This window comes from Ambystoma mexicanum, chromosome 14, assembly GCF_040938575.1.
Source record: "Ambystoma mexicanum isolate Mex_15411 chromosome 14, UKY_AmexF1_1, whole genome shotgun sequence".
Classification (NCBI taxonomy): Eukaryota; Metazoa; Chordata; class Amphibia; order Caudata; family Ambystomatidae; genus Ambystoma; species Ambystoma mexicanum.
Genome location: NC_090940.1, coordinates 421,841,191 through 422,129,548, shown reverse-complemented (window position 1 = coordinate 422,129,548; position 288,358 = coordinate 421,841,191). Strand labels below are relative to the sequence as shown.

Sequence of the window (288,358 nt, the reverse complement as noted above, 5' to 3'; positions counted from 1 at the left end):
TAAGGTGAGGTGAGTCCCATTGAAAGAACTATGGTAGATCATGGGGCGTCCTAAAAATCCCCAGACAACCATAATATTAGATGCGATTTAGCATAGTGCGCATATGTAAGTGAATGCCATTTTTGTAGAGATTAGTCGCCATAATCAAAGCACAGGTCCTGCACGGCCATGCAGTATTTAGTGTGTTTGACACAGGGCGCGACCTTGAAGGGGAAATCTAAAAAGGCCCAAGAGCTGATGAGGCCCATGCCGCTAACTTCCACAGAAGCCCTTCTTTGTTTTAAGACTGTTGCCAATATGCTTGTTATGAAAGGAATGTGCCCTGCAAGGCCAAGCGACAGAACTGGACACCTTCGTGCAGTGGTTATCACAAACAGGCCGAAGCAGGTCTCCGACCATCACCCAGCAAACTACAAGTTATAGCCCCTACAACTGCCCTAGTCCTTAGCCCCCTGAATTCCAAGATACCAGTTGACCACATCAACCATAAAAGATCTGAGAGCATGGTCGCTCCACTGTTATTTTATGACATGGTTTGCAGTGCGAGGTAAAGGGGCGTGCCTTCATTTGTCAGTACTCCATTTCCCCATCCCAGTACCCCATTGCAATGACTCATTCTCCCTCGTCTCAGTCTTCTATTATGCCTGCTTTACTATTTCTTGAAAAACCTGAAGAGGTGGGGGAACCTCTTAACACATTGACACTACGGAAAATAGGGTTTAAGTTACTTACTTGTAACTCTTGTTCTCCAGCATGGGAAAGATCGGATACGACCTTTGAGAAACTCCTTGACAAGTCTGTGGGACCACAGCGAGGATCATCCTGAGATCTGGTGTAGCAGGAGATGGCCGCCAGCTGCACCTTGGAGGCGTGCGCCAGACCAGCCTTTGCCAAGGATAGCAAGTATGGAAGGATCTGTCGAGCAATGACCCTCAGATTGGTAATCTACTGTGACCGGCAAAATGTAGCAAAACGCTTCCACTTACGGCCGTAGCACTTTAAGGTTGACGACGCCCTGTCCTTGGCGAGGACCTCCCTGCTGTCCGCTGGCAACTTAGAACCTCCAAACTCTAAGGCTGAAGGAGCCAAGCCCTCAGGTTCAGCGATCCTGGGTCATGATGAAAGATTGCGTATCCGTCTCTGGTGATAAGATCCGGAACCACTGGTAACTTGACTGGAGGTGATGCTGACAGACGGAGAAGGTCCGGATACCAAATCTGCCTCAGCCACGCCGGGGAGATGAGGATCATCTTGCATTGACACGGTCTGAGTGGGTTGATGACTCGTAGCAGGAGAGGAAACAGAGGATACACGTACATAAACAGCCCTTCCCAAGGGACGGAGAAAGTATCCCCCAGGCTCCTCGGCTGGTGTAATCTGCTGCCAAACGTTTGGCACTTGGAGTTTGCCGCCGTCGCAAACAGATCGATCTGATCCTGATGAAGCATCCACTCATGGCAGAAGCGCAGTTCCCTGTTGAGGGAGTCTGCAATGGTATCCTTGACTCAAGCCAGGTGGAGAGGGATGAGGAACCTCCCCTCTTCAACGGCACAGTGACGAGCCCTGTGCATCCTTGGAGAGCGCATGGAATCGAGTGCTCCCCTGCTTCCTGATGTAGAACATGGTGGTGGTGTTGTCCATGTCTGTCTCACCACCTTGTCTTTCAGAGACAGTAGGAACGACTTGAAGGCCCAGAACACTGCCTGTAGCTTTAGGATCTTGTTAAGCCGCTCCTCCTACTCCCGCAGCCACAGGCCTCTGGCATGCAGACATTCAGTGTGCGCTCCCCACCCGTCCAGGGAGGCATCTATGGTGACCGTCTCCTGGTATGAGGGAGGTTTGAAATCCTGTGCCTTGGGTGATGTTGGAGTGGATGCCCCACCACTGTATCGCCCATTGGAACTCTTAGTTGAGAGGGATCTTGTCCGTGAAGTTTCCAGACACCTGTATCCAGCAGGCATCCACAAATGTGTGTAGGGGTCGCATCTGCAACCTGCAGTGACGGATGAGGTAGATGCAGGACATCATGCCCAGCAACAACTTGATGTCCCTCGCCGTGGCAGTCTTCATCGACGACAGCCGTTGCTTGAATGGCTGCTACCCTCTTCTCCGAGGGTGACGCCAGACAAGACACCATACTGAGTCTGGTGCCTAGGAACAGCGCGTTCTGCAATGGCGTTAAGCAGGACTTCTTATAGCCGACAGAGAATCCCAGCTCCATTAATAGCCATCTCTTTGTGTGCGTCTGCTAGCTCCTGCAATCGGTCGCAGATCAGCCAGTGGTCCAGGTACGGGTATACGTGTATGCCCTATAGACGCAGATGGGCCACCACTGGTGCCAGGCATTTCGTGAACACTCTGAGGGCCGACTTCAAGCCGAAAGGTAGGGCCCTGAACTGGTAGTGCTGGCCTTGCACCATGAAACCCAGAAAGTTCAGATGTTTCTTGTCAATTGGGGACGTGAAAATAAGCGTCCTCCAGGTCCGACAACGTCCAGAAGTCTCCTTTTTCCAGTTGGCTGAGCATGTGTTGCAACGTGACCATCCTGAACTTTTGGGACTTTAGGTATTTGTTCAGACATCGTAGGTCCAGGATGCCTTCTTTCTGACTAGAAAGTGTCTGGAATAGACTCGGAGCCGTTGGGGAACCAGCTCTATCGCCCCTTTTTGCAGCATGGCTTGTACCTCTTCCAGAAGCTGAGCGATGTGCTTCTCCAGGCAGGGAACCAGAGATATCTGTGGACACCTACGTTGGAACTCCAGGCTGGGTCCTTGGGCGAGAGCGTCCAGCACCAATCTGTCGGTGGTGATCTTTCTCCACTTGCTGATGTACCTAGACAGCCGGCCTCCCACCGGGGTGCACGAGTGGGGGCCCAACATCCTGGTCGGTTCAGGCTTGCTTTGGCGCCGGCGGCCTGCCCTGCAGGCGACATCAACACTGTCCTCCGGTACCATAGGCCTGGGAACAGCCTCTGTAGGCTTCTTGCCTTGAGGATCTGGATGGCTGTCTATACGACATGGAGAACCCTTTTGAAAACCTCCTCGACTTTCCCCTGGAGGAGCAAAAAAGACGAGCAGTGCTGCTAGAGAGTGCCCAGGGAACCGGCTGTCTCAGTCTTGATGGCCTGGGTGGACTAATCGACAGGCCTTCCCAAACAGATTTTCCCCAAAGGGCATGTCCAGCATCTTAGATTGAACCTCTTGACAGAAATTAGTGGCTTTCATCCAAGCTTGTCGAGGAAGGCAGATACTGTTCCCCATTTCCGGAACCCTGTGTCAGCAACGTCCAATGCCACTGTGATGGCGTGATCCAACGCCACTTCCCCTTCCTGGAAGAGAGCAAGGGCTTCCATCTCATCGTCGGTGAGGAACCAAAATTCCCTGTCGTACCTGGCAAGGATCATCAGTGCATTGGCCGTCTTGATAGTCTACACCGCAGTGTAAATACCCTTTCCAAGGGCATCCATCCTTTTCCCCTCGATTGCTACCTCAGGCACTTGGGTGCGAAGTCCGGCACCCTATATTTCTTCTCCAGCCTGTCACGCTTGGCTGGAGCCGTGCAAGGTTTCTTCATGAGGACCAGGCACTCCTCCCAAACATTGTCCAGAAAAGGCATCACCATGCTAGTATTCCTCTTGGCATTGCACCTTTGATACAAGAAGCCCTCCTTCTTGGTTTCATCGGGCACCAACTGAAATAGCTTGGAGGCCCTGGTGATGGTGGAGTGGAACAACCCCACCTCATATTTTGGGGACATCCTATGTGGAGCATCCAAGTTTGCAGATTCACCGTCTGATGCAATAATGTCTTCGTCATCATCCATTGTCATGGCCGTATCCGTTCCCGTTCCCGTGTCGCTCTGCTGGGGGAGAACCGGTCCAACGTGGTGGAGGAGGTTGATATGGGGGCATCGGATGACCGTTTCTCTTCTTTGCTGGATACTGATCGGGGACGGAGGCATCCTCATCTGATCTGACACCAAGGTGTGTAGAGTCGACAGAATATCCAAGGAAATGTCCCTCATCTGAGAAGGCAGAACAGGAAAACTAGGACTGTGCTGTTGTCACCCTCCTCTTCAACGTCCTCGTGGACTGTATGCAAGGACTCCTGATCGTCGTCCGTGGACAAGACCCTCTATGGCTTGGGCGATGGTTTAGCAGGGCTGTTTTCGGGCCTCCTTGCCCTCCCACCCCTCTTGCTACCACCCCTGAAGTTCTTGAACCGGGGCCTAGGCTGGTTTCACTCCTTCTGTCGTGCCTGCAGACGTTGCCAAAGTCACTGCGGCAGTGTCGCGCCTTAGGGGCAGGGACAGTTTCTAAGCCGTGGGAGCTACCCCCATAGGATCAGCATCCGTGGTTGCTGTGATGGTGGTAGTAGTAATAGTCAGCTGAGTCACCAAAAGAGGTCTTTGCCTGTGACTGTTGAGCCTGCTCTGGCTGTGCAGCATTTTTTCTCCTCCATCCACGGCTTCTCAGATTTCTCCCATAGTTTAGCCGGGGTAGAGGACTTCCTCTTTGAAGAGGAGCATGAAGCTATGCTGGCAATGGAGGCGGAAGGTGATGCAGATTACGGCCTAGCCACTTTGGGACCCGCTTCTGCGGCGAACCCGGCTTGGCCTTATCTTGGGCCCCCACAGATGAGGCGCCCTCAAAGGACTTAGAAGACCGCTCCTAGGACCGGCCGGTCCTGGACAAGGCATGACCCTGCTCGGAGCACGGGCCAGAGGCCTTGTTCGTGTTAAGCCATGCTGCCAGCCTAGTATGCCTGTCCTTCAATGCTTTCTAGGAGAAACCAAGGCATATCTTGCAATCTACTTCCTTGTGGTCCGGGTGCAGGCAGTAGAGGCACTGCATGTGCTTGTCCTCCACAAACACATTCTGTAGCCTGTATTTGGTGCAGGGCCTGAAGAGGGGCCTTCCCTCCACCTCAGTCATGGTCAAAGGGCGCTAGGTAGTGCCAAGATGGACTTGTATAATCTTCGATGGATCTTCACCCTTAAGGGGCACAGAATGTCACCAACAATGTGTCCCCGCTGTCAGCAGATGAAGAAAAAAGCAGACGGGCTTCTTTGAAAGAAAAATTTAACTTTTTTCATCGAAAAATGTACAAATAGCTTGGAGAGCAAACTTGAGGACTCCCAACACTGAAGCGTGCAGTAGAAATCTGAAGATGGCTGCCAGAGGAGGGGCTTAGAGAGAGGACCATCATTGGATGGGAGCAGTATGACCCAGAGGACAGTGATTGGTTTTGAGGAGAAATACAGCTTTTGAGTAAAACTTTTCTTTTACAGAGGATTCCCAGCCCAACGACTCCGAATATTTATGTGCATGTGAATGCATGCCAGACCCCATGCTGGAGAATGACCAAAATGCATAGAAAAGTAGTGTCACATGGGATAAATTACAATGATTTTAGTGGTAACTCAAAAGTATCATGATGATCCACTCAACAAAGCTATAACATATACGACTACCCATGTGTTAAATGCATTTAATATCAAAAGTACAGTCAAACAGCAATAGATGTACTTCATTCCAACCCCAATATTTACAGAAACAATTCAGCAATGTAAACAAAAATTATTAGAGGAATAATTTCTGCATATTTATGACCAAAATACATAACAAATAGTGTGACATGGAACGAGACAAAAAACAAATGACAAAAAAAAGTGTAAACCTATCTAACGGAGGTCAACTAGCAGCAGTGACTTAATTATGGATAAGGACCATAAATTAATACCCTCAGAACCGTCAAAAATTCTAGTTTCGACAAAGTGAAATTTAATATTCGTGGTCATGAGTCTTCCTCAGTACCACAATAACGCAAAAAAAAAGTTTTAAATTAGTCATAGGTGTCAAAGGAAACATTGGAGGTGTGATACAAATTCATTTAAGAGTGCAAAGATAATGAAACAATCATTTACCCTCAATAGATCAAGCGTCTCACAACTGCTTGTGCACTACTCCTTGTCCCAGCATCACTCGTGAACATAGTATCACATTACCCCAAGATCACTTTCTTCTCCTAATCCCACGTTACCCTCCCCTGCCCCTTCCACGTACCCAATTAACCGGACTTGACTCTTCCTTGTCCCATTACCGCCACTTTACTCTTCCTTGCCCAAGTACCCCATTATGCATGCCTCCCTCTTCCATTCATGCCAACATTATCCTGTCCATAGACACTAGACCTGCCATGGTTTTAACTTTGCATTTGGGCACTTTTAGTAATGGATTTCCCCATTATAACCCAGGATTACAAACCCCAGAAAGCAAAGTTAAAACCAGGACTGGACTGCCTGCCGTTTGTGAATGGAATAGATAATATAGGCATGTATGCTCTTCCTAATCCCAGTTTCCAATAACAAATCTGTTGCATTAACCCAGCATCACTCTTCCACGTCCCAGTACCCCTAGCTCACGGTTCCTCGAACCATTACCAAATTATCCTTGTACAAGATCCCCACTAACCCCTGCTGTCTTTTGCCACAGTTCTCCATTACCAAAGCCTCACTCTTCTTCGTCCCAGTACCCCAGTCTCACACTTCCTCATCCAAGTACCCCAGCTCTCTTCCTGGCCCCTTACTTTCACCTTTCTTGTCATAGTAATTACCCCAATGTCACCCTTCATCCCATTAGTCAGGCCTATCTTTTCCTCATCCCTGTACCCCATTTCTAATCAGTTGCATTCACCCAGTCTCATTCTTTCTTGTCCCAGTAACCCATTATCCTGTTTCACTTGTCCTTGTCCCTGCCACCATTACACCTTGCTCATTATTCACTGTCACATTGTCCAATTACTCCCCAATCTCCCTCACCCTAGTACCTCATTAGTAATTTATTTATTCATTAACATTTATAAAGCACACAATAGCCCGGAGGCATTGTGGTGCTGTTACACGACAGCATGCTTATTTACAGAATACAATCTTAATTACATACAGAAAACATGAGGGAGGGGAGGATAAAGGTGGGCGGCGGTGGAGAGAGTAAGGCTGTGTTAGTTGAAAAGAGTGGGTTTTAGCACTTTCCGGAAGGCTGAGAGAGAGGTTTCTGCACTGAAAGAGTTGAGTAGGGCATTCCATAGTTTAGGAGCTATATGGGGGAATTCCAATCCCACCTGCCTTGGCCCATTTGAAGGGAGGGATGTGCAGTTGGTTGGTGTGGCAGGTTCTTTTAGGGCGTGAGGAGGTGGCCCTGATGATGGTCTGATAGGTAAGGCGGGGCTGTGAGTGTTAGGCACTTAAGCGCTAGGGTGAGGGTCTTGAAGGTTATTCATTCCTTAACAGGGAGCCAGTGAGCAGCTCTTATAGTCTGCGTGATGTGGTCTCTTTTGGGGATGTTTAGTGCTGCTCGAAGAGCATTATGTTGTATGACTTGGAGTCTATTTACATTTGTTGCTGAGTTGCCTGCTACATTACCCCCGCATAGCTCTTTCTCATCCCCATAACCCATTATCCTTTCTCACTTTTCTTCATACCAGTCCTCACTCTTCCTAGTCCAGTTCCCCATTATGTAGGCTTCACTCTTCCTTATCCCAGTACCCCATTACCACTGGCTCACTCTTCCTTGACAAGGCCAGTAACCTCTGTCGGCTGGGGAGGCCTAGCACAGAGAAACTGAGTCAGTCATACCCCTGACGTAGAAGGTGGCAGATGAGAGGGTGGCAGTACCTGATTATGACAGACTGTGATCCTGGACCTCTGCAGGGTGCCAAAGCTATGAACCTTACAAGCTGCCATCAGGCCAACAAATCCCTCCCTGGTCTGCAATTGGAAAGATAACGAGTTGAAGTGAGCAGTTGATCACAATTCCAGAATCTTCTTCCCCGGGCTGCAACGTGAAGAGATATTGAATGAATCTCAAGTTATTAACTACAACAACCCTTAGATCCCTGGAAACCCTCAATGTAAGAATAAGCACCAGTAGTAATAGTAGTCATTTGTATAGCGCCTTTATCCCATTAGTATGTCCTCAACGTGCTGTGGTGGGAACACCTTCGGGGAACTGAAGTTAAAGGTGTGTGAAGACTAGCAAGAGTGTGTGGATTTGGCCAAGATAAGGAGTTAGGCGGGCTGGCCGGGCTCCAAAAGGTTATCCATGAAATCAGGCATATAGATGGGTGCGGAGTAGGAGGCGGGGGGAATATGTGTGATGGCAAGAGAGTCGTTAAGTGTCCAGCAAGACCAAATTTTGTCATAGGTCGTCACTGCATTCTGATGAAAAAGATGTGTTGTGAGCAGTGTTTAAGCCTGGGTGGGGGCGTTATGTGACCAGCAAGACCAAATTTTTGCCGTAGTCATCGCTGTCTTCTACTGTGTATCTTGAGGCTCGGATGGAGCCTTGTCTTTGACGTAGTTGGGTGCTAAGGTCATCTCTAAAAGCTGCATTCTCTATTACGCTTGGAAGAGGTTATGACAGCATGTTCTATTCCACCTAGACATGTCGTCCTGGAATTTATGATTCCAGTTTTAAGTATCAGCAATCCCCATAAATCTTTTGACTGCAGATAGGCTAACAAGATGTATCCTTTAGGTGTGTAGCCAAGGTGGGGTTGCAATGGGCAGGCCCTGGGCAAGCTTTAATATATTTGAGTAATATACCAGTTACCCACAAAATGGGCAGGAGCTATATACAGGAAGCATGTGCGCACCAGGTCGCTAGGAGGCCGCCAGGTGGGCTGTTGTGTGTTAGCACGGACGGAGTGGTGTGCGGATAGTGTGTAGGGCGGGTTGCTGTGACAACAGCCAGCATCCACTTTTAGGTATATGTACACATGACTAGTTGGTGTTTTGACGCGAGACTGATGCATGCAAATGATGCCATGATGATAGAAATCGGGGTAGAGCAAGAGAATTTCAGGTTGCTGAGGGCAATAGTCAGGTTTTGAGGACCTTTCTGAAAAAGAGCTAGTTATCAATGCAGCAGATGTTGAGTGGCAGGGAGTTCCAGATGGCAGGGGCTTGGGTGGAGAATGAGGATCCTCACAATCTGGAGGAGTTGAAATGGGGGATAACAGGGAGATGAGCAGAGCCCAAACTGAGGTTTCTGGTGAGTTGATAGCGTGAGCTTATCCTGGAGGAATTCATGTCCGGTGTTATGAAGGGCACTGTGAGTGATGCACACGGCTTTAAAGGGAGTCTGTCGGCTGATAGGGAGCCAGTGTAGTGCACCGAGTGCCGGGCTAATATGATCTCTTGGTGAGAGGGCAAGGAGTAAAAGGGCAGCAGAGTTTGGGATTCTTTGGAGCTTCCTGAGCTGGTATGCCTAAACGCCCAAGTAAATTCTATGCGGGCGAGGATGTCGACAAAGATAGCAGAGACTCATTGTGGCCAGGAGAGGTATGGGAAGATTCACCCAAGGATGCAAAAGTGGAAGAGGCAGGTTCTGGACTGATGTGGTGGGAGAGTGATAGGGTGTAGCTGAGATTTTTTGTTTGTTTTAAAGAGGTGGATGTTGCAGGAGCATGTCCTAGTGAGTGTGGCCATGGGATCACTTGGGGAGGAGAGAGGATTTGCCACATATTAGGATTTCTATTTTGTCATGGTTGAGAGGAAGAGGTGGAGGTGGTTCAACGTCATCCAGTGGTCGATTTCAGAAAAGCAGAATGAGAGGTCAGTGCGGGGGGACGTTGGTGTCATCTGCATAATTATGGCAGATAAGGTTATGAGAGTGGATGAGTGTAGGGAGTGGGATAAGGTAGATATTGGAGGGGAGACCAGGAGGCTTTATGCAGGACTCATTTCAGAACAGGGCGTGGTGCAGAGGAGAACGGGGGAGGAGCATAATTTGGAAGTTCGAAAGGTAGAAGGTGATCCATGTTAGAGCAGTCTTTGATTCCTAAAGAGTGGAGCCTGTCTGCAAGTATGGTGTGGTCGAAGGCGGCAGATAGCTTAAGGAGGATGAGTGTTGTGCATCCTTCCGAGTCTGCTGTTCTTTAAATCATCCCAAACCGAAATGAAATGATATTTTATTTATATCGCGCTCGTACACGTGTTTCAGAGCGCGACCAGGCAGAAAGGGAAGGGAACAAGGGAGATTTAAAAAAAAAAACAGAAAACAGCGATCTTACTAGGCCCAGTGACATTTAAGAAAGCGCAAGCGCAAGTGCAAAGGAAAGGAGAATGGGGGAAAAGTGCAGGGTGGGGGGGAGTGGAGAGTGTGATGCAGAGGAGAGAAAAACATAAATAAATATTAAATAGAATAAAGAATAAATAAGGGCTTTAGACCATGGTAGTGCGGCCGGCAAGTGGCAGGTGACAGTCAGAAAGGTATATTTGATATGTGCAGAAAAAACGTGGGGGGGGGGGGACTGTATGGGTACAGATACAGAAACCCTAGTGCAGATGGTGGCCTGGAGGCAGTGCAGGAGGGTGGCAGGGTGAGCAGATACCTGGGCCCGAAAGAACAGAGGGTGGCCACGTGCACAATGCCATGAGAAGAAACAGATCAACAAAGGAGAAGGGGGCAGAGGCGAAGAGGAAGGTCTTGAGAAGTTTCCGGAACCGAAGATGATTTTCCTCAAGTTTCAAGGTGGCCGGGAGGCTGTTCCAAAGGGAGGCACCAGCCGAAGACAGGGATCTACCCCCAGCTTGTTTTTTTGCAAAACGACTAACCCTGAGGGAGTTTTAAGTAGAGGAGCGAAGGGCTCGAGAGGGGGGGTATTTACGGAGGGATAGTTGAAGGTATTTTGGACCCAGGCCCCAGAATGCCTTGTGGACAATGCAGAGGGTTTTAAATTTAATCCTTGCATCCACTGGGAGCCAATTAAGGGATTTCAAGGCTGGAGAGATACGATCCCAGGGCTTGAGGCCAAGAACAAGTCTCGCAGTCCTGTTCTGGATTAGTTGTAGAGGGCGGAGAGTGGAGGCAGGTAGATTTAGGAAGAGGCTGTTACAGTAATCCAGTCTTCAAAGAACTAGAGCTTGGGAGACAGTGAGCTTTTGAGGGAAGGAGAGGAAAGGTAGAGTACCTCTAAGGAGGTGGAGTAAAAAGTTAGATTTTTTGGATACATCAGAGATGTGTGCGGAGAAGGAAAGTGTAGAGTCAAAGATAACCCCAAGGTTCTTAGCCGCGCAAGTGGGGGTGGGAGGAGGGCCAAGGGAGGCGGCCAGAGAGTGAGAGGAAAGGATGGAGATGGTGTACCAATAAGGAGGATCTCAGTCCTGTTGGCATTTAGACATAGATCATTGATCTAAAACAAGAGAGGACTTAGTTCCTGGGTCTGAAGCCTATTTAAACTGGGCCAAGAAGGTTGTTGGTTTCTGTGAAGAGGCAGAGCTGTTTGTATGCAGTGCGGTCCAAGGGTTTGGCAATGAAGCAGGGCAGTAGAAGGAAGGGATCAAGAAAGGTTTTTTTGAGTTTGATATAAGAGGTTATGAAGGCCTCTGGTAAGATGCCTGAGTAGAGGGGTTGGTTAATGATGGACCATGCAATGCTGTCTGCATACGTTGCAGTTAGGATGTTCTTAAGAAGGATGCAGAGACAGGGGCCTCCAGGGGAGCCTGAAGGTCGACTTTGTGCTAGAAGTATGCAGAACCCAGGATTTGAGAGAGGGGGGTGAAGGAGAAGACCAGCATAGAGGGGGATTAGGGCTGGGTTTTGGAGGTTAACGGGAAGAGGCAGGGGACACCAAATCTAGTATGGAAGGTGTCTATCTGTGATATTGTGAAAGTGGTCGGACAGAGCGTTGCATAGTGGTTGGGAGTTGAGGGGGTGGCAGCATGGATACTTGAATTATGTGCAGTTCCTGGCTAGGGTTACGGGAGTTTGAGATTCGGTTCCCATAGAAGTTTTTTTGGGGTTTTCTAATTTCTGACTGGTGTAGGCCCCGGTCAGTCTTGCAAGAAAGGTTTTGTTTTGAGGTGCAGGGTTGGTTCTCTGGGTGGTACTTGAGGGTTTTGCGAGTTTTCGGTGAACTGTGTACTACTTGGGGCCCAGTCTTGAGAGGCAGGTCTCATTGGAGTGAGGGGTAGGAGGGCAGCAATGATCGAAAAGTTCAATGAGGGGCGGTCCTTCCTGGAGAGTTCTGGGAATTAGTTTAGAAACAAGTTGGCTAGATCAGGGTTAATGGTGACTTTCTTCCAGAGAGAGACGGGGGAGGGAGAGGTTGGTGCAATGGGAGAGGGAGGATGAGGATGAGGGTGAGGAGGTCAGGAGGGAGGAGATTACAGAGTGATCTGTCCAGATTAAACGGGGGCAGGGTGGATATCAGATTTGTGAAGCGGAATACAGCACAGAGTGTGTGTCCTGTGGTGTGGGTGAGGAAGGATATCAGATGGGTCCAGTTGAGGGCTTCTAAGTTATCAGTGAGAATGGGGCATGGGGTTTGAGGGTGTGACGAACCAGATGTTAAAATCTCCTAATATGGTGAGAGATGTATGCTGAATTAAGGTGGCTGATAGGGCATCACTGAGGGAATCTGCAAAGTTCCTGTTGTAGCCTGGGGGTCTGTATTGGAGTAGAAAGATGTACGTGATAGAGGGGGAGGGTTATATCTTTACTAGCAGTGATTCAGTCAGGGATGCAGGGCAAGTTATCCTTAAGTAGGACTGGGAGCTGGCACTTGTGGAGGATGGCCAACCCTCCTCTGCTGGATCTATTCTGTACAATCAGGTTGTACCCTGGGTGGGCGGGTAGGCCTTATGTGCAATGGGTTCTTTGCGCGAGAGAACCAGGTCTCTGTGATAAAGAGGATGTCTGGGTTTTCGTCAGAGATAAAGTCGAAGATGTTAGACTTGTTATTGGAGACCAATGTGGACAGTAGGTCACTAAGATTTGTTTCTTAGCCAAAAAGGGAGTACAATTACTATGGCATCCAAACAGAGAGAAGAGACTGGGGTGTTTAGATTTGGAAACGGGATGTAGGCAAAGCTGTATGATATAGCCAAGTGTGAACCCATGTTCTACTGAGGGAGAACACAGAGCAGAATAGCAGGTTAGGATTTTTAACCTGGCATGGGGTGGGTGGAGGGGGGGGGGTTCTCCCGGTGAGATTCTTGTGAATCTTCTGCTTGCCATCGCAGTTCCAAGTACTTACTTAATGAGTGGAGTGTGGATGAACTACACTCTGTGTCCTGTTCTTAGGAAGCCCATGGAATCAACCTCAGCTGGCAAGGGATGTAACTTGATCTTTACTATGTGGCTGGTTGTGAATGAAAGGCTGACAGATTCAGCAATTTTAATTTGTTGATCAGACGTGCTTCAGTGCTGATCATGGAGCTTTGTGGTGGATGTGCCGCAAAAGTCACTGGGGAAGGCTTCCGATTCCAGTAATGATCTATGCCTGGCGTTGTCCCATGATGTTATTTATAACATGCCTGTACACAAGTGTTTCTAGGTGCAACAAGACAAGGAAGGGCAGACAGAAGGAGGACAAAACAACGATCTTACTAGGCCTTGTGCCAGAGGGTGTGGGAGGGGGGAGAGTGCAAAGTAACTCTTGGTAACCTCACCTTATGTTTTTAAATAATGAGCTCTCCATCCTGCATGGCATGCAAGGGCGCGTAGATACCAGTTACTTAACTGGTTTGAAGGTACTGGAGGAGTTCCGGAGGAATATTGACTCCAGTGTCTATAAAGTTCAAAGAGTTCAATATGTCCGATGTTCACTCTTGTTCCATTCCCTCGTTAGGTTGCAGCTTGTCCAAAAGAATATTGCCTGGAGGCAGCTGATGGCGTTCAGGTAAGAGTCTGTATTACCAAACACTGTCCGGTAAAAGTTGCATGAGTTTAACTTGCTGTTTAATCTCCCTTTATAGGTGCGGCATAGAAAGATGCAGCGAATTAAAGGATAATACCTCCGGTGGTAAAGCAGGTAAGCCTATGGTGGCAGAGATTATCTTTGTAGGTTTTCTCGGCTCACCTTGTTATTCCTTTTGTTTTTCCCCCGGGTGCTGGGTTTCGACGAAGAAAATGATGGAGGCAGCGCTGAGTTGAAAGATGCGGTGGACTGGTGAGTATAACGCAGCGCTGCTACTGGCGAAGCGACGCGTGCTGAAATAATGTCCAGGCTCGGAGATGAGCTGGGTCCGGAATCAGGTAAGTAATCAAATAATGTCCGTGATCTAACCTCTTCTCCTTTCTTTTCCTTTTGTCTAGGAGCTCCGGATTCGAGGCGGGCGTGGCAGAAGACTGGATGCTGACTTGCAGACACGGTGAGCGTTACGCTGCTGGATGCAGAATAACACGAAGCATGAGCTGCTGTTTGGGCGTGGTTTAAATAGCCTGCAAAGTAGTCCCAAGTAAGAAGTTCCCCAGAACCACACCCGAGAATAAAATAGTCCCATCTAGGCCTCACGTTGGCTTGGACTCATTTGCAGCATGGTCTGCATAAGGTAAGTAAAGTCTATGAGCCTGGCGCCTATGGCACCAGGACTGATTTCTATGATGAGCCTGGCGCCTAAGGCGCCAGGACTGAATCCAAACAGCCCCCAGCCGGGGCTGTTGGGGTTTTAATGAGTATCTGGATGCCTGCTTCCGGGGCTGATGGACTCGATCCGGATGCCCGGGGGTAGGCATAATGACAGCACTCCCCTCTAAGGCCCCTCCTAAAGTTGTTCTTCCCCTTGGCCCTGGCTTGTCTGGGAAGTCCCGATGGAATTTTTTCACCAATCGAGGAGCATGAACGTGGTCACTAGGTTCCCATGACCTTTCTTGTGGTCCGTAACCCTTCCAGTCGATTAAATAAAAAAGTCTTGATTTAACCATTTTAGAGTCCAGGATGTTTTTTACCTCGAATTCAGGTTCTCCATCTATTAGGATGGGTTCAGGTGGTTTGGTTAATCTTGTCCCGGGTTGAACTGGTTTTAGAAGTGAAACATGAAAGACAGGATGAATCCGCATATTAGAGGGTAATTCTAATTCGACGGCCACCGGGTTGATAATGGCCTTAATGGTGTAAGGTCCCAAATATCTAGGATTAAAAGTCAGAGTTCCTTTCAGAGGTATATGTCTTGTAGCCAGCCAAACTTGGTCTCCGATTCGATTTGGTGGGGTCTCACTTCTATGTTGATCAGCATTTTTCTTGTATTTCTCTTTTGCTTGTTTCAAATGTTTTGTTGCCTCTTTAAAAGCTTGTGTAATAGTATAATGCAGATGAGTTACTGCCGGCATTTCTAAATGCTGGGGCGAATCGAGTTCTGAGGTTCGAGGATGATGTCCATATATGGTATAAAAGGGGCGTTGTCCGGTTCCTGAATGTACAGAGTTATTGTATGCGTATTCAGAAATCCATAAAATGTCCTTCCAATTACTTTTGGTTTAGTGGAGCATACAATGTAGGTATTGTTCAAGAGTCTGGTTGGTTCTCTCCGTTTGACCATCGTTTTGGGGATGGTGACTGGTTGATAACCTTACGTCGATTTGTGCCAATTGACAACACTTCTGCCAAAATTGCGCAATGAACTGACTACCTCGGTCAGAGATCAATACGGAAGGAAATCCATGTATTCGAACAATATTTTCGAGAAATTCCTTGGCCAAGATTGAAGCAGAAGGTAATCCTTTTAAAGGAATAAAGTGGGCCATCTTGGAAAAAAGATCCACAATAACTAGAATGGTGTTGAATCCATTACATGGCGGTAGATCTGTAATAAAGTTTAAAGACAAAGTGTGCCATGGTGTGGGTGGAATATCTAAAGGTTGTAAAAGACCAGCTGGTTTCTTCTTTTGACTTTTGTTCTGGGCGCAGATGCCACAAGACAGTACAAATGACTTTACATCTTTTCGCCAGGTGGGCCACCAGAATTGTCTTTTAATTTTAGCTTCAGTTTTTGCAATACCTGGGTGCCCTTTCATCAGAGCTTCATGCTAATTGTAGATGACTTGTTCTTGTAGTTCCTTGTGTGGTAGAAATAGACGCCCTTGATAGTAAGGTAGGTCATTGACAACTGAATAATCTGGGGCCTTTTTAACCCAGTCCTGCAGGGCTGCTGAATCGAAAAGTTGTTGGATCTTTAAATGAATATCTTCTAAGGTCTGTAGAGTAGTTATCCCAAGAATTCTTTGTTCAGGAATTATAGGCATTGGTTCCGGGTTCGAATATGCTTCTCCCATCCCAATTTGGGATAAAGCCTCTGCCTTACCATTCTTACAACCTGGTCGATAAGTGATCACGAAATTGAATTCGGCAAGGAATAAGGCCCATCGAAGTTGACGCGATGATTGGGCCTTGGCTGTTTTTAAATACTGCAAGTTCCTGTGATCAGTGATTACAGTAATGGTATGCCTGGCACCGAGAAGATAATGCTGCCAAGCCTTGAAGGCGGATTTGATGGCTAACAACTCTTTATCGGTAACCGCATAGTTTAATTTGGGGGCCGAGAATTTTCTGGACCAAAATGCTACTGGATGAAGTTGACCGGTTTCCGGATCCTTCTGGGACAGGACAGCCCCCATGGCTTAACTGGATGCATCGGTTTCAACTATGTATGGGAGCTCGGGGCGTGGATGCTTTAAGACAGGTGCCGACGTGAATTTCAATTTCAGTTCTTGGAAGGCTTTTTCAGCCTCTTCGGTCCACAAGAAGCGTTTGTTTTTTCGCAAAAGTGCTGTGATTGGGTGTACAACATATGAGACGTCAGGAATAAATCTGCGGTAGAAATTAGCAAATCCAAGCATGCTTTGCACCCCTTTAACTGAACTGGGTGATGGCCACTTGAGAATTGCGTCCACCTTTCGAGAGTCCATTCGGACTCCTTTTGGAATCAGGATAAATCCAAGGAATTCAACTTCTGTAGCATGAAAAACTAATTTTTCCAATTTTGCATATAACTTGTGCTGGCGTAGTTTCTCAAGGACTGCACGAACGTGCTTAACATGGTCTGATTCTGAGGAGGAGTACACTAGAATATCGTCTATGTATACGACAACACAGACGTCAATGAGTTCACGAAGGACATCGTTCATAAAATACTGGAAGGCTTCTGGTGCATTGCACAACCCGAAGGGCATCACCTGATATTCGAATAATCCGTACTTGGTGCGAAAAGCGCTCTTCCATTCGTCGCCCTTCTTTATACATACCAGATGATATGCCCCTCGGAGATCTAATTTAGTGTAGATGCAAGCATCCTTTACTTGGTCTAGTAGTTCGGGGATCAGAGGCAATGGATATCGGTTCTTCACCGTGATCTGGTTTAATGCGCGGTAGTCTATGCACGTTCTGAGGTCACCTTCCTTCTTGGGCACGAAGAATAAAGCTGAAGATGCGGGGGACTTAGATGGACGAATGAAGCCATTAGCAAGGTATTGGTCCAAGTATTGTCGTAGGTGACGGTTTTCGGGTTCCATAAGGGCGTAGATCCTACTGCATGGAGGTTGTGCACCGGGTATGAGGTTGATTTGACAATCGTATGATCTATGAGGTGGTAAGGTGTTTGCCTGCTCTTTTTGGAAAACATCCTGAAATTCTTGATATTCCTGAGGTAACTGCATGACTGGATTAGCGACTGTGGCCAGGCTTTTGTTCAAGGTTTTTTCCGGCTAACAGGTTGTGCACACTCCGGGAAGGTTACTCTCTTCTCTCGCCAATCAATACAAGGATTATGCGTTTCCAACCAAGGTATCCCCAGTATTATTTGGAACTGCGCGGCTTTGATTAAGTCAAACACAATAGTCTCTCGATGGCCATCTTGACCCATCAGTGTCATCTCTGTGGTGGAATGAGTTACAGGCCCAGAGGCAATTTCAGTTCCATCGACTGTGGTGATAACATCCGAAGTGGTCTTTTTTCAGAGAGGTAGATTCATCCTAGAAGCCAATTCGTGGTCACATAGTTTCCTACGGCCCCGCTATCAAAGTATGCCCTAACTGCGTGCATACGTGATGGCTGCCTAGGATCAATAAGGACCATTGGTATGATTAGGTGCGAGGCCTGAGTGTCCTTCTTTAAGCTCGGCAAGCAGACCTCTACGCTTGTCGGGCGTGGTTGTTTCCCGAATCAGGCTCTGTTTGATTTCTATCAGCAACTCCGACTACTTTCTTGGATGGTTTTATAGGGCAATCCCGTAGAAAATGTCCTGAGGCTCCACAGTACAGACACAACTGCATCTGTCGTCTCCTTTCTCTTTCTTTTTGAGTTAAGGGTCCCTTAACATCCCTGATCTGCATTGGTTCTGATGCATCTTATCCTTTGGGAGTAACATTGGGTTTACCCAATACCCGATTCTCGAACTTAGCTCGATCAGCTTTTCTATTCTGAAGTCGGTGGTCTAGCTGGACCACTAAGTCTATATATTCTGCGCAATCCTGAGGTGGGTTCACAATTTGGGCCAAAACATCTTTGAGTTCACCCTGAAGTCCACGATGAAATAATGTAATTCGCTTTACCTCTGGCCATCCGGTTTCCACCACCAACCTATTGAAGGTTGCGATATAAGTTAGCAGGTCCTGGTTTCCTTGTCGTAGGGATAGAAGTTTGTTATCCCGGGCCTGTCCCTGTGAATGTCTGGCGAATAGTCTTTCCATGCTCAATTGAAAACCCTGAAAATCCCGAAGAAGAGGGTCATCCTGGTTGACTAATGGAATTGACCAATCCACTGCGCTGCCACTAAGGGATGACAGTACAAAGGCTACTTTGGCTTGGTTGTTTGGAAAAGCTCCTGGTCTGGATAAAAAGTGCAAGCGGCATTGGTTCATGAACACGGCGAACCTTTTCGGGTCCCCAGCAAAGCGTTCGGGTGGAGCTAAAGGAATGCTCCCTGGTAGAAACACTTGCACAGGGCTGCTCGATGAAACGGGGGTTGAATTCCCCCCAAGTCCAGGTAGTGCTGTTTGCCCGGCTTGGTTTTGCAGCAGTTGTCTGGCAAGATCATCAGTGCGCTCCTTTGACACAATCAGTTCTCTCCTGAGGGCATTAGTTTCTTTGCGCGCGGAGTGCACTTCTGCCCTAAGTTCTCCTAACAATTGGGCTAGTTGGTCAGTTTCTGAGGTCTCCATTATGCCCGGGTGGGGATTTGTAGATAGGCTTTGTGTTCTGTTACGCTCACCTGGTTCCCACAGGGGCGCTGATCGGACCCGGACAGCTGCGGTCTCCACCAACGTGATACGTAGTGAAGAGATGACAGTCTGGACTGGCCCGCCTAATCTTGTCTGCTGGACTCGTAGAAGTATTCTCCTGCAGGTGGAAAAAGGGATTTAGCCACCCGTGGACTTTAGTGATGGCCCCCCCCCCCCCAGTATTCTCGTTCTCCCCACTAATCACCTCCGATATCCCCTCTTGGTAACCTCACCTTATGTTTTTAAATGATGAGCTCTCCATCCTGTATGGCATGCAGGGGCGCGTAGATACCAGTTACTTCACTGGTTTGAAGGTACTGGAGGAGTTCCGGAGGAATATTGACTCCAGTGTCTATAAAGTTCAAAGAGTTCAATATGTCCGATGTTCACTTTTGTTCCATTCCCTCGTTAGGTTGCAGCTGGGTCCAAAAGAATATTGCCTGGAGGCAGCTGATGGCATTCAGGTAATAGTCTGTATTACCAAACACTGTCCGGTAAAAGTTGCATGAGTTTAACTTGCTGTTTTCTCTCCCTTTATAGGTGCGGCATAGAAAGATGCATCGAATTAAAGGATAATACCTCCGGTGGTAAAGCAGGTAAGCCTATTGTGGCAAAGAGATTGTCTTTGTCGGTTTTCTCGGCTCACCTTGTTATTCCTTTTGTTTTCCCCCCAGGTGCTGGGTTTCGACGAAGAAAATGATGGAGGCAGCGCTGAGTTGAAAGATGCGGTGGACTGGTGAGTATAACGCGGCGCTGCTGCTGGCGAAGCGACGCGTGCTGAAATAATGTCCTTTCCAGGTTCGGAGATGTGCTGGGTCCGGAATCAGGTAAGGAATCAAATAATGTCCGTGATCTAACCTCTTCTCCTTTCTTTTCCTTTTGTCTAGGAGCTCCGGATTCGAGGCGGGCGTGGCAGAAGACTGGATGCTGACTTGCAGACATGGTGAGCGTTACGCTGCTGGATGCAGAATAACACGAAGCATGGGCTGCTGTTCGGGTGTGGTTTAAATAGCCTGCAAAGTAGTGCCAGGTAAGAAGTTCCCCAGAACCACACCCAAGTAAAAAATAGTCCCTGTAATAAAATGGTCCCATCCAGGCCTCACGTTGGCTTGGACTCATTTGCAGCATGGTCTGCATAAGGTAAGTAAAGTCTATGAGCCTGGCGCCTAAAGCGCCAGGACTGAATCCAAACAGCCCCCAGCCAGGGCTGTTGGGGTTTTAACGAGTATCTGGATGCCTGCTTCTGGGGCTGATGGACTCGATCCGGATGCCCGGGGGTAGGCATCATGACATGGATGGCCAGGTAACCAGTATACGCACTAGATGGGGACATCAGCAAGGAAGAGAGAGCGGAAGCGAAAAGGAAGGTCTTGGGATGCTTCCGGAACCTATGATGGTCCTGCTCAAGTTTGAGAGAGGCTGTTCCAGAGGGAGGCCCCAGCCGAGGACAGAGATCTACACCCCGCTCTGCCTGGAGAAGCATCCGACCCTCAGAGCGTTGGAGGTGGATGAGCGGAGGGCTTGAGAAGGAAGAGGCTGAGGAAGAGAACGTTGAATGTAGTGTGGTCCCCCACCCCGGAAAGCCTTATGGACAATGCAGCGGGTCTTGAACTTGATGCGCGTGTACAGGAGAGGGAGTGACCCCTGACCGGCCCATAGAGTCAGACCTCCCTCTCGAGTACTTTAAGACGAGAGCTGCACCTTGAGGTGTATGGGTGTAGGATTTCTTACTCCAACACCAATCAATAAGGACAACTCAATGGTTTGGCAAAGGGGAATCTGTTTAATGACGAGTACAAAAAACGGGGAAACATGGAAATCAACAGTGATGCGATAGTCCGTCTCGCTTCAACTCCCAACAACTTCATTCAAACAGTAACAGTTACACGTCAATGATGACGAATTTTGGGTATAACACTCAAATGTTTATCATGCAGTTCTATTGGTTGGAAAAGGTAACACTTTACTATAGGTACTATATCTGTAGATGGTAATGGAGTGTGAGGATTGGATAACCCTTAACAGGTGGGCGTCTACGCCCTTCCCTCTAACATTACTCATTTAGACGTCACTAAAAGTACGATGTATCATTGGTTCTACTATCCAGAGGACCCTAGATTATTTGGCCCATTGTGATTGGGTTGGCTACAACCCCATTCATAAATCTCCACTTTAATTAGCAGCACACAGAATGGTCACCCAGATGCAGGATGCCCCAAGATTCACCCAGCCTCCCTTACATCAATGAGTACTTTAGTGCTATGTGTCAATTAGTTGGCTGTGGTTGGCCTCGAAACTGTAGCTTCTTGTCATGAAACGTTATTGTAGAAGCAAAGAACCAAGCCACATGAGTTAGACAGATGGTTTATTGCTTACAAGGAGGACTGGGTAGTAGAGACCCCCAACCATCTCCACAGCGTAGCATCAACTGACATTAGTCGAGCAATAACATTCTCAAGCAATGCTCCAGAACTACATGTCATAGCATCATGTCATAACATCACTCACCAGAGTTCCACTCAGCACAATCATAGAAGACTCTGCTAAGACATCACCATAACACCCCCCCTCCCTTATCTGAATGAAAAGGCTATTTAGAGGAAAAAAAAATATATAATAAAGAAAATAAAACTTGAAAATACAATGTATGGTAACCAAGTAAAACACACCAAGTAAAATATACCTCATCTCCTCACCCTGGCTACTCTTGATAAATTCCACACCTGTCCACTTTCCAATTTCACAGCACCCTTAAAAACTTGAGCAACGCTAACTGGATCCGAATACAGGGGATCACCTTTCTTCGCAATAACAGCTTTCCTTATTCTAACCAGATCACCCACTTCAACAGCCATCCTTCTTCTTGGAAACTTCTCGTTAATTTTATTGACCCATTTTCTCTTTCGCTCATCCATTCTTCTTTTTACTTCATCTACCACTTTATCAGTTTCTCTCGCCCGACCTAACCAAGCTGGAGACAATAAAGTGTTACCCCTCCGGCCTCTCATTAACTCAAATGGGCTAACTCCTGTTTCAGTATTAGGAGCCATCCGCAAAGCATACATTTGATCCTTGACCGCGACCTTCCTGTCCAAACCGCATGCACTTGCCCCCTAATACCCTCCATTATACAGCGGTTGACAGTCTCGATCATACCGTTGGCTTGAGGATAATATAGTGCAGTCTTTTTATGTTTAATACCACATTTGTACATGTACTCCTGAAAGAAACCCCCCGGTGAACTGTGGACCATTATCTGTCAACACACTCCTAGGTAACCCTTCCCTCTCAAATATTTCTTCCAGAAATGCCACTATAGACTGTCCTGTGACATCCTACATTATTCTGAACTCCGTCCATCGTGAGAACATATCCACCAAAGCCAACACAAATCTACCTCGGCCACTACCCATATCTACTGGGCCTAAGACGTCCATGGCCAAATCCTGCCAGACACCCTTCGGACTTTCAACTTCTCTCACCGGCTGCACTACCACAGATATGTTCTTCCCAGACTTTACACAGTCTACACATGCCCCAACTGTCCTCTCAACCTCGCGGTCTAAACCCAGCCACCAATAATCAGCCTTAATTACTTCTTTGGTCTTATGTCCCAATATGGCCTTGATGCGCAATAGCAATAAGACTTCTCCTTAGACCAACAGGTACAACAAGCTTGTCCCACCGATATATCAACCCGTCCTTCACCGACAGTTCAAATCTCACCTCCCACAGAGCTTTTTTTTTCTTTTTTTTTGAGTTAGACAGATGGTTTATTGCTTACAAGGAGGACTGGGTAGTAGAGACCCCCAACCATCTCCACAGCGTAGCATCAACTGACATTAGTCAAGCAATAACATTCTCAAGCAATGCTCCAGAACTACATGTCATAGCATCATGTCATAACATCACTCACCAGAGTTCCACTCAGCACAATCATAGAAGACTCTGCTAAGACATCACCATAATACATATGGTATCTTCTGTTTTGGGAGACAGCCAGACGAAGGTGCCTCTTCTCGCTCGGCTGGTCACGTGGTAGCACACCTTGAATCTGCTTCATTTTCCTTCTATTTGTGCATTTAATTCTCATTTCGGCCTGCCACCTGCCTGGGCCTCCTTATCTCGACCTTCATGGGGCAGGCTGCTCTGGTTTTAAGTTTCGGTTCTCCGAAGCTACTGTCCGCCTCCCTCTCTTGGTTTGACCTCGATTTCCTAGGCATGAGCTGATTCTTGCTGAGTTTCGATTCCGCCGTCTTTTCTTGTTTTAGCTGGAATACGAATCTTGTCCTGTTTGACCCTTAGTAACCTGAGTTAATTCTGCTTTGTATAAAGTGGATTCGCACTTATAAAGTGTGCATTTTTGAGGTAGATATATAGTTGGCGCTTGCTGCTCTATTCTTCTACTAAGCATAGCAAGCTGCACTGTTTTCTTAGCTTCTTGCGGTCACAATATGTACATGCGTTAGCTAGCTGAATATCTTCATCTTGCTTTACAGCTTACGTTTCTTTACATTTCAACTTCGTCTCTCCTGCTACTTATTCATGGCATTTTCGTCTGTGTGTCATCGTTTGGTTGTCTTTTCTTACACCTGTGAGTCTGTCCGGGCCCTCGTGACATCACCATTCAACTTCAATTAAGGCCTTTTGGGTTTCTTCTGGGACAGTGTTTAAGTAATCTTCATTTCGTGTCATTTGCTGGTAGGGTTGTCTCAATGGATACCTTACTGTCCATGGTTGTCTGGTTATTGGGACTTCAATAGGTATTGCTCTTCTGATGGGCACTGGGCAGAGCCCTAACGCGGCTCTCTGCTGGTTTATTTGCTCATCATACGTCACATATCTCGGTGTGAACGCCCCTGGTACTTCAAAGTGGGCGACTGGAGTGCAGGCTGTATTTGGGACCTCCTCTACATTCCCCCCTCCGGTTGGTTTATCAACCACTTCCGCTTCCTTTTTTGGATTCATCTTACTTGGTTCTTCTGTATCCATCTCTTCTTCATCCTTTGGGTTTGTACATGATGGTTTGAAAGAGTGTCTCTTTGGAGTCCATATTTTTATCACTCCTTTCAGGCTTCCTGCTGTTTTTACATGTTCGTCTTTGTTCCATGTCATTAGCTGACAATGTCCATTTGGGCTGCAGTAAATCCATTTTCCTTCATAATTTTGAGTTTCCTGGGATAGAGAAACTTTGTACTCTCTGGTGCATGCTCGCTTGCCTTCACAAAGTCTCTTATTTCATTGTCAGTTAGATCTCTGGACTTCCATCCGGGTTTGACATCAATCATGATCTTCATCCCAATGGCTTTCTTTGCAGTTTTCTGGCATTGCGAGATTATTATCTTGATAACGCAAAATCCTAGTAATATCATTACTAGCAGGGCTCCCAAGAACTTGAATGCATCTGCCATCCATTGTGGAACCCATGAAAACAGTGATCCAAACCAGCTGTCATCATCAACTTAGTCGGTTTCATTGATCATCTGCTTCTGCAGATTTGTTAGCATACCTATGGCTTCTGTTAATGTTCAGTTTTCCTCATCGTGAGAAGGTATAAATGTGCAACATGATTCTCCAATTTTTGCACAAACTCCTCCATCCATCGCTGTGATCATGTCAAGTACATATCTGTTCTGGAGAGTCATCAGTCGGATGGCTATTAACTCTTCCTTGATCGCGTTGAATCCCTTTATTGTCGAGTTGATGGTTTGAAGTAACTCCCATCTGGTTATCTGCAACCATTTAGTATTTGCTCCAACTTGGAATCTTGGCATGAGGATTGTCGCGAACACTGATGAGCTGAGGCTGAACACCCTGTGTTCATATGGGATTGCATGAAATGCTTCTTCTGATTTGGCAGAGAAATAATCTCCTCTCTTCATTTGAGTCGTCAGTTCCACAGATCTCCTCTTCCTCAGGTGAGCATCTGCTTTATGGAAACTGTCCATATTCAGGTCACCTTTCGGGATTGCTAGTGCTGGAACGTGGACATTCACTATTGTGCATATGCCTTCCCAGTTTTTCGGTAGTGTGATGTATGCTTTGGATCCACACGCCCAATAATGATCCATTATTACTGCAGTCCTGTGAGTCATTCCTGGAGCCTCAAAAATTAATCTGCAGTTCTGATTCTCTCCCATCTTCCTTGTGCCATTGTTCCTGAAGCACAATTTTGGGCTTTCTAGTGGCACTATCTGCAGGGGTCCTCCTCTGTCTTCGACCCATGTCAGTAATCTTGTAAGCTTTGGCCATAGTGGTTTGCACAGTCTGAGTTTTCTATGGCTTCTTTGCAGGCTCCAAGGACCATCCATGCTCGACAGATCCCTACTCCTTCTTCCCATCCGTTTGGTGAAAGCACTGTTCCCCAAATCTGCACGTGTCCTCTGTTTTTCCAAATTTGAGCTTCTTCTGGAGTTTTTTCTTGGACGTTCAGCCTTGGGTTTATTTCCCATCTTATCCCTGCTCCTTTAACTTCAGGTTTCTCATACCTGATCACGTGATTCCTAGTATGGGCTCTATTTCTCGTCTTAATGTCCTGAACATAATCGTCTTCATCGGGATAATCTGCTTCAGTTGCCCATATCAATGAGGCATCCCTTCCCATGAACTGGCCTCTGGTGTTGCACATTGGTACGTGTGACAGACAGTGTGCTGTCGGGACATCAGTTTCTACAGCCACGAAGATCTTGGATTTCCCCCATGCTGTACGGTAGAAGTGCACAAATGAAGCATTCTCCTTCTGAATTTCGTCTTCCAACTTCTTTCATGTGTTGGTACCAAATGTTGTTCCCTAGATGTGCTGTGCTGTCCAGGTAATCGTTCAGTTCATTATTGTCTTCATGCAAACTTCTCTCTATTCTTAGTGTTTTCCTGTAGTTTGCTATAACTACATCTCTGAATGCCTCTGTATGGCTTTTCCTTGATGGAGGGTTCTCAGGCATCCTGGTCCATGTTGCAGGCTTCTTCATCTGCACCATTTGAGTGGACAAGAGTCTGGCAGCTCTTTCCTGGTCCTTGTGCATTTTTTCTCTGCTGCGTGCAAGTGCCCATGCCAACCAGCCTGACACTGGTCCAGTATATATTTGTATTGTAGGCCTGGTACTTGTCCCTTGTGTTGGGGAATATGCGTGCTGGATAATACAGCCTCTGTCGTTTTGTTCTTCAGTTCCTCTTGTCGTTTTCTCGCTGTGGTCAGGTGTGGAAATAGAAGGTTCACTAACATGTGTGCCCTTGCGGAGTTTTCCTGCGGCCGCTTCTGTTTTCTTAAGGGCTTCTGACAAGACTGCTTCTGTTGGCTTTCCTCTTAATTCTTCTCGTTTATTCTCAAGATCTCCTGTGAAAGTTTTTTCGGTAGGCAGACTCATCTTCCCTGCTGCTTTCGTTTGAGGTTCTGTGGTCCTTGCCACTTGGCCTGGTTTGTGTGCATTCAGTGTGTGTGTGTGCGTGTAGTTGTCAGTGCTCTTTCTTCATTCATCTCGTGCTGACCCCGTCTCTAGCTTTTCTCTTCATTTGTTACCTCAAGTGTGTGTGTGTATCACTGCTAATCACATTCATTTCGAGTTCATTTACTTTACCATCAGATCTCCCAGGGACTGGAATGACTATATAAGGTCTGGGTGCTTTTGTGGGTTTCATGCGTACATCATCAGGTGGGTGCACTGAAATTGGAACGCTTCGTGCACCAATGAAAAATGCAGTTCTGATTGTTAATTATAGTAAAATAATGATAAATACAATGCATAAATACATTATTGTTCGATATGTAAGGCGACAGCATTTCCTTCCAGAGAAGCGGGGGTGCCTCTCTGCTTGTGGGAAGACCAGGTTACTGCTCCGGGCCCCATCTCGATCATTCGCCAAATGTTATTGTTCCCCCACTCAATATCGTTCTGAGTTTTGTGTCAAAAGTGTCAGGTGCTTCACAAGTGTCCCCCCTCTTGTGAGTGACAATCGTCTCTTAATACAGGATACAGTTCCTTTGCTAAACTATGGGAAAAATAGATTACAATAATACTTCGATGAGTCACCCTTGCTGTACATGTTCAAACTGTGTGAGCTCCCAGTCCACGCCTCGAATCTGCTTCAGTCCTGAGGACATGTTAGACACTGGTCAGTATGAAGAAATAGGGAAAAATGACAACAAATATAACAAATAAAGTTCTTGACTCTGCTCCCTTAATCTGTCCCTCAGCAGAAAGTTTCCTCAGATAATCTCTCTGATGGTTGGAAAGTTCCAATTGGAGTATGATTCCATGCAAAAGCATTCCCATCTGTTCGACATTAGCTGGATCTCTGATGAAGGTGAGGACCTCGATAGGTCTCCCCACCAATTCTGGAAAGCAAGTAACTAGGCAAAAAAGGACATTGTGCGCTAATCTGCTGTCTTCTGGTGATAGGGACATTTTTCCAGTCTTTGTTGAGATTCAGGATTATATGTTCTTTACTTGACGTAAACAATGTTTGCACTGTCCGGTCGCGTGGAGTGCGACCAAAATACTGATCTTGTTTAGCAGGTGGCTCAAATGTTCAGTGTTTGCTGGATCTCAAAGAAATGTCAATGTATCAGTTGTTCTCCCGACAAGGGATGGACAGTCTTCAATTATGCGAAAGAAAAGAATATTGATGAGTTCATCTAGTTCCGCCTGTGGTGGAAGCATTTGTGTCCTCCTTACTGTACTCCGGGAGTACGATGAATGCTTCCGCAATGACAATAAGCAGTTGTCTGATTATTTTTTCATTGTCAGGATTTTGAAGAAAGTCTGTGACACTGGTGAGCCTCCCTACCAGTGACGGGTAAGCTCTTGTTTTGAGGTTGAAGTATATAACCATGTCCTTTGTGATGTCTCTACTGTGGGACACCAGAAGTGCTTCCAAACAAACTCTCGGTTTTGGATGAATCGGGATGCTGTATCCGTTTCCAATGTACGTATCCTTGATCAAAGGTTTCAGTCTTTTTTTCCCCTCACGGCTTGAGAGTGTTTTCGTTCAAAGTTTGAGTCAACAAAACATGTTGTGGCTTATACGCGCAATTTTCTTCTTCACCCTGCAACTAGGATGCACAGAGTGAGTTTTTATGTCCTTAGCCCCTATTTTGTTTCGAGGAAGTGTCCAAGTTAAGCCACAGCTGGCAAAAGGTTCTTTGTCTTTACTTTGCTGGTCATGCGTCCTTCTTCCTCGCCATGGATCTCGTCTGCACGTGCTGTGGTTCTTCCCGGTTGTCTGTAGTCTCTTCGCGGTTGGGTGCAGGTAGGGGGGGGTTCCTCTGATGCATGGCTTGATATCACCCAGGAAGAACCAAGCTCTTCTTCCTTGTAGCTAACTGCAGATGGAGTAATGTCTTCAACTGTGAATGGTGTGTTGAACCTTGGCTTGTCCCACTTTTTCCTCGTGTGGTTTCTCACCAGGACGGTGTCTCCAGGGAAGATGAGTGAAACACGTAGACCTTGAACTGAGTCTGGTGTAGTGTCTCTTTCTGTGTTCTGCACTGCCTTGCACCCTGTTCGTCATCGCTGCAGCTGGTCTGAAATTCCAGTAAGGCAAGATGTCATGCAGTTCAGATAATTTTGCATTTCAGATCCCAGGACCTCTCCTCTCGACTGGGCGTCACATCTGGCTCTATCTCGGGGTGTAAGCGGAGTTCTCCTTCTTCCTGTGACTATCTCGTGTGGCGTAAGATGATGGTCGGAGCCAGGTTGGTTCCGAAGAGCATACAGTGCCAATGGAAGGCAGTGCAACCATCCCCTCTTTAGAGTAAGCTTCAATTTGGCTATCCTTTCATTTAACAAGCCGTTGAGCCTCTCACAGATCCCATTACCTTATGGATGATACGCCAACGAGAACTTGTGCTTTATACCAAGCAGCAAGCTAATCTGTTCAAAGACTGCATTTACAAAATGAGCCCAATTATCTGTACTCATTACTTCACACACCCCCCACCTGGGGAACACTTCCCTCACTAAAAATGTGGCCGCACAGGTATAGTTTGGGTGTGTACATGGACTTGCTTCTATCCATCTAGAGAATGGACACACCACGACAATTAAGTATCTGTACCCGTTACATACTTTAATCATGTCGACGTAATCGACATGCAAGTGCTGAAAAGGCCCATTTGGCCTGGGGATGATGACTCTCATAACTTTTAATGTGTGCCCAGCTGTGAATTGCTGGCAGATTATGCAGTTCACCATAAAGAATGCAACATGCTCTGCTAAATTCGGTATGAACCATTCTTCCGCAAGCGTTGCTGCTAAACTTTCTTTTGTCATGTGCATCGGGTAATGCAACTGTTTCAGCGCTATTTTTAGTAGGGCTACAGGCATTACTGGTTTTCCAGTGCTGTCTTGTCGCCACAAGCTGTCAGAGGGGTTTAAAGAACACCCTCAATGTTTCCACAAGTTTTTCTCTTCCTGTTGTGCCTCCCCTTGGAGCTCCATTAGTTGCGTTTGCCCAAGATTGCTATAGGCTCCTGGTGTGGTTCGTGCTAACATCATCCTTTCATGGGTGCACGCCACTTCCACAACTGTCTCATTTTTGGATGCCATACGCTTGACTTCTGTGTCTGCTGCGTGATTTCCAAGTGAGACAAAATCTGTCCCTTTCGTGTGGGCGGCGCATTTCACGACCGCTATGCCCACTGGGAACTGTAGTGCCTTTATCAGCCTGTCCCATAAGGCTGCGTGCTGTCCTGGCGTGCCGTCCGCTCGGAGGTAGCCCCTCGTTTTCCAGCGTGCTAAGCCTGCACTCGCTGTTGACATCACATAGATGGAGTCACTATACACCGTTACTTCCTGGTCTGCGTGAATCTCAATGGCGAGTATCAACGCCAATAATTCTGCAGCCTGTGCTGAGTAGTGAGATGGTATTCGCGCACTAACAAGTACTTGAAATTCTCCATTTGCTATGTGTTTCATCACAGCAACGCCTGTGTATCTTTGCCCATCATTTTGGTCGATCCTCGAAGAACCATCAATAAAGACGATCTCTCCTCCTGCCAAGGCATTTTCTTTTACCCTGGGGATTTCATCATAGAATTCTTCATAATTCGTGCAGTCATGCATCAGTTCTCCTTCAGTGACCGGCTCTGCTATAAACATAGCTGGGTTCACGGTCTCCCATCGGATTATTTTAATCGAAGGGTTTGATATGATCACTTCATAGGAAGAAGCTCTCTGCGATGTCAATGTGCCCTTTGGTTTCTCTAGAATGGCAAATGAGTGCTCGACGTACATCGTCATGGAGCATCCCATTACAATGGGTGTCGCTTTCTCTATGGCGAACGCTGCGACAGCTAAACTTTGTTCGCATGGGAAGGAACCCTTCATTACTGGGTCCACGTTCCCACTGTAATATGCTAAGGGCTTGTACCCCAGCAAGGTTCTTTGGGCAAGCACTGCTGTCATAACGTTACCATCTGTGTGCGAAAACAGGTAGCATTCCTCTGCATAATTGGGAATTCCAAGAACTGGAGCTGTACAAATCGCTCTTTTAAATTCAGTAAACCCTTTCTCCATTGTCTCAGACCATTCAATCTTTCCCTTTGTCACTTGGGCCTTCTTTAGGGCCTGAAGTAAAGGCTTAGTATAAGAGCTGTAATCGAAAACCCATGCCCTGACATAGTTGCACAGGCCTAAAAAGCTCTGCATGTGCTTTACCGTGTGTGGCTTAGCCGTGTTCAATATGGCTTCAGCCCTTTCTGGGGTCACCTTCTTTCCTTCATGTGAGATCAACTAGCCTATGTACAGCACTTCCTGTTGACTGGAAGACTGAGTCAACCACCCCAGAGAATCCCACCAACACTTTCACCCACCCCTTAGTTACCGCCATGTACCACAGTGGTGTGGAATTGTCGAGATATTGGCAATCACCACACTACCTGAGAGGTTGACATTGGCAGGTACACTGGCCACAGGAGTATGAAGGGAGGACTAGGGGAGCTATGAGAGAGCTTGTTAGAGGTGGGGGCCAGAGGAGTAAGGAACCTTGTATGCCTGTCAGACCCAGATCGGGACAGGGCCGCATCGGAGGAGACTGCGCAGACCGAGCGCCTCAATTCGGGATGGAGACGCAAACTAACCAACCCTACTAACAATTTCCCTTTCTGCATACACCTCTCAAACTCCAAACCAAACACAACCAAAACCTACAGCACAACAAACTGCACAAACTTCATTACATTGCAGCAACAAAACAAAAAACACACATAGTCTTGCACAACAGTACACGACGACTATCGGCCGCAAACACCCCAGGCCCAGCCAACGGACCCACCGGGCTGAGGCCGCCAACAGCACATCACTGCTCTCTTGCACTTGTCCTGCTTCCTCCCACTAACTCAACCCCTCCCTCCTCTTTCAGAGCCGCCAGAGCGCCAGGAGACCACTCCGGTGGTGATAGTGCGCGGTACAAATGTCCTTTAACATTAACATTGACAATATTGTAACTTTTCCTCGTCAACCTTATAACCTTTCTCAGCCAGTATAGTCAGTAGCTGGACAGAATCGTGCCTACATTGCTCTTCTGTGGTGCTGCAGATTAGGATGTCATCCACATACTGCAAGACGGTACTTTCTAATGCAATATTGCTTAAGTCCATCTGCAGGACTCTGTTGAAAATAAACAGACTCACAGTAGCCCTGTGGAAGCCACGTGTTTTTCAGACGCATTTGTCTGAACGTGAATGACGTCAGATCTTGTGAGCCACGGTGCAACGGGATTGAGAAAAACAGCATTTTTCAAGTCAATCACCGTTAAGTATTTTGCCTCGACGGGTATATATATATATATAATATTGTAGCCAGGTACTAAAGGGAACTCGGCCTCAACAATATTGTTTATCGGTCTTAGATCTTGAATTAGCCTCCAAGACCCCCCCCCCCCCTTTGATTTCTTGACAGGATAAACTGACGTATTACATGGTGACTCTGACGTCACTAAGATGCCCTAGTCCATCATTGCAGAAATTGTCTTAGAAATCCCTTCATCTGCCTCTCAAGACATGGGATATTGTCGGGCTCTCGGTAAAATTGCTCCTGGTTTTAATCTTTACTTCTCCCACCCCCTTCAAGAGGCCTACGTAATAGGGTCCTGTAGTCCACACTGAGACAGGCACTTTAGCTATGTCCTCATCAAAATATTCCAGACGTTTCAGCGCCAACGTCATTCTCTGAGGCACTTCCCTTTTGATCTTTTTAACCCAAAAAATGACTCACGTCCACCCTTGTCTCTTCCGTGTCTGATTGTTCTTCAAACAGATCGTCATTGTTGACGTCAGTCACTTGATACCCTTCTTCGCGGCGATAATCGCGCACCATTGTCTGCCTTCATCATCGTATCCATCAACCACTGCTACATTCCCTCCTCCTGTTGCTGTGTGCATCATCAAGGTAAATACTTGTCCCTCCTCCTCATGCATAGGTATTTCTGGTCTAAATAAAACTCATCAGGGGTTCTCGTGGTTCTGTCTGCAAGGCCTGGCAATCCTGCCATAAGCACATGCATGCCATATGCAAAGACTTCTGGCTCTAATGGTATGGCCCTCATGGCTATGTGTCCTGAGTATGCTCTAATCATTTCGCATACATATGAATAGTGCATTCCTGGAGTGGAGCATACTATGCCCTCCTCCGTGAACAAGATTGTCATGTTCAACTTTGTCATCAAGTCTCGACCCAAAATGTTTACTGGGGTCTGACGTGAATATAATAAAGGTACATTCATTTCGCGCTCTCCTATGGAGACTGGGAGTGCGCCTGTAAAGGCAACTCGACTGTGAGCTCCTGTAAAACTCTTGAGTATCTATGGCCTCGCCGGACCAGGAAAATGTGCCTTCACGTATGCACGAGCGTGTTGCACCTGTGTCCACTAGGAAGGAATATTCTTTACCCCCTATAACTGTCAGTCTAGAAATCTAATTTGAGACCGCAAACGCATTGTGGTGGCCGTGGGCCAACCGTCTCATGCACGATACGACAGAATATAGGTTTTCGAGTTTTCCAATGAACGGCCATTTTTGATGTAACAAGAATCGCCATTTTGTTTTCTAATCATTGCTCATTGCTTTCTGTTCCTATTGCTTTGCAGTATATTTTCCACTTACACTGGTCGACTGTGGAACATTGTTGTCTGTATATGAAAATGACAAGGTCACAGGGCCGAGAGGATAACAAGAGTTTTGCTGAAACACAAACGTAGGCAGCGCCAGGAAGAATGCCCGGCTCCCTCCTTAATGTAGCCTTGAAGCAGAGCCGCAGGGCATTTAATCATTTCACAGCTGCCAGCCAGTCTCGTTATATGGTAGAATATGTTAGAATAATACCGCTAAAGGCTTGAATTATGGTTTTCTAACGTCCCTCCTTTGCTGAGCCCACTAAGAGCATGTCGGCTCCCAGGACACGAATAGCACCTGATAGATAGCAAGGTCTGGAATGCAACTCCCTCTGTATGTAGTCCGCTTCCAAGAACAGAAGCGCCATGTTCTATTCAATAACCGAAAGATACCTACGCACTCACAAATTGCAAATTGTTACTAGAATAGATGTTTGAAGGTGTCATAGTGGTCAGAGATTTCCATCATCACACCAAGTTCAAAGAAACCCAATGAAGAGGAGTGTTATACATGTCATAGCTGATTGTTTGATATGCATTTTGAATATATGTAACTGATGTACGTAATTCACTCTCTTGCGTCCCTCGAGGTCTAGAGATACACGTTGCGGGGCCTGGGACCGAGTTGGCCAATTGAGACTTTTGCTTTGCAATAAAACCCTAGCTTTGGGAATACAACCTTGTGTCTGGCATCTCTATCGTGTGTGGTGACCCGCCTTGTTTCCATAGACGTCAGGGTCCCCTAGGGGCCCCTTTCAAGATGGCGTCCAAATAGGGACCCTCCCCCACTTGTTCCTTCGCATAACGTTGTAATTGAGAAAGGCAGAGAACGGCGAGGACGGGACGATCGAGCCGGGATCAAGAGGTGTTCAGGGCGCCCTGTAAAAGTGATGAGACTCCTTTGCAGATCTGCACAAATCTGATCCCTGATCGATGTGCCTGGCTAGAGAACAAGGAGGGGAGGGTCCCGAAACGAGGTGGAAGCCAAGAAACGCAGACACAACGTCCTTTGGTGCGTCAGTATACAGACGACTTGATTTATCAGGTGAGTCATTCCCCGATTCCAAGCATCCTGATATTGGTTGAGAGTTGACTTTTCAAAATCAAACGCCCTAGGTAAGGTTGATTAACCAAGGGGAAGGTTGAAACATGCCTGGGGTATTGTCCACCTTAGCAGGGTTTTTCCGCTGTGGTAGACAATCTTTGGAAAATGGCCAAATTGTACCACCTGGGGGAACGCAAGATGTATGTGAAGTATGGAGTGGGTGCGATAATATTCTGTGAGACTTGGCATGGGCAAACCAGAAAGCAACAAGACCATCAGTGGCCGATTAATGGTAGTTTTGAGATGGCGAGGATGGAAAACTTGGAAAGGGTGTGGATAAGAAAGAAAGCGTGTCCTGCAGCATTTGAAACTATTAAAGACTGGAGAAAGGAAGCAATGCTCTGATTCAAAAGCAGAGCAAAGCATGCGTGCAGGCATAAATCAAAAGGTGAGGTAGCAGAAGAAAAAGAAGAGGAGGAGTGGACTGAGAGTCTAAGAAGGGCAGGCAGGCGTGACCAGTTGAATATAGAAAAGATATACCCACAACGAGAATTGCACATGACAGATGAATGGATAGAAAATATATTGACCCATACAAAACAAGGCCCAAGATCGGAAGTAAGACCAGATACGTCAGTAGCTATTGCCCAGACCCTGCCCGTAGCTCAAGCTCCCCCTCCGGTAGCTCAAGCCCTCCCACAGCCACAGACCGCGCACGTAACACTTCCCACTAGCCAACCAGGCCCACAACAGACACTCGCTGTTCCCATTGTCCCATCAGCACCTTCCACCTTAGACACAGACTCGGTACCGTCCGTTCCTCCCGGTGTTGAAGTTGAAACCACGGGGGCAAGAGGCGGGACTGACCAACGGCAGTGCACGAGGGTAACCCGCAGCGCAATCAGCAAGGAAAGGAAGGTGGAATTGCAGCAACAGGCAGAGATGTATATAGACGGGAATGATGGGACGGCAACATTGGCTTCGATATGACTTTCGTAGAAGCAACGAAAGACAGGTAGTGTTGGAATGCATGGGTGAATATTTGGTGGAGAGATGGAAACAGCTAATTGGGAAATTACCACCGCAGCGATTGTTAGATTTGAATGCATTAGCACGCTGTAGGGAGAGGGATGAAGAAATGAGAGAACATGTGTATAGACTTTTTGAGCTTAAAGATGAATTGGATAATGACTATGCCGAAATGTTTACTGCACCCGGGTACAGGAGTGAAGATATTGGGAGAAATAGAAAGGAAACTGTAGAGCCATATATACAGCGACGACATTCGATGTCATCAGTACAAAGGGGCGACAAGTTAAAAGTATGTATGCGAGAAGCTTCTAGATGGATGTCAGATCCTAGTATTCCCACAATGGAGCTACACGAGATATTTGATGAATATTCCATGCCTATGAAAAGAAAAGCGCTACAATCGATGGTTGAACATTTATTAGGTAAAGATATAAAAAACGATAAGGCCAGCCCGCCTGAAATAATGGCAGTATATAGGAGAGCATTAGAACGAGGGACAGGAGAAACAGCCCCATCATTGGATCTGGGAATATTGTTGCATCTAAGAGAAGGGGGAGGGACGGTAAGTGGGGCATTTCCTATGAGAGAGGTCCCACCTACCTTTGTGCCCAAAGTGGAGGTTCCTGCAGCGGGCAATGTAGCGGCGCAGATAACACCAGCCCATTACACCGCCCAATACGTGCATGTCCCCTTTTCCAGACAAGAGGTGAACAACATAAAGCAGACGATTCTGGATATAAGAAAGAATCCTGCAGGGTTTTACAAGGAAGTAGAGTCCTGCCTATAGTCATCCGTGCTTACCATGGGTGATATAGACCTAATATTCCCGGCGATCCTGCCAGCAGATATATGAAAACAAATAAGGAAGGTAGATGACACAACTGCCTTTGGCGCCACATGGGCGGATTTAACGATAGAGGATAGAAATAAAGCGGTTGGAGGAACACCAGGACCGAACCTGGCGGCATTACCAGCACGTATAGTACAGAAGTTAAAAACAATTGTTCCAGAGAAAAGAATCCAATGGGACAAATTGACTGCATGTGTACAAGGCAAAGATGAGTTGGCTACAGATTATTTTAATAGATTTGAAGAAGTATTCAGACTTCAGCGGCAGGATGTGGGTTCAGAAGCAGGGAAGAGGTTATTTGTTGACAAATATGTGAGGGGTTAAAAACTTCCAATTCAGGATCTAATAATGACATCAGAGAGTGCATGGCAAGCAAAAACGTTGGGCGAAGTACTGCATATGGCCCAATATTATGAGCGCAGAGTGACTGCAGGAAAAGAAAAAGAGAGGGATAGGGTAAATGTAAAGACAAGGGTATTAATGCAGCAAGTAGTAGGACATAATAGAGGGCGAGGGAACGCACAAGTAAGGAGTAGTTCGAATATGCATGGGGGAACAGTGGGGCCGAATCAGTGTGCATATTGTAAAGAGGAAGGACATTGCCGAGCGCAATGCCCGCATCTACAGAATAGAAATGGGTCTGGTCAGAGGAGACAGCATAGAGGACACCCAGGAGCGAATGGAACAGATAGGAATAGTATGCAGCAGCAGCAGCAGCATCATAATAATGGAGGTAATCAAAACCAAGGCCAAAACCAAAATGCCCCAAACCAGAGTCAGGGACAGCAAAATCAACAATATGGAAATCAGAGTGGGGGAAATAGAGGGAAGAGTGGAAATGTTTTCGATACACAGCCAAACACGTATTACAGTAATAGTAATGATTACACATCGGACGATGTGATATTTCCCCAATAGGACAGCCCAGGACAGGGGTCGGAACCAGTGTCTATTCCCGTGAATCAGAGAGGACCCTACGTAGAAATGAGAGTCGGGAATGAGGAACACCGCTTTCTTGTATATACAGGAGCACAGAAGTGTTCAATAGACCATCACTTGGTTCCGAATATACCACTGTCAGCGCAAAAGAATATTTCCCTAGGCTTCGCAGGTACACCAGTCATAAACCCAGTGTCCAAACCAGTCCCAGTTACCATAGGACCATTTACCGAACATTGTCCTTTCCTTCTAACAGAAAATTGTGGAGAAAATTTGTTGGGATTAAATTTGTTGAAAAAACTAGGTTCTGTTATACATTGCACGGCAGACGGAGTGTTTCTAACGATATGGCCACACGATGCCCCTGTGTCAGAATTCATGACCGAAGCGTTACCAGGGGAACTTAGTAAAGTACCAACCTGTATATCGGCAATGCATGACAACGATGTGGGATGTTTAAAGATAGAGCCAGTAAAGATTAATTTAAAAGAAGGTGTTACCCTACCGTGAATACCCCAATACAAAATTTCGGTTGAAGGTGAGAAAGGATTGAAGAGTATTGTTACTGATTTGGTGAAATTAGGGGTAATAGAGGAAATCACTGGCAGTACATGTAACAGCCCGATCCTTCCGGTTTATAAAAAAAAGGAGGTAATGAGGTACCATACCGTTTCATAATTGATCTACGCGCATTGAATAAGGTAGTACATCCGCAATTTCCTCTAGTGCCAGACGTCACTACAATATTGACAATGATACCTGTTTCAGCAGAATATTTTAGTGTAATAGATTTGAAGAACGCATTCTTTATTATTCCAGTGGACAAGGGCAGTAGATACTTGTTCGCGTTCACATTAGGAGGACGATCATTTACATTTACACGGATTCCACAAGGTTATACGGAAAGTCCAAGTATTTACAGTAGAGCATTAAAAGAACTAGACATGCTGGAATTACCCGTGGGTTGTGTACTTTTGCAATACATAGATGATTTATTGCTAGCTGCAGACACAGAGGAGATTTGTAACGAAAGCACTGTATTACTACTGTCACACCTAGCGGCACATGGCCATAAAGCTAGTTTGAAGAAATGTCAGTATAATCGAAAGGAGGTAGTTTACTTGGGCTACCTACTTTCGAAAGGAGGGAGAAGACTAAAGCCAGAACGCATAGAAAGTATTTCTTGTATGCCTATTCCAAAGACACAAAAAGGAGTCAGAGCCATAATAGGCATGGCTTCATATTGCTGACAATGGATTGGTAATTTTGCGCTGATTGTGAAATCATTAGTGAATAGAAAAGATGCGGTTATGCCTTTGCAGTGGGATGAGGAATGTCGGAGAGCATTTGATGGATTGAAAACTGCATTATGCTTGGCTCCAGTTTTGGGTACGCCAAACTATAAGAACATTTTCAGAGTATTTGTGTGTGAAAGTGAAGGATGTGCATTGGCGGTTTTGACACAGGAACAAGGTGGAGGAAATAGGCTGTGTGGCTATTTTTCTTCTGCGCTGGACCCTGTAGCGTGCGCACTACCACGATGTTTGCGATCTGTCGCGGCAGCTGCTGCGTCAGTGAAACAAACGAAAGGGATGGTATTTGGGGCACACTTTAATTCTGATGGTGCTACATACGTTCTATTAAATAGGACACAGACGCAACACCTTACCTCTGCTAGATTGACAAGATATGAGATTATCTTGTTCGCGCCCCATATCCAAATTATGAGGTGTAGCGCTTTGAATCCTGCAGAATTAATGCCATTAACCATAAAAGAAATTGGGAAGAATGAATCACCCCCCCCCCCCCACGATTGCTTAATGGTCACTGAGGAAGAAACCAAGGGGAGAGTTGATTTAAGTGATATTCCACAGAAAGAGCCGGATGGAAAGTTATTTTGTGACGGCTCATGTTTTAAATTACCAGATGGCACGACAACTGCCGCATACGCTATCACTACCCTGGAGAGTGTTGTAGAAAGTAAAATAATCCTCTATAATTCAGCACAAGCCACGGAAATAATAGCAGTAACCAGAGCCTGCGAGATTTCTGAAAATTTGAATGTGAATATATATACTGATAGTCAGTACACGTTTGGAGTGGTTCATAACTTTGGACGTCTCTGGTCTGAGAGGGGGTTTTCTGACACCACATGGTGCCAGAATTCAACATGGCCCTTTGATTGTACGATTGCTGTCTGCACTCACGTTTCCAAAGTGCCTAGCAATGGTGAAATGCGAGGCACATAAAAAGGTAACATGCAAAATAGGAGAGGGAAACGCGTTTGCAGACAGGATTGCGAAACAAACTGCCACTGATTTGAATACCAAGATGATGACGGTTCAGACAGAGGAAGTACCCTGTATGATAGAAGATGGAGTTGCGACTGTCAAAGAAATGCAGGCCGAGGCTACGGCCGATGAAATACAGGGATGGGCAGAGGGATCTGCTGAGTTGGATTTGGAGGGTTGTTGGGTGGACAAGGGAACTAGAAACTGGATGTTGCCAAATTCATATGTGACTGCAATGGTCACAATGGCCCACAGCCCTACGCACATCTGTGCCAAGAAAATGATACAGCACCTTTCTACAGTATGGCAGAATGCAAACATAAAAAAGAATGCAGAGAGGTTGGTGCAGAACTGTATCACGTGTTTACAACACAATGTAGGAAAGGGAACAGTGACACCAACAGGCAGTTTTGGCCTGCCATCCATGCCGTTTGAGGTAGTTCATTTTGAATTCATAGAGATGGAAAGGTGCCAAAACTTAAAATATGTCTTGGTGGTAATCTGTGCATTCAGAAAGTGGGTGGAGGCATATCCTTTAAAAGACTGCACAGCAATGACTACGGTAAAAGTAATGTTAAAGGAGTATTTTTCCAGATTTGGCTTGCCCCGTGTCCTATGGTCCGATAATGGACCACATTTTGTGGGTGCAGTGGTGTTACAGATATGTGCAGGTCTCCAGATTGATAAGAGATTCCATAGTTCAAGGCATCCGAGTTCTGCCGGTCTTGTGGAGAGGCACAACGGGATTCTTAAATCAAAGATTAGCAAGATTTGTGCGGGAAGCAAGTTGAGTTGGGTGGATGCATTAACAATAGCACTATTATGCATCCGTACGTCTGTACAGGCTAAAACTGGGCTCTCCCCATACGAGATCATAATGGGGAGGCTGGCAAATGTATGGTGTGCACCTCAGCCAAAACGACTCAGTGAGATAGAACATCCTGTGCTTAGTACTTATTGTGGCCTTTTAATGCAGAAATTGCGTTTGATTCATCAGCAGGTGCAGGAGGCATTACCCGTGCGGTATACCGGTCCGGGGCACACGCTGGAGCCAGGAGACTGGGTGCTGCTAAAAAACTTCGAAAGAAAGTCATCATTAGCACCCAGGTGGCGCTGGCCCCATCAAGTACTTTTGGCGACGCAGATAGCAATACGGGTGGATGGAAGGAAGTTGTGGATCCATGCCACCCATGCCAAAAAGATTCCAACTGCACTGAAAGTCTTGCCTGACACTGATGACCGGAAAGAGACAGCAGTCGCAGAAACGAAAGAAACTGTTGCCAGTGTGCAGCCACCTGATCTGCCAAAACGTGAAGTGAAACTCCAAACAAAGCCTGAGACGATTGCCAAAGAGGGGGAAGGGCAAAGAGTGCCCCAACGTTGCCCAGCAGAATCGACATCACTGCTGACCGACGTGAAATCTGCCTTGCAGATACCAGCAAAACCAAATCGTGTACCCCTTTTGCGCCCACCAGCACTTGCCAGCACGCCAAAGACCGAATCTGCATCATTGGCGTGGCACACACCAGCACCTGCAGAAGCGCCACAGGCTGACTTCAAGCCTGAATCTGAAAGTGCACCGGCACTGTTCACGGATCATACAATACCAGGAGCAAGGCGATACAACCTGCGGCCTCGGAAGACAAACGCCAAAAGAAAAAGAATGCGGATCACTTTGTCAACCTCTGGTTCAGCTCATGGACGGAGAAGGAACCAGGGGTGTAGAGGAGAGAAGCGTGAGAATTGTGCAAGTCGGACAATTCAGGACTCACGGCTCCTTAGTGCGATCATAAAAGTACATGTGTCCGGAACCAGAGCGGACAAGCTGGGCGCAGATGGTACTATGACGAGTGAGATAATTGATTAACAGTACATGTGTCCGGAACCAGAGCGGACAAGCTGGGCGCACATGATACTGGGGCGAAAACTGATCAAAGGACCTCTGAGCAGGATAAGAAGGGACAAGTGATCTCGCCTAAAAACGAATAATCGAATCCAGGCTTAAAAAAAAAAGGACAGGCAAAACTGAATTGTGAGAAATCTATTGAACTTATAGACAGAGAAAACGCGATGAAGAGAGATATCCACAACAAACTGTGATAAGGAAGAAGAAGGACGAGAAACATGCCGGGACCGGTTCCAGCCTCCTCCTGCACCACCACTGCTGAAAATGAGTCACTATAATTTTAAGGAAAATGCATGGTAAAACAAATTGTATGTTGACACTAACGATAATAATGTGCTTTATGAGCGTGGTAGCACCAATATCGACAGCCCTAATATTATGGTGGGTAGAAACAATACACCCATTAGAAATGTTTATACCAATAATTCATATATCCCCTACTGAAAGCCCGGTTCAGGTGATCACTTATACCCTACCCCCAATGGAAGAAAAACACAGGGAAGGTTTTTACGAATAACACCTTACTACTGATAATGAACATGACACATGCAATCCTGAAGAAAACAAACTGCTGGGTATGTGTCCATTTACCACAGCATGCTGGGAAAGGAATAGGGTGGTATGTGCAGCCATTACCATTAACTTCTGCATGTAGTGCATCTTTAGGTGCAATGTTCTATGGGAAGTGGAATAAGAGTAATACGGGTCAATTAGACAGAACCAACATGAATGAGTTTGAGGAGATAATAATGAAGCCTGTGGGTTGTTCCATTTTCCATAAAGCACAAGTAATAGTCCCAGAGCCCACGAGGAAAAGCACACGAAAGATAACACAACAAAATAGACGAGATAGATTGTCCCCGCCAGAAAAAACATCTGTAATGACGTTTCGTGTAAGAACAGAAGGGAACAAAGATGCGATTCCCCCATCTTACACAGTGAATTATAGCCCAAGAACTGTCCTTTTGCCTAAAAAAGAAAGGATCTTTTTCAGTCGGAACATATACTGGTTGTATGAATACAGTGGTACTAAAATGGGAAATAGAACCAGTATACGTAGGTGATCCAGTTTATTTTATATGTGGAGAGAAAGCATACCCTTGGTTGCCCAGAAACTGGGGAGGTACATGTTATCTCAGGCTATTGTTCCCAGGAGTATTCCTCTTGGAAACAGCAGTCATGGCCAAATTATCCAGAACTAGAGTCAAAAGGACTGACGAAGGTGTTTTAATAGCAACTGATGTAGCGAAATCATTCATTCCATTTTTAGGACAGATAGTGAACTCCTATAATATAAGGCAACTGTCCAGAATCCTAAAGGATACAATAAACACAACAACACATATATTATTTAACATGACGTTGGAAGAAAGAGGAATCGGGTTAATGACGCTGCAAAATAGAATGGCTCTCGATGTAATCCTGGTTGATCGTGGGGGAATTTGCAAAATAGTGGGATCAGCATGTTGCGTTTATGTCGATGACTATTCCCCCACGATCTTTGAAGCAATAAAGAAAATGCACGTTCTAAGCTCTGAACTCCCCACGGGAGAAGGGAGCTGGGAAATAGGATCTTGGTTTTGGGGAATACTACGATCTTGGGGATGGAAGCTGATCTCAATATTAGTAGTGGTGTTCGGAATATTCCTAACGGGTTGTTGTATAAATTGTTTACCCATAGTTTGTGCAGAGGTAACTGAGGGATGTACGGAAGGATGCATGCAAATGATAACAAAGAAAAAACAACCTCATGATCGAACTAGCCCAGACCCAAATGAGGTGAGTAATGAAAGAGTTGATGGCAATAGATATTAATGAAGACAATGATGACCACGATAGCATGCGAGACTCAGACATAAGTACTTCAGATTCATCATCACTAGAGGAGGTTTCAATAAATAGATGAGACGTTTGGCATACAGGCAAAGGAGGGTTTGTCAGTCTAGAAATCTAATTTGAGACCGCAAACGCATTGTGGTGGCCGTGGGCCAACCGTCTCATGCACGATACGACAGAATATAGGTTTTTGAGTTTTCCAATGAACGGCCATTTTTGATGTAACAAGAATCGCCATTTTGTTTTCTAACCATTGCTCATTGCTTTCTGTTCCTATTGCCTCGCAGTATATTTTCCGCTTACACTGCTCGACTGTGGAACATTGTTGTCTGTATATGAAAAGGAGAAGGCCACAGGGTCAAGAGGATAACAAGAGTTTCGCTGAAACACAAACATAGGCAGCGCCAGGAAGAATGCTTCAAGGCTACATTAAAGAGGGAGGCGGGCAGAGTCGCAGGGCATTTAATCATTTCACAGCTGCCAGCCAGTCTCGTTATATGGTAGAATATGTTAGAATAATACCGCTAAAGGCTTGAATTATGCTTTTCTAACGGCCCCCCTTTGCTGAGCCCGCTAAGAGCATGTCGGCTCCCAGGACACGAATAGCACCTGATAGATAGCAAGGTCTGGAATGCAACTCCCTCTGTATGTAGTTCGCTTCCAAGAACAGAAGCGCCATGTTCTATTCAATAACCGAAAGATGCCTACGCACTCACAAATTGCAAATTGTTACTAGAATAGATGTTTGAAGGTGTCATAGTGGTCGGAGATGTTCATCATCACACCAAGTTCAAAGAAACCCAATAAAGAGGGGTGTTAAACAGGTCATAGCTGATTGTTTGATATGCATTTTGAATATATGTAACTGATGTACGTAATTCACTCTCCTGCGTCCCTCGAGGTCTAGAGATACACGTCGCGGGGCGTGAGGCCGAGTTGGCCAACTGAGAATTTTGCTTTGCAATAAAACCCTAGCTTTGGGAATACAACCTCGTGCCTGGCGTCTCTATCGTGTGTGGTGACCCGCCTTGTTTCCATAGACGTCAGGGTCCCCTAGGGCCCCCTTTCACCCTATGTTCCCTATGAGTGTCTGGAGTCACTGATAGGAAAGAGCACATCAGGGTTCCCTGTGAGTTGTCCTAGTTTATGTATAAGTTTGGCCCACTGTGTACGTGTGGATTTTCCCCATTCCCCGTGTTGCTTCCCCTTCTAGGGTTCTGGACCTGCCCTGTGCTCATCGTATGTGACATGTATGTTGGTGCCTGTTGGGATTGTCCTTGTGAAAAATTCCCCATGTTTTGTGGATGCGCCCCTTGTTGCACTCCTGGCGCTTGTTGCTGCACTGTGGGATTCTGTGCAACGCATTGTTGTAAGGTTGCAGGTGGATTTGCTGTGCCTGCTCCCATTCCTTGGCCATTCTGCATCATGCCTTGACTTCTGCATGTGCGCGCCAAATGCCCTGTGATTCCGCACAGCCAACAAACTGGCAGTGGTTGGATCATTTGTCCATTTGACATATCCGGGTTACCATTTTGCACATTTTGAAAGCCTCCTTGATTACTTTGGAAACCTCCCTGATTGCTCTGCCATCCTCTTCCTCTAAATACCCTTCCTCGTGGGTAAAACCCTACGTTACCCTGGTTATTCTGCTGTGGATTAACCACCTGCGGCATGCTCTGTTCAGCTGCGTTAGTTAGCATGGCTCCCTCAAGAGCATACTTTGATAATTTCTTTTGCACAAGCTTTGCTTCCTCACCCTTTCGAGTTGCCTCCTTTTTGCGATTCTTTTCTTGCAATAGTCTACAGTAATGTGCAATAGTCCACTGTATTTCGGCCCAAGGCTTACCCTCAACTCCTACCAATTTCTTGAGTTGTTTCTGCACTGTTTCTGGCAACCCTTGGCACAATATATGGTAAAACACAGGTATTGATTTCGTACAAGATTCATGCGTTTTGAGCAGCCGCGCGTCTTGGAAATTCTGGATATAAATTAACGGATCTTCCGATTCCTTCATTTGTCGAGTCATTATAGCTCCCATATCGGAAGTATCTGGTTAAAGCACTCGTAGCGCTTTCCATACTGCTGCTCTGCAATTGTTAAATGGTGCTCCGTCATGCGCAGTGTTGATTGTGGTCACACCAGTGTACCCTGCCCGTGTCCACACATCGTCTGCTCTCTCACCAAGTATGGCAATAAGGAGACCTTTAATGTCCCCTATAGCTAGCGTGTTTCCCCCCTGTCATTTTTTCTAACTCATGTATCCATTTTGCAGCTCCCGATGTCAGCATTGGAAGCTTGTTTTTCAAGTTTTCTCGATCCATGTGTGGCCATGGAATATATTGTGGTCTTGCTCCCCCTTTTCTAATAGCGGAAATTGGAATGTGCAGCCCTCTTTCTCTTCTCTCATAGTTCTCCTGTCTATTGCAGGGGTAATATTCCTGCATCGCCGTGTACCTGGCAATGTCCTCAGTCTGTCTACATAGGGCGGTGACGACACCCCCCTCTGACAATGAGGTACTCCTTCATGTCGGTCAGATTGTACGGCTGACTCCGATGCCCTCGGTGCGGACTCGCTAGTTTCTGACCATCGTATCCCTCTTTCCCTTGGTAGTCACCTTTCGCTCCGTCTCCCTTCCTCGTTTGCTTCGTGCTCCTCCCCTTCGGAGTCGGGCATGGTTTGTTCCCAATTCACGCAACTTCTTGTGTCTTCGCCGTTTCTACTGATTTCTAATCTGACCAGGGACAGTTTCCTACTTCCACTACTTTGGGTGACATCCTCAGTGTCATACAGCTGAGTGCTTTCTAAGCGCTCGTCCTCCCCCTCTCCTTGGGGTATTTGTTCTAGCCCCATTTAATCAAATATTTTATCGATCGTCTCTCTGATGCTTCTGGTGTCGAAGTCATCTTCAATATTTGTTTTAAAAAAAAAAAGGTAGCAGGTGCTCCTCTCCAGAAAGAACATGGCATGATAACCTGTTCGGAGTTGAGAGTTTGCAGCACACACTTTTTGCTCACTGTACCTTTCACAGATGGGAAATATATTTGCATATCAGTCTTTGTCCCGCCCACATGGGCAGTCCAGCACCGAAATGCTATGGCAATTCCTCTGTGAACAAGAGTGCCAACAGCAACCCCATACACGTGTTTCAGCCCTGTTGGGCCTCATCAGTGAGGTGAAGCTGCGCCTCTCTGAGCACAGTGAGCAGGGAGTCCACATCTGGTTGCCCCCAGGTAACTCAGGGTGACCAACCCCAAGTTCCTTACAAATATTTCCAAAAAAGGTAGCAGGCGCTCCTCTCCAGAAAGAACATGGCATGATAACGTGTTCGGAGTTGAGAGTTTGCAGCACACACTTTTTGCTCACTGTACCTTTCACAGATGGGAAATATCCATTTGCATATCAGTCTTTGTCCCGCCCACATGGGCAGTCCAGCACCGAAATGCTATGGCAATTCCTCTCTGAACAAGAGTGCCAACAGCAACCCCATACACGTGTTTCAGCAAGTGAGCAAAGTGTTTGCTGCAAACTCTCATCTCAGAACAGGTTATCATGCCATGTTCTTTCTGGAGAGGAGCGCCTGCTACCTTCTTTGAAATCTTCAATATTTGCCCTAGACGTGCCTGGTACTGAATCATATGCAGGAAAGAATTCTTCAATGTCTTCCCAGTCTACAACTGGATCGGGTTTTTTAACTTCCCTCTCCAAATATTTGAGATCGCGTGCCCCCTGTCTTTGCTTACGTTCGATATCATCAAATTCTTTGCGCTATCTCGCCTCTTCTCTGACCCTATCTTCTTACCTTCTCTTTTCATTTCTACGTTCATCTGCCCTTCAAATTTCCTAATCTCTTCCTCTCCTTGTATTTGTGCATTTATTATCATGTCGGCCTGCCACCTGCCTCTGCCTCCTTATCTCGACCTTCACAGGGCAGGCTGCTCTGAAGTTTCAGTTCTCTGAAGATACGGTCTGCCTCCCTCTCGTGGTTTGACCTCGATTTCCAGGCATTAGCTGCTTCTTGCTGAGTTTCGATTGCAACATCTCTTTTCTTGTTTTAGCTGGAATACGAATCTTGTCCCGTTTGACCCTTAGTAACCTAGGTTAATTCTGCTTTGTTTAAAGTGGATTTGCACTTATATAGTGTGCTTCTTTGAGGTAGATATATAGTTGGCGCTTGCCGCTCTATTCTTCTACTAAGCATAGCACTGTTTTCTTAGCTTCTAGCGGTTACAAGCGTATGTACATCCTGCTTTACAGCTTACGTTTCTTTATATTTCAACATCAATTTTGCTTCTACTTATTCATTGTGTTTTCGTCTCTGTGCGTCATCGTTTGGTTGTCATTTCTTACACCTGTGAGTCTGTCCAGGCCCTCGTGACGTCACCATTCGCCTTCAATTAAGGTATTTTGGGTTTCTTCTGGGACAGTGTTTAAGTAATCTTAATTTCATTTCATTTGCTGGTAGGGTTGTCTCAATGGATACCTTACTGTCCATGGTTGTCTGGTTATTGGGAGTTCAATAGGTATTGCTCTTCTGACGGGCACTGGACAGAGCCCTAACGCGGCTCTCTGCTGGTTTATTTGCTCATCATACGTCACATATCTCGGTGTGAACGCCCCTGGTACTTCAAAGTGGGCGACTGGAGTGCAGGCTGTATTTAGGACCTCCTCTACACTCGCAACCACAGGAAGCCAGTGGAGACATTTTGGGGCTGGAGAGATACGCTCTCCGGACTTGCGGCCAAGGACAAGTCTTGCAGTGCTGTTCCGGATTAGTTTGTAAAGGGCGAAGAGGAGAGGCAAGCTGATTTAGAAAGAGGCTGTTGCAGTAGTCCAGCCTAGAGAGGACCAGGGCTCTGGAGACAGTGAGCTTCTGGGGGAAAGTGAGAAAAGTAAGAATACCTCTGAGAAGGTGCAGCCGATTTTGTGACTTCTTAGAGATGTCAGAGATATGACGAGAGAAGGAGAGGGTGAGTCAAAGATGACACCAAGGTTCTTAGCCTAACAGGATAGTGCACGTAGGGGCCCAGGGTGGGCTGCCAGAGAAAGAGGGAAGGCAGGAGCAGGTGTCCCAATGAGGATGTCAGTCTTACTTGTATTAAGGCACAGATCGCTGGAGGCACAACATTCCTGAATTGCGGAAAGTCAGGTATGAGAGAAGGAGCAGAAGAGGCTGAGGGGAGCCTGAAGGATAGCTGGGTATCATCCACAACGTTAGAGCAGAAGGTAGAGACGCAGTGGGCCAGAGGTGCTAGGTAGTGGTTAAAGAGCCTGGGAGAGAGGTTAGACCTCTGGGGAACACCACAAGTAGAGAGAGAGAAATAGAAGGGAGGAAAGACCCAAGTTAAATCTAGGACGGTCGATCTGTGAGAAAGGTCAACCAGGCTAGGTCCTGGCCAGATATACCCAGGTTGTCACAGACGATTGAGCAGGATGGCACAGTTGACAGTTTCGAAAGCAGAGGATAGATCAAGGAGAATGAGGACAGAAGGAAGGTTAGAGCTGAGATTGGAGAGCAGGTTTTCACGGATGTTCTGGAGAGCAGTTTCAGTGCTTCTGGCTGCTCTAAAGCCAGACTGGTAGTCATGGAGACAACCAACAGATTCAGTATGTAGATTAAGCTGGGAGATGGCCAGCTTTTCCAGGAGTTTGCCCAGGAAATGAGTGATGGAGCTCAGGCGATAGTTTGCCAGAGAGGAAGGAACGGCACAGGGCTTCTTAAGAAGGGGGTGCTTAAGAGGTGGCAAAGAGTGATTGCAGAAATTGGCCAAAGCTGGAAACAAGGGCGTCAATGTGGTCCTTAATGGTTCTGTACGAGCAGGGGAGCACCTGCTTTGACAAGACTTTCATAGATCATGTCTAGAAACATCATCAGGAGTGAACAGGGGGAAGGAGGAGAAAGGAAGAGGCGATCTGGCTGGAGAGGGGCATGGAATGGCAGAGGGAGGAGAATAGGAGGAAGAGGAGAGATTTGACAGCATGTCCTGAGTTTTAGTGGTGAAATTAAATGCCAGAGCCGTGCAAAGGGCCTGGGAGGGAACAGGAGAGGTGGAGACTGCAGCAGGATTGGCCAGCTCCTAGCAGATTTTGAAAAGTTCGGCTGAGATGTTAGAGGCCGCCGAGACGCGGACTTGGATGTAGGCATTCTTCTTAGAAAGGACAGAATCAGTATTGCCTTTGGAGCAGACGGCAGACCAGTTTGTCAGATGGTGAGCTTGATGCCATCCACTTTCTCTCAGCCACCCAACACTTGTGCCTAAGGGTGGCAAGGTCAGAATCGTACCAAGAGTTGCACTTCGATGCATGCTTCAAACATATCCTCATGACATGGATAAGGACATCAAGAGGTTTGGAGATTGAGAGATGAAGGTTGGAAAGGGCTATGTCAGAGTGTGAGTCAGCCAAAGGTGTAGGAGGAGAGAAGGTAACGGCAAAAGCCTCCACTGACACATGCTTCATGGCCAGATGACCGAGAAGGTGGGTGGCAGTACTGGGGCCGGCTTAACCTGAGGCAGAGAGTGACAGGTTAGAGGAGATAAGAAAGTGGTCAGTCCAAGAGAGGAGTGGTGAGAGGGGGAGGTCTGACGAGATCAGAACATCCAGGGTGTGCCTGCAGAGTGAATCAGGCCAGAGGGAAGAAAAAAGAGAGAGAGAGAGAGAGAGTCGCAGAGGTTACGAAAGAGCCCAGAGAAGGTGATAGCAGCATCCAAGTGGATGTTAAGGTCTCCGAGGAGATGTTGAGAGGTAGAGGCAAGAAGGGAGGAGGAGGAGAGGTCAGCCCACTCGTCGAGGAAGAGGGGGACCTGGCCAGGCGGCCTGTAGATGGTGGCCACAGTGAGAGGCCAGGAGAGATGGAGAGCCTGCAGACCAGGCCCTCAAAGGAGGAGTAGGCCTGTGTAGGAATGACAGAAGCAGGGATCCACTCTGGGAAGATCAGGGCTACTCCCCCTCCAGGACGGTTGGTTCTGGGTTCGGAGAGGATCTTGTAGCCATCCGGGAGGAGAGCATCAAAACTCGTGACAGAGCTGGCAGTGAACCAAGTTTCGGTGAGACCGAATACATCCAAATCAAGCTCTTCGAGGAGACGGCAAGGAGTGTTTGACAGCGGAGTTGAGTAGCAACATGGAGCAGATTGCCACCTTTGCAAGACTTCTGTGGAGAGGTACAGGCATGAGATGAGCTCTGCGGAAGTGTTCGAGGTGCCAGAAAATGGGCAGAGGAGGAAGGAGGAGATGGCAGGGTAGTCAGAGATGGTGCCGGAGAGGTGGCAGCAGAGCAGCCAAAAATGCAGCGGACGGTGTCAGAGAGGTGGCAGAGGAAGGAGGCAGCAGAGCAGCCAAAGAAGCAGCCGAGGGTAGCAGAGGAGCCAGAAAGGGGTAGGTAGAAGTAGCAGGAGAAGGAAGTTAGTTGATCAGATGTGGGAAGCGTCTAAAAGGAGAAGATTGGCTTGCAGGCCCTGGACCAGGACAGTGCCATTTAAGTATACATTAATGATGGTCTTGGAGGAGTGGAATGGGGCCAGAAGGGCATCCCACCAGGTGCCACCATTAATGGGAGAAGAGGAAAAAGGAGCGAGGACAATAGGGGGTGTCCATTGGCCTGGAGGGGGAACGACAGAGGATATCGGTGAGGGTCTGCCTGAAGGAAGCACTGGTGTAGGTATCAGCACCAGGGATGCCTGCGTTGGAGACCAGGATGACCCTTTCGAGCTTCTTCCTACCAGACTTAGTGAGGGATTGGATAGCAGTTAGAGAAGATAGGTGCGACAGAGCACCATAGAGGGTGCAGGCGGAGAGTAAGGGGAGAGGCAGCCCAAGCAGGACACCACAGAACAAGTACATTGGAACTTTGCGGGGCCCTTGCGTGAGTGGAGAAAACAGTGCAAGCAACAAATGTATACTACAATGGAACTCAAGGGCACGAAAATGCAAGTACAGTACAGAATACAAAGCTGGTAGTCATAGGGGCCCTAGAGAGGAAGAAGAGAAATGCAAGCGATGCAGAATGTAACCAATACAATAGTAACCGTACAAAACAAAATACGCAAACACTGGTTATCGAAGGAAACCTGGAAGTAAAAGGAAATGCAAGCAATGCAGTGGAATGACAAAATAGTCACAATACGAAAGGGTGTGGAATGCAGAGACAAGCAGGGAACAATACACTGGTCGCAGCTCGGGGGAGCCTCCAGAGGAAGTAGAGGAGGGAAGCAGGCCTGGGTTGCTTATGGAGAAACGCTTAGAAGGATGAGCATGGACAGGTTATGTGGGGAGCAAGGCTAAGAGGGATGCGCTAGGTCGGGGGAGAGGGCACAGGTTGCATGGGCACACGTGGCGCAAAAACAGGAGGAGCTGGGCCCAAGTTGCAAGGGAGCGAGCGTGGGGAAGGGAGAAGGGCGGACACATGGGTCGGGAGGCAGGGAACATTTGCAGGGGGACCATGTGTGTGCAAGAGGGAGAATCGGCAGACGCGAAAGGTCAGGGCGTTGCGTGGAATACAGAAAATGCTCTCCCACCCTGCACATTCTTACCTTGCAGATTGAGGGTGAAATTGTCTGCGCTCGCTATCTGCACCGCTACCCCATCGATGCCAAACACCTGCATTGCACAACACTGCAGCCTGGTCTTGCGAGGTCTTTGCTGCACGGGCCTCCATCTAGAGTACAGCCATCAGAGCTAGAGACCCTCCTTTTTTGTGTACTTTGAAAGGTGAGCTCTCGGTGGAAGAGGTCTTAACAGTTAGTCGCCTCCTGGTTTGTGGCAATTCTTTTCATGATAATTCTTTGAGTAATTTAGGTGTACGTAAATTGGATTTTGGTTCATAAATTCTGTTTAACAGCCTGTACCTGTCCCATTCCAATAGATAATAAAGTTAGTTTTTTGCCAATAAGTAGCTACAATTCGAGACTATGTATTCCTATTCATTTTCAACAGTCAAAGGTGAAGGTCTTCAGTATTTACTAGGAGATACTTGGGATCCTCAATATGGTTTGATCAAAGACCCATGAAACATGGGATGTATCCGAGGTGGTAAACGCAACTGAACTGCAACCAAGTTCATTCTCAGAGATCGAATAGAGTCTGATGTAACATGGGTTGAACTTTTTTGAAGAACCCGGAATCTGAATGTTCTTGGTAGACAGCCATACTTTCTGTCCAATTTAGCTTGACTTTGATTTCAGTTACCTGTGAAACACTATTGTTCTTGTTTTATTTTGATCCACTATTGGGATGTTAATAGGACCCAGAGGTATGGTAGAAATGTTAGGATGTTGTGCCATTGATCCATAAAAAGGGGTAACCGCAGTAGTGGTATGGTAGGAATTGTAGGTAAACTCGGCTAGTGGTAAAAAGGTAGTCCAGTATTGTTTTCGTTGGTGGCCCCTCAAGCCCTGAACACGCAGTGCATTTAAAAGCACTTTTTGGTATAAAATTGCAGATTTGGTGTCCATTTGCCTTTCCCCCGGCCCTCTTCCCGATTCCCTCGCCCTCCGCCCACAAATGCGAATTGGGCCTAAGTACTGCAGCAAAGCCCCTCTAGGGGTTAGTCCTCTCCAGTTTGAGCTTCCTGGTCTTTTCCAGCAGCCCACAGCCATCCGGTAACTGTTTTGCACAGAAGCCGCAGCCCTTTTCAAACCATGAAAAAAGTGCATTTAAAAGTACTTTTTGGTATAAAATCACTGATTTCGCGTCAGTTTGCCTTTTCCCCCGAGCCCTCTTCCAGATTCCCTCCCCCTCCACGAACACTGACTGGGTCATAAGGCCTACTTAACACACCCTCTCAGGGCAGCCCCTGCCAATTGCAGCCCCTGGCTAAGGGCCCGGAGGCCACCTAATGTAGCATCTCAGATGGTGTCTGCCAGAGAAGCAGAAGCAGGCAGCAGTGACAAAGAGGTGCAGACAGCGGGCGCAGCAATCACAGTACCCAACAAAACTGACCCACCTCTCTATCTTCCCCACCACCAAATAGTAGGTAGCCTGCATGTACCCACTTCTATTAAGCAACTGTTGCCCCACAGACTCACAGAGTTGTGAACTATGTTGCCTAGCCTTGTCTCACATCAAGGAGTACTATTCGATAGCAATATCTCACAACTAGGTAGAAGGTACTCTGACTGCACTAGCACCCCTGACAAAATTGATTGCGATCATTAGCCTAGGTCACATCTAGACAGGATTATGAAGATTTTCTTGCATTACATCTAGATAGAATTGTGAAGATTAGCATGAGTCACATCTAGATAGAATGTGCAGATTAGCATGCGCCACATTTGGATAGAATTGTGAAGATTAGCATGCATCACATCTAGATATAATTGTGAAGATTAGCATGAGTCACATCTAGATAGAATATGCAGATTAGCATGCGCCACATTTGGATAGAATTGTGAAGATTAGCATGCATCACATCTAGATATAATTGTGAAGATTAGCATGAGTCACATCTAGTTAGAATTGTGGAGATAATCTTGTGTCACTTCTAGATGGAACAGTGGAGAGTAGCATGCGTCACATCTAGATAGTGATGCCATTAACCAACCCTACTGAAGGTCTCGCCCCTCTGCATGCACCTCTCGTGCTCAGGCCTGACACAGCCATGCCTCTAGGCATAGCAGACCACACGCACTTCAGTGCACCGTGGCTACAGGGCGGGCCATGCATGTCTCACACAACAACAACCAACTGAGGGGCACACTTGGGCTCGGCAGGCGGTGTTGGCCGAGCTGGTGGTGCCAACAGCACATCACAGGTCTCTTGCTTTTCTCCCACTGAGTGGTACTGGCCCATCACACCCTCTTTCCCTTTTGGATCCGATGGTGCGCCGGGGGACCACTACAGTGGTGATGGTGCACAGTGTAAATATATTTTAACATTATCATAAGGACTGTGTTTTTCCAATTAATCTGGACCTGGGGTGAAAGTTAGGGGACGTGTGCGTTCTTGGGACAAGATGCCCTTGTACCTAGATGGCTAGGAAATGTGCCAGTGCTCAGCATCCTGACCTTGCAACTTTGGCTATCGTCACTTGCATGTTCAGGGTTCTTTAAATGGTCTTCCAAGTCACGTTTCTACTGTTCCACCATTTGAAAGAAGAAGCTTCTGTACTAAAACTACTAGATATTCCTGGTCCTCCTCCACTTAGGACCACTGGGCAGTGATCCTTTCTTTTAACAACCATTTATGTAGCCTTGTATTTGGACACAAGTGAATGCATTATGCCAATGATTTGCTAACTGTTCGTTCCTCAGTGAAAAAAACCTGCTAACACAACTCTGAAAATCTCAACTTTCTGCATACAATTCTCATACAAAAACTCACACAACCACTTCTCTGCACAGCAACCTGCAAGTACTGACCCAGATTGCAACAGACAAACACATATCTCGGCACATGTGAATTCGCACCAACACGAAAACTGCACTTAAGCTCAGCGAAGCGTGCAAACCGAATTGAAGCTGCCAACAGGACATCAAAACTCTCACTTTCCTATTCCTATTACGCCCTACTAACCCACCCTCAGCCCCATTTTCTCACACCCTCCTTTTCAGGTCCGCCAGAGCGCCTGGGGACCACTCCAGTGGTGACAGTGTGCGGTACAAATAACTTTAACATCTATTGTTCAATGTTTTGATGTATTCACTCAGTCCGACCATCACTTTGGGGGTAGTAGCCGGTTGAACGGTGAAGGCTCATCCCTAATTGTTGTACATTTTCCAGGACTTTGACACAAACTGTGTTTCTGTGTAGACAATGATGCCTAAAGATGGTATGGAGGAACGATTGAGCTAATTCAGCAGCAGTGGGCAATCTTTGCTTCGGTTCAAAATGGCCCGTTTTAGTAAATTAATTGACTACTTTCCAAATAGTGATGCATCATTTAGATTCTGGGAGATCTGGTTGTGCATCAGTGCCCAGAGCATGACCTAAATGGGACGATTGTGAATGGGCGCAGTTGGTACATTAGTACAGTGATCTCCACCATGGGGAAAGTGAGATGGTTTTCCACCATTTACTTATCATAAGCTTACCACCAGATGGGCTTGCACCACGACCCTTCACTTCCTTTATAAGCACCTTAGGACTGCCATCTTTCAGTACAGTTTTACAAAAGGGTGATCAATCTTTCCTGGGAGTAAAGGGGTAGTGTTTACAAAATTAAATTCTAGTGGGTGCATAGGATTAGGGTATGCATGACAGGTTGCAAAGTCACATTTTGAAAACTTCAAGTAAGGTGGGTCTGACAGTGAAGAAAAGTGCAGGTTCAAGAAGCCATAATTGGTGAAGGCCACCTTAAAGGTGAAAGAACCAGAGGACAATGATCTGAGATCTTTAGTTAGACTTGCCCAGCTCTATGCCAAGGTTGTACACAATTGTTCAGAGAGAAGAGCATAAGGAATGTGCTAATGAAAGTGCAGGATTTGTGTAAACAGGCGAAAGTTGTGCTATGTTTGAATGCCACAGAAAGGCTGCTGCAGCTGCTCCAATCATGCATAGATCTGTGGTGTTAACTGTTGATGCAAGTGAGTGGGGTATAGGTGCAGTGTATCAGGAAGAATCAGAAGTAGCCATAGCCTTGGTGTCCAAGGCATTGAGTAAGAGTAAAACCAGGTTTTCAGTCATCGAGAAAGAGGCTTGGTCATGGCGTTGGGTGGTACACTACTTCAGGATGTATTTATGGGGCATTCAGTTTGTGATACAGAGTGACCATAAACCGTTGATGCATTTATTCACCACACAGGTTCCGGGGTTGGCCACACTCAGGAATGTGAAAGGGGCTGATAAACCCATCTCTAGAACATATATCGGAGAAGCACAATCCAGTAATCGATTGCTTGTTTACAGCAGGAGGCAAAAGAGGAATCTGAATAGATGATTACATAGGTGGCGAGCGTGATGGGCCAGTGAGTGTGGTAGTGCCGATGGATTGGAGGTTTGGGCGAAGATGAGGAGATGGGCCATGTTATCTACTTGGCAAAAGAATCCAGAGTATGAACTAGCCCACACAATGGTTCAAGGTGAATTGGCTCTATTTTATTGGGGGTTTTCAAGGGTAGAGACCTCTGCCACCCAAGGCTATTGGAGCGAAGATGATCTTGAATGCCCATGCTGGGGAGTCCCATGAAAAGTGGACGGTCAATGATATTAGTGGCTGGTATGGCCAACGTGGTTGTGACTAATTATTTTACCTGTACTGAATGTTACAAGGACATGAGGGGTGAGCCTGTTCCTTTACAACCAGGGGGAGTACCAAGGAAGTTGTGGGAAAAATTGGCTATTGATACGATTAGACAAATGGATATGCTTGATCGTGAATCTCAGCATACTGTAGGGTTAGTAGTTTAAAAACAAATCTGTTCCATCGGGACCACGCAAGTCATCATTGATTTCACTATGGAGTTGTGCATGTTGGAGGGCTCTCCCAGCTACATTGTGAGCAATAATGGGGGGTACAATTTGTCTAACGAAATGGCCATTTTTGAGACAGTGAATGGCTGGAAATGGAAACAATTTTTTGGGGGAACTGTCACCTCTTTGGAGGGGCGGGCTGTGGAAAGGTGGGGGTGGGGCCAAGGGGCATTGCACCCAGCCAGGTTGCGCCACAGTCTCATTGAAACCAATCCTAGTGATTTGCATAAAAGCAAAGAGCATTATGGGAACATCATAATGTCCACAATTATACATGTTAAAATTAAATTGATTCAGTAAGAAACCCTTTTAAGTGAATAATGGACTCTTCTGTTTTAATCGGTCACAATATTCACCCTAATAAATGTGTGTATATTGCAGGACATCTATATCAGTTTGGTCAGCTGCAGCAGAGTTTGTGAGGCTTTGGCAGTTTCCAGTGCTGAGACTTCTAAAAGTGTTGAAGAGCTGGTTACTCCTGCGTGCAGTAATGCAGCTTCAGCTCTGCTTGGTAGATTTCTGTGTGAGCCCCTGGGCCCGAGGAAAGAGGAGCACACAGACACAGCGTAACCTGGTCTTTCACAAGCAGACAGTGCTCTGTGCCGAGTCTCCTGCAAGCGGTCTGCTCGTTGAGGCCCAGGACCTGTGCCAGCCCCTGGGTCTGGGGGACGGAGCAGCACTCCAGCAAGATCTTTTTTGCCGGAGCACCGCTCCGTCTTGTTACGACCCATTTCCTGCACTGGATGGGATCACAAATCTGAAAAAAGCCTTACATTGCCCTCGGTGCAACAGGATGGTTGAGAGAGTGAGCCATTTAATCAAAACCAAATTTCTAAGTGGCCTACTATGGAATGAAGTGTTGAGAAAGATAGAAAATGTTAGCTTACTGATACATGTCTGGTGATGCATGTGGTCTCATGAAGAAGGGTTGTGACCTAGCAGTTCAGGCTGGACTGCCCCTTTCTACGACAGCTTAGCAGGCTGAAAAACGATGGTCTGGAGGGTTGCCCAGAGCTGTGCCTGTGGTTAGGTTATGATTAATTAGAAACCTTCCAGCCATCAACTTTTGGTTTTAGTGAGACATGCCCCACTCAGTTGCAAGGTGTGCATCATTTGTAATCAGAAGAGCTCCGAGAATGGATGGGTGCCTTCCTTGAGTCGGGAGGCAGGATGGAATTTCCCTTGAGAAACACATGGCTGATCGGGTATGCAGTTTTCAATTGACGTACAAGTGATGACACAATGATAGCAAGAAGGGTATGAAAGAAATTCATGTGTGTCCTGAGAAATGGGTAAGAGTAGGGGTGCCATTTCATGTCCATAAAGGACAGTATGTGCACTTGACATCTCGCAAGGTTGTGTGGGTAAGTTTCCAACATGTGGTTTTAGATGATGGGTGCCGCTGGGACATAGGGTTGCAATTTGTGGTGCTTCTTCAAATGTTCAGCAGGACAGGGAACCGGCAGTGCCAGATTGTGAGCCTAATGTGTTGTAAACACCCTAATATAACTTTGGACCACCACTTATTTTATTTTCTTAATTTATAAAGCGCACTAGCAGACCAGATGCATCGAGGGGCTGTTAAATGAATGTGTCTTAGTAACATGAAAGCTGCATTACTCCAGGTTACAGTGAGCGTATCACAGTGTCGCTGCAGGAGTAAATTACAGTATTGAGGGTCCAGGAGGCAGAAATGGTTACCATTAGCCGAAAAGAGCTACGCAGTTGGCGAGGGCCCGATCAAACAAACAGCAAAGTTTTGATAGCTTTGCGGAAAGCTAGGTGTGAGTCTATACCTCTGAAGTAGGGTGGTAGGGAGTTCCAATGAGTAGCGGCAATGAACGGGAAGCTGGAGCCTCCGGCACAAGCCCTCCGTGTCTTGGGAACTGTGACTCGTTTGGTGTATGCATTTCTGGTGGGTCTGGTTGTGGTTGGTTTGGCTATTTTCTGACAGATACAGGGGGACAGGGTTGTGGATACATTTGTGTGCGAGGGCATGTGTTATAAAGATGACTCTTTCTTTAATAGGGAGCCAGTGGGCTTGATTCATGGCCGCTGAGATGTGATCCCTTTTGGGGATGCCGATGGCAGCCCGGAGGGCATTATTCTGGACATCCGGAAACCTAGTCTAACAGGCTATGGCAGTGAAATGCACCTTGATAGAGGCATGAGGCAGTCCAGCCTTGGTCAAGGAAAGCAAGTATGGTAGAAGCTGCAGGGCTGCGACAGGCAGAGGGGTACTCTTCTGAGACCGGCCCCACACAGCGAAGCGCTTCCACTTAACGCCGTAGCACTGCTACATTGACGAGGCGCTGGAAAGAATGTCCTTACATCCTGCAGGTAAAGCACAACTGCAAAACTCTCGGGCTGCCGGAGCGATGCCTTCAGGGTCGCGGTGCAGAATCTCCCCTCCCTCTATCGTGAGGCGGTCCGGGAGCAGCAGCAGCCTGATGGACGGGGCCACTGATAGACGCAGTAGTTCCGGGTACCAGATGTGTCACGGCCTCCCCAGGGCAATGAGTATCATCCTGCAGGGGCACGGTGTGTGTTGATCACATGTAGCAGGAGTGGAAACTGAGGAAAAGCGTACAGGAACAGTTCCTTCTATGTGAATGAGAACGTGTCCCCCCATGCTCCTCGGTTGAGGGAACCTGCTGGTGAACTTCTGGCACTTAGAGTTCACTGCTGTTGCGAAGCGGTCAATCTGGGGTTAGCCCCATTTGCCGAACAGAAGGTCCACCTGGTCCTGGCGAATCTCCCACTCGTGGCAAGAACGCAGCTCCCTGCTGATCAAGGCCACAATGGTGTTCTGGACGCCCGCCTGGTGAAAGGGGACAAGGAACATGTCCTGCCAAATGGGCCAGCACCACAGATCCTGGGACTCCTTGGAGAGGGCCGGTGAGCGGGTACCTCCTTGCTTCAGGATGTAGAACATGGTGGTGGTGTCTGAAGATCCTCGCCACTTTGCCCCTCAACAACGAGACAAAAGACTTGAAGGCCCAGAATACGGGCTGAAGTTCCAGGAAGTTGATGTGGAGGCCCTTTTCTTCCGGTTGCCAGAGGCCTCTGGCGCGCAACTGCTCAGTGTGCGCTCCCCAGCCTTCAAGAGTGGCGACCGCGGTGACTGTTTGGAGTTCCGCCTTACCAGGAGACAGAGTCGGTGAAGTGGCACAGCGAGTAGAGCGCTCACTTTTACATCTGTGCATAGCCTGCAAACGCAAGTTCGAATCCCGGCGGGGCCAAACTCAGCCTTTCATCCTTCCGAGGTCGATAAATGAGCACCACACACCGTGGGTAATAATAAGCAGCGCTCAGATACCTGAGGGTTCGTAGCGCTATATAAGTGCCAAATTATTAGAGTCGCCTGGACGAGATGCAGCCAAACACCCCACCACTGTATCACCTGACGGAACTCCTTGTTGAGGGTGATCTTGTCCACAAAAGGTACCAGATACATGCATCCACCTCGGATCCAGGAATTCCTGGAGAGGCCTCATCTGTGCAGAGACGGACAAGGCTGATGCAGGATAGTCCTGCCCAGCAGCGACTTGATGGCCCGCACTGTGTGCTTGCTCGCCAGAGCATGAGAGCTGGATCAAACAAGCCAATCCTCCAGATAAGGGTACACGTGGATCCCATGTATGATATATGGCATTTGTAACGCACCTATACACAAGTGTTTCAAGGCGCGACGGGGGGGGGGGGGGGAGAACAACTATCCTACTAGGCCAGGTGTCATTCAGATCGTGCAAAAACAAAGGTGTACTGCCACCAGGGCCAAGCACTTTGTAAAGCCCTTCTAATGCCGCCCCTGAACAACGAATCGTAGGAATTTGCAGTGCTTCTTGCGAATGTGGAAGTAGGCATCCGCCAAACCCAACAATGTCAAAAAAATCCCCTTCCGCCAGCTGACAGAGCATGTGTTGTAACATGACCATCCATAACTTCAGAGACTTTAAGTACTTGTTGAGACGCTGCACATCCAGTATTAGCCTTCAACCCCCTGTTTTTTTTCGAACCAGAAAGTATCTTAAATATACTCCGCAGGTGCTGGGGGACAGGTTCTATCGCCCCTTCCGCAACATGGCATGCACCTCCTGCAGAAGCTGTGGCCTGTGTCGTTCCCGTCAAGGCCTCAGTGGGACACGAGGACACCTGCGTTGGAACGCCAAGGTGTGCATCCAGCACCCATTCGTCGGTGATCTTGCACACGCCAACAAACTTCACCAGCTTGCCTCCCACCGGCCCCCCAAGGCCACAGTCGGTTCATGCCTGCTTGGGGATAGAAGCCCTGTGGGCAGCACCGATGTGGTCCTTTGCTGCCGTAAGCCTGAGAGCAACCCCTTTATGCTTCTTGAGGAGGAGCGGGAAGGGTGTCGCTACAGGATAGTATATCCCTTGGAGGATCTGCTGGGCTTTCCTCTGGATGAACGAAAGGATGATAGCCGACGTTGCAGGGTTTCCAGGGAGCGCGCCGTCTCCGTGTTGATCTTTATGGCTTGCAAAGAATCATCAACAGCCTTGCCGAAGAGGTTTTCACTGTCAAACAGCATATCCAGCCCTTAGACTGAATGACCTGGGGAAGTGTGTGGCCTTCAACCACCCTAGTCAACAAAGGGACTCAGTTCCCCATTCCATGTCCGTGTTGTCCACCGCCACTAATGGCGTGGTCCAAGGCCACCTCCCCTTCCTGAAACCGTTCCAGTGCCTCAACCTTCTTGTCCTCTGGCAGGAAGTCTAGAATAGGTCCCAGTTTATACCATAGTTCCCGGTCATATCGGGACAAAATGACTACGGCATTAGCTGCCTTGATGGTGGAGGCTGCTGTATAGATTATTCTCTTGCCCATTGCATCCAGTTTCTTCCTCACCTGGTCCGGAGGCTCCATGGCTGTAGACAATGGGTTTGATGAGCGCTTCATAGCTGCAGCAGAGTCCATGGAATTGGGGCAAAGGTTGAGATCTTAAGCACCTGGGGGCTGAATCTGGCACCCTGTACTTTTTCCTCCAGTCTGTCACGCTTGGGCGGGCTTTACTCCGTTTCTTCATTAGTGCCAGGCCCTCCTCCCAGATATCATCCAGTAAAGGAAAGGACATTGTGGTCTTTCTTCTGGACTCGCACCGCTTGTACAGGAACCCTTCTTAGTTTCCTGTTACTAACTGAAACAGTTGAGACATTCTAATCATGGAACGAAAGGATCCAACTTCTTCTGGTGGGGAGGCCATATGGGGTTTGTCCGTGTGTGGTGTTTCCCCCATCAGCTGGCACAGTCTTCCTCGACGGTGCCTGTAGCTGTAGTAGCTGTGTCCGTGCGTGGTGCTGGAGCTCCGGGTGGTGTCTGGTCAGAACACGGCAGCGGTTTGCAGAGGCGGGGGGGGGGGTCGTGTGACTTCAAGGACCAGCTCCCCCTTAAACTTTCTCTTCCGAGGCTCAACCTCGGAGGGTCCTATAGAGTTGTCAGAATGTCCAGCGACATGTCCCTCGGTTGAGGGGGTGAAAGGAGCCAGTGGTGTAGGGTCTGGACTGACGCACCTTTTTTTTGCATGCAAGGGGGAGGTAGGCTCACCGCTCCCAGATTCTCCTCCTTCGTGGTCTGTATAGTAGTCATCTGGCAAATCATTATTGCCGTCAGAGCTTGAATAAATCTGCACCAGTTTTTCTGACAGTAGAGGGGGGGGGGGGGGAACACATCCCGTGGAGGTTCCATCGGGAGGGTCTTGTCCTCTCGCTCCTTCTTTGGAGGCTTCTGGGCCGATGCGGTCGCAGGGCCTTTTCCCTTCCCCAGGGTGCCTTCTGCCATTGTTGCTGCCTCCACAGCTGTATCACACCTTGGGGGTAAGGTCCACGTGGGGTGGCAGTCATAGGCACCACCTTCACGGACCCGCTCTCCTTCAATGCTGTTGTGGTGGACGTCGACTTCGTAGACTATGTGGTCAACAAGGCCCTCATCAACGGGGCTGTCGTTGAATCTGTTGACTTGGAAGGTGGAGAGGTCTTGCTGATAAACAGAGTTTGGACTGGGTTAGGTACGCTCCCTTAGAAGAGGCCCCCTTCGACAGCAGGCTCACTGTGGAGACTGATGGTAATCGCGCTCTGCCCGACTTGGGACACACAGCAGCTAACCCAGCGTCGCAGAGCTTGGCCTTCTCTATGACCCTCGATGGCAGGGCGTCCTCAAGGAATCCCTACCTCCTCCCCAAGGAAGTTTACTCCTCAGACCGGCCAGTCCTGGGTGAGGTATGACCCTGCCCAGAGGCCAAGTCAGGGGCCTTTGCCGTTTTGAGCCATGCTGCCAGCCTGCTGTGGCCCCCTTTCTTGGTTTTCTTTGAGAAACCATGGCACACCTTACATCCCTCATCATTGTGGTCCGGATGAGGCAATAAGCATTTATGTCGATGTTCTACAAATACGTTCCTTAATCCACACTTCACCCAGAGTTTGAAGCGACTCCTGCCCTCCTCCTCAGACAAGGTCGAAGGCAAGAAGTAGACCCAAGGCCGGCCCTTCCCGTAACTTCGATGGACGATCTGTGGTGGAAGATCTTCACCAGCAGCAGACCCCCGCCGCCAGGGGCTGTCTTTTGGTTGAAAACGACCATGCAAAAATCGGTCAAATGTATCCAATTTCCTATGGAAAAAAAACTTGAAAATGCACAATAGCTCAGAGCAAAGCAACGCAAGGACTCCAACACTGAAGCTTGTGGTAAAAAGCTGAAGATGGCCACCAGAGGGTCCTCAGTGTTACAAGACTGTGGGTAATATCCTGTTCATGCCAATTCCTGGGAATGTTTCCTCATCCAAAGTGTGCGAGTACATACATTCCTTTCTGTGCAATAGACTGGATTCCACTTCTAGAAGATGAAATCGGAGTGTTCTGGCCCTTCCCCGTTTTATATGACTGACACAGGTGGCGAATGATGGATTTCCATCAAAATATCAAAATATGGGCAAGACATGGGGTAGACAATGCCTGGTTAACTTGCCAGGACAATTGGGTCAATGAGTCAGGTTCCCTGTTGAGATTCCGAATTTGACAGAGGAAGCCAAAACACAGGTCAGTGTTTGGGACCATGGACTGACTGCCTCAGCATCCAGAGTGTCTCTGGTTATTGAGAGATGCCAACAAATAAGTTGCACTTGCATGTAGGAAAGGTATCTAAGATTAACCCCAAACTAAGTGGGCTAGCAGAAAACAAGGTACTCGTCTGAAACTCTAGAAATATACCATGGAATACTAAGGTTCACAATCTTAAAAGACACACTGTTATCATACCAAGATAATTCTCATAGACATCAATTACTTACATACTTATCATTTAACAATAAAACCTTTGGACATAATTCTATTTAGAAGTATGATGTTCAAATTGTTTTTTATTATTAATTAAAAGAATTGTACACAAAATTCCTTAATAAGATTTCAGGAATCACTTCTTTCCCCAAGGCAAGATGCAGGGTTAGTACAGCAACAGTGATTGGAGGAAAACGATGAGGTAGTTTGGAATTTTGAACAGAGTTCTAAACTGCCTTTCATTTTAGTCGCCTTTGTGGCAGGTTGCAGTCTCTTTAGCTCCGAGAGAAGATTTAAGAAAAATCTATAATTTACTTATATTAAGAAGAGTTATCAATTCCAGACTTCAGAAAAGAAAGACTTATATTCAAGGATTCTTAGAAGACAAGAAGTTACAGAAGAAGCAAGCGAAGTTATTTAAAAATTGAAGATATATTACATGGAGTGAAATTCGTTGTCTTTTTAAAAGAAAAAACAAATGTTCATAGACAAGAAAGAACTGTATTTTATTCAGAAGTTAATCGTTACTATCTGCTGTTATATTCTGCAATTGCGAGTTATTTTTTGTTAGTTTTGTTCTACGCGCGATGCTAATCTAATTACTAACGCGCAGTTTGTTCTAGAACTAATATATATAGTTGGAGTTGCGTTATACTTTTATCCAACTCTATATATTTTAGTCGCGAGCGTATCTTTTGCCTCGCGTTCGTCGTTAGTATTAAGGTTAGAGTAAAGAACCTTACGTTTTTTTACGTACTACGTGTACGCGTCTTCTCAACACCGGAAAATAGTGCTCGGCGCGGCTCGTACTTCAAGAATTTAGCGTCGGTTCCTGTGTAGCTCTTGTCTAAGAAACGAAGCGTCGGCAAGTGCGCGATTCGTTCATTTTTATTTTTAAGGAAAAGTGAGTTGGTTGGATGCGCGGTTCGTTTTGCGTCGGATGGATGCACGGTTTGTTTAATAGTGAAGATACGTCGGAGGGATGCGCGATATCTTCTGAAGGATTAAAAAACATTTATTTATGCGCAATTCTAAAGTTGCAAGTTCTCCAATGATAAAGACTGTTCTCAGAGAACATTTTTGAGTGAGAGAGTTTGGCAGCAATGACATTCTATTGATACTATTAAAAAGAACATTTGTCTGAAGTTTAGGAAATCCAAGAAAGTTTACACATAAATGAGTTTCCAAGAAATACAGAATTTATCGTTTCAACATCATCAGAAAAGAATGCCTATCAGCACACAAGCATAGGCAACAGGTATTTCAAAAGAAAAGTAAATAAGAGAGACAGAATTATTGATCAGTTATACTATATATATATATATATATATATATATATATATATATATATATATATATATATATATATGCTATTGTTTTTCCCTTAGATTTCACAGACACTGAAGAGAGACTAATCCAGTACCAGAGAGCATCAGACATCAGTGTTATCCAGTGAAGATCTGTCTTTGTTTTGTTCTCCAATTCCCCTTGGGTTTGCCAGCTTGGTAGTTTCATCTTCTTAAAGACTATTGGGCAGGCATACTTGGGGGGTCTGGTGGGCCAGCATCATTCCTGCAGGAAGATTCGAGATTGGACCTGACAGTACCTGACTCTACAGTCAGATAACAGTTTAGAGAAAAAATTGCAAAGGATTGGGGGGCGAGGGGAGAACACCTACATGTCCATCGAGTACAGGTGCCACTACGTAAGAATTTCTCCCCATAGTTCTCCGGCAGGGTAAATCAAGGCAGCAGCTGGCAGTTTAAAAAGCCCTTCAGGCTCCCAGACCTTTCTCAGGTTAAGTGGGCATTCAGGGAGGGAATTTAGATTGGACCACAAGTCTCATCCTCATAGGGAGTTCAACTTCTCAGACCAACACTCAAAACCAAGGACTTGTTGAAAAAAGGATAGTGCTTTTTTCCATTCGGGGGGGGTAGAGGGTCAGGGGGTTGGAGGGTGGGGGTGGCGGTAGTCTGCAACATATTTCTAGTGAAAAAGAAGGACAAATGGTACATGTTGGTCATCAATCTTTTGGATAACAAAATGTCTACAGTCACTTCAAAGTGGAGAAAATTGCATCAGTGAGATTTATTGGGACTAGGCGATTGGTTGGTGTACTTAGAACTAAGGAGCCCAGTTCCATTTGCCCAGAACACAGGATGTTTCACCAGTTTTGATGGGATTTGCAACAGGTTTTCTTCTCCTGTGGGCTGGCATCGGCCACCTGGCAGTTTCACCAAGCAATCGTGGTTAGTGGCAGCCATTTTTAAGAATGAAACACATTGGACTGCTAACTTATCTCAACATTACTTTGCTTATGTGATCCTCCAAAGAGTGATGGCCATCTTCACTGGATTTCTCTTTCAGGGGCCAGGGTTCAGCAACAATTGGGACAAAAATCATTGATTTGTCCTTCCAGACAGGGGAGTTCCTGGGTTTCTTCATAGACTGTCAAAAGTCTACTTAAGAGGCATTATTCAGAAGGAGTCGAGAAGAGCAGTTTAATTCCTGGCAGTGATCCTCGGGTATCTGGCCTAGATTATTGGCCTCCTGTCAGTTTTCCTGAATCCTCGCCATTATAAGGCACTTCAAATAGTGCAAAATTATTCACATTTCACAGATGCAAGGGCAGAGTTGGAGTGGTGTCTAGCGAATATGCAGGAGTGGAGCATCCGCCCTTCCATGTTAGATCTTTGCTTAGAATCCAGTGCAAGCATCACTGGATGCTGGACAAGAAGTGGTTCAACTTTGGAGTAGCATGGTCACTGCAGGAGTCTATGGGATATCATTGGTATAGAGATTCTTGCTGTTATTTGCAATCAGACAAGTTACAAAAAGAGACATCGCATTGTGTGGTACTTTTACTGATGGACGTCAGGTTAGAGGTACCTTATATAACCAGGCTAGGGGGTACGAAGTCAAAACAGCTGCTAGAACTGGCTCACCACTTGCTAATTTTGCCTGACATTTGAGACCAAAGTCAAAGCAGAGTATCATCCCAGTGGCGTATTTGTGCTCCAGTATTGAAAGGATTGGTGTTTTCACAAGACAATGGTTCCCCCCCCCCCCCCCCATGCCCCAGTTGTGGGGCATTTGTGGTGCCCTTTTGGTAGATCCATATGTAAATTGGATAAAGTCTAGATTACCCCAGTCTTCGGCCTAAGACCGGACCCTTTCGCAGAAGTGACAGATGTTTTCTTCCAGACATAGGGACGGGACACTAGTAACACTTTCCTTCTCTTAGGGCTGGTAAGTAAGGAGCTCCTTTATACTCCAGGATCAGAGCTTGCGTTGTAGTTATGTCCCAGTTGTGTTGCATTTCCTCTCGTTCTGGCTACAGTGTCAAGATTGCGCCAGTCTTCAGAAAACATAGGGATAATTTTGTCCAATAACACCCTTGGGTCTCGCAGACTCCCAAGTCTCTAGGGGCATGGCCTACATTTAGCATATTTGCATCCTAGCAGGACTTTCTAGCTCAACTTGAGTTTATCAATAAATTTAATAGTTAGCCTTCATGCCAAGCAGTACAATTTTGATTGCTCCCAGGACAAATCAGGAGAGAGAGAAGCTGGATTATTTAATTGGCATGGAAGAACAAGTTACTTTCTTACCTGGTAACGTTCTGTCGATGGGATGGTCCGACGACGTATTCCATATCTATGACATGTAATCACCACAGCTGTGCTGCTTCGGAAACTTTTTTCGGCGTCTGCGTCCTGCGTCAATGACTTCAATGCGCCGTTGTCGAGGACCTCCTCCGACGTGATAAGTAGGACGCACGACGCCCGTAGCCTCAGTTGTAGTTTTTTCCCCCAAAACGTGTGACATTAGTCAACTGCCAGTCAGACACAAAGCCTTGCGGAACGTAAGCTGCAATCGCAAAAGAAATTCTGCAGCGGGGAAGGCAGGGCGGGAGCGATATGGAATAAGTCGTCGGACCATTCCATCGAAAGAACGTTACCAGGTAAGAAAGTAACTTGTTCTTCGAGGGGATTGGGTCCTCCGACGTATTCCATATCTATGACAGACTCCCAAAGCAGTACCAGAGCAAGGAGGAGGGAAAGAATTTAGAATAGCCAATCAAATAGAGCAAAGGACCGCCTTGCCAAAGGCCAGATCCTGTCCTCGGATGGAATCGAGGGAATAGTGACGTACAAACGTATGTACTGAAGCCCAGGTGGCTGCATCACAGATGTTGCGAATAGGAACACCCCTCTGCAGGGCAGTAGATGCAGCCACACCCCTGGTAGAATGGGCCCGCAAGCCAGCCGGTGGGTCCTTACCCGCCAAGCGGTAACACTCCGAGATGGCTAAAATAATCCAGCGAGACAAAGTCTGTTTCGTCACAGCTTGCCCCAAACGCTTTCCAGCGTAACCAATAAAGAGTTGATCGTCCACTCTGACCCGGGACATGCATGAAACATAAAAGCTTAAAGCTCTCCTAGGATCAAGCCTATGGAGCCTCTCCTCTTCCTTACCAGGATGCGGAGGAGGATAGAATGCCGGAAGAACAACCTTCTGGGCCAAATGAAATTCCAGCTCTACCTTCGGAAGAAAAGAAGGACGAACTCTAAGGACAACCCTGTCCTTGTGAAATACAGTGAAGGGTGGCTTAACTGAAAGTGCCTGTAAGTCACTCACTCTGCGAGCGGAAGTAACCGCAACTAAAAACAGTTTTCAGAGTTAACAGCCTCAAAGGGCAAGAATGTAAAGGCTCAAACGGAGCACCCATAAGAAACTTAAGAACAAGGTTTAAATCCCAACTGGGCACCAGGAAAGGTGACGGAGGGAACACATTAGTGAGCCCTTTCAGAAACTGTGAAAGTAAAGGGATTTTAAAGTAAGAACACTCTTCAGACGAGCGCTTAAAGATGGACAGCGCGGCCAGGTAACCTTTAACGGTACCCACTTGCAAGCCCCTGTGGGCCAAAGAAAGTAAAAAGGACAGAACCATGGGGATGTCACATGCAAAAGGATCCACATTTTGAACTCTGCACCAGTCGCAGAACTTACGCCAACGGCACAGAGACTTTATTGCTGGCCTTCGGGCCGAAAGCAACACCTCCATCACGTCTTCAGGGAGGTCCCAATCCTTATACCTCAACCTTTCAGAAGCCAAGCGTGAAGGTTGAGGGATCTGACCTCTGGATGGAGAACCTGACTCCCCCCCCCCCCCCGCGAGAGCAGATCGTCTGATCGTCTCGGTAGGGAAGACGACGCGGAGGGCAGATGGACAAGTCGAGAAGGTCCGGGTACCACATCCTCCGAGCCCACGCCGGAGCAATGAGGATCATCCGGGAACCGAACTTCCGTAACCTCCGCAGCACTTGCGGGATGACGGGGACTGGAGGAAATGCGTACAGCAGCGGGAATGACCACTCCACCACAAACGCATCTCCTAAGGCTCCTTTTGGAGGAAATTCCCGCGAGCAAAACCTTTCGCACTTCCGGTTGACACTGGAGGCGAAGAGATCCACTTGAGGGGTCCCCCAAAGGGCGAAGATCTCCAGGAGAATCTCCTGAGCCAACTCCCACTCCTGAGGGATCGCACTCTGCCTGCTCAGAGCGTCCGCCGTCACGTTTTCGTCTCCGGCCAGATGAACTGCCGAGATCGAAACTTCCTGCTGGATGGCCCAGAACTCGAGCTGCATCGCCTCCCTGCACAGAGGAAGTGACCCTGCCCCCCCCCCCCCTCCTTTTTGTTGAGGTAGTGCATGGCCACTGTGTTGTCCGTCAGGATCAGGACACTCTTTCCTCGCACAGTCGGCAGAAAAGCCTTCAGGGCTAGCCTGACGGCCCTCAGCTCCAACAGATTGATATGGAGTCTGGACTCCGGAGACCAACGACCGCTGACTGTCAGCCCGTTGGCATGAGCTCCCCATCCCGTGAGGGATGCATCCGTCACGATCGTCACCTCCGCCCAGGGAAGCCAAAATGGAGCCCCCTTTATCAAGTTGCCTTCGACGGCCCACCACAGAAGGTCCCGGGCGACCGAGGGCGGCACCTGAACCGGGTCCGACATCCTGCCGGAGGACTGCAACCATTGAGTCTTGAGTGCCCACTGCAAAGATCTCATCCGCAGACGAGCCTCTGGCACCAGAAGAATGCAGGATGCCATGAGGCCGAGCAACCTCAAGAACTCGAACGCTGGGAGCATCTGGGCATGCTGAAACTTGTGCACCATCTGCTGAATGTGAAGAGCCCTCACCTGGGGAGGAAAACACTGCCCCAGGGAAGTGTCGAGCACTGCTTCGATGTACTGGAGCCGCTGTGTTGGCGTCAAATGGGACTTCTTTAAATTGAGGGAGAAGCCCAGCCTGTGAAGGGAGTGGCAGGTGACGGACAGATGATCCAGGACTTGCTCGGGAGAGCTCCCCCTGATCAACCAATCGTCCAGGTAGGGGTAGACATGAATCCCCCCTTGCCTGAGATGCGCTGCCACCACCACCATGAGCTTGGTGAAAACCCTCGGGGCGGAGGTCAATCCGAACGGCAGGACCCGAAACTGAAAGTGAGAGTCGCCAACCGCGAACCTCAGGTACTTCTTGTGCTTGGGATGGATCGGCACATGGAAGTAAGCATCCTTGAGGTCGAGTGACACCAACCAGTCCTGAAGCTGAAGGGCCTGGAGGACTTGAGAGAGAGTAACCATCTTGAACTTGTCCTTCCTGAGGAGTTTGTTCAAACCGCGCAAGTCCATGATGGGTCTCAATCCCCCGTCTTTCGTCGAAATCAAAAAATAAGGGGAATACCATCCCTTGTCCCTCTCCGCTACAGTTCTATGGCGCCTTTCTCCAGCAGGGCTTGAATTTCCTGCGCAAGGAGCGGATCCGGACTTGCAAAGAGAGGTTCCCCGGTGGATTGTCGCGAGGCCCGTGCCGAAAGGGAAGACAGTAGCCGTGGGTTATGATCTCCAGAACCCACACATCTGAAGTAATGGCTTGCCACTCTACAAGATGCTGCGCCAGCCTTCCCCCAACCGGCAAACCATGGGACATGGCCTCATGACTGAGTGGGAGCGGCTGCAGCGTTACCTGAGGGCAAAGAGGCAACTGCCCGAGCGGCCTTGGCACCACGGGTACCCTGTCGTCCACCTCTGGTACCCCTGCGTTGGCCTCTTTGACTGCCAGTTCCTCTCGCTTTACTGAAGGACGAGTAATAGCGAAAGGAACCACCCCTCCACTGTTGTCCCCTAGGACGAAAAGGCAGAGGTTGGCGAACTGCAGCGCCCAACGACTTCGCTGCAGCTTTTGAGGTCTGCAACCTCTCAAGGCTCTCGTCAGCCTTGCTGCCAAAAAGGTGTTCACCGTCAAAGGGCATGTTGAGGAGCCGGGACTGCACATCAGGAGCAAACCCCGACTTCCGCAACCACGCAAACCTGCGTATCACGGTGCTCGTCGCCATGGACCTACTGACGCATTGAGCTAAGTCCAAACCCAACTGAACGGACTCACACATGGCATCCTTACCATCCTGGACCATAGCAAGGAAACCAACCCGTTCGTCCCCTTCGGGAATATGTTCAGCGGCTAACGCAACACAGTTCCACAGAGCGTGTGTGAAACGAGACAAGGCACAAATGGAGTTGGCCGCCTGAAGCACCATACCACCAGAAGAAAACACTTTCTTCGCCCAGCCATCAAAACGTTTGTCGTCCCCATCAGGAAGGATGGTAGGGTACGACGCCTGCTTTGCCGGGGCCGTGGCCGCCTGCACCACCAAACTCTCCGAAGTGGGGTGCCTGGTCAAGTAGCAGGGGTCGCTACTGGCTGGATGGTATTTTCGCGACAAGGATCTGCCCACCGCCGGGAGACTCTCCGGAGCAGACCAAGCCGTCGCCACCCTTCTCTGTAAAGCCATATGGAACGGCAGTACCGGGTCAGTTGGGGGACCAACATCAAGGATGTCCGTCAGATCATCCTGCACAAACTCCCCTGGGGGAGCAGACCATCCCAAATACTCAGAAACCCTAGCCATAAGGCGCCGGTACGAGGAATCGGCATGAGAGCCAGGCTCAGGCCTACAAAACTCCACCACCGGAGAGGTGTCCAGTCCACTGGCATCATGCAGGGACTGCCTCAAATCGTCAAACGGACTATGGCCCGAGACAATTTCATCTGGAACCTGACTAGGAACCAGGCCATCAGAATCCTCATCCGCCTCTGAAATATATTCCAGGTGGCGAAAAGAAGGCACCCGAGAGTGCTTGCTCTTAACCAGAGCCTTCCTAGGGAGTTCCCCCGTGCCACGGGGTACCTCCGACACGAAAGGCATCGAGCGAATCGGCGCCGACGTCGAGGGAACAGGCTTCGGCGCCGAGGAAATCGGCGTCGACGTCAGATGCAGCGCCGCCAGCATCGGTGGCGTCGACACAGCCCTCGAAGCCGGAGCCCCGAGCGTGTCCTTCGACGACCTGAGCGTCAACTACTTCCTCGGAGCCAGAGCCTCGAGAAAGCCTGTCGACGCCTCAGACGTCGATGTCTTCCTCGAAGACCTCACAGGTGCACACAGTCTCGAACGCGTCGAGGACCGGGACCTGGAACGGGTACGTCGAGAACGAGTCTCATTGTCCGAACGGGACCTCTCCCGTGACTCGTGCCGACCACTCTTGCGAGCGGTGTCTCTCGACCGACCCCACTCGGGGGCGCGGACGGCTTAGTACCCTGCGACTCAAGAATCGCCAGCATTTTCTTCCCGAAGGAAGCCCATTCCTCCGGCGTCGCACGGCTGGTGGGGTAAGCGGCGTGCCGGGCAGAGTCCTCCGAAGAGGACCTGGAAGACGACCGGTGTCGGCGCTTCCGAGAATGCCTCGAAGAGGCTGAGGAGTGGCGAGACCGACTCCTAGAAGGAGACCCACGAGACTTCCGACGATGACGCGGAGAGTCACCCCTCGAATCATCCGTCGAAAGCCCCGCAGACTTTGACTTCCGGGGCTTGGACACCCGACCTACCGAAACAACTTCTTACGTTCGCGTAAGGCTTTGGACGTGAGCGACTGGCAGTCGATACAGTCATCCGTGTCGTGGGCCTCCCCGAGGCACCAGAGGCAGGCGTCGTGCGAGTCCGTTACCGACATCTTGGACCCACACTCCCCGCACTTCTTGAAGTCCGGACGCGGGTCGAAGACGAAGTAGAAGACATCTTCACACGAAGGATTTTCACAAAAACGAACAGGTTCGAAGAACCGAGAAGAACAGAACTCCAAAGAGTAGAGGCGTTAACCGAGATTCACGAAGCAACACATTCACGGAAAAAACGGAACTGAGGCTACGGGCGTCGTGCGTCCTACTTATCACATCGGATGACGTCGGAGGAGGTCCTCGACGACGGCGCATCGACGCAGGAGCCGAAAAAAGTTTCCGAAGCAGCACAGCTGTGGTGATTACATGTCATAGATATGGAATACGTCGGAGGACCCAATCCCCTCAAACATGTATTTTCCCACTAGTTGTTCCCTGACCGGTGTGCTGTCTCCTCTTTCCTTCACCACTGACTACAGTAGAGGTAAACAGTTATTTTGCTGTGTAGTGGGGTACATTGTTCGGATCGGGTGAAATGGCTGTGGAATCTCACTGAATTTAGCCCCTCCCACCCAAACTAGTGTCCATTGATAAGGGCAACTGCACATGAAAAGCAGTAGTAGATGCGAAAACAGACATTTAAGGGACTAAGCTGTTGGGAGACTTGTGTAGGGTTTAAGGATAGGGATTCAAGTATTATGGGAGAGGTAGTTTTGTTTGCGATATTGTACCATCTTCCTGTTGGAACAAAAGTTTAGTTGCATAATATGTCACCATATCACTAATACTTTCTTTCTCTACCATAATTTACTAGTAGGTATTGAAACTTTCCATGGCAATCAAAATAAAACCTGTGTAGTGCATAGTTGTAGCCAAGTTGTGATTTTGTTAGGAAGGGAGGGGCCAAGTTAGGATAGCGGGTCTTTACATATTCCCCTTTCCCTTTGTCACTCAGCATGCTTCATTGATGAGCCTACTTACTATCCAAGGTCTCTGGTCCCAACTTTTGACCATTTCATATTTGGGTTCTGAACACTAAAGAATAGCAGGACGTTGCTAATGCTGGATAGGGGCAGTGTCTTGAATGGCTGACCTGTCAGTTATTTGTGCAGCAGGGGAGTTAAACCTTGTGAAAGTTAATCAGCCGCCCCCTTTGTCCTTCCATTGGCATTTCAGAGGAAACTGTCTGGGCGGTTGCGTTTCAGCAGGACTGTATTGATCACTCTAGTCCACAGCTAGGTTCAAAGAAATTCATTAATTGATCAATGGTATCAGCACCTGGCTTAAAACCCAGGTTTTAAATTACTGTCATTGACAATTCAAATCTTACTATCTAGCAACCTGGTGGAAGATGACCCACTTCTCAATATTTATTGGAGTGTCAAGGATTGCTGCAGCGAAATTTTAACTAGAGATTCAACTGGTGAAGTTCAATATTGGATCCATGACCACATGTCACATACATGTAGTATCGATACCTGGACCTACAACACAGGCTGTACTCAAAGCATCTAATGCCAGGCAAGCTATGCAATAAGTCAGTTCGGGGACTAAACTAATTTAAAGGTTCATTAGCAGTAATTATATTGTTTTTAATGTACCAATTACTTCACTGCAATGAAAGTAGAAGAAATAGCGGGGGGGAACGGGGGAAGGGAGAAGAAATGGTATGTAGGGGTGTGCCAAAGACACCCTATGCAAAAGCCACACTATCTCAATGCTGTAGGGTCGATCTCCTGAACAAGGACACAAAAGAAAGCTGAAACATAATACAGGTTCCTAACAAGACCTCATGATACCAAACCAGGGAAATTCCATGCCAAATTGACTGTTGAAAGCCTTGATCGGCCCAAAAATGGGCGGCAGCTGAACAAGGACATCCACTTAAGAGGGACTGCTTACATTCAGTGCTGCATATTGACCTCAATTCAAGTCCCACTGAATAAAATGCAAAGAAGACATAGAAGGGCCAACCAGGGAGGATTACACTTGCTATTTTTGATGTATTTCCATAGCGTCACTTGGTCACTAGATATGGGTGCAAGAGCAGTATTTGTAGCCTTCATCCATATTTGTGTTAAGGCAAATGGCACACTATCACTGAAAAAGCATAAAGTCAGACACCTACGGCATGCTTGTCACTTTGGTGGGGGCAACAAACTCCAATGCAAACATCTAGGACAGACACTCCAAAATGTCCTGTAATTTCATGGTGAGGAGAGCTACAAGACCCCACATAAATATAAAGATAGTACTTCCAGTAAAGTAAACAACCCACAGTTAATCCAAGTGAAGATAAGGACACAGATTCTTCCCTATAACTATAGATTTCCAGTGTTGGTATCTTTGGTTGGCTCACAGGCATTGAATAGTTTCCCGTTGTTAAGCTTGCATCCTTTGGTTGATGATGGGAAAATGCCAGGTGTGCAACTCCATGAAAGATTAAATGCTGGCGAAAGCATGCATATTTCGTCAGTAGCTGGAACAAAAAAATATTCACACTCCGTATTAAACAGCGACTTCTGGATGCCACAGTTAATAAACCACAATCAACTATGAACACAGCGCTGTTAGCATACAGAAGGCAATTTGAAGGACACTTGAAAAAATGCCAACATTGGACCAATTTAGGCCTATTGTTGATATGACATGCCATTTGCTCAGGTCATATCTTTTATATATGTATATTTTTTGTATTTTCACTGAATCAACTCCCATCATAAAAATGCTGGTTAACAGGGCTTGAATTTGCCATTTGATTAATGCCCATAAAGACATTACAAAATGTTAAATAATGTACAGACGAAAGTTAAGGGGAAAGTGATCACCAATCAGCAACACTTCCAGCAAGGGCCTCCACCTGCCAAACTAAGAGGCACAGATCATTCTCCCACAGTAACATATGGCAGAGGAACTCTTTGCTTCGGCACCACCAGAAACTAAAGCCATCTTCTCCTGGCAAGATAATGTAGGATTACTTGGGAGACAAAACATCAGTGTGAAAAAATAAGTGGCTGGGTGATGGGAAAAACGATCTGTGATGAATACAACCAAGGACACCATAATAAAGAAAAAGCAACATTAAAACTTGACAATTTCAAAGCATAAATAAGTCAAAAGATTTCAAGAAAATATTTAATATCTTAATTATACAAAACTTCTAGCACTCCTTTTGTTTTACAAATTGTAATATATATTATATCAAGCCTTCCACTATTAATAACTGGTTACACCAAACAGTACATTAATCTGCATTTATAAAAAATACCAAACACATGATGCTTCTTTGAGAAAATAGGGCTTCCTACACAATATATTAAAACTGCTTCTTGGCATTTTCAAGGCAAGCACACCCAGAATAGTAAACATTCTATGTTGTGGGGGAAATATATGTCCGGTGTCTGGAAAAAGAAAAGCTTGGGTCAATGAACGTGCAGCATACAGCAGCCAAAGCTTGAGCAAAAATCTGCTTCCTCCAACTGGTGGACAAAGTTTCAATATTTCAAGGCGTACAGGTGACTGAACTGCTACCAAAATCCAAATCCCCATTTCACAAAAAGAAAACCTGAAAGGAGAAAAGTGTAATTAATTCTTAGATTTACAATGTTACATAAACAGAAGGCAAGATCTTTTGCTAATGTAAAAAATAGAAGAAAAAAAAAACCTCTACATCATTGAAATAACATTGCTCAGAACTCAGTTAACAGGTCAATCACACCTTAGGTAAGGGAATAGTTTTACCTGTAACTCAATTTCTCCAGCATTGGTATCTTTCATGGATTCACATGCTTAGAATATTCCCCGTCGTTAGACTGGGACCCCTCGGTACACAGAAGTTTTCCTATAGGAAAAGGCTATATATATGACACTTTTGTGTCCTATCTACGTCCTTTTAGGACCCGCCTACGCATGCTCCGCAGGCCGTCCCAGTATAAGAGGCCCGCCCCCGCGGTTCCCCTTCAGATTTCGGCCCCTCCAAAGTAGGAAGGGTTAAACTTGTCCATCACATACATTGCAGTCCCGGGGAGGCTTGGCGGGCGCATGTGAATCCATGAAAGATACCAATGCTGGAGAAATGGAGTTACAGGTAAGAAACTATTCCCTTCTCCAGCATTGGATCTTTCATGGATTCACATGCTTAGAATAGATTGTATAGCAGTAACACTTGAGACGGTGGTGAGAATGCAATGTAACGTACCCTCACCCTACTACTCAACACATATGCGCAGCAGTAATAAGTTTACTCATATAACCTTTCCCACCAAAAGTACACTGTCATCAAAGGTAGGAAACCCTCTCCACAACGTGGAGCTTACCTTACTGAAACAGATGGCGCAGGACAGCTCTTCCCATCTGCGCCTCATCCGCATGCTGCCTGACAAGGCAGTAGTGGCGGGTAAACGTGTGGGGCACTGACCATGCCGCAGCTTGGCATATGTCCGTCAGCGGAATTCCGGCCCATAACGCTGTGGAGGATGACATCGACCTTGTAGAATGGGCTCTAGGATGTCTTTGCAGTGGCCTTCCGGCCTTAGAGTGACAAAAGGCAATCGTCGACGAGACCCATCTGGCCAATCCCTGTTTCGAGATTGCTTTACCTCTCGTCGACAGACCATATGCGACGAACAGTTGCCGAGTAGCCCTGATGTCTTGTGTGCGATGTAGGTAGAATTTCAGAGCCCTCTTAACGTCCAGGGTATGAAGAGTTTTTTCTGCTGCCGACGATGGAGTGGCGAAGAAAGTAGGCAGAACCACGGATGAGTGTTTGTGATATAACGTCGGAACCTTAGGGACGAACGTAGGGTTAGTCGCCAGGACTACCTTGTCCTTAAAGAATCTTAGGTAGGGCGGGTCCACGACCAGCGCTTGTAGTTCCGAGATACGTCTGGCTGATGTGATAGCTATCAGGAATGCCAACTTCCACGAAATGAATTTCATGTCGGACGTGGCCATAGGCTCGAAAGGCGGTTTCATCAAGCCTGCCAACACTGTGTTGAGGCTCCATGCCGGGGGAAAAGCTCGAAATAAACCCCGCATTAAGTGTTTCACCAGTCTGTCACTGAATAGAGGAGGCGACTGCCTCTTCCTTGTGAACCTCGAGATGGCTGCCAGGTGTACCTTTATCGATGAGGGGGACAGTCCCTTTTTTGCTAAGAGGAGCAGGTAAGGTAGAACTTGTTCCGGCGTCACCAACAATGGTTGTAGGTCCCGCTGTCTTCTACACCATTCACAGAATCTCCGCCACTTATAGGAGTAGGATTTGTTAGTGGAAGGGGCTCTAGCCGCCTGCAGAATTTCTTGGCACTCCTCTGAAATGTCTAAAGCCCCGAATTCCAAGAAGTCAGGAGCCAGGACGTAAGGTTGAGACTGTCCGGGTCGTGATGCCACACCGTGCCTCTGTCCCGGGATAGAAGATACGGGACTTTCGGAAACGCTATGGGATGTTCCAGCGATAGATGGAGGTCTGAGAACCACGGTTGCCTCGGCCAGTATGGTGTCACTAGAATCACCCGGCAATTGTATCTGCGTATCCACTGTATTGTTTTCCGTATGAGGGGAAACGGGGGAAGCATAGAGGAACATGTCCGTCCATGGGAAGGAGAACGCCTCCCCCACCGAACCCTCTTGGGGCCACCTGCTTGCAAATTTCTCACATTTCTTGTTCTCTTTGGTCGCGAAGGCGTCCAGAGGGGGGTGGCCCCATTTCTCGAACACTTTCTTCAAGTGACCCGTGTCCATTTCCCACTCGTGTATCTGGGCCATGTTTCTGCTGAGGGAGTCGGCTTGGCAGTTCCTCACTCCTGGAAGGTGATGAGCCACGAGGGAGATTTCGTACTTCGATGCCCAATGCCATGTTTTCTGGGCTTCTATGGAGAGAGTCCTTGATCGTGTCCCACCTTGTTTCCTCAGATAAAACATGGCTGTTGTATTGTCGGTCAGTATTCGCACTCGCGACCTCTTGATGTGTGGTAGGAACACCTTCAAGGCCCATCGTACCGCTCTGAGTTCCAGTACGTTTATGTGTAGGAGTGACTCCGTTGGAGACCAGCGACCTTGCGTTTGGACAGCACCCATGTGCGCTCCCCATCCGGTTAGGGACGCATCCGTAACTATGGTGCTCTGGAACTCCGGCTCCTGTAGGGGCACACCTTTGTTCAGATTGTGGGAACTCTGCCACCACTGAAGGGTCCGAAGTAGCTTGTCGTCGACGGTTATCCTGTCCGACCACAATCCCTGAGCCTGTGTCCATCGGTCTGCGAGGAATTCTTGGACTGGCCTTATGAAAAGTCGACAGTTTCTCACCAGATGGATGCAGGATGCCATGGCCCCTAGGACCGAAACATACTTTCTCACTGAGATCCTGATGTTTCGCCGTAGCCGGGCCGCCTGTTGAATGAGTGTCGAGGTCCTGTCGAGAGAAGGTTTCACCAGCCCTAGCTGAGTCTCGAACTGTGCCCTCAAGAATACCAGCGTTCTCGATGGCCGCAGAGAGGATTTCTCGAAGTTTATGGCGAATCCTAGCCGTTGTAGAAGCTGCATGGTGGCTTGTAGACTTGTGTTGGTCGACGCTGGGGAGGATCCCCTTACCAGCCAGTCGTCGAGGTATGGGTATACATGGTGGCTTTGCTTCCTTAGCCAGGCAGCCACTGGAGCCAGGCATTTTGTGAACGTTCTGGGGGAGGTTTTGAGCCCGAAAGGAAGAACCATGAATTGGTAGTGGGTTCGCCCTATTACAAAACGTAGGAATTTCCTGTGTTTCCGACACATTGGAATATGGAAATACGCGTCCTGTAAATCCAGGGACGCCAGGAAATCTCCCTTTTGAACTGCGCGGATCACTTCCTGCAGAGTGAGCATCTTGAATGTCAGGCTCTTTAAGGACTTGTTGAGATCGCGTAAGTCTAGAATGGGACGCCATTTGCCGTTCAGCTTTTTTACGACGAAGTATCTTGAGTAGACTCCTTGGCCTCTCTGTGATGTTGGAACTAATTCTATCACTCCCTTTGCTAACATGAGTGTAACCTCTTGTTGCAGTGCCTTCATATGGGACTGAGCGGTGAACGCAGGTGGAATTTGCGGAGGGCTGTGTTTGAATTGAAGAGTGTCCGTGTCTTATCGTGTCTAACACCTATTGGTCCGTCGTTATCCTTTCCCATTCGTCGACATACGCTGAAACTCTTCCCCCCAGAACGGGTTGTGGAACGTCAATGCTGATCTTTAGTTTGCTTGTCTCTTGCCGACGATGGGTATGATGGTCGTTTTCTGGAAGACTGGAAGTTTCGTCAACGGTTAGCAGATTGTGGGGCACGTCGGTACCCCTGGGAGGGGTAAGCCGATCTGGCAAAGGATCCGTCTCCAGAAGAGAATCTTGAATTTCCTGAAGCCCCTCTAAAGGGGCGAAAGGACTTGTAGCTCCTGCCAATCTGGAGGGCACCCAAAGAACGTGCCGTGTCCGAATCTTCTTTTATCCCTTTTAGGGCCTCGTCCACCTTCTCACCGAAGAGAAGGTCTCCCTCAAAGGGCATATCTAAGACCTTGTATTGTACCTCTGGCCTGAAGTAGGTACACTTCAGCCATGACTGTCGACGTAATACGACCCCATTATTGACTTGCTTGAAGCCAGACTCAGCAAGATCCACCGCAATGTTTATTGCGTGATTTGAGGCTTCCTCACCCTCTCGGACCAGTAGCATCGCCGCCTTCCTCTGTTCTTCTGGAAGATGATCAAGCAGCGGAGCCAGCCTGTGCCACATCTCCCTATCGTATCTGGCCACAATTGCCAGAGAGTTTGCGGCCTTTACTGTGGTCGCTCCCACAGAGAGCACTTTCTTGCCAAAGGCATCTTGGCGTCTCGCTTCATTCTCGGGTGGAGTCGTGCACTTGTGCTGTGCCTTTGCCTTCCTCGCTGCCGCCGCCGACACCACCGAGTCTGGTGTTGGTTGAGAGGATAAACACTTGGGTGTAGACTCTGGAGCCTTAAACTTTTTTTCTAGGTGTCCCTTCACTGCTGGTTCTGAGAATGGGTGTCTCATTGTCTGCAACCCCTCTTTCCATACATGGTCAAGTATCGGTATCGAGAACACCGACCTCCTTCTCTTGCCCATGTGGTCGAACAAAAAACAGTCCTTTTTCTGTTCTTCCTGGGACAGACCAAATTCTTTGCATGCCTTCTCCATCATCGAATGGAATGACGCAATGTCGTCCGGAGGGGACGGGTGAGCTGGGCTTCTGGGGTTTTCCAACTCCGCCTCTGACTCCCAGGTAGGATCCCTGGAGGGGGATAAAGAGACCTCTGACATGGCTCCCCTGTCCGACTCCGAATCTGGCAGCTCACCTTCCTCCTGCGCCAGTGTTGAGATTGGCGTGCGTGGGTGCGGCGGTTGACGGGACCGGCCCGGCTCGTCGACAGGTGACTGTGGCAGGCTGACCTGGGGAAGTCGCTGGTCCAACGACCGTAGCAAGGACTGAAGCGAGGACAGAATATCCAACGACCAAACCGATTGAGGAGAGGGGCAGGTACCGGTGTAACGGATGCCCTCGTCGACGACTTGGCCGCCGCTCGTAGTCCTAGGTCTGCTGGGCCAGCCACTCTCTCGCTCTCGTCCTCCTTGCTCTTGTAGCAAAGCCTCTGGGGATGTAGGGTCGAGGACTTCAGGCCTCCTGTAGGACCCCCGTCGACGAGGCTCTCGTCGACGCCATTGTCGACGGGACGGAGGATGCCCCCTGCGCTAGTGGCGGGAAGGCAGCCGGTGACTGGATCGCCGTCGACGCAGGCTTCGCAGGTGGTTTTGGCGGTCCCGCCTTCTCCACACTGTGCCCGCTCTTTACTCGACTCTCGATCGATCTGTGATGATTGCCCGAGGAGGATTTCCTTTCCTTCTCATGCTTTTTTGATGAGGATGATTTCTTTGACGAGGAGTCTGTAGTGGAGTGAGTTACAGACGACTCTTTTTCCGACGATCTAGATTTATTCGCCGGTGGTTCCGACGAGGCCGCGCGGCGTGATGTTTTCGCCGACTGTGTGGAGCCTACCTCCGAGGGGGGGTATGCCCCCGCACCCTCATTCAGCCATGCCACCAGGCGTCGATTCCGGTCTTTGAGGGTTTTTTGAGAAAACCCCTTGCATATGTCGCAGGCATCCGCCGAATGGTGAGGGTGGAGGCAATATATACAATCCATATGTCCGTCCCCCTCGTAAACCTTTTTCAAGCCGCACGTCGCGCATGGACGGAACAGCGCTTTTCCTGATACAGAGGACATATCGTGAGGACATATCGTACTCGAAAACCAATAAGGCAACCTAGTACAAAATAGTAAGACAACACGAGGAGATCCCACTACTTTGGAGACGGTTGAAATCTGAAGGGGAACCGCGGGGGCGGGCCTCTTATACTGGGACGGCCTGCGGAGCATGCGTAGGCGGGTCCTAAAAGGACATAGATAGGACACAAAAGTGTCGGAAGTTTTCCTATAGGAAAAGGCTATATATGTGTACCGAGGGGTCCCAGTCGGACGACGGGGAATATTCTAAGCATTTGAAACCATGAAAGATCCAATGCTGGAGAACTGGTCGCTATTTTAGCTATATAGAAAGCAGGGATAAACAGTGGACTGTGAAAGCCTTTTTAATGGCAATTACTACCATTCTTCATAACCGGAAAGGTGTGCTACCTCTCAAAACCGATCGGACTTAATCTTGAAGTCTAGAGTTGAAAACGGACCTCATGCAACGAAGTACATCCACCATGGCTGTGCTGCAGGAAAGGAACAAGTTACTTACCTGTAACTGTTGTTCTCCAGCATGGGTCTGGCATGGATTCACATGCTCATGAATATTTCCTGTCGTCAGGCTGGGAATCCTCGGTAAAGAAAAAAACCAGTATCAGTTTCGTTTCTGATCTGTCTTTCGTAGTAATAACCAATCACTGGTCTTTGCGTCATACTTACCACAGCCAATGACTGCCCTCTACCTAAGCACCGCCTCTGGCAGCCATCTTCAGATTTGGAAGCACGTGAAGTGGCAGTATGACCAAGTGAAGAGCCGCAGAGGGGTAGGCAGGAGGGTTCGCATGTGAATCCATGCCAGACCCTTGCTGGAGAACAACAGTTACAGGTAAGTAACTTGTTCCTTCTCCAGCATGGGGTCTGGCATGGATTCACATGCTCATGAATAAAGAATACATAGCAGTACACACATGCACAACCACGGGAGGTGGCAAAGGCTCAACATTAAGCATTACATCAAACTCAACATTAAGCATCTTACCTCCTCACCAGGCTCACCTCAGGCGAACAGGTTGCGCAGCACTGCTTGGCCGACCCTGGACTCCTCCCTGGAATCCCGATCGACGCAGTAGAATTTCGTGAAGGTGTGCGTCGACCTCCACGTAGCAGCCCTACATATGTCCAGCAGGGGCACACCAGAAAGGAACGCCGTGGTAGCTGCAATCGCTCTGGTGGAATGGGCTCTCGGACGGCCAGGCAGCGGTCGGTTTGCCAACCGATGACAGTACATGATACAGCCGGAGAGCCATCTGGAAATGGAAGCCTTCGAGAGAGCCTTCCCCTGATTGACAGGTCCAAAGTTCACAAAGAGTTCTGACGTCTTCCGAAAACACTTCGTGCGGTCCACGTAGAACTTCAGCGCTCTAGCCACATCCAGCGAGTGCTTTGTCCACTCAGCCGGCGACGGGAAGAACACAGGCAACACCAAGGGTTCGTTGAGATGGAAGTCCGACGGTACCTTGGGCATGAAGGAGGGGTGCGTCCTGAGCACTACCCTCGTGTCGTGAAAAGTCAAGTACGGGGCCTTGCAGGAAAGGGCCTGGATCTCTCCCACCCGTCGTGCGGAGGTGATGGCCACAAGAAACGCTGTTTTCCACGACAGAAACTTCAACGGGGCCGAGTGCAGAGGCTCGAACGGAGGTCCCATGAGCTTGGTCAGCACCACGCTGAGCTCCCACGCCGGGGCCGGAGCCTTCACCGGCGGGAACGATCTGAACAGTCCCTTCATGAATTCTTTCACCAGACGATGAGACCACAAGGACGTCCGCCCCGTGGTTCTGGTGTATCGGGAGATCGCAGCAAGATGAATCTTGATGGACGCGTGTGCCAGTCCAGCTTTGGCCAGCGTCAGCAGGTACGGCAGTACCTGGGGAGCCGTAATCCGTAGAGGGTTAATCTTCTGTGCGTGGCACCAGACAGAGAACCTCTTCCATTTGTGTCCGTAGCATTTAAGAGTCGAGGACGCCCTGGCCTTTGCAAGAACCTCTCTGCAGTCGGCCGGTATGTCGTATCCTCCAAACTCTAGCGCTGCAGGAGCCAGGCCTGCAAGTTCAGCGATTTCGGGTCATGGTGGAGGATGGCGCCTCCTTCCCTGGAGAGTAGATCCGCGTCCACCGGCAGATTGATTGGCGGGGACGCTGACAAGTCCAGAAGGTCCGGGAACCATATCTGCCTCGGCCACGCAGGTGCGATGAGGATCATCCTGCACCGTGACCTCTTGAGCTGGTTGACGAGCCGGATTAGCAGTGGCAAAGGAGGGAACGCGTAGAGGAACAGGCCCTCCCAGGGGAACGAGAAAGCATCGCCCATGCTCCTCGCCTGGGGAAACCTGCTGGCGAACCTCCGGCACTTGGAGTTCGTCGCCGTCGCGAACAGGTCGATCTGGGGTGTGCCCCACCGTCGGAAGAGGCGATCCACTAGATCCTGCCGTAGTTCCCACTCGTGGCACGAGCGCAGCTCCCTGCTGAGTGAGTCGGCGATGGTGTGCGCTCCCCACCCTTCCAGGGAGGCATCCGTGGTCACTGTCTCCTGGTGGTCTGGGGTCTGGAAGTCCATGCCGCCGTCAGATGCGCGCGGGTGCCCCACCACCGGACCGCTCGGCGGAAACTCTCGTCGAGTGTGATCCTCTCCTCGAAGCCGCCCGTCGTTTGGATCCAGCGCGCATCCAGGAACTCCTGCAACGGGCGCATCCGGAGCCTGCACATGGGAATGAGGTAGATGCAAGAAGACATCATTCCGAGGAGGGACTTGATGGAACTCACCTTGGCCGCGTCGGAAACCAACATCCGCTGTACCTTGCCCAGGATGGACCTGGTCCTTTCCTCCGACGGGGAGGCCAGAAGGGACACTGTGTCGAGCTTCGCTCCCAGAAACAGTGCGTTTTGCGCGGGTACCAGGTGGGACTTGGCGGAGTTCACGGAGAATCCCAGGTCCGTGAGAAGTTGGACGGTCCTTGCCGTCTGCTCCACGGCGAGCTCCCTCGTCTTGGCTCGGATGAGCCAGTCGTTCAGGTAGGGGTAGACGTGGATCCCCTCGCGGCGCAGCTGCGCCGCCACCGGTGCAAGGCACTTGGTGAATACCCTGGGTGCCGACCGTAGTCCGAAGGGGAGGGCTTTGAACTGGTAGTGACGCTCTTGGACCACAAACCTGAGGAATTTTCGGTGCCCCTTTAGGATGGGAATATGGAAGTAGGCATCCTCCAAATCCAACGACGACAGGAAGTCTCCTTCCTCCAGCTGACCCAGGACGTGCTGGAGGGTGACCATCCGGAACTTCTGCGCCTTGATGAACTTGTTCAGACGTCGCAGGTCTAGGATGGGGCGCCATCCTCCCGTCTTCTTCTTCACGAGGAAGTATCTCGAGTAAACTCCGGAGCCCCGAAGCCTCTTTGGGACGAGTTCGATGGCGCCCTTCCTGAGCATCGCCTTTACCTCCAGGAGAAGCTGAGGGACGTGAAGCTCTTTCCTGGCCACGGGGGGGACGCGCGGGCACCTTCTTTGAAACTCGAGCACGTGGCCCCGGGCTAAGGCGTGCAGCACCCAACGGTCGGTGGAGATGGACTCCCACACGCTGACGAAGCTCGCCAGCCGGCCTCCCACCGGGGTGCTTCGGTGGGGGCCCGACCCCACGGCCGGTTCAATCCTGTTTCGACGAGGCTTTGCCGCCTTGACCTCCTTGGCGACGACGGCGGGGTCCGCCAGACTTGCCTCGTCCTCTGTAGGCCTCCTGAGACGACAAGCGGGCCGCTTGACGGTAGGTAGAGAAACCGCCGCCGGAACCTTTGGAGGCGCCCTTGCCTCCGCTGCTCCGAAAGGGCGTCCGTCGTTGCTGCAGAACCCCAAGGGCCCGGGCCGTCTCAGTGTCCGCTTTAATGGCCTGAAGGGAATCGTCCACTGTTTTCCCAAACAGGTTGTTCCCATCGAACGGCATGTCCAGGACTCTGGTCTGTACGTCTTGACGGAAGTCCGTAGCCTTGAGCCATCCACGCCGCCTAAGGCACACGCCATTGCCCAACTGGCGAAACCCAGTGTCGGCGATGTCCGTCGCAATAGTGATGGCGTGGTCCGACGCCACCTCACCTTCCTGTAGGATCTCCAGGGCATCCGCCCTCTTGTCCGGTAGGAAGTCCAGCAGGGGAGCCAGTTTGTACCATAGCTCCCTGTCGTAGCGGGCCACGATAGCCAAGTCGTTGGCCGCTTTAATCGTCGTCGCTGCAGACGAGATGACCCTGCGTCCCATAGCGTCCAATTTCTTTCCCTCGCCGTCCGGTGGGGGAAGTCGATGTGGAGGCCGCACCCCCCGCCGCTTTCTTCCTGGCCGCCGCGGAGACGACGGAGTCCGGGGTAGGCTGCGCCCGGAGGCACAGGGGGGCTGCGTCCGGGACCCGGTACTTCTTCTCGTACCGGTCTCTTCTAGCTGGCGTCGTGGAAGGGTTCTTGAGGAGGGCGAGGCCCTCATCCCAAATGTCGTCCAGTAGAGGCACCGCGAGGACCGTCTTCCTCTTGGCCTCGCGCCGTTGGTAAAGGAATCCTTCCTTTTTCTTCTCCTCAGGGCAGAGTTGGAAAAGCTCGGATGCCCTGGCGATCATGGAGTGGAACGATCCAATCTCGTCGGGCGGAGAAGCCCTGGTGGGAGGTGACGACGGTAGATCCTCGTCGTATACCTCGTCGTCCGTACCCGTCGCTGCCGTGTCAGTCCCCGTATCATCCCCTCGGGTGGACGGGGAGGAGGGCTGAACGGGGCGCGACGGCTGAAAAGGAGGTGGAGGGTGAATCCTTCTTTTCTTGGGCGGGGGAACACCAGAAGGTCCCGGTTCAGGATCCCCCCCGACGGGAGAGGTTCCTCCGTCGGCAACGGTAGTCTCGTCCTTATCTCTGAGCATAAGGACTGTATAGCCAACAAAATGGCCGCCGAGTTGTCTTGCGGCGCTGGCAGAGGGGAATCCGACGGGCGAGCAGGGGCCCCGTCGGCACCCTCGCGCCCGTCGGAACCCTCGACGATGTCATCGTCACCTGCGTCGGGATCCATCCCGACGGGCCGGTCTTCTTCCACGCCAAGGCCGTGGCTTAAGACCTCGATCAGCTCTTCCTCCGAGGTTGAAGCCGAATCTACGACGACGCCCTGCCCCCCCCTTTTTCTTCCCCGCCGGGGATTTCACGGGGGTCCTATCGATGGGCACAAAAGAGGACTCCCTCCGAGGTGGCAGGGAGACTCTGAGCCCCGAGGTTGCCACCACTGGTGTAGCCTCCACAGGCTGAGCCAGGGCCGCCGCGACAGTTTCGATAGAGGGCTTGGCCGGATGGATTAAGGACTTCACCACCTTAGGTGCGCTCACTGCCTTATCCTTGAGGGGGGGGGGGAACACTGCCTCGCTCCCCCTCCGATGGGGCCTTCGAGCTCGACCGGGGCCTCTCCAGGAGCTTCGCCGGGTGCTCGCCCCTCCTCTTACCCGACCCAGAGCGTTGGCTCATGGCTGAAGGTGCCGGGGAGGGTGCGCCCTGCCTGGCGCCCGTAGAGCCCGACCGTTCGGCGCTCCCGGTGCCAGCGGACTCGCGGTGCTTGGCCTTGTGTTGGACCCCCGTCGCCAGGGCGTCCTCAAAGGTCTTAGAAGACCGCTCGGATTTCTTCCTCTTCTTCTCGCCTGACGGGCTCTTCCCTTCCAGCCAGTTGGCGAGACGTTGATGGCGGTCCTTCATGGTCCGCTCCGACATATTGCTGCAAAACGCACAGTCCTTCTCCACGTGCGTCTTGTCCTCATGTAAGCAGTAGAGACAAAAGGAGTGTTCGTCCTCCTTAAAGACGTTCTGCAGCTGGCATCCAGGGCAGACCCTGAACAGCTTTCCGGGCGTCGAGCTTCCCTTCTCCTGGGCCATGTCCGGGCCTGAGAAGCTTCTGGAGTCCTCCAAAAGCGTAGCTCGACGAAATCTTCACCCTTGAGGGGCGCAGACGAATCCGACACGGGTCCCCGTTGATCGGATGGAGAGTCGGTGGAGCTTGAGGCTCTTTTGACCGAAAAAAACGAAGTTTTTGAGAAAAAACGTGAAAAAAATAGCACTAACGCTCGAGAGCAATAGCACGAGGATCCCAACACATGAACGTGCGGTAAAAATCTGAAGATGGCTGCCAGAGGCGGTGCTTAGGTAGAGGGCAGTCATTGGCTGTGGTCAGTATGACGCAGAGACCAGTGATTGGTTATTACTACGAAAGACAGATCAGAAACGAAACTGATACTGGTTTTTTTCTTTACCAAGGATTCCCAGCCTGACGACGGGGAATATTCATGAGCATGTGAATCCATGCCAGACCCCATGCTGGAGAAGTGTGCCAACATGCTATTTTTAAATGCCTTGTAGTGAAAAGCGAACTACCGTATGTACCAGCGAATACCAGCTTTATTGTTAAAAGGATTGCCAATAATTCCAGGACCTTCAATCATCTATTTTACTTGGAATATAGGACTTCCAGCAAACGTGCAACATTCTACACTGAGAAAAAGCTTATAAAGGGCACTATGGCCGCTACATTATTAGTAAAGTCAATTTAAAAACAGCACACTTTAATCAGTTAGGGCACAATTTAATCAGTTAGGGTAATGGCATATTAGGTCTACTGTGTGGATTACAAATAGTTCACATGTCAAGCTTTCCACTAAAATGAATAGCAGAGACTCAGCCCAGCCATTCCCAATAACAATACAGATTTGTGGCTGAACATTAAGCCAGAAAAAAGTGCATCTGTAAGTGTGTAGTATTCCACATTCTCGGACACACAAATAAGACCCAGTATAAACCAGAAAGACCTGGTATGCTGCGAATTCTATTGACAGAAAGATCATTGGATGAATGGGTTTAATTTGGTTAAACAATGCCTAAACGATAAGGATAGGTTTTTAATTTTGATGACCAATTCTGGATGTTAGCAGAGTTTTCCTTAAGTCCACTTTGTAGACTTCATAAAACTATGCCAATGGTTTGTAGGATCCCCAAACTCTTAGTGTCAGTCTGTACTACTCATGGAACCTTGGTAGAGTGCCAGAGCAGTAAGTCTTATAAGAGAAAGATTGGAGCTGTAAGCAAGTAAACTGAACCTAGTTAGCAATGCACTTACCAACACATTTATATTAAATTATTAAGTATATTAAAGCATATCTTGTGTAAATATAATCATCACTTTGAAAAGAGGCCACTGCTTAATTGGTAGTTGCAAGTGTGAGTTTGACAGTACTACCGTATTATCGGTACTAACAGACACTCGCAAAATGAAGGAGAAATACAATAAGTACATTTACTCTGCAAAACCACATAAGATAATGACTTTTAGGAAGGAAAACAGTTGGTCAGTGTAACACTAGCAGGGCTTGAGGTTCTAGAGGCAGTTTGTTCGCACAGCAAGTCTTTTAAAGGTCCAAAACACAACCCTAGCTCAAGGCAGTACGGAGAGGCCCCCGAAAATCTTGACAAGCAGCCGAAGGAACAAGTTACTTACCTGTAACTGTTGTTCTCCAGCATGGGTCTGGCATGGATTCACATGCTCATGAATATTCCCCGTCGTCAGGCTGGGAATCCTCGGTAAAGAGAAAAAAAAATCAGTATCAGTTTTGTTTCTGATCTGTCTTTCTTAGTAGTAACCAATCACTGGTCTCTGGGTCATACTGCCCCGAGCCAATGACTGTCCTCTCCCTAAGCCCCTCCCCTGGCAGCCATCCTCAGATTTGGTAGCACATAAAGTGGCAGTATGACCAAGTGAAGAGCCGCAGAGGGGAAGGAGGGAGGGTTCGCATGTGAATCCATGCCAGACCCATGCTGGAGAACAACAGTTACAGGTAAGTAACTTGTTCCTTCTCCAGCATGGGGTCTGGCATGGATTCACATGCTCATGAATATAAGAATACATAGCAGTACACACAAGAGCCTTTTGCCACCTCCCGTGGTTGTGCAACATTAAGCATTACATAAACTCAACATCAAGCAACTCTTACCTCCTCACCAGGCCCACCTTCAGGCGAACAGGTTGTGCAGCACTGCTTGGCCGACTCTGGACTCCTCCCTGGAATCCCAGTCGACGCAGTAGAATCTCGTGAAGGTATGCTTCGGCCTCCACGTAGCAACCCAGCAGATGTCCAGCAGGGGCACACCAGATCAGAACGCCGTAGTAGCAGCGATCGCTCTGGTCGAATGGGCTCTTGGATGGCCGTGCAACGGTCGGTTGGCCAACCGATGACAGTGCATGATGCAGCCGGAGAGCCATCTGGAAATTGAAGCCTTCAAGAGAGCCTTCCCTTGGTTCACAGGTCCAAAGTTCACACACAGCTGTGATGTCTTCCGAAAACATTTTGTTCAGTCCACGTAGAACTTAAGCGCTCTAGCTACATCCAGCGAGTGCAAAGTTCTCTCGGCCGGCGAAGGCGACGGAAAGAAAACTGGCAACACCAAGGGCTCGTTAACATGGAAGTCCGACGGCACCTTGGGCATGAAAGAGGGGTGCGTCCTCAGCACCACCCTCGTATCGTGAAAAATCAAGTATGGAGGCTTGCAGGATAGGGCCTGAATCTCTCCCACGGGTTGTGCGGAGGTGATGGCAACAAGGAACGCTGTCTTCCACGACAGGAACTTCAACGGAGCCGAATGCAAAGGCTCGAATGGCGGCCCCATGAGCACCACATTGAGCTCTCACGCCGGGGCTGGAGCCTTCACCGGTGGGAACGATCGGAACAGTCCCTTCATAAATTCCTTCACCAGTCGATGAGACCACAAGGACGGCCGTCCTGCAGTTCTGGTGTATCGGGAGATCGCTGCCAGATGTATCTTGATGGAAGCGTGGGCTAGTCCAGCTTTGGCCAGCAACAGTAGGTATGGTAGCACTTGAGGTGCCGTAATCCGTAGAGGGTTGATCTTCTGTGCACGGCACCAGACAGAGAACCTCTTCCACTTCTGTCCGTAGCACTTGAGAGTTGAGGACACCCTGGCCTTTGAAAGAACCTCTCTGCAGTAAGCCTGGATATCGTACCCTCCAAACTCTAGTGCTGCAGGAGCCATGCCTGCAAGTTCAGCGACTCCGGGTCGTGATGAAGACTGGCGCCTCCCTATCTGGAGAGAAGATCTGCACCAGTCGATCGCTTGACCGGAGGGGACGCTGAGAGGTCCAGAAGGTCTGGGAACCAGATCTGTCTCGGCCACGCCGGTGCGACGAGGATCATCCTGCACTGGGACCTCTTGAGCTGGCTGATGAGTCGAAGCAGCAGCGGCAACGGAGGAAACGCATACAGGAAAAGGCCATCCCAGGGGAACGAGAAAGCATTGCCCATGCTCCTCGGCTGGGGAAACCTGCTGGCGAACCTCTGGCACTTGGAGTTCGTCGCGAACAGGTCGATCTGGGGTTTGCCCCATCGTTGGAAGAGCCGATCCCCTTGATCCTGGCATAGTTCCCACCCGTGGCACGAGCGCAGCTCATTGCCGAGTGATTCGGTGATGGTGTTTTTTATTCCTGCCAGATGGAATGGAACCAGAAACATCCCCTGGGCGACGGCCCAGTGCCACAAATCCTGGGCCTCCTTGGATAGGGCTGGGGATCTGGTGCCTCCCTGCTTCCGGATGTAGATCATCATGGTGGGGTTGTCGGTGAAGATCCTCACGACCTTGCCCTCTAGGGACGGGAGGAACAACTTGAGTGCCCAGAACACAGCGCGGAGCTCCAAGATGTTGATATGGAGAGATCTCTCCTCCGGGCGCCAAAGGCCTCTTGCGTGGAGATCTCTGGTGTGCGCACCCCATCCCTCCAGGGAGGCGTCCATCGTCACCGTCTCCTGATGTGCCAGAGTCTGGAAGTCTGTGCACGCCGTGAGGTGTGCACAGGTGCCCCACCACTGAATCGATCGACGGAAAACCTTGTTGAGCGGGATCTTGTCTTCGAAGCTGCCCGCCGCTTGCATCCAGCAGGCGTCGAGGAACTCCTGTAGAGGACGCATCCGTAGCCTGCACAGGCGCACTAGATAGATGCATGAGGATATCATTCCGAGGAGTGACTTGATGGATCTTACCCTGGCCACATCCGTGGCTAGCAGGCGCTGCACCTTGCCTAAGATGGCCTTCGTCCTTTCCTCCGACTGAGACGCCAATCGTTCCACTGCATCGAGCTCCGCTCCCAGAAACAGTGCCACCTGCAACAGAACCAAATGGGATTTCGGGTAGTTGGAGAAACCCAGCTCCGTGAGTAAGCGGACGTTCTTTGCCGTGTGCTCGACGGCGAGTTCTCTTGTCATTGCACAGATGAGCCAGTCGTCCAGGTAGGGGTAGACGTGGATCCCCTGCAGGCGCAGCTGCGCCGCCACTGGTGCTAGGCACTCTGAACACCCTGGGTGCCGACTTCAATCCGAATGGCAGGGCTTTGAATTGGTAGTGGCGTCCTTGGACTACGAATCTGAGGAACTTTCCGTGTCCTTTTAGGATGGGGAAGTAAGCATCCTCCAAGTCCAACGACTATAGGAAGTCGCCCTCCTCCAGCTGTCCCAGCACGTGCTGGAGAGTGACCATCCTGAACTTCTGTGCCTTGATCCATTTGTTCAACCGATGTAGGTCCAGGGTGGGGCACCAACCGCCCGTCTTCTTTCGGACGAGGAATATCTAGAGTATACTCCGGAGCCCCGGAGCCTCTTGGGGACAAGCTCGATGGCACCTTTGAGCATCGCCTTTACCTCCAACAGCAGTTGAGGGACGCGATTTTCCTTCCTGGCCACGGGAGGAATGCAGGGACACTTTTGGAATTCGAGACTGTGCACGTGGGCCAGGGCATCCAGCACCCAACGGTCGGTGGAGATGGACTCCCACACGCTGACGATCTTCGCCAGCCGGCCTCCCACCGGGGTGCTTCGGTGGGGGCCCGACACTACAGCCGGTTCAATCTTGCTTGGAGGCGGCCTTGCCACCGACGGGATCCTCCTTGCTTGCCGCGACCTCTGTAAGCCTCCTGGGACGAGGAGCGGGCCGCCTGGCGGTACGTAGAGGAGCCACCACCTGATCCCTTGGAGGCCCCCTGTCTGCCTCTGGCGCTCCGAAGGGCCGTCGTTGCTGAAGGACTCCCAGGGCTCGGGCTGTCTGTCGGCCTTGATGGCCTGCAGCGACTCATCCACCGTTTTCCCAAACAGGTTGTTGCCGTCGAATGGCATGTCCAAAACCCTGGTCTGCACGTCCTGACGGAAGTCTGTTGCCTTGAGCCAGCCTCGTCGAAGGCAAACACTGTTGCCTAACTGGCGAAACCCGGTGTCAGCAATGTCCATTGCCACAGTTATGGCGTGGTCGGACGCCACCTCACCTTCCTGCAGAATCTCCAGGGCCTCCGCCCCCCTGTCTTCTGGTAGGAAGTCCAGTAGGGGAGCTATCTTGAACCATAGCTCCATGTCGTAACGAGCCACAATCGCTAAGGCGTTGGCCGCTTTAATTGTCGTCGCCGACATGACCCCGTCGCCCCATGGTGTCCAATTTCTTACCCTCGCCGTCAGGTGGGGAAGTAGAGGTTGAGGCTGTCGCCCCCGCCGCCTTCTTGGCCGCCGCTGAGACGACCGAATCCGGCCTAGGTTGAGCCCTGAGGCACAAAGGGGCAGCGTCGGAGACCCGGTACTACTACTCGTACCTGTCCCTCTTGGCAGGTGTCGTGGACGGGTCCTTCAGGATCGCAAGTTCCTCGTCCCAGATATCGTCGAGTAACGGTACCGCGAGGACCGTCTTTCTCTTGGCCTCTCACCCTTGAGGGGCGTAGAAAATTCCGAAACGGGTCCCCGTTGATCGGAAGTAGAACGGCGGAGCTTGAGGCTCAATTTAACCGAAAAATGAGAACATCTCAAAAAGCGCGAAAACGCATCGTGCAGTAAAAATCTGAGGATAGCTGCCAGGGGAGGGGCTTAGGGAGAGGGCGGTCATTGGCTGGGGGCAGTATGACCCAGAGACCAGTGATTGGTTACTACTAAGAAAGACAGATCAGAAACTAAACCGATACTGATTTTTTCTTTACCGAGGATTCACAGCCTGACGGGGAATATTCATGAGCATGTGAATCCATGCCAGACCCCATGCTGGAGAACAACGAAAACTCCTGTGTATTTTTTCTACCCTTTAAGATGCAAGAAGATACAATCAACATTAGAGACCCTGTTAGAATACTTGCTAATGGGATACAAGCAGCAGCTTGGGTCTGAGGTAAGAGGTGGTTGCCCTGGATACCTCCATGTGCACTCCAAACAAGCGATTTTTCGAATTAAGGTAAGCAATACCTTTCCCCCACAGTACCTTTGGTTTGAAGACCTTTTTGTGGCTGGATTCTCCTTGATGTAGCAGCTCTGGACCCGACCTCCGGATTCCTTGGTTGAGTGACGAAAGGCAGGACAATGGACAGCAGCAGTCTCGAGGGAGGACCTCTGGCACAGGTCTCAGCAACTTCTCTGGTCACTCTTTTGGCACCATTTCTGCAGCACCAACCAAGGACGTGATTCGCTCGGTCAATCTTTGGTTCCTGAAGTCCTGCACTCTGCTGAGGGGACTTGAACGGGTCGGATTGCGTCTCTGGAGGTTCACCTGGAGCTCAGCAAAAACATGGACGGATTCATCCTTTCCATGACAATGCACTTCAATTGGGTCGCAGGTCTCCTGGTATTGGGGTTCAGCAGCTCTGGAAAGTCACAGGACCTCGGGAGATGGCTCAGATGAAAGTTTGAGTTGGGACTGGTTGTTCCCACCAGTCAAAGGGAAGGAGTCTTCTTAGGGGTTCCTCTGTTGCACAGAAAACTGGGTGAGGACAGCAGTGGTCGCTTCACAGTGTTGAAAAGGGTCTGCAGGCGTCTCTGGTTCATCATCTTCGGTTACTTCAGCTTTCAGTGGTCGACTTGCCCTTCACCTCCAGCACACACTCCTCTGCAATCTTTCAGCAGTTTACAGAAAGGGGTGGGTGTCTGTGCAATTAGGACAGCCAGTCCACCAAGAGGGAGCTGGTTCCATTCAGGCACTCAGGCAGACAAATAGCAGGGGAGTGAAAGAATCCTCCGACTTCTTGCCTGCCCCAAAACACTGGAGCCTAGGTGGGGACACCCAAGGGTTCCTGCCAAAGGCAAAACAAAGGCAAAAAACACACACACAATCATGCTAGAAATGATTAAAAAAAAAAGAAGGGAGCCACCAAGTTAGTACTTATGCAGTCTGTGTTCATGGCCCCGGTTGTGCACAATAGGATCACATAATTGAAGAAACTGATGTAAAGAAAAAATCTGCTACACATGCCAGTCATGGGGGCAATAATGTCACAACGTACATGCATCTATGTTATGACGCACATGCATCTAAATATTTAACAAGGTTCCAGGATGGTGACATGACGCCATACTTAACACAGTATATGGCAATAGAACCAGCGGGAAAGGGTGGATAGCTAAAAATCAAATGTTTGTATTGTAGGCTATTTAAGCCACAATAAAGTGACCTCTACTGAGCAGAGGTAAGCCAGAACATGAAACTAGTATGACGTAAGAAGACTCTCAATCAATGACATCAGACTGTACAAGGCTCACAAGATCTACTCTACCACTCGCATAGTTATTTTTATGAATGTTGAGTACCTGGAATGGTACTCTATCTTGCTTGTGAGTACAAAGAAATTTGAGGTTAGTTTGAAACTTTGACATTTAAATGTCAACTAATAGCACTGGCGTGGCTGGACTCTAGCTGGCAGCAATTGCACCAAACAAGAATTATGGGGTGTTGGGTAAGAATTTGTTGAGTCCAACTGGTGTGGGACTTTACAATATCTCTTGGTATTAGGTAACCCACATTTTAATATAAGCTTGTACTACACAAGTTGGTAGTGTGAGCAGCCAGTCTTATTTTAAGAGGGGTAACGTGAGCTGTACAATGAAATTAGTAAATATAGATATCCAAGTAAAAAGTTCTAGTATTTATATATACACACACAGATAATTAGACAATTTTTAAAAAGCAGCAACTAATAGTAACATTAATCCCAAAGTTCGGATTCAATTTAACAAGAGCAATAGAGCAGGGAAGTAACTTTTCATATGTTACACATATTCCAGCATATTGTTATTTGAGGTCTGTAATAATACGTCTTTGTGATCACCATTGCAATATTGAGTTAGGAGGGAAAAGTTAGTTACATCAGAAAATACTTTGTACTTTGAAAAACAGATTGTCCCAGAGGGATGTAGCCAGTCTTATCCCAGCAATAATCGTGTTGAACAATTAAAACCTGTAAGGGAACAAGCACTGCCAAAGCCAATAGGTTCCAAAGGGGGTCTTTAGGGAGCCAACGTCAATGGACTATATCAAAGTTCTGATGCTCTTAGAAAATGTTTTCAGAAAAGCCAGTAGTTCAAATAGAAAAATCACAGAAGCTTAAGAGGAGCCAAGCTGAAATGCCAGTGTAAGTGAGTTGAGGTTAAATCAAAAGAGGGTAAAAAAAAAAATAAAAAAAAAATAAAAATAGTACCTCAAGCTAGGGAGTACCACAATTGGCAAAAGGTAGATGTACCCCAAGCCCCACAGTACCTGTGAACTGAAGAATTTGTTCCAGCTGGATGTCTTCCTATTGCAGTGTGAAAGACCCTTGTTCCTGGTCCTTGGGGCGAAAGGGAGGACGTCTGGCGGGCTTCTGCAGCAGCACTCAAGAGAGAGCGGGGGGCTCTGCAGCAATGGATTCTCCTGGATTCAGCTGACTTTTGTGGTTTTGGTGCTTTTTCTCTGCGCCAATGAAGAACAGCCATCTCTGGTTAGAAGTTACTCGATCCCTCAGTCCTAGACTCGGGTGAGGGGACTCTGGATGAATATTTCCTGCTTCTTTAGGGACCTCTGGATGCCCACAAGGTTTTAGCCAGATACACACTTCGAAAGACAATGCACTCGATGGTGGTCAGGGGCCCCCAGGCATTGGGATTCTGCAGTCTTGGAAAATCGCAGCAAAATGGGGGGTGGGTGCACCAAAATGAAGCTCATCTTAATGCTAGTTGGTCCTGCCAGCCCAAGGGAGGAAGTCGTCCCGTACAGGTCTTGCCAGTCGAAACCAAAACTGGGTCAGCATAGCTGCAGGGCTTCACCGGGCATTTCAGTCCAGGAGGGTGCTGCTGGTGTCTCTTCGCATCTTCGTCAGAGGTTGTCCTCCAGTGGTCGACTCTGCTCTAGTTCCAAAAACCTCTCTTTTTAAGCAAGTTCATTCATTCACATACCCAGGCTGTCAATCACTTAACAGGGTGGTTGTCCTCCTGGATAGCCAGCCAATCAGAACTGGTTTCACTCAGGCACACCTAGAGACAAAGGACAGGGACGATTCAGGACCCTCCCTTACTTCCTGCCTTTCCAGACACACTGGAGCACTTGGCCAGGCATCCGGGCTGAAGCCCTCCAAAAGCAAAATGCACAAAAAACTCAAACCCGATTCAAACAGAGCAAAAGCCCAGAAGGAACTAAGACAAGAAATGGTGAAAAAAAAGACGACCGGGTCCATTTTGAGAAAATGGTCACCCTTGGGTGCTGTACTGCAGCTGAGGAATCAGCCTGCAGATACATGGCACAAGGTAGTTAAAAAAACAAACAAAAAAAACTGCCACCAGCCATTCAAGTTAGTGTAACACAAGAAGGGGGATAAAGGAGTTACTATGTAACCCTGTAACCTCCCCCACCCCGCCACATAGGGTGGTGTGTGCTGGACCCACAAAAGAAAAAAAAGAAAAAAAAAAGACAGGAGTCATCTTACTATTCTTGGGAAGAGTAGTTCACCCAAAAAAATGTAGTTAAACACTGGTGCTGTGTGCCACAATGCAAAAATCAAATGCCTATGGAGTTCACCAGACCCCATTAAACCGTAAGAAACGCACAAATCCTAGTCCGAAAAAACACATGAGTGAGAATAATGAGTGAGAATAAAAGTCCCACTCATGCATGAGTTAAAATTAAAAAGCCCCGAATCCAGCAAAAGAGCTGGGGGTCTAAGGTTAAAGCGAATTGGCACAGAAGAAAAAGTTACTTCTTACCTGGTAACGTTCTTTCGATTGGATGTTCCTCCAACGTATTCCTCATCTTTGATGTTATTCCATCCAGCTCAGCTTCTTTGGAAAAAAATTTTAGGCAGAGGGCGCCGATTTCGTCGAGTCGATGGTCCCTCTAAGGCCTCCGTCAAGGGTGACATCATCAGGTGTATAAGTAGTACGCACGGCGCCCGTTTGCCTCAGTTCTGTTATTCCCCCTCTTTTGTTATTGATTTACACTATGCAGACTGTCGGTAGACAGGTACTTTGCCTTGCGAGAGTTGGAGTGGCAATAGCCCTGGAAAAATCTACAGAGGGGTATGTTGGGGGGGGGGGCGATGAGTACGTTGGAGGAACATCCAATCGAAAGAACGTTACCAGGTAAGAAGTAACTTGGATTGTGTCCTCCAACGTATTCCTCATCTTTGATAGACTCCCAAAGCAGTAAGGACAATCCTTATGGAGGAGGGATTATATATATATATATATATATATATATATATATATATATATATATATATTTTTTTTTTAGATGGCCGAGTATATATCTGCTCTGCCAAAATTTAACTCCTTAGATTGGGAAGCATCTAGGTTGTAGAATTTTGAAAAAGTATGCAGCGATGACTAAGTCGCTGCTTCACAAATGGACTGTATACGAACACCTCTTTGCAGGGCAGTAGCCGAAGCGATGCCCCTGGTGGAATGAGCCCTTAAACCTTCTGGTGGGTCTTTGCCCGCCAGTCTGTAGCATTCTGAAATGCAAAGGACAATCCAACGTGATATGGTCTGTTTTGTTACTGATTGACTCAATCTTTTTCCCGTGTAGCCAATAAACAGTTGGTTATCCAATCTAAGCCTAGAGATATAAAAGCTTAAAGCTCTTTTTGGATCCAACCTGTGGAGTCTTTCCTTCTTACTAGGATGGGGTGGAGGATAGAAAGTTTGGAACACAATTTTTTGATTTAAGTGAAACTCAGATACCACTTTTGGTAAAGAGGGTTTGACCTTCAAAACAACCCTGTCCTAATGGAACACACTATAGGGTGGCCCAGAAGACAGTGCCTGCAATTCGCTCACTTCTTGCAGATGTTAAGGCAACTAGAAAAGCAGTTTTCCATGTTAGCAATCTCAATGGGCACGTGTGGAGCGGTTCAAAAGGAGCACACATTAAGAATTTTAAGACCAAATTGAGATCCCAAATTGGTACTTGAAATGGGTGAGGAGGAAACACATTAGTGAGTCATTTTAAGAATTGTATTTTCAAAGGAGTTTTGAAGTAGGAGCATTCTTCCGACGAGCGCTTGAAGATGAAAAGCGCCGCAAGGTAACCTATTATTGTTCCAATATTCAGACCTCTATGCGCTAGGGTCAGAAGGAAAGATAGTACTTCCGGGCTAGAACATAGAAAAGGATCGACATTCTTTTCTCTGCACCAGTTGCAAAACTTTTTCCAACGGCAACGGTACAGAGACTTTGTCGCTGGCCTTCTTGCCGAAAACACCTCCATAACGTCATCTGGAAGGTTCCAATCCCTGTATCTCAGCCTTTCAGATACCAAGCATGAAGGTTGAGCGTTTTGACCTCTGGGTGGAGAACCTGACCTTCCATTTGAGAGGGAAGGTTCTCTGAGGAAGACGTACTGGAGGACAGATGGACATGTCTAGAAGGTCCGGGTACCACGTTCTCCTGGCCCAATCCGGGGCAATTAGGATCATGCGGCTCCCGAACAGTCTCAACCTCCTGATGACCTGAGGAATGATGGGAATCGGAGGGAACGCATACAGTAGTGGGAAATTCCACTCCACCACGAACACGTCCCCTAGGGCTCCTCTCGGGGGGAATTCCCTTGAGCAATACTTTTTGCACTTTCGGTTGGTACCGGTTGCAAATAAGTCTACCCGAGGGGTTCCCCAAAGGGCGAAGATCTCTAGAATGACTTCCTGAGCCAATTCCCATTCGTGGGACACCGTGCTCTGCCTGCTCAGAGCATCTGTCATATTCTCTTCCACGGCTAGGTGAACTGCCGTTAAAGAGATTCCTTCTTGAATTGCCCAATACCAGAGTTGCATTGCCTCTCTGCACAGAGGTAGTGACCCAACACCTCTTTTGTTTAGATAATGCATGGCCACTATGTTGACCGTCATTATCAGGACATTCTTCCCTCTGACAGATGGCAGGAAAGCCTTCAGCGCTAGTCTGATTGCTCTCAGCTCCAAAAGATTGATGTGTAGTTTGGACTCCGATGGAGACCAACAACCGCCGATTGTCAGATCGTTGGCGTGAGCTCCCCACCCCTTGAGTGAGGCGTCCGTCACTACTGTGATCTCCGGCCATGGTTGCCAAAAAGGTTCATCTTTTAGGATGTTCTCTGTACAAATCCATCATAGAAGGTCCTGTCGAACCTTGTTCGGAATCTGGAGAAGATCCGTCATTTGACCTGAGAACTGGGACCATTGAGTCTTTAACGGCCACTGAAGGGATCTCATCCTCAAGCGTGCCTCTGGCACCAGGAAGATGCAGGATGCCATGAGGCAAAGGAACCTTAAAAAGTCATAAGCCTGGAGATTTTGGGTATTTTGGAATTTGTAAACCATCTGGAGAATGTCTTGAGCCCTCGACTTGGGAGGCGAGCTCTTTCCCAAGGATGTGTCTAATACAGCTCCTATGTACTGAAGCTGTTGGGAAGGTGTCATTTGCGATTTCTTGAAATTGCGGGAGAAGGCCAGTTTGTGGAGGAAGTGGCAGGTGACTTTCAGATGATCCAATGCTTGTTCGGCAGAAAGCGCCCTGATCAACCAATCGTCCAGGTAGGAGTAGACATGAATCCCCCTCTCCTGAGGTGCGCTGCTACCACCACCATTAACTTGGTGAAGACCCTCGGGCGGAGGTCAATCCAAATGGCAGGACTTGAAACTGATAGTGTGAGTCGCCAACCACGAACCTCAGGTATTTTCTGTGCTTGAGATGAATCGGCACATGAAAATAAGCATCCTGGAGGTCCAATGACACCAACCAGTACTGAAGATGAAGGGCCTGAAGGATCTGAGAAAGGGTAACCATCTTGAACTTGTCCTTCCTGAGGAACTTGTTCAAGTTTAAGTCCAAGATGGGTCTCAATCCTCCGTCCTCTCAATCCTCCGTCCTTTTTGGGGATCAAAAAAAAGTCCTCAAAGTGGTTTTGTGGCGGTTGCTGCAGCCGCTGATGGCAAGGAGGCTGTAGCTGGCTTCGCACGTCTTGCTTGTCCACCGCGAGTGGCCTTTCTTTGACCCCTTTGACTGGCCATTCCCCTCGTTCTTCCATATGAGGTGTAGTAACGATAGGATCGTCCCCTCCAAGATTGATTTGTCGCACGAAAGGCCTGAGGTTGCCTGATAGCAGCTCCCAACGATTTGGCAGCGGCCTTTGAGGTCTGCAACCTCTCAAGGCTCTCGTCAGCCTTGCTGCCAAAAAGGTGAGACCCGTCAAAGGACATGTTCAGAAGACTGTTCTGCACGTTCGGTGCAAAACCTGACTTCCTTAACCATGCAAATCTACGTATTACTGTGCTAGTGGCCATGGACCTGCTCACACCATCAACAGTGTCCAAACCATATTCAAGGGATTCCTGCATAGCTTCCTTTTAAAATGGCTAGGAATCCTTCCCTTTCTGGTATGTGCTCTGCCGCCATTGCAATACATTCCCAAAGAGTGTACGAAAACTTTGCCAAGGCACAGTTGGAGTTGGCTGATTTTAATGCCATGCTCCCGGCTGAAAATACCTTCCTTGCCCAGCCATCCACACGCTTATCCCTGTCTGGAGGGATAGACTGGTACGCAAGTTTGTTTGAAGCTGTGGCTGCCTGTATAACTAAACTTTCTGGAGAGGGATGCTTAGACAGATAGCTGGGGTCGCTACTGGCCGGGAGGTATTTTGAGGAAAGGGATTTATTCACTGGAGGAATAGAATCCGGCATCTCCCAATTTTTGGCCACCCTATTTTGTAAGGCCACATGGAAAGGTAGAATTGGGTCTTCAGTACGACCATGGTCCAATATGTCTGTAAGATCAAATTGGGCTGTAGGCCTGGCCCAGCCCAAATAATCCACAACCTTAGTCATTAACTGAAAATATGATGGATTAGCATGTTCACCTGGCTCTGGTCTACCAAATTCGTTCTCTGGGGACATATAAATACCATTTGCATTGTGTAATGATTCCACCAAATCCTTCATCCTGCTTTCCTCTGAAATCAGGCATTCAGGAACATTTGGAGTACCAAATTCAAGGCCAAAGGGAACATTTTCTTCATCAGATCTTTCTTGTTCCTCAAAAATTGAGGTCAATGATTTGAAGAACTCCTTCCTAGGTAAAGGCTTAAAAACCTTCTCTGGGGGTGGTATAGGAGGAGTGCTACTGGGTCCTGAATGCAACCCTGGTGCTTTTGCCTTTTCTTTCTCTCTTCCTAGCTTATCTTGTCGAGCTGGAAGTTTCGGCGTCGAGGGCTTCTGTGTCGATGTAGACAAAGGCGTCGACAACTTCGACGTATTATCCGACTTCGACGGCGTTGAGGCACCCTTCGAGGACTTTGAGGTGTGTTCGGTCTCGGTGATCTCGATCGGTCGACTCGAGCGGCTTGGCTTTTTTCGCTCGACGTCCTAGAAGGTTCTCTAGCCTTCCTCTTTCGATCACCCGGGCTCGAGGGCGCGCGAGTGTCGGGGCGATGGTGCTCCCGGCCGGCATGATGCTGGAGGTAAATCATCCACTTCAATGTCATACTTGGGATTTGGAAGAGTATTAAAAAAACACTGGTAATTCAGATAAGCCTGAAAAAGTGGCAGTAACAGAATTACCGCCCCTTTTTTTTACCTCTCTGCCAATGTCGGAATGAGGCCCAGCGTCTTGAGTTGAGTTTTCTAGCCTCCCTTACAATCTCCATACATCTTACTGGGCATTTCGAATGCCCAGACCCTGATTTTAGGAGCCAGGCTACCAATTTCAATGTCTGAGGACATGGATTTGTCAATTGTCTGATCTGTGTTAGTATGTTGGGTTTGACTTGTATTTTGATTGGTGGTTGAGATGCCCTCCTCCAGATATGCAGGAACCATGTCTGTTGTGCCCACATTCGAGCAATAAGCAGAGTTGTTAGTGTAGTAGTTTATGGACAACATTGAGTAGAATTGGTGTCATGGGTGAAAAGCATAAGCAAATGTCCCAGACCGGTTCATCCATAGTGCGTTCCCCAGTGAGACTCTCTGGATGGAAAGCAGAGGCATTTCACGTACTTGGCTGCTGCTGAAAAGATCCACTGTGGGATGTCCCAGATTATAAGCTAGACCGTTCTCCCAAGGAACATGTGCATAGATCTAAAGCCTTTTCCTGATGCAGCATTTCCATATGTCCAGCGGTAGAAGGGGTAATACTAAAGAGTGCGTTTCCTCCATGATTGTTTATGTATAACATTGCAGTGGGTTTATCGGGGGTGGACCAGCACACACTCTGTTATTCTTGGTTGGAAGGATAATCGTCTGATCTTGATGGCTTGACGCTCCAACACATTTATACAGTTTTCTGCTTCCCGCTTGGACCATGCTCATTTGGCTGCGAGGTCTTGACAGCAAGCTCCCCATTCCAGCAGTGATGCATCTGTAGTTAGTTTTAGTTGCACTGGCAGTTGCCTAAAAGGCTTCGACTAGATCGTCCCAATAGCCAGCTACCTGAGACCACTGACTTGAGAGCCACTGCTGTATTCGGCACATGTTTAGGTGTGCATGTTGAACGATGTAGATGCAGGATGCCATCATGCCTAGTAGTCTCATAACTTTCCTCACTGATATTTCTTTTCCCACATAGTAGTGGGGAATCTGTGCTAGAATTGCCTGTACCCTTTCAATGGATGTGTATGCTAGTGCTAGATCCGAGTGAGTCGGTTATGTCTCCCACAAACAGTTTTCTCTCTGATGAGACTAGGCGTGACTGCCTCGCTGATAGTGAACCCTAGTTTATGTAGTATGTTCACAGTTGCTTGTGCGTTCTCCAAACAGGACTGTAGTGAATAGCTGCTATGGGCAAATCATGTAGATGGAGGTACACAGGAATATTTTGGGTGCAAAGATGCACTGCCACTACCGCAAGGACTTTTGTGAACACAGATGGCGTTGATACCCTTCCAAAAGGTAGTACCTTGATTTGGAAGTGTTGTGTCAGGGAATCATCTGTGACTGGAGAATACTGAACTATGAAAGTTTGCATCCTTAATGTCTAGTGTCGACATGCATATCCCCTTTTCAGTAGAGAATTGACCTTCTGATGAGTTGTCATTCTGAACTTCTGGGATTTTACATATTTGTTTGCTGGCCTTGCACTGGTCTTTATTTCTTTGGAACTAGAAGATAGTGTGAGTAAATATCAGCTTACCTGAGGCAGAGGTACATGTTTGATGACGTCCTTTAGGAGTAAGGCTTAGATTTCCTTCTTCAGTGGTTCCATGTGGTCCTTTGGAATTGTTCTGTCCCACTGAGCTAGACAACATGGAGGCTGAAGTAACTTGATGTACTACCCCTTGGTCACTGTGTCCAACACCCACTGGTCTGTTATGTCCTCCCCGCCCCCATGCAAGGGTGACTTATGCATCAGACTGGAGACGCATGGGTGGGGAGCTGAATTTGAAAATCAATGAGTTTAGGACAGCACAAACCTTCCATGGATTGTCCTCTTCCCCTCGGCTTACCTCTCTGCATGCTTCTAGATAGCTAAGAGTATGTGGTTTGCCGAGTGTGACCCCCGAATACCAACTCGTCCATCTATAGTTGGTTGTCTATATGCTGAGAATCAAAAGGATTGTCTATTAGCTGGGACCCATGTACACCAAGAACTTCTGCCTAAGGTTTCCCAGTGTTTTCAGAATGTCATGATTTCTTTTGGCTCTTTCCTCTTCCAAATAAGCAGGACTCATCTACTGGCTTGTTTAAAAGAACGGCTTGTGCTTCTCAGTGCCTCTTAGCAAGGCACATCGCTTGACGACAGCCGCCCTGCCATTTGTCTGCCCGCTGTTCCTAGTCTATTTTTTTTAATAATAGCTTTGGGAGATTGTATGCCCTCAGCAATAATCTTTCTGAATGCTCCCTGTAGTAGTTCCAGGATCTGGTTACTCGTGTGCAGTAGCTACTACTAAAGAGTATTAAAGAATGGGTACTTAACAAAACGGGAAGCTGCATCGGAGACAACCAAGTGGAGACTGGTTACCCCTCCATCATCACACCCTTTGTGTGGACACTAATAAATGCGTATCCTCATTTCAGCATTTTGACCAACCAAAAGACTTGTAGCAAAAAGATTTATTCAATCTTTTTCAAAAAATGCCATACTAAAAATACATGACATTTAGATCGCATTTTATACAAAACATACAGTATCACAAAATTATTTTTTCGTGGGGTTAGTGCAATGTGACTTGAATGTTTTCAACACATCACAAAATGTTATGTTTGGTTCATATTCATTTTTGAGGACCGCTGGGTAAGCAGGTTGAAGATTTCAACCATGAAAACTTCTACACGTATTTCGGGCCCTGTGTCACAATGTTTTTTCTAGACGCTTGTAAACAGTTGTTGACTGGGCCTTCTTCAGGACGAGACCGATTTCATATTTGAGTCAATCGCTAATACACCCAATATTTTCACAATGAAATATACAAAGTAATAAACATTTTTTTTTAAAAAAAGCATTTTAGGGTCTAACAACTCGGTTGGATAACTAATTATAAGTTACTCATCGCAGTGACTAACATACTCCTAGTCCATAGTCCCCTTTTCTCCATACTGTATGGGCGACCCTTCCAAGGTACGGGAGACGGAACCTTTCACTAGAAAAATCTTCCCCTTTAAATTTAGACGCACGCAAGGGTGTGGCCCAGGGAGCATGTGCTGCCCTGACTCCGCCGCCACACACTCTCCGGTCTAGAACACCATGAAATTACCTATTGCTTGTAAACGGAGCAGGTTTTGGCGGTTTAAGTCAGTCACCGGTTGATTGGCCATTCCGCAGCTTGCTCTGGGAAGAGATCAGGACATTCCCGGTAGAAACGTTAACTCTGCGGAGAGCTCTGGCACATTATGGGAGACAATTAAGGTGTGAATACGAGGCATGCACATTTTCAAGGAAAGTGGTATCCTTAAGACTATGCCAAGGAGAAAAACTTTGGAAAAAGCAGTCAGAAAATAGAGAATTGTTCAATATCTGTAGCTATTATTGAGGTAATTAAAAAAAAATCTAGAAACCAAAATCCCAATATTAGTTGCCAATATCGAATTCCGCATTGGTACCTTGCCTTTAGCGGAAGCGGTGGGGAGATTTAAAAAAAGGAACTATTTGTGCAACTCGCGTTGCGCTTGTGGGCTCTCAACACTGTTTTTATACCCTCTTTACATAGTTGTATCATCAAATTAAGAGACCAGGATTCAGCACTTGAATAAGGCATTGGTGCGACTTGTAGCTTAGCCAGCCATGCGGTTTTGTTTACCATTGGAAAACATGGATACTCCAGACCAATGGGGGGGGCAGGAAGGGGAGGTTACTGTGTGGTTGTTCGAGGTGTTTCCCGTTTGAAATCTTTACTGGTTTTAAGAATTATTAAATTACTATTTTTATGCAAAAACTATTTTGTTCAAATAAAATGTTACTTGTCTATCACATGGGAACTAGATAAATTAGGCGAGTTTAAAATCAAATAATGCAGGTACAGCCTCCCACACTTGAAACTCTACGGCAAGTGGGACCTAAACTGGAGTTCTTCCAGGCATGTGCAATGAAAGGCTAGAAAATAGGTTCATGAACCTGTTGCAAGACAGGGATGGTGACGTGCCAACCAGGCTTCTCTCGGTCAATTCCCCAGCCCCTCCACACTTAACCTTAGGGGCTTATTCTCCATCATTCAAAATTGCAGAGTGGATGTCCCTGATGCCCTTGTGGATTTAGAGGTTGTGACCAAGTCCCTCGACTAATCTTGGGGTACGACAGTGGGCTGTTCAAAAGGGCTCGGCCACCCCAAGCTAGTGGATATTGGCTCTGGGGACGGATAGACAAGGATTAAGAGTCCTTATCGAGTCCTTGCACCAAGTCAGGGGGGCACCAACAGTGATACATGTCCACTTCCTGCCCCATTAATAGGAGGGTTGAAGCTAGACTCTGGGGATGCAGACCTAGGAACAATGAAAACTTTAGGGGACACAACCCCTAAAATAGTTTGAGAGATCTGCATGACTTAACATACTGGGAAGACCAAATAACTACTGCAGAAATCGAGGCAGTCTGAATTAAGGGGACAAAGCTACAGAGGCCTACAAGAACTACAGAGTGTTCCAAGGCCATATTTTTTTCTGTGTAGACCGGAAACAAATTTTTCCATTGGCACAATTGCCAAGAAGGTCCTCTAGCAACACCCACAGAGACCCTGGCACGCTTTACATCAAATGATGAAGGAACGCCTGTGTAGGCCACCAACAGGAAAATTCCACACATCAAACATGCAAACCTACCGACAAATACAACTTTTGCTCCCACTAGAGACCAGGGGATACAAGCGTGTATTTTAGTCAGTGCAACCATGCTTTAAACAATAGAACCATTGCCCCTGGCTTACCAGCTGTTTTCTCCAGACATTGAAATTCATGCTGGCAAAAACAAGAGGACCCAGCAGGAGAGACACAACATCATGTCACCAACTAACAAAACACTAGAAAATCCGAAAAGACAGCAGGCCTTGATATCGCTTCAGGCAAGGCCCCATTCATGCCAATGTGACCCCAATCACATTGGGAGGGGGATTTGAACAGAAGTGCTGCAGTCGATACTGTGCAAGTGCAGACCATGGCCGCAAGCACCACCCAAGGGGTTAGGGCAAACTTGACTATAAAAAGCAACCTGCTCAGTCCCTGGGCGTGGGTCATGCAAGGAGCAGCTGAAGAAGGTTGTTAAAGGATATTGGCAAGGAAGAGATTAACCAAGAAGAGAAGCTTGGAGGGGATAGGTGGGGGCCGAGGAGAGCTTTTTGAGGAGTGGAGGTACCATCTGGAGGTAAAGATCTTGAAGAAGGAGCCCAGTGTACATCAAGAGGACAAGGGATGCTGGAGGAACAGATTAAAGTTGAGTGGAGTTAACCAGCTACAGGAAGAAGACATAACTACGCTACCCACAGAGGAGGAACCGAACTAGTGATCCCCGTAGACGGGAGGTGTGTGGCAGCATCATTAGGGTAGGGCATTTATGAAGCATGGACCCATCTTAGCGAAACAACTTATCGCTTTACAGTCACCCTACAATCATAGGGGGGGTATTACATGGTGAATGGAGCAGAGAAAGAATAGAAGGGGGCAACAACAGGGGAGGGGGGGAATGGTGGGCAATTGTCAGCAAGGAATCTACACGCAACCAGCGGAGACAGTGGGGATCAGATCACCAAGTCTCAGGTAGGGTGGGGAGTATATGTTAGGGAGGAGACATTCCTTGAAGAGGAGGGGCTTGAGCTCATTCCTGACATGCAAAGAGGGGGCAAGTCTGAAGCTGATGGAAAGGAGATTCCAGAGAATTGGGGCATAGACAGAGAAAGCACATATCCTTACCTCTGGTGGATCATAGGCTCAGGGACTTTGGGGTGGCAACCTTGTAGATAATGCAGCAGGATTTGCAGAGGATACAGGCTTGCAGCGGGAACCAGTGCAGTTCGATGAGGGTCGGGTGATGGTCGAATTTGTGGAGTCCTACAAGTCGAGCTGCAGCATGCATGTAGGGCATCTCTCAGGAGTGCGAGTGTAATCGCTGGAAAGCCTTCCACAAGGACATTGCCAGTATTTAAATGAGGATCAAGGATTGGACAGCAGATTAGATGTTTTTGGGATGAAGGGCCTGATTTTCCACAGGAGAGAAGATTGGTACCAAACAGTGTGCAACTTCCTTGCTATGTGCTGTTTGAAGGAGAGGGGTCTGTTGAGGTAGAGCCCAAGGGACTTGGTGCAGCTGCCTCATTGGGGTGAGGGAGGTTACAACAGGCATAGCTAGAACACAAGAATACTTAAGCGAAACACACCAGCCCCGGAGCATAACCCAGAAGCCAAGGTCAGTATACAGAGATGGATTGACCCAGCTTATGATCCTCCACTAGAGGAAAATGTGAGGTCGCTGCCCAAATATGGGTAAACCTCTGCAGGTCTACACCGACCCAGATTGGAGACTAAAGAGAAGTCAGAGCACCAAACCAGCAACCTAAAGACAGTGTTCTGTGCAACTCCTGACCTGGTATGAGTGCCCAAACTGAGGATGTTATATGAGACTTTGTTCATCCCATTCATCTGAAGAGTCATCCATCTGGTTTTATTGTGCAAATACACAAACTAGGAAACCGTTATGCCCCTGTCAGACTTATGTCATGCTCCCAACGCGTGCCCATGGGACAGTGTCAAAAGCATCTGACTACATCTAGTGGCCTTCCTATTTGAGGAATGGTGCATGGGAGTCGGGGAATATTACCTCAAGGCAATCCAGCCTTCATACAGACCAAACAATACACAAATGGCACACTATCGTGCCCATTTTTACAATTCATAGGACCAGACATAGCTGCCCTCTTCCCAACTTGTATTTGCATTATCCACAGACACCCTTACTTGAGCAACACCTGCAAAGAAGGACTCTAAACTCAAATACATTTCTCTATGTGCAGATGATGGGTCCCTATGCAGATAAGAACCACCCCCTTTGATAAGATTAAATGAATACATTCATTGACATCAATCTTACATTGAAATGGAAGTAATTCAGATGCATCTCATCACTCCAATGCACGTACTGCGCAATACCCTTTATGACTTTGAAGTACAAGAGAAAGTGATCAAATACCCGGGAATAGATATTGCCTTGAGCACTAGTGATGGCTACAGAAGAAATCACATCAAGGTGTTCAATGCAATCAGCCAAGTGCTTTGACTGTCTCCATGGTAGCTTCTCACAAAGTTGCATATTATAACCCAATTCCCATTACTACAGCAAATTGTTGTAAAATGCTTGTTTATTAACTACTGCCATACATGCGTCAACATACATCCGGACCAATTCAGTTTTAAGCCGAGTTATTCTAAATCTATACATTTGGAGAGGGTATTTAACATCACATCCCAGATTGATCCTGTGGTGCAAGCTGTGGTGGCTAGTCTGGCACCCAGAAGGCATTTGATACAGTTTCTTAGAAATGTCACTTAAGTGTCAATTTGGCCAACAGTTTATATTGCGCATGCATGAGTAAGACATGCATTACTTACCGTAAAAGCATTTCTGATGATTGCATCTGCTTAGATTCACATGCTGTGCATATGGTCCGACATCCAGTGGTAACCGCAGAGTATTGCATCTTGTCTTTCGGGGGACCGAAAGGGGACATCGGCATAGGCATGTCTGAAACACTATCCCTATCGTGACGTGTGTAGTACCCAAAATCCCTCACGCGCCGAGGTCCCGCCGATTGTATTTTTTCTGCCATGAGGGAGCCCAAGGCTATGGTGAGTGAGTACATGAAGAGAGAAAGTAGTAAGAAATCTATGTTCCTTCCACCCCGAGCGGGGAGGCAGGGAGGGCGCATGTGAATCTAAGCAGATACAATCAGAAATGCTTTTACGGTAAGTAATGCATGCCTTCTGATGCTTGTTAATCTGCTTAAAATCACGTGCTGTGCATAGACTAGCGAGCAGTACCCAGAGTTGGAGGAGGGCTGTGAGAAGGAACAGTAGAAAAAAGATGTATTAGTACTGCTTGTCCCACCTGAGAATCAGACCTAGAATGAGTGTCTAGGCAATAGTGTTTTGTAAAGGTGTGTACAGAACTCCAGGTTGCCGCTTTGCAAATGGACTCTAGGGGAACATTTGCAATGAATGCTATGGATGCCCCAGTGCCTCGACTAGAATGTGCTCTAGGCTTGAAGGGCAGTTCTCTCTTTGCAATAGTGCAACATAGTGTGATGCATTTGACAATCCACCTTGATATTGCTGATTTAGAGACAGGCTCCCCTTCTCTACCAGCTGCCACTGAAACAAAGAATTGTTGGTTTAGTTCTATCCATGTAGAACATGACTGCCCTGCACACATCTAGTGTGTGAAGGCTTCTTTCGGCCATGTTAGTAGGTCTCTGGAAGAACGTGGGTAGTTCGATTGACTGGTTCACATGGAACTTTGAAATAAATTTCGGAGCAAATCTGGGATGTGTGCACAGAACTACCTTATCTTTGTGGACTGTAACAAAGGGGTCCAAAACCGAGAGGGCCTGTAGTTCGCTAACTCTTCTGATAGAAGTGATAGCTACCAGAAAGGCTGTCTTGTAGGTCAGGTCTTTCAGACTAGCTTTATGCATAGGCTCAAAAGGGGTCCCCATGAGCCTAGTTAAAACCACATTTAGGTCCCACCCAGGGGCTGGGTGAGTGATGGGGGATAAGATTCCTTGAAGACTAACCCAGAGTCCAAAAAATGGGTTAGATATAACACAATGTGTGAAGGCGAGCAATCGGTGGGATGGACGCCTTTGGAACTGCCCCAGATGACAAAACGTTTCCATTTACTGGCATAGCAACAACGTGTGTTAGGCTTTCTTGCCTCTCTCAGTATGTCCATGCATCTTTGAGGGAGTTGCAGATGTCCAAACTCTAAGACCTCAGGAGCCAGGCTGCTAAGTTCAGAGTTTGTGGGCATGGGTGCAAAGTCTCCCCCCTGTCCTGAGACAGCATGTTGTACGGGCAGGGCAGCTTGACTGGTGGGGAGAGGGACATTTCCATCAGGTGCGCGAACCAAGGTTGGCGGGCCCACATGGGAGCCACCAGAATCATGGTGACTGGTTCTTGGTGCATCTTGTGTACTATCTTGTTCAGAAGGGGAGTCGGGGGGGGGGGGGGGGGGGGGGGGGGGGAAGCATAGACAAATTTCCCCAAGTTGTCCAGAGACTGTTCCCTTTGGATCGGTTCTGGGGGTACCTGGAGGCGTAATCCTGGCATTGGGCGTTCTCCTGAGTAGCGAACTGGTTGATCTCTGGAAACCCCCATTCTGCGAAGACGTTGGATACAATGTCTTCGTGCAGTCACCATTCGTACTCTTCTGGCAGAGGAAAATCTCTGCTGAGTACGTCTGCCAGAAGATCGAGTTCCCCTGGAACATGTTGGGATATCAGGAACATCTTGTGTTTGAGAGCCCATATCCAAATGTTCTGGGACAGTTTGGATAGCCCTGGAGGGTGAGTGCCCCAGTTTGTTCAGGTAATACATTGCTGTTGTGCCATCAGTTAAGACCAGCACTGTCTTCCCTTGTAGTTGCACCTGAAAGGCTTTCAATGCTTTGAACACTGCTAGTAGCTCCAGTAGGTTTATATGGTTGGACGATACCTGAGGGGACCACACTCCGTGCGCTGTCTGTTGAAGTAGGTGAGCCCCCACCCCGTGAGAGATGCGTCTGTCGTGAGAGTGGCTTCCACTGCAGGGGTGGTGAAGGTTTTCACCTTCAAGAGGTTCTCCCTCGACTACCACTGCAGAGAGAGAACGAGGGCTGGCGAGACAACTAACAGATCTTCCCATTGTCCGCTGGACGGACACCACTGGCTGTTAAGCCACTCTTGCATAGGACGCATGCGCAGCCGCGCGTGGGGAACCAGGTATATGCACGACGCCATCATTCCTAGCAAACGCATAGCTTTGCGTACCGTCACCTCTCGAATGGCTTCATACTGAGGAACCTGAGAGAGCATGTTCTGAACCCTCTCGCTGAAGGGAAGACTAGACAGTCTTCCGTACGAATCGGAGCCCCCAGGGACTGTTTTACTTGGCTGGGGACTAAGCTGGATTTCTTTTCGTTTATAGAAAATCCCAGGCTGAACAGTAGGTCTACTGTTCTTTGGGTGTTCAAAAACAAACGTCGAACTAGTCCCCCGTGATGAGCCAATCATCGAGGTAAGGGTAAACTGTAACTGAAAGTCTGCGCAGGTGTGCCGCTGCCACTGCCAGGACCTTGGTAAACACCCTTGGCGCCAAGGCTATGCTGAAGGGGAGTACCTTGAACTGGTAGCGTTTGTCCTGAATTACGAACCTTAGTAATTTTCTGTGCGCTGGCAGCATTGAAATATGAAAGTACGCATCTTTCATATCCAATGTTGTCATGAAGCCCCTGTTTTAGCAATGGGCTCACCTCTTGCAGTGTTACCATGCAAAACTTCTGGGGCTTTATGAACTTGTTTGCTGGGCGCAGGTCTAGAACAGGACGCATGGTGAGATCCTTTTTGGGTACAAGGAAGTACACTGAATAGATACCCTCGTTTACCTGAAGAATCGGGACGGCTTCTATGGCGTCCTTTCCCAACAGCACTTCCACCTCTTGGATCAGGATCTGCAGATGTTCCGGTGAAAGGAGTCGATGTTTCGGCGGTCTGAACTGTGGAGGTCGGGCGAATTCCACACAGTAACCGTGGGCGACTGTCTTTAAGACCAACTGGTCTGAAGTTATCGCCTCCCATGCCTTGAGGAAAGATGTTAATCGCCCCCCGACCGGGGAGACATGGGAGGGGACCTGGACTTGGTGGTCATTTCTGACCTGAAGTTGACGCTCCTCTGGAATTGGAGCCTCTGCCTCTATTCTTTCCGTGCTTCTGACCCCTCTGGGGGTATTAAGTGGGGCTTGCAGCCGGTTGACTTGAGTTGAAGTTGCCCGTGCCAAAATTGTTTGAGCGGCGCGGGCTTGTCCTCGAAAGGACCGCCGAGAATTACTGCCCCTCTGAAGAGGGTTTCTGGGAAATTTGGTGCAGCAACTTAATAGTCTAGTGCTCCTTCTTGGCTGTCTCCAACGCATCGTCTACCGCCTTCCCGAAGAGGTTGGCCTCTTCGATGGGTTTGTTGATAATAGATGCCTGGATCTCAGGCCTGAAGCCAGACGTGTGCAGCAACGCGTGCCTCTTTAGGAGAGTACCCTGTGCAAGAGACCTGCCTGCTGTCTCTGCGGTGTCCAGGGTATTCTTTACCACATTCTGATTGGCAAGTTTGCCCTTCGAGACAAAGGCGAGAAGCTTGGCTCTGGTTGGTTCCGGAACCTCTTGAAGGCCTTCCTGGAGTAGGTTCCATTGGGCGTCGACGTAGCTTGCTAGTAACGTCGTGTTATTGGCAATCTGGACGGTATAGGCCGCCGCCAACGTAACCCGTTTGCCTAAGGCATACAACCTTTTGGACTCCTTGTCCGGGGGCGACTCTCCCGTGACAAGGGGAACCCCTGCTCTCTTGCGGGTGTTGGTCACCACCAGCGAGTCTGGGATTGCGTGTCCTTTGATATAAAGCAGGTCGGTCCGGGGAGGGTCAGAAAAGTTTTGACCCTTGGGTTCACAGCCCTAGTCTGAGCAGGTGCGAGTAAGGAAGGGGCCAGCCGTCTCTTTACAGAGCTCAAGAGAGGGATAGACTGGCTAGCCGGAGGCTTTTCATTAATAATGTCCTCCGCGAAATCTTGTTCGGGCAAGGCTTCATGCCTGGCAATTTTAAAGAATCCCGCTGCTTTTTTCAACATGTTGTTGAAAGCCATTTGATCATCCACCGGGGAAGCTTGTTGAATCGGGGTGGATGGGGGAGAGTTGAGGCAAACAGAGTTGTGATCGTCGTGCTGGGTGTCCTCCCAGTTGTCATTCGCTCCCTGATCTTCCCCATAGTTGTCCAGAAAAGAAGACTCCTCTTCTTCTGTATAGATGTCTCTATACTTGTCCATCTGGACATCATCTTGATAGTCAACTTGGTGTTGGACATCTAGGTGTTGGACATCTTGTGTTTGAGGGTTAGGGTGTACCCAAGCTTTTTTCGGCAGAGGTTGATCGAAAGCCCTAAAAAACAGCTCCAGCCGATCCATACACCCCTGGAATTGCTCCGTGGTCCACTTGGATGACCCAAATGAACCTAGCTGAGTAGGAACCGTGTTCTCCGTCCTAAGGCGTTGAGGGGATCTCCTCAGGGTGCTTGAGAGGGGTATCTGGCTTTCTTCGTAAGAGTCTTCGGGATCGTCTTCCCAATCGGTGGAAAACTTTTCGGCGGATTGGCCCATAACTGTAAGCGGAACCGGTACTAGGCCCACCGCCATAGCAATCCTATTGATGCTCTTACGGATAGTCACCGAATCTTCGGGAGACAACGCCTCTGATGATGTGTCGGCAGTGAACATGTCTTCCGCGGCTCCAGAAGGGCCAGTGGATGGCTTCTCGGGTAGAGGCCTACTTGTAGTTTTCAGGCCTGTACGGGCCTTGGAAACCTTGGAATCCGTCGAGGTTTCTTGTTCTGAAACATCAGCGCGTGTAGTTTGGGGAGTAGCGCCCTTGTTATGTTTCTTATGCCCAGTCGACATGCGCTGCTGCGGATGCGGGGAAGGCTTCGGATCAGACCGATCCGTGGGCGCCGCCGAAGTTTCCAGCGGGCCCGTTGGCGCTTTTTAGCCTTCTTCAACGACATCGTTGCAGGGCGCTTGGGTTGTGTGATTTGTGCGGTGTGATTGTACGCCCCTGTCACCGGGTGTGGTCCCTGTAGCAAGACCGGAGTCGAGCCTGGAAGGGTCGGGGACGGGCGTGGCGGCCCTAGAATAGTCCGCCTCAAGGTCTATAAAGTCTGCGTTGGACGTTTGGTCATCCGATGTACCCCCGTCACTTTCGGCTGGTGTCGCGGCAGGGGAGGGAGGCTCCACGCATGACATTCTGTACGCGGCCCACCGCTTCAACCGGTGCTCCTTAAGGGTTTTAGGAGTTTACACGCCGAACACTGCTTTTCGTCGTGCTCTAGGGGGAGACGAGCGTTACACGACGTGTGCTCATCTTTCCACGGATATCTGACCCTACACACAGGGCAGAATCTAAATGGAGTCCTTTCCATAGCAGAAGGGAAGGGTGACCAGACCAGAAAGGAAAGCAGTGGAAAAAAGGAAAGACATAACAGTATGGCAAACCCCCGAGCCCACTCTCCCCACTGTGTAGGCCGGCCGGAAGGCCCGACCACGTGGAAGCCCGAACGCCGGATCTTCGGCGCCGGAACCCACAGCCATAGACGATTCCCCCCGTTACGCTCACCTAGCTCCCACAGGGGCGTCGGTCGGACCCGGACAGTTGTGCTCTCCACCCACGTGATGCGTAGTGCAGCAACGACTGACTGGATCTGCCCTCCTAATCTTGTCTGCTTAACCCGTAGAAATATTCTCCTGCAAGTGGAGAGATGGATTTAGCCACTTGTGGATTCAAGTGATGGCACCCCCACAGTCCTCCCCAACTAATCACCTCCGAAATGCCCTCACAGCAATCTCACCTTATATTCTTGAAAGATTAGCTCTTTATCCTGCGTGGATTTGCAGGGGCGCGTCGATTCCAGTTACTTCACTGGTTTGAAGGCTCGGGAGAGTTCGGGAGTATTGACTCTGAGGTTCCTGGTGAGGACCAGTAAGTATTAAGTTCATAGAGTTCAATAGGTCCGATGTTCACTCTTGTTCCCCCCCCCCCTTCCTTTCTTGTCTTGCAGCTGGCTCGTGAAAAGATGCTCTTGTGGCAGCTGGTGGCGCTCAGGTAAGAGTCTTTATTACCTGGCACTGTCCGGTAAATGTTGCACGTGGAAAACATGTTTTGTCTCGCTTTACAGATGCGGCACGTGAAAATATGGAGAGTCACAACAGTGGTAAATCAGGTGAGTCTATGGTGTTAAGAATTATATTTGTTGGTTCCCTCGGCTCACCTTGTGGTTTTCTTTTGTCTCCTAGGTGCCGAAGTTCGGTGAAGAAATGATGGAGGCAGCGCCGACCCGAAGGATGCTGTGAAGACTGGTGTGTATGGCGCGGCGCTGCAGCTGGAGGTGCGGCGTGTGCAGAAATGATGTTCTTTACAGGTCCAGAGACGAGATGGATCCAGAATCAGGTGTGGAATAGAAATAAGTTTGTTTTCTAACCTTGTCCCTTTCTTTCCTCTTTGTTTTAGGAGCTCTGGATTCGAGGCGGGCGTGGCAGAAGACTGGATGCAGGCTGCAGGCACGGTGAGCATTACGCTGCTGGATGCAGAATAACGCGAAGCGTGTGTTGCTGGTCGGGCGTGGTTTAAATAGCCTCAAAAGTAGTCCTAGGTAAGAAGTCCCTAGAACCACACCAGAGTAAAAAAATAGTCCCTGTAGAAAAATAGTCCCCTTCAGGCTTCATGTTGGATTGGAGTCATTTGCAGCATGGTCTGCCTGAGGTAAGTAATGACTATGAGCCAGAACCCAGATAGCCCCTAGCCGGGGCTGCTGAGGTTTTACTAAATGTCTAGATGCCTGCTTCCGGGGCTGATGGGCTTGGTCCGGATGCCTGGGGGTAGGCATCATGACACCCCCGTAGTCTTCGAAGATGTTCTTGATGGGCGAAGTGACTTAACGGGTAATAAAACCGACAATTCGGTAAGATAAACAACGTCTCATGAAGAGCTCCGCTATAGGCCGACCAGTTATCTGGGCGGAAAAAACAATCTGAGGGACCTCGGCACGCGAGGGATTTTGGGTACTACACACGTCACGATAGGGATAGTGTTTCAGACACGCCTATGCCGACGTCCCCCGAAAGACAAGATGCAATACTCCGCGGTTACCGCTGGATGTCGGACCATATGCCCAGCATGTGATTCTAAGCAGATTAATAAGCATCAGAACAGAATCTACATCCATTATGTTGGGTAGGAGTACTTTGTCCCTCACCATTTGCATTAATAATTGAGCTTGTAGACAACCTCATATTCTCACAGGTTTATTGCCCGGAAATCATTTCACTGCACGCAGGTGACAGACAACATCTACTTGGTCATCAGAAACCCTCACAGCAAACTGGAACCCATCATGCAAGATACAGCATGTATTCCGGACTTTGCTGGACCAAGGTGGAACTGCTTCCTCTGAAGAACACACTGGTGTCTCCCCAGGGCATGGGCACATTTGCATGGGCTCCAGGCCAAGTTAAATATCTGGGAGTAGTAATAGCTAGAAACCATGAGTCACTTCATAATAACGATTGCATTATCTCTCACAACAACTGGGTTAAATGCTGAGGGGCCGTCTGTTGACTGCAGACAATATCCCCTTAGTCAAAATAATTTTGCTGCTCAAGGTGCTGTATTTTCTTTAAAAAAGAAATTCCAATATGGCGCCCTCAGGCCTTTGCACGAGTGAAGCTATGAAATAATTTTATAGCTAAATAGGTTTTTGCAGAACATAAGGCTGTAACTAATGCCCCCTGGCATTCCAGAGCAGAGTGTATGAAATGGTCAGGCCTAACAAAGCCTTATGAGCGTGATGGCTTTAAGGCTCACGATTTTTAAATGTACGACTTGTCTGCACAGGGACAGTTGGCATGCCTATTGCGTTTGAGAGAGCTGCTGCTGGGCAACACATCTTCGCTTCACGTTAATTAGCAATAATTACTTTGCCCATTTCATCCAGTCATGCAAGATCATTTTGGATATGTGCCTGGGGCGATATCAGAAAATGGGGATTATGTTACTGTATAGCATGGATAGTCCATTGTGGAATTTCCCTGATATTTTGCCTATGGCCGATTAGAAACATCAGACAATTGGGGGGGGGGGAGGCTGAATTAGTGTTCTGGTAGATAGTATATTTGGCATGCAAACAAGATGGCACCCTCACACCCGAAGCAGCACAGCTGTGGTGATTACATGTCATAGATATGGAATACGTCGGAGGACCCAATCCCCTCGAAAATGTATTTTGAGAGGGGAGAAGCAAGTGTGTTGTTAAGGAGTCTGGGCAGTGGATAATCACAGATACTAGAGTGTTATTTTTTAGGACCTGGGTTGCTGGAACCAATCCCACGAAATAGCATCAATGTTGTCCTTTTGAGTGGAAAGTACACATGCAAGGTCGGCGCAGAGCTATTGGGTAAGACGACGGAAATTATTTTCATTAGGGGAGCAATTAAATTTATGAGTTGCACAATTTGGGTTAGTAAAAATAAGTTTTTCAAATGTGTGTGTATAGGTTCACGAGTTTGACACTTATGTCAAGGACTAACAAGAAATGGTAGAAAGTTTATCAACTAAGAATTAGAAGTATTGATGCAAGTAAGATACTTTAATATTGGAGTGCAGCAACACAAGATGAATTATATTTATACATTTCTTCCACTGGCTCCTCCCACCCCTGTGTAGCCCGCCCAAGCAGGAAGTGAGGGGGGCTAAAACAAGCCCCCAGGCACCCTTGCGGCACTAAGCCTGAGTGTGCAAAGGGCGAGTTACTGCTGTACCAAGGACTGCTGTTTGGCATGGACGGCTGCCGGGTGACAGAACAATTACCAAGTGCAATATAATTGATAAGTCGTCTGTTCATCACCAGTATTGCAAGCAAGACCCACTGCTTGCTTAGGGCACAACCATAATACATATGGACATTCTGATTTTCATTTTGAGGCTCTCCAACACCGCACTCGTGCAAAGAAGAGCATGGGGAAACTAAACTAAGGTGTAAGAAGGGACGCTTCACAACCCGACGGCACCCTTGCTCTCCATTTTACTTCTTTCTACCAGAGACTGTGGGGCTTGCATTCAAGTTATTTTTTGTTTTTTATTTTTACTTTTTCCCCCCATGCCGTTTGATCTGGCATGAATGTTCCGCTGCTAAAGAACAGGTCTTGTGACTGGGTCCCTACCTTTCAACCTTGGCACTGTCCTCTTCTGACACAATCGCCCCAGAGACTGCAGGGCTCGTACTCTACTTTACTTCTACCTATGAGTCCTTCGATCTGGGGTCTGGGTTTAGTTATAATACCTGCCTTAAGGTTTACTCTACCCACCAACTGGTGCCAGTCATGAGGGCTGGCCTATGAAGACAAAAAGGAACACCCTCTTACCCGGATGCCATTTTACCGGATCCTGTGGTCACCAGTCATCCGCCTTCAGTCGGGGGTAAGCGCTGGTCCCCCACTATGGGCCATCCAACAAGCTCAACCTCTTTGTGCCCTGCCTCCTCTCTGCCATACATCTTCTGATTCAAAAGAGGGTCTGTCATCTTCTTTCTCCACGCCCAGCAATTGCCCTCAAATCATAATGGGCAGCAGTGCTACCCGGCCTCCTCTCAAAGTGCTGATTCACAAATGGGAAACTGAGGGCGTTTTTACTTTTCCTGCCATTCCTAATGGAAGACTGTATCCTAAAACCCTGAAACAAAAACTGTTGCAGCCTATACCGGGACAAACCTTTATGGATAATTGCATCTTGAAAGCGACCTCGACAAGTACAGAAATTAAATTACCAAAAGCATTTAGAAGCAATGCCATGTTTAACCATTCCGCTACGACTACCCAGGACTTCTTTGGCAGCAATACCACAGACATCAGTATCATTGAATGTGCAGACAAAGCTATGGACCTGCCTTCTGCTGGCAAAACCCCTCAGAGCCTAAAGCCAGAGATCATGGGTGGACCCGCAAAATACACCAACTGCCCTCACAAACATCATTGAGGAGATAGACGCGACTAAAGCAATTCCTACTGAAGATGCAAGTAATTGGGTTGATAACCAGGTGCCCGAGGAATCCCCAAGACTACAATCATACTCTGAAAGACCTGGATGAACGCATTCGACTAACTCATCCGACAGTTTAAGCCCTAACTGTGGTGCTCAGCTCTTTTGTTGAACTGTATGATTATTTGGGCTGAATTAAAAAACTCCCAAATATTAATAGCGGAAGTCAACTCTAAAATTTACTGTATAGGCACAGACATTCTTGTAGAGTTGACCAACAAAGTTGATTGGAGCTGAACTGTCCCAGAGGCCAACAGCACAGGCCCAGTTATTGGGCCTATATGGTGACCTAACCACCTCAACTGCTTCCCAGACGTTACCAAGAGAACTGAGATAATAGAAATCTCTGATATAGGGGCATCTGAAGGGGCCGCGCTGACAGGTCCAACGCTGGTGCCATGCAACATAGATGCCGACAGTCCTATGAGGGCTACATCCCCTCCCAATTTAAATGCCATTGCCAATCATGTTCCACCTGTGGCTAGTGCTTCAACTCAGGGCGGAACTTCGGGCATTGGTGCTCCTAAAAAAATCCCCGCCCTACGTCAGCCAAGATCGATTAAGCGGAAAATGGCTATGAAACGCTCTAACCTAGTGCTTGCTGAAACAACTGCACTTTCTTTTTATTAAACCAAACCTTGGGGCACTTTCAGAGGGGCTGGGTAACCCTGCTGACACCCAACTGAAACCAAAAGGTGCTGGATTCAATTGCCCAAACTGACATGCCTATCCCTGCCAACACGCAATTTCCCTGTGTGGTGTTAAAGGGCAACCTTGACATTCCCTTGGAGATGCCGAAGGTCGCGCTCCTCTATTGCCAGTGAATCAACTCCCGCCAGCCCCTTCAGCTACGCGATGAGGTTGTGGCATTGGGAAATCCAAGATCCTCGATGAAGATGTCATATCATTGGATCCAATTATGGTCCAGGGGGGTTGGCCCCTATTCTGCCTGTGAGCCTGCTCCATCTTCTGTGAATCAGCCTAAAGGCTCAACAAATGCTCAATGCCTTGGTGATGTGAAAATCAGTGGACCCTCTCTGCTGCCAATTTGGGGCCCCCTACAGGATACCTACCGCCTTTATGAAGAAGAAACCTAACCATATCCAAACCTCTGCACCTTCATTGGACTCTGGGGTAGGGTTGGGGCGGAGGGGGAGTTCCAGGAGGATCATATTCCTCCAGCGACCCTATATCCATCGATCCCCTCAGGCATGGGAGATTTGGTGGAGCGGCTTCATAAACCATCTTCTAGGCCCTCCCCCACCCTGATTTTCCTATCCTTCAAGATCCAAGCTTAAAAAGGTCCCCAAAGCCAATTTCTGTTCACCCTGCAGGGCCACTCACGCAACAACATCTCTAATAAGAAACAGCTGAATTTAATCAGAATAAAGAGCCTGCTGAACTTGGAATTACCAATCTGCATGAACAGATACAATGTCTTTACTATATTTGCAGAAATACCCGCTCTTTCCCTGATCTCATCCAAGGACATCGCCAGGGTGGCCTTTCCGGACCGAGTGTGTTGGGATATTAGCCTACTACTTCCCTCTTCTCCCTTAGTTAAGGAACTTATCCTTACTCAGACAGGGCCCCTGAGGGACTTGGGCTTCGAAGTGGAACCCAGACTATCTTGGGAAACAGAAGTATGACTCAGCTTTCATCCTCCCAAACTCTAAACTCTTTGTTGACCCTCTGTGGGGTGCTCAAGACTGGGCAGGAGTAAAGAAACCAGTAAAAGCAGGATTCAGATGTTGATTGGGCTACCATCATCTCAACCTTGTGGCAGAAACTCGTCCCCTAGCTGGCCCATTTCCGGGACTGACCCGAGTGGAGCTTCTGATCTATGCCTCAAATCATGGAACTCTAGAGGCAACCTCCATCGTTTTACCAATCCGGATTGCTTGTTGCTGTTGAGATGGCAATATTGTATGCCTTCAAGAGACTTGGATGATCTCGACCCCATACCTAGACGGTTACCAAATGTATGACCAGTTGGCCAGACAGAATCTGGGGGAGTAGACCAGCAGGAGGTCTTCTGATCACTGTCGACAACTGCTTAGGCCTCAAGGGTAATGCTCTTGATGTGCTTTTCTTTTGTGGAGTGTGTCGGAAGCGGCCTCAGGAGAGACGTGACGAGTGAGAGGTGCGGCTTGACACAGTGCGTGCCGTCGGTACGTGATCTGCAAGCGCCGGCAGGTCCTTTCCTCTAGCACGGGACCCGATTGCTAGAGGCGAGTGGAGCTAGCAACGCTAGCGGTGCCCGCGCAGGGCCAGGCGCTATTTGGAGCAAACCAGGCAACGGAGCCCCCCCCTGGTGTGACACGGAGGTGCCTGGGGAAGGTGAAACAGCAGCACAAGGAAAGCGGTGCTTCCCCCCAGTATTTATCATACCTGTGGCGTGCGTGTTGGTGCTGGGATCGCCTCTGTGTGCACCAGAGCAGCCGGAGGGGGTAGGACGACAGCTCCAAGGCGGCTCCTCGACTGTGGACAAGTAAGTGGAGGGGCCAAGGGGGCCGTGGGCTTCGGCTGTGCCCTAGGGTTTCCCCAAGGTTGGCCTGAGATGATCTCCAGTGTCTGACTTGCCCAGGGTACCTGCTGACTTTCTGTGTTTGTGTGGCTCGGGGTACTTTGGCTGCGCTCTGACTGTGGACCCGACGGAGTTGGCTAAGTGATTTGTAGCAGTCCTTGAACCCTACCGAGTTTAGTAAGGCGGCAGTAGTGTAAAGATGCAGCGGGGGAAGAGAGCTCCGCACTCTTTATACAACCTGAGGAACAACAAGCCGCCTGCTGCGAAAGAGCAAAAGGAGTCCAACAGAAAGGGGATTAAACGTAAGAAAAACGCCAAACACGTTCTCCCTGTAGTACATGGTGCCATTACCAAGTTTTTTCCGGCGAACCCTCCTCCCGAGACTAACTCCACCATAATCGACGAAGGGCCAGAAGGGTCAGTACAAACACCCAAGGATTGCCAATCCATCATTTCTTCCAACTATGAGGACATTGATAACAATTCCCTTCTGGACCTGTGCCTGTCAATAAAGAGAGGAATGCAGCCGGATACCTTACAACCCACTGTAAGTGGTTTACCGATGCAGAAAGATATCAGCATGAATGATGTAGTTGAGGAGCATATTGCGGCAGGACACCGCGATCGTCTCTCTGCATCTCCTAATCTGGTAATGGTTTCGATGGAGGATGAGCCGGATCAGGAGACAAACGAGGGCACGGGATCAGTAGCTAGCTCCACTCAATTGGCAGAATTACAAACATCTGTCGGAGCTCTACAATTTGCTCTAAAAATATTGCTTCAAATGACAGGGCGCATCCTGGCAAATTCCAATGCCATTGCACTAGCACTGGATATGAAGAATACACTACAAGAGGAGACGGAAGAAAACTTATCAGAGGCACTCCGAATTGCCAAAGAGATGGAAGAAAAGGCAGTCGAGAGGGAGGAGAGCGGGGACCAAGTGGTACGGGAGACTTACATCTCGATTCAAGAGGCTCCCAACGAGGAAGTAGACCTTGAGTTGAATCTCAGGCCGTGGAGCCCCTGCTCACGGAAGCAAAGGAGACGTGCGAAAAAGGCTCTTAAAAACATACCTCCAAAAACAGGCCCCCTACCGTCCTCTATAGGAAGTGGCCCTGCTATAGAAACCCGCTCAAAAAAAGCCCGGAAAAGGATGATGAGAGCAGCAGCCCGGGCGGCAGGAAAAAAAGGCCCTCTTACCGGATGGCTGATGCCTAAAGAAAAGGAAAGCGAGGTGGACCTGGATTCCAATAAGGAGGAGGTCTCGGAATCAGAGGGGGAATTAAGCCTGCTTATCCCGGCAGAGCCTGTATACGAGGGACACCCACCGAGTGACATTTCGGTGCCGCTATTACCAGAGAGAACGAGGGATGCACAGGAAAATCATTCTAACCGCATCTGTCTCATAAAAAACCTATATACTAGGGATAACCATTCCTGGCTGGCACGCTCAGAGATATTGACCAGGCTTTATCACATCCCGCAACTCCGAGTGCTAAAATCAGATGACTTTCTGTTTCTTGAGCCTCTATCGGGGCCAAACCCGAATGTGTCTGCGTTACACTGTGTTTCTGAATACAGCGCAATTACTAAGAAACCATAAAGAAGAGCTGAGAGCAGTGGATATCGCCATTGATGTGGATTTGCAAGAAATTGACCTTTCAACAATCCCCGAGGCCCCAGAGAATACACCGGACTTGGAAACTGTAAACAAGTCAGTTTTAGGGGAGAATCCCCTATTGTATGAAGTGCAACAGGCAATCAAATCCCTACTGGAGTCCCTTCCCCAGTTGATACAGAAGCATTGAAGCTTATCACTATTATCCTGGAATTGCAGAGGCTCCTCCCATCTTCTGAGAGAGGAGGGTTCGGCTGATCTTCTATCTCAGCAGAATTGTTTCTGTCTACAAGAGACTTGGGCGTTGGATCCTCTTTTTATGGACGGCTATGTTGTACACCAATCTCCGGCACGACGTGGACCCAAAGGACGCCCATTTGGCGGCCTTCTAACGGGGATCGATAATTCCCTGATGTCGCGTAAAATTCAATGTGGAGCTGAGGACCTACTACTGGCAGTAGAAGTTGCTTACCCCCAAGACCAGGGAAATACTATGTTTCTTCTTATTAACCTATATAACCCCCCCGGAGCAATTGCTAGAGACTCTCTTCAAGAGGCTTTACAGAATTTATTATCTTCCTGGTCATTGGGATCTAGTAATACTGCAGCTGTGGTTGTCGGAGATTTTAACTGTCACATGACCGATGAAACCGCTATTTCCTCCATTCCGGGCCTCAGTACCAGTTGTACGATGACACATAAAAAGAGAGAGCAGGAAGGGCTGGGGTGGCTGCAACTGTTTGAATCATGGGACTTGGCAATGATCAACGGCCGAACTCTGGGTGATAGGCCGGGGAAACACACCTGGTCCAATGGATCATCTCAGAGCACATTGGACTATATATTTATGTGCCCTTTGATGCGATCTAGAGTGGAGGACCTGTGGGTCAAGTCTAACAGCTGGAGTGATCATGCGGCAGTTATATGCTCACTCCTGACCACATTACCTGACACTCCGAAGTTGAACATTGGAAATATTTCAACTAATTGCCCAGGAACTAGAATAGTCTGGTCGGAGAAGAATGTCAGAGCTGCCGCAGAAGCTCTTAAATGGGATACAGTAGAGGGCGGTAATGATTTTATGGCTATGACTGCCAATGAAATAGAAGAGTGGATATTGGGATTCTCAGGTCACCATGCAGCTATCAAAAAGGGATATCTCATAAAAGATGGAACTGTCCCCCCTCGATATAACGGGCAAATCCGGGATGCCAAGAGAGGACTGAGAAAAGGGATACGCAGCCTAAAACACCAGAAATTCACAGGAGCTTTATACCTTGAGAAATTAAGAACGATTAAAAGTCGTTACAGAACAGAGGTGAAGAGTATCAGGAGAACTGAGAAGAACAATTGTTACCAGCGACTTGTTAAAACTATCTGCTCTAAAAACTCGCGCAGCATTTGGGGACTCTTAAATGAGAATAGAACCAAGGGCAAAAGTATTATTGGCAATCCTATCAATGAGAAAATCTGGGAACTATTCCTCCTAAATCGTAATATGGAAGAGGATGGATCCACAAGCTGCACCATGGGGAAGCCCCCTATTTTACAACCTTTTGATATTTCCCCGGGGGCTATTCTCAACAAAATTGCTACCCTTAAGTCGTCTAGAGCCCCGGGCCCAAATGGGCTAGCTAATGTGGTGATAAAGAGCAACCCGCCCTTCTGGGCAGAGTTACTCTCCATACTTTTCAATAAGGTCTTTGCATCGGGGGACATTCCTCGAACTTGGCAAACTGCTATTTTGATCCCGGTATTTAAAAAAGGCAATCGCACAGATCCAAATAATTACAGACTTCTATCCATGCTGGACGTCACTGGGAAACTCTTCGCCTCACTTCTGCTAAGTGAAATGCAAAAATGGGTGAATGATAAGCAAATCCTCAGTCCATTCCAGTGCGGTTTTAGGCGGGACTTCTCAACAATGCATAATCTCCTGGTAATGGACGTACTGCGCACGAGGGCACTTAGTAGGGATCAGCCCCCTCTCTATGCACTATTTATTGACTTTAAGGCCGCATTTGACTCGATCCCAAGAGCAAGGCTTTGGAACAAGCTTGAAGCATTGGGGTGCCCCCCGGGTTTGCTGTATTACCTCAGACTTTTGCACTGTGATACCTCAGTGCGCCTTCGTCTTAATCAGGAGGGCCAATCGACTCAAAATATACTACAAAATAGAGGGGTAAAGCAGGGCTGCGTTACAGCGCCTCTCATCTATAACCTGTACGTACATGACATCCCGGCGACTTTAGCGGAGGTTAACAACTGTCCTCCAAAAATAGGGGATATGTTATGTGCGGTCTTGGCGTATGCAGACGACCTAGTGGTCCTTGACAACACCATCGGTGGCCTCAGGCGTTCTGCCCATGCCCTCTGGGAATATGCAAAGACCAATGGCCTGACCATTAACCTAGAGAAAACTAATGTCCTGCGTTTTACCAGGAAAAGGGTGACCCGTTTGAATTTAACAGTACTCGAACACATAATTATGTACGTTCCGTCCTACCGCTACCTAGGTGTGGAAATAGAGCCCCTAGGTGATTATGAACTATGTAAACAGGGCCGTACCACCAGGGCCCTCCAAGTGATTTCACTTATTGCATCTTTCACTAGCAAACAAGGGGGTTTCACTCTGTGGGGAACACGTCATCTTTACATGCAAGTCTTTGCACCAATGGTCATCTATGGACTAGAATCTCTGTTGACGATGAACCTGGCATGGCTCCAAGTGCTAAAGGGAAAGTTTTGGCGACGTATGTTGGGGCTTCCCCCGGGGGTGCCGATGGCCCTGATAAGATTAGAATTGGGCCTGCCATCACTGAAGGCCATGGTTTTGAAAAGAAGAACTGGGTTCTACCTGAAAATGATAAGTGGATCGGACAATCCCCTCATGGCAGTCTTACAGCAGGAATTTAGCAAAAAATTTACTTCTGCATCTCTGCATAAAGTCATGGGAAAATTTCTTAATGAAATTGGCTGGATCCACAAAGGGTCTACGGTGACCAAGGAAATGTTAAATGCCCTAGGGAAAAAGGTGGACCTATGGGATTGGCTGGAGAATTTCGCCCATCTGGATACTCTTAAATCTTATCGTTTTGTGAACCATAGAATATTCAAGTTCATGAAACCGCAGGACTACCTGTTTCTCTGTCCCACCAGAAGACTCCGCCGATTCATTATCCTATTCCGCCTAGGTCAACTACCTACCCTGTCGATCACAGGAGCTAGGGAAAACATTCCGACTGCAGAGCGAACCTGTCGCATGTGTAAATCTCCCTTGTACCCTGAAACTGCTAGACACGTTCTAACTCAATGCATTGCACTTAAGATGATCATTATTAAGTTCTTGGCTGAATTCGTGCATGATCCCTGTACTATACCTAAACTTCCATTTTGGTTGTATTGTACAAACACATCCAATATGCACCTATTCATAGCCCTTTATAACGTATGGCAACAGATAGAACCTGGATTGGGAATTTTAGCTTACCCCATTACCAATTAGTATAAAGTGGCGTAGGCTCATTGGCTAATTAGTGAAAGTAGTTGAAAATATCAGTAAAGAAGGAAGTTAGTTAGTTTCTTCGAATGCAGATTGTGTATTTTGCTTTAGATGCTATTTTAGTGACTAATGCTTGATGATCATATGAGTTTTTACTTTTAGGTATGATTTTTATATGTATAACTTTTTGATTTTGACATATGTGTAAAGTTTGAATTTATTTTCTTACTACATCACATTAAAGAATTATTATTATTAATGCTCTCTTGGACCTTCCCTTTGGGGCCATGGGCGTGGACTTTCATCTAGCAGTGGCGATTTGATGTTATTAATTGTTAACATCTATTGGCACAGCAGTATGGCTGTGGCCGATGCTTTTGTTACAGCTATCTCTCAGACTATACTCAATAGGTCTTCCATTAATGACTGGGCATGTCTTGTTAGCGGGGGATTTAAATTGTGTATTTGAGAAGACTCCATGGGAAATTTGTGAGATGAATACGGGGGCCCTATGTGCCTCTAAGAAAAAACAAGCAGTTTATGTATGGTACGTTGGGCTGGGCAATGCTGGACTGCGGCCCCTGGTGGGCTATTCAGAACTCCAAATTGACAATTCCACTTGGCATACCTGGAGACTACCTCCATGCTCGATTACATCTTTGTGGATGACCATCTATGTAAAAGGTGTACATCGTTCACAATTAATATGAATAATTGGAGTGATCATGGTATCCTAACAGCCACCTTTAAGCCAAGCTACCTTTTCAGAATATTGCACACACAACTACATGTTACACTTAACCCATCTGGCACTGCTGTTCGATGGACACCAAAAAACATTGACACCCTTAATTAAAATCTAAGGGCAACGCTCAAACTACTCTTGAGTGGAAAATGGCCACTTTCAACACTACAGCTGTCAAGTCTCTTGTGAAAGCAGCGGTAGATGAATTGGGTAAAGGGCCTGTTAGTTATGCTCCTGTTCGGCATACCCACCGTTACAATTATGACTTAGTGCTGGCTAAGACTACCATGCATAAAGGTCTTAGGAGACTCATGTCATCAAATTTTGATGGGGCCATACTACCTGAAACTATTAGAAAGATTAAACAAACATACAAAAATGTGTGCAAACCACTTAAGCATCAGCTTTTTCAACTGGATGCCGAACTAATGCTGCAGATTCTTGTTGGATCGAATGTGGGGGCATTTTGGTCCATTGTTAATGGACAAGATACCCACTTGGCTACTGCCCTATCAAACCCGATTCTGGAACAAGTATGGTTGGACTTTTACATCAATAGATTTGCCCTTACACCAGCTCAGGGGATGACAATTTCATAGTCAGTATACCAAACTGTCCCATCTCTAAATGGGAGCCTTCCATTGAGATAGATACTGTCCTGAGCTTAATTAGAAAATGCAAAAGATCTAGAGCCCCTGGCCCTAATGGGCTAACAAACAACGCATTTAAGTCTGACCCAAACTTATGGGCCAACCTTGTGTTATGAGTTGAGACATTACAATCTGGTGTTTGCCCAGACTCCTGGTCATTAGCAAATGTAATACCGATCTTTAAATGTGGCAATAGGTCCAACCCAAAAAACTATCAGGCTATCGCCTTGATTGATACGGATTGTAAAATCTTTTCGGCCCTCCTTTTACATCTTAAGGAATGGGGGGGGGGGGGAAAACTGCCACCCGAGCCCTTTTCAGACTGGTTTTCGCAAATCTCATTCTACTAACATCAATGGAATTGTGGTCAAATGCATCCAGGATGCTGCCTGGAGTAGGGACAGCGGTCCTATCTTTATGACCTCGGTGGCCCTTTCGGCAGCCTTTGATCGCGTTAAGTTATGGCGTAAGATAGCATTTTGGGGCTTGCCCAGGGGCCTATTGAGCCTGCTGGAGGGGATTTACAACAATTCTGGCATTAGAATACGCTTAAACCAAAAGGGAGATATGTTGTCTAGTGTCCGCACTCATTATGGGGTTAGACAGGGGTGTGTTATAGCTCCATGGGTGTTCAACCAGTGTCTCCGCTGCAGCTGAACATCTCGATAAAGAGGGCCTATTCGCTCCAAGAATGGGATCTACTAAGATCATATGGCTGGCGTATGCGGATGACTTCCTGCTGTTCAACTCAACCAAAGTAGGGCTCCAGCGCCTATTGGAAATTTCTGCCAACTATGCTAAGTCCAACGGCCTGATTATCAATCCCTCCAAGACTAGAATCCTGGTACTATGTAAAAGACCTAAGAAATTAAGCCACGCCTGGAACTTGGAGGGGGCTAGGGTGACCACCTCCAACTGCCTTACCCATCTGGGCTACTATGTTGGTGCATACAGGGGCCTGAGTGGGCAGCTTAATGTGCTCCTTAAAGCTAAGGCACTAGAAAACCAGATCTTGAAAATTGACTGCAAGTATGGTCGATTCTCTATAAAACCAGCCCTTCTCTTTGAAGGAAAAATAGCCCCTAAACGGACATACGGCTTGGAACTATGTACGGAGCTTACCATCTCTAAACTTGACGCCATTGAAGGTGCAATCTGGATCATGATTGGCGTCTTACTGTTGATCGCTTCCATTCATATAATTCTATGAATCATTTATCACACAAACACAAGAAAAGAGAGGCTCCCTCTCCCACATTCTCACCATCTTTCCAAATAGAATCCTTCGCTCCTCCCTGCTAAGATTACGCTGGAATATTCTTCCTACCTTAGAGGTTAAGCTGAGAAGAAATCAAATCAAGGTGGAGGATTGTCTATGCAGATTTTGCCAGTCAGTACCTGAAACGGCCATACATCTTATTCTACACTGTACGCAACTTAATACTCTAAGACTCCTGTATGAGTTCATTGAAGGATCTGTACTTGGAGCTAGCTGTTGATCTGGTATGGCAAAGTTGTCTATGTGTTCAAAACATGCGAGAGGGCTTGACACTATCTTGATACATTTGCAATCTTCATTTGGACTGCCCTAGATAAACTGTATGGCAGCAAATATTTACATGTTATCATTTCTATCGGCTGTCTGACCTTTCTTTCTTTCCTCTCTCAATTTTTTAATTACTATAGGCAATGCTATGCTTACTTTCAAAGGGTGTACGGATCCGATCTTTTCCAGTCTTGTACTTCACTTTTGCTTTTTTTCATTTTCTGTCTCCTTGCGTTCTCTTTTAAAAGTAACTGTTTTTAATATATGATTGCTATATGGCTGATATTTTTGCTCTGCTGATTATTTTGTACTACTGTAAACTGCTCACTTTTGTAAAGGTTTAATAAAACCATATACAATAAAAAAAGATTATACATTTTTTGGGTGAGTTAGGTTATAAGATTATGTATGCTCTTTTTTGATTGCTTCATAGAATTGGAGGAGACCGTTTGAATAAGAGCAACTTGAACGGTAACATCCTATATAAAGAAAAGAAAAAGGGGAAAAAAATAAATAATTGCCTCCATTTGTATAACTAGCTTTAATTCACATACCGATAAGGTGATGGTTAGAGGGACAAATGTATGGCTATATGTCTTGGTTAAAACTTAGAAAGATGGTTACAGTTAAAGGATCTTAACGTCATAGTTACATAGTTTCGTATATACATATTGCACATTTACATTGAACAACACCACATATGCAGTATACATTTATATGCATGAGAGGAGGATCAGGCATCGACTCAGGCTTGCTACTGAGGAAGGTCTGTCCTGAAGAGCAAGGTTTTGAGATTTTCTTTTGAATTACCAGAAGGAGGTGTCGTTTCTGTGGCGAGTAGGGAGGGCATTCCCTAGTTTGGGAGCATTGGAACTTAAGTTGATGTAGCATGACTAAACGCATGAACAGGATTAAGTGCTAGAGCACAATTTAAAATTAGTTCACATGTCAACTGTAATGAATCGTCATCGTGATTATTTTTCCCCCTTTATGTGGCCCATCGCTAGCCTGGCTTCTGGTTTGTGCCATTGTATTATTAATTTAGGTTTTTATTGAACATGAATGTTATGTATATGTACAAACTTTTTTTTGGATGGTGATGTAATAGCCCTGATGAAGACCTGTGGTTTAAGGTCGAAAGACGTGTTGGTAGCGGATGAAAATTAAAGAACACTTGATTATTAGCCAACTTGTGGTTGATGCTTTATTTCAACAATGATTATGCTACATTCAATGAAGACATAGCAATAATATATACTTGGGTGTAAAATTACATATAATCAGACAGTGTTCAGAGAATTTTAAAAAGGGAATACAAATATCAGCATAAAGCAAGTACAATTCATAGAGCATTCTGGCAATCCAAACAAAACTGGACTACAGCATGTACCACTGACTGTCAGTAATTTCACATACTGACATGGCAGCCATTACTCTAGATTTTAAATACAACCTACATCTTTTATACAGAGGACAAATTAACAAGAAATGTACTTCAGTTTCTATCTCATTAAGGCATGAGCTGTTAAAGACCCATCCCAAAGTTTTGTTTGATCTGCCAGCAATGAAATACCATGCCTTCATTTGATACACCGATAACTGGTACACAGGGTATGATAATCATGCGGTTACTCATAACCAGGAATAATCTTATTTCCAGTACCTTGTTGCCAGTGATGAGCCGTAAACTCACCTAAAGTGCCTTGCACTTCTTAAGGCTTTGACCAATGCTTAGTGCTATGGTCTATGGAAACTGGATTAAACCATAGCTCAATGTGGCCAATATAATGCAACAGATCATTGACTCAAGTCCACCACAGTACTGACGTCCCATCGTACTGTGACAGTCAATTCGCTAATGCACCTCTAAACTTCACTAAAGAAGGGCTACTCCAAATTTGCACGCAGTACAAGAGCTGTTTATGCACGAAAACCCATTCAATTATTTGTACATTGGTTTGTAAATGCAGAAGTACATATGGTGTACACTTGGGCAAACACTCTTTCGAAATACATTTTCAGATATAGCCACAGCAGAGCAAGAACGATATCACCAGAGTTCAGATCCATAGATGGCTGCATGCCAAGCTCAAGACCTATATACGTTTTAACAGGAATGAAAGCTCCATAGCTTTGTTCTCTTTGGAACCTTGCAATTGACGTACCATATTTATTAAGTGTTACATTTGATTTTTCCAGTTGACAATTCCATTTGCAAGAGTCCATAAACCCAATACCTTAATCATATTCCTTAACGTATTCAATAGCAACACCATCAATTTCTTTTGTTGTACTCCCCTAACCCCCCGGCACCCACCACCGCCAGGCTTTTAAAAACCATCAATTTAGTTTTGAGTCTAATTTCAAGGCTTTTGACTCTACAAAAGACACAAACATTGTGCATGTTTATTTTCTTAAACCCCAACTGCTGCGAGAGCCATTGGCATTGCATCATTAATAGCAACAATAAATGTTTCCTCAAGGGTGGAGCATATGTAGGAGCGAACAAAAGATTGTCAATCACACCATTGAAAGACAAAAAGGGTGGGGGCTAAAACCCACCCTTGATGTACACCTTTTTGTACTAGGACCTCAGGTAAATTCCATCTCTCTGTAGCTTTATTGTTGGCGTGGAGAGGCTAAAGCATGCCAAACAGTGCAATAGGGATATTGCGGTCCTCACGGTCTCGCACAACATCACACGTTGAACCCAGTCAAAGGCAGTTTTTAAAAATCAATAAATAAAAACGATTTAATTTTCTTAAGATTACATACTTCTGCAATACAAGAAACCAATCTAAAACCTGAACCTAGCTGGAATTTGGTTGATTATATTATTGCCCTCAGCTCTTCATGTGATCCAATAGTACCCTTTGCATATACCTTCCCAACCATCTCAAAAGGTTGTAATTAAAAAGGCACTTATCTACCTTTTTGTTTATAAATCTTAACAGTTTCTGCCTTAGTGCATGATGTTCTACGCTGAGTAAAAAATATCAACCGGAAACGTGTCTGGTACTGGAGTCTTGTACGCTTTTGCAATACAGACATTTTCTAATATAAGTGATCTTCACAAGGCAATATCGACCTCCAATAAACATTGATTAGACATACTTAAACTCCCATACTCCTCACATAATTTTTTAAATGACAATTCTACAACCCATTTTCAGGGACATCATCATACAGGAGACCCTTTGTTCTTAAATGATAGTAACTCCAACTTCTAAAAGCGAACACTGTTTTTGTCATGAACGCTACAAATGCTATTTCCCATTTCTCATCACTTTCTTTTTGAAGATTTGTTTCATAGCCACGTCATACTCATTCTTGCCGTCTAACCATAGTACTCAGGACAGGATATCATTTTGTTAATCGCTTCCTCATACGCCCAATTTTTTAAAAACTTTTTTTATTTATTTTTAAAAGCGTGCAGAATATATCTCTGTACATTTGGGGCAATCGTTTTTCACCATCTAACAAAACATCATGAATGACCACTAATAGCTATTTGGATATAGTTCTTGCAACCTCCAGAGACTGGTACTGAAGGAGTAGTATTAGATCACACCAACAAGAGTGGCCGATGGTCGCTATGCACCCGGTTTAAAAACGGAGAATTCCTTGGCCCGTGCCCATGTTCGTGGATCAATAAGAATATCGTACATATGAATACGGCTACTATGTTGGCTACAAACGTAACCTCAGCTGGGTGGTCCCCAGAGATCCTCCCCATGCAGGCTCTAAGGCCCAACAGCAACCACAATCTCGCCACTTCGAAAGCATCCCTCTGCAGTCTATTTTGGCATTTTGCCATCAATTCATGTATATCCGATACAGGAATCTCAGAATCTAGAATTCCATTGATCAATGGCAGCGGTTCAAATTGGCAATTCAAAAATCACCCATAAGGAACAGAGGATCCCGAAGGGGAGGTATTATAACGTTTTAGTCCGATTTGCAATTGTAGCTCCATAGTACACATTATTAAGAGTATACTAGTCCCATCTCCTACCCCCACTATGTAGCTTCTGAAGGTCACTTTAACTGTAGCCATAGGTGCTATCCTTGCATTCAATGACAAATCCAACAAGTTAGATGCCCCCCTTCCCCACGGGGTCTTCCACCCAACCCTTTAATAGTTGGAATGAAATAACAGACTTAGGCATGCAGGGATAGAGTTTGGGTTGCCCAAGTTTAGTGCAAACAGTAAAGTAGTACCAAGTATCTTCTAAAACGTTTTCATTTAGCCCAGCAATGTTCCATGATAGGAACCATACATTGTGTTTGACAAAAACATGAATATCTAAAATAATTGGTAAAAGCTTGTCTTAGGTTGTATTATCTGTCAATCTATACCCACAAGGTACTTATCTTCATCATCAGCTTCTGACGGTAAGGCCTAATAAGAAATACCCAATCTTGCACTTCAGTGGCAGATTTTCTTTCAGGTCCGATGGCCCAGGTAGTTGCTACACTAGCACACAATGGGAGTAGGTATCACTATATATGCCACAAGGAGGCCACAATCTATATTGCAGTGCAAGTAATCCTTCGGCACAAAAATGATTCCCAAGTACGACTCAAATATAGTTTTCGGTAACCTCATTGTGTAAGCCTTGTGGGAACACCCTTTAATGTCCATCACCATTGACCAGCACCCTTGCATTACTTTTCAGTGAATGACATGCATTACTCACTGTAATCCTATTTCTGGTGCTTGTATCTGCTTAGATTCACATGCTGTGCATATAGTCAGACAGGTTCCATGTAATAATGTCCCTGCAAAAATGTCGCCTGGCAAAAAAAGTTGCCCAAAAATTGGCTGTTTTTTGCAGCGAAACTTACAATGAACATGCAGGGGACATCCCTGCTGCTCTACACCCAATGTATATGGTCACCATATACAATGTCGCCACAACCTTTTCCCAGTGACAATATTTATGGCGGATATATATATATGGAAAATATTACCGATAGCGTCCGACATCTAGTGGCAATTGCAGAGTATTGCATTTTTTTTCAAATACCAAAAAGAGACGTCGTCATGAGCGTGGCTAACACCAACGCGACGTGTAGTGTACCCAAAAATCCTTCATGCGTCGTGGTTCCCCCCCCAGTTGTTTTTGTTCTGCCACGAAGGAGCTGGATAGAATGCACGAATGAGTACAGAAGAAAAGAAGGTGCAAGAGGTCTATGTGCCTTCAAGGGAAGGAAGAGTGGGCCCATAGGAATTGAAGCAGATACAAGCACCAGAAGAACAAATGACTTACCAACTGGTAGCGTTCTTTCGACTGGATGTTCCTCCAACGTATTCCACACCTTTGACATGTAATGTCCACAGCTGTGGAATACGTTGGAGGACACAATCCATTCAAAATACTATTACGGTGAGTAATGTAGGTCTCCAGATGCTTGTGAATCTGCTTAGAATCATAGGCTGTGCATAGGCTAGCGAGCAGTACCAGGAGACTGTGGTGGGATGTGTGAAGTAACAGCAGCAAAGATGTTTTAGCACGGCCTGCCCCACTGTAGCATCAGTCTTATTGTGGCTCTCATCAGGAATGTTGAAAGTGTGAACAGAACTGCAGGTAGCAGCTTTGCAAACAGAATCAAGAGGAACATTTACAATAAAAGCTATAGTAGCTCCTGTGCTTAGAGTAGAATGTGCTCTATGCGTAAAGGGTAGATCTCGCTTAGCAAGAGAGTAACACAGTCGGATGCATTTAACAATCCATCTAGAGAGACGGCCGACTTACAAGGTCCCCCTTCTAAACCAGAGGCAACAGAGACAAAGATTTGGTCTTTTAGTCATTTTGTTTTATCAAGGTAATACACCACTGCTCTCCTAACATCTAGTGAATGGAGGCTTCTTTCAGCCGAGTTAGTGGTATGCAGAAAAAAAAGTCGGAGGTTTGATGGATTGGATCACATGGAACTTAGAAAGGAATTTAGGTGGAAAGCCCAGGTGCGTGCGTAGTATCATTTTGGCTTTAGGAATGGTAACAAATGTGTCTTGAACTGAGAGAGCCTGCAGTTCAACTCTCCTGATAGAGGTAATAGTCACCAGAAAAGCAGTCTTGTAGGTGAGCCTTAATATTAGCGTTATGCATTGGCTCAAAAGGAGGTCCTATTAGCTGAAGTCTATTTACCCCTTCCATGAATGCTTTAAATCACCAGAATCTTCCACCAGGAAACCTTGCTACGAGATGTGGTGTACACGGAGAGGGCAGCAAGGTGTACTTTTAGTGTATTGAAAAGTCCTGAATCTAAGAGGTTTTAGATAAAAGACTGTTTAGGTGAACAATCAATAGGGTTGATGTTCTTAGTATTGCACTAAGTTTCCATTTATTGGAGTAACAATTTCTGGCGTTAGGTTTCCATGCTTCTTTGAGAATATCCATACATTCTTGAGGTAATCTGAGGTGCCCAAACTCATGACTTCAGAAGCTAAGCTGCTAAGTTGAGCATTTGAGGGCATGAGTGTAGTGTTCTCCCTTGGTCTTGTGACAGCATGTTGTATGGGCAAGGCAGTTTTCTTGGTGGGGAGAGAGTGACATTCTTAGGAGATAAGAACCATGGCAGTCAACCCCAAAGATTGTGTTCCAACTGCAACATGTTACCATAAGAACAAGACGTGTTGGAGGGCCATTTCCAAATGCTCTGACAGTTTGGACAGCCCAGGAGTGTGCCCCCTTGTTAGTTCAGGTAACACATGACCATAGTGCGGCATGGTCTTCCCTTGTAGTTGTGCTTGAAAGGCTTTTGGAGCTCTGAACACAGCAAGTAGTTCCTACATCTTGATGTGTTTGGCTGCTACTGATTGCGTGTGCTATTTGTTCTAGGCGGTGAGCTCCCCATCCCGAAAGCTGCGTTATCACCCAACATAGTGTGTGGCCATTCCTTTGTGGGGGCTTGGGGACTCGCTGTACTTATGAAACTCCCTGCATCACCTCCTGAGAGCTTAAGTCTTGGTTGCTCATCCATTCTACCATATAGAGAACCTTGGCTGGGGTTGCTCTGCGCCTTTGCCCCAACCATATAGAGGACAGAAGTACAGATACCCCATCAAGAGAAAACGTGTGCCCTCTCTACCTACTGTAAGGCCAGGCCTGAAGGCCAAGGCTGAGAAACAACTGTCGAGTTGCCTGGAGGCAGAAAGAGTTGCAGAACAAAATACAACAGCTAGAGGGTCGAACAATCGCTGAGAATGTCCGCCGATGGGTGCAACAAAGCTCTCCGAAAAAAAGATGCAATACTCTGCGATTATAACTAGATGTCAGACTATATGCACAGCATGTGATTCTAAGCAGATTCACAAGCATCAGAAACAACGATTCGAATTCTGTGTCCAAAACCTATACTTGCCCTCACAGCTAAAGCTAAACAAGGTGTATCGATGGCAGCCACAAATGAGTGTTCTAAATTAAAGTTCTGAGCTTCTTCTAGCTTTATTTGGCATGTATAGAGCACGCCAACCCGCAGGCATCTGGGCGTAGGCATAGTTACAAGAGATTACATCCGGGAACGTAAGCAAACAGTTCAAACAGTTGGTCATATTGCACATGGTGAGCAGTATAGATGCACGTACAGAGCATAGGCGTAGAAATAGTTTAGTCCAGTTAGAGACTGTTTGAAGAGCCAGGTTCAGTTTTTTGCGGGGGGGACCATAGAGAAGGGTCAGCTCTAAGGGATAGTGGTAGGGCATTCCATTGCTTGGTGGCCACGACCGGGAAGCTGCGACCCCCCAGCTTTTGCCACCGTTTGAATACCGGGAATACTCTTATTGCTTTCCAGCTCCCCATCCCTCAAGTTGAAGACAGCTCCACAACGTCTTGGGGTTTCTTTCCCCAAGACGTTAGCTTGGTGAACTTGCAGTCTTAGCATTAAATACTAATTCCAGCGCAACTTGACACTCCTTCCAATTCCTTGACAGTCTGCAACCCCCTCCGCCCGAACCCCCACCATGTGCAGTTGTCAGACCACATGGTGCACCCATTACAGGTCACGCACAACCAGTACCGCTTTACTTCAGCATCTCTTCTACACATGTGGATTTGGTCTCAGCATATTTCCTTGACTTTCAAAAATGGGGTAGCGCCAGTCTAGGCACAGTTGTCGGACCACACGGCCCACCCATTACAGGTCACGCAACCGGTAACCCTGAGCTTTCTGGCCCATATAGGCTCACTTGCCACTGGGCCTGTGTGCTGATTCACTTGGCTTTCTCCTTGCCAGCCTTTTAGCTTTGCCACAATGTGTTTTCTTCTTTGCTAGTCTTGACACTGCCACATAGTTCACTCTGGTGCCCTTTCCTTCACCACAATGCTTCCACACTCTTCCGTGATATTTATTACTGGTTTTTCATTGTATTTCATATGCTTCGTTCTTTGCTTTTCAATGCACATTCCATGTGCTTCACACAAGCCTGTCTTTCATAGGCTTTATCAAAAACTTTCCTTTAGTTCAGTAATCAATATTTCTCAGCTCATTCTTTTTCGTTCACAGTTCATCTTGTTTGTATATTTCACCACAACCACCTTACTTTGGGTTTACTTTATCTTGCACATCACATTTCATTCATTCAGCAATTACCTTTGCCATGCGACAGCCCCCAGGAGTGCCCTGGTACGAGTGTTCCCTTTTGTGCACTCAGTGGTCCCTAGTGGCTCCTATTGGCGGCTGCTTTACTTTCTGCTGCTCTGCATACACCGTTTTGTGGTATTGAGAGCCTCGGTCACACTCCGGTCTTTCTGTGGGTTGCCAGCAGCTCTGCTCGCTTCCGGCGGATGCTGCTGGTAGCTTAAATACCTGTGTTTCTTCTGTGCCTTCCAGCTCCTGCTGCAAGCATCCGACCAGGCAGGTTCCCACCACTGTGTCCCTCAACGGCCCGCCTTGACTCAGCGCCACTGTCTCTCCAAGGAACTTGACATTGTCCTGGTTTCCAGACAGGACCCTCTTCAACAGCCTCAGAGTCCACAGGGTGTCTCCCTTCAGGACTGAAACGCTCGGCTTCCCCCTCCTCGTCTCTCTTTTGGCCCCACCTTTTAGACGGCTGCAACCATTTAACAGGTTGCAGGTGCGTCTCCTCCCGCCCAATTGCTCGACCATAATTAAGAGTTTGCTGACATGCCTGACCCTCACAACAGTCTGCAGGCCTCTTCTTCGTCTTAGTACTAGAGTGGTGAAATGGCATGTTAGTGTGCACCACTCCTAGCCGCCTCTTCCTCCCCAGTACTAGAATAGTATGAATGAAATGAGTGACCAGCCTATAAAGGCAAGGGCGAGGGCAAGATTGATTGCTTCCAGGAAAAAGGGGATACCATGTCTCGCCTGTTGACATCCTCTTCACCTTCTTCCTAGTGTTCCTATATTGATGTTTTTTTCTGGGGTTGTTCTAGAAAGAAGGGGGACAAAGGGTCACAATATCCCATAAGACTGCTGGGACTGAGGGTTAATCATGGAATGGAAATGGGTGATACCATGCCTATGCCAAAAGTTATGTATACACAGTATGAAAAAACATTAAAAAAGAAATCCAAAATGAAATACTATATTTTAACTGTCAATGAACTTTGGATGCATGTGTGCAAAAACGATATAAATAAAAGGGTCAAATGTACTTATTACACAGAGCCTCAACGCATTCCAAGAACGGGAAAATTAGGAGCCAAAGCATTCAAAACAAAAGCCAATCTGTGCCAATCGCCCAAAGTGCTGATGTAGGGCACACCAGGCAGCTCTAGGGTCACCACAGTCTTAACCCCCCCCCCACCACCACCACCACCACCATATATCCGGCAAGGCAAGATTAATCTGCAGCACTGAGCGTTATATAAATGATTTCTCTCATTCGGCAAAGTTTAATAAATGTTCATGCCGAATTATTTGCATGGGACTCTATAAAGGCTCAGAAATTAACGATATAGTCCACAACAACATCTCAAAGTTGTCCAAGTCAATTTTAAAATGTGTTGGCATACCCCTCGGTCCTAAGGCTGAAGTAGACTACGCCTCCAAAATGTTGACAATCACTTCAGCCAGACTTGAGAGGTTTCACTTTTTAAAGACCATACGAATATTGTAATATTTTCGAAACATGCAAAGTTGATGAAGAGGGGCAAATTGAACTACAGTAAGTGCTTTGTTAACTGCCCCTTGAAACACGGAACGCTCTATTAATAAGCATTTTCATTGCCCGTAGTAGTCACGTTTGCACTTAAGAAAATGCAGAAGAACTACGTTTTGGAGTCCAATACGTCTCCTGACTTGTCTGCTCTGTAACAATCAAAAATAATTGTTAACCAAATATTGGTTAACTGCCACCATTGGGTTCCCAATGGTGCTGGCTAATAAACTTTTCATTGCATTATCAACAACTCAAAAAGCACAAAAAGGTGCGCCAAAGATAATAGAGTCTGCCCTCTACAGCGCACATACATGCCCCGAAACACAAAATAAAGCATTGAAAAAGGCCCAAAAACGACAGTTCTCCGAATGCACAATAGATGCTTAAAGCACGAAAACTTCACAGAACATTTAGTGCATATACGGTACTTGCAAATCGTTTGACAGAAATGGGATCAACCCACAAAAAAGGCATACAAATGTACGAAAGTAAATTTATGCTGCAACAATCAACGCTACATTCAACACTTTTAAGCTCAGAAAAAAATAGTCACGTGTGCAGTAGTTGTGGGCAGACGGTATATGGAATGAATTTCATTCCCAAGTTTTGTTTTTTTTTTAAATGAAAAGTCACATTTATGAGCAATACGGAGCACACAATCGTCAATCCTAAGTAAAAATAAGCTACAAAAGTCTGACATGCGCAAATCCACAAATGCCAAAGCTCAGGCCACACAATTCTGCATAAAAAATTAAATAAACCCACGCCTTAGGCAAGCGAGTAAACAAATTACAACATTAAATGCAGAATCGCATTACAATTTGACTTTCATGCACTTCAATAGGGCTCCATCCCATCGCATGCAGCCTTTTTGAAAATGGGGCAAGAATCATCCCAATGTAATACTTCAAACAGCTCTATAAACACAATGAAACACCCCGCTCTTTGTTGCAAATCAACAGAAATTATCCTTTTCTTTACCATATCCTGCTGAAGCGGTTGGGAAATTGCTGAACACATCTACAAAAGGCTCACACCTACATATACATCATAAACTCGATTAAAATAGGAAAAAAGAATTAAGACATTACAAAGGAAAGTTAACTCATTAATGCAGGGGGAAAAAATTAGCCAGCTATAGGAAAAAAAAAAGTCACTTGACACCGCAATTATATACAGACAGCACACCATTTGTTGACACTAGCAAAAGCCTAGTTATGGGGCAGAAATTATACTGTCAAATACCAATAAATGTACAATAATTCCTACTTTGCACATTTACTAAGATCCGAAAGAGCGACAAGCCAATTCTGATTTTTACTAGTTACAGAAGGGGGCATGCAGACCAAATTGTGCGACAAACTGAATAACTCCGACATGTACAGAAAATAAAACGGTCACTGGCAGAATCACAAAGATTGAAATAGAACTTCTGGTATGAAAGGAAACTCTGCTCTGCTTAAAGTTCTACTGATACTTTCTACAGATTTTCCAAATCAGACTACCCCAGAGTACTTGGCTGCTGAAGAATCCAATTCTATGTCAAGACTGGAGGCTCACATTATGCTTCTTTTTCTTTATTAAACACAGTAAAGAAAGCTCAGCAGCAAGATAGTTTGTGCACCGAGTGTAACATGAATAATGCGCATAGAGAAAAAAGGTGCACCAAATATAACAAGTATATCACAACATAGTAACAATATAATATGTCCGTGAGTCTGAGGAAAAGAAAACTCCATTTCCCAGAAGACTTCCCTAGAGTTCATTTAGAGGCCAACATGTGACTCAGTCCTCCAATAGGTGTCCAGAGCCCTTCATAAACAGTCCTGAACATGATGCAACTTCCTCTTTGCTGCTCACCGCAAGAGATAAGTGCATTCATGTTCAGTACTATTTATGAAGTAATTGTATGATTTAATAGAATAGTTTACATATTGAATAACTTGATTCAATGCCATTTTGGTGAACATCGCTATGGCCGTTTTAAAATTGTACCTGCCCCGTAGCTTGCATTTCTTCCTTTTCGTTCCCTCAGACGCCAGCTGCTTCATGCGGGCGTCAGAGGCAACGATATACGCAGAGCAACAATATACGCAGAACTTACATTCGCTAAGCTTCAGCTTGTCAGCCGACTGTAGCCCGCGAAAGCGGACCACCCCGGGCACTCGCGCTCACTTTTCCGACCCTTTGTGGTCTACCTCAGGCCTTGGGGAAGCTGGGGCGGCCTATCCAAGGCCCGCAGCACCACCCGCAGACCGCCATGGGAGCTCCTGCTCTCCCTGGTCCTTTCCTCAGGATTCCGGCGCTCAAGTGCGCATGTCCGTTAGTTTTAACGGTCTTTGCTATGCGAGCGCCGGAATCCTGTCTAATACCATTTCTACTGAGGAAATAACGGATTACTGATACAGAAGAATGGGATACATTATTCACCATAATCGTATTTCTGATGCTTGTATCTGCTTAGATTCACATGCTGTGCATAGGCCGACATCTAGTGGAAGCTGCAGAGTATTACAGTTTGTTTTTCGAAACTCGAAAAGGGGCGAACTAGGGCGTGTCAGTAATACTATCCCTAGTGCGACTTCCACTGTACCCATGATCCCTCACGCATGTAGGACCATCAGATTGTATTTTTTCTGACATGAGGTAGCATGAGGAGTAGCGCGAGTACAGAGTATCCAAGCAGATAAGATAGATAAGACTACAAGCATCCATGCACCTTCTCTCAGAGGGGAGGAAAGGCTGGCGCATGTGAATCTAAGCAGAAGCATCAGAAACACAATTACAGTGACTAATGTATCCCTTCTGAGGCGTGTGGAATCTGCTGAGATCACATTCTGTGCATAGATTAGCGAGCAGTGTTAGGAGGTGGGATGTGAGAAGGGTCATGAGCGAACAAATGTCTTCGAACCGCTTGTCGCACTGGAGTATCTTTCTTGGAATGAGTGTCAATGCAGTAGTGCCGAGTAAAGGTGTGAATAGAGCTCCATGTAGCTGCTTTGTAAATGGTGTCAAGGGGTACATTTGCAATGAAAGCCAGAGTGGCCCCAGTACCTCTTGTAGAGTGGGCCCTTGGCGTAAAAGGCAGCATTTTATCTGAAAGGGAGTAGCACAGTTGGATACATCTGACTATCCATTTAGAGATGGCACCTTTAGCGACGCAATCTCCTCTGCCTAGAGCTACGGAGACAAACAGTTGATCTGTCTTTCTTAGCGGCTTGGTCTTGTCTACGTAGTAGAGGACTGCTCTCCTCACATCTAGTGTGTGGAGTTTCACCTCAGCAGAGCTTTTGGGCTCTTGGGAGAAGGCTGGTAGCTCAATGGACTGGTTAACATGGAATTTTGAAATTAACTTAGGTGAAAACCAAGGGTGAGTGCGTAAAACCAGTTTATCCTTATGAACAGTAAAGAAAGGATCCTGCACTGACAGAGCTTGAATTTCACTGACCCTTCTTATGGATGTAATGGCTACTAAGAAGGCAGTCTTATAAGTCAGGTGTTTGAGACTAGCTTTATGCATGGGTTCAAAGGGAGGTCCCATGAGTTTAGTAAGCACCACATTAAGGTCCAACCTTGTGGTGGGTTAGAAATTGGAGGGTGGAGTCTCTTTACCCCTTCCAGAAAGGCCTTGACAACTGGCACTTTCCACCACGACACCTTGTTATGGGAGGTGGTGTGGGCTGACAGCGCCGCCAGGTGTACCTTCAGTGAATTTAATACTAACTCTGCATCCAGTAGGTGGAGCATATAGGTGACAATATTGTAAGGAGTACAATCAATTGGGTTGATTTGTTTATTCTGGCACCAAATAACGAATCTCTTCCACTTATCAAAGTAACAGTACCTTGTGTTAGGTTTTCTTGACTCTTAAGATATCCATACATCTCTGGGGTAAATTGAGATGGCCGAACTCTGACTTCAGGAGCCATGCTGCCAAGTTCATCGAGTTGGGTTGAGGATGCACAGTTTGTCCTTCGTGCTGGGAGAGTAGGTTGTACCAGCACAGGAGTCTAATGGGGTCGTACACCGCCAGTTTGCATAGGTGTGGAAACCATGGTTGTCTTGCCCACATAGGAACAACTAGGATGAGCGTCATCGATTCCCTGTGCATCTTGTTGACCACCTTCCTCATCAGAGGGGTTGGTGGAAAAGCGTAGGCAAACATCCCTGACCAATTCATCCATAGAGCATTCCCCTTGGAGCCTGGCTGGCGGAACCTGGATGCAAAGTCTGGGTATGCTCTGTTTTCGCCTGTGGCGAATAGGTCTATAGTGGGGAAACCCCACTGAGAGAAGAGATCTTCTATGAACTTTGTGTATTCGCCATTCGTGTTCCTCTGGGAGGGGATCTCTGCTCAGAGCGTCCGCTAGTGAATTGAGATCCCCTGGACCATGTTGGGATGACAGGTAAATCTTCCGTCTGAGTGCCCATTTCCAAATTTTCTGGGCAAGCTTGGACAGATTTGGCGAACAAGTGCCCCCTTGTTTGTTTAAGTAAAACATTGCCGTTGTGCTGTCTGTTAGGATTTGCACTGACAGGTTGGATGAGAGGGGTTCGAATGCCCGAAGCGCTCTGAAGACTGCCAGAAGTTCTAGCAGATTGATGTGGTTCTGAGCCGCTGTATAGTGAAGGCAGTGAGCTCCCCACCCTGTCAGGGAGGCATCTGTTGTGACGATGGCTTGCATCTCTGGATCGTAAAAGGGTTTCCCCTTTTAAGATTCTCTCTTGTCCACCAGCGAAGACTTTGTACTAGTGTTTGCGAAACGACCACTAGATCGTCCCACTGACCACTTGCTTGAGACCACTGTTTCGCCAACCATTCCTACATGGGTCGCATGTGCAGGCGCGCATGGGGAACCAGGTAAATGCAAGATGCCATCATGCCTAGCAAACATCGCTTTGCGTACCCTTATTTGGCGACCGGACTGATATAGGAATTTGCAGCAACAGATTTCGAATTCTTTCCTCTGATGGAAAGGCCAACCCCTCTTGGGTGTTTAGGACAGCTCCTAGGAACTGTTTTGGAGGTGCTTGGCACCAGGCTTGATTTTTTTCTCGTTGATTGAGAAGCCCAATTGGAAGAGGAGGTCGATTGTTCTTTGAATGTTTAGCCTGCAAATTACAAGGGTTTCCCCTGTGATGAGACCGTTGTCCAGGTAAGAGTACACCAGGATTGCCTCCCTGCGTAGGTGCGCCGCCACCACCGCCAGTACCTTGGTGAATACCCTTGGAGCCGAGGTTATTCCTAAGGGCAGCACCTTGAACTGGTAGTGCTGGCTGTCTATCTTGAAACGCAAGAATCTTCTGTGCGCTGGGAACATGGAAATATGAAAATAGGCATCTTTCATATCCAGTGTTGCCATGTAATCCCCTTTTTTAGTAGGGGGGGGGGGGATTACCTCGGAGTGTAGTCATGCAGAATTTTTGTGGCTTGACATACTTGTTTGCAGGGTGAAAGTCTAATACTGGGCGCATCGTTAGATTTTTTTGGCACAAGGAAGTAGGTTGAATAAATACCCTTTATTACCTGGTTGCCCGGGACAAGTTCTATTGTGTCTGTTGCAAGTAGAATGGCGATCTCCTCGAGGAGGATTTTCTGGTGCTCCAAGCAGTGTACTTTGTCTTGGAGGATGGTTGCGGGGGCGTTCTAGTAGCTCTATACAGTATCCTGAGGACACTGGACGGCACCCATCTGTCCGAAGTGATCCCTTCCCATGCGTGGGTGAAGGTGGAAATGCACCCCCTATTGGGGTTGCATGGGAAGGGACCCGGAGCGGAACGTCACTGTTTATTGGGTGGCGTACCACCTCTACCCTGGCTGCCTCTACCCCTGGTGCGGCCCCTGCGCCGACCTCGGTGAAACCGTGTGTAGCCTGGGATTGATTGTTGCCCTATGAGGTTCCTTGATTTTGATAGTAGTTGGAACCCCTCTGGGAGCTTTGGCCGCGAAAGCGACAGAAAATATTTCCCCTTTGACCCGAGGGCTTGTCATTTGGCCGAGAGATTTTAAGGTCTCGTATTCGTCCTTAGCCATCTTTAGTGCCTCTTCCACTGCTTTCCCAAATAGAACGTTCGGCTCTACCGGCATGTCTGAGGGTGGCTTGGGTCTTGGGCTTGAACCCAGACGGTTTTAGCAAAGCATGGCGCTTTATTATGGTGCCTTCTGCTATTAATCATCCTGCATTATTTGCTGCATCGAAGTTTGCTTTAAGGATGCATCCAGACACAGATCTTCCGTCTGATGCAATTTGGGCCAACTGGCCCTTTAGTGGTTCAGGTACAGAGGCTATTAGAGCAGCTACTTGTTCCCACTGGTGGAAGTTATAGCTTGCTAACAGAGTGGTAGTGTCAGCAATACGTGCCTGATATGCTGACGTGGATGCCACCTTCCTGCCCAGAGCATATATCCTTTTGCCCTCTTTATCGGGGGTGCTTCTGAAGAAGCTAGTGGCGTGCCCGCCCTCTTTCTGGTGGCTGTTACTACCAATGAGTCGGGTTTTAACTGACCCCTTATGTACAAGGGATTGGCCCGCAATAATTTTTCCCACTCGTGGATTAACTGCACAAGTAAGATTAGGGGTTACCAGCGAGGGATCAATTCTGCGCTGGATTGATTTTAATATGGGGATAGCTTGGGCAATGGCTCTCCTGTCCCCTAGGATTTCTTCTGCAAAATCTCTATCTTCTTGGACACCCTGTGTGTCTATTTGAAAATGGGCTGCAGCTTTAGCTAGTACCTCATTGAGTAGAAGTTGATTATCAACCAGTGAGTCATTCACTGGGGGATCTTTCGGAATAGGGGAGTCAAGACTGTAGGCTTCCGCCTCATCTTTCTGGTCCTCATCCCCATAGTAATCAACCCCTGTCTGGTTGTCTAGCATCTGTGTTTCTGTCTCCTCACCATATGACTCTGGATGGTAAGGCTGAGTTATTAAAGGGTCTGACACTAATCCCTGCGCTGGAGTCTCAGAACAGAACCTTGTAGTAGGGGGTTGAGTGTCCTTGGAACCCCAAGGGGGAAAGGTATCTGGTGTATTTTGATAGCTATGGAAATAATTAGGGTCCTTTTTGTAGAAGTCTACAAAAAAGGACATCCTTCTCATTACCCTATCAATGTCCTCTGAGTTCCATTCTTTGGAACTGGGAATAACCCTCTTGCTGTGGTTCCTCATCCATGCCCATATCCTGAGGAGTGGGAGAACAATCTTTCCCTTGGTGACAGGGTCAGCAACCTTGGATTTTCCTAAAGATTGAGGGTCTTTGTTTTTCCTTTTGTACCTGGTGTTCTGAGGTTTTTTTATGTTGTTTTTCCCCCCATCCCATGACTAGAGGAATGTTTTCCTGAACCTTTAGGATTTTCTGAGTGCTTTGACGCCTGGCGTCGAGATTCAAAGGTGGTGGTACGAGATTCGGAAGTCTTTGAAGAGGGGCGTTGAATCTCGAAAGTAGATGAACCTGCTACTTGGGGGAGTTGGGGCGGGGAAGAGGTTGGATTGGTATGACGACCGGGCCTCAATGAATTTTGCTAATGTGGAACCTTTCCCCAACCGTGGACAGTTTGTCATGAGGCGAACGTGACCGGGAACGCCCAGAGGACACAGAATCAGTGGACTGCTCTCTCGATGCCTTCTGTTGCTGATCGCTCGACATGCGTGTCGAATCTCGGCTGGGGCTAATGTGCTTGGTGGAAGTGGTGTGTTGCGCTCTTGCCGCGGGGTGTTGTCCCCATAACTGAACTGCCTGTCAGTCCTCCGAGATCAGGGCTTGCGCGTGGGTGTCTGAAGTCACCCCTGTGCCCTCGCCGTCCGATAAGGCGGCCTTGCTGCCATCGCTGAATGATCCCACTGCGTCCATGGCCTTTAGCTGCTTGGCGTAGTGGGCCCAGCGCTTCGTTGAGCGGTCTTTGAGTGTTTTGGGCTTGAAGAGCTCACAAGCTCTACAGGTAGCCTCAGGATGGTCTCGTGGGAGACCGGTTACACGTATTGCGTTTGTCTACCCAGGGAAACTTTCTTTTACACTTCGGGCAGAATTTAAAGGGAGTACTCTCCATATGTTACTAATTGGGAGCGGGCGGGTATATGTAGGAAACAAGTGTATGACCCCCCCCCACTCTCCCTACTTGCACAGGGCCAAGGCCAGAGGCCTTCCGAGGCCCAAAGTCTGTCGTGTAGTCTCGACGGCTGATTTCCTCAATCTCGATTCACCAACATTGATCTTTGGCGTAGGGTGGGAGAAAACGGGGACATTTTGTAATACTGATAAATGCCTAAAGCCAAGGGACCTCCGCGATATGCTTCCGACAAGTATGGCAGAAAAAAACAATCTGAGGGTCCTACATGCGTGAGGGATCATGGGTACAGTGGACGTCACACTAGGGATAGTATTAATGGCACGCCCTAGTTCAACGCCCCTTTTCGAATTTCGAAAAACAAACTAATACTCCGCAGCTTCCACTAGATGTCAGCCTATGCACAGCATGTGATCTAAGCAGATTCCACAAGCCTCAGATATATATATATTAAAAAAAAAAATTAAAAAAAAAAAAAAAGAGGAATTCCCCTGATCCAGCTGATCTTCAGGATAATACTATCAAGAACTAAGACTTCTTACCTGAAGATACACTATAGCTGGAATATTACAATTACTGGGCTAAGAGAGAAGGCGTCCAGGAGAAGAAGAAGAAGAAGAAAAAAAAAAAAAAAAAAAAAGCGTAAGGTGCTTTAAATGTTACCATGGCAGCGCAGTACTCCCCTCAATCAGATCAGGGTTGGTCTGAGAGTGAGGGAGATGCCTACTATATCCATGAGGTGGCAATGGCTAATAACTTGCAAAAAGTGAGTGCTGGGATCTTCAGTGGAGACCAGCATTAAAATAAAGCAGTAACTGACATGCTCCTTCCCATTCAACACCGCCTAGATACTATGGAAGAGCATCTAAGAGGAACCTCCCCTCCTGGGAGGAAGAAAACACAAAAGAGGAAGCACCTTACTGAAGTGGGATGTATCCCGGCTCGCAAGAGCAGAAGTTCTCCGACCGCCCTGAGCCAGCCAGAACATGCCACGGCTGCCGTATCGGACGCCTTCTCCAGGCTAAAGCAAGCCTTTATGAATCTGATGTTAACCCCGTCCCATGATGGACCCTCTTACCCCGAGGAGGAAAACAGGGGTAATAGACCATCAAGCCTGGAGGGAGATGGACAGGGAACGGAAGACTATCAGAGCAGGAGCGTTTACAACGCTGATCACTCCCACTCCTCCTCGGAGGATGAATTTCAAATAGAGGGTTCGAAGCCCTCAAGCTCAGGGATTGTGGCAGCCCCCATCCCCAAGAAGACAACCGGGAACTAGTCTCCTGCAGAGGGAATGGTCACGACGGAAGATCGAATACATCCCAGATTAACCGACTGGGAACCGTCTTCCAGGGCATCTAAATATATTTATTCCAGACTGCGCAAGCCTCTCGATAAGGAGTTTAGAGCCAGACTCCGAGCCGAATGCCCCCGTTCAGATATTGCAGACAAGGTAGCTCTAACACCGGAGCTAGATTCAAAGATGATTAATTTCTTATGCAAAAATGTGAAAGACCCTAGAAAAGGCATAGACCGTGCCTGGAAGTCCTGTCGGGACAAAGTACTGGAGGTTGCTGGTCCATTGGCTAAGATTTCGGACCTAGCGGAAACAGCCATCAGCTCATCTGACCCCATTGACCCTCTCTGGTTGGGTTCAACGGGCTATCTGCCTGCTAGGAAATGCTTGTTGTGCCATTTCAACGGAACGTCAGAAAGGCATTCTGTACAAGATCGACGTCATACTGAGTGACTTAGCAGACACAGAGTCCGGTCCTACTGCACAAGGCCTGCTTTTCGGAGATCCTTTCATGAAGTAAATGGCTAAGTTTGTCAGGACCTTCACAGCATTGGACAAAGCGCAGGCCTCCATCAAAAGAGTCTCTGCTTCCAAGAGGTAGAGGTTGCTCCTCCGGCCGTTATTTCTTTGCGTGAAGACCTCAGCACTCCAGAGGCCAACATAACACCTGGCAAGAACGCACCGACACATTCTTCCCCTCAAGAGGGCGTCCCTGGAGAAGAGCGGCTAGACACCCAGCCCACTAACAATCTTCAGGTCAGTGTATTTATAGCAGCGCCAGCGCCACAAACACCTATAGGAGGGAGGATAACTAGGTTTGTAGAAGCTTCGGATACTTTATCGGGAGATGCCTGGGTCAGGGACGCAGCTCGCGGTCTGCACCTAGAGTTTTTCGTGCAGCCCATTCAGACCAGTCGCCCTACTCCTATAGTAATGTCTCAAACAGATCAAATTGCTTTAGACAACGAAATACACAGTCTATGTCAGAAACAAGCAATTCGCCCCTGTGCAAGTCAGGGAGGTTTCTTCAGCACCATATTTCTGGTATGTAGAAAACAAAAAGGTGCGTCTGATAAACCTAAAAGCTCTCAACGAATTCATCATTTACCGCCATTTCAAAATGAAAGGTATACATATGCTCAGGGACCTCCTGAGACCGAACGATTGGCTCATGCGCCTAGACCTAAAAGACGCTTACCTTGCAGTGCCGATTCATCAGGCACACGTAAGTTATCCGAGATTCTCATGGAGAGATTGGGAGTTCACAAGTCTGCCTTTCGGGCTCTCTTCAGCGCCTTGGGTTTTTACCAAACTTCTAAGGCCTGTAGTAGCTCCTTTAAGAGAACAAGGTATCCGTCTTATAATTTATTTGGAGGACATCTTTATGGCCCAGTCACAAGAACTAGTCCAGACGCAAACCAGGCTAGCCATAGACTTGCTACACAGCCTCGGTTTTCTCATAAACTGAAAAGTCAGTTCTTCCATTCAAGAACTTGGAATTTCTGGGGTTCGTAGTGGATACTCAGAATTCTCAACTCTGTCTCCCATCAGCCAAGATTCACTCCACCAAAAGGGAGATACGCAGACTTTTGCAGAGGAGCCTGTTCTCTCTTCGAGAGCTAGCAAGAGTGATAGGTTTACTATCCTCCTCCATTCAGGCAATATTTCCCGGCCCCTTCACTATCTAGAATTACAAAGATTGAAGGGCCAGCACTTAAGACGCAGCCTTTCTCATCACCTCAAGCGAGGACAGAGCTCAACTGGTGCTCACTCACATGGAAGCCTGGAATGGCAGAGCCATCTTCGGATCCGCCCCAGATATCATCGAGTCAGATGCCAATCGCTCCTGTTGGGGAGCGAGATGCGGCTCCATAGCCACAGGAGGAACTTGGTCTCCTCAGGAGCTGGATCTACATTTCAACTGCCTAGAGCTTCTTGCGGGTTCTTTTGCAGTATGCTCTTTTGCTAGAGGCAGAGCAAGTTGCTGTATCTTGCTATAAATTGACATTTCCGAGGTAAGGTACATCAATCATTTGGGTGGCACCAAGTCGAGGCCTCTAGCAGAATCAGCCAAGGATTTCTGGCACTTCCGTTTAGAACATCGGATTTCAGTCACAGCGGAATCTCACTAGTCTCACAACGTGGTAGCGGACTGGTACTCCAGTCACTCCACAGATTACAGCAACTGGAGGCTCGACACAAGTCTTTCTCTGCCTCCAGGAGATTTGGGGTCCGATATCCATAGACCTCTCGCTTCCAGACTCAATACCCAGCTACCAGTGTTTTACAGCTGGAGGCCGGATCCAGCAGCAGCAACAGACTCATTTCTGCAACAATGGTCCCAGGGGATACTTTATGCCTTTCCCCCATTCACCATGATAGCGAGGACCCTGGCGAAGGCCCGTCAGGAGCATTCGGATCTAGTCCTCAGCACCGGTCTGGGCCCCTCAGACCTGGCATCCAGTTCTTCTGGAACTTTCATTGGATTCTCCAATCCTACTAACCCAGATTCCGGATCTCCTACTAGATCCATCAGGGCAGCGTCATCCCCTTCTTAGCAGATCTCTGACCCTAGCGGGCTGGAGGATCTCGGGTCAAGATGGAGTCCCCGGCATGTCCCGCATGGCGATCAGCCTCATCGAGGAAAGCTGGGCGCCTACTACCCTTAAGAGGTATTCCAACTCTTGGGGCGCCTGGAGCACCTGGTGCCAAAGGAAAGGATTACATCCAGTTTCAGCACCTATAGAGGAGATACTGAATTTCAAAGCATCTCTAGTCGAAAAAGGGCTTGCATACAGGACAGTGAACGCCTATCGTTCAGCATTTTCTGTTGGTCATAACCTTGTTAAAGGAGTCCCGGCAGAAGAACACCACCTTGTCTGCAGATTACTCAAGGGCGTCAGACTTACAGTCCCACCCCCGTCCCGCTACGTCAAACTTTGGGACGTTAAAGTATTGAATCTTTTCCTGTCATGGCCGCATAATGAGGAGCTATCACGTACGGCCCTATCTGGCAAACTTACTACCCTACTCTGCTTGGTCTCCTGCAGGAGAGTCTGACGTCAGAGCTCTCGATCTAGCATGCAGGACCTTCTCTCCTGATGGCATCGTATTTCATATACACAGAAGGACTAAATGTAATTCTAGGGTGATCTCTTAGCCCGCCTTTAGAGACCAAGCTTTGCCTGGTTAAATGCTTGAAGGTTTACGAAGAAAAGACAGCCCCACTTAGGGCCTCCCCCAACGGGCAACTATTAATAGCTCTGCATAAACCGCACAAAGCAGTTTCTGCCCCAACTTTAGCACGCTGGGTGAGCTGGACACTAACTCAAGCATGGCTAGATACCCAGCACTTCGGAGCTCTCAGTGTGAGGAGCCATGCCTCCAAAGCCTTTCAGGCCGGAGTTCGCCTAGAAGACATCACGAGGATGGCAGACTGGGCAAGCGAATCAGTATTTAAGCAATTCTACCTGAAACCGGTAGATCAGCTGGCATCTATTGTGGTAAGTAAGCTTTAAACAAGCATAATGTAAGCCTCCGGTCTTGACAGATTTTCCATAATAACTTACTAGAAAGTCTTAATTCTATTAAAGACACGGAGGCGAGCATTATCCCACCCGACGAGAAAATAACAGTCACGCTTAATAGTGATTAAATGCATTACTATGAATCGTTGGACTTAGAATTTATTTGTATTCTGCCAGAATAACTCCATTAAATTTCTCTCCCACCCCGAAAAGGGAACTAGGGTTATAATATACATGAAGTAATTTTACTCTTATCCTTTTTTGACAGCGCCTGCAGACAAGTCTGTCTGATCGGCAGCTCGACAGTTTTCTTCTACAAGATGGCTACAGTTACTATTCTACTATGGACAGCCATGTTCGCAGCCTCGAAAGAGGAAGTTGCATCATGTTCAGGACTGTTTATGAAGGGATCTGGATACCTATTGGAGGACTGAGTCACATGTTGGTGGCCTCTAAATGAACTCTAGGGAAGTCTTCTGGGAAATGGAGTTCTTTTCCTCAGAGACTGACGGACATATTATATCGTGTTACTATGTTGTGATATACTCTTTGGTGCACCTTCTTTCTCTACGTGCATTATTCATGTTACACTCAGTGCACAAAATATCTTGCTGCTGAGTTTTCTTTACTGTGTTTAAGAAAGAGAAGCATAATGCTCACCTCCGTGTCTTTAATAGAAGACTTACTAGAAAGTTATTATGGAAAATATTTATTGGGCAACTTTACTCAATGATTCTGGAAGCCTTGAGGTCAGACAGCCTGAAACATTACCAGTCACATTGGAGCATCCCAAGACCTTTTAAAGATATGATATGGCATTAATAACGCGCCTATACACATGTTTCAAGGCACAATGAGGCAAGGGAGGGGAAACTGAGGGGTAACAGAGACAACGATCCTGCTAGACCAGGTGACATTAAGATCGCGCAAGTGCAGGGGAGCGGACAAGGGGAAAAGGAGAGGGGCAGTGCAGTACATGGCATAACAGTGAAATAAATAAAGACAAATAAAAGTGCGGCAAACTGGTGCCAATGCAAGGGTAAGTGCAGGCAAAAGTGCTGGTAGTGGCTGTAGGGATACAGAAACAGTCCGAGTGCAAGGGTTGCCAGGGGGTTGGGGGGGGCAGTGCAGGTGTGCAACTGGCGGGGCGGGGACCTGGACCCGAGATCAGAGGCAACCAGTGCAGATTCAGCCAGGAGATCAGCAGGGGAGCGAGGTGTAAAGGGGGGGGGGTAGGGGAGAAAGCAGCAGCAAAGAGGAAGGTCTTGAGGTGATTCTGGAACTGGAGATGGTGGTTCTCAAGTTTCAGAGAGGCAGGGAGGCTGTTCCAGAGGGAGGCCCCAGCAGAAAAAAGATCTACCACCAACTTGCTGCTTGGAGAAGCGACCAACTATGAACAAGTTGAGGCTGAGAGCTCGAGAAGGAAGATATTTAGCAAGAGAGTGTTTGAGGTATTGGGGGTCCCAGGCCCCAGAAGGCCTTGTGGACAATGCAGAGGGTTTTGAACTTAATCCTCACCACCACAGGGAGCTAGTGCAAAGATTTCAGTCCGGGAGAGATACGATCCCTGGGTTTGGGGCCATGCACAAGTCTCACAGTCCTGTCTTGGATGAGTTGCACAGGGCAGAGCGTAGAAGCAGGCAGATTTAGAAAGAGGCTGTTGCAGTAATCAAGCCTGGAGAGAACCAGAGCTCTAGAGACAGTGAGCTTCTGGGGGAAGAAAAGGAAGAATACCTCTGAGGCAGTGCATTTGGTAGTGTCACTTCTTAAAGACATCAGAGATGTGAGGAGAGAATGAAAGTGTGGAGTCGAAGATGACCAAGGTTTTTAGCCTCACAGGTGGGATCAGGAAGGGTGTCAAGAGAGGCTGGCCAGAGAGCGACAGGAAAGGTGGGGGTAGGTGTGCAGATGAGGAGAATCACAGTCTTACTGGCATTAAGGCAGAGCTCATTGGGGGCACATCACTTCTGGACGGCAGACCGAGATGAGAGAAGGAGAGGTGGCAGAGGTGAGCCTGAAAATGAGTTGCGTGTCATCCGCACAGTACTAAAAGTTAGGGCAGAGAGCTGCAATGCGGTGGGCAAGAAGTGCCATGAATTGGTTGAACTGCCACGGAGAGAGGTTAGACCCCTGGGCAACACCACTGGTAGAGATAGAGGAAGGACCCAAGTTGGACCTGGGAGGGTCGATCGGAAAGGAAGGATGTCAGCCAAGCCAGGGCCTGATGGGTGATACCCAGGTTACCACGGAGACGGTCGAGCAGGATGGCGTGGTTGACCGTGTCAAAGGCAGAAGAGAGATAAAGTAAGATGATGACACAGGGGGTGTTGGAATCAAGGTTAGAGAGCAGGTCTTTACGGATGTTCTTAAGAGCAGTTTACATGCTTCTGGCAGCTCTGAAGCCAGACGGATGGTCATGGAGACAACCCAGAGTGATGGAGATTAGACGATAGTTAGCAGGGCAGGAAAGGTCGGCAGAGTGTGCACAAGGGAGTGGTTCAGGGGGGAGGTGGAAGACTCCAGAGGCGAAGCAGCCATTGCAGAAGTCAGCCAGAGCACGAGCTAGGGTGTCAATGTGGTCCTTGATGGTTTCGGAGGAACAGGGGTCAAACTGTTTTGAAGAGACTTTCATGGATCAGACTTGTCTAGCAACCTCGTCTCCGGAGAACGGGGTAAAGGCAGAGGAGGATGGAGAGGTGGCTGGAGAAAGGCCAGAGGAAAAGCAGGGAGTAGAGGGAGGAGGGGGAGAGGAAGAGAGGAAAGGATGGCCTGCGTTTTAGAGATGAAATGAGAAGCCAGGGCCGTGCAGAGGGCCTGGGAGGGGACAGGGGAGGTAGAGACTGCAGCAGGATTGGCCAGCTCCTTGCAGATGTTAAGAGTTCGGCCGAGTTGTTGGATGCCGCAGAGACGCAGGCTTGGATGTGGGCTCTCTTCTTGGTGCGGACAGAGCCAGTATTGCCTTTGGAGCAGGGCAGTTTGTCAGAGGATGCACCGGAAGCATGCCATTTCCTCTCAGCCACCCTGCACTTGCGTTTAAGGGTGAAGTGGCTTTGGGCTTCAAGTGGATCCTCATGACAGGGCCAAGACCATTGAGAGTATCAGATATAGCAGTGTAGAGCATGGAAAGGGCTAAGTCAGGGTACTAGTCAGCCATGGGTGGAAAGGGAGGGGTGAGACGGGGGGGGTGGGGGGGAAAGGAGTGAGAAAGTGGCGGCGAAAGCCTCAACTGACACACGCTTCCGGGGTCGGATAACCGAGAAGGTGGGTGGCAGTGCTGAAGTTGGCTTGGCCTGAGGGGTAGAGGCTGTATCAGATATAGCAGAGTGGAGCATGGAAAGGGCTGAGCCAGAGACCTCTTCCAGTATACCACCAAGAACAGAGGAGCTTCATTGGTTTAGTTTATCTGGTGTGTGGAAATAGCACAGAGATCCAGTTGCAGCCCCGTTAGAGAATGTGCTTAATGTTCTAGTCTCATTGGCTTGATATTCAATCCTTGCAATGTTAACGTTGTGCTAAAGTTGTTTCAGTCTTGGACAGCTAAAGAGTGCTCATCTTTGATCGCACTCTAGCAAGCGGACTACATTTCTGTACTTCATGTAGGTTTCGGATGTTAGGGTTTCAGGTTTGGCAAGAAGATTATTCCCTGGACAGACAAGGTGATTTTTCATCTCTAAGAGCAGGCACCAAGGGTACCCAGAACCATCCTGATCTGGCATTTCTAGTATATCCCAAACGCTGTGTGGAGCACTGGCTCAAAGCCTAGGACAGCATCAGTTAAGACATATAATGGGGGTAACTCCTTGTTCTGGCAAGGAAGCCTTTTAAGCCTGTGCCTTTCCAGACTTCAGCCTGCTGGGAACGTTGGATTCTAGGGTAAGTAGGTACTGGTACATCTCACCATGGAGCCAATTCAATTAGACACAATGGCCTTGAAAGTGTTTCAGCTATAGGAGTTTTGAGAATATCATGAGTGGCAGATTGGTCTGGGCATTCAATATTCAAGATATTCTACGTGAACCCCACTTATCAGCCGGTGTCTGCAGGGGAGTAGGCGTTCAAAAAGGCATAATGTCCCCTTGGATCTTCACAGAGAATGAAGATTTTCCTAGCTCAGTAATGAAATCTAGATTCTACGAAAGATAGAGGCAAGCATTATTCCTACCCAGTGGTGTAAACAATGAACATGGAAGGAAATTCATATGCCTGATAGATGGTCTTTCTTGTTGCAATAGTGTATGTTAATGCTTTAGAAGGATCTTGTTCTATATTGGCCTGATCAAGTATCAAATAGTTTTACAAAGGTAGCGGGCGCCCCTCTCTCGCAAGAACAGACATGATAACCTGTTCAGTGGTTATTAACCACTTGAGAGTTCGCAGCCACTGCTTTTACTCACTGTGCCTTTCACAGATGGGAAATATCCATTTGCATATCAGTCTTTGTCCTGCCCTGGGGCAGTCCAGCACCGAAATACAATGGCAATTCCAATCTGAACGAGAGTACCACCAGCAACCCCATACACGTGTTTCACCCTTGTTGGGGATCATCAGTGAGGTGAAGCTGATGCCTCTCTAAGCACAGTGAGAGGGAGACCACGTCTGGTTGCCCCCAGGAGACCTAGGGTTACCAATCCCAGGTTCCTTAAAAAATAGTTTTACAAAGGTAGCGGGCGCCCCTCTCTCGCAAGAACAGACATGATAACCTGTTCAGTGGTTATTAACCACTTGAGAGTTCGCAGCCACAAAACAAGTATCAAATAGTTTGCATGACTTGGTTGTGTCTTGTTAATATTGTATTACATTCCCTACCAATGAATCGCTGACATGTGTTTTCCGCAGTGTCCGAAGTGAAATCTTTGAGCAAAGTGCCTGCAAGGAGCCTGTGCGCGGGTTGTCTTCAAGTGGTGTTGTATGTCAGCTTGTTTCAGATGTTTCTAGTTCTTAGTTGATGGGTGTTACTTCAGAGTAGAAGCAACTAAAGAGGAAGGAGGAGCCAGTTATGGACTTTAAAGGGATATGCCAAGTACTATCGATGGAAGTCACATGATTGTTTGATGGACTACCTGGTTTAGTTAGGTTTATGGGAAAGGAGTGCGTTTTAAGTTCTGAACTGCTGCTGCTTGAGCGGTGAAATGAGCAAAAGAAGCTGAATGTTGATCTCTTTTTTTAATAGAATCTAGACTTTACTTTGCTAGAGCTAGGAAAATCTTCATTGATGCTGTATTAGGTTTGGTAATTCTTCAGAAAGCAAGGAACGGAACTAGGAAGAGGGACACAGATGTAAAGCTTTGATAGGGTAATCTATCCAAGTGCTAGGAGCTAAGGGGAAAAAAGGAAATTATATGGCATGCATTACTTACCGTAAAGGCATTTCTGATGATTGCATCTGCTTAGATTCACATGCTGTGCATATGGTCCGACATCCAGTGGTAACTGCGGAGTATTGCATCTTGTCTTTCGGGGACCGAAAGGGGACTTGGCATAGGCGTGTCTGAAACACTATCCCTATCGTGACATGCGTAGTACCCAAAATCCCTCACGCGCCGAGGTCCCTCCGATTGTATTTTTTCTGCCATGAGGGAGCCCAAGGCTATAGTGAGTGAGTACATGAAGAGAGAAAGTAGTAAGAAGTCTATGTTCCTTCCACCCCGAGCGGGGAGGCAGGGAGTGCGCATGTGAATCTAAGCAGATACAATCATCAGAAATGCCTTTACTGTAAGTAATGCATGTCTTCTGATGCTTGTTAATATGCTTAGAATCACATGCTGTGCATAGACTAGCGAGCAGTAACAGGAGTTGGAGGTGGGTTGTGAGAAGGAACAGTAGAAAAAAAGATGCCGTGGTACTGCTTGTCCCACCTGAGAATCAGACCTAGAATGAGTGTCTAGGCAATAGTGTTTTGTAAAGCTGTGTACAGAACTCCAGGTTGCCGCTTTGCAAATGGACTCCAGGGGAACATTTGCAATGAATGCTATGGATGCCCCAGTGCCTCGAGTAGAATGTGCTCTAGGCTTGAAGGGCGGTTCTCTCTTTGCAAGAGAGAAACAGAAACATAGTGTGATGCATTTGAAAATCCACCTTGATATTGCGGATTTAGAGACAGGGTCCCCTTCTCTACCAGCTGCTACTGAAACAAAGAATTGTTTAGTTTTCCTCAGTGGTTTAGTTCTATCCATGTAGAACATGACTGGCCTGCGCACATCTAGTGTGTGAAGGCTTCTTTCGGCCATGTTAGTAGGTCTATCGAAGAACGTGGGTAGTTCGATTGACTGGTTCACATGGAACTTCGAAATAAATTTCGGCGCAAATCTGGGATGTGTCGCAGAACTACCTTATCTTTGTGGACTGTAACAAAGGGGTCCAAAACCGAGAGGGCCTGTAGTTCGCTAACTCTTCTGATAGAAGTGATAGCTACTAGAAAGGCTGTCAGGTCTTTCGGACTAGCTTTATGCATAGGCTCAAAAGGGGGTCCCATGAGCCTAGTTAAAACCACATTTAGATCCCACCCAGGGGCTGGGTGAGTGATGGGGGATTACATTCTTTTAACCCCTTCCATAAAGGCTTTAATCACAGGTATTTTCCACCACGACACCTTCTGCTGTGACGTGGTGTAGGCTGACAACACCGCTAGGTGAACCTTTAAGGAATTGAAGACTAACCCAGAGTCCAACAGATGGGTTAGATATAACACAATGTGTGAAGGCGAGCAATCGGTGGGATTGATGCCTTTGGAACTGCACCAGATGGCAAAACGTTTCCATTTGCTGGCATAGCAATAACGTGTGTTAGGCTTTCTGGCCTCCCTCAGTATGTCCATGCATCTTTGAGGGAGTTGCAGATGTCCAAACTCTATGACCTCAGGAGCCAGCCTGCTAAGTTCAGAGTTTGTGGGCATGGGTGCAGAGTCTCCCACCTGTCCTGAGACATGTAGTACGGTCAGGGCAGCTTGACTGGTGGGGAGAGGGACATTTCCATCAGGTGCGTGAACCAAGATTGGCGGGCCCACATGGGAGCCACCAGAATCATGGTGAATGGTTCCTGGTGCATCTTGTGTACTATCTTGTTCAGAAGGGGAGTCGGGGGAGGGGGGGGGGGTAGCGTAGTCAAATTTCCACGACCAAGTTATCCAGAGACCGTTCCCCTTGGATCGGTTCTGGGGGTACCTGGAAGCGTAATCTTGGCATTGGGCGTTCTCCTGAGTAGCGAACAGGTCGATCTCTGGAAACCCCCATTCTGCGAAGACGTTGGATACAATGTCTTCGTGCAGTCGCCATTCGTACTCTTCTGGCAGAGGAAAATTTCTGCGGAGTACGTCTGCCAGAAGATTGAGTTCCCCTGGAACATGCTGGGATATCAGGAACATCTTGTGTTTGAGAGCCCATATCCAGATGTTCTTGGACAGCTTGGATAGCCCTGTAGAGTGAGTGACCCCCTGTTTGTTCAGGTAATACATTGCTGTTGTGCTGTCGGTTAAGACCAGCACTGTCTTCCCTTGCAGTTGCTCCTGAAAGGCTTTCAATGCTTTGAACACTGCTAGTAGCTCCAGTAGGTTTATATGGTTGGACACTACCTGTCTGTTGAACCAGGTGAGCCCCCCACCCCGTGAGAGATGCGTCTGTCGTGAGAGTGGCTTCCACTGCAGGGGTGGTGAAGGTGTTCCCCTTCAAGAGGTTCTCCCTCGACCACCACTGCAGAGAGAACGAGGGCTGGCGAGACAACTAACAGATCTTCCCATTGTCCGCTGGCCTGACACCACTGGCTGTTGAGCCACTCTTGCATGGGACGCATGCGCAGCCGCGCGTGGGGAACCAAGTATATGCATGACGCCATCATTCCTAGCAAACGCATAGCTTTGCGTACCATCACCTCTCGACTGGCTACATACTAAGGAACCTGAGAGAGCATGTTCTGAACCCTCTCGCTGGAAGGGAAGACTAGACCGTCTTCTGTACAAATTAGAGCCCCCAGGAACTGTTTTACTTGGCTGGGGACTAAGCTGGATTTCTTTTCGTTGATAGAAAATCCCAGGCTGAACAGTAGGTCTACTGTTTTTTGGGTGTACGAAAAACAAACGTTGAACGAGTCCCCCGTGATGAGCCAATCGTCGAGGTAAGGGTAAACTGGAACTGAACGTCTGCGCAGGTATGCCGCTGCCACTGCCAGGACCTTGGTAAACACCCTTGGCGCTGAGGCTATGCCAAAGGGGAGTATATTTAACTGGTAGTGTTTGTCCTGAATCACAAACCTTAGGAATTTTCTGTGCGCTGGCAGCATTGAAATATGAAAGTATGCATCTTTCATATCCAATGTTGTCATGAAGTCCCCCTGTTTTAGCAATGGGATCATCTCTTGTGTTACCATGCAAAACTTCTGGGGCTTGATGAACTTGTTCGCTGGGCGCAGGTCTATAACAGGACGCATGGTGAGATCCTTTTTGGGTACAAGGAAGTACACTGAATAGATACCCTCATTTACCTGAAGAATCGGGACGGCTTCTATGGCGTCCTTTCCCAGTAGCGCTGCCACCTCTTGGATCAGGAGCTGCAGATGTTCCGGTGAAAGGAGTTGATGTTTCAGCGGTCTGAACTATGGAGGTCGGGCGAATTCCACGCAGTAACCGTGGGCTACCATCTTTAAGACCCACTGGTCAGAAGTAATCCCCTCCCATGCCTTGAGGAAGGATGTTAATCGCCCCCCCCCACCGGGGAGACATGGGAGGGGACCTGGACTTGGTGGTCATTTCTGACCCAAAGTTGACGCTCCTCTGGAATTGGAGCCTCTGCCTCTATTCTTTCCGCGCTTCTGACCCCTCTGGGGGTAGTAAGTGGGGCTTGCAGCAGGTTGACTTGCGTTGAAGTTGCCCGTGCCAAAGTTGTTTTGAGCGGCGCGGGCTTGTCCTCGAAAGGACCGCAGAGAATTACTGCCCCTCTGTGAAGAGGGTTTCTGGGAAATCTGGTGCAGCAACTTAATAGTCTCGTGCTCCTTCTTGGCCGTCTCCAACGTATCGTCTACCGCCTTCCCGAAGAGGTTGGCCTCTTCGATGGGTTTGTTGATAATGGATGCCTGGGTCTCAGGCCTGCAGCCCGACGTGCGCAGCCACGCGTGCCTCTTTAGGAGAGTACCCTGTGCGAGAGACCTGCCTGCTGTCTCTGCGGTGTCCAGGGTGTTCTTTACCACATTCTGATTGGCAAGTTTGCCCTCTGAGACAATGGCAAGAAGCTTGGCTCTGGTTGGTTCCGGAACCTCTTGAAGGCCTTCCTGGAGTACGTCCCATTGGGCGTCGACGTAGCTTGCGAGTAACGTCGTGTTATTGGCACTCCGGACGGTATAGGCCGCTGCCGACGTAACCCGTTTACCTAAGGCATACATCCTTTTGGACTCCTCGTGGCAAGGGGAACCCCTGCTCTCTTGCGAGTGTTGGTCACCACCAGCGAGTCTGGGATTGCGTGCCCTTTGATATAAAGCGGGTCGGTGGGGGAGGGTCGGAAAAGTTTTGACCCTTGGGTTCACAGCCCTAGTCTGAGCAGGCGTTGAGTAAAGAAGGGGCCAGCAGTCTCTTTACAGAGCTCAATAGAGGGATAGACTGGCTTGCCGGAGGCTTTTCATTAATAATGTCCTCTGCGAAATCTTGTTCGGGCAAGACTTCAAGCGTGGCAATTTTAAAGAATCCCGCTGCTTTTTTCAACATGTTGAAAGCCATTTGATCATCCACTGGGGAAGCTTGTCGAATCGGGGTGGATGGGGGAGATTCGAGGCAAACGATAGAGTTGTGATCGTCCTGCTGGGTGTCCTCCCAGTTGTCCGTTGCTCCTTGATCTTCCCCATAATTGTCCAGAAAAGAAGACTCCTTCTGTATAGATGTCTATACATGTCCATCTGGACATCTTCTTGTTAGTCAACTTGGTGTTGGACATCTAGGTGTTGGACATCTTGTGTTTGAGGGTTAGGGTCTACGCGAGCTTTTTTCGGCGGAGGTTGATCAGAAGCCCTGAAAAACTGCTCCAGCCGATCCATACACCCCTCGAATTGCTCCGTGGTCCACTTGGATGACCCAAATGGACCTAGCTGAGTAGGAACCGTGTTCTCCATCCTAAGGCGTGGAGAGGATCTCCTCAGGGTGCTCGAGAGGGGTACCTGGCTTTTTTCGTAAGAGTCTCTGGGATAGTCTTCCCAATCAGTGGAAAACTTTTTGGCGGATTGGCCCATAACTGTGGGCGGAACCGGTACTAGGCCCACCACCGTAGCAATCCTATTGATGCTCTTACGGATAGTCACCGAATCTTCGGGAGACAACGCCTCCGTTGATGTGTCGGCAGTGAACATGTCTTCCGTGGCTCCAGAAGGGCCAGCATTTGGCTTCTTGGGTAGAGGCCTACTCGTAGTTTTCGGGTCTGTACGGGCCTTGGATACCGTCGAAGTTTCTTGTTCTGAAACTTCGGCGCGTGTAGTTTGGGGAGTAGCGCCCTTGTTATATTTGTTATGCCCAGTTGTCATGCGCTGCTGCGGATGCGGGGGAAGGCTTTGGATCAGACCGATCCGTGGGCACCGCCGAAGTTTCCGGCGGACCCGTTGGCGCTTTCGCCTTCTTCGACGAAATCGTCGAGGAGGGCGCTTGGGTTGTGTGCTTTGTGCGGTGCGATTGTACGCCCCTGTAGCAAGAACGGAGTCGAGCCTGGAAGGGACGGGCGTGGCGGCCCTAGAATAGTCCGCCTCAAGGTCTATAACGTCCGCATTGGACGTTTGGTCATCCGATGTACCCCCCGTCACTTTTGGCTGGTGTCGCAGCAGGAGAGGGAGGCTCCACGCGTGACATTTCGTACGCGGCCCAACGCTTCAACCAGCGCAGTTTAAGGATTTTTGGTTTAAGGAGTTTACACGCCGAACACTGCTTTTCGTCGTGCTCTAGGGGGAAGACAAGCGTTACACGACATGTGCTCGTCTTTCCACAGATAACTGACCCTACACACAGGGCAGAATCTAAATGGAGAATAGCAGAAGGGCAGGGTGACCAGACCAAAAAGGAAAGCAGTGGAAAAGAGGAAAGACATAACAGTATGGCAAACCCCGAGCCCACTCTCCCTACTGTGTAGGCCGGTCAGAAGGCCCGACCACGTGGAAGTCCGAATGCCGGATCTTAGGTGCCGGAACCCACAGCCGTAGACGATTCCCCCGTAGTCTTCGTCGAAGATGTTCTTGATGGGCGAAGTGACTTAACAGGGAATAAACCGACAATTCGGTAAGATAAACAATGTCTCATGAAGAGCTCCGCTATAGGGCGACCAGTTATCTGGGCGGAAAAAAACAATCTGAGGGACCTCGGCGCGTGAAGGATTTTGGTTACTACACACGTCACGAGAGGGATAGTGTTTCAGACACGTCTATGCCGACATCCCCTTTCGGTCCCCGAAAGGCAAGATGCAATACTCCGCGGTTACCACTGGATGTCGGACCATATGCACAGCATGTGATTCTAAGGAGAAAAGCACTTTCTGCATTTTATCCTAAAATAAAAGGTAGTAAAACAGAAAAGAGGGCTTGGACTAATGAAGGCTCCACTATGAAGACGACAGGAATACAAATATTTGTGCTGCCTAATATTACTAAGTAAAAGAAACTTTCACTGGGACGAGCAAAGGACACACATTTTAAATGATCAACACTAAATCAGTTAAGATTTAAACAATGAAGGAACGGTGTCCATTTAGTACAACAGCAAACTAAAGTGAAGAGCACTACAGAGGTGGTGCAGGACTGCAATAATGTGGGAGTGAGTGTGGGGCTGTGAAATCTACTATAAAAAATGTAAACCTTGCAGGATTCTATATTCCTCTTGCAGAAGGATTGTGTAAAATGCTGCAAGCAAATGAAAATTAGCGTTCAGTGATTTACGATTCCCGAAATTTCCATGAGAAAATAAACCTAGTAAAAGTACACACATATTTCTTACCTCAAACATTGAACGAGCAGAGCTCTGTAATCTGCAGTTTGACCCCAAAAGATGATAGATAATTACGAGCAGTGGATATAAGTGGAAGGCTACTTCATGACCTCTCCAAAATTTAATATTGCTGAAAAAAAGAAGTTTGAAAGTGTTAAAAAAAATGTATCGCCCGAGTACACACTTTCCCATGCAGTGAATTATACAATAAATGCATGTCCGAGAACTAGTGCCTTCTGCTAGACATTCTCATTCCAGCATGGACTTGTCCAGGCCCAACTTAGACATTGTAAATGATTTGTCGCCACATTTCCTTGAGTTTCCCCAAGGGAGATCAATAGGAGTATGTGCTAGTGTCTAATAGCATACAATGTGGCAAATGAGGTTCACATCACCTGGGTCCTGGAGCCCAGGTTTACGTTGTGAGAATGTGGATCCAAAATCAAAGCAGAATTGGAAGAACTACCCCTTTTGTTATAATCAACTAGCTCACCATCATATTTCCACTGAAAAACATCTACAGAAGAGAAGGTCAGTCACCACCTTAAAGATGGTGCACAATTACTGTGGAAAGAAGCTCTTTAACACTGCATCCCAGAACTAGGCATAAATATGGGTTATGTTATGCAGCAATATTTGCACAAAGTGCGGAATGGAGACAACAGGGTTATCGCTAAACTAAAAGACCCCTTTGCTGGGCTTACCCTTCATGCTACTCTTTTATGCTTGACACCGCGAAGCACGATAGATAGCATTATGAAAAGTAATAAAGTCAAACGCTCGCACGCTTGGAGTGTAAACACAGTTTGGGAGACCACGACGATTTAAATTGAAAACCTGGTCCCATGCTCTTATTTACCACTAATCATTAACGGATTAGCCAATTGTGACTTTCCACAACGCCAAATTTAAAGTCGCCCGAGAAATTATGTATTCTTTAAACAATCCACAGCTTTATTCACTCATGGTCTAAAGGTACTTTATTAATCGTAAGCAAGAGAGCTCACTAATAGGCCACATGATGTTTTTGTTTTAGGGATTTAACCCATGATTATACAATCTAAGCACTCAACTTATGAAACTTGGACCGAATTTACTAGGCAAGAAGAAACACACCCCCCCCCCACTTGTTTTTTTAAAAATTACATTTATACACTTTGTACAAAGTGGAACAGGACATCTATAACTAACCAATTTTTCATATATGTTTTTCTGTTTTCGTTTTCATTACCTGTTTCATTCTCTTTTGTCAACCATCCCTTAACAATCCCACCCCATCACCTCCCTCAATGGCCATCCAACAACATACATGCACTAAAATTGTCTGTGTTTGATTTGAAATTTGTATATAATGATTGTTCTTTACTTTTACAATGAATATGAAATTTCTGTTAATGGAATTTAATTAGCCCTACTTTAAAAATACTTTTCAGGATCAGCACAAGTTTGTGGATACTCTTTAGAGATGCTTCAGAACCAATTTCTACACCCAGAGGTGACTTCATTCACAAGGACAGTAATGGCATTTATATATCATAGTTATACTTTGAGGATTCTAAGGTTGCAGAAAGGAAAGGTTAAAGGAAGGAAAGGGGTTAAATAGGTTCTCGGGCATGCAAGTATACTTAAATCTTCCAATGAAGTCTAGACAAGCCTTTCCCAGCAATAACAGTCTAAAACAAGTTACCACCTATGAGGGACAGAAATATCAGTCAATGGACTACAAGAGTCTGCAGGGAGCTAGGACAGCCAAAGTCAATTGGAGCACAGCCTAGGGAGCTGAGGCACTTCTTAGATAATCGTTTTGCAAAGTTAGAGAGTTTTGTAGAAATCACTTGTAGAGTCACAAGCTGTAAAGCCTGTGGAAGGAGTGCTGGAATCAACTCTTAAAAGCAGCCAATGCAAATCTCAACTGAGAAGAGCACAGCCAAAAAGACAATGAGGTAAGTACCTAAAGTCAGAAGAGTACCTCTGGTTTGAAGAAGAGAGGTCCAGCTGGATTTGGTCCTGTTGCAGCGATGAAGACCCAGTGTTCCTGAGCCTCAGTGGTGGGTACAAGAGGGAGGACGTCTGGAGGGCTCCTGCGGCAGCAATTTGAAGGTCGTCTGCAGCTACGGGCTCTTCGGATCAGCAGCACTTTGCGGTTTAAGCACTCAGTAAACAGCACCACTGCATCTCTCGGATACTGGTTGGGCTTCCTTCACTCCTTGGGTCCTGCACTCTGGTGAGGGGACTCTAGCTATTGTTGTCCTGCTTGTACTTGGGAAACCCCTGGAGCTTCTGGCCGGATTTCAGACGTTGCACTAGACTACAGATTTCTCGACCCCTGTCACACGGTACCTACAGCAGCAAAGACATACAGCCAGTCGGGGAAGATGGTCCAGTGGAGTTAGTCTCTGGGTTAGTTGGTCCCACTAACCCAAGGGAAGAAGTCGTCCCTTCCGGAGCTTCTCTTGTCGATTATAAAAAAAGGAGTTCAGCACAGCAGCAGGGCTTCACCAGTCAATTCAAAGGTCTAGGAACAAGCAGCAAGCTTCGTTCACAGTTTTAGTCCAGTGTTTCTCCCAGTGGTCGACTCTGCCTATAGTCCCAAGGTTTCTCCCATTCATGCACAGCCTAGGCTGTCAACCAGGACTGGTTGCATTCAGGCATTCCTAGAGACAAATGACAGGGGAGTTTTGCAAACCTCCCTCACATCCTGCCTTTCCAGGAACACTGGAGCCAGAGGCAGGATTCAGGGCTGAAGCCCTGCAAAGGCAAAGCGAACAAAGGGCTCAAACCTGGCACAGAGTGCAGCATAAAACCCAAGACCGACCTCACAAACAGAAAATGTTGAAAAGACCGGGGCCATTTTGACACAATGGTCACCCATGGGTGCTATACTGCAGCAGAAGATTCAGCTTGCGGTAGAAAAGCACAATGGTAGGAAAATTAAACCACTGCCACCAGCCATTTAAAGTAGTGAGAGTAACAAAAATGTTACATGAGAATGTAGGATAAGGGGCTAATAAGTAACCCCCCGCCCCCAATCACTCCACATAAGATAGTGTGTGCTCGCCCTACTAAGACAAAAGTTAAGTAAAGTCAATTTCACTTTATTATTCTTGGTAACAGTGTTAGGGAGAATTCTCAGAAATTTGCCAATTCCCTTCTACCTTAGAGACCCCCAGCTCTTTTGCTGGACTTTAGAACTTTAACTTCTAACCTGGAGAGAGTGAGACCTTTTTCCCACTCTCTAACATTTTTCTGTGATTTGGACTCCGTTTCTTTTGACTTTGGAGTCTGACAAACTCCATAGGCATCATCTTTGCATTGTGACACACTGCACCTTCAGTGCAGTGGCACAGGGAAGTCTTAGATTTCCCAAAGGTTTAAATACCTTCTCTTGGTAAAACTACTGTTTCCAAGAGCAGTGAAGTGAAATTGACTTTACTTATATTTTGTAACTTTCTAGACCCAGCACACTATCTTACCATAGGGTGCTGGAGAGGTTACTTAGTATCCCCTTTGTCTAGTATCGCATGTAACATTTTTATGTTACACTTTCTCCAATTAATGGCTGGTGGCAGTGGTTGACTTTTTACTACCGTTGTGTGTTTTTACCGCGGGCTGCGTTCACAGCTGCAGTATTTTGTCAAAATGGCCCGGACTTCTTTTTTCACCATTTCTTGTCAGAAAGGTACTTCGAGATTTACTCTGCGCGCCAAACCAGGTTTGGTCCCTTTGTTTGCTTGGTCTTTGGTGGGAATCACGAGTGAAGCCTGCCTCTGGCTCCAGTATGTCTGGCAGGGGCAGGAAGGGAGGGAGGTGCCCGAAACTCCCTGGGATTAATCCCCTTGGTCATGAAACCAATAGGCTAAGGACCCTCTTTTTGGTTATGGGGGAGTGGGGGGGTTGACTCGTTTGGGTGTGACAAAGATATGGCGAACAGGGCGAGTCAAGGCTACCCCTCCCTAAAGCGCTAGGTAGACGTTGACCCACAGATGAAGACTAGTGTAGCAAAATTAGATTACACATGATTTAAAAAAAAAAATTCTAAAAAGGTGACAGTAGTGCATAACAACGAAAAACTGTATATGCATAAGGATTATCAAACTCAATTCACAATTTGTCACAGTATTTGTTACACAAAAGATTTTTTTTGGGCTTTGAATTAGGGCAAAGCCCATGTCCAAAGACTGTCGGTCTTTGGAGATGAGCTATGCACCAATTCAAAGCCCACAAAAATCTTCTGTGCATCAAATACTGTGACAAATTGGGAATCAAGTTTGATAATCCTTATGCATATAAAGTTGTTATGCTTTACTGTCACCATTGTCACCTTTTTAGAATACATTTTCTTTTTAATCATGTGTGCTATACTAGTGTAATCTAATTATGCTACACTAGTCTTCAATTGTGTGTTAACGTCTACCTAGCGCTTTAGGGAGGGTAGCCTTGACTCTCCCTGTTCGCCATATCTTAATCCCCTTTGTTAGAGGAATGCACCGAAAGGTGATTGGCCTGCTGGCTGTGCGGCAAGGACAGCCACCCTGCTGTGCTAGTCACAGCTAGGCTGGAACGAATAGGAGAAAACTGCATAAAAGACGAGGCTTTTTGGCTTGGAAGGCAGCGTCGACCACTGGACAAAGGAATCCGAAGAAGAACTTGAAGAGACGCCTGCTGCAACTTCTGGACCGTTGGTTTGCCCAGTGAAGCCCTGCTGCTGTGCTGAAGCTCCGAATTCGCCTTGACTAGAGAAGCCCTGCAAGGACGACTTCTCACCTTGAGTTGGTGGGACCAAATCAACTCCAAAGTAAACTGGTTTGGAAAACCTCTTAGAGCTGGCTGTACTTCCACTACTGCTGGAACCGAAGTGCCAGGGAGAGGAACACCAAATAGTGGATCGCTTTCGGACCCGAGCACCAGGAAGATCCTCTGGACTTCCCTGAAGCAGGACTGACCAAGCCTGAGCCACCTCAACAGAGTGCTGGAGGTATCCGAGAACCGCAGTGTTGCTATTTGCGGTCAGGCGCGAGGAGCTGAAACACAGAATTGCCACTGAATTGAAGTTTGCCCATTGCTACCGCTGACCTTCCCATTGTAGCGCAGGAGTCCCCAGACGTCCTGCCTCTTGTCCCCACGACCGAGGCCCAGGAACACCAGGATCTGCTAAGCTGTACAGGAACAGAAGCCAACTGGACCCATTTTGTCTAAACCAAAAGGTACTGAAGTTAAGAGAGAACTTACCTCTTGTTGTGTAGCCTTACTTGCTCTCAGCTGAGGCCCGTCTTGGTTGCCCTTGCAGAGCTGCTTCCAGCTTTGCCTCTCACAAGCCTCCAAGGTTGTGGCCCTTCAAGTTTTCTATAAGCTTTTCTAAAAACATTGTGCAAGACTTTTACTTATCTGAAAAGAAGAACTTCAGCTCCCTAGACTTTGCTCAACTAACATTGGCTGTCCTGGCTTGCTGAGAGACTTCTTACCTTTGACTCTGTACCCATAACTTTCGCCCAGGAAAGGGTTAATTTAATTGACAATGGAAGGTTCAAAAAGTACTTGCCCGTTTATGAATTATTTGTTTACCTTTGTTTTATTCCCATATCGAACTAGGGGTGTAACGGTATACCGTTATAGATACCGTGAACAACTTAATTGAACTATAATAACCGTCACGTTGTTTATACTGGTATACCGTTTTAGGGCCTGCAGCTATTAAGTGGTCTTTTTAATCCGATTTGGAAAGGCTGCAGTAAGCAAGTGTTGCAGTTTGGATCCTGCACTGTGGAATGTGGCGTCAGCCAAGGGGGGGCTTGTTTGACAGACAAGCATAGGGAAAGTGAGACCACATTAGTAAACGCAGATTTGATGCTGTGACCGCTCCTTTTCTGTGATCAGCAGAGTTGGGTTAAAGATCAGCCGATTTGTAGTTTTCCCACTAATTTGAAAGATGGGGAACTACACATCCCAGAATTCAAAGGGGGAATGAACTGGATGCCCTTCTGATGCATGTCAACAAAAACGTTAGCTCTGTAGACTGTATGAACACTGGGCCCATCAGTGTTTTGTGCTAGTATATAAGCTGTCCTCAGTGTAGATTTGCACATTGGCACTAGAGTTGTTGCTTCACTTGATCCTTCACCTGCCTTCTGCATATGGCACTGGACTCAAGCAGGCAGGACAAATTCTACATTCAATTTGAAGTATCCAGAGCAATGGGGGTGAGATATTTCTCAGGTCTATCCTCGATCTGTGACACCAGGGGCGTTGCTAGGGGGGGCTAAGGGGGCTATAGCCCCTGATCTTTTGGTTGTAGCCCCGGATAGAATCTCAGGAGCTACAGCCAAAAGACTAGCTAGCCCACAGTCCCAACAGTTCCAACATCAGTGTAGCCCCGGGTCTTTTCCAGACTTAGCAACTCCCCTGTGACACCACCCATGAAAGCATTCCTCTGTCTCAACTCCCATGACAAGGGTCCTAATGTACTCAGACCTGGGGGAAAGGATAATGATGGGGCTGTGGTGAGGTGGTGGACCAGGCCATATTTGTGCCGATATGTATTTTAACTTCGTCATTTTCAAAATGTTTTTGTGCCACTATCTTTAAGAAGGTAAATGAACATGTATTGCAAGAATCAAGAAAGAAATCGACAGCGCCCACTGAACGCTGTCCTGTTAGGATTACATGGTCAGTGGTGACTCCAACATCAGACCTTTATAATACACCAGGCAGATGGTAAACAAGCTAGTGATTCGATCAATATGCAACCTTTCGGCGAGTGTGTGTTGGCTATGACATTACGACAAATGATACACAATGACATGGGCTTTCAGACCTCATATGAGTGATTTTTCTCCCTTTAATGGGATAAAGCGTTATCAAAACAAGCTTTTATGACTGATCGCAGCAATGTGGTTCCAAAATAATGCAGGTCAAGGCCGATTTTCAAAGCTATGACCAGCAGGCTCATTGCTCAAAATATGCATTTTAACACTTCCACTAGTCACTCTTTCATTCAAGGCGATCAACGAGTGAGCGCCATGAAAGACCAAATCAGCAGCCGCCTTAGATTCCAGGAGGAAATTTGCAGAGACAAGTTTCAAAATGCTGACAATTTATGACCTTTAAGAAAATATTGGTTAAGATTAGTTAACTCCACCTGCTATACCACTATAACCATGATATACCGTCATTTGACAAGAAGGTTATCATACCGCCATAAAACCAATACCCTGACACCCCTATATCGTACCTTTGCACCAAACTCAGTATTGCTCTAAATGTACCAGTGATAAATCAGTGTCCTAGCTATTTAAGTCACCTGAGGGTGTAGAAAGTGTGTGCCATCCCCAAAGGGTATCATGTGATTTAGAGACACTAAAAGTGTGTTTTGAAGTGTATTATAATGAAGATTGCCAAAGCGCATAGCGCAGGAAGTCTTAGACACAGAGAGGCGAGCATTATGCTTATTACTGCTCAACACAGCACTTTAAAAAAAAAAATATGTAGTTTTGAACAGTTAAATACAAAACTAACAAATTTTGTATCCAACGTGGATCAATCAGTCCCAGGAGTGTGCCCACTACATTTCCCATGAGGCCTTTGGTGCCCTGTAGTCCTAGCCTCAGTCTCAACCACGAATAGGACTCCTTTCCCTAGTATAAATCCTCCCTTGACCGGGTGCTTTCCTCCTTGTTTAATGAAACTGGCTGCTCTCGCTTTACAAGTCTATTTCTTATCGACTGACATCTTCTCCTGTCTTTATAAGTAGTGAAGAATTCTGCACCCCCCTGGATGCAATATAGCGTCATTCTCTTGAATTTTTCTGCTCTTCCCCTTAATCAAAACAAAATTGATATGTTAGGGTGGGGAATTCGGTACCTATACTCCACAGTAAAAATTAACATTAACTTTACAAAGCAAAATGTTAAACACAGCGACATTCCCTCAGGGAGGGAAAATGCTCGCCTCCGTGTTTTTAACAGAATCAAGACTTCCTGCGCTATCCGCTTGGCAATCTTCATTCTATGACAAGACCGGAGGCGAGCATTATGCTTGTTCAAAGCTCTGAACTACTGCCGACGCAATATTTTCCACAGGCTTAAAATAGAAGGTTCTGAAAACTGAGTCACTAGACCAGTCTGCCGCCCTCAAGATCTCCTGCACCGGAACTCCGGCTGCAAAAGCCCCTGAAGCCATGGATCCTCTGGCCGAATGAGCTCCGAAAACAAAGGTCTGTGCCCGCTTGTTCCATAATTTCTTTCACCCATCTCGCAATAGTAGCTGGTGCCACCGCCCTGGAAGACTTTCATCGCGCAATAAGGAGCTGCGTGACATTCTGGGGTCTCACTGCTGAAGTCGCTGCTTCATAACATTTAATGCACTGGGCTACGCAGAGCTTGCTATTGTCTGGAAAATATGGATAATTAATAACTTTAGTCTTAGTGCGCTGCGCCAAGTTAAATGCTATGCCTTCTGGATAGAACATTTTCCTATCAATCTCCAATGCCTTCACGTCTGATACTCTGCTGAAGGAAACTAAAAGCAAAGTGGCTAACTTTCCTGACAGCTGTCTGTTCGATAAGAAGTCATTTCTTGGCCACTGTTCAAATAATTGTAAAACTCTATTGACGTCCCAAAGCGTTGAATACTTAGGCAATGGGGGTCTAGTAACCTTTACTCCCACTGCAGGATGTTCTCCCACTGGTGTCCTGTCTATCATCTCGTGCCCTGCTGAAATGGAAGTGGCTGACCTATAAACTCCTACTGTCCTGAAAGCCTTCCCACTAGCCGTGACTGATGCTAGGAAATTCAGAATATGTTCTATAGGTGCTGAAACTGGAGAAATACTCCTCCCCCTGCACCATCTGGACCAGGCCTGCCAAGCGGAATCATAGCTCCGAATTGTGGATAGAGCCCATGATACCTTGATAAGCTCTGTAGATTGCTCTGAAAGTCCCCAGCAAGCACCACATGCGCCTGAAATTCTGCACGCTATGAGGTTCAGTGTCCTGTTCTGAATCAGTGGATGTGGATTGCCTTTCGTATCGAGAAGGAGATCTGCTCTGTGGGCAATCCTCTGGAAAGTTCCATCAGAACTGGAAACCAAGCTTGCGACTTCCATTCTGGTGTCACTAGCACTAGCTCTGCTCCTTCCCTGCACGTCTTTGCTAGGGCCCTCGCCAGCATCATGTTAGGGAGAATTCTCGGTTAAGGCTGATTTCCCAAACCTAGTGAGTCCCCCAGCAGATTTTCTGGATTTTTGGGGTTTAATTTTTTTCTCCTGCTAAGAGTGAAACTCTCTTTCTCCCACTCTTAGGCATGATTTGAGAATGTCCTTTGACTTTGTATGTGTTTTATGGGCTATGGGGTCTTTTACTCCATAGGGCTTCATGTGTTTTTTGTATGTGTGTTACGTAACACAGGGGAGTCATAGTGACCCCCAAACAGACTCCATACCCTGGGACTGACTACTGTCTCCCAGGGCATGTAAAGTCACCATTGGCTTTACTAGTCTCAAATTGTGAACAGAACCAGTACAAACCATCATATTGTGTAAGTACTGGTGGTAGGGGTAATTAGATTGCCCCTGGGTCTGTTCTCCAAGGGGGTACTGTGTGCCCCCCCCCTGTTGAGTTTCTGGCTGGTGGCAGTGGATACCACGCGAAATATTCCACCGGAATATTTCTTATGGGATTTTCCCATTGATTTTAAACGCACCACTTTTTGGTGCAATGTTACAGATACCGCCACTTTATTAATTTAATATTAAATTCAAGGTTGGGTCTTTTTGCCAGGACTCGGTTTTAAAATGGCGTTTGTGTTCACCTCTGAAACTCTAACCCAAGTCGAGCCCTTTGTTTCACTTTTTGGCGGGCTTCTACACAGAAGCCCTCCAAATGGTGCCACTCTGTCTGGGGTCTACAGGATGTGTGGGAGGGGGGGAATAGGCACCCTGGACTGAGTTGCCTTGGCAACTCAAGTCGCACTCTTGTGTGATTGGCCCAGTGGTGAGCCACTCACCACTTAGCAGGTTTGAGTGACAGCTAGGCTGTTGAATGGGGGTTTTTCCTGCATAAAAGCAGGGCTTTGAGGACTGGAACTTCAGAAGTCGCCACAGGACCTAAAGCATCCGAAGAGGGGAGAAGCTGAGCCATCTACAACGACGACACCACTGGTGGAGCCCTGCTGTACGAACTCACCACTTCCCCCGACGACAGAGGAGATCAGGAGAGTCTTCTTCCCTTTGAGCTGGTAGGACCAACCAGTTCGCCTTTTTCGCCGTCCAGGACGTCTCGTGGTCGAATCGCCTGTGCCAAGCACCCCAGCGGACGGATTGCCACGCTTCACCACTGGCCGCGAATAAAAAGGTTTGTACCTTTTAATCGGGAACTCCGCGGCTGGTTTCTTCCCTGGCAGTGCAACGACTTCCAGCCTTCGTCCACGTCGAGGTCACCTCTTCCTCTGGTCGAAGCCACGACTTGCACCCGCTGCCGGGAACAACTGCCACCGCTGGAGCTTTCTCACCATTTCAGGTACTGTGTCCCGCCTGGCCTCCCTTTCAACGGTTAGCACAAGGTGTCCCGTAAATCCTTGCCTTTCCAACTGGGTTGGCGTGCAGACCTTCTAAGTTGCCTTTCTGAACTGATCCAACCTCTTTTGAACTAAAGACTTTTAAGTGCATTCCCACTGTGTGATCTTGGGCACATTCCGCCTTACTCTCTCCAAGAGTGGGCCTGGCCTATGAACTTTTGGCTCTACGGTAGACCCTGCCTTTTCTGACTTGTGGTTTCTTAAAAGTGTTGGTATTGTGATAGTTTCTTGTTCTGCCTTTTCTCTACATTTTTAATTATTGGAGTGCCATCTGCGGTTACGCGCTCACCTCTGGTTTTGCTAAATAAGTGGTGTTTTAACCTAGACTTGTCGAATAATTAACTAGGGAGGTTTATATACTTATAGTGACTGTGTTTGAACTTGCTTGATATATTAGTGCCAGTGTATTTCCACAAAGTGTGTTTTAAATAAATGACTATACTTTTAATACCAAAGCTCTGGTCAGTCTTTGCTTGTGCTACTGTATTTTTTGCCCTATTGTGTATACTCTATATACTACCCAACGCTTCTTGAGAGAAGTCTGACTGCTCAGCCACAGCTACCAGGTAAATGTGGGTGGTGCAGACTGCTACCAATTGGGTTTACTGCTAACTCCTGTAGTCTTAAGCTTTTTGCAGTGGTCCCTAAGGGAACTGCACAGGTTTCTGCCTAACACATCACGAAGGGGGGAAAAGGCATAGTGAATGGGGCCTTTCCAGTTGTGCACGAACGCATCTGTCCCTGCCGCGTCCAGTCTCCAGCTGAAATATCTTGGCACGGGCGTTCAGCCTCGAGGCCAACAGATCTGTAGCGAAAGGCCCCCCATTTCCATTGCAACTTCTCGAAGGCAGTCGTGTAGCCTCCAGTCGCTGGAGTCTGTTAGATACCGGGAGTTCCAGTCTGCCACTACGTTCTTCACTCCCGGCAGAAATTCTGATTTCACCGCTATCTCTCTCTCTCCAAACATGCGTGCCAGAAGTCCTTGGCTAACTTGGCTAACATTTTAGACTTCGTGCCCCCTAATTTGATATAGCTCACTGCTGAGATATTGTCCATACAAAGAGGGAACAAGTTACTTACCTGTAACTGTTGTTCTCCAGCATGGGTCTGGCATGGATTCACATGCTTATGAATATTCCCCGTCAGGCTGGGAATCCTCGGTAAAGAAAAAAAAATCAGTATCAGTTTCGTTTCTGATCTGTCTTTCTTCGTAGTAACCAATCACTGAACTCTGGGTCATACTGCCCCCAGCCAATGACTGCCCTCTCCCTAAGCCCCGCCTCTGGCAGCCATCCTCAGATTTGGTAGCACGCCAAGTGGCAGTATGACCAAGTGAAGAGCCGCAGAGGGGTAGGTGGGAGGGTTCGCATGTAAATCCATGCCAGACCCATGCTGGAGAACAACAGTTACAGGTAAGTAACTTGTTCCTTCTCCAGCATGGGGTCTGGCATGGATTCACATGCTCATGAATAAAAGAATACATAGCAGTATACACATGCACAACCACGGGAGGTGGCAACAGGCTCAACATTAAGCAACTCTTACCTCCTCACCAGGCTCACCTTAAGCGAACAGGTTGCGCAGCACTGCTTGGCCGACCCTGGAGTCCCGATCGACGCAGTAGAATCTTGTGAAGGTGTGCGTTGACCTCCACGTAGCAGCTCTGCAGATCTCCAGCAGGGGCACACCAGACAGGAACGCTGTGGTAGCAGCGATCGCTCTGGTCGAATGGGCTCGGACGGCCGGGCAGCGGTCGGTTTGCCAACCGGTGACAATGCATGATGCAGCCGGAGAGCCATCTGGAAATGGAAGTCTTCGAGAGAGGCTTCCCTTGATTCACAGACCCAAAGTTCACAAACGGGTATGACGTCTTCCGAAAACTCTTTGTGCGGTCCACGTAGAACTTCAGCACTCTAGCTACATCCAGCAAAGTCCTCTCAGCCGGCGTCAAAGGCGATGGGAAGAAAACTGGTAACACCAAGGGCTCGTTGAGGTGGAAGTACGACGGCACATTGGGCATGAAGGAGGGGTGCGTCCTCAGCACTACCCTTGTGTCATGAAAAGTCAAGTATGGAGGCTTGCAAGATAGGGCCTGAATCCCTCCCACTCGTCGTGCAGAGGTGATGGCCACGAGGAACGCTGTCATCCATGACAGGAACTTCAAAGGCGCCGAATGCATAGGCTCGAATGGGGCTCCCATGAGCCTGGTCAGCACCACATTAAGTTCCCACGCCGGGGCAGGGGCCTTCACCGGCGGGAATGATCGGAATAGTCCCTTCATGAATTCCGTAGTCCAGGTGTATCGGGAGATGGCAGCCAGATGTATTTTTATGGAGGCGTGGTTAATCTTCTGTGCACAGCACCAGACAGAGAACCTTTTCCACTTATGACCGTAACACTTGAGAGTCAAGGACGCCCTGGCCTTTGCAAGAACCTCTCTGCAATCAGCCGGGATATCGTACCCTCCAAACTCTAGTGCTGCAGGAGCCAGGCCTGCAAGTTCCGAGACACTGGGTCGTGATGAAGAATGGCGCCTCCTTCTCTGGAGAGAAGATCCGCGTCCGCCGGCAGCTTGACTGGTGGGGACGTTGACAAGTCCAGAAGGTCCAGGAACCAGATCTGCCTCGGCCATGCCGGTGCGACGAGGATCATCCTGCACCTGGACCTCTTGAGCTGGTTGAGGAGGCGGAGCAGCAACGGCAACGGAGGGAAGGCGTATAGAAACAGGCCATCCCAAGGGAACGAGAAAGCATTGCCCATGCTCCTCGGCTGAGGGAACCGGCTGGCGAATCTCTGGCACTTGGAGATCGTCGCTGTCGTGAACAGATCGATCTGGGGTTTGCCCCATCGTTGGAAGAGTCGATCCACTTGGTCCTGGCGCAGTTCCCACTCGTGGCACGAGCGCAGCTCCCTGCTGAGCGAGTCCACAATGGTGTTTTTTATTCCTGCCAGATGGAAGGGAACCAGAAACATCCCCTGGGCGACCGCCCAGTGCCACAGATCCTGGGCCTCCTTGGATAGGGCTGGGGATCTGGTGCCTCCTTGCTTCCGTATATAGAACATCATGGTGGTGTTGTCAGTGAAGATCCTCACCACTTTGCCCTTGAGGGACGGAAGGAACGACTTGAGAGCCCAGAACACTGCTCGGAGCTCCAGAATGTTGATGTGGCAAGACCTCGTCTCCGGGAGCCAAAGGCCTCTTGTGTGGAGGTCTCCGGTGTGACCCCCCCCAACCCACCAAAGAGGCATCCATTGTCACCGTCTCCTGAAACGCCTGGATTTGAAATTCTGCGCCTGTCGTGAGGTGAACACGGATGCCTCACCATAAGATCGCCTGACGGAAATCCTCATTGAGAGGGATCTTGTCCTCGAAACAGCCCCTCGCTTGGAGCCAGCAGGCGTCGAGAAACTCCTGTAGCGGACGCATCCGAAGTCTGCAAAGGGGTACAAGGTAGATGCATGAGGACATCATCCCAAGGAGGGACTTTATGGACCTCACCCTGGCCACGTCCGTTTCTAGCAGGCGCCGCACCTTGCCCAGGATGGTCTTGGTCCTCTCCTCTGAAGGGGAGGCCAATTTCCCCGCTGTATCGAGCTTCGCTCCCAGAAATAGTGCTATCTGCGATGGAACCAGGTGGGATTTGGGGTAGTTGATGGCGAACACCATCTCCATGAGCAACCGGACGGTCCTCGCCGTGTGTTTGACGGCGAGTTCCCTTGTCCTTGCCCGGATTAGCCAGTCATCCAGGTAGGGGTAAACGTGGATCCCCTGCAGACACAGAGGCGCCGCCACTGGTTCCAGGCACTTGGTGAAAACCCTGGGAGCCGACTAATCCAAACGGTAGGGCCCTGAATTGGTAGTGGCGTCCCTGAACCACGAACCTGAGGAACTTCCTGTGCCTTTTTAGAATAGGGATGTGGAAGTAAGCATCCTCCAGGTCCAAAGACGATAGGAAGTCGCCTTCCTTCAGCTGTCCCAGCACGTGCTGGAGGATGACCATCCTGAATTTCTGCGCCTTGATGTACTTGTTTAAGCGACGCAGGTCCAGGATGGGGCGCCAACCGCCTGTCTTCTTGACGAGGAAGTACCTTGAGTACACTCCGGAGCCCCGGAGCCCGCTGGGGATGAGCTCGATGGCACCTTTCTTGAGCATCGCCTTTACCTCCAACAGTAGTTGAGGGACGCGATTCTCCTTCCTGGCCACGGGAGGAATGCGAGGGCACTTCTTTTGGAATTCCAGCGAGTGCCCGTTGGCAACACCCAACGGTCGGTGGAGATGGACTCGCACGCACTGACAAACTTCGTCAGCCGGCCTCCCACCGGGGTGCTTCGGTGGGGCGCCCCCCCCCCCCCGACAACACGGCCGGGTCAGTCTTGCTTGGAGGCGGCCTTGCCGCTGACAGCGGGATCCCCTTGCTTGCCGCGACCTCTGTAGACCTCCTGGGAAGAGGAGCGGGCTGCCTGGCGGTAAGTGGAGGAGTCACCGCTGGATCCTTTGGAGGCACCCTGTCTGCCTCCGGAGCTCCAAAAGAGCCGCCGCTGTTGAAGCACCCCCAGGGCCCGGGCCGTCTCAGAGTCGGTCTTGATAGCCTGTAGGGACTCATCCACCGCCTTACCAAAAAGGTTGTTGCTGTCGAACTGCATGTCCAACACCCTGGTCTGGACGTCCTGGCGAAAGTCTGTCGCCTTGAACCATCCTCATAGTTGGAGGCAAACTCTGTTGCCCAGTTGGCGAAATCCGGTATCGGCAATGTCCGTTGCCACCGTTATGGCATGATCCGACACCACCTCGCCTTCCTGCAGAATTTCTAGGGCCTCCGCCCTTTTGTCATCAGGCAGGAAGTCTAGCAGGGGAGCTATCTTGAACCAGAGCTCCCTGTCGTAGCGGGCCACGATCGCCAAGGCATTGGCCACCTTAATCGTCGCCGACGACGAGATGACTCATCGTCCCATAGAGTCCAACTTCTTGCCCTCGCTGTCCGGCGGGGAGGTGGAAGTTGAAGCCGCCGTACCCGCCACCTTCTTCTTAGCTGCTGCCGAGACGACAGAGTCAGGCGTGGGCTGGGCCCTGAGGCACAAGGGGGCTGCATCGGGGACTCAGTACTTCTTCTCGTACCAATCCCTCTTGGCTGGTGTCGTGGAAGGGTTCTTGAGGACAGTAAGCCCCTCCTCCCAGATGTCGTCGAGTAAAGGCACTGCGAGGACTGTCTTCCTCTTGGTCGTTGGTACAGAAACCCCTCCTTTTTCTGTTCTTCAGGGCAGAGCTGGAAGAGCTCGGATGCCCTGGTTATCATGGCGTGGAAAGAGCCAATTTCGTCGGTTGGAGACGCCCGCGGGGAGGGGGTGACGACGGGATGTCTGCTGTGTCATCGCCGCCGTCATCGTCCGTCCCCCTCACTGTATCCGTCGCAGTATCCTCTCTAGGGTCCGGCGAGGGGGATGAGGGGTCCACCGGTCTCGCAGGCACGAAGGGCGGAGCGGGGTGGACTCTCCTCTGCTTGTTCGGAGGGCTTCCCGACGGGCCTGGTTCTGGATCTTCCCGTGGTAATCTCGTCCTTATCTCAGTGCATAAGGATTGGATTGCCAACAAAATGGCCGCCGAGCTATCCTGGGGCTCGGGCAATGGCTGCGACGGACGGGATGGCCGTTCTACTGGGCCCTGTTCGTTGTTGCCATCGCTATCTTCGATCACGTCAGCAGGGACCGCCCCCTGGGATCGAACCTTCTCGAACCTCTCGTTGAGGACAAAGGACCTCTCGTTGAGGCCCAAGGACCTCTCGTTGAGGCCTAAGGACCTCTCGTTGAGGCCTAAGGACCTCTCGTTGAGGCCCTTCTCGGTTTCCACCAGTTGCTCCTCATAGGCTGATTCAGAGTCTGTAATGTCCACCGGCCCCCCCCCCCCTCTTTTTCAGCCGGGGGCTTCACAGGGGTCTTTGCGATGGGCTGGAAAGAGGAATCCCTCTGCGGTGCTCCCAGTGCCCGCGGACTCGCAGTGCTTGGTCTTCTGTTGGGCCCCCGTCACCGGGGTGCCCTCACAGGACTTAGAAGCCCGCTCAGACTTCTTCTTCGCCTTCTCACCTGCTGTGCCCTTCTCCAGCCAGGCGGCGAGGAGGGAACGACGATCTTGTTTGGTCTGTTCCGAAAGGTTCTTTCAGAACGCAGTCTTTCTCCACGTGCGTCTTGTCCTCATGGAGGCAGTAGAGACATCGCAAATGCTCATCCTCCTTGAAAACATTCTGTAATCCGCATCCAGGGCAGCACCTGAACAGCTTGGATCCGGGCATCGAGCTTCCCTTGTCATGGGCCATGTCCGTTGAGGTAGGCTGCAGATCTTCCGGAATCCTCCAATAAGTATAAACTCGACGAAAACTTCACCCTTGAGGGGCGTAGAGAAATCCGAAACGGGTCCCCGTTATCGGAAGTAGAAACGGTGGAGCTTGAGGCTCGATGAAACTGAAAACATGAGAAAATCTCCCGAAAAAGCGTGAAAACGCAGTTGTTAAAAAAAAAAAAAAAAAAAAAATTTTAGAGCTAAACACGAGGACTCCCAACACTTGAGCGTGCAGTAAAAATCTGAGGATGGCTGCCAGAGGCGGGGCTTAGGGAGAGGGCAGTCATTGGCTGGGGGCAGTATGACCCAGAGTTCAGTGATTGGTTACTACTAAGAAAGACTGATTTTTTCTTTACCGAGGATTCCCAGCCGGACGACAGGGAAGATTCATGAGCATGTGAATCCATGCCAGACCCCATGCTGGAGAAGGATGCTGCATCTCGCTTGCTCCTTGGTAAAAGCATTGCCTGCAAATGATCCTGCCAGTAGTTCCAGGCAGTTTATGTGCAGCTCTAGCTCTTCTGCTGACCATTTCCCTACCTGTCTCCATGAGCCCGCACCTTGCTCCCCAGCCTGACCTGCTTGCGTCTGACTCTACGACTATCTCTGGTATGTGCCAAATATGGCTCTTCCGTTCCATGCTTCCATGTTGCTGAGCCACCAGTGAATTTCTGTCTTGCTGTCCTCGTCTAGTGGAACTAGGTGATACCTCCATCCCTTCTGTAGGAATCTTATTTTGAGTCTCTGAAGAGCTTGATAATGTAAGGGTCCTGGGAATATCGCATGGATCGAGGCTGCTAGGAGGCCTACTATCCTGGCTAGATTCCGAAGTGATATAACCGGCCTCTTCAGAGCTGTCCTCAGATCTTTATCGCTCTGATCTTGGAACTGGAAAGTTCCAGGGTGGCTTTCCTCGTGTCTATAACGAAATCCAGGAACTCTATTCTCTTGCTTGGCTCCAAGTCTGACTTCTCTGTATTGATCAGGAAACCCAGCTCTGCAATGAGTGCTCGCCCATTGAACTTGTGTTACTAGCCCTTCCTTGTCCTCGGACATAAAAAGAATGTCGTCTAAATAGATTATCATTCTGATGCCTTTGTCTCAGAGAGGCCACGAGGGGCCTCAGTTTCGTGAACGCCCATGGGGCTGAAGCTAGCCCAAAACGCAGGGTCTTGAATTGCCACCTTTGCTCCCTCCAGACAAACTGGAGAAATTGGCGGTCTTGTTGGGCTACGGGAACTATCAGGTAGGCGTCTTTCAGATCTAACCGTGCCAACCAGTCCCCTTTCCTGAGAAGATCCGCTAGTAGATGGACACCTTCCATTTTGAAATGCCTGTACACTAGCCAGCTGTTCAGTTCTTTTAGGTTTATGACCGGTCGAACTTTGCCTTTCCTGTGCACTAAAAACATGTTGCTCAAGAAACCCGTTGAATGAGAATGCGCTCCCTCTATGGCTTGCTTCTGCGCTAGCGCTTCTAACTCCTTGTCTAGTAAGACTGCATCCGCTTGTGGGGAATGCACGTGCGGTGGGAGATTACTCTGTATGGGGAAACTTATAAAATCTAGTCGTAGCCTTGCGCTGCTGGCAGTACCCACACGTCTGCTGAAAGCTTTCGCCAATTGTGCATAAAAAACGCGGTTCTGCCCCCTACTGCCCGGTAAACTGCTTTGCGTTCTCTCACCCGAGTTGTTATTCTGGTGCTTGAAGAAGCCTCTTCCTCTTTTCCCTCTGAAGCTTCTGCCTCTATTCGGAAAGAAGGCGTCTTGCTGACGCGACTCCCAGTACTGGGCTCTCGGCCCCTGTGGCCTTCGGTTAGAGTTAAAGCGGCTGGTCGATCGGCCTCTATCGACCGGCCCCGGTGAAAATCCGTCCAGCGAAAACTTTCCTGATTGAAGCTTGCGCTTTTTCGAGGGCTGTAGGTTCCCACGAACCTGCTCATCTTTTTCACGAACGTGTCTCTGAAGAGCAATACTTGAGCCCCTTCACCTGATTCATATGATGCTAAATCACTCCGCTTGTTATCTATTTTTTAGCAACATAGAACACCTCCTCTCTGCTGTTATCGCCGAGTTCGCGTTACCTAAAAGACATACGGCTCGCTGAGCCCATCCTGCAAGAATGAAAGGGTCTACTGGCTCTCCAGTAGACTTGGCTCTTTCAGTAATTCTAATAACAGTAAAAACGCATGACAACAATGGCATTTATTGATAAGGTCTACTTAGCTGGGTATGCAGCAAAAAAGAAGAGGAAAGCACCTGGTCAAGGGAGGACTTCTACTAGGGAAAGGAGTCCTATTGGTGGTTGAGACTGAGGCTAGGACTACAGGGCACCAGAGGCCTCATGGGAAATGTAGTGGAGACACTCCTGGGACTGATTTAAGTGATCCACGTTGGATAAAAAATGTGTTAGTGTTATATTTTATTTAACTGTTTAAAAAATATATATATAGTTTTGAAGTGCTGTGTTGAGCAGTAATAAAGAAGAAAAGCATAATGCTCGCCTCCGGTCTTGTCATAGAATTGTTACATGTTTTGCTCCCTTCTGAAGAATGCTTATACAACGACTGTTTAATAATTGTTTAATCAAGAAACCTTGAATGCAAGTGTTTATTTGAATAACTGTCACTGTGAAACTGTTACAACTCTACTGCCCACATTGACCCCTCCTGAGATAAGCCTGGCTGCTCAGCCACACTACCAACCTGTGTAATAATAATTATAATCTATATAGCGCTACAAACCCTCTGGTGTCTGAGCGCTGCTTATTACCCACAGTGTGTGTCGCTCATTTATCGACCGGAAGGATGAAAGGCTGAGATTGGCCCTGCCGGGATTCAAACCTGTGTTAGCAGGCTCAGCACAGATGTCAAAGCGAGCGCTCTACTCGCTGTGCTATGGGACCAGTGTAGTACAGACCTATACCAACGGTTGGGTTCCTATTGCCAGGAGGTCAAGGTTGCTGTAGTGCACCCAAAGGGGACTGAACCCAGTCTTGCCTAACAAACAGTAGTTCACACAAGAAAAAAGGTATTTAAACTTTAGGAGACATCTAAAGGATTTTCCTGTGACACTGCACTAAAGGTGCTGTGTGTCACCATTCAAAATGTAGATGCCTATGGAGATTGCCAGACTCCAAAAACAGAGGAAACGCATCAGGTCAAAGCACCTGAGAGAGTGAAAAAAAAAAAAAGTCTCACTCCATGGTTCAAATTAAAAAGTCCTGAAGTCCAGCAAAAGAGATGGGGGTCTCCAAGGTTGTAGGGAATTAGCACAGAAAAGAGAATTGTCCCTTAAACTCCCCTCCTACCCCAGACTAATAGACAGGAGGATTTAATCCACTCCTGGATGAATCTCTTCTTCCAGTCCGTCATACTTTCTGGAGCGACCATCAGCATTTTGGGGATTACACCCCGACCTGTGTTCTATGGTAAAATCAAACCCTTGGAGGCCGATTGACCGCCTTAACAATTTGGATTCTCCCTTCATCTGCAATAACCATCTCAAGGGTTGGTGGTCTGTCTGAATGATGAAAGTAGAACCATACAAGTATGGCCTAAACTTCTTCAGAGACCACACAATGGCAAAACATTCACGTTCTATAGTTGCCCACCTTGTCTCACAGGCTTTCAGTTTCCTACTGATGAAGCAGATAGGGTATGCCCTGCCTTTCTCATCCAGTTAGCTAAATACTGCACCTATCCCTGTGTTAAAAGCATCTGCTTGGAGACTGCTAGGGGGCGTGTACCTGCATGGAGGCGTGAAGACATCGCTCCATTCCTAGCCGCTGGGCCCAATTAGGTTTCTGCTCCCCCCCCCAGTGGAGAACAAGCTTTCAGGTGCCCCTCAGGGCTCCCGTGGCCCTGATGACGTGGTGAACAGCGATTGCCCCCAAGTCTGAGTGAAGACTGGGTCTGGAGGGTTTTGCCGAGTCGTTAACCCTGAGCGACGAGAATATCTCTGCCCCGCGTGCCGGCGGCAGAGAGGATCCATACGTCCCGCTCCGGGGACTGAAGCTCTGGCAGCAAAGTGACTTTGTGGAGGTCTGGAACAGCAGCCAGAGTACACCCGGGTCCCCCGACCACCTGCAAGGGGACTGGGTTTGGAGCCTGGGCACCAGGACTCAAGAGCGCTACGGAACACTCTGAAGAGGCCGGGCTGAGCAGCGCACCGGCAGACGTGGATAGATGAGCCTGCGGTTGAAAGTCCACGGTGAGAGCAGGAATCCAGAGCAGATTCAGCCCGCAGCGAAGGAGTGGCTGATGACACCATTCCAACACCTGCAGCAGGACAGCCACCTTCCCGCTCTGATAAGCACAAAAATAAAGTGGAGACAAAAGATAAGTGGATAGAGAAATCTCAGAGCAACAAGGGCATATACTCCACACTGTACTGGGGTGAAGAACTGCGAGGCCAAGCCAGACCAGGGGAAATCCCTGTGGACCCAGTGCGGTCCCCTAGGAGCCTGCTGGGGACACAGAGCAGCAAAGGGAGGGCAGTCTGACTAGAAACAGGGGCCCAGTGCTCCGATAAGGAGACCCGAGGCATCACCCGGGGACCATCTGAGGTTGAAGCCACACCACCAGCTTACCCCACAAGAACAAGGTTAGCGGTCTCAGTAGGCGAGACACGACACTGAGGTGCACAGTGGGTAGGCGATAAACGCCTACTCTAGAGACACCCTCCAACACCGAACTGGAGAGCAGCCCCCAGACTTGGGAATGTCCCAGGAGCTGCAAGGGACTTGCAGCAACACCGGATGGATAACGGGACATCATCAAGTGGAAGTAAAGGAGCATAAACTCACACTTGCCACAGATGGCAGTGGGGGGAGAACCACCACCCTAGAAAGTTAATCTGCAGCGTTGAACGAGTCCAGTTAGGGAAAGGTTCCACTCCGAACATGCAACCCAAGTATCCCCCATGCAGTTGAGGTGCCATGGGTAGTGGTGCCCCAAGCATCAGAGCACGGCCTGACAGGGGCCCCCACATTAGTTTTGGACCCCGGAACAACTGGGAGACAGACACTAAAGATCAGGTCAGGACACCTCGCCCTCGCAAAGACACAGAACGAAGAGCTGTGCCCTCCACACTCGGTAGCACTTTACCTCTAAAGACAGGGAACACCACCCTGACAGAGCACCAGTGAGCGGCCCTGGAGGACCCATGAGGACAGGTCACCACCAAGAGAAAGGCCTCCACGGGTATTCGATCCTTACAATGCTTCCGAAGAGTCTCAGGATCTACCCGGGGGTGACCCCCTCCACTTCCCACGAGATGGAGACAGGGGAAGGCACTTTGCCCCTGCCTTGACCAGGGACGACCTGAAGGGTATATTTCAAGAGATCAAAGCAATAAGAACAGACATTCAAGATTCACTCTGTGACCTCAAGGGCAAAAATGGAGGGGCTGTAGAACAACCACCTGCATATGGACATATTCGACACGAAATATGAAGCGTGTCTAGCTTACCTAGAAATGAGAGAAGAAACTCTGTTGAAGCTTGACGACTTAGAAAACAGAGAGACGCAATAATCTACGAATCCACAGAGTGACAGAAAGGGGAATCGGCTATAAGTTGGACGGAAGGTACCGGGCCTGATAAAGCAACTGTTCTCTCTTGAAGGGGGCAAAGAGGTGCGGCTGGAAAGGGCCAACAGAGGTGGAGGTCCATAGTAGTTCGCTTCCTCAGGTACAGAGAGAATATGGAAGTTCTCGAAAAAGCGAAACATCTGGGCAGCTTCCTTTACGGAGACACGATCAAGGTGTTTAAAGATCTCTAAGCCCGGACATTGGCCTGTCAAGAGACTGCCGTCCACTCATGCAATGGCTCTCCGACAAGGATAATGATGTGTTATTTATATAGCGCCTTAATCCTCGGAAGGATGAAAGGCTGAGTTGGCCTTGCCGGGATACAAACCTGTGACCTGCAAATCACAGCAGCGAGCGCTCAACCAGCTGAACTACTTTAACAGATATCAGATTCTAATGGTCCTTCCCCTTCACACTAAACTTCGAACGCAGAGAATGTACTACCGAGTGACCAGTGGACAAGAAGCCCTCCAGGTAACTAAAGGTGAAGAGGGGACAGGGGATTTGGAGGGGGCAGTGGCGTGACACCTCTGGAACAACGGTGGGGATCCAGAGGCCCACAGGCTATAAAGAAAAAGGTGCAAGGTTGCAGAAAATTTAAGAAGTTGAATGCCCTCTTCCCCCTCCCCGCAAGGAGAGGGGGGGGAATGAGAAATGACAAACAGAAAGCCCTTAACTAACAGACACGGTACGTCCAAAAGTGCACAATTCTCACTGGGGAAGAGGTGTGGGGATACTGGAATAAACTGTGGATTAGTGTTTTCTTCCTTACTGGCACACCTTAGGATGGGCGTCTCAGAAAACAAAATGTTCAGAGGGGCGGGGCGGGGGGGGGGGGGGGTGGGGAGGGTCTTGGGTGGACCTAGGGATTTACACACGGAAAGGCAGTTCAAAAAGGTACAAATGGGAGGCACCGTACTTCTTAGCACCGAGTGGCTGGGGGGGGGGGGGTTGGAGGAGGAGAACCATGGCTCTGGATGGCGCTCCCTGATACTGAAGGCCGGGTGGAGGTCCTCAACATAGGCTCCCTTAATGTGAAGGGTCTCAATTCCCCAAGAAACTCTTTACATGTACTTTTGTTACAAGATTTCCAGACAATACTCGGGGAAGAGGGGCGTATCCCGGGGCTCACATTGGACAAGTCTTCTGGGCCTCTGGACCTGTTAAGGGTGGAGCGTGAATAGTATTGAACCAGAGTCTTAGGCTCACAGAACCGGTGCTCTGAGGGGAGGGGGGGGATCAAACAGACAGGGGGGGTACTGGCGGTCTCAAGGTCCATAGATAACACTAGAGTAACCATAGTGTCCACTTACTGCCCTAATGTTGATCAAATGCAGTTCTTGGAGGGAAGCCCTGGATAGAACAGAGGGCCTCCTCATCATTAACTTGTGGCAGACAGAAAAATGGAACATGGATCACAGTGGTGGATCATCCCCTCAGAGCAGAGGGAATCCGCAAATCGGGGGTTCACAGACTACATGTGGGACCAGGGGCTAGTAGGTGTCTGGAGGGACACCAACCCAACAGCGAGAGGCTACACTTTCTACTCTCAGGTCCACAGCTCCAGAACAAGAATGGACTACCTCTTCATAGAACAACAGTATATTAATAGGGTGGGTACCTGTGAACACATCCCGATCAGTTGGTCAGACCACGACTTGGTAGAGATGAATTAGTCCCGTCAGGCTTGAAACCCAGAGAATCCCTCTGGCGATATAACAACCTCCTCCTCAGAGACACTGTCTTTGTGGAAGAAATTAGGGCGGCGTATCGAAGAATTTTTTCTACACAATGACAGGATGTTGATAGGGGCATGGTATGGAAAGCCGCGAAAGCAACATGGAGGGGCCTCCTCAAAAGGGAAAGGGCCTTCAAGAAAAGGATTAGGACCCTGTTGTCCAGAAATCGCAGTGGAGAGATTCGCCTTTTAGAGAGGGTAGAGGGCAAGGATGTTGGCAAGAGAGAGAAGGACCTCAAGGTGGCGAGAGATAAGTGCCAGGAGCTGAAGAACAGAGATGGGAAGAGTACTTGCCAGCCTGCAATATTTGAAACAAAAATACTATGAGAAGAGGGATAAGGCAGATGCGCGATTGGTGGCGAAACTCAGGCCAGAGAGCGGAGAGGTGGGTATCGGGATATCTGAGGAGATGGGTGGGGGGGTGGTGGGAGGGGGGGGTCTGAGGTTCGCAGAAGCAGGGGAATTGACTGCTTTCTACAAAAGCCTATATGGAAAAGGGGTCTTTGACAAAGACATGCTGGGGGAATACCTTGCAGGAGTGCCACTCCAAAAACTCTGGTCTAGGGAGAGCCTTGAACTAGATAAGCCTCACACACAGGAGGAGGTGCTGAGCGCAATGTCAGGACTAAAGCTGGGGAAGGCTCCGGGGGAGGATGGCTACACGGCAGGGTTCTAGAAGACCTTTGCAAGACCTCTGGCAGGACACTGGGCTCTTCTATTCACCCACATAATTGCCACTGGGAGGGCCCCACCAGTCCTTTGGGAAGGCACTAATTACAGTCCTTCCAAAGACAGACAAAGACCCAGAGTACTGTAAATCTTAGACCCATCTCCTTACTCAATGTGGACGCAAACATTTTCACGAGAATATTGGCTACCAGAATGGAGGGCCTTATGCCGAGACTTGTCCCCTCGGACCAAGTGGGTTTCATCCAAGGCAGACAAGGAGCGGACACCCTTTGTAAGACACTCATCTCATGAGAACTGCCGTGGGGGAGGAGGGGAACTCGGTGCTGGTGGCCATAGACGCAGAAAAGGCCTTTGACCGGGTGGGCTGGGGTTTCCTAGGTGGGGTACTCAAGAAATTTGGCATTGGCAGGAGGATTCAATTGGGTATCCGGGCTTTATACGAAGGCCCGTCAGCCAGGGTCACGGTCAACGGGCGATTATACTGGACAATTGCTACAAACGGGGACGAGGCGGGGGTGTCCATTATTGCCCCTGCTCTTTGGCCAGACAATGGAAATATTGGCTGAAGATCTCCGCAGGTAGAGGGCATCAAAGTGGGTGGCAGAGAGTTCAAACTTGTACTGTACTGTCAACCTGGGTATCACTGATCAGGCTTTGGCCTGGCTGACCTCTTTGCTCTCCGATCGACCCTCCCAGGTATAACTTGGATCCTTCCTATCCTCTATCTCCCTCTCTACCTGAGGTGTTATCAATATCCGGCAACTCTCGCTTACTGCATTTCCATTTTCTGCTCAAATTTCCAGTGCTATGCTGACGACACCAAACTCATTTTCAGGCTTCCCTCGGCCACCTCCTCCCCTTCCCTCATCTCTGACTGCCTAATCGCAATTCAAAATTGGTGTGCCACAAATGATCTTTGATTAAACACCAACAAGACAGATCCTCCTCATTGGTACACCCCCTCCATCCTTTCCCCTCACTCTCTGGCCGGCCTCCCTTGGCCCTCCTCCTGCCCCTAACAGCGAAGCTAAGAACCTTGGGGTCATCTTTGATGCCACACCTTCCTTCTCTGCACACATCTGAGGTCTCCAAAAAGTCTAACTTCTTACTGCACCTCCTTAAAGGCACTCTTCCTTTCCTCTCCTTCCCTCAGAAGCTCCTTGTCTCTCTCCCAAGCTCCGATTCGCTCTAGTTTGGACCACTGTAACATCCTCTTTCTAAATCTACCTGCCTCCACTCTCCGCCCTTTACAACTAATCCAGAACAGGACTGCAAGACTTGTCCTTGACCTCAAGCCCTGGGATCGTATCTCTCTAGCTCTGAAATCCCTTCATTGGCTCCCTGTGGTTGCAAGGATTAAATTTGAAACCCTTTGTATTGTCCACAAGGCTTTCTGGGGCCTGGGTCCAAAATACCTTCAACTATCCCTCCGTAAATACCTCCCTTCTAGAGCCCTCCGCTCCTCTACCTCCAACTCCCTCAGGGTCAATAGTTTCTCAAAGAAACGAGCTGGTGGTAGATCTTGGTCTTCTGCGGGGGGCCTCCCTCTGGAACTGCCTACCTGCTACCTTGAAACTTGAGGAGAACCATCTATGGTTCCGGAAGCGCCTCAAGACCTTCCTCTTCGCCTCTGCCTTTCCACCTCTTCTCCCCTGCTGATCTGCTTTCTCTCTCTCAGCAATGCTGCCCTGGCTTCCGTCTGCCCTCCGGGCCCAGGTACCTGCTCACCCCGTCACCCTTCTGCACTGCCCCCTGGCTACCCCTTGCACTGGGTCCTGTATCTGTACCCATACAGGCGCGCGCCCCCCCCCACTCATGGTCTGCACTGATCCGATACTCCCTATCTGACTAACCTTGCACTTGGCCCGCACAGGCTGTACTACCACTGTTTCAGATCACCGTATTTATTTAGTTATTTTACTTATTTATCTTGTCCTCTCTTATGCTCTGCACTTCCCAGTTTCTCCCCCCTCCAATGCACGTTCCCCCCTTTTCCCTTCCCCATGCACTTGCGCGTTCTCAATGTCACTGGGCCTAGTAAGATTGTTGCGTTTGTTCTCTCCACTGTTTCCCCTCCCTTTGCCTGGTTGCGCTCTGAAACACCTGTGTATGAGCGCGATATAAATAAAATGATGTCATGCTCCACCTGAGACTCCACCTGAGGCACCCCGCTCAGTCCATCCCCGCGGCCATGCAGGTGATTAGAAAGTTTGGAAGGTTCAAGGTGAATGTTGGCAAATCTGTGGTCTTCCCTTTTGCCTCAGACTCAGCCAAAAATAGAGGAATTCGAGCCCCTAGGGTTGCAGATCCCGCTGGAGGGGCTGAGATATCTCTGGATTAACATGGTTCGTCCAGGTCAGGAGCTGGGCCAGGCCAACTACCCTTCCTGTTCGACAGGTTGTTTTTGGAAATTGAGGTGTGGGGTAATGGACATCTCTTGTGGATGGGGAGACTAAACGCGAGAAAGATGAACCTGCTCCCGAGGGTACTATATTTCAAATGCTCCCAATCAGTGCACAAGATGCACACCTGAAAGAGGCCAAACAATGCATAATGAGGTTCCTATTGCAGGGTCAGAAGCCTATGGTGGGCCTATGAGACGCTCATCCTGCCGAAGGAAAGGGAGGGGTAGGTCTGCCAGACCTGATGACGTACTCTAGGGTGGCACAACTTAGGGCGATGATCCCACACTTGAGGGAGGACCCGGACAAACAGTGGGTGTTCCTGGAAAACCAACACCTGCTCCTGGCAACGGTGGGCGAGTGGCTCTGGGTCCCTAGGAATAGACTCCCGAGATGTATTGGAGATCACCCATTTCTGGGGGTACACTGGGAAGTCATGGCTATGGGGGAAAAGGGGGAGGGAATCACCACCTGGCCATCCCCATGAGTCATATTTGGGTACCACCGGTCAGAGATTACATACCGGAGGTCGAGCACCATCAATCCTGGTTTGAGGCTGGCCTCACTAGGGTGGGCCAACTAGTGCAAAAAGGGGAATTCTTACATTCAAAAATTGGGAGGCGGCATTGGGCACTGGTAGTTTGCCAGTACTGCTATACTTTAGGCTCAAGGGGATATTCACGTCCAAAAAAATGGAAGGCGCGCATTCAGGAGGGGGGCTACACGGTTTTGAGAGTGGAAACGGCCCGATTACATAAAGATTGGGTATGGACTGCCATTTACCCCTTGGGGGTAAGGACAATACCACTATAGCCCACTCGGCTATACTTCTACAGGAGAACTCAGTTCAAACTGCCTAGAAAAGTGTCCACTCGTAAAAGGGGGGGGGGTGGGAACAAGTATATAGCATGACATTGTCAATTTCATTGTTAAGAGGGCCCATCCCTCAGGTTGTCTTGTTTAATTGCTGTATGACCTGGCCACAATTTTATAAAAAGAAATTTTCAACAAACAAAACGCACGCATCTGAAGGATTGGTTGTATTCAGGAGCTCTAAAGACTGGAACTTGACAAAGGGCCTGCTTCAGTCCTTCAAAATCCTTAGTGCACTCATTCCACCTGACCTTCTTGCAGAATTCTGGTGAGGAGATCATATAAGGGAGGAGCTATGGTCCCATAGTTCTCTATGAAGTTCCTGTAGTACCCAGTGAGACCTAGGAAGGATCTCACTTGGGCACGAGTAGTAGGGGTGGCCCAGTCTTGTACAGATTGTACTTTGCTAGGCAATGGCCTCATTTCACCTCCTCCTACCTCATTTCCAAGGTGGACCACTTAACTTTAACCAATTTGACATTTACTAGCCTTTATGGTCAGATAGGCCTATTCCAGAGCGGTTTCTAAGTGCGGACCCAGGGATCGAACCTGTTGCTCGTGTCTTCTTGCTTCCAATGCAAGTATGTTGCCGCTGAGCTATCCTCCCGAGATATAACTCTCCCTGATCAGGGAGGGCTCACTCTCCTCCTCCTCCTCCCGATCAGAGGCTAAGAGCAAAACTCCTAGTTCTGGTCTGGAAACATAAGATTTCAGACGGTTAGTGTGATAGACCCTAGGAGCTTCCTTGGGGTTGCCCATGTCCACTAAATAATTGACCTCTCAGGTTTACCCACAATCATGAAGGATCAAATCCATTTTCCCTGTAAGGCCCTCTGTCTTGCAGGTACCACCACCAATACAAGGTAGTCTGAAGTGAACTCCACCATGTTGGCCTTCTGGTCATGCCAAATCTTGACCAGAGCCGGACCTGCTATCAGGTTATCTGAAGCTTCTGTCATCAGTGCCATCCTCTTCCTGAGGCCTAGCACATAGTCAGTGACTCACTGGCTGTAGGGAAGGAGCACTCTCCAACCCTTCCTTAATCAGGGCCAAACGGCCTCTGACTGGATGCCCATAAAGAAGTTCAAAGGGGCTGAAGCAACCACTGCTTGAGGGACTTCTCTATAAGCAAAGAGAAGGCATGACAGTAGAAGGTCCCACTTGCTTCTAAGGGGTTCCTCTAAAGCACCCATGATGCTCTTCATAGTATAGTTAAACCTCTCCACCAACCCATTGGGTTGGGGGTGGTAGGCTGTTCAGCACTTGTAGGTCACGCCACAGTTATTCCACATGATCTGCATGTAGTGGGACATACAATTAGATTCCCCAGTCAGAGATGACTTCATTAGGAAAACCTACCCTGGTAAGAATACCAAGGAGGGCCTTAGCTACTGTCTGAGCAACAGTTCCGATACCTGGTAGCATGGTCTACCATAACCAATATAAATGTTGCCCGATGATGTTGTGGTTTAGGGGGATCAACAAGGTCAATCCCCACCCTCTCCAAAGGGACTCTCGCCAGAGGGAGGGGCACTAAAGATGCCACATTCTTGGACGCCCTCTTGCCAGAAGTCTGACAAGTATGGAAGATCCTACAGAATGTATCTACATCAGCCCCCATCTTGAGCCAGTAGAAGTACAGTGATAGCCTCTCTTTGGTCCTCTCTTGAAACTCAAGTGACCAGCTAGAGGGATTGGATGTGCCAACTGTAGGAACTTCTATCTCACCCACAGGGGCACTTCCAGTATCTTGTAGCCCCCTGGTGTAGACTCAGTAGGTTAACTGTAGAGGAGGCCATCCTCCCAGTAAAGCCTATGCTTCTCTGGCTCTTGTCCTTCCAGCTCAGAAGCAGTCTCCTGGTGCAGACCTTCTAGAGAGGCACTCTTTGTACTCTGCTGAAGTCTGCCCTAGAGGGTCCACCTTCTGCAAGTAAAGTCTGAAGCTCAGGGTGGTCTCTAGGATCCAGATCTCCAACACAGAAGTTTTCTTCCAGCTCTGTGTTACCAGTAGCTGTCTCTACAGAGTTTGGTTGGTCCTCCCACTCAGCCTTAGCTCGGAAGAGGTCGCTGGTGTGACCCGTGACATTCCTCTCTGGTATGTTCTCCTCATATGTACAGGTACAGGTTTGAGACCTCCCTTTCTCCCAGAGATCTTGGATTGCTCCTTTGTCTTTTTCTTGGAAATTGAAGGGTGACCTTCCTGTGGACTGGAGGTATTGGAAATCTCCTCAGTCTCTCAAGGTTGCCTCTCTGGCCAATCTTGTTTGCTCCTGCCTTTTTTGCTGGGAGGCCTGGGGGTACTAGATACAACTCCCAAGAGTTTAAATCATTTCCCAACAGGACTCCCCTGTGTCATGGCCACTGGTCAGGAACCCCAGTTCACATCCCCTAAAGGGTCCACTTGGATCCAGTCCTGGCGCCTTTGGCACCAGGCTCATAAGAAAGTGTGCTCTGCACACTTTCTCCCCTTGGGCTCGTGTCATTCCATCTCAATCAGTCAACCATGTGCATTTGGGCCGGGCGTGGCCATTGGAATCAATGAAGCTGCACACCATCGTTGAGAAGCACCTTACCTGCATAGCCAGCCAAACCATCGCGGAGGCGCTACTTGGCAGTTTTCTCCGTCAGAACCAGCTGTATCTTCGCTGAAGCGTCTTACCTGATCGCAGTGACTCCATCCGTGATCGTCCATGGCGTACTTACCTGGCTCGTGGAATACAACCATCGACTGCACGCCTTATCTGACCTTCAGCTTGGACACCAACTCCGAAGTTCTACACTGCCAGCTTCATTGCGGTCACAGGCATCCTTCACTCGCCGCCAGGTCCGCGCACCGCAACTCTTCTCCAAGTGCCGCCAGACTGCACCTGCAGGATGAAAGAACAAATAAGGTTAGAAACCTAATAGACATTCGCAAAGGTTGCTCGCCATCGCATCTAGCGCTTACCTTTGGATCCCAACTGGTTATCTTCTTGGGAACACTTTGAAGTCCGCCACCGACGCAACGGCTCCGCTGGGCTGCCATCACCCATAAGGGAAAGACATTAAGAGTACGAACTTAAATCATGTGACAAGACATTAATACTTATATGAACAATAAAGACTCCTACCTTCAAAGTGGTTCAGTCACAGCCTGCCTGGGCCACCCCATCTACGGACCAGTGACTCAACTGGATCTTCTTGAAGCGCCCCTGCTGATGAGAAGCAGGAGGGAGAGCTCGCCCTAACTATATAATCAGGTGAGCCTATATGGGTAAACGCTTATTTACCCCATTATGGCACGAAAGGTCTGAGGGGAGTCACGATACTTCCACACCCTTCTCATTGCCTCTCGTGTTCCCGCAGGGGCAGTACCAGCATCCAGAACAGTATACTTGGCAGCAGCTGGGGGTGAGAACCGATCCCAGGGAGCCGAATCCAGGGAGGGCTCCAACCGTGCCCCAAAGTCCCCGCAGAGACTAGGTGAGCATAACACCCTGGCACTTCATTCTGTAAACTAACAGGAATTCTAACAGTCATATTATTGCACTGGATGAGAGCTGGCAGAATAGGAACCATTTGGATAGGGCCTCCTACAAGTTTAGTGGGGCCTTTAGGTGCCTTAGCCACATCCTCTGGTTTAAAAAAAGCCTTCATCTACCACTGTAATGCTTGCCCCAGTGTCTCTGATGACAGGGGGTTTCCTGTGCATTTACAAGAACACTGTCCCAATATTCTTGTGTGATCTGGTATGGAGTTGTACACATCCACATTCGGTTCCCACAGACCCACGGACACTAAAGATACACTGGCTTGAACTCGGATGGGGTCTCCAGCCAGCAATTGAAAGCGTGCACTTCCCATTTGTGCTTCTCCCTTGGGGATGAAGGCCAAGGAGGCAGTGTGGACCACTGAAGGTTTACCCTTACATCTGGGATCCCTTTTCACATGATCTACAGACCCACATACAAAACATTTCCCAAGTGCTCTCTTGAATGGGGGTTTCTTTTGACCTCTTTCTGGTTTGGCATCAGAGGGTTCACTAGACTTACCAGGTTTCCCATGGAATGTATCCTCGCTATGTTTGGGGCCATCTTTTGGATGGTTGGAATTAGAATTCCCTTTCCCTTCTTTCTTGTGCTGCTTCCCCTCTTCCTTCTTGCAAGTTGCCCTAGAGTCCTTGTGAGTGGCCCTGTTGGGTACCCATAAGTCAGCGTGTACTAGCTTCTTAGGATCAATTTGAGTCCGTGTTAGGCAAAGTTTGAATGCAGTACCCCCTGGGAACACTACAAACAACTATCACTACAGGTATCGGCAACTCAATCTTTGGTATAAGCTTGTACCACAGTTTTTGATAGCGAGCTGAGCAGCCAAGCTCATCTCAAGAGGGAATGTGAGCTGTAAGGGTGTTACACAGAGGTCTAATTACAATTATTCAAAGAGACTCTTATACTCAAGGTTTCTTGGTAAAACACTTATTAATTTATTATACAGTCAGTTAGAAAACATTCACTAAAAAGGAGCAAAATGGCATTCAGAGCATTTGAAGTAGGAGCAAAATGGCATAAGTTAATAAAACAAATAGTAGTTATTCTAAAACAGTGCAAATAGTTTGAGTTCACCAGAGAAGTTGGTCCAATGCAATGGGTAGGCCAAAATCAATGGACAAGTCATGGATCAGTAAAAACGGTTCTGGTAGTTAAACAGAAAAGTCTTTGCCACAGTTCTCAGAAGTAGTTCATAGAAGAAAGCTTTAGATGTCGGGTCACAAGCTGAACAGGGCTGCAAGTTGCCAAAGTTTCACGCACTTTCGCAGTGAGAGGCAAGTTCTCGCGGTCAGGTTTTCATAGTACCTTATGTTGAAGAAAAAGATGCAGCTGAGGACTTCTGTTCCTGGCAGTTCCTGCAAATCTTGCTGCTCCTGAGCCTGAATCGTGGGGACAAGAGGGAGGACATCGGGGGACTCCTGCACTGCACTGCACAGGTCACAAAGCTGGCAAACTGGCAAGTCTTCAATTACGGTAGCTGTCGTCAAGCACACAAACTGGTGTCCTTCTCCCCGACTATTCAGTTTCCTGCAGCACCCTGAGGAAAATACAACCAGCTCGGAGAATGGTATCCAGATGGCTTACAAGTTGATTTGTCCCACCAACTCAAAAGGGAGAAGTCGTCCTTTAAGGGCTTCTCTATCGAGATGAACTTGGCGATTCGGACCTGCAGCAGGGCTTCACCGGGCAAACCAACGGTCCAGGTGTTGCAGCAGCCGTCCACTTCCAGCTTGTTTTCGGTACTTCGTTCCAGTGGTCGACTCTGCCTTCCAAGCCAAGAGACTCGCCTTTTAAAACAGTTTTCTCCCATTCATTCCAGCCTAGCTGCCACTCCACCAGCAGGGTGGCTGTCCTTGCCGGGCAGTCAGCCAGCCAATCACGCCAGAGTGCATTTGGGTCTCCTAGGAGACTAAGCACAGGGAGTTTCAGGCACCTCCTTCACTTCCTGCCCACCCCAGTCACTCAGGCGCCAGAGGCGGTCTTCAGTCCTGAAGCCCACCAAAGGCGTAGGAACAAAGGGACCAAACCTAGTTTGGCGCGCAGAGAAACTCTAGAAGGACCATTCCAAAAAGAAATCGTGAAAATAGACCGGGACCCGTTTAAACAAAGGGGGCTCAGACTCAATCTTGAAAAACATGGCTCCCACGATGGAATGCTACCGGTGTTCGCGGAAGTGAAAAATTGTGGTAGTTCATTGTAAAACCACTGCCACTAGCTATTTCGAGAGGAAATGGTAGCATTTGACTGCTACATGAGTTTCTAGACATAGGGGATACTAGCTAACCCCTTCTAGCACTCCATTGTAAGATAGGGTGTGCTGGTCTAGGGATTTAAAAAGACTACTAAAGTCAATTTAACTTTACTTTCTTTGGGAAACAGTAGTTTATCCCAGAGAAGGTATTTAAACCTTGGGACAGCCTGAAAGGTTTCCCTGCACTGAGGTTGCTGTGTGACACACATGAAAAGATGATGCCTATGGAGTTGTCTAAAACTCCATAATCAAAGAACACAAGAGTAAACACACATCAAAATACATGACAGAGTGGGGAAAAAGGCTCTCTCCAGGTTAAAAAAAAAAAAAAAGAATTTAGAAAAAATTCAGTCCTCAAAATCCAGCAAAGTTGCTGGGGTCTCTAAGGGGAAGGGAATTAGCACATTTATGAGAATTCTCCCTAACAATCTCAAGAGGGAAAATGTGAGCTGTAGAGGAGTTACACCAAGATTCACAGTTACAGGTAACTCTTATGCAAGAAACCTTGAGTGTAAACAATAATGCCTTCTTCAGAAGGGAGCAATAGAATAGTAACACAAATTTACTTCAATACTGTACACTTGGAGTTTCTAAATCGGACAAGGCCCTTTGGGATGGCCCACAGACACAACCTACACCCATAGGTGACTTCAGTAACAAGGGTGCCGGGGACATTAATACCTTACTGTTGGCATTCAGAGTACTCTTAATAAGTTGGTAAAAGAAACTTTATTAGAACACAAGAGACCACAAATATTCCAAAGCAATGCAGATAGTGAGTCATTCAATTCAATAGGCTAAGCCAAAGTCAATGGGCAAAAGTCTAGGATAGGATAAAGCACTTCGGGTAAGTAATGGAAAAGTCTGCACACGTTCTTGGGAGTCTTTGATGAAAGGAAGAATCAAATGTAGGGCCACAAGCTGATTAGACTGGCGAGTTGTGGAAGTTACAAGCACTTCTACAGTAAGAAGTTCTTAGACTTGTTTTACAGTACCTTTGTGAAGAAGAAAAGATGCAGCTGATGACTCCTGTTCCTGGGCCTCAGTCGTGGGGACAAGAGGGCGGACGTCGGGGGACTCTTGCACTGGCACTGTCGAAATTGGCAACCAGCAAACTTTACTTTGAGTGGCTGTTTCACGTTTCAGCTCCTTGCAGGACAGCAAATAGCAATAAGCGCGGTACCTGGCTGTCAAGGTGGACTGTCCTTGCTTCTGGGGTCCCGCACTCTGAGGTGGCTCAGGCTTGGTCAGTCCTGCTTCATGGGAGTCCGGAGGATGTTCCAAAAGCTTTAGGCCAGCTTAAAAGTAACATACACAATATGGTGTCTCTTTCCGTGGCTATACGGTTCCTGTAGCAACTCTGAGAAAATTCAAACCAGCTCCGAGATGGGTGTCCAGGTGACTTACTTTGGAGTTGATTGGTCCCACCAATTCAAAGGGAAAAGTCGTCCTTCCAGGGGCTGATCTGTCTATGCAAATTTGGCGAGTCGGACCTGGAGCAGGGCTTCACCGGCCAAACCAACGGCCCAGGAGTTGCAGCAGCAGTCCTCTTCAAGCTCTTCTTCGGTTCCTTCATCCAGTGGTCGACTCCGCCTTCCACTCTACCCTGCACTTGCGCGTTCTCAATGTCAGTGGGCCTATTAAGATCGTTGTTTTTGTTCTCCCCTGTTCCCCTTCCCTTCCCTTGCCACGCTCTTAAACACTTGTGTAGGAGCGCGATAGAAATAAAATATCAATATCAAGGCAAAAGACTTGCCTTTTATTCAGTTCTCTTCCATTCATTCCAGCCTAGCTGTCACTCACCCAGCAGGGTGGCTGTCCTTGCCAGACAGTCAGCCAGCCAGCCAATCACCACAGAGTGCATTTGGGTCTCCTAGGAGACTACGTATAGGGAGTTTCGGGCACCTCCTTCACTTCCTGCCTACCCCAGACACTTGGGCGCCAGCGGCGTGTTTCTCTCAGAAACCCAGCCAAAGGCGAAATTAACAAAGATCAAACCTGGTTTGGCGCACAGAGAAACTCTCTAGAAGGACCTTCCTACAAAAGACCTGGTGAAAAAAGAAGACCGGGCACCATTTTAGCAAAGATGGCTGGACGCCATTTTGAAAAAGATGGCTACCGCGGCTACTTTACCGGAGCCCCGAGCGGCCGCAGTAAATGCAAACCAAGGTAATACAAAACGAAACCACTGCCACCAGCACTCTATTGTAAGATAGGATTGTACTTGCTAGACCCAGCACACCCCAAGTAAAGTTTATTTCACTTTACTGCTCCGGGAAACAGTAGTTGATCCCAGAGAAGGTATTTAAACCATGGGAAATATAAAAGACTTCCTTGTGCCACTGCACTGAAGGTGCTGTGTGACACAATGTAAAAGATGATGCCTATGGAGTTTGTCAGACTCCATGACCAAAAGAAACAAGAGGTAAAATTCACACAATACATGAGAGAGTGGGGAAAAAAGGGTCTCACTCTCTCCAGGTAAAAATATCTAAGTCCTAAAAATCCAGCAAAGTTGCTGGGGGTCTCCAAGGTGGAGGGAATTAGCACGTTTGAGAACAGTCAGCCACTGCGGTCTCAGCCCAGGAGAGCAGGCATCAAAAATAGATTCCAGCAAAAAAGCTCTCTCTACTTCAAAGGTGTGTACTCTGTACCACTTAACCCTACCATCTATGTTTTTCAAACATTCATATACCCAGGTAGTCCGAGGGGTACCATCAGTCTTTTTGGAGGGTCCTAAACCTCTTAAGGTACAAGGAAGGAGTTTTCCCAAACCTGGCTATTAATGCCAGTTTTACTGATTCATAATTCTCTCTCTCGCTGGTACCCGATTTAATCACAGCCATTCAGGGGGAGCCTAGACATGAGCCATGGAATTAAATCATTCCCACATATTCCTTGAAGACCATAGGTGTATTCAAACGTACCCATCCAATCTATCACATCAAGTTTAGGTTCATACATACTGCTTCTTTGAGCAGGCGAGGCCCCTTGGGACTAGCAGACCTAGAAAGGGTAGTACATGGCCGTGGTACTGTCAGGATCAGGACCATCTTCCCTGTAACTATCTGAAAGGCTTTCACGGCTTTGAATACAGCTAATAGCTCTAATAGATTTATGTGGTTGGATGCTACTTCTGGGGACCACACACCGTGCGACGTCTGCTGAAGCAGGCGAGTCCCCCCCCCCCTCACCCCGTGAGAGATGCGTCCGTCATGAGAGTGGCTTCTACAGCAGGGGTGGTGAAGGCTTTCCCCGTCAAGAGGTTTTCCCTCGACCACCACTGCAGCGAGAGAACGAGGGCTGGCGAGACAACTACCAGATCTTCCCATTGTCTGCTGGCCTGGCACCACTGGCTGTTGAGCCACACTTGCATCGGCTGCATGCGCAGACGAGCGTGAGGAATTAAGTAAATGCAGGACCCATAATTTCTAGCAGTAGCATGGCCTTGCGTACCGTCACTTCGACTGGCTACATACTGAGGGATCTGGAACAGCATGTTCTGAAACCTCTCGGAGGGAAAGACGAGGCAGTCTTCTATCCGAATCAGAGCCCCTAGAAACAGTTTGACTTGACTGGGGTCTAGGCTGGATTTCTTCTCGTTGATGGAGACGCCAGGCTGAATAAGAGGTCCATTTCCTTTTGAGTGTTCCTGTTATGAGCCAGTCGTCGAATTAAGGGTAAACCGGGACAGATTCTCTGCGCAGGTGTGCCGCTGCCACTACCTTCGTAAACACCCTTGGTGCAGAGGCAATGCCGAAGGGGAGTACTTTGAACGGATAGTGCTTGTCCTCCATCATGAACCTTTGGTATTTTCTGTGCGCCAGCAACATTGATAGCTCAGGGGCAATGTGCTCACCTTCGAAGCAAGACGATACGGAGCAACACTGGTTCGATCCCCGGGCCCGTGCTGCAAAACCTCTGGGTATTAAGCGTGTTATAAATAACCTATATCATAATGCATCTTTCATATCCAATGTTGTCATGTAATCCCCGTTTCAGCAACAGATACCAGGGAGAGCTGAGCGCAAGGGCTGCTTTGATGAGGGTTGCAGTGGTGCGAAAAGATCATTGCTGAAGATTTTGAAAGCACCGGCCTCTAATAGGAGGGAGATTGCACACTCCAAAGCCCTACATCGGACAGAGATCAAGAGAAGGAAACGGAAAATTGTGTAATGTGACTATACAAAACATTTGCGGTTTGCCAAATTTGTTCGCTGGGTGCAAGTCTAGTAGAGGGCGCACGGGGAGATCCTTTTTGGGTACAAGGAAGGACACTGAATAAATACCCTTGTTTACCTGTAGAATAGGAACGACTTCTATGGCACCCTTTTATTGAAGGATCTCAACCTCTTGCAGTAGGATGCGTAGGTGTTCCGGCGTTTGGTATTTTCATTTTGGCAGTCTGAATTGAGGTGGTCGGCAAAATTCTATGCAGTACCCGTGGGTAACAGTCTTGAGTACCCACTGGTCGGTTATCCCCTCCCATGCATGAAGTAATAATGTTAGACGCCACCCGACTGGGGTGGCATGGGAGGGGACCCGGATCCGAGGGTCATTATAGCCTCTCGGGGTGGAACCCCAGCCTCTACCTTTTCCACGCCGCTCTAGGTGGATACGTGGTGGTGGTGGTCTATCCTCGTCCTGAATTCCAGTGCCTTCCTCAACCATACTGGTTGGGGGGAGGGGAGAGGGGGGGCGAGATTGCCCACGAAAGACTGACGAGAGACGCTCCCTCTCGTATGTGAAGGCTTCTGGGTAATCTGTTGCAGGGACTGTGTCTCTCATGCTCTTTCTTGGCTGTCTCAAGTGCTTCGTCCACTGCCTTGCCGAACAAGTTGGTTTCCTCAACGGGCTTTTTTTATTAAGGCTTCCTGGGTTTCTGGCTTAAACCGGGAGTTTCACAGCCAGGCGTGCCGCTTGAGCAAAGTACCCTGTGCCAAGGTTCTTCCTGCTGTTTCAGCAGCGTCTAAAGTGTTCTTAAGCACATTCTGATTCACTTGGTTGCCCTCTGATACAATTGCGAGCAACTTAGCCCGCATAGGTTCAGGTACCTCTTGAAGGCCTTCTTGCAGCAGGCTCCACTGGACATCTGCATAGCTAGCCAATAGAGGTGTTATTGGCTATTCAGGTGGAGAACGCAGCTGCAGTCTTGCAATCTTTATCAGGCGGTGCGTCACCTGCAGACAGGGGTACATCTGCCCTTTTCCTAGTGGTGGTAACTACTAGTGAATCCAAAGTTGCATGGCCCTTGATGTAAGCAGGGTCGGTAGGGCGAAACAACTTCTCAACCCTGGGGTAGACTGCTCTGAGCTGAGCGGGTGTCAACAATGAAGGCACCAGTCTCCTTGTGATAGAATTCAACAAAGGAATGGTCTGGCTGGCAGGAGGCTTTTCCTTCAGTATGTCCTCTACAAAATCTGAATCGGCAAAGCCTCCTGTGTGGCGATCTGAAACTGCTCAGCTGCCTTTTTCATGATGGTAGTAAGTGCCGTCTGATCATCCACAGTTGAGGCTTGGCAGGCTGGAGTGGAAGGGGGGGGGGGCAGGGAGACTCCATACCCAGAGCATCAGGTTCCAAGGTAGGAGTAAGGGACACCCAAGGTTGACAATCAACCTGATGGCTGTCTTCCCAATTCTCCACAGGATCCGCAGGATCATCAATATTGTCATTGTCCCTGAATGAGGCATCATCTTGTACATGTGTCCACAGGGACCTCGTCGTCAGTGAGGTCTAAGTATATTCCTCATGAGGATCGTCAAAGGTCCTCTGAAACTTGGCCACAGGTGTAAAAGGAAGGTCCTCACGAGGCCTTTTTAGAGCAAACCTCTCAGAAAAAGACATTTTTCTAGTCCGTCCATACACCTCAAGCTTCTCCCTGGTACATGAAGATGAACCAGAGGAGTCCCTGGAAAAGGGTCATTTTGACCCATTTCTTCTGTAGAGTTTAGAGATTTGTCTACTAAAGCACTGACGGGAAAGGGCCCTCAGTAGTCCTTGCGAGGTTCTGAACGTTGTGACCTGTCTTGGCGCTTCTCTAGGCCGTTCCTTCTGTTTCGCTGTCTCCTTCGACCGTTCCTTGTGTTTAACCGCTGAGGCGATCCTTGCGATACTAATCGCCGATACTTGGGGTAGTGGGGAGATGTGCCGTGGATTTCGGTGTCACCATGGCCGTAGGTGGTGTCAGCGCTTTCTTCTGTAGCATCTCGACAGCCGTGTGTTTTGGTGCTAGCACCCTTTTAGATTTCCCAGATGCATGCCGCTGCTGCAGGGAAGGTTGCCGATCATAAAGATCAGCGGATCCCGTCGAAGTATGCAACAAGCCCGTTGGTGCTTTAGAAATCTTAGATTGTACCGCTGAAGCAGAACCTTGGGTTGTGTGTTTAGTGTGGGAACTGTGCCACTGTCGCCAGGTGTTTTCCCCATAGCATGGCTCAAGTTTTGCCTATTGGGGGCGGGGACGGATGCTGCAGAACGAGAACTTTCTACCGTCAGGTCAATGGCCTCTGAAACAGAGCATTGGTCATCGCTAGTCCCTTCGTCACACTCGGCGGCTGTGGCTCGGCCTGCGACATACCATAGGCCGGCCACCACTTCAAACGGTGCTCCTTAAGCGTCTTTCGACACAGGAGTTTACATGCCGTCTCGCTGTGGTTGAGGGGTTGTCAATTATTGCACCGACGTTGCTAGTCTTTCCACGGATATTTGGCCTTACACAAAGGGCATCTAAATGTCCATAGTGCAGGATTGATCTAGCGACGGCAAAACCCAGGGAACTAAGAGGGGGGGGGGGGGCATTCTTGAAAGAATGACCACCCGACCCAACTCTCCCTACCGTACAGGCAGGGCCAGAAGGCCCGGCCACGTGGCCGGCAGCGCCGGCCGGATCAACAGGTGTCGAAATTCCCAGCGGTCTTCGGCAGTGCACAGGATTCAGTCAAAGTGACTTAACAGGAATAAAACGACCAAAGGTTGATAAATATAAAAACACAATCTCTTATGAAGAGCTCCACATTAGGGTGACCAGATAACTCGGCGGAAAAAAAACAATCTGAGGGACCTCGACATGCGAGGAATTTTGGGTACACTACACGTCAAGTTAGGGGTAGTGTTACAGGCACGCCCATGTCGACGTCCCCTTTTGATCCTTGAAAGATAAGATGCAATACTCCAAGGTTACCACTAGATGTCAGACTATATGCACAGCATGTGAATCTAAGCAGATTAACAAGCGTCAGAAATCTCTTCCATAGTTACAATGTGCCTAGGATGAGCTAAGCAGCAGTTACTTTTCTACTGTTAGGTAATTTTTCTTGTGCACTTTTGCAGTTACCACATATGGCTACTAAGGGTGGAGAACACCTTAAGATGGCCGTGCTACAAGGTTTTCGCTTGTCCTTTGCCATATAGTTCACGCCCTTCTTTCTGCCTTCTCAGATCAGAAAATGCCATGTTTGGAATGCCCTTTCCTGGGGAAAGCTTCCGTTTTCGCAGGCAAAGTGGTGGTTTGTCTGTGAGCCCAGATGTTCGGGCTGGGACGTTCTGGTTCCAACTACAAATTGATTTCCAGTGGCTATTGATAATTGGATACCGACTGCCTGAAATGGCACAGATTCTTGCCACTGGTGGGCTTGGGCATACTCCCAGCCCAAATAATGGAAAACTAAAAGATGGCTCCTGCAGCCATTTGACAGATTGTTGGAGCAAGACCTCTACAAAGAAGTGAAGCCTGCCAACAACAACCCCTGAAGTAGACTAGTATAGACTCCAGTGCTGTCCCAGTGAAGCCCTGCTCCTCTGTCCTCGTCTCAAGATGGCCCTGGTTGGGCGCAGACCCCTGCACAGGTAACGGTCTTGACGCCAGCTCGATGATCTGTGCTTTCTGAGCCTTTGGAAAGGTCCCTGGACCAACCAGCAGACTGACCAGCCCTCCCCTGGCCTACCTCGCTGCAACGGTCACAGTTCCGAGTGCATCCTTCAAACTTGGAGGATCTTCAACTTATGTAACAAGACGCCTGTTCCTGCATGTCCAGCTTTATTGTATGAATGGGAGCTGTGCTGGGCCTGCTCCTTTGTCCACTGAAGATTGCGCGTTGCTACTTGACCGTCGATTCCCATTGCAATCCCTCTTCTGCAGAGGTTTTCATATTTCTGCATTTGGGTGTTTGTCAGGTAAGATTTTCATATTTGTGGTAAATCTTCCCGACTTGTGTCAACGCCAGAACCTTTTGCTTGGACTTGGCGATTCATTTCCCTTGTCCCCAAGTGAAGGGGAATCTTTTTCCTCCTTTCATCTAGTCTTTAACTCATTTTATGGGTGACCTTTTTATATCTCCACCTTATGTGGCGTGCTGGGGGGAATCCCCTTTCTGAATTACCTTGTAACAATTGTGTTACAATTACAAGGTTATTTGAATGGCTGGTGGCAGTGGTTTTACCGTAGTGAAATGTACTCGTAGGTAAATCAGCCTAAGTAATGCACAGAAGAGCCACCATTTTGCTAAAACGGTGGGCTCCTTTTGTCGCCATTTCTCGTTTGCTTGTGGTCTACCCCTACAATTCTAGGCAGGAACGACCTCAGTGGAAGCTTGGTCTTTAGCAGGAATCCCTTATATTCCCTGCCAAGGTTCCAGTGTGTCTGAGAAGGCAGGAAGCGAGGGAGGAGCAGCATTTCGTCTTTCACCTTGCCTGAAAGGGGGGGAGGTGGCGGGGGGAGTAGCAGTCCTGATTGGACAGCCAGACCGCCCCTTTCTGTGAAATGCAGGGAGCGATTGCAGAAGTTGTGCTGTAGTTCCCGATAAATACTCTGAACTGGAAGCTGCTGACAAAGTGGACCACTGGAGCTGAATCCGAAGAGATGAAGCCATCAGCAGTATTTGAGCGACCGGAGAACCTGCTGTGTAACCGGAACCTGATGCGACCCTTCTTGCCAATAGACCTGAGGGTCCTGAAAAACGAGGACTCCTACCCAGAGGCTGGCGAGATTCCACTAGTCTCAAGAGGACCTGCATTTTGAGCCATCTCACGAAATGTGCGGCCTAGCTGGGCTGTAAACCGCCAATACCCTGGGACCTTAAGCCCAAGTGCAGTGCATGGTCTTCCAAAGACAGAATCCATCCGAGACTTTGGTGGACTCCTGCTGAATCTCCAGAGACAATTTGAATCCCTTAAGTCCCCTCAACAGAGTGCAGGACCGATAGAGTGAAGAGAACCCGACCAGCAATATTAATTCTTCTTCTGGCTGCTGTAAAAAGGCGCCAAATCCACAGAGTGGCGAGAATACAGGAAGAGTCTCTTTGCTGGAAGCCTCCTCCTGGACTGCTGTTGCTGCAAGTTCCCATCCAGTGTCCAGTTCTTTCGTCTCCAGACCAAGAAACCAGTGACCGGTCCTGTGCGGCTGCATCCCAAAGGCATCCACTCTGAAGCTCTTTTCTCCCAAGGTACTGTGGGGAATTGGGTAATATTTACCACAAGTCTGGTGTGCATCCCACATGGCCGAGTAGGTGATTCGTATGGTTCGGAGTTTGTCCTTACCACTTGCCCAGGCTTAATGCTGAAACACCTATACAATTTAACTAACTCTGAAAGTGAATACATGTATAAGAAGATCGCCAATCAAACTTTGACATTCCTGTAACTGATATCTCAACCTGCCTACAGCTGGCACCTAGACCTAGGGTCCCTCTTCTGTCTGAGAGAACTTGTGCAATAGACTAGCGACAGACTGGATAAGAAAATGATTCTGCCTTGAAAGCATAACAAGTGTAAAAGTACTAAAGAAGTGGTAACTCTCTGTGAATGAAAAAGTTACAAAGTGTCATTAAGTTTATGCTTACCTTTGAGTTGCATTCTGTTCCCTTTAAAAAGTGTACAAGATGCTTTACTAACTGAATGGTGTCGTCCCCCCCTCCCCTTCTAAAAATGAATACGTGCTGGTACTGTTTTATCATTGCTGAATGAGTGCGCTGGCCAATAGGGTTTACGTGCCGTGAAATACATTGTGTCTTAAAGTGTAACATTGGGGTTGGCTTTCCCTGGTCTGCTTCATACAGCTCCTATAACAGTCTTCGCGTTTATACATACCTTTAAGTAGCTGGAGGCTCCTATAAAAAGTATATGGGTCTTACTCACCTTGATTAGCTGATGCTCAACGAAACTTGTAACCCTGGGTTGTGCTTCCCTGAATTGCCTTGGTGCCATTCTAAAATAGCTTCATAAAGTTTGTACTTACCTTAGAAACTGTATTCTACACATCCTTAAAACCTATACTGGATAGAACTAGCCATTAGTTAAAAATATAGTTATGTGCCAATAGGCCAATTACTTAACTTGAAATACATTGTGTCTTTCTTAAAGTGTAATTGGGTTTTGCTTTGCCTGATTTGCTTAGTGCATTCTAAACTAGTTATTGAGTGTCCAGACATTGTTGAGTAGGTTACAGCCCCACCGGAATGTATACAAGTAGATTTACTAGCTCTGAACCGAGTTCTAAAAAGTAATGTTGCAAGGTGTATACTTGTAACTGGGTTGGTTTAGGATGTGATTTCTACAACCGAGTGTCACTGCATAACTGACAGGTTCAACTAACCCTGAACTACTGATTGTATTCTAAAAGTATATCTAACCTGGTCTTATTCCCCCAAGAATAGTAGATTACTATTCTGAATGAATAACTTTAGGTTTGACTCAGCTGGACTTGCTTCTGGCCCCTCTAAATAAGGCTATACCTTGGTTTGCACACCATAGGCATCGAGTTGGTTTCTTTGATTGTGTTTATACGATGTTATAGCACTTTAACATACCCAAGAATTATCTTGGTCTACTTGTATTAGGGAGGCTAATCTGCATCTAGATTCAATCTCCGAGGCAGATTGTGGATCAATTTGTTGAATTATTGAGCGGTCGGTCTAAAAAGTTTACAACTGTGCGTAAGGTACCAGGGAGAGCTGAGTGTAAGGGCTGGTTTGATGAGGGTTGCAGTGGTGCGAAAAGATCATTGCTGAAGATTTTGAAAGCAATGGCCTCTAGTAGGAGGGAGATTGCATACTCCAGAGCCCTATATCGGACAGAGATCAAGAGAAGGAAACGGGAAATTGAAGGGGCAGCATGGGAGGATTAAACGCAAGGAACAGAGGTCCTTTTGGGAGTTTGTGAAGAGGGGTCCCTGTGGTTCTATGGCCGATGGGGCTAGTGGCACCAATGTAGAGGAAGCAGCCAGGTTGGAACACTTGGGAGTCTGTTTAGAGGAGGGAACACAAGGGAAAGCACTGGTTCAAGCACCTCCCACCTGAAGTTAGGGCTGGCGGATGTGTCTATGCCATCAGTCAGCAGGCACACAATCGTGCCCCTGGCCCCACTGTGATCCCCCTCCGACATCTTCAAGGACCCCCTGAATTTGTGGGCACCACTTTTAACAGTGGTGTTTAATGCATGCATGGAAACTGGTAGGAACCCCCTCTCCTGGAAAAAGGCTATTTTCGCAATATTTAAAAAGAGTGATTGGAAGGGGGCCGGGGGGGGGGTCATGCTAGCCTACTTTCCTATAGGCCAGTTCAGACTTGGATACCTCCTTCAAGATTGTTGGAGAGCGTCATTGGTCTACATCGAAAACTGGCTTGCGGAGGAGTCGGTGTTGTGTGATATACAGTTTGGTTTTCACCCCGGGTTTGGACAATGGAACAGGGTCTTAACATACATCTCTTGGTGGCTAATTCAGTCTTTTGCAGGGGTGAGGGGGTGTACCTGATGTTTATGGACCCGAGCATGGCCTTTGATAAGGTAGATAGGAGGAAACTTTGGGCCGCGCTCGGGTCCATGGGTTGCTCAGGGGATATTTTGAAGGTTCTGGTGGAGTTGCATAGAAACAATGAGGCCTGCGTGCGCAGTGGCCCGTGTGGTCATTGCACGGCATGTTTTAAGGTTGGGTGCAGCGTCGGGCAGGGCTGTATCCTGGCTCCAATTTGTTTATATATGAATGGGCTCCTGAATGACTTGCTTAACACAATGGCTTATCTATTGGTTTTGTGGGGCCGGGCTTATCCTGTGCTGGCTTACGCAGACAAAACTGTAATGCTAGCCAGGACCCCAAGAGCACTCGAGATTCTCATTGATGCATATGTAGCATTCACGAGTAATCTGGGGCTCAAAATCAACACAAAGAAATCAGCTGTAATGGCATGTGTGGGAAGAAAACGGCCAGCAAATATACAACTTATCCTGTGTCGGAATAGTAATCCCAAGGGTGAAAATACTGGACTACTTGGGAATCCGATTTTCAGAAACGCTCACCGGGAAGATGCATCTAAACAAGCAATCGGGTAAATTAGCCCAGCAAATGGGGGGAATTTTTCACTTCATGTCACGTTGTGAGGGTCAACCTCTGGATGCTGTGGTCAAGATTTATGTGGCTCAATCAAATGCAGTTACTCTGTATGGTGCACAACTATGGGGCCTGCAGAGGGCAGATGAGATACAAATAAAGGAGAACCAGTTTCTCAGGAGATTGTGGCTCCCGAGCTGCTCCCCGTGCCTATCCATCCACAGGGAATTGGGCTTGGAATATCAGTGGGCTTTGGCACTGGTTTTCTGGGTCAGAATTAATGTGCGTCCCTCTGCCATACTGTAAGGTCAGTGATGGCCAGGGTGGGTTGGAGAAAAATCCTGTGGCTCAATTACATTGACAAAGCCTTTGGAGAAGCGAACCGAAGTACCCTTTCGCCACGAGTGGCTCTCCTGACTAAAATAGGAGGCGGGTAGTTCTAAACATTATCTAGAAGCAGCATTTGCTATGAAGAGACTATTTGCGGAGCATGAGAGGAATTCCGATACAGTGCATGCTGTGATTAGCCGGCCGAATGAGATTCAACCGTACTTAATCTGGGGTACTAGTAAAAAAGACAGCTGGCTAATCCCAAGGGTAAGGTTTGACCGTCCACTCCTGAGAGATAACAGTGCACTGGAAGGGCTACAAGGATTCGACTGGGTGCCCAGTGTGCAGGCACAACAAGGAAGAATTTGTTACTGTTTTACAGAGGGTAAGAAGGGATTCGAAGAGCAACGTTACTACCAGTGTTGAGGGAGGCTAACATTCGTCAACCTAGAGCTGCCATTTTGTTTCTTCCACGGGCTGACTGTTCTGGTTGCTTGGGCTTTACTCTTTTCTGAAAAGAACAATGTACTTCAGAAATAGGATACTGAAGTTACAAGGTGAATAACGTTTTGAGTTCTACTGTGGATTGTAGATTGTTTTATTGCGCGCTTATCAAAGCATCAGTGAATTCGATTTTATGTGTATTGTTTTATTAGACTGTATGTGATATGCATTATGTGGGTTTTAGGGGTGATTTATGTAAGCTCAAGGGAAGGGTCTTTAACAATTAAGTGTGACAACTTGTGTAATGTGTGTTTCATGGATATTAAATCCGAAATAAACCCTTTATTTTTACAATAGTGTTTCTTTGGTCTATATGTATGCTACAATTTCTTTGTACCAAGCTACAGCCCTCTCCCTCTTAAGATAGGCCAGGCTGCTCGCTCCATGCTACCACATCTCTCAGGTGGTACTAAGAGTGGAGCGTATGTACTGCCTCAGATATGGTTTATATTAAGTCTTCGTAGTACTTTAGAAAAACTGTCCTAACAATGTTCTACTGAAAGCTGTCTGAAATAGATTCGTAAGCACAGCGACTGACACTAAAGCCCCACGTCTGAGTGACCTCTGCACCCACACCACCTGGCTTCCGTGGACAGGACCAACCACTGAAGATTGTGCCCCTAAAGGATTCCAGAAAACACTAGTGAGTGGAGAAACCGGAGCCAAAATGAACCCGTTTCTGCCCACTCCCCCATGGGTTTCATGGCTTTAAGGTTCTATCCGTAAATCACTCTTTCCTGAATTTGGTCGGTGAAGATCTGGTCAAGGAAGCCTTCCCAGGACTATCCTAAGAACTGGGATTGAGCGAGTTTCACTTGCCATTTCATTTCTCCTAAGGGTGAATGTATATGGCATACATTACTTACCGTAATCATATTTCTGATGCTTGTATCTGATTCACATGCTGTGCATGTCTGACATCTAGGGTCGGTGCAGAGTATTACATTCTTGTTTTCGAGTTTCGAAACAGGACAGGCTTGTAATAGTATCCCTGTATGACGTGTATTGTTATCATTATCCTTCACACGCCAAGGTCCCTCTACTTGTTTTGTTTATGACAGTACAGAAGATAAACAAGTTGTTAGCCGTCTATGTGCCTTAAACTCCAAGAGGGGAGAAAGAGCAGGCGTATGTGAATCTAAGCAGATAGAAGCATCAGAAATACGATTACGGTAAGTAATGTATGCCTTCTGAGGTTTGAGGTTTGTGGATCAGCTTAGAATCACATGCTGTGCATAGACTAGCGAACAGTACCAGGAGACATGGTGGGATGTTAGAAGGTACTGCGTGAAAATGTTTTAACACTGCCTGACCCACCTGTGAATCACTCTTTGAATGTTTATACAAGCAGAAATGCTGTGTAAAGCCATGCAATGAACTTGAGGTAGCCGCTTTGCAAACGGCGTCTAAAACGTACACTTGCAATGAAATCTAAAGTAGCCCCAGTACCTCGAGTAGTGTATGCTCTGGGTCTAAAGGGTAAAGCTCTCTTTGAAAGTGACCACATCTGGATGAATTTTACAATCCATTTTGAAATGGACGGAGACAGGATCCCCCTTCTCTTCCAGTGGCTATGGAAACAAAGAACTGGTCTGTTTTCCGTAGTGCTTTAGTTTTATTTAAGTAATACATTGCAGTTTTTCTGACATCTAATGTATGGAGGCTTCTTTACGCTGAATTTGTAGGGGTTTGGAAAAAAACTGGGAGTTGTATAGACAGATTGACATGGAACTTGAGATGAATTTCCTGAGCGATCCCCAGCAATGTTGCTGGACTCTGGACTTTGATTTTAAACTGCTGAGTGAGTGGACCTTTTTGCCACTTGCTCGTTCTTTTTGACTGTTTTATGGAGTTTGGTAACCTCCATATGGGATTACAGGCATCTTCTTTTTGCTTGGTGACACCCAGAAAGTGAGGGAGAAGCCTGAACCTTCACTGCCCTTTGTAGGCGTGTATGACTGAAACCAGTTCAAACTGGGTGGCTGGCTATCCTGGAGGCCAGCCTACCCCAAGGTGAGTGAAAGATCCATGGGAGTGAATTAATGGGTACCAGGATATAAAAGGTGAGGATTTTTGGACTACAAGTTGAGTCGACCACTGGAACAAGGAATCCGAAACAGGAGATGCCAACGGCACCTCTCAGGACCACAGAAGCCCTGTAGCTGTGCTGACCCAGTTTTCAAAATCGACAGGAATGACCCAGCAAGGACGACTTCCTCCCTTAGGCTGGTGGGACCAACTAACCTCAAGGCCTACTTCATTTTGGGCCATCCCCAGACATCCGTCAACTTTCCCGGACCGCAGAACACCATTACATGGGGTACCTGGACCATTATATAGTGCATCGCTTTCCGAAGATTGAAAATGGCTGAAACATTTCAGGCATCCGTGTGGACCTCCAGAGGCAGGAATACCTCACCAAAAGTCCCCTCACCAGAGTTGAGGACCAAGTAATCGCAGATGTACCAACCAGCAATATTAATTTCTTCTTTGCGCAGAGAAAAAGGCGCCCAAACTACTAAGAGCCCCTGAAGTGAGCTGGATCCATTGCTGCGGACCCCTTCTCCCAGGTGTTGCTGCAGAAGCCCACCAAAAGGCCCCCCCCCTTTCATCACCATGACCAAGGAGCAGGAATCAGGTTCTGCAATGTTCGACCTATAAGGAAGCCAGCTACAAGGTGCTATGGTACTTGGGGTGCAATTACCTTGTGCCATTTTTGGCGCTTCCTAGTTTGGGAAGTGCGGTCTTTGACCTCGACTCCTCTGTGCAGGCTTTTCAATCTGTGTGTGAACAGTAAGGCTCCCCCTTGAGCCCCTCTGTTTTCAAAAACTACTGACTTCTAAGTAACTTTCCTCTGAAGATCATCAGAACTGGAACTGTCCATTGGACTTTGGCTGTACTGGTTCCCAAAAGGTCCATCTTCCGATGCTACCGGCTTTGTCATAGGTTTTAATTGTTAACATTTTTATTGCCAGGAACCAAACTTCCTACATCCCTCTGGGAGAGTGTACTCTATTAACAGTTGCTAGATGGTGTGCTGTATAATCGTCATTTCCCTCCATACTCAATTTTTGCGAAGGTGATACTTATAACTGCTTTACTGGCGTCACCGTGTGCTGGATATGAAAAGTATAACCAAATGTTACTCACCTGCATTACTGTTCCATTTATAACTTAATTCCATTTCTAATCCAATGTTATTAGTTGCAGAATTTTTTGATTGATTGTGCCCTGCGTATATATAAATATTGTAATCTAAGTGAGTATGTGTTTTATTTGGTCTATGTATGTACAGATTTCTTTGTACTGTTCTACAGCTCACATAGCTAAGATAAGCCTGGCTGCTCAGCCACTCTACCGACTTGTGTAGTACAGGCCTATATTAAGAGTTGGGTCCCCAATACCAAGAGATGCGTCTTATGAAGTCCCACACTAGTCGAACTTTAGAAAAAAAAAAGGTACAGAGCAGCTAGATGTACTTTGAATTAAAGAAAAGCCCTGAATCTAGAAGGTAAAGTAGCTATAGAACAATGTGACAAGGTGTGAAGTCAATAGGACTGATGCTCTGTGATCTACACCAAATGACAAATCGATTCCACTTATTGAAAGAGCAGTGTCTGGTATTCAGTTCATGTGCCTGCTTAAGAATGTCCATCCAGATCACCGTCGAGTCCCAGAGGAACAGGAGCTCCACCCCACTGCCGGAGCAGTGGCCCCTAACTCACAGCAGTCTCACGCTCTGAGGTAAGCCTACAAGGCTATATTACGGCTTCTCCCCGACTCCGATACCTCAATCGGTATTATTTATGTGGACCGCGCCGCATTTACAATTGCACTTGATATTCTGCAACCGAAATGCATCTGTTGCTGTTTGGACCCGAACTGCGCTGCCTGTGAGCCTCACTGCATAGGCTTCCTTTGTTACACACAAGATGTCAATAATTTGCCTGCCTGACTTCGATAGCCCTACATCTGTTTTGGCTACTGAACCAGATTGGCTGCTGGCTCTTTTTCTGAGCCAATCCCACGCCGGCAAGGCATAAGCCGGCCAACCGCACTAAGGACATTCACCTGTCCTGTGCCTGTCCAGTGCTACCAGTCACAGTCGCCAGAAACCCCTGCACAGCCGCTACAATAAAGACCCTCTCAGCTACAAGACCAATCTGCCCAGCACAGCGCGAAATCTATCCTGTGGTCAAGTACATAACCAAGTAAGACTATTCTAACTAGAGGCTACACTATCATTGTGGCCTGCTCGCCCCCAATCTACGTCCTCATTCATACGAAGAACTTGCACCGTTCGTCATCTTAGACTGGCTGCCTATAATTATCAGATCGGCTATGAAAAATGTTACTTTTATTTCCATGTTGAAGCGACATGCTTGCATCCCAGCTGGCCCCATCTATCCACAATAGCCAATTTCCCCCACATCATGTATTGATCTTACCTGCAATCACATTGTGCATCCAATACGTCCGCTCCCTCAGAAGCACAGGAAAACACTGTAGCATTATTCGATTGTCTCTTTAAAGGCTGCAGTATACAGCGCCATAGTACTCAATTGCCTGTCACTGTGACCTGCCCAATATCGAATGTGCCCTTATCACTTACTGCATACTGTGAATGGCCCAATGTTGCCACAGCCGACTGGCCCCGCCCACTTACAACTGTTGCATTGTGTCTCTCAAAGTAAGTCTTTGCTAAATTGGTTCCAAACTGACTGCACACTACCCCTACATACCTACCTGTTGCCTCCAGCTTAATTCATGTCTCATCTGCATGTTGTACCTAGAATTGTGTAAAATGCTGCAATGTGTCAATGTTTGTTGCTAACACATGTCGCCCAGTTAAAGATTCTTACCGCATATCCCAATTGCACAGAGAAGGATTGCTACCCATGATTTGATCTCGCCCATTTTCGAATTGGACTGCTATCGTAGCCTTCTCATATATCCTTCTTGCCTATGCCTGAAAACGCCCATTATAACTGCAACTCTCATCTTCGATTCTGCCTTAACCTTCAAAATTCACAGCTACTGTGCCCCACTAAAATACGAAATTAGATTTCCAGACACTTGTTGCCGTCTACACATCTAATAAGCTTAACTGAGCGAGCTAACACTTTAACTCATGCTAGCCAAGTGACGAAAGCTGAGCTATACTGTTGCTGCTCCGCTAACCATTAGTACTATACAAAACAACAAAGTCCAATAATGCTAACACTCCTAACTATCATAATGTTCCCGTTTTGCATTATGCCATATTCTGTGCCTTGCTCAGGAGGGCACTTTACCCTGTTCAATGAAGGCCTCGCAAGACTAGGTTGCCAGCGCCACCACCCAATTCCCTGACCCACCCCATTTCTCCCATCCCTCCCCCCATTCCCTGCCATAAGCACACAATAATACCGCCAACACCATTGCCACTAATCCAAATGCCCCCACCCGGAACTCAACACTACCCTCCCCTAACAACAAACCCAACTATAAAACTATACCCTCCACGGGGCTCAGACTTCGATCAAGAACCAGTTCCAACTTACAAGCGCCTAGACCCACAGTAACCAAAAACACTGGCGCCAAAATAGCAATCGCACCTATTAACAGATCACTCAAAGACTCCCCCATAAAACAAAGTAAACCACTCATACAAACCAATAAAATGTCTCAGCCTAGCAACCACACCACCCCTTGAGCCCACCCCCACACTCAGAGGTGCACTCATCAATGCTCGCTCTCAGCGCACATGCCATAGAAATCCACGACCTCATTGTCGATCACCAACTCAACATACTAGTAGTTACCGAAACCTGGCTACACCCGGCCACAGGCCCCATACTAGCCATCGCCATCCCCCAGGATACAGTATCCTTAGAACAGACAGGAACAATATCCAAGGAGGCGGAGTCGCCCTAATAGCCAGAACCCTACTGCAATTCAGAGCCTGCCCACTAGAAAATGTACAGGGCTATGAACTCTAAGTCAAATATTCCCCCAACCCTAAAACCACTACCAATGTTCTAGTAGTATATAGATCACCCAGCAAAATCAGCCACCCCAACCTAGATACCCTTACTGCCGACGCCCTTTATCAAGCCCAAAACTAAATTCATCATCCTAGGGGATATCAACCTAGGCTACAGCGACCCCCTTGACGCGGACGCCTTTCATACAGCCATGCCAGATATGAACTTTACCCCGCTGATTAATGAACCCACTCATTCCAAAGGCAGAACGCTGGACTGGATCATATCCCTCAACTCAACTCACCATAGATTCCATCCTCCCTGTAGAATGGTCAGACCACTTTAGCATCACCTTCACCCTGGAATATAAAAGCAAAGACCCCACCAACCCCAAGGCACCGGACACTTTTGAATCCAGAAATATTTAAAAAACTCACAGCAGAAAACCTCTCACCCATCCTGCAGTTGGCCCTAACCAATGTCACCCTTAATACGAATGATCCTGAATACTTGGCAGACTTAACAAATTCTCGTCCGTACCATTGACTCGCTCGCCCCCATCATTACCAAAACCCGGAAACCTGACAAACGTTCCTGCTTCTGGTTCGAAGAACTAGTCTCCCTCAGACGCACTAAAAGATCACTAGCACCTGCACAGGAAAACTAACACTAGTGAATCAGCACAGGCATTCAAAATAGCCAACAAAAAATACAAATCAGCCATTATCTTGCATAAAGCCAATGCCCTTAACACGCGTATAACCAATGCCAACTCGGACAGTAAAGCACTGTTCGCCATCCTCAGAGAAATGGAGAACCAATGTCATGAGACAGCACCCTATAACTCCAGTAAAACTTGGTGCACCACAATACAAGACCAGATGCATTAGCCTCTAAATTCATACTACTACAAAAGAAAAATAGACAGCAAAAAAACCCTCCTGGTGGAAAAAGATGCTTCCTAACATAGCCACCAACTCACCCACCACTTCCACCTGCTCCCCTTTCCAATTCACCCCAGTCACGAATAAAGAAGTATTAGACACCATAATGAAACTTAAAAGCCTCTAACTGCAAAGACCACCAATTCCCGTCCCATCTAATCAAACTGTGCGCCCATACCCTATCACCAGTCATTACTGAATTTGTTAACGCATCCTTCAGCTCAAACAGTTCCCGCTAGCATTAAAAAAAAGCTTGGGTAACACCCCTCCTCAAGAAACAGACCTTGGACCCCTCAATCCCTATCAATTACCGCCCCATAACCACAGTCCCCTTTCTACTGAGAAGCGACAAAATAGCATACTCCCAAATTCAAAACCATCTAGAACACCATCAATTACTAGGGGACCGACAGCCAGGGTTCCGCCCCAATCATAGTACCGAAACAGCCCTATTCTACCTGAAGATCCAAATGGATGCCATGAGAGAATCAGGCAGACTCTGCCTGCTAATGCTCCTTGACCTCTTGGCAGCGTTTGATCTGGTCGACCACGACAAACTGCCACCCTAAATAACTTCAACCTATCTAACAATGTCACAGAGTGGATTAAATCATTCCTCGCAGACAGGACCTCAAGGGTTGCCATCGGGAAAGAATCAGCAGATCCCATACCAGTCCCGATAGGCGTCCCTCAAGGCTCCTGCCTCTCCCCCACTTTGTATAATGCCTACACGAAGCTTTGCAGCATTGGATGCTATGTGGGTGTCATCTAGACACTCAGATCCTTATCCACTAACAGACAACCAGGAGAAAGACTCCCTGCTCATTAACAAAATCTACTCACTAATCCAAAACTGGAGGGCCAACAACAGCCTATGTCTCAATGATGACAAAACAGAGCTACTCATATTAGGATCATCTGCCAAAACGCCTCCCTTCAGCCTGTTATCGTTCATCATTGATGGCACTACAATCCCAGTACTCAAACAAGTAAAGCCACTAGGAGTTTACCTTGACGCGACACTCACCACGTCCAAGCAAGTAAATATCCTAGCATCCTCTACCTCCTACACAGCCAAATTGATTTCTCTTAGTCGCAAATTCCTGACACCAGAAAATTGCATCACACTAGCAAGAGCGCTCATATTATCAAAGCTTGACTATTGTAACATCCTCTTGGGCACCTCCAACACCAACCTATCCAAACTCCAACTCATGCAGAATAAAGCCCTCCATGCTTCATTAGGCATAAAAAAGTCCAACCATATCTCCAATATCAGGAGACAAAATCACTGGCTTCCCATCAAAGCCAGAATACTCTTTAAGACCCTTGGCATCTCCCACAAACGCATCGCCAACAAATACCTGCTCAACACAGTTAAGAAATCCCATTCAAGACACCTCAGATCGAATAATGACGAAAACCTTCGAAATCCCACGTTACAAAAGAGAAAAAGCAGGAGGCAGTAGCTTCAAAGTACTCGCTCCTAGGCACTGGAATGCATTACCCATCAATATTAAGAACGAAAAGTCGTTCCCACTATTCAAAAAATTACTCAAAACTTGGCTTTTCAACCAGTTCTAAGTTGATCCCAATTACATTGTATTTAAGACCAACTCCGCATCTTCACTGTATATAATTGCATTTATTGGAGAAAGGTAAACCTGTATCTTGTGTCCTATTGTCATGATCGACACCAAGATTGTATTTGTGTCTGTAACTACGCAGTGATACCTCAGGGTCTGGGCGTAAAACAAATGTAATAAATAAATACATCTTGGAGGAAGATTCAAGTGTCCAAACCATGAAAACAAGAGCCAAGCTGCTGAATTCAGTGTGAGGACATGGATGCAGTGCGGATCCCTGATCTTGGGACAGCACGTTGAATGGTCATGGAAGCTTGACTGAAGGAGAAAGACATTCTCATTAGGTGTGAGAACCATGTTTGCTGGGCCCTGTAAGGAACCCGAGAACAGCCTCACTGCTACTCCCCTTGGATCCTCCTCTGAGGTGGCCAGGAAAAGGCCATCGCTCTTGGATCCCGACGCTGGGAATGGATATGCAAGGGAGGATCACCTGGATGGAGGGACCTTGGGGAGAGGATGTCTTTGGGTGAGACATGGTATCCCCTTTCCTGTCAGAATAAACCCTCCTCCACCTGCCTTTGTAGGGTGTCAGTCATTCCCTCTGTTAAATAATATACCACAACCATGTTCCTTTAAGACTGGGAGGAGGAGACTAGCATACTCCCATTCATTCACACCACTTTGGTATTGAGACGATGAAGAGGACCGTAGAAGAGTACCTGTGCAATAGTCAGGCCTGTCCCGTTAAAAGGCAATTGTGGTCAGGCAATTGAAGGCAAGGACTTGCTCCTGCAACCATTTAGTAGGCCACAGGCACATAAAAGGAGAGACTGTCAGCAGATTGAGAAGGACGGGGCAGAGAGATGCGGAGCAGGCTGGAGAGGGGCCAGTGGGGAGGACGCTGTGTGCAGCAGGAGGATGAAGGAGACGCGGGGCCCCAAGCAGGCCGTGGGGGGGGGTTGGGGGTGAGTCGAGCTACCTGCAGTAACCATGGAGAGCTGTGGGACACTGAAGGCTGCCGAGCACAGCAGGCACATGCTGAACAAAATGTATCCTATGACAGGTTTTGGATCCCAAAGTGAGGGTTCTTGAATAACAGAACAAGCTGCAAAATTACTACTGAACTGAAGGAAAGAAGTGAAAAGCAAGTGATGAGCACTAATGAATAACGTGAAAGCAAGGTGTTTGAAAAAGGGTAAACACCAGAGAACGAGTTGTATGGAAAAAAAAAAAAAAGGGGGGGGGGTGGAGAACCTGCATTTGCAAGCAAGCCTAAAGAATACATAAGCATCAAGTGCCAAGGGTTATCGGTTGCATGACCTGTAATGGGAGGACATGTAGTCTTGACAACTGTGCCGAGACCGAGAGATCCGTGCTTGGAACGAGCCAAGGAAAGCAAAGATAAGAGGCTGCATTTTATAACAGGATTGCTGAAGTTAATGAGAAAGAGAGCAATCTGAATGAACTGTTGAAAAGCCTTGATAATTACAAAGTTGAACTAAAATGGTTTTTGAAAGCCAAGAGATTTGAACTGTTTCTAAGTTTTGAAGCTGAAAGAGCTGCCTTTGTGGGGTAGACAACCACAAGACTTTGTAAATTGTGTTGTCCTGTTGGGGAAGGGAACCCCAAGGCCTTTTGGAACTGTTTTTTACTTGGGGAAGCGGGAAAGTAAGCCAAGAGCTGGAAGAAGCTCCAAACTTTATTTGGAACACTTGTTGCCATCCCTACACATTGTTGATCTTCAGTTGTGAGGGCAAGTATAGGATTTGAACACAGAACACTTGTGTGGAGCTTATCAACACAGACTATCCTTGGTTTCTTTATCTAGGGAAATCCCATCTTACCATACAGGAAGTAAGGCCCTACTCCATCCTGACACTTAAAAAACAAACGCATTTTATTTAGAAAATTGAATCTGTGTCTTACTTCATGATCACTTGCTGCGGGTGCATCTTGTGGACTATCCTGTTGAGGAAGGAGTCAGGGGGCTGGGGGGGTAGGAGGGGGGGGCGGAGCACAGGCAAATCTCCCTGACCAATTCATCCACAGGGCGTTCACCTTGGATATTTTCTGGGGATACCTGGAGGCAAAGTCTGGGCATTGCATGCACTCCAGTTCTGCAAATACATGTCGATGCCCATTTCTGTGAAGACTGTGTAAAATGTTGGCGTGCAACTGCCATATGTGCTCTATGGGAAGTTGTACATTTCTCCGGAAAACATCCGCTAGAAGATTGTGTTCCCCTCGAACATGCTGGGACAGGAGGAATATGCGTTTTAGCGCCCAGATCTATACCTGGTGTTCTAGTCTGGACAGGCCTGGAGAGTGTCCCCGCCCTGTTGGTTTATATAAAACGTGGCTGTAGTGCTGTCTGATAAGTCTAGAACGGTTTTCCCTTGTAACTGGACTTGAAAGGCTTTCAGAGCGCACTACCAGAAGCTCTAACAGGTTCGTGTGTTAGTGTCCGAGCCCACATGCCATTCACTGTATGATGGAGATAATGTGCTCCCCACCCTGATAGGCAAGTGTCTGTGGTAAGAGTGGACTCCATTGCTGGTGTAGTGAATGATTTCCCTTTGAGGTTTTCCCTTGACCACCACGAGACAGAACTAGAGACTGCGAGAGAACCACTAGATCGTTCCACTGACCGCTTACCCAAGACCATTGTCTTGCAAACCACTCTTGCATTGGACACATGCGCGAGCGTGAAGCAGGAAGCCATCATTACGTGCAGGCGCATGGCCTTTTGTACGGTTATCTGACAGGCTATTAATTGTGGGATAGCATGTTTTGGAACCTCTCAGGGGGCGTGGGGGAGGGGATTCGAGACTGTCTTCTGTCTCAATTAAAGCTTCCAGAAATTGACTTGACTGGGCACAAGATTTTTTTTCTCGGAGAACCCTAGCAGAAACAATAGGCTGATGGTTTCTGGTGAGTTATTGAGACATGCTTGAGGTGTCTCTTGTAATAAGCCAGCTGTCTAGATAAGGATACCCTGGAATGGATGTTCTGCGAAGGTGGGCCGCTGCCACCACTGCTAGAACTTTGGAAAACACTCCTGGCGTTGAGGCTGTGCCGAATGGCACTACTTTGAACTGATAAGTGTTTTCCACTTGGAATTTTAGGAACTTTCTGTGCGCAGCAACATTCAAGTATGAAAGTATGCATCATGTCCAATGTCGCCATGCAGACCCCTTTTTGAGAAGAGAAATTACCTCCTGCAGGGTAATCATCCTGAATTTGTTTGGCTTGACATACTGGTTTGCAGGATGCAGATCTAATAAAGGCCACATGGTGAAGTCCTTTTTGGGTACAAGGAAGTACACTGAATACATACCCTTGCTTACCTCGAGAAAGTGGACAAGTTCTACGACTCCTTTCTGAAGTACTATCTCCACTTCCGCTTGCAGGATGAGCCAATGTTCTTGCAACATCCTTGTGTGTTTGGTGGATGGTAACTGGGTCTTAGTAAAAATTCAATGGACTATCAATCTGCGATGACAGACCGCACCCACTGGTCTGAAGTTATCTCCTCCCACGAATGGGCGAATGAAGAAATTCGACCTACTGAAAATACATGGAGGGAAACTTGATGGAAAAGTCATTTGCTAGCTGGGCCAGGGGAGCCTCTGGAGGCTGCACTCCCAACTCTACCATTGCATCGTCTGAAACCACAGTGTTGAGAGGTTTGGTAGGTAGATTGTGTACCGTGGGCCATGTACCATGTAGAGGACCCAGATGAGAACCTGAATGTGAGGATCTTGAGCAAAAGGTGGGAGTTAAAAACACTGCATTGGACAAATGGCTTGTTAGAAATTTGACTTTGGGTCTTGTGTGTAGGGTACCTTCTCCGCCGTCTCTAAATCTTCGACAGCTTTGCCAAAAAGTACTATTACTCAACAGGCTTCTTTATCAAAAGGGGCCAGAGTTTCTGATTCAAGCCCAGAATTACACAGCCAAGAGTTTGGAAGGCTTCATGAAGCACGACCCAGACAGACTTAAAGTTCAAAATAAGATGGTTTATTAAATCAAATGTCAGGATGGTTGAAGGCCTAACTTGCCTTTTGCTAAAATGGGATTTACCTACCTGAACGAAACTAAGGAAAGTCTGTATCAGAAAGTTCAACTTAAAAGTCTGTGTCAAAACCTATCAGTGTTAAGTAGGGATGTCAATAATAAAAGAAATGGTGATTAAAGTGCTGAACCTCTTCCAGCTCCCAGCTTCCTCTTCAGCTCCCCTTCCCAAAGTTCAAGAATGTTCCACAAATCCTTGATGTTCCCTTGCCCAAGTTCAAGGAAACAGTTCCACATAATCCTCGGGGTTCCCTTCCCCCCAACCTTAAACCAAAATAGTTAAAGAAAAGGGTCTTGGGGCTCCGTTCAAGACAGCACTGCAATGTATCATGTTTTAGGGTTCCCTTCCCAAAGACTTCAAAGTAGCAACATACTGGTCTCAGTCTTTCATGGTTTAACACAACTCCAGGTCAACTTGACACTCCTTCTGGATTGCATTAGTTCACTCACAATGTCTGTCTTTCACAAAGAAAGGTTACCTGGTCTAGGCACAGTTGTCAGACCACACGGTCCACCCATCACAGGTCATGCAACCAGGAACCTTAGGCTCTTACGCCCACACAGGTTAGTCTGTATGTGTCCTGTTTACAGATTCACATTCACTTAGCGTCATCCAATTGGCCTCTTGGCTCTAGGCGCAGCTTCACACTTTCCTGGCTTCCCCTGATTAGCCTTTTGACTTTGCTACCATGTTTCACACAGCTTATGCTGCCAGTCTTGGACCTTGCCACACTATTCACGCTTTGCAGTGGTCTTATGTTATTCCCCACCTTTCTGTAATACTCATTCACCCTTGCGTTCGTATTTCATCTGTTGCATTGACATGGGCGCTTTCCCCATTTAACTTTCATTAATTTGTAGCTTTGCTCTCAAAGTCTTTCATTCAGTTTGGTATTCAATTTTCATGCTTTCTCCATTAGTATCTATTTTGCCGCTAAATTTTCAGCCACCCGTAACTTTGGGTTTGTTCCCACTCTGTGCATGTTTTTCAGATCACTCTGCATTCATTCGTTTTACATCCAGCTCCCTCAGATCGCCCTGATCTCGATTGATGCTCCGTTTCACTCACTAGTCTCTGGCAGTCCGGTCCGCTAGCTTAACTGGACTCCTGCTCCACCTGCTGGCTTGCCTTTGATGGCAAGCCCCGCTCGCACTCAATGCCTCCGATCACCAGCAGCTCCACTCTGCTTCTGTGGACGCGGTCAGTGGTTTGCTTTCTTCCTCGCTCGCAGCTGCAGCTGTGGTTCCTGAACCACAGAGGCTCCCAGACCGGAGGACTTCCAATGGCCCAATTTCTCCTCAGGCGCCACAGGTCCCCGGAACGTCTGCCGGCGTCGCTGCAGGAGCCATCATGGCTGCCTCCTCCTAAGGAGGCTCCCCTGCTAGTCTTCCCATGCAGGCCTCCCCGTTGCTCTCTTGGTCTCCTCTCATACACCTGCAACCTGTTGACAGGTTGCAGGTGAGAGCTGCTAATTAGACTTGCCCGACCATAGAGGGACACCCCTGACCTTCAAAGTACTCTACAGGCATCTCCTTCGTCCCAGTACTAAAGTGGTGAAAGGAGTTACTGGTGTTCACTACTCCTAGTCGCCTCTTCCTCGTCTCAGTACTTTCAAAGGAAATATATGGGCAAATGAGGGGAGATGTTTGACAATAGCCTATAAAGGCTGGGGGACGGTTAGGTTGGTCTTCAACAGGGAAAGGGGGATACCAAGTCTCGTCTGTGGGTGCCCCAATTACCAAGAACCCTCTACCCAGGTGATCCTCACTTCTTCACCCCCAGGGTCGTGATCCAAAAACGATGGCCTTTCCCTGGCCACCCTAGAAGAGGATCCAGGGGGAGTAGGAGTGAGGATACTCACAGGTTTCTCAGAGTGCATCTTTTTAAATAGGGTTCCTTGTGCCAGGACTCTGCCGGCTGTTTCAGCGGAGTCTAAGGTGTTCTTTAAAATGTTAGTGACCTGCCTACGCTCTTTAATGAAGTTGAGTAGTTGGGACTTGGTTGGCTCGGGACGTCAGTCAAATTACTCTGGAGCAATCCCCACTAGAGATCACTGCAGCGGTGGCGATTCAGCATGTTTTTCGTTTAGAAATATGTTTCGATGTGTCCAAATTGGCAGTCGATGAGGGTTTCTGACAGAATTGATTTTTCTGTACATTTATAGCCATGCAACAAATGCAAACCAGCAGGCTTCGAACGCGAGGGTTCGATCTCTTTAGAACAAACTTCAGTGGCCTTTAAAGCCCCTTTCGACGATCCTATCAAAGGTTAGCTTGTGGTTGTATGTTTTTTGTAAGTGCACATGTGTGCCTTTGTCACCAGTGGACTTGCCGATAGAGCTTTTGGCTTGCTGAGTAGGGCTGGGGACAGACATGTAGGAGTCTACCGACGTCTCGAAACCAGTCTTTGCCTTCCAAAACGAAGCCATAGCTGCTGAGATCTTCCTCATCCGACCCAACAGAGTCAGTGGGGGGGGGGGGGGGGGGTTATGAGGGATTCGGCCTGCATGGCGTAGGCCGCTCACTGCGGCGGCCCTTAATCGTTTGGCTTAAAATGCTTACAGGAATGGCAATCCCGTTCAGTGTGATCGCGTGGAAGACACCCGTTACACTGTAGCTTTCCTGAGACATTTTCTATTGCAGGAAGGACAATATTTAAAGAGCATCTGATCCATAGTATTGTATGAATTTAGCGGCAGCTAGACTAATCAGTAGAGAAGCAGAAAGATGCATTCTATATGTAAATGTAGAGACCACCCAAACTATCCCTATTGCAAGGCCGAAGCCTGGTGAAGGCCTCAGCCGGCCGGAAGGAGGCATTCGTCAAAGCTTCAGATGATAGTCTCAGGACGTTGGCGGATCAATCGTCAATGAGACTGTCGAAATATAAACAATATTAAAAGTATTTATAAAACTGCCACCTCTGTAGCTAGGCTACAAGCCTCATATGCGACCGACCACAATGGCGGAAAAAAATCTGAGGGACCTCAACATGTGACGGATCATGTGTACAACGTCACACAGGGATAGTATTACAAGCAGGCCCAGTCGACCTCCCTTTTTTGGAACTCGAAAACAAGAATGCAATACTCTGTAACTACCACTAGATGTCAGCCTATGCACAGCATGTGATTCCAAGTAGATTCACAAGCCTCAAATCTGTTATAGTGTTAGTGTGACAATATTTGACTAGATGTTTTACTTGCTTAGTGTGTATTTTAAGTTCCTAATAACTGCCTAGATTTGTACCCCTAGATCACACCCTTCTGAAACTAAGCCTTGCAGTTCTGCCACCTTAACTTGACTAACCTCAATATCTTCCCTGTTCACGATAATAGGGAGGCCTCACAAAATTCTCCCCTCAGGACCGATTTTGGAAATCCATCTTAATAGATTTGCCTAGTTTCCATGTTAGAAGAAAACATAGAACTATATTTAATTAGCCTAATTTTTGGTGTCATTAGAGGGAAGGCTACAATCCCAGTCCAACAGTACGTGGGAGCCATTTGTCAGGGTACCTTAAAAGGCAGTTCAATATAGAACAGCAGGAAGACGTGCCAGTCAATGAGACACCTTTTTACACCTTGGGTAGCACCCGGTTGCAAAAATCTACTTTACACATTTTTGCTGATTTTTCAAAGTAATTTTTATGTGTTTTTTTTCCAAATCTTTCACAATAAGCATCATTTTCCATATTCATTATAGCGACCGGTTCAACAATCACAGCCATGAATCGTACTTTTCAATCTATCAAAACATCTTCAGGTGGCCGTCAAGGTCAATTCCTGTGGGTGAATCACTTCAGTGTGAATGACTGCAGGTCTTGTATGATTCAGGACATTAAGAGTGGCTGGTTGAAGATCTCATTGTATGGATCGAACACCAACATCCCAGAGAACATTCCCGGGACTGCAGTCTCTTTACAGTCACCACTGCATACCAGTTTTCCATCCAAGACTGAAACTGGCAATTCCAATGGCAGCTTCTTTCCTTCTGAATTCCGAGATTCAAGAATCCAAACCACCTTTTCAAATTCTGCCAATCTCACACCCCACTCTGCCTTGCTTCCTCCACCTGGTCTCTTTGTCCCTCTACAACTCCACCTGCAACCTCACCCGTACAACCCACCCCCTAAAAACATATCATATACTTGCCAGGTCATTCAAGCATAGACGACTTACTGAAAGCAGAACTTTGTCAGTGTGAACCATGATCCCAAAAGGGAACGTTGGCCCTACAATTGGGCATGGTGGATGACTAAGGTTTTTCATACTCATGCACCACAGAAGTGCCACAGGAGCATTGTTAAGGGGGCTATAAAGCTGGCTGTACACAGCTGAAAAGAATGAGTTTTAACACAGTGAGGCAGACACCTTTGCATTTCGAAAATGTCAAATGCGTTCATTTGTCACCCGCTTTTCAGAAGGTCGCCCTGAAGCCCATAATGCCGAACTAGGAGAGCGGGGGACACCCCTGCCCCCTTGTTCAGCATTATGGGATTCAAAGTTATCTACTATGCCAAATGTGCACAAAACTCGCATTCAGCATTTCCTTTTATTCTTTTCAGCCATTACCATAAAGCTATTGGTACACAGAGAGTGCAAGCTCTGAATGCTGCTCGTTCAGCGCGCAGGAAAATTGGTTACGTGAAAGGAACCCATTCAAAAGACCACCAAGTCGGAGCAGGGAACTCCACTGAATGAGACTGAATACTTATTTTATTGCGAGTCGTGGCTAGGAGGGGCGAAGAAAAGCTGGAGGAAGGGCATCTGAATGAAGAAGGCAGCGCAGGGCCAAGCAGGTGACAGGGAAGTAGAAGAGGCAGGTAAATCATGGTGGCAGATGGTGCACTTAGCTGCTCAGATAGTAGAGTGAAGGCTTACATCGGTTTTCATGGCTTGCAGTCCAAGCCATTTCAATTGGCTAAGATACCCTGATGCCAATACATTTTAAATGTACTTAAAGTTGAGATGGACATTGCATGGCTTCTTCCAAGGGCAATCCACTAGACCAAAGAGGCATACTGGTTGGTTAAACATAACCGCCATGGGAAATGCACACCAGGGACACATGATTTTAACATAGTCTAATCTTTTGAGACACAGGAGCTAGAATTCTGGTCATCCTAGCCTTAGTTGGTATGGGCAAGTAATCCAGGTACATTCCCAGGTAAACCACCAACTAAGTATTGCACTGTGGAGTAGAGAAATACACACCAAAGACTACATATCATGCGGCAAAACAAAGCGGTAGTATAACAAAACACCTACTGTATCATACTTACATTGTGACTTTGGCCTGATGGAGCGCCTGAAGGGAAAGGATTAGTAGCAGGATACTGCCCTGGGTTTGGATAGGATCCCGGAGGAGCAGAAAAGGGACCTGGTGCTGGAGGACCCCATGTTCCCGGTGGAACAGATCCCCATGGAACTGTGGGTCCAAACCCACTTGGTTGAGAGTACGGCCCCGTGTTAGGATATGGCAAGTTTGGTGTTGGATATTGCCCTCCCATTGATGACCCATAGGGCCCAGACGGCATGGCTCCCCATGGCCCAGGAGCTGAAGGGGCAGCAGGGAAAGAAACATTTGGTGTGGGATATGGCCCAGAAGGGGCAGAAGGTGGCCCAGACGGAGTGGGATATAAACTACCACCAGAGGGAGCTGGAGGGGTTGGATAGGCTCCTGGAGCACTTGCAGGTGCTGAAGGATAAGGGCCAGAGGGTTGCTGCCCACCGGGTGCAGAGGGGTACTGCCCACCGGGTGCAGAGGGCTGTGATCCAGCAGGCCCAGGGGGATACTGTCCACCGGGTCCAGAGGGATGCTGTCCGGCAGGTCCAGGCGGGTACTGTCCACCAGGTCCAGAGGGATGCTGTCCGGCAGGTCCAGGCGGGTACTGTCCACTGGGCCCGGAGGGATGCTGTCCGGCAGGTCCAGGCGGGTACTGTCCACCGGGCCCGGAGGGATGCTGTCCTGCAGGTCCAGGCTGGTACTGTCCAGCGGGCCCAGAGGGATGCTGTCCCGCAGGTCCAGGTGGGTACTGTCCACCGGGACCAGAGGGATGCTGTCCGGCAGGTCCAGAGGGATATGGAGCAGCTGGAAAAGGACCAGTTGGCGTTGGTCCAAATGGCACATTGGAAGCTGGAGCAGAAGGTGCTGTTGCTGGTGTCCCAGATGATGGGGGTGCAGCTGGTGTATTGCCCCAAGGATTAGGAGCTTGCCACCCTGGGGGTTGTGGGTCATTTCTTGTGTTCACGTTTGCGTGCTTGGAAGAGGAAGATTCTGGTAAAGCATCTGCCAACTAAAGAAGAAGAAAAAAAAAAGAAAAAAAAAAAAAAAAGGAAGAATGGTGGTTAAACCAAACAGATTGCTTTAAAAGAAAGACTTTGCATTTGTGATACTGTCCGTTTTAGAGAAGCTACAGAAGTTGCAACACTACCAAGACCCATTCGGGGAGGTGTTTTACAAAGACTGACAGGATTCACTTAGGGTTAACATGCACTTTCAATGCCCATCATTTATTTTTCAATAATTAAATAAGATTCGTTTTTATTTGGACGCAGTTGATCATAGCACACTCTGCTCCTTAATACTCCATTGTAAAACTAGTTCCACCATCATGAGTATCTTCATTAAATTCACATCCTTTGAATAAGTCTACCAGTGTACAGGGTCTCTAGTGGTGAAACATTTGTAGCCAATAAGAAAATAAACAAATCTTGCTTTATAAACACTAAATTAACAACCTCCACAAAGCAATATTTTGAATTTCTATCCACTAATATGAAAAAGGGCTAAATGGGTAGAGTGAATCTGGAATATAAAAGTGAACGCAGAGCAATGCCCCAGCATTCCATGAAATGTATAATCCAATTGGTGTATGGCCCTATTGTAGGAATATAGGCACTCTTCTTCCCTGCCACATACGCCCTCTCAGCTCTTCCCCTGCCTATTCAGTTCCCACCAGACACTCTCCTCTCCTCTACTCTACTCTACTCTACTCTACTCTTCTACAGCTAGAAACCTTGGTGTCATCTAGGACCCTTCTCATACCTGCTCTACTTTCATCTTCAAAGCTGCAACAGCTGCTCGCCTCAACCTCCTAAATCTTAGGAAAATCAGGCACCTCGTTCCCATCAAAACCGCCAAGCATCTCTTAACCACTCTATTTTCTAAACTGGGCTATTGTGCCACCACCCTTCTTAGTCTCACCAACTAGGATTTCTGTCCTTGCGACAAGATCATTGACTTTGCTACCAGGACTCTTTCATGCCTACTTCCTCGTACCGTCATCAGGCTGAACGGCTGATAAAAACGGAGCCAGATTTAAAATTCTTCTACTGGTTCATAAATCTATCAGCTGAAAGGCACAACTGTACCTATACAACCTTCTCGTAATCTCCGCTCTTCCTCCTTCACTAACCTTGTGCCACCTCGCCCTCCCTGTACTTCCTCTCACTCCACTCATGTCCACTCCGTTGAAACCCAATGAAAAGCCTACCTCCTGGCCTCAGTTACCGGCTTAATTTACCCTCTAGCTAACATGTTCCTTTACACTGCCTCTCACTTTCTGCTGCTTCCACTCTAGTACTTCATCCATCATTGTCACATTCCTAACGCAGATGGGCGTACCGCCTAACCTGCACTTAAATATTTCTGTTGGTTGTCCTTTACACGTGTCAACCCATGTATCTTACCTGGTGACTTCAATTTACACCCCCCCCCGTCCAAAACCTGGCCAGAATGCCGCTTACCTCACCCCATTGTAAGAAGCTCACTGCTTCCCGTCAAATCAGATTCTTGATCTACTACTGTTCTTGTGATAAAGAGTGGTAAATATAACAGTGCACTATACATTTCACGACCTCACCTTATGCATCATAATATTCCTGCTTCCACAAGCCTATGTAGGATGGAAAACACCATAAGCCCTACTACTTCAGACCTACATTCAGACCTTGCCACCTCTATCAAGAATTGCATGTCTCTCCATGTCCACTGCCCTCCCTTGCCATGAGGCCATAGCACCTACGCAGTTTTTCCCTCCACTAACTGATCGACCCCACCGTGCATCTATACCAAAAGATTGCTATGAAACCATCTTTCCAGCTTTATGGATACAACTTTTTGCCTCCAAACCTATGCCAAAAAATCAACCTTGCACTGTAGCCACCAGAAATCTCAGACTCTGATCAAGACTGAAACCACTGCTACTAAACCTCAACTCGAGCCAAAAACCTTAACCAATATAACATTGAATCTAGATAAATTGGCAACCAGAAATCTGAGACCAAGATCCATATTCACCCAAGCTCACATCTCCACACCCATTACTAAAACCTCAATCAAGTCCACAACCTCCAATACTAGGAAGGTCCACAAGAATACTAGTATGGACTCTTCCCGCACATTGAAAGGCACTGCTGGCAGCAGTCTTACTAACACCAATATGCCCATCAAAGGCGCCCTCATCAACGCCAGGTCACCAACAGCCCATGCATTAGAAGTGGCAGACCTCATCTCCCTCAATCAACTCTACTTCCTTGCCATTACGGAAACCTGGCTGCATGCAGCGGCAGGTCCTTCCCTGGCACTAGCCATCCCTGACAGATAGCATCACGAGGTACGACAGAATCTTCCAAAGGGGGTGGTGTTGCTATCATCAGCAAAACAGACTTGAGAACCGAAGCCAACCCACCCCCCCCCCCAACCCTCATCGGCTCCTTTCTGCGAAACTTTGCCCATCGGCTCCGTTCTGCGAAACCCCCCCCCCTCGCCGCCCAATCGGCTTTCTTGCGAAAATTCCCCCATCGGCTCCTTTCTGCGAAACTCCCTCCTTCCCCCACCCACCTCTCCATCAGCCTCATGCACCCTTAAGATCCGCCTTATCTACAGACCACCTGGTCCCATATCTAAATTCCAGGAAGATTTGCAACAACTCCTTGCCACAGACACAAAACCTTGCTCGCAAATCTTACTCCTTGGTGACCTGAACCTTGGCTTCTTTGACCCTAAAGCCAGCCCACCATTGTAACTAACGCAATAACGGAACTAGGCTTTTCTCACTACATTAACAATCCTACCCATCACAAAGGCCGAATTCTCGACTGGATAGCCGACCATAACTGCGTAACAAATATCCTTGCCAATACACCATGTGCATGGACTGACACCATGCGATCACGTTCACCTTGCATTCTTGTTCAATCCCCCTCTGTACCAGCCTTATTGCTCCTCCTGGGTTAACAAACAAAAAAGCATCACGACTGAAAACCTACTACTACTACGACCCCTCAAATTACTCAACACCAATACTGACCCATCCACCTTTGTGGAGCTCTACAACTGCACGCACCTCCAAGCCATAGATACCATTGCCCCCTTGAAACTTCGGAACGCCAAACCTCAAGCTCACCTCAACAATTGGTTCACCTCAAACCTTCGCAGCAATGAAAAGGAAGGCCAAACCAGCCTGGAAAAACGAACCCTCTACCCCTACTAGAGTTGCCTTGCTAAGGGCAGCTAAAGCATACAAGCTAGCCATCCTCTAAACAAAAAGTGATATATACAATAATAGAATTTCCAATGCTAAATCCGGCTCCAAAGAACTTCAAAATCCTTCGACAAAATCGCCCATCCATCCGAGCCCTGTGCTAAAGATAAGGATTGGTGCACCATGATTCAAACAGCTTTACTCAACAAAACCTTGCAGCTACAAACTAAAATCGAATTGAAAAAAACTCAGCATTAACACAGATGTTAGACTCCCGAAATCCCAAAGCCTAGCAGAGACTCCTTGCAGCCTTTTCAAATTCTCTGCACTATCCATCACCAAAGTGGAAACCATCATCACAAGCCTAAAACCTTCCCGATGCCAAGGCGATATGACCTGCGGCTGTCAAATAAACAACCAAAGATCATGCTCCGGCCATCACAACCTTCATCAACTCATCTTTTGAATCTAAAACCGTCCCTTCCAACCTGAAATACACCTGGGTTCTCCCGCTCTTTAAAAACACACAACCTTGATCCAAATGTCCCCACAAACTATATACCCATCACCACAGTGCCGTTCATAGTGCAAATACTCGATAGGATGCCCCATCTCCAAATTTCAGACCCATCTGGAAGCAAACAACCTCCTAGTCCTTCGGCAATCTGGATTCCGGCCCAGACAACACTGAAACAGCACTTCTAGATTTAAAAACACAAATTGACGAGCAAATAATATCACTCCTCCTAGACCCATCAGCCCCATTTGATTTTGTCAGTCACAAAATCCTGCAACCACCTCTCCTCTTCAGCATACTTTTCTGAAGATGCTAGAGAGTGGATTCAATCCTTAGAAAACAGAATGGCGCGAGTGTTCTCGCCCATATCCTCTGCTGTCCCTGCGCCGGAGACATGCGGTGTGCCGCAAGGCTCCTGTGTGTCACAAACACCATACAACATATTCACCAAGCCACTTTGACAACCTGGAGCTCTTGGGTGTCGCCTGTATCAGTGTGGGTGTCGCCTGTATCAGTGTAGGTGACACCCATGTCCTCATCCAGATATCGGGCCATCATGACACGGACTCTAAATTACTAAATAAAATCTACCTCATCATTCAGGCATGGATGGCCACTCGCGGCCTCTGCCTCAATGATGAGAAGACGGAATTTTTTATAACCGGCTCACAAGCCAACCTAAACAAACCCGACACCTCCTTCAATTCCTTCTGTATTGACAGCATTAACATCCTGGTCTCCAAAGTCGTCACAACCTCAGGCGTTTATTAGTCCTTAACACTGACAAAACAGGTGAACACAGTTGCCGCTGCCACAGCTTACACTTGTAAGCTAATAAACGGCTGCCGACCAATACTTTCCATCATAAGTTACTCCACCTTACCCAGAGCATTGATCCTATCCAAACTGGATTATTGCAACACACTACTGTGGAACTAGCAAAAGAAATCTAAACAAACTTCAGGTCTTCCAAAACAATCCTATCTGAGCAGCCTTTAACATACACCGTTCCACAACATCTCTGAAACTAGGAGAATCATCAGTAACAGAATCTCTTTGAAATCACTTACCCTCACTCATAAGTGCCCATCACACTCAGCACCCTTGGCCTGCAGATTTACAAAAAGACAGTTGTCCAGACCCACCAGAACAGCCCAATTACACTGCCTCAAAGTCCCAAGGTATAACAGCCTGTTATCTGGAGGTACGAGCGTCCCTGTATTAGCCTCCAAACTTTGAAACTCTATACCTACCGACATAAGAACTGAACCCCCTCTTGCCCAATTTAGGATAAGTCCCAAAGAAAATGGGTCAATGCCCGTGAAAGGAACTGAATACCATGGTTCCACTTGTCACGTCCACCTCTGTTTGTACATAATGTCTTGCATTATCTACCGCTCATGTAATATGCCAATGTTGTAAATATTATCTTGTTGTTTCTCTGTCAACTACATCCTGTACAAGCATAACTATAACTAAAAGATACGCCCAGATACCCGAGGGTTTGGCCCGCTATACAAATAAATATACAATAGTTGAGTACCAAGTTCCATAGGAAACACGAAAATCAAATTGCTAATAACTTCACTTATATGACGGCTTTTGCACAAAAAGACAGTTTGTCACCCCTCCTACCCCCTAAAACTCTCCCCCCTGCCCCAGACACATTTTTAGGAAAGACTTGTTAAAAAATGTACATTAAGAAAGCAAAAGAAACAGGTTAATTTATATAGTGCAGTGTTCACCACAAAATGGGATCAGGACGGAGACGAAACCCATGGGCTTTCAAAGCGAGACGATTAGACAAACTGCGAAGAGCATGATGCAAGGAATTCCAAAAGTAGGAGGCAACGGAAAAGGCTGGGCATCCAATTCCACAAAGCTTGAACCTAGGGACTACAAATGGACATGCATCCGAGGAGCAGCGTACTTGACCCAGCACATAAGGATGACATAATTCCTCAAAGTATTTAGTCCCTGGACCATAAAAACGTTACAGTGCAAGCGGTTTTAATTTGAATATGCTGGGTAATAGGCAGCAAGTGAAGGGCCATGTACTTGCAGGATGTGGGCACAGCAAGGCATAAAGGTGGCTAATCGCGCTGCGAACTTCTGGAGAACTTAAGGCGCCACAAAATAGGCCTGTTGTGCCAGAAATAGCGAATTGCAATAATCGACTGAGGATATAACAAAGGCCAACACAGTCAGGGCAGAAAGCTTAACTGGAATAAAAGGAAGGACCCTCTGAAAATTTGAAAAGGTGGAAATAACCTAGTTGGCATAGAGCACTAAATTGTGGATCCATCGAGAGGTAGGCAGATATTTTTATTTCCAGGTCTTTCAAAACAAGTGTGGGGACAGGGATACCACCTAAGGAAGCATGCCAAGTCCGGAGAGAAGGACCCACCACCAGCACCTCCGCTTTCTCACTGTTTAACTTCAGCCATTGTTACACATCAACTCCCCCACAGCCTGAGGCAGACCCTAAACCTGGCCGATGTCTCAGGACCAGTAAGGTCATTGTCCATGTACGAATAACAGAAAGCCGTGGGAGAGGAGGAGCTTGATCCTAGGTTGAAAGTAGATGTACGACGGACCCTTGTGGGGAACCCAAAAAGTGAGGGCCATACGCTGGGAACAGAAAGGAGAGAGAGATAGGGTTTGATAGCAATCAAAGAAAAACCAGGCAAGGACAGTCCCGGTGATGCCGGTCCCGACAAGCCGATCCAGCAGGATAGATGGTGTCAAATGCGGCAGAGAGGTCAAGTAGAACCAATGTCCCTATGGTGCCCATATCATGCATCTGTGCAAGATTGTCCACCAGAGACCAGTAGACCCTCTGTCCCGCGTCCTGGGCAAAAGCCAGACTCCAACGGGTGGAAGAATAAAGATTCTTCAAGAAAAGTGCTAAGGATTGGACAGACCAAAGATTCCAAAAGCTTCAACAGAAATGGCAGAAGAGAGATAGGCCGGAAATTAGAGGGACTAGACAAGTCGCAAGAAGGTTTCTTCAAGAGAGGGATCACTGTGGCATGCTTAGAGAAACAGGAATCAAGCCCATCAATAAAAACAAATAAAAAAATGTTTTTTAAAAAAAAAAACGAATGGAGGAGAATATCTTTAAGGATGCCCAACAGAATGGGGTCCCTAGGAGATGTCAATTTAAGCTTAGACAGGGCATCCACAATATCTTCAGCCGTAAAGATGGGAAATTCTGACCATGGCATAGTGGAAGAGGAAATTGGGACAGTAGCCAGTGTACCGGTCGACTAAAAACCCTGAACGCCAGTACCAATATTTTCAATGTTCTCCACAAAAAAGTGCGATAGAGTCTCACAGAGCCCCTTTGAAGTGGCAAGGGATTCAGTGAGAGTAGAGGATAAAGAGCGGACAACCTTAAAAAGGTTGTTAGAGTGATGACGCTGCAATGTGAGATGAAAAATACATCTGTTTGGCAGCAAAAATGGCTTTATCATATACCGAGGAGGCTTGCTGCAACACCATTGGCCAAATTATATCTAAGGTACTATTTACGCTCAGGCTGCCTGCGCACTAGACGGTGAGCACGTAGTTAGTCAGAATACCACGGTTTCGGATAACCAAGCTTGTGGTTTAGAATATATAGGAGGGTCAAGTAGATGGGTCACAGAAGCACAAGTAGAGGACAAAACTTTGATATTCACAGGGGGAGAGTCAACAAGTTAGGCTCTAATTTGCCCAATAATCTCATTTCTAGACACTGACCGCCAATGAGACGGAGTGCGAAATGGAGGCTTAGCAGATGGAAGTTCCCAGGAAAAAGGAATGACATAGTCCAACCAGGTGACCGGAAGTATAGGAAACACTAATGTCTCAGAAGTGGGGGGTAACAATGACGTCCAAATTATTACCTAGATTGTGTGTGGGACCACTAACTAGCTAAACCAAAGCTAGTTAATTCATGGCTGCGAGGACACACTGAATTTTAATGTTGGTAGGATAATTTGCTTTAAGGTTGAAGTCGCCAACAATCATGAGATGGTGGTGCTGAAAGTGCAACTCTGCCACCAACTCAAGAAAGGCATCAATGAAAGCAGGACCAGCCTCAAGGGTGTGATAGTGTTTTGGCCTAACTTCTGCACAGCAGGGAGGAGGAAAAAAAAAAAAAAAAAAAAAAAAAAAAAAAGAATTGGACCAAGTACGAAACAACTTTGCCACAAAGCATTCATTTCCGGCAGGGGCCTGTGGTTATTATGTCCAGTAGTTAAAATATTTGACAGAGAAGAAGGTGCCCCCTTATGTATGTGTGCCACAAGGCATCAGCGAGGCTTTTCAGAAATGAAAAAAGCTTACTTGTTTGATGCGAGCAAGGACTGGGTTAGACGAAAAACAAAAGTGGACGAAAATGATATTTGGAGGAGGAATGGCATCAGGTTAGCAGTGGGGAGGGTGAAGGACAGCATGAAGAGAGTTGCAGGGATTCTGGGGGCCAAGTTCAGAGCTCGATAGTTTTCGCATAGCCAGGGTATTCTGGGGGTAACCGGGTTATAATAGAAAACGGGATCGGGAATGATAGTGCACCACACGGTTTAAAAAAAAAAAAAAAAAAAAAAAAAAAAAAAAAAAAAAAACACAATTAAAAAATGTCATTTTACCGATGCAGTGAGGTTGCGGGTAGTGGGTGTAGCCTAAGAATATGGGTAGTGGGTAACTTGAACGAACTGGATGGTGCAATATGTGGACACGGCCGTGGCCACAGTAGCTGTGGCCAAAAGAAACCTAGGAGTGGCCACGGCTAAAGGCCATGGCTAGTGGGCCGATTTAGGAAACCTATCGGAGCACTATGTAGAGTGGCCATGGCTGAAGACCATGGGCACTGGCCGTAGCTAGTTGAATGGGAAGAAAGCTAGTGGGGCAACATGTAAAGGGGCCATGGCTAGTGAACCAGAAAGAAATGTAGTGTTTAAAAATATATAGTGGGCATGGCCAAAGGCAGTGTTCACTGGCCAGGACATGAAGCATAACATAAGCAGTGTTGCATAGCAATTTGCTATGAAATTCTGTAGGTTTGCTAATTAAATTGACACAGGTGTAGCACAGCTAGCTATTTAAAGGACCCTGTTCAATGAAAGCACAGCTCACCATGCAGTCCTTCTTGCCCCCAGGGCTCCACCCTCTTCACTGCAAGTTCGGGAGAGAGGAAGAGATATGTGGGAGTGGTAGGCAAGAAACCTTCTCTCTAGTGATTGCAAACCTGAAGTAAACTGCAGAATAGGTAGCTTATTAAAAGTATCATCCAAAGACCAGTATGTGTTCACTTAATTTTCTTTTCTCAAAAGGGGTCTTGCAATTCCATGCCTAAAGATTTGTTACACAATGCATCATTTTAGTATTGCTACTGTAAAACACTACAAGGTCTTCATGCGTTGCAGTAAAGACGAGGTTAATGCATCTCAACTACTCTTCATTTTGTAGAGGAAGATGCATCATATTGAAGAGTGAACAGTTCTGGAAAACGTACATCACACAGCCAAAGGTTTTTGATGGCAAACCTAGTTCCGTGACCTACTGGTTGAATACATCTGTGCAACTGGTGCTCAACCCAGGAGCTGATTCCAAACTACTTGACATGCTCCCTAATCGCCCTGTTGCTTTACAGCAGCTACCCTGAAAGTGTGATGTCTGCAAACTATAATTTTACACAGGAGTTTGCCCAGTTCTCTGCCCGCTACGACATCCATTCTGCTAAGTCTCCCACATTCTTTTCTCTTACATAACTAATACACGCTACGTAGTGATCAACAGTTCCATCCAGTCTATACATGTACAGACCTAGTGCAAAACAATACCACTGGATTTCTTCCCCCTCCACCCCCCCCCCCCAAGCTTGCTTTCCGCTACTATTATAATTGCATTATATGTTGCCATCTGGAGGCCAGGAACGCAAGCAGAATCTGCAAGTAGTCGCCTGCATTTTATGCTGGCCTGCTGCACCTCTGCCTAGCCCTTTGCCTATCCTTGTAGGCGGTGTCCCAGTCTGAATTCACTGGACTACCACACCTCGAGCCCCCTGACCCCCGCCCATTCACCTTTACACCTCCTTGCTACCGTCCAGGAAACAGTCATTTCTAAATCGCAGGCATAGTTGCAGTTTCTTTTTGAAGGAAGCAAGAATTACGCAAAGCCTGGTTCCCTTAAAAACCAAGCAAAAAATGTATCAGCACCCCAGATAGATGCCACTGGTGATAAATGCCACTTTCATGGTGTGAGGGTGTCAAAGAAGGATGCAGGCACAAAGGTGGCATGATTTTGGTTAAAGACTTATTTTGAAATTAATAGGATTCTTACCATCCGTAACTTCGAAAGAGGTGTTCCCCTGCCTCAAAATGAATACTACAAGTGTGTCAGAATGTCTGTCGAAGTATATTCCACTGTCCCGTGTCAAAACCTACTTCTATCCCTCACACTACAACTAAAAAAGGTAACAAAAAAATTCCTTCAAGGAGAATGGCTCCCTTCTCATGCTTCTTGGATGCAGTTCAACAAAATGTTCCCTCAAAAGAAATGTAGGTTTCAGACAGTCTCCTGGTGTGGCTCTGTACAATTTCCAATAGTAACAGGGGGTAAGGACTCCCATCTCCTGGTATGGATAGGCAAAATTTACAAGAAGGCCCCTTCTCCTGACTTCATTGCAACTCCGTTCCGCACCAAGATAATGCCTCCCTTCTCTTGGTCTGCTTTGGCACAGTTCAACTCTTGTTTTGGTACCAGGCGAAGGACTCCTTTCTTTCGGTATAATTTGATACAGTTCCTTCTTACTGCTTCTAGCTTGATATTCTGTGACTTGTTTTCAATGTCCCAAATCGTGTTGCATCCCAGACCCTTCTGTGCTTTCTAGTGATCTCCTCTTGACCACTGAAGAAGAGTTCAAACGTTTTGCTCCCTCACGCTGGGGCCTCAGACCCTTCTCTTGTAACTAGTGGACTTATCTCTGCCACTATAATGAGAAATACTTCCCCTATGCTTTGGTTTATTTCTTTTGGGGTCCTAGACCCTTTATTACATGGCCAGTGAACTCCTTATCAACCGTTACGGTGTACAGGGTCCCACACCCTTCCCTGGTGGCCAGTGCTCTCGTCTGCTGCCCTGAAGCCCCTCCAGTTCTCCTGTACCACCCTGCATCTGCTTCCAGGCTTCGGTACATCACCACTCTTCCAAGGATGGTGGTTTGTCTTCTCGGCTACATCGGCTTTCCCAGTCTGCTTCTGCAGCGTCTCCAGCTGCAGGGCCTTCCGACTTCCGCTTGATGTAATGCATGGGTCCCCTCCTGTGGCACCAGGTGAGGACTCGGCGGCTGACCGCTGGCATCCTCTGTTCCTCGGGTCTGCAAACAGATTTGGGATTTCCCGTGCCAAACGCTATCCGTGTCTGCTGCTTCTCCCCGCAGGTGCTGCAGCTGAGCTACGCACTGGGGTTGATGACTTTACTAGTCCATCATCAGATTTTATACAATGTACACCGTTCTTGAGGGGCGGGCTGTCAAAGTCCCTTTCAACAGGTTGATATCCATGCGTCCTCAGGGCCACCTCGTCTTAGTACCTGTAAAGGGAGCAGTCAGTTTTGTGTTGTTCGTTTCTTGTAAAAGTAGTATATGGCTCTACTTTCAACAAGAAGGTTGGGGATGGAAGGGTGAGCTAGAGACTGTAGATGTTTCATTCTCTTTGCTAACCCAAAGATGGTCCTCGTTGTCCAAGGATGGAGTCGGTCTCCATAAAGGTCCTCCCGCATTAAACCATCCCTAGGGACTATTAAGTAGCAGCCTCACCTCAACAATTGTCTCATGGACAGTGGCCTCCCCCCCCCCCCCTTGGGGAAAATTGACATCTTATAAATCACTACAATGGGTATACAGGGCTAGAATGATGCACTTGGGCCTTCCTGGCTTGTGCTTGAAGACAGTTAGCAGTCCTGCCCTCCCCAAAAGTGGAATTTAATGCCAATTGTAATATTTATCTGTTGATGTATCCTTACTCAATGAATGTGTAAGGTTTGATCAATAAACTATCACCATTAAAAAATAAAAAGTATGGCTATATTGAAAACAGTTAATATCAATGACAGGCAAGGGTCATCTTGTCCAACTAAAGTCAATATTTACCCTGCCTGCCACTACACCATATTCCGTACTTCATCTCAGGCTATGCCTTTCCTTTGTGGCACTGGAGGGAAGAGGCCCGACTGAACTCGGCACTGGACAGTTTGTATAAACAGAGGGTTTGTTCCCATACAGACCCATTTCAACTGAATACACCACCAGCATTTAGGCATCGTGGTCATGCAGAAATGTCAATAAATCACATTATTTCAAATGTTCAGGCGAAGCAAATTAGTACTGGTACGATTACATTGAAAATAAGATGGTTTATTTTATGCAAAGAACAATCTAGGTCAAAACAACCATACAGCACAAAGATTAAATCAAAACATGTTTATTTGTAGTTATCCGATAGCTATGTATTATTTTGCGCAAATCCTAACTTTCGTTAAGACCCTACATGCATTTTAAGTCTAAGCAACATAAAAGCATACTTTCAAGTATCAACAACTGCTGTGCTCATATTTAAACATTGTAAATGTCCTTGGTCTATTGTTCATGCTATGTCTCAACAACTGAGGCTATGCAATTCCATAGCCTGTAAGGATCTCGGCAAGCCTCGGGTCTCCCCTAGAGCCTAATCTGACTAGCTGACTTCCATTCACACCCACAGTAGTGAGGGATATATACCCCCGTGCCACACTAACGTGCTCCGGACGTCTTTATGTATCGTTACCGCCTTTGCTTAGGAGCTCACCTTATGTGTCAGTGCCCATGCCTTTACTATGCTACCATAAGGCCAATAAGAAATACTACGACAACAGAATCACCAAAGCCGCCAACACCCAAAAAGAACCGTTCAAAATCAAACAAAATGAGAACCTCCCCTCCCCCACCCCCCCCGCTTGTCAAGGGTTTTGACCCATGTTGAATTATTAGGCCAGAACAAAACTAAATCAATAGACCGGGTAGATGTGGGGGATGAGCTGTCGCCGCCCATCATTCTATCCCAGAACCAGGAGAACCGCGCAGTTTTGCGCACACCAAAATGGTCGCCTAACCTGCCACCCACCAGTGCAAGCGTGATGGACCGGAAGCGCTAGGGGTGAAAGGTGGTGCCAAAGGAAAAATAGCAGTGCCTGTTAGATCAAAAGCGCCTTGAAATCACTGCTGTTTCTCGGAAGTGCAAGCTCAAAATGTCCATTTCAATTTGTTCAAAATCCGTTTTTATTGATGTCAACAAGTTGCTAAAATCATGGGCACAAGACCACTCTAAAGATTCAACCTTCTTGAGGGGGGGTTCCACATCACCACTCTACTGTAAGGATGCCCATCAAAACAATGGCAGCAAGGATTAGAGCTGTCAAGCAAAATCCTCCTGTCAAATTCAACTCCTAAAAAAATAGCTTGCAGTACCAGCTTTGGACACAAGCCGGCGCTAGCGGTCTAAACTCTGACAGTAGAACTTTACTTCAGGAGTGGCCAGCCTCCTGAGACAGCTGGAAACTTCAAAGCCTTTTTGGTTAATTAAGAATTTAAACACCTGCTGTTCCCTGAAGACAGGCTGATTCAATTAACATTGCAAGAGGCTGGGAAACCTTCTCACCTCAGAACTACACACAAGAAGCCAGGAGGTCACATGGACATGCTAACCAAATGCAGAGTGGCCCCCTGACCTCAGCCGACTCAATAGACTCTTGCAATTGAATGGGGTATGTTAATTTGGGTGTGGACGGTAAACAGAGCTCTGCCTGGCAGAAGAGACATGTGGTCCCTGACTCCCAAGTTTCTGGGGGCGGACCCAAACACTGAAGTGAATTGAAGGCAAATATATGTTTTTATAAAACACTGATAACTAATTGTAACCAGATGACAGAAATGTACAACTTTGGGATCTTTAAACTGACACATTCACTCCCAGTTCAAAACTAGGCTTGTCGCTCTGTGATGTTCTGAGCCAAACCCCCGCTAATTATTAATACTACAGACACTGTGTTTATGCTAGAGACCTAGTAAATTACTGTAATATGGGTAGAAAGGCGGTGTACATGTGTGCCATTTTTGGTAAACGTCCGATATTGGTAAATCAACTAAAAATGAAAAGAAGTTGTCATTTTTTAATGCAAGCTCTTAGGAAGATCAGAGTTGAACAAGCATGGACCATAAGTAATCTGTAATATGTACATGTAATGTCAAACAGCTGTGTATCTGGAAAATGTGTAGTGATGAAAAATGATTTCTAAGGTAAAAGCAAAGGGGCGTTTCTTCAATAGATCGTAAATGGCCGACATCACTCTGACACACTATCCTTTCTCAAATCAGGGACCAAAGAATCCTTTGGCCTATCAAATCTTGAGAGGGTTGGGCATTCAGAATCAGCTGACCCACCCACTTTCTAAACACATAAAAAGAGCCACTGGAAGCCAGATAGAGACTTTCTTTTTCACTTTCTGCGGAGCATTTTGACAGACAACTTCACATCCAGAGATCCAGACTTCAAATCCATCAATCTCCAGAGGCCAGAAATTAACTCCAGAACTTGTAGCAGAGAGGCCTGAATCCACAAGCCGAATCCTTTTTCAGCAGGCCTCCAAATCATTTGCAAACTATTCAACAGCCGGGTGAGCTGTTTGGTTCTGGCAAAAGTTCTTGGCAAAAATTCAGAGACCCAGAAGGCAGAATTATCCAGAGAGACCAGACCCAGACCAGATCGCTGTGCAGTGCCGAGAGCTGACTCGGATCGCTGTGCGCGGAACCAGTACCAGAGAACCGCAGCCAATCCTGACCCGATCTGTGACGAAGTCTTCCTGTCCAACATATAGTGAGTACTCAGCCAGGACTGTGCAAAACTAATCTCTTAGTTTAAAATAATCTAATTCAAACGATTTTAACCTATTGAGAACTGCATCATAGAAATCGTGTCCCTTTCAAAGCTGGAAAATTGTCATTCTGAGCTTTACTTTTATTTTCAGAATCTAGCTTTACAAAATCGGCCGTATCTCGGGAACCGTTTGTCCTAGGAACGTAATCGCGCTCGACGCACTCGGAAAAATTGCCGCGATTTGGCTAAATTTCTTCACTTGTCAAAATAGAAGCTCCTTGCTTTCCTGTGCTGAAATTCGTTTGCAACCTGACAATCATTCATAGAGCATTGCTAAAGTGATCCTGAACTAATTTAAAGAAGCTATCACTCGCCCTGAACCTCCTATAGGGAATTAAAAGCAATTTGAGTATATTTTCACTTCATTGCCACCACCTTTAAAAGGATTTTGCCTGTGTTTAAAATCACCCCTGTTGATCTAAGCTTGCTAGGGGGGGGAACTGAATTGGGATTGTACTGTGATTGTATTCCTGAAGACTGTGTGCGTTACCTCCATCTCCTTACATTGCATGGGGGGGGGGGGGGGAGTGAATTGTCAAAGAAAAAGTAATATTATCTTTTGCTGAAGTCATATCAAATTATTTCTGTGTTGCATTCTGTCCCACCTTGCATTTCCTTGAACCATATAAAGCATTCTCTGCTACCTTAGTCCTCTGTTCCTAGTATTAAGTCACCAGAACTGTGCTATTGTAGGATTACCTATTGCTGATTACTGCTCATATTCACAAGTGTGATATCAATTATTAATTTATTATAAAAGTGCCATATATATTGTTTAATTCTCAAATAAACCTTTTAAATTTACAAAACAAACTTACTTCTTGGCTCAGTGGGGTCAGGGGGATTCTAAGAGAGGGGTGTTATATAAGGGTGGTCATCCAGAGTACACGAACTGGACATAAAAATATATAAATAAGGGATTCCCTTGAGCAATCCCAGACAAGGCACTGACTTCGTGGACTGCTTGATTGGAGTCTTTAACAGGCTGCAGCAACACACCAATAGCTTCACTGGAATGCAACTACCTCACAGACCACTTCAAAAACAAAATCAGCACCATCCAACACATCACAAAGCAGACCAAGCAACTACAACATGCAACATACCCAGCCAAATTCCGAAGCTACCCGCAAATATCAGCAGACATTTGTCAAGCTGGTAAGCAATAGCAACAAAACCGGCTCCTCCATGGATCCCTGCTCCCCAGATATACACAAATCGATCCCCACACAAGAAACACCATTGTAATACAGGAACCGTTTAACCAATCCCTTTCAACAATAAAAAAAGTACCAAGACTGTTCAAATCAGCATACATCAAGATGCTGCTCAAGGACACAGCAGGAAACGTGGAGGCCCTCTAACTACAGACCCATCTCAAACATCCCGTACCCAGCGGAACTACTCAAAACATAAGAATTCATAGAAGAACATCTACTGCTGGATCAAGCACAAGTAGGCTTCAGACCAATGAGAGAACAGAACGGCACTGCTCTCAATCTGGGACGATCTAAAGGCTAATGCGGACTCTGACAAAAGCACAGTTCTAATACTTCTGGATCTCTCTGCAGCATTTGACAGTCAACCATGACATCCTTCTTGGAGGAAAAAAAAAACTCACTGAGCCAGCCCTACTATGAATACAATCCTTCCTAACAAACAGAAAAGAAACTGTATGGATCAAATCTTTCAAATCAACCCCAAGAGAATCCACCCGTGGAGTTCCACAAGAATCCTCCTTATGCCCATTGCTTTTCAACATATACCTGGAGCCACTAATCAAGCTCATTAAAAAAACATAGCCTCGCATGCTACAACTACGCTGATGACAGTCTACAAAATACGCAGGAAGGAAACAACGTTGGAAGACTGCCTAAAAGAACTCTACGGCTGAATGAATACTAAGCCTCACACTCAACCCGAGCAAAACAGAAATAATCCTATCCAAAAGCAGGGAAAACAATCACTACATCCCATGGCCAATGGAACTAACAATAGTAAAAAACCTGGGAGTCTTGATGGACAACGAACACTGGAGCCACAAGTAAATGCCATAATAAAAAAAATGTGTCTTCCTCCTACACGCAATATAAGTATCCTACCATTCCTTTCACCTACAAAACACTCACCATCATCGCACTCATGTCAAGAGTAGACTAACAGCCTATACCTAGGAAAGCCAGAAATATTAAAGAAACTACAGCGCATCCAAAATGCTGCGGGAAGACTCCTGCACAAACTACCACAAAGAACACACTACCCCAGCGCTGAAAATGCTACACTGGCTACCAACAACACAACGAATAAAGTTCAAAACAATGTGCGTAACGTACAGTACAATCCACGGCCATGGAGCACAATTCCTAAATGAGAAAATAACTGTCTACCATCTGACAGGACCACAAGCCAACGACATTCACTTAGAACCACAACCATACAATAAAAGAACATTCAGAGGATCATCTTTCTCTCACCTGGCAGCAATAACCTGGAACAACCTACCAAAAAACATGCAACACAATGGATCATTTGGAATTCAGAAAACTACTAAAAGCTTGGCTCTTTGGTCCAGAACCAGAAGGAAACTAGGAGGTGCACCCAACGGGAAACAAGAACCCTAAGGAGTAACCCATGACTCTAACGAGGAGGGGGGGGGGGGGGAGGACACCCCAACAATCCATGTCCAGATCCAGCTAGTCTGCAGAGGAAACCTAGGCAAGGACCACAGCCCCTCCCCCTCCCCAAGGGACAGGCAGGGAGCGACCAGAACCTCTATCCCAAACATTGCCAACCCAAGACGAGGAACACACCTGCATCAGCCAGGTAGACATCCAACTAAAGTAACAAGAAAATCTGCCACTCAACATGCCCGCCAAACAGGCAGACAAACTACAATACCAAACACACAGGATAATCATAGATGAGCACAGAAATGCAAAGTAGTAAGAAAAACACGCTAACCGAACTCTAAAATCTCAACTTTCTGCATCCACTTCCTACACAGAAACGCACAACTACATCTCTGCACAGCAATCTACACATACCACACTGCAACAAACACATCCCCCCCACAACAGCACATGGGAAGTCGCACCGACCTGAAACCGCACTTAAGCTCAGCGAACGGTGCAAACCGAAATGAAGCTGCCAACAGGAAATCACAACTCTCACGTTCCTATTCCCACTACACCCCCATTAACCTCCCATTCCCCCTTTTTTTTCCCACACCCTCCTTTTCAGATCGCCCAGAGCGCCTGGGGACCACTCTGGTGGCGAAGGTGCGCGATACAAATACCTTTAACATGAACAGGCTGTTAGATAAATAGATCTCTTCAGCCACACTAAAACATTTACACCATTTTCTGCTCTTCTGAATGATCTTGAAGGTTCTGAAAATATTTTTTAAGTTAGCCCTTCTATTTGAAATATATAGAGGGCATGCAAGAAGCAAAGTACTCAACCGTTTTAGCTGTGGCTGTGCAATAGACATTTGATTCATTGGGATACCAGACATTGCTTAATGCGGCCACTGGTAAAATACCAAATCTGAACTTGAACATTCAGTGAACGCAAAAGTCTTGGTTATACACTATCCAAATACGTTTTACTAACTTCTACATCCTTTACTTTCCCCAATAAGTAGGCACTTTTTTTGCAATTTTCTCCAACACGTTGCCAGTACGACACCTTAACCATCATGTAAGGGGGAATTCCATATATCATTATGAAGTAGTACATGCAACCAAGCTCTTACATGCATGACCCACTTCAAGGAAGAACTACCACTTTGACTAAGGAGCTCAATCAATGCATCTCTAAACTTAGAGCGCTTTTTTACACAAAGTCCTCATCCAATACAAAATTGGAATTAGTTCTACCACAGCTTCAATATTTGGTAATCCCGTTTCCTCATTAATGAGCACTTTTGGCATCGCTGCTGCCAACTCTAAAGTTTTTATTTAATAAAAAATAAAAAACACCCTTTCTTGAGCTTGTTACAATTTGAGCGGCTCCAGAGCTGAGCCCCATATACAGCTGTTTGATCTGGGCATTGTATAATTGCAATAGCGGGCTAAGTTTCTGACAGTGAGATTAGCTAATAAGATCCCTCCTTCATAATGCCTACGCTTCGAAACCCTTAAACCCACTAGACCTGTAGGCCGACTAACTTTATCTAATCAATCTTTGAGAAATGCACTCTACCTTCAAGCTGGATGGCAATTTTATTTTGACTGAACAAACATGGGACGCACCTGAAGAAGCATTGCTAGTACAGTCTACATGCATTGTCATGATAACTAAGGGCAACGAAGGACAAAGGGCAATCTAAACAGGCAGAAGCCCAGTGCTTACCCATACACTATATACTAACAAACGTCAACAGTAGGACTTGTGATTTCTTAGATTCTTGGTACTTAATTATACTGCGTTTCCTGTAGATGGAACTTTTCATTTTGACAAAATTATGGGGGGAGTTTGCGACATGGTAAGACTAAGTGACAGCCAAACAATGACAGTAAAGTAAGGGTAACCAGGGAGGGTTAACAACAAATTGTGAGGATAGATAAAATACCACAGGGTAAGGGGAATGTAAGAGCAACCCACGCACCTGTGCCCCCAAATAGCTGAAGACTGAACCTGAACAGGATGGGTGGACGGCTGAAGATGTAATGGACTTTCAGTAATTTTCATGCTGCAACCAGAGCGGGCCAGCGATTGACAGGACAGGGTATGCAAGCAGCAGCGGCTCAGCCCCTTGTGGCCATGCCGCTCCAGCCCGCTGGACCCTCCGCACTTGCACTGGGCAACTTGTGAAGGAAGGCCTTGTTGCACCTCCTCCATTTGCAAACAGGGGAGGCACGGTGTATAGAAGAGACGTGCAGGTTCTCCAAGAACTGCTTTGACAAATTATGGCAGGAAATTAAGTGGTTGGGCGCACAGAAACAAACAGAATGCAATTCAAAGGGGGAGGGCACTGGACAGTGAAAGGTCGGCCCCAAGAACAAGTAGGGCCCTGGGGCTACACAGGGCATCAGGGACAACGGAGTCAGCAGGGCTCACAGTGACCATGGTGTAAACCAGGGCAAGAATAACCTTAGGGCCTGTATGGGCCCAAAGCAATCCACTGGTATGCAATTACTGTAATCCGCTAGAGCAATGGAAGAATGCGTGACCCTGACATTTCCGCGACCATACTTTCAGGGCAAATGGGAACAAAAAAAAGTGCTCCGATTGTGCCTGCTACCTAACCCCTTCATCGATACCACTAGGAAGCCCCAACTCTTTCTCCAAATAGGACTGCAACAGCATTTGCCCTGTGCACTCTCTCATTCCCGAGAATGACCAGGATCTGTTCGGACTACATTAGGATGGGTAAATCCTAATGGATGTTACTCACCATTGACCAAGACAGCCCATATGTACACTGTACAAGGACTATCTGTGCCCTGCCGTAGATACAGGGGCGAGCTAGTCTCCCCTGCACATGAACCATTTCCCGAATCTACCAGTATCAGCTGGGATGCTCAAACCAGTAAGCCTATCTAAAACTCAGTTATGCAACCAGTAACAGAACCTTTCAACAATTTGTTGGAACCATCACTGAAATGCGAACTTTTCTTTGATTCTCAGCACTGGTTGATTCCTTAGGCAGAGATTTACTGCGTACGCTCAGGTGCACCTACCTCCTGTAGAAAATTTGTTAGGTTATTTAACAGCTTCTAAATCAGGGTATAATCGTCCCAACTACTAGCCCCTGTACCACCCATATACTGCCTGTTAAGAAGACTGGGAAGACTACCCTATTGTCGTTTTCAAGATTTGACAGCAATCAAGACAGTGGTCGTCCCGTCATTTCCCACAGTGCAACATTCGGCAATGATACCATGCATTTCACCAAATGCCACTCACTTCACAGTGGTAGATTTAGGCGTCGATAACTTCACCGAATGCTACTCTCCATAAACACAGATGCATTCATCTGTGGTACATATCCGTGGGAACTTTCCATCTAATGTTCCTAAAGTGAGTAAAAGTCCCTTTTCTCAAGAGTGATGCTTTTTTAACATGGTTAAAAGTGAATAACCACCTTTAAAGGCGAGGGATGGGGAGTGGGATGTTTTCCTTAATGTATCAGCAAAACAGTGACATTCCTAAAAGGTGCATGTCAAAATAAAGGTAACCCTGCACAAGGTAATCCTTTGTTAGCGACTCACTCCAAGATTAAGTACATTTAGTTATGACATCAATGTACAACATACAACTTTACACTTGTAGCCAAAAATGTGCATTTTACATCATGACTTACCGAAAATTCATCAGCCCCTGACATCTTTCCTGAAAAACAAACATTTTGAAAAAACATTAATGGCGATATTAAGTAACTTTACAACATCCAGTCCCCCCCAAGTGCGTACATTCCTCCCTCTACGCACACCTTTTCTTTCGTAATGAACTTCCTTAAATAAAACACAGATCATGCAATTCCAAATACTAAAAAGTGCATGTCCCATTTCAAATAATGTAAAAAATAGACCAGATCAAAATTGGGCACAGATAATCTCTGACATTCATGGCAGTCTTCAGATACGAGAGCAGAGACCATGGAAGGGCCGAGTATTTGCCAATAAGATAAAATACATTGATTTGCTATTATGAAGTCGATTGGGTGGCATACATAGTTTCCATTATTTTAGTAGCAATCACCTTAAGTAGCTGGTTTATGTACACTATGGCACCACTAGTATCAAGGCCAGCAAATTACTGCCCACATTTATCTCGGACGACAACATTTTAACATGGCCAAGCAAAGTTATCAAGAAGGATGGAGACCAGAGGCTAAGCTATGATTTGAATTTAAGGTTTAAAGTGGACTTGTTGCCCCAGACTAAGCCAGAAGAGTATAGGCTCATGGGTAAATTCATCTTCCAGGAAAGGCAAACCTAGCTCAATTTGAGCAGCAGAATTAGCTGCCGAGATTGATAGATTCAAGAGGAGTTTAATGAATGTATTTCTCCTGAACCTGAAATAAAATGAAAGTAGGTGCTCCCAGATCTCCAAACTATATCTTGCGGTTGACTTGGCTTTAGATGAATATACCGTGAGCAGCATCTTCAAAGGATAGCATTTAAAAGCTGTTGCAAAGCAAAAAATATCAATAGACTGCGTCAAGTTGCAGATTAAAGGCAATGATTTTTGCCAGACTGGGATGGCATAAACGTTACACCCAGATTATAGGACTCGGTTAATTTACAATTTTGTTTCCATTAAGTAAAACAAAAAGGAATGGACCATCTACCTCGATAATTGTTCTGACATAGTTGCCAACTTCGAGACAGTTATTTCCAGATCAAAATTGTATACGTGTCAAGCAGCATCTGTAATGGGCAAAGTGTTCTCGCAATTTACACTGCATCACTGTAGTCCAGATTTGGAATAGCAAAATGGCCTAAATGTGTTGCATTAGCCTTTTTTCTCTCAATTTTTCCATAACTTTATTATGGAACAGAGTTTGGGCTAGTTCACAGCCCCGACGAACTCCCCATTCTAACAGGGACCAGGAAGAGCAATGCCTTCCCCTTGCCTGACTGCACGCCCTAGTATTAGAATGCATCTGGATGAGCAGATGAATTAGATCTTCTGGACAACTATATTCCCAAAGGCACTGCCGCAATTTCCATCTGTTGACTTTTTCTAGTCTTAACATCCATAAAATGTCCTTTTTTAGCCAAATAGAGTTGGCAGCAATGAGCTAGAAATCTTGGGCCTTTTCATTACACCCCAGTTTCTTCCGGAATCACAGCTGTAAAATCAGATAAAATACATACTCTCCATTCACACCTGGAGTCTAGCTTACAATATCCTGTCAAATAAACTGGGAATCCATGCGACAGACTGGTCTATATGAGCAGGCGGTGTCTCTAGGACCCTTTATAAAAATGTGATAGGACAGCTGCCATGATTCAGGGGGGTCAATTCAGTTCCAGAAAGGAAACCATATAGTTAACACAGGGGTCCAGACGTTCTAAATTCTACCGATATCCGGTCTGGGCCGAGTAGAATAGGGGTGAGCGAATGAGACAGAATGCGAACAAGCAACACAAACCGAGACAGTTAGGTGGGGGAAGAAAGTGAGGGACTCAGCAGCTGCCTCTGGCACTTGACCAATCTTCGAACTCCTGTACTGCACTCTCGGACCAGTCTGCTGCACTGCACAAGCTGAACACGTGGCTGCCACGGCACAAACAAAGCTCACTGCTGCACCTGCCCCATTCGAATCACTTTCTGACCATCTGTATATTCGTTGCTGATCTTCGCATCCAGTCTCCAGCATCTTCGCCGTCAAACCATCTCTGGTGGCCCTCATGATCTGAACTTCTTCGAATGTTACTTCGAACCACAACGAAATTCAGCTCGACACTGGCTCAACACCTGCTCCCCATTTGGAACAACATTACCGTCGCCTTCGTGGCTGAATCGAACCACATGAACAGCACTAGGAAGCCAAGTTCGGAGCTGTTGAAACATCGAGAAGCAGAAAGGTACTATTGACTGCCAACTGGCCCCCCATTTCCATTTATGGGCCCTAGAGATTGGTTAGGTCACCTTTAATCCCTTTTTCGCACAAGAACATATCCTTTTTAAGAACACTCTGGCTTTTGATTGGGTAATGAAATGTGGGTGGAAGGCTGCATCTTTTTATCTTTGCATATACTGTGTTCTTTCCACAGGGTTGGGGTTTTGTAGTGCATTCCTTTTAGATATTTTTGCATATGGTGGATGTACAGTATATTTGTTTTCAAAGAAACTTGATTTGACAATCGTTTATTTTGGACTGTTATACCCGTTATACTTTGCTATTTGCGTCACTATGAACCATATTCAAGCCCCTCGAGTGTAAAGCCTTTCCTCGGCCCACGTTTCCACAAAAGGCGAAGGAGGTATATCTTCAAACCGTGCCAGTTCTCATCTTTATGATTGGGATCACTGTTTTGTAGAAGTGCAAGGGTCGAGTAAGCGGTTTAGCCAGTACTTGTACTGCAGTCATTTCATCACAGTTTCCAAGACATAACTGAGTCAAAGACTCTGCGTTTGGGTAAAAGCCACTGAAGCCATCAACTGCTCATCATTCCGTGCAGTGGCAGTGCTTAATTATTTTTAGCTTTTAGCTGGTGCTAAAGTGCCACCTATGAGCCGAAAAGATTGCATTGGAGTACAGCTAGGGGGAGATGGTGTATGGAGGAAGGATACAAAGATTGCAGGTTGCGTTTGGTTATTTATCCACTGATTGACATAGCTATGCAAATCCCTATGGCCATTCCAACACATGTCATACCCCTTCCCCGCTCAAAGCACATCCTAGTGGCATCTCTGAGCAAGACTTAAACCCCCATCAACAAACTTTGCACTGCAAGTGCCTGACAGTATTATTTCAAAGCAATCAGTCAATGGCTTAATTGAAGGTGGGAACACACTACTGGTCTAACAAAAATGTCTCAAACTGGTCTGCCTACAGCCACTAGAATTAAAGCTGTATGCATGTCCTTCACTGAAGCTGTTCAACCAAGAACTTTCCTTGTGTCCCCAAAAAAATCAACGAGGTCAGAGATTATCTGAAGAAATTCCCTGACAAACGTCTGTGCCACACCTTCCTTAGCATCAGACTAAATCTTTTGAAGAAAAATGAGGTCAGTTGAGAAGGTGTCTCTGCATCAGACAAGTGCCGATACTGTAATACCTATCAGGTGGAATCAATTAGACACCTCTTGTTGGTGTGCAGGGGTACCCAAGCAGCAGGGGAAATCTATCTAATGAAATTCTTGGGTAACTCAACCACAGTCGAGGAAGAATGGTGGACACAATTGATGGGCGGGGCGAAAACAGAATGGGCAGTGGCTGTGGTTCTATTTTTCAAACAAATTGGACTTGTACAGGAGCATAAAATGGGCACTAGAGGCACTTGAGGACAATCACGGACGTTAAGCACAGCTGAGCCCTAAAAAAAATTTGGACACTAGGAGTAATGAAAGAGAAGTTTGATCTTTGACAAGTGGATTTTTGTAAAAATTGTATTACAATTAAATCAAAATAAAAAAAAAATCTGTTAAAACAAGCATTGGCAAGGCAAACCGTTTTAGACTGTGCATAGGTATTAAACAGGCATTTGCCAGGTACTGCCATTATATGCCCTTGTACTCACCATTTTGCAGCTGCCGCCATTAATGGCAAGCTAATACAATTACATCAGTGATTGGCAAATGCTTTTCCCATGCCTACACAAAAGCAAGAACCTTTGGCATTACCAATGCTGGTTTTCATTTCTATGTAGGGTGGGGTGTATCTGTGCCAAACAAAATGTGTGCACCAGCGGACCAGACACACTGGACAAAAGCATACAAATAAAAAATAAAAAGATCCTTGAACTGCCCTGCGGACTCCCGTTTGGCCCCATGGGTGTTTTGCCACTCCTCCCACGAAAAGGGGCACAGCTAGAATCCACTCGATACCCCATCCCGGCCTATCAAAACTCCTGCTCCCAGAAGCTCGGATGGCAAGGCTCAAAGTGAGTCGATTGGTGTTTTACCGCATAGAGCAAGGTTAACATGCACAGAGTCCACCTTAGGGTGTGCAGAGTTCAGTCCACGAGGGACTGAAGCCTGGGGGGAAAAGGTGGCAAACCGGGAGTTGGGCTCTGGTCTCATTCTGCAGTACCACAATATTACGATTTCTTCACGATGTACGGTTCATATATGCATGTGGGCAATTGTTATGTTCTAACCTATCATGAGTCTGTGGCCATTCCCTATGTACGTGAGAGGCTGAGTTTGGAATGTGTAGTGTGGTGTATTCCATTTGGAATGTGATGGTATGAGTGCCAAGGTTCTCCCTCTGTCAGTTGGAAAATGATCTGGGCAGAGGGGGACCGGTGGATGCTTCCCTCCCTTATGTACTTGTCCTACCTGTAACCTGTACTACGAACCCACTAAAGTCTCTTAACCTAACTTGGACTCCTGACTCATCAGTTCAACGCCTTCACCCACATCATAACACTGGCAACGAGGATTATTGTTTCCAAGGACAATGCATCAATAAAGGAAGAAAAGGAACATACAGGACACGCAGGACCTAAAGGACAACAGATGACAACAGCGGCATTGAGTGGCCAGCACGAAGAAGCAGGGACCTTGAAGCATCCACCAGCCCCCTGCCCCCGGCCCCCAAAGTAATCGCGCCCTTCGACTGTCTTATTGAGACAGGCTTATCTGTGCCTGCAAGGGCTGCACAGCTGTCATTTCGCATGAAATTGACTATGGGACTGAATTGGTAAACTATGATAGCGCGTAGGGGTCGGGGAAGTCACTGTATTATATGCGGGCCGACATTCTTGTATAGCAAAATACCAGAGCGGCTGCAAAAAGGTGATCGACACTGAATGGAGGAGAAAGGCACATACTGCGCAACTGGCGATGACGTTTTAGTACCTTCAACGTTGCCTCATTTAAATGTGTGCCACGTCTTGTATGGAGAGAGAGAGAGTCGTCTATCGCATCTGGCAGAAATCCCTGCCACCGTGTTACAGCTGACGGTTGGTCCGGAGAGCTCTGTCCGTGACCATTCCCTTCATCCGAGTGATGACGTTGCTGTCTTGGTGGAGGTATCGGCGATGCTGTTGGACATGGAAGGTTCGTGCTGGAGTTCCAGGAGCCGATGGCAACAAACGGCACCACGTCTCAGCAAACTAGTAGAGTGTTGAAAAAAAAGGACCTTTCAACGTGTGTGCTACGTGCCCCATTTCCGGGTCTGAAGGAGTTTGTAACGGCAAAGAACGAGGAGTCCGCAGAAAGGATTACTGCAGTTTGCCCTGAACTTCAGATGATAACAGTTGGATTGCTGTGAAGACTAAGAATAAAAGAATACACTTCAGATTTTATTTTTTGGTTTCATTTTGTCAATCCAAAATGAAACTGCAATATTTGGACCCACGGAGCCGGTTAAAGCGGACCAGTTAGTTTCTTTTGTACTTGGTACATATTCTGCCATTGTCGTTTCGGAAACATGAGGTACTGTGCTAACGCTTTCTTTGACAGGATATGGAAAGATTTATACGGCGGGACAGTATTACATCCAGTTTCACTTGAGAACGATATTGTGCTTGGTCTGATGTTTAAATTACCTGAAAGCAACATGTCATTAACTCGTGCATTTTTTTTAATAAGAAATGCAAAGGCCATTACATGCTTACATTTTTTTGGGAAAGATGCAGAGTATATATATATATATATATATTAAAGGAAGTATGTGGACAATGAATACATTACATCAATTTAGCAATGTGATGTATTAAAACATAGGTCACGTATATGCAGGCGTTGTGTTCCGATTGTTTCTTGTATGGCACCCAAGCTTTATTGTTGTGGGGAAGGTATTTCCTTTCGTTTGTGCCAAAGTTGTGGGCACGTTTGTTGCTCTATGGCGGTTATATGTATGGTGTTTCAGGATTGGTGCCAATAGTTCTTGGTGGGTGCCAATAAGGATCTGAACCATGGTTTAGGTGGTACAGTGCTACGAGTTTTGGTCTGGTATGCAAAGTGCATGGATGTTAGGAAAGATTTCGTAATTGTGGGTAATTTTCCTTCCACGTTGCAACCCCTAAACTTTTTGCTGTTGTTTTCACCATGATCTAGACTTTGCCAGAGAAGTGCAGCCTTCTGCCGCACTCCTCTGGGCTTTCGCTCCATTCTTACGGGGAAACGGACATGCCCTTAAGACAGTCAGTACCGGGAAACGCTGTTTTCCGTAGTTTCTTTATCATGTTGCGGCTTTCGTGCAACATGACACAAGAGGGCACTGTAAGCTAAGTTACTGCTCTCTTGGGTCTCTAGCCTTCTACAGGCCCTAGACACTCTTTTTGGATTGTAACTGATCAGTGCAAGTGATTCACGGACGGGAATGGTGGCAGCAATCGTTTGTGTTTTGAGCTCCTTTTGGCGGTTTAAGCACGTTTCTCGCGCTTAGCCCAAAATGGTGGCCTGACTCCCGAAATGGCCAGACCACGAGGCTCCTTTGTCCTGTCCGCTGACCGTCTTGCTCCCTTCACCTTCCCCAGGTCGAGCCGACCCGGGGCCTTCCTTATTTGGGCATGTACTTTCCCGCAAAACACAGATGCTTTCGCAGGCTTCTACAGGCCTTGTGTGTGCCTCCAGGATGTGGGCTGGGATGTCTGGTCCCAATACACATCCTGGGTGCCAGAAAGTCTAGGGTGGTGTGAATGCCTGGGACCACCGTGGTCCGTGATAGGTCCACTTATGGTGTGAGTGTTGATGAGCGGATCTCCCATTGGGTCCCCTCCGTTTTGGCGCAAAGGGAACCGTGGATAAGAGGGGGCTTGAAACGCCACTACCATGTCGATCTCCTGAGTTCTCACGAACGAAGGAATACAGGAGCCAAGTATCCTGCAACCACGAGGCTGAACCGAGGAATCGCTGGTGACCCGCTGAAGGACTGCTCCTCTGCACTGCTGTCGCCTTGTGAAACCCTTTTTACCTCTGATCGAACCAGAAGGCCTGTACTGGTACTTCGACCCTTGGAATAGCGGGGACAGCTATTCTCGGCATCTTCACCATCTCCTGCACGTAAGCCTTCGGAAGTGTCTCTGGGCCATCCAGCAGACTGACCAGCCTACACAGGAGTCTTGCTCTGTAACCGCCGCCAGGTTGTGTTGTATTTCTAGTCCTTGTCACTCTCACACGATTCGTACACTTGGTGTTCCCAGGTATGAAGTGAGTAGTGTACATTTGGCTGAGATACACACGGCCGCTCCGTTGCCCTGCTGTGGTAACAAACTGTGCGGGTTCACTTCGTTTGGGACATCTTTAACTCAACTCTGCTGCTGCAGAATCTACGTCCCCTGCTCTCCTGAACCTGCCAGCACTGAAACTGACGCGGAGAAGCCTGGGTCTGCTTGCATCGGGGACCGGTGAGTAGCATAGCTAGGAACTGGTCGCCCTCCTGCAGGAGCCCATAGCTTTTCCCCGCTGTGTCAAAACAGCACGCCTTTCCGTACTCGCGCTCTGCTTCTGCCCACAGTGGAGGCTGCGCTTGAGTCGCGGAACTTTGTTCTTCTTCATTTGTGCACCAAACTGAACTGCCTGATTCCCTCGAAGAGACTCCCCTTTTTGCCGTTGGCACCAGCGTGTGCAGGTACTTTTGAGCACAAGGCTCCACTCGTCGTAGGGCTTGGACTTCCTTTTAGTTAGGTGCCTCTGAAGGCGGACTGGGTCTAAGCATTACTTCGCACTGCCTGTTTTCCTTCCCTTTTAAGTGGACTACACATTTCGTGCAACTAACGCTTGAGACTTGTTTGTATTTGTATATATATTGTATTGGTATGGTATGTGTTGGTTTACTAGAGTTGGATTGTGATTTCTCGCTACGGTCATTGTTTTAAAGGCCTTGGAATAAATGTGTATATATTTTTAATATAACACCTGTTGGGAGTAGTTTGTAAGTGTCCTTGCTTTGTGTGCTCATTGCGGGCTTTCAGTCACCCTCACCCCTCTTGAGACCTAGTCTTGACCGCCACGATAGCTACCCTGATTGGTCTGGCTTGTCCAGAGGTTACCCTGTTCCAAGTAATTAGGTTGGCCTTCTGAACTTCTGCGCCGCCAGGACAGAGTTCAGAAATCCGTCTTAACAATGGACTTAAGGTTATTATGCCAATGTGGATGGCAATTGAGTGAACCTAAGGTTATTGTGCCATTGTGGCTCATGGCTAGTTGGTATGCAACCAAAAAGAAATGTCAAGTTACGAGTACAAGTTGTGCACTAACTCAATCTTTTATCCACAGACTCATCAACAAAGACTCTGCAGGCAAGGATATATTGTGGGACTTTGATGTTATTTTTGCTGAATTCGCCTAGATGTGTTTCAGTGGATATGATGTGTGCGAGATTGAAAGTACTTTGAATTTTGGGACCCATTGCATTTCTTGAATATGCTCATGTTTTACACAAGTATAACAAAACTTTCCCCACAGGTATTTCAAACAAATGAACTCTGCAAGCATGATTTATGGGACTAGCTATGGTGAGGTTATGTAAAACGTTTTATATTCTAAGCTGAATTTGTTCATTTATTAGTTTAAGGGAAACTGTGTGCGTTATTAAATGGAAACCACCTGTGTGATTGTGGTTGTGTGGACGTCTGGTTGTGAGAGCATGATTTGATTAATAACTATCATTGAGTTAGGCATTTAACCTCAAGGGTGCCAATGTTATGTGCATTTAAGTGTTCAGATAGTAAACCTGCAGTGGATTTATGGTTAGTATGCTCAGTGGTGAGCATTGGTTGTCTGAGGTTTATGCTAGGTCACGGACCTGGTATTGTGTTGGTACATTGTTTGTGTCAATTTTTTGGCAAGTAAATTTTGACCTTTTGGTTAGGATATCAATTTTGGTGATCTATGTCACCGACTTTGTTGGTGCCCAGCAGTATGCGTTACGTTGAGGCTCTTTGTGTCTCAATAGGTGTTGCTTTAGGCAGATAGAGGGTTTAACCCTGTGGTTTCTCATAGAAACTTTGAGGATGGTGGAGGTTGATACAGGGTTAATGAAGTGATGCAGGTGGTCAGGATTATTCATATGACTGTGGGCCGGTCCCTTGTAGACGAGTTCCAGAATAGGTGCCATTATGGAGTGTTTTAGGTAGTGTATTAGCCATTCTTAGCTAAATTTATGGTATTGGTAGGGAATAGCATTTTGCTTTCTGTGGTTCGCAGGATGGACTTTGGAAGAATAGTTTTTGAGATTTATGTGTTCATTTACTTCTTCCCCTGCTCTTCTCTTCTCTTTTATTGAGTGGTTATGAAAGGGGAGGGGGGGAGATGTGTATGTTCTAACCTATCCCGAGTCTGTGGCCATTCCCTATGTATGTGCGAGGATGAGTTTGGAATGTGTGGTGTGTTCCATTTGGAATGCGACGGTATGAGTGCCAAGGTTCTCCCTGTCAGTTAGAAAAGGATCTGAGCAGAGGGGGACCGGTGGATGCTTCCCTCCCTTATGTACTTGTCCTACCTGTAACCTTATTACCTGTAACCTGTACTACGAACCCACTAAAGTCTCTTAACCTAACTTGGACTCCCGACTCATCATTTCAACGCCTTCACCCACATCATAACAGTAATCCAGCACTTTAACTACAAAGATCTTCATATGTTACAGCGATCATATAACAGATTGAAATTTTAAATTAAAGAAATAGATACTTGAAGACAGTTATTTGGTGCCTGCTCTTCTTGAGATATGAGAGGTGCCAATAGGCAGGAAAGTGGGAGGAAAACACTGACGAGTGCGAGAGGCTATCCCCGATTACTTCTAGCTAATGCAATTAAGGGAAACAAAAATCATTGAAACATCTTGTCTTAACAGGGCTCAAAATGTGCACTTACCACAAGCCATTGGCTAGTGATACTTCGACTGGTAGGGGTGCGGCAGTAGGTTTCGAATTGAGCTAGCGAGTGACCTTATGGCTGGCTAGCAGCTTGCTACTTGCAATTGTTACCCCTGGTCTTTGTATACTCGATTCCCCATGAATGTGGAGGAGAATTTCCACTATGATGACAAACAAGGGATCAGAGAAAAAGGTAGCAGTCAGATGCGGTAGAGCAAGCAGACTTCAAGAGCAGGGTGCAACACCATCACTCTTCCCCCCATTATAGGAATACCATAAACACCACACAATCCATGTTAACATGAACTTCAAAGTACACACCAGGGATCGGCATAAAGATTAGATGGACAGGTGATTAAAGCAACTCCTGGGTAGCAGGCATTATCCAGCTAACCGGAGCAATTCTATCTGAACGGGGATCTAGTTCATAGCAAGCTGCACATGTAAACTTTTACATGAGATTCAAACCATATTTTTTTTCAATAAGATTACCCTTTTTACTTTACAGGTCTTCGGACATGTTCCAATTCAGTTACACATTTCCTTACTGCTAGAGTGAATGTAGAAGTACGTTTGTATGGCACTCGGAGTGAATAGATGTTGGTTTCAAGCTTACCAGGCTCTACTAAGGTAGAACTAGGAGATGGCTCCCAGCAATTTCGAACCCTGTATGTGGAGGCATCGAGACAGGAGAATGCACCAACTAGTAGAGGGGCAACGCCCTTAAACAGCCCATGCATATGTGGCCGAGTCTTCAACATCCTCCCTTCTGAGAAAACACCCAGATGGTACAATCATTCAAGACAAGTTTTATGAAGCTTTCAAGCAAGTGGTGAGAATACTCAACAGATAAGGTAAACACAATACAGCAACGCTTTAAGTAATACACATTAAAGGCAAGGAGTGGGACACCTTTGACCAAATTCAAGAAACTGCCCATAACTTCAGACACAACATTGCGACTGCTATCAGGGACACGATCCTGGGGCATTGCAGAAAATTAAGACAAGAAGGTAAGTGACACCAATTGCCTGACACTTGATATAACAAGTTCTAAATAAAGGAACATTGGGCACCACGCCAGAAAGTGAAAAAGCAGCAAAGTCAAATTGGTGGCATACAGAAGAGAGCATATGATATGGCATTTGTAATGTGCCTATACACAGGTGTTTCAAGGCGCGACGAGGCAAGGAAGGGGGTAACGATCTTACTAGGCCAAGTAACATTGAGATTGCACAAGTGCTGAGGGAAAGTGCCAAGGGAAAGGGGAGGAGGCAGTGCTGTACATGGGATCAAAATAACAAGAAGTGCGGCCAGCAGGTGGCAGGTGCAAGGGTAAGTGCAGACAGCAGGTGTCCAAAAGTGCAGGTAGGGGGACTGTAGGGTTACTGATAAGTGCAAGGGTTGCTGGGAGGCACTGCAGGAATGCAATTGGGCAAGCAGGGACCTGGGCCCGAAATCAGAGGGTAGCCAAGTGACCAGTGCAGTATCAGACAGGAATCAGCAGGGGAGAGGAAGAGAGAAGGTAAAAGCAGAGAGGAAGGTCTTTAGGTGCTTCCGGAAACCGGAGATAGTTTCAGAGAGGCAGGGAGGCTGTTCCAGAAGGAGACCCCAGCCGAAGAAAGATCTACCACCATGGACTGCTCTGATCAGTCTGAAATTGCCAAGGAATCGCCTTGTCGAGACACACCCCCCGCCCGGCCCACCCCAGCCCACCCCCCCTCTGTTCAAAAGAGGACAGTTTTCTGTCTTTTCACCCTCAGTCCAGCAAACGTCTGGTGCTCTGAGGATGCAAGACACCACCGGGCAGGTCGTCACAGGGCTGCTCATGTAGATAAGGAGATTGTCTGCATAGCGTGAGACCTGGTCCTCTCCCCCCTCCCAATAGCCACGTGAAACCTGTCCATTCATCGGTTATCCTGAGTCCGATTGCTGGCGGCTCTATGGCCAGTGTGAAAAGCAGGGGGGAGGGGCCCCGCAACCCTGCCTTGACCCAGCCCCAGTGCGAAAGCCCTGGAGGACACCCCATTTACCCATACCAATGCCTCCAGAGAGTCATACATCAGTCTGCCCAAATTCCATATGCTCCATTATGTCCAACAAGGCACCCATCCCATCGAATGCCTACTCAAAATCTAGGGCCAGGAGCACTAGTGGGTCTGGTCTCGCTGAGGCATGATCAATGGCAAGTTGCACCCTGCGCAAGTTCATTCAAGTGGATGTGGATGGCATAAATCCACATTGGTATGGTACACAAGGGAATCTATACTCCTAGTAATCCATTGGCTAGAACCCACGCCAGGGACTTAGTCTCCCCATTGATTAGCAATATTGGCCTATAGGAGGCACAGAGTTCTGGTAGTTTCCCAGAGTTTGGGGTTCACCACCAAACATGCCTTCCTAAGGTCCAAAAGGGAATTGCCCTTTCTTTCAGCTTTGTAGGAACATGCAGTGTGTATGTGGCCCGTCACTGGTTCACCCAATCTTTTCCAGGTTTCCACTGGAAAGCTGTTGGGTCCCAAGGTTTTGCCAGTTGGAGTAGCCTCTCCTCTCCTCTCCTCTCCTCTCCTCTCGTGCAAGCCCCCGCTGCTCTCTCTTACGGGAAGTAGAGATCCTCGTAAAAGGATGCAAATGCCTCTGCGATCTCAGAGTCCTGCGTCAGTAACTCCTCCCCAATCTCCTGCATGACCCATACGTACCCCTTGTTACAGTCTTGCTTTTCCAGGCAGACTAAGGTAGTCCCAGCATTGTCGCCCATTTCGTGTATTTGGCTATGTACTGTCCAGAGGGCTGTCCTCGCGTTATCTAGTGCCACGTTCCTTAGGACCTCTTGCACAGGGCCTAGGGCCTCTTTGTGAGGCCCGGGACCCCCAATTCAATTAATTACTCTTCTTTCCTGGACACCAGTTCCTCTGCCACTTTTATTTCCCGGGTATGTAGTCAGTGGGCCGACACCAGAGAGAGCTTCCCCCCCTGGAGCACCGCCTTGTAACCCTCCCATAACGTGATTGGGCTGTCAACTGAGCCCTTGTTGGAGTCATAAATGGTTTAATTCCTACACAAGACAAAGTGTGCATTGAGAAGTGCGGGAGAGATGATGAATGTGACAGAAAGGGGGCAGGGGGGTAGCCTGGGGCGCGAGATGCATTGGGGTAGTTGGAGAGAACGCTGGGGCTGGAGGGGTGATGCAGCATTGGCAGGGGCTCACACACTGAAATGGCCGGCGAAATTAAAATCTTAACATGAATGTCTGGGGCCTGGGGACATATATGCGCAGGAACCGGGTGAAATCCTTCCTTAACAGGAAGAAGGTGGCTATTGCACTCCTTCAGGAGACCCATTTGACGAAGCAAACCATGAGTAAGGTGAGGGACCACTGGGACGGTCAAAGTTACGGGGCAACTAGAAATGACGCGGCGTCAGCGGCACTGAACGCGATAGTCAAGGCCCTGGACCTGGCAGACGTGTGGCACGAACTCCACCTGGCGGAAAGGGGATACTCAGACTTCTCCTCACCACATACTCTGCACACCAGAATGGATTACCTCTTAGTGCCCAGGTCTTGCCAGCCACAAATAGACTCGGCCCAATTCCTGGGCATGTCGATATCGGACCACCCGCCACTGCTGGCGACGTGGAAGATAAGGGGTCCTAGGCCACCCATACCACTATGGCGCATGTCAGCGGATGCCCTGACTGATCAGGCCTTCGTCGACGGGCTGCAGGAAAAGCTGGAAGAGTACATAGAGGTGAATGTGGGCAGTGTCGAGCGATGGGGCACGGTCTGGGAAGCACTTAAGGTGGTGGTGAGGAGCGAAGCCATTGCAGGAGAGGGTGGAATCAGGAAAACACTAAAGGCTGAACTTGAAAAACAGGAGGATGATATAAGACACAAAGAGGCCAACATACAAGGGACACGGGAGGAGGAGAAGGAACTGGCGCATGCTAAGAGGCTATTGTCAGGAGGCCTGGGGGAGGCTCTCCAAGTTTGATTACACAGTAAAAACTGCCAGGGCGCTATGCTGAGGGAGACAGACCGAGCAGGCTACTAGCATGGCTGTGCAGAAGGGAACACCCAAGACACCAGATCACGGAAATTAAAGATGCAACAGGCGCAGTACACTTGACACAAAAGGAAATAAAGGATACATCACTCCCGCCTATATAGCCACAAACACCCAACTGGCGCAAGCTGACATACTGACACATTGGAGGAAATAGGTCTCCCCAAAATTGAACAGGCACAGCGCGAGACCCTAGATGAGGAACTCAATCGGGACGATGTTGCAGGCAATAAAGTCTCTCGCCTCTAGCAAGAAACCCGGCAGCGATGGGCTCCCCCCGGAGTTCTATAAAACATATGCGGCAGCTGTCACAACGGTGCTGCTTGAGGTATACCGAGAAGCATTCACCAAAGGGGAACTGCCGGGGTCCATGAGAGAGACGCCAATTGTCCCGATACCCAAACCTGGGAAACCAACAGTAGAATGCGATTCTTATCGCCCACTGGCGATGTTGAATTACGACGTATAAATCCTCACCACAATACTGGCCAAACGCTTGAATAGAATAATAGGAGGCCTAATACATAGTGATCAGACCGGCTTCATACCAGGGCACAGAACCGCACTAAACTTGCGCAGAATACAACACATCTTGGCGCAGACAAAAGGTTCTCAGAGGGAATATGCTATACTCTCCCTAGACGCTGTAAAAGCGTTCGATTCAGTCTATTGGGAATGGCTGCTGGCGGCACTGAAGGAATTTGGGTGTGGGGAGGCCTTCATCCGCTGGGTTCGCATCCTATACACGAACCCCAAAGCCAGGGTAAAAACTGGGAGGTGGGTATCAACACTCTGGGACATAGAAAGGGGGACCAGGCAGTGATGCCCGCTGTCCCCAATGCTGTACATCTTGGGCCTTGAGCCGATAGCGGTATACCTCAGGAAACTGTACCTGGATGCTGGCATCTGGGTCAGGGGAATGGGACACTTATTGTCACTCTACGCAGATGACGCGCTTCTATACGCAAGAAACCCACACCTAAATGTCCCAGTCATTTTAGACATACTAGACAACTACTCCAGGGTGTCAGGAATCTGCTTCAGCAGATCTAAATCGTGCATATTCCCAATAGCGGGGTTAAGGGGGAGGGACATCAGCACACTTCCAAAAGTGGGACTCAAAAGGGGAGGTGGACTCGTTCAAGTACCTGGGGGTCAACATAACGCACACGCCAGAACAGATGCATGAATAAAACACGGCAAAGGTGGCCCAGGGCCTGGGGAAATCTATGAAGTTTTGGTCTAAGCTACCACTGTCACTACTAGGCAGAGTAGCCATCACCAAAATGATCATCTTGCCAAGATTTCTTTACTTCTTTAACAACGTGCACTACTACTCAAGGCATCCTTTTTCCGGTCATTGGAAACACTAATTCGGGAGTTCCTGTGGGGCCCTGCATGCCACAAACTTGCATTAGCTACCAAACCTAGAGAGATTTAGCAGTCCAATTTAGCCACGTGACCAAATGGCTGGCGGACAAGTCCACCTCTGAAATCGACCTGCTACAGCACCTGGTGGCTCCCACCAGACTGAAAGACAGACTCTGGGTAACATACGGGGACACAGAACACCCCCACAATGATTGTATTGTTGGGGAGGCAAATATGGAAAAGGACGCAGGTCCTATTAAAACTAACGCAACCCTACTCCCCGGAGGTCCCATTGGCGGCGGACATATGTCGAGACAGCGCGGATATGGCGGTGATGAGGAAATGGGAAGGGAAGTGGATTTACACATGGGGAGATGTATGGGGCCTTCCGGGAATTTAGCTCAATGCAGGAGAGAGAAGGGATCTCGGGTGGACAGTTCCTCTGGTACCAACGAATCCATAAGGTGGCAAAGGGCAAAATGGAAGGCTGAATCTCACGCTAATGTACAACCTGGGCTATGGTTGGCATCCTGTTTGAAGGCTGTACAGCACGCTAATAGACATATCCAAACCCAAGAGCATTAAAAGAACAGTGGGAGGCAGACTGGCACGGTACTAACGGAAAGGAATGGGAAAGGACACTGGGTTACCCCAAGGCAGTTTCGTGAAATCATTGCTTCAAAAAGATACAACTAAACGTCCTATACCGCACCTATATGACGGTTACCAGTCAAATGGTCGAAAACATTTGGTCGACAGACAATTTGGTCGACACCATTTGGTTGAATGCCAAATGGTCGAATTTTTTTTTACCTTACCCATTTTTTGGGGGGTCCCCCCCCCAACCCCCTTTTTTTCTTTATTTTTTTTCCCCACACGAAAACCCACAACACATATATATATATAATATATATATATTATATATATATATAAAAAAAAAAAAATTCGACCATTTGGCATTCGACCAAATGGTGTCGACCAAATTGCAGTCGACCAGTTTGTCGTCGACCAGTTGACTGGACACCCTATAATGACTACGCAAAGGGTAGCCGCATTCAACAGAAATGCCAGGTCACTGTGCCCATGGTGCGGAGGCGACAAAGCAGGCATGATACACATGTTTGGGAGTGTGGGTGGGGGGGGTGCAAGGGCTCTGGGCGAGCATAGAGCGGGCCTGCAGAGCGGCAGGTGTGGTGAGGTTCGAATGGTCGCCAAAGGAGTGCCTGCTCGGTGCCTATTCCAGGGACAGTAAAAAATAAGCATGTGTTTAAAGTCATGGATTTGGCGTGTATCCTGGCAAAAAGGACCTTCGCCATGTCCTGGAAGAAGGCTAGGGGGCCGCAATACGTGCAATGGCACAGGGAATTTGAGAGGTGGGTGGAGGCGGAAACCAAAGTGTGGATGGACGGGGTGAACAGAACGGACCCGGATGGCAATGACAAATGGGCCGCATGGAAGGCACTGGTGTGGGACATGTTCCACCCATCTGATGACAAACCTCCCGGAAGGAGTTGCACAGGGGACATATCTGCTGCATAAAGCGCGATCCTCCCGGCCACGCCTAAATTATAAAGACCGCCGGTGGCACCTGGCAGGCTGGGGCATGGGCTGGACCCCGGGCATCTGGGGGGGACGGGGGGGTCTACACTGATGAACTACACAGCACACCGTAAATTGTGTAGGAAATGTTTGTTGTTTATATGTACAGAAGATGTAACACTGAGTTGCATGGTTGTACCTAATCAAATGCCAATAAAAACAACTTTATTTGTAGCACAGTAGGTGTTATCAGCAAACGTTACATATTCAGGTTTATCAGTCTCAAAAGAGGAAAGGCTGAATAGGTACTGCTGGTATTTGGTAGTCTGGCATGTGGGCATAGACCTCTGTAACAAGCAATTAAACCAATGAGCAATCTAACTATAGTGGTACCCCAAAGCCTATCAATATGAATTTCAACTTTGGTTAATGCAGCATGTGGTTAACAAATCCATTAAGTGAATACTTTATCTGGATAAAATAATCCATGCAAGTTCAAACATGATAATCATCCTAGTATAAACATAATTACAAAGATAAGAAATTAAAATCTGTTAAGAAATTAAAGTCAATTGACAACAGTTCATCCATGCATCCTTTAATTTGAGTGCACGCCGGAGGTCAATTCCAAGGGACCAGCTGTGAATGTGCAACCAAAGCCAGTCTACACTGTTGAAAGGTTGTTTCTCATATTAGTACCCGGCGAGAGTCAAGCAGAATACAACAAGCATTCGGATTGGCTCTCGCCGGGTCCTTACCCGGCCGAGAAACCTTCGATTCTCGGCCGGGATTCCAGCCCCCTTGTCCTCAGCAGGGGGGGTCGTGGCAGCCCCTCAGCCAAGGAGGCTCGAAGCGGGGCCATCCCGCTCCGAGCCTCCCCACGGCTGAGAGGCTGCCTTCACCCCCGCTGGGGACTCTGGTACGCTTTTTCTTTTTTTTCCCTCCCTTCCCTCCCTCCTCCCAGCCCTCCCCACCCCACTTACCTTTTCGCTCCTGCATCCCCGCTGGGGAACGATAGCAAGCTCCAGCTGTGTGGAGACTCCGAGCGGGCCATCCCCGCTCCGCGCCTCCATACGGCTGGAGGCATCCATCATCCCCCAGCGGGGACGTTTTTTTTTCTTCCCCGCCCATCCCCACTTACCTTCTGCTTCTTTTTTTTCAGGACCGGGCGCGCTGGGAACACTTGTGTTCCAGCGCGTCCGCTCCCGATGGCCGCCATGGAAAGGGAAAACAGACTCAGTTTTCCCTTTCCATGGCGGCCATTTTCTTCGTTGTTTTTTTTTAGTGCCCCGGTCACGCACATAATGCGGGCCGGGGTACTAATAGCAATATGAACCTCGCGGCGGGGGCATTACCGACTCAGGTAATGCCCCAGGGCCTTCATTAAGGCCCTAACTTCGCTCGGGCCTATAACTATGGGCCCCGGGGCATTATGTGAGTCGGCAATCCCGCCACCCGGGTCATATTGCTTAAATAATGGTATTGGAGCAGATGTGCTTCTCCGTGAGTATATAGGACAAACAGGATAAGAGTGTGTCAAGTCTGCAATTTGGTGCATTACATAAACAGCTGCCAAAGATGGCCTGAACAAGCCAAAGTCTTTGAAGGCGTTTAATGGGTTTTATTGATAAAGATCACAGTACAGACAGTTCTTTGGAGTAATGGCTATAGATAAGAAAATAAAACGAGGCACTGGCTGGAAAAGGGGTTTGGGAAGTGGCTCTGGGGCTGTCTCTTTCTCACACGCCTGCCTTGGGTTTCTTGCACTAGCCCAGGCGTCCCTAACATGTGGTTAGTGCTGCTGCTCAGTAACCCTTACTGCCTAAGGATGGTCTAAAAAACAGATGGCTCCCTGAGTGCAGGCTCTCTTACGCCCTCAGGGATCTTCTACCTCACCCTACACTATTGATGGTTAGTTCTGATAACCGGCACACATACACCACCCTGATTTTCCAGCCCCCTTTCTCATTACTGCTCTTCCCCTCAGCCCAACCCCACCCACCTGCTCTCATTGCATCCTTCATATGTATCTCTAATCTGTCACTCTCCTCCTGCCTCCACCCTTGGATGTTAACTCTCTACCCACTCTACCAACACCACTCTTCCCACTACTACCATCCATCTAGACAGTAAAACTCTCCCTTCTACACACTACACTCCCCCTTTTCACGCTACTACGCTACCTGTTCACCACCCTATTACGTTCCCTACAATCACCATTCTACACACTACCACTGCTGCTATTCTCCTGTTGCTGCTACTCACACCGCTACCACTTGCTCCCATCTCCCATCTCCCCCAAATTCCGGCATAAGGTGCCCTGATCACCATTCCCCTGCATCCACTCTCCTCACTACTTCAATACTACACCCTACTCCTTGCACCCCACTTAGACGCCCCCCCTACTAGTTCCACTCTCCAACACTCATGCCCTCCCTCCCACACCAACAACTACACTCACTTCTGATATATGCCACACTAGGTCCAATCTCTCCCTCACCCCTTAAACTCCCCCCCACGACCCCCACTTCCTGCACTAAAATACATACCAATGATACCCCTCTCTCTCAAATACCTCACCCTTTCAAAGGTCTGACACCATCTCTCCAATACTCAGCTCCACTGGCCTTCCTGCGCCCATTCGCTTGGTTCCCCCTCCAGCGCCCCCTGCAACCTCACCTCTATAAGCCATACTCTGCCTCTGTTGCCAAAGTGCAGGGCTAGTGGTTCTGTGCCCTTCTCCCCTTCCCAATAGGCTCCCCTGAATCTGGCACTAAGTAGTATCAGTCTTTCCACCGTACCCAGCCAGGTGAGATGTTAAAAAACCCTTTAAGCCCCTTCTTTTCCAGCACTGTTTTACAGACAAGTTTGTGGTGTTTTCCGGTCATACTGTGGATTTAAGAGTTGGTCTGTCTTGAGCTGGTGCACGTTTTCTGGTTTCATGGGTTACTGTTGGAAGGTGGAGAAAGCTTGCGGTTCGTCTCAGCAGTTCTGTTGGTTCCGTCTTCTGATTCCGGCTTGGGGCTGCTCTGCTGATCACAGGGGGATTCTGTGAGTTGCACTTCTGAAATGGAAGAGGGAATAGTGGCCAGCAACGATATTGGGAGATAACGACAGGTATGAGGGGGTCAGAATTTCCGGTATGGGAGGGGTGAGGAATTTCAGGGATGAGCAACTCCCCCACACCCCCCTCAATTCCTACTAGGGAGGGACTAGTTCAGAGAAGGACTAGTTCAGATTTTTGTTTTAATGAGCGCCCTGCCCCAGGTTGAGATGGGTACGCACCACACCTCCTCAATAGGGTCATGACCCTGTCCCACAGTGTACAAAATTCAGATGGCAAACAAGTGGCGTATGCAATTTAACTGATCTCCCAGGGGTTAGAAAGTTAAAACCTTGAACTAGTAATAAGTATCAGTCTATATATATATATATATTTTTTTTATGTCCATGCTAAATTATCAGGCATTTTATTAAATGAAAAGGTTATATACACCCTATTTTCCTTTGCAAGCTCCCTCTGTTCTTGTTCACTCTCAAAAAACGACTTTAGACTCCAAGAATTCTGCACGGCCTAATTTTGTAAAAACATACAAATAATGGGTTGCTTCAAGTTGAGCCGGGTGCTTCTTTGCAAAAAAACCACCAAGGGATTAACAGACTGGCTTCACGTGAGACTACATGCTTTAAAATAAAAACGTGAAATGATTACCTCGTCGTTGGTCCATATATTTAAATAATCCCCTCGCCGCTGGGGCATAACAGAGTCAGGTAATGCCTCAGACCATAGTCAAAGGCCCCGACTCGGTAATACCCCAGCAGCGAGGGAGGGGCTTATTGCTATTAGTACCCCGGCCCGCAAGACCAGGGTACTAATAGCATTTTCTCTGTTCCGAAATGCAGCAGTATTTCAAAAAAATATGCCCGCCGGGGAACCATGGCCACCATCGGGAGCGGACGTGCTGGGGACAGAAGTGTTCGCTTGCGAAAAAGGAGAAATAAGAAGGTAAGTGGGGTTGGGAGAGTGGGCAGAGAAAGAAGGAACAAAAACGTACCTGAATCCCCAGCGGGGAGGATGGCAGCCTCCAGCCATGTAGAGGCTCAGAGCGGGGATTGCTCCGTTTCAAGCCTCCTCATTGTTTGAGGGACAGCCATTCCCCCCCCCCTCCCCCAGTCCCCCTTCCCACCCCTGACGGGAACAAAGGAAAGGAATCCCGGCTGAGGGATTCCCAGTCGGGTAAAGCCCCGTCAAAGGTCAATTGACCCTCGCTGGTTACTAAGAAGCCAAAATGTGATTGGTTCCCAGCCCTAGTCATCTTCAAGGTGCGACATCCTGACTTCCTAGTGTACTGAGAGTGTTGGGGAGTTGAAGGTGGCAAACCAAGCAAGGTCTTCAACAAAAGAAATGTCTGCTACCTGCAGACTGGATACAACGAAAATGCCCATAGTCCTGCACTGTATTGAGGTATGGCATCCGTTTTTCAGTATAGATTCTTAGCAGTGTTGCCATCAGCTGGACTCAATGATCTGGCAATTTAAATATTTACCCTATAAACTAACATTTTTGTATGCAATATTTCCTTATGTTGTGCATCAGATAACCTGGATGTAAAGGATATGACGTACATACTTTTATGACCTGGTCACCAACTTTAGAAATCGAAAGCTTGTTGAGCCATAACCACCAATTTGGAAGCATCAGTGGTCAGGTCCAGTTTTCCGCCCCTGAAATACCATATGCAATTATCAGTTGCTGAAGGGTTAATGGTGCTCTAGATATTAGGACCACCATTTGCACAAGTTAACACAGGAATAGCCTGCAGTGCTTCAGGTAAGATTTTGCAGTGGGAGTATTTTATTCCCATTTATTAAACTTGAGTTAAATGATTCTTAGAGAGTGAAAAAGTCAGTCCTATTCCATAAGAGTGTTATCTTAATAAATATTTCTTTGCACCTGGTTATTCATGCACATGATCTGCATGGGTGAAAGCAGAATGACAGTTTAGGTCTCAGTTTCCCATTTTCTGTTTAGAGTATTTCTACTCCACGTTTTTATTTTTTGGGTGTATTTGCCTACATTAAAGGGAGTAACAGTGACCGATTCTCCTATTCCCAGCCTAAGGGCAATTCCTCCAATACATGGAACGTTAAAAAGACTAAATCGGCCAGATATTGATAAAGATCATCGATATAAAAGGAAAGTAATAAAATGAAGAAAGCCCGCAACCTTGTTGTACTCCTGTTTGCACAAGAAACTATGAGGTGCAATTACCCTTTCGGCCCGAACCTACACAAGCCTTAATGTCAAGCTGTAAAAATGTCAAGCTGTAAAAAGAGACAGTACCCTGATCAGGTCCTCCGCACAATTCATGGATCTTAATCCTTGCCATAGTATGGTCCCATTTACTTAGTCAGAGGCAGATCTAAGGTCAACCAAATTAACATACACAAACCCTTTCTTGAGGTAAACCGCCATTTGATATAAATCAGATACACATGTGCTTGTTCATTGGTGCCCAGACCTTCCAGGAATCCCAGCTGAGTCCCTGCAAAGATGATGTCTACCCAAAACTGCTCTCCCAATGTATTTTAAATGGGCCCGTTATCCAGCATTTATAAAAAATTGCAGACTCGCAGTGGTCCAGCACGTGTAGGAAGGTTTCCAGGGCACGGTTTCCATGCAGTATAGACGCAGGCTACTAAACAATTGGTGCCATCCCCCCCCAACCCCTATTAAGTTAGCTAGGATGTACCCCAACATGAACCCAAATTGTTGGAAGGGTGGTCATAACAGGTGGACTTGTGGTACATGTGTGAGAAGATGCAGGAGTTCTGGACTATGGTCAGAGTCTGGGTGGGAGAACTGGTTGAAATTCAGAGGACTTTTCTCCCCCCCCCCCTGTTCAACTGGAGGTGAGCAAGGAAAGGGAGGAGTTAAATTGGAACCAAATGTCTCACACCCTGTTAATAGCTGCCAGACCTTCTGTGGCACAGCAATGGGAGAGAGCTGTGATCCCCACGAAAAGAGAAAAGGTTCTGAGGATGAGTGACATTTCATGGATTAACTCACGTTTGCTCGACGAATGCAGGTGCAATAAAGAGGAGTGGTGGCTTCCCTTTTTGATAAATATGGGAGGACTCCCTGGTGGCTGAAACTTTTGTCTTGGATTGTTGAGGCTTCACAGAAAACAAATGCTTCAGTGGAAGGGGCAGAGATTATGGAGTATGTACTGTTAACCATGGTTTATTGCATTTTCTATGAATCACCAGTTTTCGCCCTTAATTTTCCAAAATTGTCTATTAGCATTTAAAGGATATTTTTGATTCAAACTGGACAGAAGGGGTGGGGACGCCTACAATAACACCTATTGAGGGGGCTGCAGCAAGTGGTAAATTCAATGTGGGTGAAATATGAGCGCAGGTATCCAATTCAGCCTTAAGTTTGGACCCAGGACTAATGTCGGTCAAGCTGTTCCCAGTTTGGAAGCATGAAAGTACCCTCGACTCATTGGTTGGCACATCACTGTATCCTGTTAATTTTGCCAGGGACTCACATTGCTGTGTAAATAGAGTGGGGTGCGAGGTGGGGGGGGGGGGGGGGGGGAGAATTGAGGCTAGAGAGTATGCTCAATTGTTGATGCTTGCAGAACCAGGAGAAACTGGTGTCTTTGCAGGTCTGCTTTTTAAGTGTGCTTTGATTGTGTGCACTGGCTTGTGTCCGGAGGGGTAAGGCCCAGTGTCTGGCATGGTTTGTTTGCAGAGGTTTGTTGTGATGGATGAGCGTTTCGTGTGTAGTGTGGCTTTAGTGCGTGTGTGGTATTTGGAGGGTATGCGGGAGAGGAGCCGGAGCGAGGTGGATTAGTTGAGTTGCAAGCTTCAGAGGGTAGTACTCGTTCAACAAAGAGGCAGGATTCAAAGGGCAGCAGTATCCTAATCAATAGAGTGTACATACTTCAATATTTCACTAAATGCAATACATTGACTACCCTAGTGCATTACAAATACAATTGGCTACTCTCACATTCTTCTAAGTGCCATACATTGGCTACCCTCAACATTCCTAAATGCAATATATGTTGGTTACATGCAATACATTGGCTAGTTTAGGAGCTCAGCAAGAATAGTGGCTACGCTCCAAGCGTGTATTAAACTCAAACAGTGGCTATGCTCTAAATATGCACTAAATTCAAAGAGTGGTCATTGAGTGGATGTGTGCCTAAGTTCAGAACAGTGGCTATCCTCTAGATATGCACCTAACTTTAATGCAGCGTGTATACTTTGAAACACGCACCAAACTTCAAGACACCCAACTTCAGCTATGTAATTAACATTAAATATAAGAACCAAATGTAGCCGTCTCTTACCTAAAGGTTGCTGTAGGGGGTACTGGGGTGCACGGGCAAACAGGGAAGGAGCTGCCCTTTGCTGTGCGGCCCTTGGCCGGCTGCCCAGGGGGAGCTTCTGATGAGCTTGTTGCGGTCACCAGGTCACACAGTAGGCCAATCCATGCGAGGGGTACGACAGGGGGAGTGGAGGAAGGAGGGCTTGCGGAAAAGAGGGCATGGCCCTACAATCACAGAAGCAACACTGGCAAAGGAACTAGCAGTGCCGAGGACCAGGCAGATGGAAATGACTTGCAAACGGAGGAAGCCGAGGTAAGCCTCCGCAAGCATTTGGAACTGTTCCAGTCACATGGCCGCACAGTAGGCCAATCCGTGTGAGGTGGAGGGTGGGGGAGTGGAGGAAGGAAAGGGCCTAGCCCTACGACCAGAGAGGCAACACGAGCAAAGGCACTTGCAGTGCTGAGGCCGATAGTGCGAGTCCTATAGTAAATAAACACTGGGCTACAGTGAACATACAATGCGTTACAGAAATAATTTCTCAGATTGGAACTCAGTTGTGACCAGAGCCAGGCAGGAGGTCCGGAGACTCAGCAGCAACACCCAAGTGTCTGGGCTAATGTGTGCACTGCGGTAGATCAAAATTTGCAGACAGAAAAGGAGGCATTGTATTCAAACCTTTGGTTTCTTATCAGCTGTTTTTGCAATGGTTATAGGTTGCTTCATCTCTTTACTGTGACCTCGCTCTGCTACACTCACCTCAGACCAAAGGATAAGGTTTTTGGCAATTGTTTAGAATGCCATCATACTCCTCTATGAATAGAATATCCCACACCGCTAACAGTATGATCAAATCAATACTGATGACTACCACTTGTGTTACATCTATTATTTATTTTCTCAGATAAAACAAGACAGGGTTCGAAATTGAGGGGAGCTGGGAGCCATTTAGCTCCTATTTTTGGCCTAGGAGAGCCTGGTTAGCTTGAAAGCAACAGCTACCAGGAGCTACTTTCGGCTCCCCCAGGCAATTGGTGCCTTACAAACATCCATACGTGACATTAACTGAGTATTTAAGAAAGCTAATGACGAAGACTTGGGGATCAGCCCTACAGATGGTGTACCGACCATTTTTGCTCCTTAAAATTAGGCAAATACGCACAAAAAACAAAAATAGGGAGTAAAAATACTCACAACAAAAATGGGAAACATGTAATAGCTTGTACCCCCTTCTGTCACCCACACAGCTCCATGGATCTGTTTGGACCAGTAGTAAACATAGTACCACAGGAAAAAACGACTATTTAGAACTGCCCAATAGGAAGAAGTTAACATGCCTCTTTTAATGTTCATAAATAACTAGGTGAAAAGAAATAATTACAAAAAGGTTTCCGTTGACCAGTTAAAGTTTTATAACCCCCTTGAAAAATACTCCCTTTGGGAACTGATGTACATTTTACTCCCTAAAGAAATATGGAATAAAATACTCACACTTCCAAATCTTATCTGGAGCACTGCTTAGGACACATCTAGTAAATCATACATAATGGGAAAAATGCTAAAGTGTACATCTCATGTGTACGTTATATTTGCAGTGCCCTGGGTACTCTGCTCCTGGCTCCCCAGCGGTAGCCCCTGCCTACTAGATGATGCCAGACACCCAGGAGCTGGTTTATGCTCCCGCTAATCGATCTTAATTTCCAACCCTGCAAGATCTACGTCTCGAGGCCTGGACAACAAAAAGTGGACACAGCTGCGTGTCAGGATGTCTCCTACAACACAACAGAAACAGTCCCCTGCCCAAAAACCTCTACTTGACTAAACACAGAACCTACCACTATGAAGTAACACAAAAACTTCACCACAATATATGTTGTGCCTTTGCCCGCTTAACTGAAATGTTAACAGGCTTGCACCACTGCAGATCTGGTTTATTACCTAAATATGGATCGTGAATCACTATGTCCATAACTACTCACACATTTTATTTCTGACTAGATACAAGGTAGAACCGATTGTACTCCCTACAGCACAACAATGAAGTGGTAGCTGGAAGGTTTTTAATTCATAAAACTCTGCCACTGCTCTCGACAACCCTGCATACCATCATTGTCCAGCCTGCCAAGACATTACAGTAAGGAGAAATACCATATGCCAATCAGGCTTGATCCTACTCCAAAAGAGGTAGTGCAATGTGAACATCTTGATTACATTCCTTCTGCACGAGGCTACAAGCAACCCCTAGACACGTTTTGTCATCAACTGCGAGGTGTAGCTTGGGTCTCTAGGCCCAGCAGTCTTGGGACCCACATCTGGGCATACCCTTGCCATTCGGGGTGACTGTGGCAAAACAATAAAATGATGGCTGCAAGGCTTTGAACGAATCGACACTTCTTACTGCTCTGGGCAACCCTCCAAACCATCGGTCTTCAGTCTGCCAAGTAACAACATTAAGGGGGAAAGACCATAAGCAGATCTGTGGGGCAATGCAGCAATTTTGAAAGAAGAGCTACTTACAGTTGTAAAAGAAAAAAGGAAAGCTCTACTGCCACAAACTGCGTGTGCTTTAACTCAAATTGTAAGGCAAATAAAAGCACAAATAAGGAGTAGGCAACTGAAGAAGAGTGTAGAAGTGGAATTTCTTTGGAGTCTTGACAGCTTTAGTGAGTTCAGTTATTCTAGAAAATCCTACCACCTCGACATGAGAAGACAAGTGATCATTTCATCAACCAACAGAGGCTACAGAAGATCTGCAGAGACCAGTTCTTAAAGCGGCAGTCAAGACAATTAATTTGAGGCCTTTCTCCTGCACCGAGTTTCTTTAAGCGATCCCACTAGAACACTAGTAGAATGTTACAGGGAAGGGCGGCAGCACTGACGCACAATAGTCTAGTAGCCACAGCCTCTGTGAAAGATAAACCGTTTACCTTTCAGCCTAGGGGTGGCTTGGAATGTATCTGGAGCAGTAGCAAATCAAGAGAATTTTATTTGGGCCCATCCCTCCAGCATATGAACACGTTATCTAGATTTGCTTTTGGTACCACGCCTGCCAGAGTAAAGACAACGCATTTCATAAATATTGTTGTAAGGCTCAATTTTTGTAGAAACATCGAAAGATGGTCAAATTTTAAGGCGTATGGATCAAACCTTAAGAAAACAAATCTGGTTACGATATATATTTATAACGTGCCTGTACACAAGTGCTTCTAGGCATAACAAGATAAGGAGGGGTAGAAAGAGGGAGGACAAAAGAAACAATCTTACTAGGCCTTGTGTCATTCAGATCATGAAAGTGCAAGCAGGAAGGGAGAAGTGCCAGGGGCTGGAGGTGCAGTGGGAAAAGCATGGCAAGTGCTGCCAGGGTGGTGGCTCAAGCAAGTGCTTGGAGGCAGGGACTGTAGGGTTCCAGATAAAGTCCCTAAGTGGATGGGAGGCCCGGAGGCAGTGCAAAGGGCTACTGGTCGTGCAGGACACTGGTGCCCGTGAGGTTCAGTGGGTGGCCTGGCAACCAGTTAGTGCAGCAGACAAGAGCATCAGCAGGGAAGAGAGACAGAAAGCATAAGCAAAAAGGAAGTCCTTGAGTTGCTTCCGGAACCTTAGGTTGTCCTGCTCAAGTTTGAGAGAGGCAGGGGGGCTGTTCCAGAGGGAGGCCCCAGCCGAGGACAAATCTTCCACCCACTCTCTGCCCAGAGAAGCGCCTGACCCTAGTGTTGGAGGTGGATGAGAGAAGGGATCGAGAAGGAAGATGCTTAGAAAGAGAGTTGGATGTAGTGTGGTCCCTGGCCCCAGAAAGCCTTGTGAACGAGGCAGAGGGTCTTGAACTTGATCCTTGCAACCACCGGGAGCCAGTGGAGAGATTTCAGGGCTGAGAGATACAATTCCTGGGCTTGAGGCCAAGGACAAGTCTCGCAGTCATGTTCTGGATTAGTTGTAAAGGGCAAAGAGTAGAGGCAGGCAGATTTAGAAAGAGGATGTTGCAGTAGTCCAACCTAGAGAGAACCAGGACTCTGGAGACACTGAGCTTCTGGGGGGAAAAGTGAAAAAAGAAGAATATCTCAGAGGAGGTGAAGCTGGTAGTGCGACTTCTTAGAAATGTGAGGAGAGAAATAGAGGGTGGAGTCAAAGATGACACCAAGGGTCGGGTAGAGGGCCCAGGGAGGGCGTCAGAGTGAAAGAGGGAAAGCAGGATCCCAATAAGAAGGATCCCAGCCTTACTGGCATTAAGGCAGAGATCGTTGGAGGTACACCATTCCTGAATCGCGGATAGAAAGACAAGTATGAGCGAGAGAGCAGAGGAGGCTGAGGGGACCTCAATGTCATCCGCATAACACTGAAGGTTATAACAGGTAGAGATGAGGTGGGCCAGAGATACCAAGTAATGGTTGAAGAGCCAGGGTGAGAGGTTAGAACCCTGGGGAACACATGTGAAGAGGTGGTAGAGAGAAAGGACCCAAGTTGGACCTGAGAGGGTCGATCGAAGACAAAGGAGGTCAACCAGGCAAGGCCTGACCCGTGATGCCCAGGTTGTCACAGAGACGATTGATCAGGATGGAGTGGTTGACCGTATCTAAAGCAGAGTGCAGATTAAGGAGCATGAGGACAGAAGGAAGGTTAGAGTCGAGATTAGAGAGCAAGTCTTCACAGGTGTTCAGGAGAGCACTTTCCGTGCTTCTGGCTGCTCTAAAGCAGTAGTTTGCCAGAGAGGTAGGACAAGCAGAGGGCTTCTTGAGGAGGGGGTGCACAAAAGGGTGCTTTAAAGGGAGGGGGAGGTTCTAGTGGCAAAAGTGTGATTGCAGAAATCGGCCAAGGTTGGAGCGAGGGTGTCGATTTAGTGCACGATTGTTCTGGAGGAGCAGCTGCTTTGATGAGACTTTCATAGATCGGACTTGTTTTCGTGGGGAAGTGGGAAAGCCAGTGTCGTACAAAGGGCCTGGGAGGGAACTGGAGAGGTGGAGACTGCAGCGGGATTGGCCAGCTCCTTGCAGATTTTGAAAAGTGTGGGCGTGTTGTTCGAAGCCGCAGAGATGGGGGCTTGGATGTAAGCTCTCTTCTTGGACAGGACAGAGTATATTGGCTTTGGAGGAGGTGGAAGGCCAGTTTGTCGGAGGATGAGCTGGATACCCTCCAGTTCCTCTCAGCCACCCAACACTTGCGTTTAAGGGAGACTAGGTTGGAATCATACCCAGAGTTGCACTTGGATATGGGCTTTAGACGGATCATGGCAGGGGCAAGAACATCAAGAGTGTTAGAGATTGAAAGATGCAGGTTGGTGAGGGCTGTGTCAGAGCGCGAGTCAGCCACAGGTGTAGAAGGAGGAGAGAAAGTAGCGGAAAAAGCCTCCACTGACACGCTTCATGGGCTGGATGACTGAGAAGGTTGGGGGGCAGTGCTGGATTCAGCTTTATCTGGGGATCGACAGGTGAGAAGAGAGAAGAAAGTGGTCAGTCCAAGAGAGGAGTATGTCGGAGGGGGGTGGGGGTCACAGACTAGGGGAAGGCACAAGAGGAGGACAGGTACAGTGAGCACAGAGTACAGTAACAATAATAATCGCAGTTAGGGAGAGGTGAGACCTCAAGAGAAGGAGGCAGTGCAATAATACAATAGACAACTGGGGGGGGATATGAGTGAGAGGGGAAATGTAAATACATTGCAATGTACGCAGAACACTAGTAAGCCTTGGGGGGGCCTAGAGGAGTAAGAAGAGAAATGTAAACAATGCAACAAATATACAATAGTCACAGCTGGAGGGGGTAGAGAAGGGACCCAAGAAGCGTGGGGAAAGAACACCAGGAGACAGGAAGGACGTGCAAGGTCGGGAGAAGCGAAGCCCAAGTTGAGGGTGGAAAGCACATGTGGAGGGAAAGTGCACATGGAGACAGGCAGATGGGGACAGACTTGCAAGGTCAGGGATTGACAACTTTTCTTCCCAACCACCATCTTCCACAGATATACTTGGTTCAACTTACTAAAAAAAACATTACACATCATAGGGAGGAAGGCTGCAAGAAATGTACCCTTATCTGAAGGGTTTATTAGAAACCTATCAGTCTACCACTGACTGAATCAGCATTAAAATCTGACATCTTGGAGAAAAATCTGAATTACCCCAAAGCAGGAAGAGATGGGAAAGCAGAGCCGTCATATTTAATTTGCGTTGTACCATATTCCAGTATGATTGCCCCATCAAGTCTGCTAGCCATCAAAGCCTATCTTCGGCATATCAATAGCACAAATAAAGTTTAACTTTCTCCTTTGAAACTTTTGAAGAGTCATTTTTGTGAGCCAAACGAGATAGAAGCGCAAAGAGAGGCCTGGAAACAATAATTTAAATTGTTTTTAAAAAAAAGCATGTAGGGCTCTCAATGATAGAAAATCCTGAGAATGGCTTGCATGGAACACTGGAATATTGTGCTTGCTGAATACAACATAGCTATGGATTTAGTTAAATAAACAGTAAGATATCAGATGCGTTTCTCCCATCGAAAGGAAACTGCCTCTGAATTTCCTCTAGTGGTATAGCAATATTTAACATACAAAAACACCAATTTACCTTATACACAGAAAACGAATTCCTCCGTGAGAACGGAGAGAGAGTTCATGAGCTCTTTTAACATAAAAATGTTGATGGCAAAAAGAGCAGCCTTGTGAGAAAAACTAGAGTATCCCAGGTTAAGATTTCCCTACCCACCTCATTTCCTTGGGCAAGCGTCTGCATGAAAAAAAACAAACATTGATGGCGACAGAGGTAATCCCTGGTTGGGCCCTCTAAACCATTCATCTTCGTAAGAGTTCGGGAGCAGACATAAATGCTTTCAAGAAACTGAGTAAACCCAGGGCCAAAACCATATTTATGAAGAACTTGCAGGAAATAGTTCCAGGTCCAGACACACTCGATATAATGCTTTTCAGGCATCAACTAAAAAGGGGCAAAAATGAAATGTCTCACGATGGGCTGCATTAAAAACATGACCCTTCAGGTATGGTCATGGGCTGGCCTCCCATTGATAAAAACAAGTCTGGTCCGGATTAAGGAGTCCGAGCAAAATTAGAGCTAGGCGGGGAGGGGGGGCCTGGAAAAAGATCGGCATCTTCAGTTTATATACACAAAGTCTATTAGCCTGCGAGTAATAACATGGTTTTGATTTTAATAGTGCGTAGTTTGTGGCCTTGTCCTCCAGGGATATTAATTCCGCTCGTTTTACTTTCAAAAGGCTTTCTGTGAATCTTTAATATACTTTGGGGTGCTAGGTCTGCCACCTTCTTCCGAAACAATTCCCTCCACTCAGCGTGGCTTTTCCATGAGTTGTAGCTATACCGATCACCTTTCCTCTGATTAGGAGTTTAAAGGCATCCAAAAAAGTTGGGATAGATACCTCGCCATCATTTTTGTAAAAGTAAACTAATATGTTGCTAGCTTATCTTTAACCGGGCTGACCATCAAAAAAAATCATTCACGTGCAATTGTCTTATCTGACTATGAGGTTTCAATGAACACTCAGGCATTGAAACTATATTGGAGGAGCTATCCATTTCAACCATGGAGTGAGAAAGTAAAAAAGAATGCAATAGCAACAAACGTTTGTGAACAGAGTAAACCACGTATTCTTTTTCTGTCGAATGCATGCGTGGTCATATTTTCGCTATGTTTCATATCTAACAAGCCAGAGGACCTAGAAAACGTGAACAGTTGTTTTGACTGGAACCATCGCTCAAATTGATTAAGATGAACATTGAACCAACCTCCATATTAAGTCATTAATTTGGAGTGATGACGTCCACTGGATTATGTCAGTATGCAAATCAGTACAGGGGTTTAAAGAGAAACTACAGTGAGAAGCTTCGAAGAGGTAGTTCTAGCAACCTATTTTGGGGAAATCGCTTGAAATGGCATCTGCCACCACACACACCATAAGATTACCACGGAATACTTTTGGTCAGTAGGAGCAAAGAATTGAAGAGGCTATGATTTTGAATGAAAAAAAAAAAACAACCCTCTCCCCCCACACATCGTCATGGGTGGATAGCGCCCTAATGAAATAGCCGCAAGCCTCATTGCTTAATGAGAGTTCAGGGAGGGAAGGAAGCATTCCGGTAAGTAAAACACATCGCTTCCATACAGTCTCCGAGAGGGCCACCTGAAACTACGCATTTGCCTCACTCAAGGTCACACATCCACCCAATCTACAAAACATGAGGCAAGTCCCCCTAACCACAAACACTCCCTTTGCAGTTCACATAGATATGCTCAGACCATGGCGAAGGGACGTATTATGAGCACCGAATGTGTATACTGTATGGCCTACAAAAGTAATTCATATTTAATTATGACTTTAGATAAATCCTGCTGACTGTTTTTAACTTTTTGGGACGTCGTCCCCCACACCTTAAAAAAATCCATCTCTCAAATGTAAATAAACTCTCAAATGCTGTTTTCACTCAATCGACCCCCCTTCCAAGCTCTTTGCTAGTCCTAGATGCTAACATAAAGGCTTGAGGTTACGCTCTTTGCACAGTGACAGAGACCCCACCCAGTCGGTGAGTTTTCTATCCTTTCTACTAGTGAGCGCCTGAGAGTGCGGCTAGCGAGTGAGATAGGACTCCCTACACGCGACTTGACAGACACTTCTCCCGAGTCGCAGGTAGTGCCGCACAGAGAAGAAGCTGGCAGTGCCATGTACCTGAAGCAATCGGAGCAGCAGCCGCAATAACCACACACTCCAGCGGCAGGAAAACTGACAGCTTCTTGCCCCCCCTGTAATCACCCGGAAACGGAAGCGTGGCTGCGTTGCGTACAAAGTGCACAGGCAGCGCCCAGTTCAAGTATTCAGTACAGCCCCCATCGTTGACGTCCGCAGTGACAGGTCTAGAAAGGTAGGGTCTAGTTCCCCTCCGAGAAAGGGACCGCCTACTCTGCTTCACGTGACTGCCCACTCATCTTGTGAGGGCTCTGCTGTCAGGCTGCAAGAGCACTCTGCGTTCCTTTGGCTTGCAGTGGTTGGGTTATTTACTTTAAAAATCATAATCAGCTATTCGACGTGAAAGTTATGGAGGGCTACGAAAAGGAACAGGGACAGTGGATGGTGGTGTTTAACTGACCAAAGGGGACTAATAGAGCAATTAATGTTTAATTGTTTAGGATGCGTGGTTTTAGAGGAGGGGGTCGGCTGGGGCTATCTGTGTGTGGTTTGGGAGAGGCACATGGGCCTCTTGGTGTGGGTCTGCAATAGGGAAGGGGGATCTTGCTATGTGGAGGGAGGATGAGGCATTATGATATTGGTCTAGAGGGAGGGACAGGGCATCTTGCCGTCCGAATGGTTCGATAGGGTGTGGGACTGGTGGGATGGGGCACATTGGTGTGGGTCTGGGGACAGGGATGTGGCACACGTGTGTGGGTCTGGAGGGAGAGATGGGGCACAGTGGGTCTGGTGGGTGGCATGGGTCATCTAGGTGTGGGTTGGGATGGGGGTACATTGGTGTGGGTTTGATGGGAGGGATGGGGACATTGGTCTGTGTCTGGGGGAGGGATGGGGGCACATTGTGGGTCTGGGCAGAGGGATGATTCATCTAGGTGTGGGTCTGGAGGGCAGCATGGGGGCATCTTGCTGCAGGGATGGTGGGGTCTGCAGTGGATGGGGGCACATTGATGTCGGTCTGGAACAGGTATGGGGCATCTGTTCTGGAGGGTAGGATGGGGTATCCTGGTGTGGGTGGGATGGGGGCATCTGTGCATCTGCAGGGTGGGATAGGGACATCTTGGTTTGGCTCTGGAGGGATGGGGACATTGGTGTGGGTTTGATGTGAGGGACAGGGCACATTGGTGTGTCTCTGCGGGGAGGGATGGGGCATCCTGGTTTGGGGTGAATGGGGACAACAGTGGGTCTGGAGGGAGGGCGTGGGGGGACATTGGTGTGGGTATGATGGGAGGGACAGGCACATTGGTCAGGGGAGGGATGGGGCACATTGGTGTGGGTCTGGAGGGAGGGGTGGTGCCATGGGGCATCTTGGTGTGGGTCTGAAGGGAGAGGATGGGGCACACTGGTGTGGGTTTGATGGGAGGGATGGGGGACACTGGTCTGTGTCTGGGGGAAGAATGGTTCATCTAGGTGTGGGTCTGGATCTTGATGGGGTCTGCAATGGATGGGGGCACATTGGTGTGATCTGGAAGGTGGCATGGGGTGCCTGGAAGGTGGCATGGGGCATATTGGTGTGGGTCTGGAGGGTGGGGATGGGGGCACATCGGTATGGGTTTTATGGGAGGGATCGGGTACATTGGTGTGGGTCTGGGGATGGGGCACAGTGGGTCTGGAGGGTGACATGGCTCATGTGGGATGGGGCAGCTTGGTGTGGCTCTGGAGGGAGGGGTAAGGGAACATTGGTCTGTATGGGGGAGGGATGGTTCATCTAGGTATATGGTGGGATGGGGCATCTTGCTGTGTGGATGGTGGGATCTGCAATGGATGGGGGCATATTGGTGTCTGTCTGTAACAGGTATGGGGCATCTGTTCTGGAGGGTGGGATAGGGACATCTTGGTGTGGCTCTGGAGGGAGTGAATGTAGGCACATTGATGTCGGTTTGATGGGAGGGATGGGGCACATTGGTGTGGGTTTGATGGGAGGTATGGGGACATTGGTCTGGGGAGGGATGAGGGTATATTGATGTGGGTCTGGAGGGAGGGATGAGGGCATATTGATGTGGGTCTGGCATGGGTCATCTAGGTGTTGGTTGGGAGGGTGGGATGGGGACATCTGTGTGCATCTGGAGAGTGGGATGGGGCATCTTTGTGTGGGTCTGGAGGGAGGGATGGCGGCATCTTGGTGT

At 47.5% G+C, this 288,358-nt stretch overlaps 1 protein-coding gene across 1 annotated transcript; it reads right to left on the bottom strand.

Annotated features, from left to right (window-relative positions):
- Positions 1-75,841: 75,841 nt before the first annotated feature.
- Positions 75,842-286,351, bottom strand: LOC138526850 (uncharacterized). Its single transcript, XM_069637594.1, has 5 exons — positions 286,218-286,351; positions 253,086-253,114; positions 231,101-232,114; positions 166,130-166,250; positions 75,842-76,285 (listed from the first exon to the last, which is right to left on the bottom strand). Exons 3-5 carry the CDS (start codon positions 232,054-232,056, stop codon positions 76,271-76,273), a joined length of 1,092 nt encoding a protein of 363 aa, XP_069493695.1. The 5' UTR covers positions 232,057-232,114; positions 253,086-253,114; positions 286,218-286,351; the 3' UTR covers positions 75,842-76,270.
- Positions 286,352-288,358: the final 2,007 nt, after the last annotated feature.

Coding starts and splice junctions, on each gene's coding strand:
- LOC138526850 (XM_069637594.1), bottom strand. CDS start 232,056: ATGACCCACAACCCCCAGGGTGGCAAGCTCCTAATCCTTGGGGCAATA. Junction 166,251..231,100: donor CATCAGGCCAAAGTCACAAT/GTAAGTATGATA, acceptor TCTTTTTTTCAG/CAATATTAAATTTTGGAGAG.